At 40.4% G+C, this 246,727-nt stretch overlaps 6 protein-coding genes across 10 annotated transcripts; 4 read left to right on the plus strand and 2 right to left on the minus strand.

Moving 5' to 3' along the window:
- Positions 1-5,580: 5,580 nt before the first annotated feature.
- Positions 5,581-24,882, minus strand: smoc2 (SPARC related modular calcium binding 2). 4 transcript variants are annotated; one of them, XM_026356418.1, is made up of 13 exons: positions 24,464-24,882; positions 19,160-19,322; positions 16,999-17,105; positions 16,787-16,886; positions 16,006-16,041; positions 13,732-13,779; positions 13,321-13,395; positions 11,618-11,804; positions 10,676-10,758; positions 7,120-7,219; positions 6,734-6,981; positions 6,232-6,269; positions 5,581-6,103 (listed from the first exon to the last, which is right to left on the minus strand). In XM_026356418.1, the coding sequence occupies exons 1-13, from the start codon at positions 24,536-24,538 to the stop codon at positions 6,080-6,082; spliced, it is 1,284 nt and encodes a 427-aa protein (XP_026212203.1). In that variant the 5' UTR covers positions 24,539-24,882; the 3' UTR covers positions 5,581-6,079. The 4 variants fall into 4 exon arrangements, with proteins under 4 accessions (XP_026212203.1, XP_026212201.1, XP_026212200.1 ...); XM_026356416.1 differs by having other exon boundaries at positions 13,732-13,812; XM_026356415.1 differs by having other exon boundaries at positions 13,732-13,812; positions 15,997-16,041.
- A 1,144-nt stretch (positions 24,883-26,026) lies between these two features.
- On the plus strand, positions 26,027-30,769 carry eif3s6ip (eukaryotic translation initiation factor 3, subunit 6 interacting protein). Of its 2 annotated transcripts, XM_026356665.1 has the most exons (15): positions 26,027-26,179; positions 26,500-26,542; positions 26,639-26,849; positions 26,971-27,050; positions 27,182-27,243; positions 27,365-27,434; positions 27,558-27,631; positions 27,736-27,907; positions 28,111-28,265; positions 28,369-28,539; positions 28,779-28,912; positions 29,563-29,736; positions 29,947-30,136; positions 30,240-30,320; positions 30,580-30,769. In XM_026356665.1, the coding sequence occupies exons 1-15, from the start codon at positions 26,156-26,158 to the stop codon at positions 30,655-30,657; spliced, it is 1,719 nt and encodes a 572-aa protein (XP_026212450.1). In that variant the 5' UTR covers positions 26,027-26,155; the 3' UTR covers positions 30,658-30,769. The 2 variants fall into 2 exon arrangements, with proteins under 2 accessions (XP_026212450.1, XP_026212452.1); XM_026356667.1 differs by lacking the exons at positions 26,027-26,179; positions 26,500-26,542; positions 26,971-27,050 and having other exon boundaries at positions 26,771-26,849.
- Positions 30,770-31,145: 376 nt separating this feature from the next.
- cdh23 (cadherin-related 23) lies at positions 31,146-174,649 on the minus strand. The gene is made up of 69 exons (XM_026354390.2): positions 174,640-174,649; positions 162,477-162,573; positions 159,552-159,626; positions 136,698-136,840; positions 136,439-136,486; positions 135,959-136,051; positions 113,830-114,024; positions 113,597-113,725; positions 110,627-110,705; positions 99,258-99,370; positions 97,162-97,350; positions 93,936-94,085; positions 93,088-93,246; positions 82,841-82,905; positions 81,980-82,217; positions 80,125-80,230; positions 79,828-79,955; positions 77,201-77,273; positions 76,180-76,296; positions 75,842-75,954; positions 75,469-75,576; positions 73,393-73,582; positions 72,890-73,035; positions 72,315-72,534; positions 71,617-71,769; positions 71,256-71,369; positions 70,419-70,567; positions 66,311-66,371; positions 65,706-65,854; positions 65,250-65,385; positions 64,242-64,630; positions 63,774-63,875; positions 63,613-63,615; positions 63,295-63,444; positions 62,512-62,640; positions 61,844-61,972; positions 61,411-61,638; positions 46,099-46,320; positions 45,900-46,019; positions 45,306-45,486; positions 45,091-45,224; positions 44,513-44,722; positions 44,056-44,163; positions 43,089-43,191; positions 42,531-42,656; positions 42,239-42,442; positions 41,556-42,014; positions 41,341-41,457; positions 41,012-41,236; positions 40,620-40,789; positions 39,962-40,099; positions 39,543-39,662; positions 38,863-39,040; positions 38,458-38,669; positions 37,632-37,826; positions 37,364-37,477; positions 37,112-37,241; positions 36,573-36,836; positions 36,328-36,489; positions 35,380-35,636; positions 35,175-35,272; positions 34,888-35,008; positions 34,716-34,795; positions 34,554-34,594; positions 34,348-34,408; positions 33,953-34,082; positions 33,724-33,843; positions 33,273-33,380; positions 31,146-32,786 (listed from the first exon to the last, which is right to left on the minus strand). The coding sequence occupies exons 2-69, from the start codon at positions 162,562-162,564 to the stop codon at positions 32,445-32,447; spliced, it is 10,107 nt and encodes a 3,368-aa protein (XP_026210175.1). The 5' UTR covers positions 162,565-162,573; positions 174,640-174,649; the 3' UTR covers positions 31,146-32,444.
- vsir (V-set immunoregulatory receptor) lies at positions 49,039-59,922 on the plus strand. The gene is made up of 7 exons (XM_026354391.1): positions 49,039-49,273; positions 54,398-54,787; positions 54,947-54,997; positions 55,094-55,204; positions 55,457-55,484; positions 56,081-56,256; positions 57,945-59,922. Exons 1-7 carry the CDS (start codon positions 49,189-49,191, stop codon positions 58,010-58,012), a joined length of 909 nt encoding a protein of 302 aa, XP_026210176.1. The 5' UTR covers positions 49,039-49,188; the 3' UTR covers positions 58,013-59,922.
- LOC113158471 (uncharacterized protein C10orf105) lies at positions 67,783-70,379 on the plus strand. Its single transcript, XM_026354392.1, has 2 exons — positions 67,783-67,921; positions 69,302-70,379. Exon 2 carries the CDS (start codon positions 69,314-69,316, stop codon positions 69,809-69,811), a length of 498 nt encoding a protein of 165 aa, XP_026210177.1. The 5' UTR covers positions 67,783-67,921; positions 69,302-69,313; the 3' UTR covers positions 69,812-70,379.
- Positions 174,650-184,867: 10,218 nt separating the features above from the next.
- plpp4 (phospholipid phosphatase 4) lies at positions 184,868-220,151 on the plus strand. The gene is made up of 7 exons (XM_026355949.1): positions 184,868-184,995; positions 202,815-202,923; positions 206,819-206,909; positions 210,098-210,161; positions 210,321-210,445; positions 218,231-218,401; positions 219,943-220,151. The coding sequence occupies exons 1-7, from the start codon at positions 184,907-184,909 to the stop codon at positions 220,149-220,151; spliced, it is 858 nt and encodes a 285-aa protein (XP_026211734.1). The 5' UTR covers positions 184,868-184,906.
- The last annotated feature ends 26,576 nt before the right edge of the window (positions 220,152-246,727 follow it).

A 246,727-nucleotide genomic window follows, 5' to 3' on the forward strand; every position in this document is an offset into this window, starting at 1 on the left:
TTATGCAAGATTAATGAGGCAAAGAGAATCATGAGATGTGTTTACTGTTGGCCTGTCGAGTTCCTTTCCTGTTGCACTGACTTGTTTGTGAGTCGTGTGATTTAGTGATCTATCAATCTACCTCTGTGTTATTTTGGTTGTGTGCAGTGAGTTACTGAAGGAGGGTTGTGTGATGTGTGGCTGCTTTGTCCCGCACGTTTAAACCCAGTGTCTCAGCAATCAGACTCTTCCAGGGAAAGTACAAAGCCTTGCCTGGTGGTCTGCACACATGCCTGGATGATCTGCCCAAAACAGCCTGGATGGTGGCGTGGCAGAGACACACCTGCTTTGTCAACACCATCTTCCTCACTACCGCGGCCAACTGAAAATCCATCCTGTATAACTGCAAAGACTATAAGGCACCATAGATCTGAAGTAGCAGAATAGTGAATACTTAAAGGAAAGCACATTGAATTCAATCCAGGTGTGGATATCTTTTCATTTCCTGTCGTTTGCTACTTGGCAATTTTAGGTATAAAAGTATTTGATATACCTGTAACAGGGAATCAGAAAAGGACCAATCAGAAGTAAGTATAAAAAGTAAGAATTAAAAATAGTAAAAACTATAACTAGACATTTACCTGTAAACTTACTTACCTGCATGTACCAACGAAGCATGACGAAGAAGAATCTACAGCAGTGCTATTGGAAAACAGCGCTTTAAGCTAAATGCTAATTAGCTTTAGTTTATTGTGCAAGTGAGCAAGCTAACATTTGCTAATTTGCATTAAAAAAAACAAACTATATTTGTACAACTGAAGCTGGTGTGAATGTGCTGAGTTTTTCAGATATTTATTCATTAACAAAAGTAATACTGACTTTGGTTTGTATTGAGAGTGCTCATATTTCTGGTGAATAAATTCTGGTGGTCATTTTTACGAGCTTGCTGTTACACATCCACTGTAAAATACATGACATATGGATACACACTACCTGGCCACTTTATTGCACATAACTGCACTTATACAATCTAATAAACTTTAAACCAGGTCTTGTTTATCGTGAGTATGCAACTCTCTAGAAACAGCTGCCACTGTAGCAAACATTGCATTTTGTCCTGAAGGAATCACAAATTTGTGTAGCTAATTGCTATGAATCCTTCCAATAGAGATCATTTTGACCTGCTGGTGGCACTATGGGAAAATGCAGGGGAGCTTTTACAGTGTGGAATAATAAACCAATGATGGCTTTACAATAGCCAGTGGATGACCAGAGTTAATAGGATTCATCCACTAGAGATCAAGCACAAATCTAAAATGTAATCCAGCGAACACATTTTTAATTTATTGCAATGAAATGAACCGAAGCTCACAGCCCACATCAAGGAAATCCTATTTTTTATCCTACTTTTAACTTCAACACCAAACGGCTGTGAGATATCTCTGGAGCACCTGGATCCCTGAATGACCCATCTTTGTCACCTTTAACCTTTGAGAGACTCAAGTCCCACCACCTGAGTGGTGTGTTGTCCCCCAGTGTTCACCTGATGTTTGCATAGACTACCTGCTTTTCAAAACAAGGGGAGACATGACAGGGCAGGTCACCAAAGACAGAGCAAAACAAAGACTCAGATTTCACAGACCCTCTATCAATCAAACATCTTAGGAGCACAATCACACTCACACTACCTACAGCAATCCCACTGGCTTCAAAGAGAAACCTGTGAGGGTTTTTTTCCTTGCTTCAGAACATGGGATTGTTGCAGATCATCAGCAGTGTTCGTTATTGTGCTTTGTTGCTCTTGAGGAAGACTGTGGTGCATTTGCCGATTTAGAATTAATGCAATGTAGAAACAATAGTGCAGAAAATTAATCCTTTGTCTTCCATTTCTGCAGAGTAATACTTAACCCAGCATAGCAAGCATGGGCAAGCTCTCGTACATTCCCAAACATAAATTCTGGCAGGACAAATGAATTCACCTACTGTTGTGTGTGTTACCAAATGATGCCATGTCTGCTTTGTATACAGGAGGCTGATTAGATGACTGGACTGGGATACACGTGTATTGTTCTGGTGTGAAGATCAACAGAGAGATTGCTGTGTGAAGTTGAGCAGTAATTTATTCTGCTCGTTTTCGGGAAGCCTGGTGTTGGTTTTCCACATTTAACAGACCACAGATTCAGCTGACTCTTAAATCTGCTTAGGAAGGTGCTTGTGGGCGTTTTTTACACTAAATCATGACCTGTCTGAAGTGTGAACCTCCAGGTTTGATTTGAACTGCAACAATTCTACAGCTATCTACTGGGACAGGTTCCTGTTTTCAGCACGATCACTCCATAACACGACTGAGGTTGACGGATCTGCTTTATAATGCTCCATTTGATCAAACAGTTTATTGATATACCCATTCTGTGTATGGAAGTATGTTTCCTCCTCACCACCTCAGCCACCCTGTCTCTCTCACAGACCCACCCACGGCCGCCCGCCTCACCTCGGCTGTGCACCTGTCTGTAACAGACAGCTGTGGGTGGGCGGGCCTTGGCTGTCAGAGGAACATTCCAGAGAAGAAGTCACCCCGTTAATCCTTTGAGTTTAGGCTCAACAGCCCCCCACCTCCTTTCTTCCCTCCTTCACAACCTCCAGTACCCCTCATTGCCTCCTTCTCTCCCATCGTCGCTAATGGCTCTCCCTCTCAGCTCTGGTCAGGCTCAAACGGGATACTGCAATGTCAAAGGTAGACTCTGTGAGAATAAGATTAAAGGACGAGTCCCCCCTGCATGCACACCCACCCTCCAGCTCCCAGGCGCAGAGGTTTTAATCCCCCCAAATATTCAAGAATGAAAGCAAATATTATGTGCCGATCTGCAGTCTTGTTTTGGAGGGAAACGGCTGGACAAAGAACACATCATTGCAACTTCGTGCTGATTTGTAGTTGTCTATTCCAAGTTTTTAACTTGCATATAATTAATTTAAAATCCATTCACATGTTGAATGCTCAGTAAGCTACGTTTACATAAGTTTGCTTTTCATACTTGTGGGTCTGTGTGTAATTGTCATCGTTGTGAAGGCCATGTCCTCTTACACAACTCTGTCTCTTGTCCACTGGAAATTTCACTCCACTAATTGCCCATATCACTCTCTCTGTATCACAGTTTTTTCTCTCCCACTGTCTATTAACTGTGATTCAAACAAGAGTCTCTTTATCACCCTGGGAAATTCTGATGTCAGGCCAGATCCTGAACTTGGCACCTACCCCATTCAGCTGGAACACATAAATGAGAAAAGCAGTGCAATTCACCGTATGAGCGCCGAAGATGACTTCAGTTTTCCCGTGACACTGCAGACACTCTCTCCAGATCGAGTGGAACATTTTATCTTGCTCTCTTGGCTGTTTGGAGAAGACAGTTAATGCGGTTTGTGTCCATCTCAGCTAAGGAATATGACTGTGCAGTGTCTGGACAACAACAGCAGTTGCTATGTATTTGATAAACTGAGGAGGAAAATATCAGCTGTACGGGTTTAAACCAACTCCTTTGACATTTTATGAGTATGCTTACTCACTTTTGTAAGAATTTCTGTGGGTGTGAAGTAAAAAAAAAAAGATAGCATTCTCATATTAATACAGTAAATAAGACGCTACAGTGTACGGTATCAGCCCTACTACGTAGCTCTCTGTAAGAAAGCTATAAGCTTATAGAAAAATATGTTTGCTTACTCTAAACAAATAAAATCCTAAGAAGGTGGGACATTTGTGTGAGCGCATCTAGTTCTATGCAACACTTAGTTCACTAGTCTTTCTTTGACACTATGTGGCTTAAAATGCCATACGTCCTCTTGAGTGTAATGACCAGGGGTGTCCCACAGCGCTGGCTGGACTGATGGGATGTTTGGGCCACGCCAAGGGAAGCTATATGTAAGTAGTAGTGGGTGCAGACCGTCCTTACTCTGTTTACCCACAGACCAGAGCCCCTCTGAAGGCCAGGGGAAAGCTGCACCTGAGCCAGAGGCTATTAAAGCCCTGATGGCTTTTGACAGTAATTTTTTTCACAAGTCCGCAGCCTTAGGGGCCTGCCAGTGGTGAGATTGGGTGCCTCCTCTTGCCCATTAAAGCACACAAACTGTGCCCACAAACCCCACTCAATGGTATCTCTGTGCTCAGGCAGTATGTTTGTGCATATGTGAGAAGTGAGGAAGCAGGACTGAGGAGTAGGAGAGAGACAGAGACCACGCCAGTGGTGAGACAGTGCTGGTCACTGGGCCAAAAGGTTTGGATGCTTTTATTCAGCTATTTCATCAGTTCAGGCAAGAATCCAAGTCATCAGGGGAACATATTTAGAAAACCATGTCTTGACAAAAAGCCAAACTGTAAAAGGTGTTTATGTGCATCTCAGCCCAAGAGAGTAGAAATCACACACGACAAGGCTTTAGCATTGTTTTAGGTGGAGGTTAGAGTTTCAGCAGAAGGAGTTGGCAAGAGGTTTAGGTGAAGGTTGATGAGTTTGTTGGATGAAGAGAGCAGCAGTGAGCACTAGCGTCTGAGCTGCTGCACCTGTAACAAGCACAGCCACATTAACAGATTACATGGCTGTTTGACGAAAGCAAATGTTGTTCTGGGCATAGTGCTGCACCTTTGGGTGCATTTGGACCCAGAATATGGATGGAAATTAGGGATGTAGCAAAAAGATGGAGCTTAATTGTGAGTTTATAATTAGAAAGATGTGTTTTAGCAAACAACCCCAAATGATTTCAGATGCATAGAAAGGATTGGTTATCAATACACATATGAGCTGGGTACTAATAGGAGATCTGTTGCTGCTGCGGGACTTGCTGCTTGCAGATTTGACTTATCTGTTGAAGTGGATAGAGAAAGAGCTTAAGAAGGCCATGGGTTACTCATCTATTTTCCACCATTTTAGAGCAAATGGCTATACTCTCTCCTCTGTTTCTCTGTGGTGCTACAACTTGACCATTTGGGTGGATTATGCTGCAGAAAAGAGGCTGATAGGTTAATCATGAATTAGAAGCCAAGCCTGAGTGAGCAGGTCAGCCTGAGGTCAGACACTTTGCCCTATGAGCAGACTTTCTGTGTGAAAAGCAACAGCTTAGCGTTTAGTAGCCCCAACATAATCAGGCAGGAACAATGTACAGTAGTGTAATGTGTCAAGGCCACCCTATGCTGAATGCTGTTTCAAGTGTACATTTAACATATACAAAGTACTGTGAGTATACCTTATGCAAATACACATTCAGAGACACATGCGCTGACACGTACACTACCCTTTTAATGGGCACTCCCACTACACACAGCCAATATTGATCCATTTATCTGTCTTCAGTCCATGTGGGAAATTTGTGACGAGAGCAGAGATAAGTACCATAAATTTTTGGAATTCTGAAATGTTTCCTCAGGGGATTTGGCAAGTTGGGATGATACACAACTTTTGCTATGTATGTATGACTAATACTTGGCTCCTGAAGACAACATGGTGGTTTATTAAAGACATGGAAAGAAAACACACATTAGGAAAAGACATACCATAATATAGAAGTCTAACTAAAGGGATACATCTTTGACATACTGAGACAGGCAGGCTCACAAAATGTATAAAAGAGTTCTTTATTTCTAATAAACATGATTACATGTGAACACGTAGGATGGTTTTAGGATGCATGTTTAAAAACTGCTGTACAAAGCAAAGACAGAGATGCTATAGATCAGTTCAGATCAGATGTGTGAAGTTATTATAGCTGTGTAGCAAACTATCCATATAGCTGCATTAACATCATCAACATGGGAAGAAAAGTACAATGTGGGAAGGGGCACAAAATGTAACATCAAATATTAAAACTTGTACAACTCTGAAAAGTACTTTTTAGACACACAAAGGACACATACATTGTATGTGTTAAATAATTTTTGTTTGTCAGGACATAAAAAGCTAACTACATCATTCACAGATTCAGCAGTCTGTTTAAATACCTTATTTCTACAAAGTGAATTTACATTTTTAAAGTACAAAGTGCAAATACTATGGTTTCCATTATTGCCGATTGGTCAGGGCAGATTCTCCGTGGAGGAGGGGAAATCTCAGTTGCTGGCTTAGCCCTGCTTCTTCAAGGGATTCTGAGGAGAGGAAGTTAAAATGGCATCAGACACGTGGCACAGCTTTTTTATTGACTGTATTTTTAGTAACAGTATTATTTCATGTGTCCTTATTTAATCCCCCGGTTTGGGAATAGCAGTTTACGTACTAGTTTACTGGAAGATAGGCCTTCTCCAGGTTTTGACCCTGTGAGACAAATCAATGAAATAAAGGTCACAAAAACATTGCAATTATGACAAAAAAGTCAAGTAAATTCAAACATCAAATCATTCAACATCAGCCTCCATAGATATAACTGACCCTTCACTAACAGCTGTCCCAAATGGTTGTTGATATCAAAAACATAGATAATTCCTGTTTAGTCCTAAAAATTCTGTCTTGCGACTTTTCACTCTTTTACATTTGCATATTACGACTGTAAGTCAGTGCTATAATAATGTTAAACAACTAGCTACTGATTAATCCATTATCTGCCTCCACACTTTTATCAGGCTTACCACAGCCTCTTGTGTACCACTATGGCTTGTGGAAAAATTCTGAGCTGGACTTCAGCTATGATCTAAGAAAAAAAATAATTTGACTATTGTATCATCAAACTTAAATCAATTTTCAAGACCCAGTGCATGTAGATATTGTGTTGTTCAGCTCACCTTCTTCTTTGGTCACCCCGAGGCAGCCCATCAGCTCTTGCAGAGACAGTGCCTTGTCGTTGCTGATGTCGCAGTACTCCACAAACTTTTTCACACACTTCTTTGGCTTGGACTTCTTGCGCAGGAAGCGTTTAAAAGGCTTGATCTCCTTCTTTCCAATATCCCCACTGGAGTTTTTGTCCAGCTGACTGAAGTACCAGTGAACTACTCTCTCTTCCAGAGTGTGGCTTGGGTCAGGTTCGGCCACTCTAAATGACAAATATCAGTTCATAATAAATGAGCATCCATCACTTCATCCAACTGTCAAAAATAATTGGGAATCTTTTTGGTAAATGACCAAACATCAGTAATCATATGATGAACATATCCACTTCCAAATGTCATACCTTCCGGCGGATGCTGGATCTGTCACGGCGTGCACCATGTCTGTTGACAGCGCGTCAAGAACACTTGTCAGGAACTCTGTTTTCTTTGCCCCGGGACAGCCTGGAAAATAAAGCGCAGATACTTCAATTAGTGTGTACAAGCATGCATTATGCTATTCAAGTGGACAAAAGTGTATGTACATGTCAGCAAACACAGAAAAAATGATCCCCTAGTTAACATTACAACGTGTGGCGTGGAATGCCGGCATCATAGGTGGCCTAATAAATGTCTGGGGTGGGACGTCATGTAACAGGCGGTGTAGTTTTAAAGTGAACAACACATAAAAATGGCAGAGGAGAAAATAAACCCAAATAACACTGTCGCAGTTGTCTTTTACGCCCTCTCGTAAATTGTCAGGCCTCCCCTCATCTGGAGGAGGAAGAGGGTACTTGTCAATCATCCTCGAGGCCCGCGAGTGGTTTTGACAGCTGGAGGCACAGGAGACGTTACTTAATATTGTATATATGGACGCTCCACAGATCACCTGCAATTCACCTTGGACATCAAGCGACATAATACAGTTCTGACAACTGTGTTACTATTTGTCACAGCAGATTTTCGATAGATGGTGGCGTTACCGTTAAAAATGTCATTTGGAGAAGAGCTGTAATTAACCCATAAATCTAAACCTATAATGTAAAATCTGTAATTAACTGCCCAACTAAAACCAACAACAGGAGCATTATTACATGCAGAATGATGGGAAAAAATTAAAATGAGGGACAACTAGAGTGGAATGACCCTAATGATAGTAATTATCTGTTGGGTCTTATAGTTTTAAGAGAGAAGAGGCCAAGGTTGTTGTGGAAGAGCTGAAGGCGATGGAGGCCTGAGAGATTCCTGGATTCCTCTCCCGGCTCTCCTCTGCTTTCTCACAGTCCAGCTTCCTTTTGCCATTCTGCTTGTGAAGCAGAAGAAATTCTCGCTACTCTTTTTATGACTCAGGCCTGCAGGGCCAGATTCTCCTGCGTTAAGAGATAATAGCATGCTTCACCCCTTTCTAACAGGTGGCGACCAGCATCGGCGTAAACACCCACCATCCATCCTCCACTACACCTTTCCCAAGTAGCACGTGGCCTTAGCAGCCTGCTCTGCTTAGGACTGAAACATTCACATGTCCAAACGGTCTCCTTTGCATGCAGAACAGACCTGCACAAGGTTTTAGTAGGTTCTTCCTTTGTGCAGGCCAGTAAAATATCTGACCCACCTGTTCATGGCCAAACTGGTGCCTTGTGGAGACTCTTGTGGTAAATCAGTCTAGACAGTCACACAATTGCACCCTTAGAAGGCAAATTGTTTTATCTGGCTTGGGTCTGGAGAGAGATTTGTGCGACGCAGTTGGACTTGTTTGTGGCTTAGTGTTTTTCATGGATAGCATATGTCCTCACTGTAATGCTGCTGGAATCTGACCATGTCGCCACCTCATTCAAATGGGAAGCCATCAGGTAAGGCTCCAGTCACTTCCTCCTGGCAGCAAACATTTTTCATCTAGGAGCAGGACAGATCAGCTTCTGTCTGTTTGGACACTGTTTAGCTGAGGGACAGGACACAAATGTTCCTGCTGTCCTTCAAAGGAAATTGAGTCTGGCCATTTTCCGTTCACTTCAAGGCTGCAGCAGCAGATGACTGCTGTCTTAGTCCCATAATGATTATAATTATGTAATGCCCAAGTTTGACAGACGCAGGATGGAATCAACTTAAGAAAGCCTCAAATGATGACATTTTCTTTCTTGTTGAAAAGATGAAATATGCACCACTATTTATACACCTCTATAAGCCATATCTACTGCCTGCAGAAAGTTGGCCAGTAAGTGCATGTTTGCATGCGTGTGCCCATGTGCTACTGTCAATAAGAAGCAGTGTTTTTCTATGGAGCCACATGGGGCAGAGCCCTGTCAGCACTCATAGCCACAGCTCCCAATGCCTGCCCTAGTGCTACCCCATGATCCCACTCTGGGGAGAAAAGAAGCCAAATACTCTGCTTTCCTCTCCTGCTGCTTTCAGGGCAAGTTGCTCCTTTCTCGCATCTCGCCCCATAAACCTCTCAACACCAGCGCTTCAACAGTAAATGGGCTGCAGCAATGTGAAGGCAACATTTGTAATTATCCCTGCATCATACAGTAACAGAGTTTACAACCACTGACGCAATGGATCATAAAGAAAACAAGATGCTGCATTTTTTGACCGTGTCCTGGCATATTTTAGAATTGGAGGACTGGCTGATATGGTCCAGGTTTTTTTTAGACAGGTTTAGAATGAAGTCTGTGTAATTGTGTGTGTTTGGTGATTACATAGCTGAATGAGCACAAATGTTTTCTACCATGTGTGTAGGGCGTGTTAGGTAGAGTTTAAGTTCTTTCTCATTGGATACCTGGCTGTTTTCCATCCCTTCACTCACACCCCATGCTGACAATTACACATTGTAATTTTCCCTGCTCAATATCTTTGCAACAATATACACCCTTAGTACCACTGGAAGGCTAAGATGAGTACATTTGTTAGTCTAACAAGCATTCAGCTGTGACTGTCTATCCCACTGTTTTATACACACTGTACTAGAGTCCTTGACACAGAGACAGAGTGCTGCTCTGCTGCTAAATGCAGCACCTGCAAGCAGAGAGCACAACTCTGGCCCAGTACACTGTTACATAAACAGTTACGGATGGGACAGGAACAGTGGCAGCTCTGTTTATACATTGCTGGATTATTAACATGTTTAACAAACCACAAAAAACAGCAAATTTGCCAAGAACCAGTCAGCTTTAAACTGGGATTTGGTTATATGCAGCACTTGAAACCTATAACTCTACTTTGCACTGGTATTATGACAAATCATGTAATGATACTGATGATAAAATGGAATATAGCCATAATTATCACTTAGTAATATGTAATTGAAACAAAAATATTTCACAGTTCTTAAACTCAAAATTTTAAAACTGTTACTATGTCTATGGTAAGTAGAAATGAGAAATTGATTTACATGCAGTTCTAAAATTAAATGACAAAACACATAGTTTGTGGCTGCCCTGCAAAATAAGTGATGCCCTATATCAGCAGGGCATCCAGTTACCAAAATCTCACCTGTAATTAATCCCACTCCATGACCACTATGCCCAAACCCCTTATCTACACTGCTGTCAGTCTTTCAGTACCTACCTCTTGCATCCTATTACCTATTATCTCTACCTTTCCTCCCTGCTGTTTCTCCTCCGTGATAGCATCCTGCTGTCCTCCATTTGCCCTGTCAGTTAAAGATTAATTCTGGTCCTGATCAATCTCTGTCTCTTTGCTTATTGACCACTGAGGAGCAGTATCTGGAAATCCTCAACTCTTTATCAAGTATTTCCTTGACCAACAATGCTAATGATGTCAACAAACACAAACACACACTCACACAGTGTTATCACAACCTTGGAAGCACAGCAGCGGTTCGAGGCCGACTACTGAAGAACTTCACCATGTGGTCTGAACAGAGAGGAAAAACAGACCTGAGTCCAGTCTTTAGAGACCCACCTTGGAGATGTCTGCTTTTGAAATGGTCCTTAGTTTTAGTTGGGTGGGCCCTGGCATTGCCATCACACTTTGGCTGTTCATACCTGCAACAGAGCATTCGTCATGTGAGAAAATGCCATTTCATTCAAAGTGAAAGGGTGTTTATAACTAACTTAAATAAAACCATCCTCAGTATAAAATCAGAGCAGATTTCCATGTTTTCCAATTAAATTACAGGAATTGAAATGATTGTTTTGTGGCAAACCAGAGGCTGTGAAAAACATCCAAAAAGAAGGGAAGGATTTGGAGCTGGTATGAGGAAGGAAAGGGGGAGTTATGATGGGAAAGAAAGAGATAGAGAGAGAGGCAGACAGGGAGCATGGGACACAAGGAAGCTTTAACTGCCTCTCTGAGAGCTGATGGAGTCTCGACTGCTGCTGTGTGACTGGGCCAATAGCTGACCTGGGACAGGGAGAGAGAAGGGGGAAAATCCACACTTCCATATGTGTGCTTATGTGCAGTCTGGCACTTTGCCTGGAGCCTTGTTAATCTGATACTCAGCCTCGCTGTTCAGTAAGAGTGTACCAGTGTCTACCGCTCTGCCAGCCTGACTGACCTCTGACCTGCCACTCACCAGACCATGTTTGTCTGCATAATTATGTGACTAATGTGCATTCGGGATACAAACTGAGAAACCTGTTTTTTCTGAGTTACTTGATTTTTATATATGGTTTTCTTGGAATTACTATAAACCTGAAAATGTTGAGAGGGAGGATTAGGCTCAGTTTTACTCTAGGACATTTAGAAGATATTTGCAGAGGGCATAAAGCTGGTCATCCAGTTAGACAGCCTCTCTATTAACTGGCATCTCTAATATGCTATGGTGGCTAAAATAAATTCTGTGAATCTTGGAAACCTGCCAGAGATAAGCCCTCAAATTTGGATAGGTGAAGTTTCTCTTACCTGGTGGAAGTCCCAGGTATGGGCCGTCCGGTGTCCACCAGCACACACCAGCAGTAGCCGGTGGAAGGATGGCATTGGACAGGCTTGTACAGTCCTCCTTGGGCGCAGTCTGGTATGAACACAGCATCGTTCTTGTGCTGCCTTGCCTCTTCCTGAGCTGACTGCTGCTCCTGATCACATGACGAGGCTGGAGAGAGGTAGTAGTAGTAAAGATACAGGAATCAACATAGGTGTCAGTGGATTCCTCACACAAACACTTAACCACCTGTGAAGACAGCAGTCACTTAGGTGGTCTAGGTCGTGTGACTTGGCAAATACAAGGTCCAGACACACACTTGATATAAACAAGTTGGTTTGTTTAAAGTTTAAATTTGAAGACATTCCTAATCAGATCTGGCTAACACTTCGGATTTCTACAACATGCACTGTTTGCAGCTGCTTTCTCATTACACTCTAACCATTGCTGCAAAGGAATCCCAGCAAAGGAGGGCAAAGGGATGGAGGATGAGTGCTCTGAGACAGTGTGTAGACTGCTATATCAGCCCCCCCTTGGCACTGTTTATGGACATTAAGGGGCTAATGACTAAGTACAGCTCCCTATGCCCCAAGTTATGTAAATATTTGGACACTCAGCTGCCCTCTGTGGATGTGTGTGACAAAAGAGAGAAAGAGGCAAGGAAAAAGTAGAACAGTGGTCAGTCGGGCCGCTGCTTTCACACGCTCACACACAGTGACACACTACTGCTGGGTGCTGTAAAGTATCAGGGACCTACTGTATATGTTTGCATTTTCCCCATAGTACTTTCTTTTGTCCATACATAGAGAAAGCAGCAGTCTCCATGGGAGAAAGATGTGGTTTTGCAGAGCCTCAGCAGGCTCACTTTTTTCTGTGCGACAGCATCTGTCTCTGCTGTCTCCAGCAAAAATTTGAGCATTAAACTCAGGGATGGAAGTAGAGCTCTTCTGGCTTTCATCACCAATCTCTCCCTTTCTTCCTTGCTCGCCCCAAGGCACGGAAGCTACTGCGGGATTATGGATATCCCTTTTCTTTGTTTATTTTCATTAGCGATCTTTACCCACACAAAAGAAACCAAATGAAATGCCTCCCTGCCTCCTCAACCGACTCTCTTCGCTCCAGTTCCTCCGTATGTGCTCTCTTTGTTGGGGTGGCTGCTTTTTTTCACCCTAATACCCCAAAGAGCACATGGTAATCAAAACCATCAATGCTGCATTTCTCAGGCTTTTTTATTGGTTGTAAATTATGATAATGGGATTCACACACAAACGCACACAGGGTTCTCATCTTTAGGCTGGCCTCAAAATAGTTTTATGCAAAAAGGAGCATATTTCCCCAAAGAGCAAAAAAGCAACTGATCTGTATAATAAGATAAACCAGTACGTGTGTAAGAGGAGAGCAGAATGGACTAGCCAGAAGAATAGGAGATCCTGTGTTTGTGCCATGTGCTGATAATTACAGATATGCTGTAACGCTAAGAACCACAGAGAAGCAGATCCTCAAAGCCTGACGCACTCCAACACCAAGATGTATTGGTTTCACAACCAACCATCTGTCCTTAGAAGACAGGAACAGCCTCAAACCATGATTGCTCACACAAGTAGGAAAAACACAGAGCATGCTTTCAGTTGAGGTTTGCAAACACCCGATCACCGTCATTAAGGAAAAAGTATTCTTTGAAACTCACATGGTGCTCTGGTTCTGTTGTTCTGCCGGCTGCGAACCTGCTCCGTCCACAGAGTGGGATACTGGGAAATGATGTCTGAAAGAAATCACCAAGGCAGCTTTATTAGCCCCGAATAAAAACACACTAAATTATCATGTGAGCCAAACCTGGCTGTTCCAAAACTCACAGACTGTAAAAGGCACATCAAGGTTATTGTATCTCAAACTGCTGGAGTGGAAGTGGAGACTAAATTGCAAATGACAGCTGTGACCAGAAACACAGCAACAAAAAGAGAGGGAAGTAGACCATGACTGCGTCTTCTCCAGTCTCATCAACTAACATTAGCATAAAATCAGAAAACAGTCCAGCGGTGATGGATTAAATTTACTGTCTCAGTAAACACGGGCACATTATCATAAGATAAGAACTCACCTTCTTCATCTACAGCAGGCTGTGGATCCACCACTAGGCCAGTCTCATCTGCATTTAGAATGGAGAATATTTGCAAGGAGACTACAATTACGAGAGTAAGCTAGATTAGAGAACACTTAACTATGTCAGATTTGCACGTTGCCCGGCCAGAAAGGACGGTGGCAGTAGGAGAGGTGAGGACAGTTGTAAAGAGAAAGAGGGGGGTGTGTAGGAAGAGTGGAACAAGATAAGAGGGTAGGACAACCAGAAGTATAGTGGTCATATAGTCCCATAGTTTCACTTCATGCAAAAAGGGAGATCCTTGTGCTATGGGGGACAGAATGAGATAAATTATTATGAATGAGGAGGGGAAAGCTGTCCCCGACGATCTTCTCCATCTTTCCATCGCTTGCGTTTGAGCTATGAAAGCTGTGTGAAGGTGGGAGAGAATGCAGTAGTCAATGCTGAGATAAACCAATTTACAGTGGAAGAATGATGCTCAGTGTTTATTTGGTCTCTGTTTATTTGTTTGATTTGTGGTAAGAGGGAGACGGGGATGGAGGTTTTGAGATGCTTAGGGTGAGACCACGGCCATAGGTGTGGTTAACCTCAGTGTGGGTCACTCATTCTGCTCAAAGTAAAGCTCGGTTAATGCATGAGTCAGGGTATCTCTTATGGGTTGCTCCACAAACAGAGAGAGAGATTAAGTTTATTTTTTTTTATGGAATTCTCCATTCCAAAAATCAGGATTTTATATTTAATGCATTTAATGTTTTTTTTTCTACGCCAGCCATTCATCTTCTCAAGGATGCCTGGTGGATAAAAATACATACAGTCCGTGTGACTGACTGGGGCAGACGTGTTATTACTCTGCTCACTTAACGGATGGAAATGCCATTTCAAAAAGTGTATTTATGATTCGGATTTACGACAAACCACTAATGACCTATCTTTACTTTGTGGCCTTTTACATGACTGTAACACCTCTTTTAGCATCTGCCAGGAAACCCCCGCGCTATTTGTGGTCATTTGCAGCATTAGTTTAACTGCTGTTTGTCAGTCGTCAGCTGCATATGCTTCCAGCATGTGAATAAACTGATCAAGTTAAGCACTAGAAATGGGTTTATGGTTAGGCATTTGATGTCTGACTTTACCAATACTCTGATAATAAAAGTGCAGCATTGACTGCTGTGGAATGCTTAGGTGCTGATGGGCTTCTGCTGAATCAAAATATTGATGCAATCACTGCTATTTTCAGTGCTGGCACACCACAAATCTACAGTTTATTCTGCTTTTCACCACCCTGTTTATCCAACCAGTTCAAATTGAACCACAACCCCCTCTCCACCTCCTTGACTCCCTCGGTCCCTCTCCCACCACCCTGCCTCCTCTCTCAAATTTTGCATTCCCACTTGATCTATGTGTAATGAGTTGGCCGGGTTCAGACAGACACTATACCCAAGACTGTTTACAGAGAGAGAAGTGCAGACGTAAATGTCACACTGACAGGAATAACCCATGTGACAAACACAAGTGGACGAATACAAACTTTCTCTCTCTTACAAACATACACACTTTCATTCATACAAACCCGCACAATCACATAAGGAATTGATCTAAATCTACCCAAAATTAACTTTTTCCTTTTTTCCTTAAGTCACTTCAGTTAAACAATGTCTCAAAAGATCAGAGTGAGATATACAGTATCTTGAGTGGAGCCAGAGAAAACCTTGTGTGAGTGATTCTATATGTGGAGGAGGGCAGACAGGGTTGATGAGACACAGTGAAAGGAGGCTGGAGGACAAAGTGTGACCATTTCCTTGTTTCTTATGACACTGTGCTGAAAAGGAACCAAGATGAAGAGAGATAAAGTTAGGGAAGAAGAGCTTGTGAAAAGTCAGCGTTCTTCCATTCTGGCTGCTCCTTTGCTGTTTGGCTGCCTGGTAAAGGCAACAGGTTATAGACGCTGTAGCCACTGGTGGTGAGCACCGAAGCCCAAGACTTGTTACTCAGTTACAGAATGCTTTTATATTAGCCTCCAGGCTGCACACACTCTCAAATTGACAAAATATTACAGAGGCAAGCCTTAACAGGCACCCCGCTCTGCACATCTCTGACACAGATGCAGGCAAACAGACAGAAATACAAATGAATACACATACAGTACATCCATGCATGCTTAGAATACGTGCACACATGTACACGAGGAAACACGAAAGCTCACATCCACATGTAAAAGGACTGAATGTGCTGCTGAGAATGGATTTTCTTCAATTAAAGTCTCACCTGCTTTACCTGGCTCTCTTGTGGTAGCTCTCTCTTGTTTTGATCCTGAAAGGCGACAAGTTCAAAGTAATTAAATTTCACCACACACCTTCTCACTTGTGAGAAAACACAGAAGATTACAAATCTTTGCAACTAACCACTATCAGACCTAAGTAGGGGGTGAACCACAGTGGGAAATGATTTCCTGCAATGGAGCTACAGTTTCTGAACATTTTAGACTTCATATAAATATCTAAGGATAAAGTACAGTTGGCAGTTACGACTACTGCTGCTACTGCCCCAGTAATTCTGGAGCTTTTTCACTAAGTAGACAGCAGCAGCTTCCAGCGCAGCCCCGTGGAGATGCACAGTGAGGACATGTGGCATTGGTTATTTGATTGCTTGGCAGACACCATCCTCCAAGAACACTTACATTCCTTGCAGTTTAACTATGTTGCTCAACTCTGCTGAATGAATATTCTACTAGGCTTATTTACGCCACAGCCCCATGCCTTGAGCAACGCTCAGTCCTCGGGTGGCCATCAAACCCTGTGGCCGTCGGTCCAGTCATTGACCACTTTCCCACAGGAGCGAAGATTACACCTCCCACAAACATGGAATGTCATGCTTTGTTGTGCTGAATTCGATTTAACATTGTTGCCAAACAAAATTACAGAAACTGCATTTGAGTGCAAATCAGTCATTTTCTATGTCATAAGATGTACTAGGGAACTAAACTGTTATACAATAGGCATAAGTGTGTACATTTTTAGAAAGATGTCATAAGATTGGGTGCAGGGGTTTTACCCACCTTGGCATCGAGGTTTCTTATTGGCCACTGCTGAACCACTGATGGGTCGGCCATCGGGGGTAACACACCAGCAGTATCCAGTGTAGCTGTGGCACTGAACCTATAATAAAACAGCATATAAACACAAAAAACAGTTAGTCTCTTCCACCGTGGCCTCACTAGTCCTGTGCATTGCATCATATTTAAAACATTTACATTTCGTTTTTTGTTACCTCGCTGTATGTGCCATCAGGGTTGCACACAGGCACAAAGACCTGTGGAAAGAGCTTCTTGGCCTGCTGCTCTGTGTACTTCTTCTCTGCTACACATCTGGATGTATCTGAAAACACCACAAATCACCAGAATCACTACACATCAGAGAGACCCATGACTCAACCCACAGCTTAACTATTTTCTTATGCTGCAAACTATGAAACCACCATACCAACAACAAAGGTCAAGAGAAGATGTTGAATCTCACATATGATAAGGAGTGGAAGAAAAATGCTGGCGGGGAAACTATTTAAGACATTTCGGAAGTGGCAGATATTTGTGTGGCTGGGAATAGAACCAAGACCCCTGGTCTTATTAAGAGCAAGTCAGGCAAGCCTGCGCAGTGCCTGGTGGTAAAGCCATTACTGAGTGAAGCAGCTCCTGTACAACATTCCAGTCACCCAAGAAAAGGGCTGATGCACAAGGAAAACCTGACCCTTCCTTAAAGCTTCACTCAGTCTGTCTCACTCTCCTTCAAAACCTCGAACCTCTCCTCCCATCAGCCAGAGCCATCCTCCAAGTATTTGTCAATATAAATGCGTGGGAGCAATTTTTCACCTTTGTGTACCTTAAGTATTTTCACATCTCTCTGTCAGAGCCAAGGCTCATCCTGCTTCATCTCAACTGACCAACAGCACCAGCTGTGCAAACTCTCCGGAAATGTTGGGCAGCGAGGAGTGTGATGGTTACTTATGTGGCACATTAGCTGCCACGCAGCGCTCGTCTGGCTGGCAGGTTGAAATCACATTAAAATAATGACTCACACTAAGTTGAAAAACGTTCACCAGTCTGGTGAGGAGGCCGCATGTCGCTGGCATGGTTTACAGAAGAGCATGCAATAGACACATGCAGGGAAATGTGTGCTGGTTTCTCTCAGTCTAGAGTTTTTGTGTCACTGTCACTGATGAGGAGCGGGGGTAAGACGGTGGATGTTCCGGTTGGAGGAAAACAGTGGGTTGAGGAGCTCTAAAGTTAGCTCCAATGGAAAAACCCCACACCATCATCCTTCTCAAGAAGACTCTGAGCAAAAATCTTACTGGAAAAAATGACAGGACACTTCTGAGAACAGTGATAGAAAACAAATGTGGTGCCAGTTTCACCATCCTTGAACACAATCCCATCTCTGTGCTTTTAGAGCAGACTGGCCCTCTGGTTTATTTCGGCTGCTGACTCGGCTGTTGCTGCTGTGTCTTTCACCCTGGCCATCCAGAAGCAGAGGGGGGTATGGACCCTTGTAGACCCGATGTTATTGACGCATACAATATGACTTTCATGGACTCTCGTCCCTTTCAGCTCCCTAGCTGGAATCCTCTATTCTGTGTCTCGATGCTGTCCGCCACATCCAGATGTCCGCTTAGAGACGTTGCCATAGAGACCCAGCGCGGGCATAAAATCGTGGAATGCTTTTTCATCATATGAGACTTCTTTTTAAGCAAACCCCTTTTGCTCACGCTCAGTGCATTAGTGATCTAATATTGTGATGTGTAAGAATGGGGCATTGTCCCCAGTCTGCAGAGTGATGAAGTAGCAGTATAGAGTTGGTGAGTAGGGCGGGGGTGAGAGGGTTCGGAGCTGCAGCATTGGGGTGCATGGACTCTTCCTTCTTAACAATGATGGAGTCTGTGAGCTGCCTGACCTCACTGACTTTCCTTCATCAACCACATATGTTCAGCTTTACATCAAGTAAGATGAAAATGACACGATACATTCTTAAGATATTTCATTCGAAGGCTTTCGCCTCTGCATAATAAGTCGATGCGCGAGAGCTGAAGGCATTTCAAAGGAATAAGGAAGCTGTTGGTCCTGTGACACTGTTTGTAATTTATATCTGTTGTACCAAAGGATGACATTTATAGGTAAACAAAAATAATTTCAGCAAAAAAACAAAATACCTGACTATATTAATAAACTAACAAAAAAGTACAAATGGTGTGAAATGACAAAATCAACAAGACAGCAGCAAGCCCCACCACCCACTCTCACTGTGTCAACCTCACTCATCCTCCCAGCACTCAAAGAATCAATTATGCTGAAATGAATTTAACCCACAAGTTTCTACTGTGACCCACTCTGTGCATTTGACAGCGTCAGGCGGCGCTGAAGCGTGACTTATGATCTGACCTTTGCATGGCCCTCGGATGACCTCCAGCTGGGGGTCGCGGCACTTGGCTCGGAGGAACTCGCAGCGAGATGTGAAAGTCCTGCCATCTGAGGCACACAGGGGTTTGCGAGGAGCTCCGCTGCATTCCATGTTGCACTCCTTATCCTGGTCCACCCGCAGGAACTGCACAAGTGAAAAAGTTGGGAGATAAGCAGAGAAAACATTTGCTAAATGAGCCATTTCTGGGAATCAGCGAGAAATGCACCATTGAAGTTCAATCATCACAACAAGAGGTGTGATTCTGGAAAAACTTACAATGACTAGGGCTTGGCAAATCCCCCAAAAAGGATATAGGTGTCTATTGCTAAAGTCATACATAACTTTATCAGAGATTAATGGAGAAATGCTACATTCTTTTATCAATATACCAGAAAGCATTGATCAACAGCACACAGACCAACCACAGACAAGTGTGTCAGGGTGCAGCCATGATTTTGTCTTTGTCTATAAAAGACTGGAGAAGACTTGACTGGTGCTTCCTCTTCTCTTTGTTTGTGCCAACACCTGCACGCTGGCACCTGGAATCACTGCTGAGGATTTTTTTTTTTTTTACTAAGCCATGAAAAGAGAAACAAGGATGGAGACTCTTGGCTGAACGCATTGGATCACCTGTATCAATGCCACCATTGTATCTGCCACCGTGGTATGAAACCCCCTCGCCAAGCCACACAATGGGACGGCGGTGGTGGTGAGGGGGGTGGCAACAAGCTGTGACTGCTACAATGAATGAAAAGACAGTGAATGATAGAGTGGCTGAATAAACTAGATGTCAGAAAGCTTTGTGCTGCTACAGTGTGAGCGCTGGGTTTACATAAAGTTTGCGTGATTCATTCAGTTCAGTGGAATAATGACCTGGGTAGAATGGAAAAACCAAAACATAACAAAACTCTATGTCCATGCCCATGCAGGTCCTGTTTTAGTCAGTCACAACCAAAGATAAATAGGTTTCTGAACCCTCTTTGTCTTCTCTCATATTGAAAATATTTGCACATGTGAAAATATTTTAATTTTTCATTCGGTTTTCTCTTTTGTTTTGTGACATTTTCATTCCGGTTTCAGTGTATGCATGTCCAAAATATGAATACCCTCTCTTTTAATTATTCATAGCAGACACACAGACAGATTTCTTTCATTTTACTCACACACACACACAGTCGGTGCACAAAGCAGGCAAAATTGTCCACACATCCACAAAGACGGCAGGATGATCAATACTAAAATTTGCTGCGTCTGATATCTTACAAGTGAAGTGAGCGATGAGGTTTGGTGAAAGCCCCCTGTATTTAGACGAGCCAGGCTACGGGGCTGCATGCACCTGGAAGAGGGTTGGCAGAAAAGGCAACGTTGCCCATGGCCAGCCTGGGGGGAGACACAGCCCACTCTGTCAACCCCGCTCATAAATCTTCCTAGAGTGCTGGTGGGGTTGTGAGGGGACATCAGAGAGGAGAGGCTCGTTGAAACACATCGGAAGACGAGCCGCAAGGCATGAGGAGTCTTTGAATTTAATTAAAAAAAATTAAAAATGTAAAAAAATAAGAAACTTTTTTTTACAACCTCTTTCTTCACTGCAGAGACAGAGAAACATTTCCTTCCGAGGACTGAGCGTTCCTCAAGCCTGTGTCCGACTCTCAAAATACTTTCATCCCTCCCTTTTATGTTGCCTATTTCTGATAGTTAAAAAAGAATATTGTTTTAATTCAGGCAAGATAACACAGACTATTGCAGCACTATTACAGAGTAGTCTTTATTTTGGATCCCCTCAAAAGTCCCCAAGGTAAATCCCAAGATAGGAAAGAATTTGAAATAGGAATCTGAAAAATTTGTGTTTGACATTACTGTTGTTTTATATTTGATCTTACATGTTGAACATGGTGAAAAAAAAAACATTCACATCCACATTCAGGCCTTAATCAGCAAGGGCTTAACTTAGTCCACAAGCCTGAAAAGTTGATTAATGATTGAACAACAGAAACGTCTGACTTTAATGATGTGTGGACGGTTTCAAACATTCTCCACATTGTCCCCCATAAAGTAAGCACCTGTTATTTAATGTCATCTTTAGAATAACTGCTGTTCTACTTTTATTTGAGAACAAAACATAAAGTACAATATTTGTAGAACAGTACCACTGAGATACTCCAGTTCGTTTTCAATTGCTGAATAGTTGTATTCTCTTTGGGTCCCACATTTCCTTGCTCTCCCTCCCACCCTGCCCCACTTATTAGTTTCTCTGCATTTTTTGGATTGTTTGCATCACTGCATCTAACTGACAGTCTCCCGTCACTACCCCCGTTTCTCTCTCTCCAACTGTCCTCCCATGACATCCTTCTGGAGCAGTGACCTTCTCTCACCCTTCACTCTGTCTCCCAGAACTCACTTCTTCACATAAAGTCCAGCAGGCGTGGCAGACTGGTCTTACAGCTGGTTTTGCCGAAGACCGCAACCTTCCAAAGCCAGGAACTTCTCTGATAGTGTCTGAATCCATCTGGGCATGCTTGGTGGTGGACCGCCAGCCTCGCCACAGACTACGCTGGCCACCCCAGTGGTCACAGTACACTAGCATTATCAGCATTAGTTCCTGCCAGCTAACAGACTGACAACCCAAACAGAGTCATTCAGCAGCTCAGCAACCTCCTAAATGTTCACTGTACAGCACACAGCCGAGTGCCAAGTGCCTGCAAGTTTAGGATAAAGCCCCAAGACACAGCATGGAAAAACACAGTTAGCCATGAAATCAGCCACCCAGATTCACTATCAGACATCCAAGTGTTTATTTCACAGTCAAAGTAGGCCACACTGCAGCAGGAGCCAATAAGAGGAAGAAGTGTCAGACTAATGGTGCATTGAGGACCTCTTCCTCCTGTGTGTTCCAAAAGGTAGTGAGCTGTCTTCTGCACATCAGTGTGTTTGGCCTGTGGTGATGGATGGGCGAGGCTAAGGTAGAGCCCTGACACTCCCCTGATGTCTCATTCCAGCCTCTCCAAGCTGGCACCATCAGCATGCACAGCAACACAGTGGAGAATGATGAATGGCCTATGCCTCAGCTACATGCAGCACAAACTTCCATCCTGATTGATCATAAAAGGAAAGTCATACAAGACAGAACACATATTCTCAATGAGTCTAGACTCAAAACCACGTATTGCTCAAATCCTTTTCTTGTCTACTTCCAGGCAGCTGGCTCTCACTTTTTTTTTCTTTATTTTGCTTTCTCTCCTTTCACGATGTCTTTTTTCTTTGTGCAGCTCTCTTGGAGGATGCTTTTTTGCATCTGCTCAAATAATACAAGAGGTTGGCAAAGGAACAAGAGACACACAAGAGAGGGCGAGACGGGCGGAGTGTAAGGGAAGTTTTTTTCCAAGACCAACCAGCATACAAATCAAATCCTATTACCTCCCACTGGCTCTGCAGTATTGTGGGATTGAATGGAGTATGGAGGAGGTGAGCTTCCAGCAGAGAGCACATTGTAGGCTGATAAGGACCTTCTGGGCTAGGAGGCCCCTGCTTCCAGAGCCCCAAGAGGCCCCTCACACCACAGCTCTGCAGGGTCAATGGGGGACCCAGTTGAGAACCGACATGTTAAATGGCCTTGGCGGGAGTTTCCTGCGTGGATGCTAGGATGCAAAGGGGATCATTAGTTTCCAGCATGGTGGAAAAGGAAGAAAGTGACTTTAAGCAGGCAACTAACTCAATCAAAGGCTGTGAAAAAAAGAGAGCTGGTGTGAGAGGCCACTCATAGTCGTGTGGAAATGAGAAAGATGTCTCTTTGCAGGTGCACAATTTTATGAACAATGGAACCCATATGTTATGGTAAAATTGGTTTGTATAGGTTTGAAAAGGAGGCAGCCAGTGTTGTACGTGCCCTCATCTTTTCACACAATATTTCATACATCCATAAACTATGGAAAAAGTCTGCTTCATGAATAACCTGGGCAAATATCCCGTGCATTTAACTGCCTGTTGGACCTCAAATATGCACAAAATATGACATGGAGACGTTTTCTTCAAAACCAGCAATAAACTCTCCTGTGTCATTCATATAATAAGCCATGCTCCATGCACTCTTCCAATAAAAAAGACGTAATGAATCACAGTGAGAAGGTATAAAAACAGACATATTCACCACAGAATCATGCAGTGTAATCTCATTCTTACAGTCATTTCCAGAGCATAGTGCTTATTGTGTCACAGCCAAACGCATTAAATGCTGGATAAATATCACCAGTCTTGACACTTCAATAAGGAAACACTCACATTATCTGTACTGATATTATTTTTGTTTAAATTTGTGTATGATGGTGAACATTTAGGGGAGGCTCTGCTGAGTGCAACAATTCCTCCCACATTCCACGACTCCATCTACAGTGCCGTCGGGGGGAAAGATCCCCAACCCTTCACCTGCAGGTTAACTACTCATGGCCATTTGTTTCCAATGGGATTTTAAAGCATCATCACCCGGAACATAAATAATGTGCCTGGGGGAGGTGACTATCACATCAGCCTCTAAATCAAGGTGGAAGCCTCAGACAGTGCACATTCTGCTCTTAATTATTCCTCCTTCCGAACAGTACCTGCACTTGATCGTGACCATGAAATTTCACTCATCTGCTTTGCTGCTGTAAACAATGCCATGTGTTTTGGTGCAGAAAACCTTCAAATACTGGCACACTCAGCACCTAAGGAACCACTGTACAACAAGAGAGGCAGAAAAGCTGAGGATCTGGCAGACATGCAGAGGCACTAAAAACAAACCACAGTGGTGCAAACAGACCAGTAAACTTCTGAAAAGGAAGACAGCAGCTTGGCCATCTCAATGTGCAGAGATCCTGAAATACAACGAGATGCAGTTTTCCAGTGGAAAACTCTCTATTTGATAAACAATTGCTATTTACATTCCACCTTTAAAGGAGTCTGAATTTGCATCCATAGAATATAGTCACTTTTATGGAAACATGTCGCAAATAACTTATTATCAGCATAGACCATAATGATTTTTTTTTAAATCTCTCAATGTGTTTATTCATAATTTTCAATATTAGCGGTTCTGGTTGGGGTGAAACTTTCACAAAAAGGACACAAGAAAAGTTCAGTCTTATGAAATATTGACTAAAAATTGTAATTCTCTCGTTACAGTTTCTGTTGGAAAAAGATTACCAGTGCGTAATGAACCTGGTGTTCACAGGCATATGGTTCATTTTAAACCCCGTGCTTTTAAGCCTGTATTTGAATTAGACCTCTTCGGGGAGTTGTGTGTCTTTTCCTACCGTGAGAGCGGAGAACTTCTGAGCGCGTCCAGCGCACAGCAGACAGAGGAAGACCAGCAGCGGACGGACGCGCATCCTGACGCAGCGTGGCAATAAAATGTCCAAATTGCGCACGGTCCAGAATTCAGTCAGAGTTGCCTGAACTTCACTAAAGCACCAACACTGTCTCTGGAAGGCGTCGAAGACGTTAAAATATCCACAGTAGTCCTTGCGAAGATGTGGCAGTGGTAGAGAGAGGGTTGCTGGTTTATTTCACGTCGTCTCCTTGGTTTCGACTGCCAAACCATTTGTGTAGACACTCTCCTTATTTCTGGCAGCACGATGAACCCCCCCGTGTCCCTGACCTTTTCCCCTCCCTCGGTGTCTCCCTTTCTCCCTCTCCACAATACGACTTCTTTTCTCCGCACCTCCTCCTTCCACACTTGATTTTGTGAACCAGATCTCTTATCAGTAGGCTGTACAGCAGCCGGGAGGCAGGTAGGTAGGTGGGACAGTCTGTGCTGAGAGCTGATGGAAACACGTCAGGTTTTCTTTTCTGTCCCTTCTCTTCCAAAACCACAAAAAGACATATTTATATCAGAGAAACGTGTGATGATGTTCTCCGACATTATGCATTCATTTGTTGATAGAACAAATTCATTGTTGCATCCAACATTTAACCAAATGGTTAGTTGGAGCTCAGCTATTTCTCAATTAATCTAATGGTTGTTGTTTGTAATGAATGATAAAATAGTGAGATGGTTCACCACAGTTAACCAGTTGACCAAAGTGACACCTTCACAAAACTTGTTTCAGAAAATAACTTGTCCATTATCAAAAATAATACCAATTAACTTTCTGTCACGCTGCCGAGCTTCATTAAACACAGGATCGTGTAATCTTTATGTTTAGTATGCAAAATATAAAAAAAATGTAAATTCGTTATTAAATCTTGAGCACAATAGCAAAGTAAAAAGTCTAATAAATTAGTTTTCTCTGATTCAGATGGTCGTGCATGTACTTTCTCTGCACACGGGAACATTCATTCATTTTATCACTTTAAAATAATATCATGCTAAGAAACTCATCATCATCAAACATCAACCTTATTCAAGTCTGTGGCCCCTGAACCTTCTGTAGCGCTGCAGAGCGACATGTAATGAGTATAACGCCACCTAGCGGTATTTACGAGTAGTTACATGTTTTCACTGCATTTGTTCTACCAGGTAAAATCCACCTAAGAAACACACTGACCCTTTAGTTTTCACATTTGAAAATCTATTCTACCAAATTAATTCTGCATATTTTGACTGACCAATTATGACAATCATTTTTTAAATATCTGAAACCAAAACAGCAAAGAAATGTAGAAAAAGGAAAAAAGATATACCTACTGAATATGAGGATAAAACAAACAATGATAAAACTGTCCATAATGTTGTTCAGATAATGTTATTTGTGTTTTTAGCTGTTGTTAAGTGTCTCTCACACCGATACATACGCAACTAAACACACTCACACACGCCCCAGACACTCAATTTCCCATAATGCACCAATGCCTCTACGTTTCACTCGTACGTCACAGTTGGTTCCTTCCGTTTCCTGTCGTCCCTCCACCGCCAGCAGCTGCGTGGTTTAGCGGCATTAGCTAGCCAAGCATACATTCGCTTTTTCACGCTTGTGTTTAACGAGCTTGGACTAAAAACTAACATCATGTCATACCACGAGGAGGAAGAGGTGAGTAGATATTTTTTCTTGAAAAATGTTCAACATTTCCCTGACAATAACAATGGCACACGAGTTAGCTGGATAGCCGCACAGCTAGCTTAACTCCACCGGTATACGGTAGCTTGTGATCCGCTAGCACGATAAATATGACTACTGCAGCCTTGTGTATGGGGCGGAGGCGACCAGAACCTCACAGTTCCTGTAATGTCATGTCTCTTTCTGTGGTAGTGGATAACCTCTAGATAAAGTGAGCTGGCGTTAAAGAGTCGTTTGGCAGATGTCAACTTAGCATCTGTAAAGAATGTCTGACTAATGTGTTTTTCTCACAGTACGATCCTTACGCCTATCCAAACGACTACGACCTGCACACGGGTTAGTACACACACATCAGCAGCCGCTCGTTTATTTGTATACGAGTACTTAGTAAAAATATGACGTAATACATTATCCTCTCTGATTTACCTGCAGGTGACCCTAAGGCAGACCTGGCCTATGAGAGGCAGTATGAGCAGCAGACCTACCATGTCATCCCAGAGGTGATCAAGAACTTCCTGCAGTATTTCCACAAAACAATCTCTGACCTGATCGACCAAAAAGTTTATGAACTACAATCCAACCATGTGTCCAGCGAGAGCATTGAGCAGAAGATCTACGAGATCCAGGACGTCTATGAGAACAGGTAAACTAGATTCTCTGTGCATAAACATTTATCCATTGTGCTAAAGTTGCCTCCTTTTACAGAAACATAAAAGTTTTGTGTGTCATAAGTATCGTATATTTCTCATTTTGACCCTGTACAGCTGGAACAAGTTGACCGATCGTTTCTTCAAGACTTCACCCTGGCCAGAGGCTGAGGCCATTGCATCACTTGTTGGCAACGGTGAGTGTCTCATCTGTCATCTCGTGTTGTCCAGTTATTATTTTTATTGTTGGTTTGAGTGATGGTTAACCCATCAGTGTGGTTCAACAGAGGGAAGTGTTATGTCATAGTTATTCTGTCATCTTAAACAGATGCGGTGTTTCTCATCCTCTATAAGGAGCTCTACTACAGACATATATATGCTAAAGTCAGCGTAAGTATCTGCTCAGTATACACACTTATATACACACATTCTTGCGTCACATAATCAACCTGCACAGTGTGTGAATGTCTTTCTAATAATTTACTGTAAATACTGTTTACTTGAAAATCAGGGTGGGCCAACTTTGGACCAGAGGTTTGAGTCGTACTACAATTACTGCAACCTCTTCAACTACATTCTTAGTAAGTTACAAGAATAGTTGGTGCATTTAATTGAATATTATCTACATTTCATCTCAACTGCTTGAGTTATCAGCACTGAGGAACGATTGGTCAATGAATGAATGAATGTTTGTTTGTAAACAGATGCTGATGGCCCAGCCCCCTTGGAGCTGCCAAACCAGTGGCTGTGGGACATCATCGATGAGTTCATCTACCAGGTACTGGCGATTACATTCTTTATGTAGCCTCAGTAAACTGGATTTGTCTGTGACAAAGAGAGAAAACATAAATTACATTAAATTTACACTCTTCCCCTCTTTAGTTCCAGTCCTTCAGCCAGTACCGCTGTAAGACAGCCAAGAAGTCAGAAGAGGAGATCGAATTCCTGAGGAACAACCCAAAGATCTGGAACGTTCACAGCGTCCTCAATGTTCTCCACTCCTTGGTGGACAAGAGCAACATTAACCGCCAGCTTGAGGTGTACACAAGTGGGGGTAAATACAAATGTTTTGGAGATTCTTGTAGATGATGGAGTTAAAGCAAAAGGCTTTAGGTCTTTCTAAAACAGAATATAATTTGTTCTTTATAGATTTTAAGTCCTATAAAACTTAGTTGGTGACAGTTTGTTGTTGTTTAGTTTCAGTGTATTCAGTGTAGGCATAAAGTGACTAACCTGATATTTGTTGCTGTCTTCCAGGAGACCCAGAGAGTGTGGCCGGAGAATATGGGCGTCATTCCCTCTATAAGATGTTGGGTTACTTCAGTTTGGTAGGGCTCCTGAGGCTTCACTCTCTGCTTGGTGATTATTACCAGGCAATCAAAGTCCTAGAGAACATTGAGCTCAACAAAAAGGTAAGGTCTAATTCAGAGAGTAACAAGCTTAAATACTACTAATGATGATAGTACTATGTGTACCAGGCCCTTGATATATTTCTTCTCTTTTTCCATCTTTCAGAGTATGTACTCTCGTGTGCCTGAGTGTCAGATCACCACCTATTACTATGTGGGCTTTGCTTACCTGATGATGAGACGCTACCAGGATGCCATTCGAGTCTTTGCCAACATCCTGCTCTACATCCAGAGGACGAGAAACATGTTCCAGAGGTCGACATATAAATATGAGATGGTCAGTGAATAGTCTTCTACTTCAATTATTATTTCATTTATATACTAATTTCTCTCTAAAACCCAGGAGTGTATTGCTGTACGCATCGTTACAGTCAGGTTTAGTATTTTCTACAGGAATGTTTTGTAAAAGAGGAATATTGTGCTCTGTAAACCGGAGCCATGTAACAAAGTGTCAGTCTGAAAGGTGATATATCAAAAGAACAAATATAATATTGTGATGTTTCCATGTATTTGTAGATTAACAAACAAAATGAGCAGATGCATGGTCTGCTGGCTATCGCCCTCACCATGTACCCAATGCGCATTGATGAGAGCATCCACACCCAGTTGAGAGAGAAGTACGGAGACAAGATGCTGCGAATGCAGAAAGGGTAAGAAACAATGAATGCTTTTCTTGTCCACGTTGTCGTTCTTTACTGCATTGATTTTTTGTGCCAGTCTATTACAGCTTACTTATTTTTTTAGATATGTTACTATATCTTTTGTCCTATCTTGTCACATATAGTTGCAAGAAACAAAAAACAACTGTAACAATTAAATTAGCAGCTAAAGAATATAAACGACAAAGACGACCTTTTTCAAAAAAAAAAAAAAAACTAGCATTTGTTCAGCAGCTGCTCTGTTTTTTTCGTCAGAAATCAGGTGGATGGTTTTAAATTGATCATGCATGCCCTTGCAGGTTTTGGAACATCTGAAAACTAAGTTTATAGTAATGATTGTTATCATTTGAGTTTATTTTGGTTCTTCCTCCAGAGGGAGACTGACCTTTTAACTGTCCTTAAAATCTCTCCAGCTTTTATTTGTCTTGATAAGAAAGTTATTCTCTATACAGCTAAGAACTGGATTTTTTGAAGAGACTGTTGTTCTGTGCTCATTATGTGCTCATCATTAGAATGAAATATTCTTCAGTTTATGCACAACCATCAGTTTTAATAAAAACAAGATGTAAGAATACACACACGTGCAGATGTTTCCAAACTATTTCTTGCCAGTGTAAGAAATGTTTGCTTTTCGCTCTCAGAGACCTGCAGGTGTTTGAGGAACTGTTCAGCTTTGCCTGTCCAAAGTTTTTGTCGCCTGTGGTGCCAAACTACGACAACGTCCACCCCAACTACCACAAAGAACCTTTCCAGCAGCAGCTGAAGGTGTTTGCTGAGGAGGTGCAGCAGCAGGCCCAGCTCTCCACCATCCGCAGGTAAAGCATACAATCATTTCAATGTGTGCCATAGTCAATGCACTATTATGGAGTGGTTCTAAAAGTAAAACATAAAGGAGGAGACGTGACGTATTCTTCTATCCATCTGGTTCTTCAGAAGCATTTTAAGTTGCTTCTAGAAACCTGTTGGTTCTGGTTTGGTCGCAGGATGGTTACATACCTGTTCTAAGTCGCACTGTGTCTCTCCAGTTTCCTGAAGCTCTACACCACCATGCCAGTAGCCAAGTTGGCAGGATTCCTGGACATGACGGAGCAGGAGTTCCGCATTCAGCTCCTGGTCTTTAAACACAAGATGAAGAACCTGGTGTGGACCAGTGGCATCTCTGCTCTGGATGGAGAGTTCCAGTCTGCTTCTGAAGTTGACTTTTACATTGACAAGGTGTGTAAGCAGCAAAATAATTGTACATGGCTGTATGAATAACTGTAGCATGTTGTTTTTACTAGCTCTGTATGGCTAAAGTTTATGTTTGTAACACTCACAGGACATGATCCATATCGCTGATACTAAAGTGGCTCGAAGATATGGAGACTTCTTCATCAGACAGATCCACAAGTTTGAGGAGGTAAGCAGCGACCTGTCATGGTTTTAGCTAGAAATAAAAAAGTGCAGAATTTCATATTTGAAGATTATTGTAGGTGTTGGACATTTTGACAAACTCGTTCAGCATGGGAAAGATGCTTTGATTGTAGTTGGAAACTTGTTGCAGACTTTGATGTAGAAAAATACAGTTCTAATTTCTCTAATCTTTCTTTGAAACAAGTTTTGTTGTTGCTTGTATGTTAATTTAATGTTAAGTAAATTTGCCTCTGTGTCCTCTTCAGTTGAACAGGACACTGAAGAAAATGCCAGCCACTGCTACCACTGTGGCATCAGGGAGCGCCACAGCCCGAGGAGTCTGACCGGTAGCAGTGATTGAGACCTTACGGACTGAGTCCCAGTTCTTTTGACAACTAATATTGATGAAACCTTTTCTATGTAAGCTGGTAATAATAAAATGAGTGATGTGCTAAACTGGTGTGACTTTTTTCCCTAAACCCATTACCTTCTAGGTGTTTACTCTTAACAGCCACAAGATGGTAGTAAAAACCAAGCAGCCACACCACCTGAGACGCTGACTTCAGAGAAAGCGAACCATACACATAGTGCAAAAATAAAAACATGTAGAGAGAATCCCATTCATCTGGTCTATTTCTCTTTAACTGCCATTTTATGTTTTGTCTACTCCATTTCTTCCTGAGAGGAAGTCAATATAATTGTCACGGGGGACAAATAATTCCCAGAACTTGTCTGTCAGACACTAGAGCAAATTCTGTGCCTGCGCCTGTCAGGTGCTCGACTGTATCGTTTCTGGCCACTTTCTCATCGTTTCACGAACTGAGGTCACAAGTTGTTCCATAATTTTTATTATCACAGATCATCCAACAACATTTCCCAACACAGATCGCAGGGCTGGTGACAGTAATGACAAAGAAAGAAAAAACAAAGTGGGAATATAAAAAGTGAATCTTAAAAACACAACACTTATCAGAAACAGTTGTCATACAAAGGAAAACAAAATATCATAGCACAATATACACAAACTCCAAACATCCAAAATTGATAATCCAGCTTTTTTTTTCAAAAATATTTTTTTAAAATTCCTTCACAATTTCTATAAAATAAAAAAATAAAGCAAACTGCTCATTTTGAGCATGACTCTTTTACTCCCTCGTGTGGCAGTGTAATGTCTCTGTGGGCACAAAGCCATCTTTATCATCTTTTAAAAAAAAAGAATTCATACTTGTTTTTTTTCTTACTCTTACTTTTCTGACTGCCTTTAATATCATATTTCTCAAAAGATTCAGGATTTTTCTTGAGGGGCTCTTATCTCAGATAATGTCCAATCAGGTTTGTTCATCCTTTCTTTACGTTAGGAGTTATTAGTGAAGAGTCTCCTGGTATTTGACTGAGTAGGACCAGGGTCTGTTCACTTCCTCTGCACATAGGGAAGTGTTTTGTCCTATTGCCATTGAAGAAGCTTTTCCATCAAACAAATACTGAACGTAAACAATTGCACAAAGGTAAGGGTCCCTCTTCCTCCCTCTAAAAGCATCATATGGGACAATTTTAGAAGTGGTCTTAACCACATTAAATATCGTTTTTGTAATTTTCCTCCAGCAGAATGCATGTAAAAGACTTACTGTCCCATCCTTTCTCTTTCAGCACAGATTGCTTCATCTTGCAAAAATAAAAAATACCACATTATGAGAAACTGGGTCATTATCTCAGTGTCCCGTTGATGGCCGTCCGCTGGTCTGAGTGTGTGTATTTGTGTGAGTGTATGCAGTCCAGGTATGATTTTAGAATGAGGCACCTTTTGACATTGATAAGGTCGTTGGGTCCACAAGCTCCTCCCAGAGGAAGACCTGGTCTCTTCCTCCCAGCTCTTCAGATGATAGTCGATGACACCAGTTGATACGTATCCTGCTTTCAATGCTCCACTGAAAAAAACTAATGTGGGACCATCTTTAACATAACTCAAAGTCCTCTTGCATGCTGTCTCACTGATGCTATGCGGTTTGCTGATGAGTTTCCCTAGACCACACACACTCCACATCCAGTCCTCCCAAACCTTGTCAAGGTGGCGTGGAAGCACAAGGACACACACAAGTCATGGTTGTGCTCAGACCAGCGAGGCCTCGGCTAGTCATAACTCTGTGATCTCCAGGGGACTCTGTGACAGGTTGTCCCCGTCCTTGTGACGGTGCATCGGGGTGGATTTGGCTGACTCTGTGCGGGCGTTGCGCTCAGAATAAAGCACGCCATCGGCATTCAGTGCCTCCAGAGAACGTGCCAGGGCCCGCTGGTCGTCCTCTGGCAGGCTATTAAGGTCAGAGGTCAGGAGAGTGCCTGTGCTGCCGTGGACCACATGCACACCTTCAGGACCCTTCAACTCCACAGGAAGCTTGTGCTTGAAGCGCAGTGTGTTGCGACCTCCACCCAAGCTCAGCCGCTCGTCCTCATCATCATCCAGATCACTCTGGATCAGCTGAGGAAGGACAGGACAGGGAAGAAGAAGCCAGGATGAGAATAAAAGCTGCTCATTAATACCATGTTCATACATGTACAGCAGTAAGCTGAACAGAGATAAGCCAGTGGAAGGAAGTGTTTGAGAAGTCAGTATTTCACCTGCTGTATAGACAGCAACCTGAAAATGCAGTGGGACAGTAGGTCAGCAGAGGATAACGGATGTTGCACATTAGTCTTAGAATTAACATGTTTGTGAGAACTGCGATTAAGAGACTTTCAATATCGAAGCAAAGGATCCCTCAATCCCCAGCTGAACTCTGAAAAGTAAAGGCAAACTCTGTTTGACCCCTTTTCCGGTTCAAGGTAGCAGAGAAAGCAGCAGCAAGAAGATGTAACATCAGAGTAGCAGTCAGAAAGGAGAAATCACAGGAAGGCCAGCCCACTCTCCAGCGGTGTCAGGCAGGAATAGCACAGGTGCACAGATCATCCACTACTCCAAGCCCACCTCAGTGACTGATGAGTCTCCCTGGATGGTGGATACGGTGACAAGTCGGGCTGCAAAGAGCTGTTTCAGCCTCAGGTAGTCATCCAGGACCACCTTGAGCAGGGAACCCTAACAGGACGGCAATTAGGTTCAAACAGGATCGATCACATCATTGGACTTATACACCCCTCAATGTCAGACTAGTCTTAACTGAATATCTGCAGCAGTCTAGCCCCTTATCTAACCATCACCGTCTCTTTAGCCTATCTTTTAAGTCCCTTTGTTTCCTTCTCTGGACAGATTGGATGAAGTCTGCTTTGCCGTCATCTGGTCTTTTACCCCATTGTGTTTTGGGAAAGATAGAAGGAACATTACTGACAAAAAAAGAAGCTTCTGAGATTTGATGTTCAAGTGTGTGTGAGTGTGTGAGAGAGAGAGAGACCCTGGCTAGTCTAACATTCAGGTGTCTTACCTTGATAGGCCCCTCCCGCATTATCTGGCCCAGTTTAGCAATATTGTCATACTCCTGAATGGCTGCTCTCAAGTATCGATCGTCCTCTAGCTTCACTTGAGGCTCTCGACCAAAGGTTCCCTGTGAAGGCAGCACACGCTTGCTTCAAAAGAGTGTGAATGTACAGCTTTGTTTGTCGTGAGATATTCAGTATGGAAACTCTGGACTGATGATTGGTGTTAGTACTGACGTGGGTGCGTGCAGGGCTGTTCCACAGGTCAGGTATCTCACTCAGGTTCTCAGGCAGATCGTCTTCGTGGTCAGCCTGGGCGGCCAGCTCCAGGTTACGACAGAATGGGTCCAGCCACACTGGATTTGCCCTGAACAGGCAAAGCCCATAACACAAATCATTAATGGAATAGAAAATGAAGAATTGTGAACTACAAAAATCAAACAGGCCTGATCGTTACAGTGGATTGCTTTCCGTTGTTTTATGAGATTGGTGATACGGACTCTACAAACCAGCGTTATGTGAAAAAAGCTGAACAAAAGCAAAAAACACTGAAAGAAAATTTAGAGAAGATTAATCTTTGTGAGAATTCTTCGTTAAGCTCAGCACGGTGGTGATAAATGTTATAACCTCACCCCTCAAAGGAGTACTTGTTAGTGTTGGGCATGTCCAGGATATCCATCAGACCCTGGTTTCCTGGATGGTAGAGAACAAATACTTTAAAGAAAAACAGCCTAACTACAGTAAGACTGACTGAGTGCTGTGCATTTGCAGGTGGTAAAAACCACATCCTGGAATTAACAGCTGGTGGGACTGTACCGACCTCGAAGCTGCTTCTCACCTGTCGATCCGGCAGCGACGGCTTTCAGCTTCCTCTCATGTCTGCAACACAGCAAAAAGACACATGTCAAGAGAAGACAAACATGTTGATAGCACTGCTCAGATGAAGACCATATAAAATGGTACAAGTGACAAGTAAATATATACAGTGAAGGCTTCTTACACTTTGCGATAGTGCCAGTTAATTGTGACAAACAAGATTCCTGCCAGGCACAGCAGCACAGCCAGAATAATGATGACTAGCTGTAAAAGACAAAATGTTAAAATCGCTGCAGCAACAACAGAAAAAACAAAAAACATCTACGGCAGGTGTGTGGAGGTTTCAGATTGCTGACCTGTAGTGTGGACAGGTCTTCAGGCTGTTTGTCACCGACAGATGGCTGAACATCCATCACGTTGTATGTCCTGAACAGGTTCATCAGCTGCTCCTTGTTCTCATCAATCAACTGAATAACCCTGCAAAAGATGAAATACCGATTAAATAACAGTTAAACTCATGTTGGAACTAAATTCATGCAGCACAGCCTGAAAGAAGAGACAGGCCTTTCAATGCACACTGTGTAAATGACAGTGTTACCACATGGCTTCCATATATGTGTTGAGTAGTGAAGGTTAAGGACACCTTTCAACATCTAGTATGGTGTTGGTCTGGTTGTTGACAACGTGAATCAGCATATCTGTTTGACCATAATTCACTTTCCCTTTGCTGTCCACATGGAACTGGATAAAATGATAATGAGACAAAGACACCAGATATTTATACATATACAAAAAAACGTAGTTAAAACAAAAGTTACATAAAACACGGCACCATTAAAAAGTCTGACCTGTACATCATCTAAGTTTACAATAGCTCCAGTTATATTGGACAGCAGGCTGATGAAGTCCTCCTGGTTTCGGCGTACCACGTCAGGGATCTCATTGAAGACTATTTTGACCCTCTGGTCATCCCGGAGAATGTAGATATTCACGTTGGTGGTTGTGCTATGTCCTGCCAAGTCACACGCCAAGATCTCCAGCTGGAAATAGCCTGGATTGTAGGTTGTGAAGAGGTCATAGGTTCTGATGATGCCATTGGTCAAACCTGTAGAAATCATGGGACAGAATATTGTCTTTACATTGGACATAAATACAAAACAACAGATATATATATATAGAAGTAGATGCAGAGTGTCACCGGAAACAAGTACATGCTTAGTGAATGATTGCTATATTTACATTTACATTTAGTCATTTAGCAGACGCTTTTTTATCCAAAGTGACAGGCAGGGTGAGCGTGAGAAGGTCTTGCCTAAGGACCCCTACTGGAGGTAGGTGATGTTACCACTACACTAACCAGCCGCTCTTATATATATATATATGTAAATCAATATTCTTAAATTCAATTCTGATTCAACAATATTTGTTATCTCAAGGAAAAAATCTAAACCAACAACTTTATCCTACTAACAAGTTTTGCCTGTGGATCCAAAGCCTGATATTCCAGCATCATCATTCATAAAGCTGCACTAACAAAATGGCTAAAGAAGTCTGCAGCTAATGACATTCAAGCTAAGGTCTAACAAGTTTTCAATGGGACTAAACATGACAATAAAATTGTTCTTTGTGTATAACTCATGCTTCATTTATGAAGGCTCCTTTTATGTAAAAAAATCTATTCAACATTAAATACATAACATATGTAACAGGTAGACACTGTGTTGAACTGAACAAGAAATACCTATTAAGTGTATATTAATATTTCAAAACTCTATACTGTACACAGAGAAACTCACCAATGATGAATTTGTTGCCAACATCAATACTACCATTATTCTGTGACTGGAAGTAGCGGATTGTAAGAATATGGTACTGGACCAAGCTGTTGTTGCCAATGTCATTGTCTATAGCCACGACCTTGATCAACTCTGAGCCCACTTTGGCATTTGCTGCAACTCCTGAAACAAGAAAACAAAGAGTGAAACTTTGTGATTTTACATAGACCAATACACTCAACACATAGTAGAAGAATGCCTGTAACCTGCAGTGTACTCCGCCTTAGTGAAGTGTGGTGTCTGGTCATTGATGTCTTCCAGTTCGATTCGGACTTCCAGTAGGCTGGGGTCACGGGTGGGGTCAAGGGCTTTGGTTCGTGCTGCCCTTTTTCCCCTGGGAGGAGTCCAGCTCCTGTTGCTGGAAGCCTTGATGATGATGGAGTATGCAGGAACCTCCTCTCGGTCCAGAATCTTCAGCACCTTCAGCTCTCCTTCTAGACTCATGTCAAAGTTTCCATCGCTGTTTCCCGCTGCAGGAAGACATTTTGATAACAACATGAGGTGGTTGCTCAGTGATCTAAAGCACAAAAGAAACGCACCTAAAAAATAAAAAGTGAGATGGAGCCATACAAATGTCAAAAGTTTTTAAAGTACAAGACTTTTATTTGTCCACACAATGGATACAAAAATCTCTGGATAAACTACGTGGATATATTCTCTAAACTGTCTTTAAACCAGGATCTTACCATGGATGTAAACTGTTAAAGGAAACAGTTTCATTGATGAGATTGTGTGATGAACCTACCTGCAATAAAGTAGTAGACAATGGCATTAGAGCCCTCGTCTGCATCCACAGCTCTAGTTACGTTCCCCACCACAGTATCTGCAGGGGAGTGCTCAGGCACTGTTAACACCTGGTAAGGCAAGCTGCCACGCTGAGGTGCGTGCATGAACACACACACACACACAAAGATCCGAGAAAGACATATACAGTTTAATAGCAGATATTTAATACAGATGACCACACTAGGACATATTCAGAATGCTTCATACTCACTGGCGGCTTAAGGAAGACAGGTTCATTGTCGTCAATATCCAACAGAGCCACCTGTAGAGGCTGTGTGGTCTCGTAAGGCACTGGTTGGCCCCTGTCACGAGCTATAATGATAAGCTGACAGAGTTGTTTGTGCATGTTAGAGATATACATATCTATGACCTTAAGTGCATCAAATACACACACACACACACACACACACACACACACACACACACACACACACACACACACACACACACACACACACACACACACACAGTTGACTCACGCTAAAAAGGGCCTGTTTCTCTCGGTCCAGTTTCACAGTAGTTTCGATCACTCCAGTCATGTTATTGATGGAGAAGTTATTCCAGTCTCCGTGTTCTCCTCCAATCTGCAAGAAGCAATAGAGGACCTCTCCATTCACGCCCTTGTCAGAGTCGGTTGCATAGACTTCATACACTGGCAGGCCTGGGGGTTGCTCCTATATGGAGGACGATGAGGATCAATATGTGTGAACTTCTTTACTAAATGACAAACTGAACTTTGTGTGTTCTTGTTGTTCACCTTAAAATGATCAAAAACACTTTCCTCCAAAGTTTTGGAACATTGAGGTCAGTTCCTTTAATTTTGCTGTAGACTGAAAACATTTGTTTTTACATCTGGATCTGATACACAACTTAGAAGATATTTGTTTGAATCTACCCATTTTTTATGTGAGCAAAAGTAATGAAACATGTCACTGACAGATGTGTTTTGTTGCGCAGCTGTGTCCTATTACATCGATCATTCAAATAATAAATAGCACTGAATGTGTACGCTCAGTTTCAGATTTGGATTTCTGAGACAGGCTCAGCAGCTAAATCATCTCAGACGTCTACACAAACAGTTTTGAAAATGGGTGGGTTTAAAGAAATGCCATGTTCTAAGCTGTCTATCAGATCCAGATGTAAACACCTGGAAATGAAAGCTTGAATGTTTACTTTTGTCTCATATTCATCTTTTAATGTGAAACACAAATGTTTTCAGTCTACAGCAAAAATAAACAAATGGCCTCACTTTTCTAAAACTTTTGAGGGGAGTGTGTGTGCTACAATATGCATGACAGCAGACACCTCTAAGATATGGATGATGGTTCCATTGGCGGGCCTCACAAACACAGGTCTGTTGTCATTGACATCTATGACTATGATGATGAGGTCTGCAGTACTCCACAGGGGTGGATGCCCCTGGTCTTTAGCCACCACAGTCAGGTTGAAACGCTCAGAAGACTGAAGCATGCGGCGAGAACGCACCAGTCCCGTGTTTGGATCCAGAAGGAAAGCATCTAAAGCCGTATCATCAGCGATGAAGTAAAGATAAAAAGTTGGATCATACTGGTCCCAAAGTTTGAACAGTAACAGTTTTAATCTGTTAACTACAAGTTGGATATTTGCTGAACTTTACAAAATGTACAAATTTATTCAGAATCAGAAGCAACTGTAGATAATGCTCTGACAAGGCTTTCAAAGGTACATTACCTGAATTGTTTCCCAACATGCTGTAGAAAACTACTCCATTCTCCCCTTCATCCAGGTCAATAGCCTTCACTGTGATCACAGAAGTCCCACTGGGCTCATTCTCAAACACGCTGGTGTTGAACACTCTGTCCGTAAAACGTGGCCGATAATCGTTGACATCAAGAACTATCACAAAGACCTGATGTACACCAGAAAGTAGATGATGCATGAGGATGCACCTACACACAGATCTTGAGAACCATTAAATTCACACCAGCAGTATCAGCATGCCCCTTATTTACAGATTTTAACTTATCACACATTATCACACTAAATAAATAAGATTGGTTCTACTTGGACAACATATGACAGAAATGTAATCTAAATAGAACAAGGTTATCATAGCAGTGGCATGTTTCATTTTTATTTGCATAAGAGGGGCCTGGCCAATCCTGGTCCTCGAGGCTGCACTTACAGCTTTTGATTGGTTAAACACACCTGACACAGGTAATCAGCAGCAGGTAGGGCATGGATACTTGCAAAATAAGCAGGACAGTGGCTCTCCAGGACCAGGATTGGCCAGCCCTCGGATTAAAGTTTAGTTGCTGGCTGACACTATGAGCAGTCTCCGAATAATATGTGCTAGTTCTGTGAGTTTAGATTATTTAGATCCTTGTATCATTATAGACAGTGATCTCTACCTGAACAGTATTTTCTCGTCTGTTGTTGGGGATGCCGCCAGGGTTGTCACGAGCGACAGCGGTTAGAGTGTAATGATCCTTTGTCTCTCTGTCGAGAGTAGAGAGGATGTAGATTTCTCCCTGACACAGATGAGAGGGAATGATTAGGAAGGAAGTACTGACTGGGAGTGGTGGTTGTTTGAAGACATTTATTTGACTGAGGACAGAAATTGAGCAAAAAGGTAAACCATCAAGATTGTCCTTATTACACTTCATTCCAGGCAAAATGACTTCCTTTCCTGTCAGTAAATTTACTATTATATGGAACTTAAATGACAGATATCATTATTTTATTACAACTGTACTGTACATTGTAACTAAGCTTACAGCTAAAGCAAATATGGCTGGACAAGTAGTGCTTAAAAGATGGGTACACTTACAGTGGATCGATTAATGTTAAACTTGCCCTCTCCGTCTACCAGGCTATAGTCAATGACAGCAAAGAGGCCAGAATCGGCATCTGTAGCGCTGACACGTACTATGGTAGTGCCCAGGTCGACATTCTCAAACACAGGCACCTACAAACACAGATAAACATGCAACATAAACATGGATTTTTATTTCTTACTTTTTTACCTATGGTGTGTGTGTGTATATGTACATAATATTTGTCTAAATAATTTGTGTTGAATTTATTATTAGCACTGCAATATTCCTATTACACTCAATTGTCTATCAATTATTTCAGACAAAATTTGTAATGGGTCAAAAAGTAAAACATTATTTTTTCTTTTATGATCCATTTTGTCTTTTTGTCATTTTCAGCCTCATGCTTAGTGGCATTTCTTTTTATTTGACTTGTCAAAGATAGGCATAACTAATAGCATTACTAACAGATGCATTCCCAGGGCTGTCATCAATGTTATTAGTTACACATAATTTATGCCTGCTGTAAATGCCCGCTGTAAACCAATTAAATGCCTCAATAACAATAACAGATCTCTATTAAACAAGTATAAACCTTTTTTAAAATCAATCAAGCACTCTACAAATCTGCTTCAGTGTCTGGTATTTGTTTCTTGATAACCTGCTCAGTACCTGATATGAGAGCTGTAGGAAGACAGGGTTGTTGTCATTGACATCCACAATGAGCAGATAAACTGGTAGCTCAGTTATCCTGGGAGGAGTGCCATGGTCCTGGGCCCGAACCGTAAAATTCAGCCACTGCACCAGCTCAAAATCCACTGTCTGATTGGCTACAATCTTACCTGAAACATTTTTACCACAGTGATAGTTACAGTACAGTAGATAGTATTCATCTGGTCTATGGCAATATTCTGAATTTACATTGCAGCCAACAAGGAATGACAATATAAATAACACGTGAAAATGAACTGTGAAAATTTTTAATATATTGTGAATCAAACTTTTGCTGTGAATTTGGACTGATACTAATTTTGATCCTTGTGGATTAGTGCCAGTAGTCATACCAACAGAAGGGTCCTCCAGTCTAACATATCCCCCTCGGGGCAAGTGGAGCAACTCATAGGTGACCTGGCCGTTGGGACCTTTATCTGGATCTACAGCTGACACTGACAGCAGTGTAGCGCCGGGCTGAGCTCCTTCTAAAATCCTCTCTGTGAAGTTAGTTACTCCAAATGGCCGGAAACGAGGGGCATTGTCATTTACATCCAACACGTTGATGGTTAGCCGTGCTAAAATGAGAGCCACATTTAGAAGAGGAACAGAGAGTGAAAACTGAATGTATGAAACTGCATGTATGAAACTGACAGGCTTCATGATGAAAAAATGTACTTACCATTTGGAACGCTTCCTGACATGTCAATGACTTCACTGGCATTGTCATGTACAGACACTATGATCTCAAACGTAGCTACCAGCTCTCTGTTGAGCGGGTTACGTACAAACACTGCACCTAAATTTTCACAGAAACCCATGATTATGTATCATCTGTCAGGTAAAGCACTGATACAAAGATCATGATATTAAACATGGATGATATCCATTTCTCACCAGTGTGTAAATCAATGCCAAAGGATTGCTGCAGGCCAACCACTGGGTTGTTCCCATCATCCTTTGCCTCCACAGATATGATGTAATACTCCAGCCGGGGATGAAGATCTGGGTCCTCAGCGGTCAGTGTGGCCACCACCACGCCAGGGGGTGTGGACTCATTGACGTTTATAATAGTTACAGGCTGTATAAAACGGGGCCGTGAGTCATTTACATCATCCAGAATAACTGTCAGGGTGGCTGTGCCTGACAAAGGGGGTGTACCACGATCTGTAGCCATGACAACCAAGCGGTAGGACTCACGCTCTTCTCTATCGAGGGTGGTGTTACCCACCAAGACAGCACCAGAGAGCGGGTCAACCACAAAGCGGTCCTGAGCACCACTTTCCAGCCGATACATTAGCCAGCCATTAGAGCCGGAGTCAGCGTCAGAGGCAGACAGCTGAGTCACCACCACACCTGGAGGAGGCAGAGTAATGGACACAGACACACAAGCATGAACAAATGTGATCAGGCATGTGCACATGCTATAAAATGCAGATAACAGAGACAGATAATTGTCACTTGTCTCATACCTGACACTTTTCTGTCAGGTTAAACCTGGTGGACACCTACAGATTATGTGACATATTGCTCCCAGCCCACTCAAACACAGATTATTAGGTCCAAGCCATTACACGCACCTGTGGGGCTGTTTTCAGGGATTCGGACACTGAAACTGGCTGGGTTGAAGCGAGGAGGGTTGTCATTCTGGTCCAAGATGGTAACTGTGAGAGGGACACTGCTATTTAAACCTCCTATGTCCTCCCCAACTAGAAAGAGCTCTACGCGAGGATCCTGAAATGCCTCACGGTCTAACTTTGCCCCCTGACGCACAAGTATCTCACCTGGATGGTGACACAGAAAGACATTACCACCTGCATTGCAGTTTTTAAATGTTCCCATGTGTTAGCTTGCTGAGATACATAATGTTACCAGTATTTGCATCCACAGTAAACAGGTCCTCCCTGGGTCCCAACAGGCGATACTTCACCACAGCATTGGGTCCAATGTCTTTATCCTCAGCCAGAACGGGCCCATTTAATACTGTTACTGTTGTGCCTAAAAGGCCAGCAGACGAAACAGGTTAAACAACTGAAATGATCATGTTATGATTAGATTTTTTACAATAAGTCAGCTGCTGCCTTCTGCTGTATGTGCTAACAATTCAGAAGGTTTTAATTGAGTCTGGCCAAATTCTAGAGTTCAGATTATCAGGGTCAGGTTGTGGTTCATATTCAGCTTTATGTTGTGAACGGATCCAATGTTATACCTTTAAGAAAAATGCAACAACATTTAGGGCTATCTCACCTTTCAACTCTGAAAGTGGAAAAAAAACTTAACAAACTTAACATGAGCTGCATGTAAACAAAGTCAGGAAGTGGGTTAGACAGTGTCAAAGACTGTGTTTCAGCATGATGCTCTGTGCTGTAATTATAGATTACCCTCACTCAGGGGAAAAGACAAAGACAGGCACACCAGCCTGGTTTCTACCTGCTGCAGCGTTCTCAGTGACTTCAGCCCTGTAGCTAGTTCGGGTGAATATAGGTCTTTGGTCATTCTCATCCAGAATGGTGATCACCAACAGGTCTGAATCCTGGTGTGGATCAGAAACAATTATATACGTAAGCAATGCATTATGTGGTACTGTGTAAAGACAATAATTACAGTGAAGAACAGATAAATAGTAGGCCACAGAGCACTCCACCACTAAGGAGTAGTAAAATAACCTGGTTTTACAGTTGTTGGGACTATTGTGGCTACTTTCATAGTGCTGGTGTATGTCGTGCTTGCAGCTGTTGGTTAGAGCAGTTTGGTTCAGAACAGTTTCTCACCTTGACCACAGAGGAAATACTAAATGCACGGATGATTTTAAATAAAATACTCTCAACTACAGTGTGAGTCGTTCTTGTTATCTTATTTAAAGTCAAAAAGTGTAGAGATCCTTGTTACTATCAGCATGTAGGTACAGGGCACCGTCTTGCAGATAGCCCAATCACAGATCATTCATACCTTCATCAAGTATACTGTAGCTCTGTTAATCTAATCCTCGGGATTAGACAGTTGACACTTAATTCATGATGATGATGACGGGAGTGTTGAGTTCTTTCATGTCTGTAACTTTGCTAATGGTCTTAAAAAATAAGAAACTTAAAGGTAGGATGACTTATTGGCTTAAATGACAAAACTGCTTCATAAACAAAGGCAACCTATAACTTTTGGTATAACTAGATTCTGAAATAATAACATGGGGGGGGGGGGGACTGACAGGCATTCCTTCACTGTGTATGTAATGTGTACTGTGTAAAGTCAGGCTTGGTTGTTAGAACTTGCTCAAATCAAGCAGACTTGAAAGATTACAATGTTTGACAGTGATTTGTGATTGTTTTAATGGTCTGTGAAACGTCCTATGTGGCAACGTGTGTACACTTGCTGTACATACATGGGAGAGTGAAATTACCTTGCGAGCGATGCGGGGGTTCTCAGGGTTATCCTTGACAGTGATGGTGAGTCTGTACTCAGCCACTCGTTCTCTGTCAAGCGGCCTGTTCACCTGCACCACGCCTGTCTGAGACACAAAGAGGAAGATCTAAGTCATGTATTTTATTTTTGTACTACTACTATATATGTTGTTTCACCCTCCCTTCTCTAAACATGAAAGGCACGGCAGTATGTGTACCCTCTGTATTATTTTGTGCTATGAATCTACAAATGTACGCTGCCATCGTCTGCTGCTACTGCTGAGAGGGAAGTCAGGCTAAACTGACATCTTAAAAGTGTGGTGAAACCTGGAAGCTGCCTGTCAAAAGCCTTGCACTTCTATGCTTCTTTTTTCACCACCTGCTCTACCTCTACCGCACCAGTAAGTCATTACACTCTGTGCTCTCTGCTGAAACCACACCATCCGCTTCTCTCACTGTGTCACTGATGTAGAAAGCTCCATCCTGGTTTCCAGCTGTGATGTTATAAGTGAGCAAAGCGTTGCGTCCACTGTCTGCATCTTGCGCTTGGACTCTGGCCACAGTGGTGTGAATGGGGGCACCTTCGCTCACATTAGTGTAGTACGGCAGGTTCAGGAGGATCGGGTCATTGTCATTGATGTCAAGGACAAGAACCCCCACCACCACCTTCACAAAACAAACACACACACACACACACACACACAAAAACCCCAAAACAAAACATACAAGTTAAGTCAGATGACTTAAAATCTCCTTTTTGATATAAGGTGCTATGTAAAGATAATGGATATGTCAATTAATGTTAACTGATAACAATATATACTAATATATACTATACTAATACTAATTATAATAATTAATGTAAAGGTTTTGTGATAGTGGTACTCTTTTTGTAGTATGCTGCTCACAGACATGGGCCTTATAAACAATTTGCACTTTTGTAAAAGTAGTCAATGTAGTTAGTAGTAGTAAAGCTTAGAAGATGCTGAATGTTCAAGAGGACATGATGGGTGCGTGTGTGTGTGTAGACCCACTGAGCTGCTGCGAGACGGGGTGCCCAGGTCTCGGGCAGTGACAGTGATGTTGTAGAAGGCTGTGGTCTCTCTGTCCAGCTCCACGTCTTTTCTCACCCGAAGCTCACCCTCCACTGGAGAAACCATGAACTCGTCTGACAGAGACAGAGAGAAAGAGGCTCAGAAGTACAGAATTTAATAACGTATCATTTTCTCCATACCAACCCGGTACTAACTCTGAAGATCTCCACCGGTAATGCTGTACTCCACTTTGCCATTTAACCCTGAGTCTTGATCACTGGCTCTGAGGGTACAGACCCGTGGTCCTGGCTGGCCCTCAGTAACCTCGAAGGGTCCCTCATAGGCTCTGGGGAAAGTGGGTGTCACGTCGTTCACATCTAGCACATTTACAAGCACCTAAAAAGGGAGGACAAATGAGTTTTTAGCAACATTATGAAGAGAGAGGTGACGGATTGTCATATGTACAGTATGTGTGGTATAAATAGGACACCAACAGACTGGGGAAATCCACACTAGTCTAGTCATAATCAGATTTTACAGCATTTTTTAAAGCAGTTTTCCACAGACTCATCATAGGACACTTTGTTGAAATGCTGATGTTTTAGTTGAGAGACGTCCATAGAACTGAGGTGTGTGCACAGGATGGAAACATTTGTCTGCTGTGTTTTAACTAAAAATATCAAGAATCAAATTATTTTTACTTTTCTTTTTAACTTTATTATAATTTATAACTTATTTTCACATTGTATCTCCAGGTAGAAATTCATTTTAAAAACTGATCAGAGTGTATGTTTTTTTTGCATCATTACTGTTGTGCTAGATGTCAGTCGAAGATCAGGTTTTGGACATTGGTCCGTTGCTGTGACAACCAGTGTGTAGTGTCCGTTGCTGATCTCGTAGTCCAGCTCCTTCACAGCAGTTATTCTCCCCTAAGTACACACACCATACACAGGAAGTTAAACTTTGCTTGTACCACTGCAGTACAGCACATTGGTTTCTATGTCTTACCGTGATGTTGTTAATAAAGAAGGTCTGGTTCAAGTTTCCTTGAGTGATAGCATATCGCAAGATGCCATTCAGACCCTCATCTGGGTCAATGGCTGTTACTGTGGCAATGGTGGCACCCACTGTTTCTGGTCCTTCGCTCAGCACTGTGACGTACTCCTCCTCAGGAAACTCTGGGGGGTTATCATTCTCATCAATAATGTGAACATAGATGGTAGTTGAGGTCTGTGTGAGAAACGGAGAGACATGGGAAAACCTTTACATTTGAATCTCATAAACACTATTGACAGTGCTCATTCACAAATCATTTCCAAAAAACAGTGTCAGCTGGGCCTGCAGGTGAGTCTAACTTTGCCATTCATCATTATTATGAACCAATTTATCATGCTATATTACAGAGCAAACATCAAGCACAAATCAGGACTTCATAAAGAGGCCAATTCAACGATGTTGTAATCAGCATTTATTAATTAACAACAATGACTTAACACTAATAACTTGTAATTAAACTCTGATTTTCAACACCTTATGCTGCAGTCCCCCTGCCCACTTCTTCATACACCATTTACTTCATGCGTGATTAATAAGGTTTTCCAGTAAAAATCAACATGTTGCTGTCTGTATTCCTGATGGGGATACAGGACTGTCTATTAGCTAGGATTCTTCTGACATGGGAGAATGACACATCGCAGTAAAAGTATATTTTCTTACAGACAGAATGAAAAATCATCTTGTGTGAACCCAAAGGAAATCTTGAGAATAACTGAGGCAGAGAAAAGATACTGAAAGGCAGCCAAAGGTTCTGGTTCCCTGTCATTTCACCCACTCACTAAAAAAGAAAACCTAGTGTTAGTGAGGACAGACAGAAATGTATGCTAAAAGAAACTACTTCATCAAACCACTGACAGATACAAAAACAAAAGTATCAAATGGAGCTAGAGTTTGTCCTGCTCCAACAATCTGACCTCCTACTCATCCTCCCAGTTTCTCTCCCACTGCACTTCAAGAGGATATTTTATATATTTATTTTTATTAATAACCAAATCAAGCAGTACATTCAAATTAGTGGTTGGACAGTTTAAATAATAGATGGACAGCCTTTGTGCTTGGCGTTTATAAACTTCAACCAATGCATTTATTAAACTATATTTAATCAGGTAGGACCATTGACACATAAGAGAGACCAGAGAAAAGGAACCATTTCTAGTCATGAGAACATAATCAGGAACAGAAGAAATATCCACAGAAAAAGAATTGAAGAAAGTGCTGAGCTTTTCTTAACCCTTTTGTGGTGTTCATATTTTTGTTATTCAGCCAGTGTTGGTGGACCCGCTGCATTTTTTGGGTTTGGGTTCCTGTAAGACAGAAGGTAAAATGTGTGGGAATGAGAGAGGAGACAGGTGTCGGTGTTAAGTGAAGCAGGGGGACAGAGACAGAGACAGGGGGAGGGAGAGAGAGAGGGAGAGAGAGAGAGAGAGAGAGAGAGAGAGAGAGAGAGAGAGAGGAGAGAGAGAGAGAGAGAGAGAGAGAGGGAGAGAGACAGAGAGAGCGAGATATAGAGAGAGGCGAGGGAAGCTATAGAGAGCGAAGTCGAGAGAGAGATGCGCTCGCGGTTTTTTATATATAAACTATATGGAGATAGCGCAGGTAAAATGGGGGTATAGGATCGAGAGATCTATGGGTGGGGTTGGTTGTATATAGATCGCTCGCTTGGATGTTCTATCGATATCATAGTTTTGTCGCGAGAGATACTAGATAAGACGAGACGTGATAGATCTTGGGCGAGAGATCTCTCGCGTTTTGTTGAGCTATATCTCGCTATGTTGTCGATGGCTCTCGAGCGCTATCGAGCTCGAATCTGTTTCTGGCTAGATATGTTTGCTCGATAGCTACGATATCGATCGACATCGATTCTCGACTAGAGGTCGAATATCTGTGGTTTTTCATAGATCGCTCTCTTTGGTGTTAGTGTTTTCTAGACTACTCGCTCTTCTACGTGTGCTCTCTCGGGATTCTCGACTCCAGATATATCGCTTTGCTTTGGATCAGTCGAGCTCTCTCTCCGGGGTTCGCGCTATATCTCTCGATATAGATTTTTATTTTTTTGTTCTCTTCTCTCTCTCTCATTTTGGCCCTCGATCTAGCTTCTCATCTCTCTACTTTCTCTCGCTTCTTTTTTCGCTCTCTCTCCGCTGGTGTGGTTGTTTGCTAGACGCTGCTCCTACTGTTTGCGTCTCTCTTCTCTCGCGCGTCTCCTCTGCTCTCGCTTGTTCGTTCGCCTCTCCGGCCTACGCTACTCTCGCCGCTCTTTTCTCCTTTCTCGCGTCTATTTCTCTCTATCCTTTGACTGCGCGAATGTATCTCTCTACTCTCGAGCGCTCTATCTTTTTTGGTTCTCTCGCGGTTTCTCGACTCGCTCTTCTATCTGCCCTTCGCTATCTCTGCTCGAGTCTTTTTTTTTTTGGTGTTTTTGTTTTTGTTTGGTTTTTTTTTTTTGCTGGGTTTGTTTAGGTTTTTGTGGATTTTTTTGTTTCTTTTGGTTTTATTTTTTTGTTGGTTTGTTTTTTACTTTTTTTGATGGGGGAGGGAGGGTTTGGGGAGGGGGGGGTCGGTTTTTGTGTGTTGGGGTTTTTGTTTTGTTGTTGGTTGTTTTGTGTTGTTTTTTTCTCGCTCTCCTGCGTAGCTCTCTCCCCCCCTCTCTCCTCTCTCCCTCTCTCCCCCCTCCTTCCTGCTGACTCTCGTCCCGTCCTCTCTCTCTCCCCTCTCTGCTCTCTCTCTCTCTCTCGCCTCCTTGTGTTTGCGCTCCGCTCTCCCTCTTTGTTTACGCTCTCTGCATCGTTCGTCTCTCTTTCCCTTTTTCCTTTCACCCCCCCGTGTGTTTTCCCTCCTCCCTCACCCTTCTGGCCTTCCTCTACCCCGTCCGCCCAGTACCGCTGTGGCCCCGCCACACAGCTGTGTGTGTGTTTGGAGACGGTTTAGTTTAAGAGTAAAGGAACAGTAACTAGTTAGTTAGTTAGTTAGTAGTATAGTTAGTTTACAGCCCGATAGTCCAACTCCTGACGCGCTGTTTGTTTCCTCCACATCAACCCAGCCATGGAGGGGAGACCCTATCGGACATCACTCTGGACTCAGACGTTCATATTTGGTTTTTGCGCTGTTGTCTTCTCCTCAGCTGGAGGTAAGAAATAAAAAACCCTCCACCCTGTAAACCCCGCTGTTTAAACGGATGATCGCACTGTTCCGGGCGTGTGGCAGCTTGTTGACAGCTTCTGTCTATTGACAAACCAGTTGACTCGAGTAGTCATGGAGTGAGTTTAAATGTGCTATAATATGTGAGTAATATAGTAACATAGTGTGAACTTGGCGTCTGATGGCTTGTGCGTATTTTCCATGTGGTTTAGATTATAACTTGCTCCCAGACAGTCCAGTGCTACATGTTTCTGTGAGCCACCACTGTCTCATTTCCTCATACTCCTCACCATGTATGTTATTTTATTGACCAAGCACATGCGTGTTGTTTCTGGAAAAACTGAGCAAACCTACTTTAAACTTGTTGTTTTGAGACGGAACATCTGGTGTGAAGCTGTTTTAAAGCTCCTCCCTGAGACGTAGTGAAGTGTGAATCCACTTTAAACTCGTACTCACACAAAACTGTATGTTTTTTTATTTCAAGCTTAAATATGGAAATATTAGCTACATAGGTTAATTTAATATGGCACTAAGACAACAGGCGTGTGCAGTCACCTATGAGTGTGGTGACCTTTGGATCCAGCAATTTACTGCGTTACTTTCACATCATTGTTTAGTTTCGTGCTGATTCAAAAGAAGAGTTTTTTTTTTTTTTACCAAGGATTCTGGCACGGCTTAAATTTTAGGCAACTGACGCTGGAGGAGAGAAGAGGAGTTCTTGCCCCAGAGACGCACGGTGCGCACTTCGATGGATGTGGTCTAGATACACTCACCCCTTTCAGGCAGCTAGTGATGTTTACTGAACTTACAGACTGACTTGTCCTGAAGAAAGTCTTTGAATTATGAATGCAGGCCTATATAATGTCACACATCAACAATCCTTATGGATCAACTACTAACTTTAAAGCCACAGTGTCTTTAAGTCATGTTATGTCTTCTTGGTTTGGAAGTTTCCTTCCTATCATCCCATGATGAAAACAGGATTCTTCTCCTCAAAACAAGACTTCAGATAACAGTGCAATAATCAGTGCCTCCTTTCCTCTCAGTATAGATAAGCATTTAGCTCCCTATGGAGGACAATAGTCAATGAACTGCACAGGATGTGTCACTCTGGGCAAACTTTCTCCTCCTGTTGTGGCACAGGTTGTGCTGTGTATCGATTCCCTGAGTCCTAACTGAATAAATCACAATTATAATACAGCAATTAAAAATGGTTTTCTGGGCCAGTCCCAGTGACGAGAAAAGCCTGACTAGGCCAGTGGGGGTGCTGATATGCAACACTTTGTGGGTGCCCGCTGCATGTGCATGAGTAATAAGGAAACAGTGGAGGTGGGGGGAGCTCACTCTTCTGTGGTGATATCTGGGGTAACACCGTTTTTAAAGGTCTGCCAAGCATTTGTAATTTGGCGTCTGATATTTAATATGCAGTGAGTATTAAATAACTTGAAAAAACCCAAGATACCAGCAACCTTCTTTTTTTCAAGTAAGACTGTATTGTGTAATGGTGTTTCTCTGAACTGCCCAAGGATACAGCATTGACAAGTACAGATAGAGCCTTGACTCTGCTTCTAGTCACAGCAATAAAAAGCAGCAAAACTAACATGTTGTTAGTGAAGATCTTAAACAGACATGGATAAAAACAGTGTAACATTAAAGTCATGCTATGAGAAATGCTACAAAGTGGAACGCAGGAAGGACCAAAAAAAGAAACAAGCTAACTATGTGAACAGTAGAAAGTTTGTTACAATGATGTAATGATTGAACTTTTAATGTTTCAAAAGTAGAAAAAGGCCCAGTTACGTTTAAAGCAGATTATAAATTGAGGAACCCATGTTGCAATTATGCTTACAAAGCTATTACATTACTCAACCAGTTAATCACTTTCCTGAATTTACTAAGTACTGTAAATTTATAGGAAGAAGAGGCACGTTGACTGACTTCTGTGCACATTAAATAGCTCTTGTACAAGCATATTTATCCCACAAAGTAAGAAAACACACCGTGTTATTATAGTCAAATATCTTGGTTCCCTGAACATGACAACCTTCATCATTGACCCTTAACCACTTCCACATTTTAACACTTCCTGTTGCTAAAAAGATGTCTGTTTGTTACTCCTTACGATAGAAGTTTCTACTGAAAGTCACGTTCTGTGTGTGGATGGGCTAATCTGGGACTCTCCTGCTGGTTTCATTAACACCCTGCAATGGGGTGGATGATCATTACCATAACAGTAGGTGCGATGAGGGTGGGGTTTTAGCTGTGTATGTGTGTTGAGGGGGCAGCACTTGTGCAAACGCAGGTAGAGAATTTGTGCAAATGAAAACATACCAGACTAACTGGTAGTAGTTCATTAGCACAATTTATACACAAGAGTAATAAAAGTACTGCATACTCTGCAGAAGGTCTAAGCAGAAATCTAGATGTGTAATTAATACACACAATCTATTCTGACTGTAGAAAAGAAACCTGTCAGAGGCAACATGTCCCTAACAGGTGGCATTCACACAAAAACAAAAGGGGGCCCGTTTCGGTGCCCTTAGGGGCTATCAAGATCCTGAGAACAGTGATCAGAGGAGAAAACTTCTGTGTGTAATAGAGCCAAAACACAGATGTCTGGTGTACACCAGTGAAAGAAATCCTGTCTATTCCAGACACAAAGCAGAGCTGGCTGCCTGTTTTTTTTTTTTTTACCTCGCTGCAACCACATCAAGACAGCTCAGGTAACACCACCCACTTGGCACCTAAAATGCTGAAACAAATGATCATTGTCTACACTCTTTTCTTATAGGACCTATCCTGGAAGGAAGTTACACCTGACATATTGTACATTTGTATATAGTGTTTCATGGTAATCTAGACCAGCGTTTGTTCTAGTTTTTGCTTTTCAATCTCTGAACTTTAAGCAAAAGGCACTTCTAATAAAGTTAACTTAATATACACATATATGCATTTAATTATGCAGCATGACTCTTATCTCTCCACAAATCTTACACTAGTGTAAATAGGAGAAACTGGGAAAGAGCTGTCAAAACGAAGGGCAGAGAGGAAGGCAGGGTGGGTGTGAAACAGGAGAGCGGAAGGGCTTCCCCTCCTATTGTCCCACAAAGGAGAGAGGAATAGATGCGGGGGCAACAGTTTCACTTTAATCACCCTCCCTGGTCTTCCTATTGCTTTTCCTTGCTCACAATGGTTAACGCAGAGTTCTCACACACATACACACACACACACACTTATAAAAAAGCAAAAATTGTTAGCTTGTTAGTTGTTGTATTTCCTATTCGGCTGTATGTTAACCAGTCACTAAAATGTACCAGTGACATTTAATATTTAAAACAGTTTATGTGCTTCCTCATTTATTTTCTAGCTTACACAAAGTCTTTCTTGTGGTGGACTATGCTATGCTACTTGTATTAAAAGCAGTGGATTGCACAAAGCTACTTCAACAGCTTTTTGTGGATTTACACTTTCACTTTCAGCATGTTGCCGTCCAGTCTGTTACACAGTGTGTTTTCACTTTGACAGCAGATGCAAAACATCTGCAGTAACATCATTATTGGTGTTGGTCGGGATATAACTTGCCTGGCGTTTCTTAAGGAGGAAGACAGATGGAAGAGTGGGAGTTGTGTTTGTGTACTAGTATGGAAGGAAATCCTCCTAAAATCCTGGCATTGACCAGTTACCCTCCACATGCACACATACTCCTTACACACTTCCCACACACATTTACCGTAAAATCTCTTATACTTGATCAATCTCTGAATGCATCAATACATATCTGCATGCATGCTCTTTAAAGCCAGTCCACCCACACACATACTTGTAATTCACGTGCATGTCTTGCTGTTGTCTTTGCAGCACTTACCATTCTTGAATCAAAAACACACTAACAATCTTTTATGTACAATCTTGTAAGAGGAGAAGGTGATACAGAGCTTTTATATTATTTTATATGCACTACATGTGTGTAGTGTGTATTCATTTTATAGATTGTCTTGTATCCATATTGTTTTCTTGCTGAGGCTAAGATAGTGGTTTCTTACTGGTTATCCCTGAGGATCTGTTTAGTTTGTTGCGTTACTGCAATGAAATCCTCATTCAAATCACATATTAAAGAATTACTCTGTGTGTTCCAGTGTTGCACTAAAGTCTAAACAGGATGTGGTTGAAGGCAGTATATGAGAATGAGAGGAGAGTGGTTTATACAATATGTAAAGAAACATCTTACAGATGTCTATATAGTTTCCTGGCTGTGCACAAAGATATGTGAAATCTGTGTCACTCTATAGTGTTCTGAGAATTAAAGGGACATTTCGCTGAAATCACTGACCAGTGATACCACACAACAGAAGCAGAAATTGGTTTGATGGCAAAAGAGTTACCGAACGACATATGTATTGGGTAGTATCTCTCTGTCAAACTGACAGAGATACAGGCAGTTTAACTTCCACCGAAGGTTCTATAGTTATTTTAACCAGACAACGTACTATCTTTAACCACAGTACGAATAGGGAGAAGAGGAAACAAACAGTACTTACACCAAATGCACAAAACCAGGAAGCATGCAGTGTGCAAAAAGAGGACATGAAAAATGATTGCACTTGGGCTTTAAATCTATACTGAAAGAAGTAGTAAGTATAATTACTACCACTGTAGATGTTTGTGTTATGACTAGTGGTACACGGCAGGAACTTTGTCCCACTCAACATCACCAAATTATTTGAACTGTGATTTACCAAACAATTTCTTGTTTGAACTCTTGTCTTAAAAGATCGAGGCTTGACCTTTAAAATATTTATAATATATAATTACTTTAAAATATCTCCTATATCCAAGCATCTGAAAAGCAGCTGGAACTTTACAATAAACATCATGTTGTAGTTGCATTAGCATAATTGACATACATTACTACTATTACATACTAAATAACTTTTTTTTCTGTTTATATAACATATGATGCAATGTTTAATATAGTTTCTGGTCTGGAAAAAACAGCTGACATCAATATGAAGTATCGCATTTTGTTTGAGGTGGTATTTATTTAGAGAACAAAAGTGGATAAAACTGTGCCATGTGTTGCATACATTTATGTGTTTTATCTTTCTCTCTCTAGCCAAAAATGGGATGTCCCACACCCACTCCACATTGGCTGTTTCTGCCCCCCACCTGTACTACACCTGTCCTGAGGGTGCAACTGTCCAACTGGTGTGTTCCCAGAGAGGCTTTGCCTTGCACAAAACCGATATCTTGAAGGAAGCCTGGCTTTTCACGCCACATAGTGACCAGCGCTGTTACAAGCAGCATGTGCGGCATACTATCACCGGTCATTCCCATGGTAACCACAGTGTGCAATATGGAGCTTCAGAAAAAAACTTCTGGGTGGTTCTGCAAAACGTGACCTATGCGGATCAGGGTCGCTACTGCTGCATGGTCCGAGATTTTGACAAGGATCATAAAGTTACGCAGGTGCCCCACACCCACATCGTTCTCTCAGTTACACCACGTAAGGACACTTCATTTTTGTGAACATGCTATAACATAGCATATGATAAACTGGAATGGAAAGAAGTTAATTTATATAAACCACAGTGTCTTTTGCAAGCTGCTAAGTAGGACAAACGTTTTGTTAGTTAAGATTTGGTCTTTTTTGTTCTCTTTCAAGGGAGAAATGGATCTCAAGAGTGCACTGCATGGGATCCCACACCATCTGGAAGTATGTAATATTATTTAAGGCTAGTGTACATAGTAAATGGATGATTAGCAAGTGATTCAATTTATTTGACACACAGTCTCTCTGTTGCTTTCCCAGGCTCGGTGGCGGTGGCTTTGGCCATAGCAGCCTGCATCTTGGCTTTGCTCTCTCTGCCTCTCATTCTAGTGCTTGTGTACAAACAGAGGCAGAGTGCCCATTCAAGCAGACGTACGTATTGCTGATATGCACCCAAGCACGCACACACACACACACACATTCAGTTCCTTGTTCATGCTATGGGTCAAACATAAATCTCTCACACTTCGTTCCCCATAGTGTTTTGTTTCACTCATATTTCCTGTCAGTGGGGTCGATTAACTACATTTCATAAAATAGGAAGTACATTCACACTGTATCTGTAGTGTTCCGCTCTGTTTCAAATAATTCACAATAGCCCATTTCCTATTTCCTCTCTCCCAGGTGGACAAGAGCTGGTGAGAATGGACAGGTAGGTTTTCCCACAGTCAGACAGCTGATCTCATTGACCAGCTTCAAAACACAGCTGCTCTAGAATAATAGCAGTGTTTACACAGATAGCTACTTAACTGCTGCATTTACTAGCTATATGTCTTAGACAATACTTTAGCTTGTTTCTGCCAGTTATAACAGTTGAATTACACCATTACAAGTCAAATATACATTTGCTTTAAAGCACTAATAAATGATTACTACATTAATTTAAAGACAAATTGTACAATAAAAGGACTTTTGCCCTTAACATTTGTTACACTTACCTCTACACTGTAATGTGTGTCAGTGGGGTGTCTTATGGAAGAACATACACCCTATATGGGCCCAATAATATATTCTCTATATTTGTCTACATTTATTGTAAATAATTAAATAAACTCAAATCAATTTGGTATAGTATTAAATGTTCCTTTCTGAACAACAACAAACTGGTTTTGAACACTAATGTGACAGACATACTAAATGTCTTGAGCAACAGATGAGTGTTGCAACAGTTGATTGGGTCAGAGCAGCATTTCTTACTCATCTGTATGCTTCTCTTTCCTGTGTGTATGTGTGTTTGCGTATGTTCAGTGAAGCCCATGGCCATGAGAACCCAGTGTTTCTTGGGGGATCACCACAGATTAAGACCCGTACTGTTTCTCAGATCATGACCAGACAGTCCTCTGAGACAGGACGCCACCTGTTGTCTGAGCCAGGAACCCCCCTTTCCCCTCCTACACATGGGGACGTATTCTTCCCAATAGAAGGTAGGAGACACACACACGCAAGTAGCCATACATCATAACACCATCTAAAGGGAAGTGAAATTCAGACCAAGACAGCAATACAGACTGCTACAAAGAGTTTTATAATAGACAGCGGCCAGCCACTGATTAATGTTTATTGAACAAGAAAAATACTAAATCATTCAGCACAGGCTAGGACATTTATTTAACCTAGGACAGTTATTTAACCTATTTTGTTAAGACTTTCCCCGAGTCTGGCTCAGACCTTACTCTGATCACCACTGTAGCTCAAAGAAAACCGAGTGTGAATATCAGGTTCACTTACATGGCAACGTGGGTAGTTTTCGATTTGGGAAAGAGTGTGCACTTTTACCATAAGTAATACCCTATTAACATTCTGGAAGTGACACTGATATTTGATACTTTCAATGTACAAGGGTACAGTATGTAAATGTATTACAGGACATAGCTGTGAAAAAAATAATATTTCAAAATGCACTTGACCTGGTAAAAGACTGATGCAAGACCAAACTTTGCGTGCTTCTGTTAAAACATCCTGCCTTCAGTGGAAGTGTTAAGAGGAAAGAAGCTTACAGTTTTGTGCAAATTTGCACGCTCACACTTAAAACAGCTGTGTCGACTTGATGTGACAAAGAAAAAGGATCAGTTCGGGGAGTTAATTTTTTGTCGCCTACACAACTGAAACCTTCCTCTCTTGCCTTGTCACTCTCTACCCATCAACACCCTCGTTTAACACTAATGGTCCCTTCAGCCATGCTCTCCAGTGCAACTTGAAATAAAACGGAAAAATTTACAATTTTGAAGGGGTTCAGTTTAGACTGTTTTTCTACCGATCCCTGGGGCACCTGTGCAGACATTCCAAGCATACTGAGTTAGACTACTCTGTTTCTGGCAACTCAGACAGAAAGGGCAGAACCAGAACTAAAAACTGGAAGATCACATTATTTTTATGAACTTGAAAGGTTTCAAAAACAAAAACAAAAGCTATTACAGTCTAATACCTATTGACATGGCATTCTTTCATAGCTGATGTTACTATTAGGAAAACCTTTGCTTGCTGTATGTGACATATGGAAATTTCCACTCCTTCATGGCATCTCACATTACAGATGTGCTTCTCCTCTAGATAGAGCTACAAATAATGATATAACCATTACAAATTGTGGAAAAAAAATTTCAGATTGTCAAAAGATTTTCCATTTGTCAAGGTAGATTTTCCTTGCCAAAGCTCATTTCCTTTACTGGTCTCCAGTCGTTATGCAGATTAAACAGCCTGGTTTCTTGTCTGAGGTTTCGTGTTATGTTGATAGAAGCTACACTTCCTACAGCTTTCCTCTTCATCTTTTTTTTTTTTTTGGCCTGCTGACCTTAAGCTGAGAGGAATTTAACCAGCAGCAGTTCCCCTCTTATCTGTAACGTGTCACAACTCAGACCGAAGATGTCTGTGTTCCCTTTTTTTTGTATTTCAAGCAAAAATACTTGTGATTCTGTGAAGTCTCTCAGTTTCTTCTGAGGAGTGGGAGGATATGAAAAGTAATACTGTCGTGTGTCATTTGCCAACATCTGCATTTGAGCAGGAAGTGTGCAAACTCTCTCATATCTAAATTTCCATGTCAGCACAAATACATTTTATGTATATTTGATAATATATTGATTAACTCATGAATCTACAATTTTCTTGGTTTCAGACACCATCCCCGAGTCTCCAGATTTCCTGCATGTTAGAGGGGGGTCGGGGCCTATTTCATCACTCTAACTGCTGATCTGGAAACAGTCCCACAACTCTCTTCCTCTTCTCTCCAGATCGATGTTGCAAGTATGAGCTGTCTCACAATAACCCATGCTGGAATTGTTGTCTGTACATTGTCTGGACCGCAGGAGGGAACGCAGTGTGTTTTTTTATTCAAAAACAATTTCCACTTGCAACAACAGCTGGAGGCCAAGAGCAAAGGCTTTCTTGTGAACACTTGTTGTGGTAGGGGCTCGTTTGTATGTGACGTTCTATTTACATGTTGTCAAAAGCCCATAGGCCAACCAGGTGCCATGATCGGGTAGGGGTTGAGGGTGGGCTGGAAGAGTTTCCAGCTTGTTAGGATAAAACTGTTTATGTGGACTGTAAGGTTTCTAAGTTTCCTTTGATACCAAAATTGTTTGTTGTTCTTATGGTGCATTTCCTTATTTGGTCTTATTTAGGTTCTTTAGCGTTGTAATTGGTATGGCACGATCCCTGGTATGATCAAAAGAAGTGCACTTACACCTTACACCATCTGGTTTCTGTCCACTCACTGTAAAACTCTGCTGTGGGTCATAAGTGGTGTGAAGGCACGCAAACCGCATAATGTGACTGAATTGATCAATTGCTTATTATGGGAACTGTCAAATAAACATGACACAAGATCATTTGGTAACCGTGTTACCTCGAATTTAGAAATCGAACAGCCGTACCCTGTGTAATCTGGCAGTTACTCAAGTACGAACATAGCAACCACACACTAGCATCCACTCCTAACTCACGTCATGTTATTTCATCTGGTTTCAAATGAAATGTTATTGGAAAATCAAACTAGACTGGAACAACAATGTATTTCTGGAATTGAGCCACAGGTGTGAAAGTAGACCAAGGCTGTCACTCCACCCCTCAGTAATAAAGCACTCTAATTGCTTTATACCAAAAGAGACCCGATCATCAGAGTAGTTGCAATATTCTTGTACAAGTTGACAGTTTTGTTTTTATGGCATTACATGGTTCCTCTATATAATTTCCACTTAGTCTTGGCTCCTTTTTCTTCCGCTATTTGCTACCTCAGCTACTTTCAGCTCTGTTGATCTAAATACTCTTCCTTCCTAAACTCTCAGTAACGCAACAATTTATACAGGCCATTCTTGTGTACAGTTAAACAATGAGTACAAGTGTTTATTGATATTTTCTTAAATGTAGCTTGACAGATTTTAAATTTTTATAACAAACAACAATGAAACCGCAAACAGCTTCTGCCATCATCAATGCTGTTTAATGAATGCATTTGTAATTTTAGTAGGGTAAGTATATGTGTTCATTTCTATTTTCTGTGTGCAATGGGACTGTTAATAGCTAAATACCTACTAGCACATTGAAGGAGGAATAGCTTTGACATGCCAAACCAAAGACAATCAATATTAATGTACATTATTGCAATGCTGATATTATATAGTCTGTGTGTGTGCCTTTACAAAACCACAGGTGGTTTTTTAATATTGAGGTTAAACGGATACAGGTGGTTAACGAAAATAATCTCTTATTGATGTGTAGCAGGTTTATAGGGTAAGGTGTTGTGAATGTCTGTGTTTCAGTATGTGTGTTTTCACGTGCATTTGTGTGTTAACACGTCGTTCCGTGGCTGGGGAGGCATTTCTACATTATAACATTTCAGCGAGTCCACATGCCTTCAGAATGCTGTATGAGGGTTAAGACTTTGTTTCGGTGAAGATTAGAGTTACATTTAGAGTAAGGGTTAGTTGTCTGGTGGTGACTGGAAAGTTTACGGTAAGAGGCTAGAGAATGCATTATGCCAATCCTCACATTTGTATGTTTTCAAAAATAAATGTATGTGAGTGAGTGTGTGTGTGTGTGTGTGCATGTGCATTCATATTGGAATGCAGTTTTGCAATTTCTGTTGGTGTGATATATCTTGCAAAAAAGCCTAAGTTTTGAATATTGCATTTGCATTTCTATGGTTGTAATTTGTAAAATAAAGTTATGCTCTTAAAACTGAAAACCTTGTGTCTAGTCTTTCAATTCAGCGTACCTTTCAGCTGGCAGGTCTCCAAAACTATCACTATACAAGGACATGCTGCACTAGCTGCCTAGGGAGCCATCACAGATAAACAAGGTTGTTCCACTTGTGCACCTCTAAAATGGTGCACGCCAGAGTGACTCTGCCATTGAGAAAGAGAAAATGATAAAACAATCTTATTTTATGTTGTTTCATTAGAAAAGACAGAAACTGATGGTATTGGGAGATCCTTGTAGTTGTTCTAGTCTTACATTGACTTGTTATATCTTGTATGAGGAAGAGCTAAATAAATATAGGTTGTATGTCTTACCTAGATACGTGGAGTTAAAAATAAAAACACAGGCCACATACAGTACAACTGGCACGTGACAATGGATTTAGATGAGACACACAGAGTACTAAATTCTCATCTGTACCCATAAAAGGCCTGTTCAAATGCTACAGACACATCTAAACAGGAAGCACAACATCATACATCTTGTGGCTTTCCTGTTTATAAGTGAAGGTGTTTCCTGTGCTTCACAGCTGATCAGCTCATACTGTATTTTATTTACTATGTATGTTGCTTGAAGCATGTTGATCTTACTGTGGGTCATATAAGTTATACTGTATCTAAACAAAGGTCAGGTAGATAAAGAGGCAGTAAACAGAGGGCCAAATGAGCACACCTTTCAGGTATGGCTGGAAGATGACTGTTGTAGTACAGTGACAGACCAGCAGAGGGCTCTTCATGTAAAATGTGAGTTCCCTCAATGAGGACCCTAATTCAAATCACCATGACTAGATCATATCAGATTTGGACCCTTTTTTTTTTAAAAAAAGTCACCACTTGGATTTAAATAAGCATACAGGTAAGAGCCTCACCTTGGAGAATTACTGCATAGATGATTATGTTTCAGCTGGCAACAAGTTATTTAACCCTAACTGATGCAGCGAGTAGCTTCTCATTTCTTAATCAACCATGTAGGAAGACACATCCTGTAGTTTTGGAAACAATGTTAATCTGTTCCAAATTATTGGCATGAATCAAGCAAAGAAAACATCTAAAGAGATAGAAACTACTAAAACTGGGTTAAGAACTGTCCAATGCATTATAAAAATCTGGAAGGATACTGGGAACCATCATTTTTGAGGAAGAAATGTGGTTGGTTAATAATTTTGAATCATTGTGATCAGTGAACTGAACTCACTCATTTCCACATTCATTGTTGTGATATTGCAGAAGCTTAAAGATGCAAAGGCAAATGTGTGCTATAATCGAAGCTAAATGCAACCTAATAAAATATTAGAGCGTGTGACTTTTTTTTTGGACGGACATATGTGTATGTTTCGCAGGCTATTAGTAGCATCTGATATGCTTAGACAGATTCTTGCATCTTACCGATAGAGGGGGTGTCCCATCATCTTCCACAGTGACTGTGAGTATGTACTCTTGCTGGCGCTCTCGGTCCGGAGGGGCTGGACGTGTCACCATCTCTCCTGTCATACGGTCCATACGGAAGGTCAGGTCCTGGTTTCCAGCAGTTATATAGTAAAACAGCATAGCATTGGGACCAATGTCTTGGTCAGTAGCCATCACACGGAGGACGGATGTACCTCCTCCAACATTCTGCAATTGACATTATAAAGGGAGCATCATTAATGACTGCCTACAGTAGAATAAATCTAAAGCTGTGACTGAATATTTATTTAGTTTGTGCAAACTTAAAACCAGTACTTAGAACTTTTTTTTCTTCTGCTCAAAAACTAGGCACATACACAACTAGGGGAATGTGAAGATAAATTTAAATTGTGTACCCCATGCTCCATGTTACCTCGCTTATGCTGACATTGTATCCCTTTGGGCTTTGAATAACAGGTGCATTGTCATTGACATCCAGGATGTTGATTGTGAGTGAATGGTCTGTGTATCTGGGAGGTGAGCCATTGTCGATAGCACGCACCTAAAAAAAAAAAAAAGAAAAATAAAAAGTCTTTTGAGAACAAATATATCATATTTGTTTTTATAAATGTATTTATTAATAACTCTTCTCCAATAGACCAAGACTTTTTTCACATAGTGAACAGTAATAAGTAGTGTGGAGCGTTTATATTTTGCCGCACCTATAATTAAACATACACATGATGTATACTAGTATCTAGTATCTTGCACCTTAAAGGACTCTGTGAGCTGCTTAACAAGTAATTTCCCCGCTGTGGGATCTGTAAAGTTTGATATTATCTTAATCTAACCATGTGAACACGTACATGTATGCGTATAGTCACATAGGGCACAAAGTGCGATGAAGTGTCAGTCGATCTTGGTGCTATTCACTTTAATGAAATGTTAAGATCACTTTAATGAAATAAGAGTGAAATTTAATCCTTTTATTTTTGTGCTGAGGTCCTACAGGTTGTATGTGTGCTGTGGTTGTATTTGTGTCAAAGAGGGAAAGAAAGAATGAGTAGCTAAAAATGTCATAACATGTGACTGCTTCCTGACCTTCAGTAGGTAGCGGTCCACTGACTCTCGGTCCAAAGGAGCATTAACATAAACCTCCCCATAGGTGTGGTTTACTGTCTTGATCATGAACACATCCTGCATGTTGCCTGCCACCAAAGTGAAATTCACCTGAGAAAGAGTAATGAGTCAAAATGAGACAAGATGAAAGGTAAGAGACAGAGTGAAAGATTTAAAACAGCGCATCAAACCTCATGTTTAGATTCAGTCTGAAGCTCTAATCATAAAGTACCAACTATGTATAATTAGTTCAATGATTGTGTTCGGCTATGCAGGTTCTAAATCTGAAATAAATGATAAAACATGCTAAAGAGACAGTGGGGGCCCAAATGAAATCCCCACATAGCAACACAACCAAGAGCAAACAAATAGGCATAAAAAGGCCACTGAATTTTTAATTGAGAAAGAGAGAGGAGAAAATTAAGAAAACACAATTGAGAGGCAGGTAAAAGTTGGATGGTAGATAAAAAATAAAATAAAGAAAGTAGTGCCAGCAACTCAGATGGACTGCTGTGCTGAGTTTAGGAAAAGTAGTTTTGTTTACTGGCATCAAGCAGTTTAGATGTTTTTCCCATTAAATTAATGTTATATTATACAGAAGTCAGTCATTTTGGTCATAATCATAGACAACTGTAGTAACTACCTTTAAGTTCATAAAGATATTTCAGTACTTATTTCATGTTTAAGTGCCAAACACATTGCAAGATATTTTTTGTAATCTGAGTCTTGTGTGTAGTCTGAGGAGTGTTCTTCCTTTATTCTCACCATTCCATTCAATCCAGCATCTCTGTCTCTTCCAAGCACTACTGCCACTTTTCTGCCCATGGGTGTGTTTTCTGGGATGCCCACTGAAGTATCAGATGTGATGTCGAACTCTGGATTGTTGTCATTCTCATCCAGAATGGTGATTGAAACCTGTTAAGAGGTAAGATCACTAAAGTGATACCTACCTTTGAGATTAACCGTACCAAACTTAAAGATTCAACCAAAAAAATACAAGCTAAGCACATTTAAAACTGCAGACAATACATGTGATACTGTAACTCATATTCTAAACCTTATAAAATCACCATAAAGACTTACCTTCTGCAGTCCCAAAGAGAGAAGCAAAGTACAAAAGAGGATTGCCATTAAGTTTCTATAACAGAACACATACATACACATGTACTGTAATAAATTTGAAATGACACATGAAGGGCCATGAATAGGTTATAAATACCAAAATTCGAAAAGAAACAACCTACCACAGTGGAGTCCTTTTTAGGTCCCCCATTATCAGCTACAACAGTCAGAGTGTACATGTCCCCCTTCTCTCTGTCCAGCAGGCCTGTCACCGTTATGCGGCCCTGAAACATCACACACATCATCAGCATAAATCTCTGGCCCCATACAGATTTCATACAAGTTCCAGACAGGGAGCCATGACAGAGACAGACTAACAAGTATTATAAAAAAATCAACAATATCAAAAAGTCCCCATTTTCCTACTGTGAAGGGAATCAAATGACTTCAAAGCAAACAAGCTCTTTGATCAGGTTACAGTTATGCAGCGACAAAATCACAGAGGAAGAGGTGTTTTCGAATCACATTGTGGTAAATGGATGAAACATATTTGACAGAAGTTGGGTGTAGTCTTTGAAGTGTAAAAAAAAAAGGGATGTACATTGTGTTGATTTATTAAATGACCTTTCCTCCATTGCTCCTTTACTCACCGTGACGCTGTCTATCTTGAAGAGGGCCAGAGCTGCAGGTGATGTGTCAGGGTCGAAGCGGTAAGTCAGCTGGTTCAAGTTGTCAGGTGACTGGGCCTGCACTTGGACCACCTCTGTCCCAGTGGCAATGTTCTCACGTAGTGAAGCCTCATAACCAGTGGAGGCAAAGGCTACAACCTCATCCAGCTCATTAAGTAACGTGACATAGACGGTGCAGAAGCCTCGGTGGAAAGGCGGAGCCTGGTCAGTAGCTGAGACATTCATTAAGTAGGTGGTCTTGGTCTCATAGTCCAGGTAGTCTAGCGTGGTTATTAGGCCAGTGCTTACATCCACCTCAAACTTGCGATCTGAGCCAGACACAATGGCATAAGCCACAGCTCCACCATCACCTGAACAAGTAGACCAAGAGGGGTTGGTAAGAAAAATGCTGACCATAGCGACTATTTCATATGTGTAGTTATATATAATTAACTATATATAAATAGTTACTAGGACACTGTTACACTGAAGCTACAGTTATACCAAGCAGCTTCACTGTTGTTGACATTCTGTTCTGTTTCTATGCTGTTCATATGCTGTGTTTATTTTGGTTTCTGGCCTTCTGTAAAGCTTTGGAAAATGTATGTCATAGCACCCGATGTGTCATAAAGTGGCTTCAAAACATGCTACACTACGGGAAATGAATAGAGGAAGTTTAAGCTGTGGAGCAGAAGTAGAGATCAAAATGCCAAATAGTGATTTTTGTGTGACATCAGTATATGAGGTATAAAAACATTCTGCTGAAGACGTGCTTCTTTGTAGTGGCAACCACTTGTGTTAGAGTAGTTGATGTGCAAACTCTCTTGCGCTAGTAGAACAGAAATGGGATGTTTCAAGGCACAGTCAGCTAAATGTCGCTTTCTATTTATGGTATGAAGATTAAACTGAAGGGACACTTAAGGGTCAACAACAAGAACTGACATAAAGCTGAGCAACAGTTCCTGTTCTCCTGTCCTTTCATGGACTCACCAGTGTCACGGTCTGTGGCACGCACCACAATCACAGACGTCCCAATGCCAGCTGTCTCCCGAAGGCCCAAGCGGTTGTATTGTTGCTGGGTAAACACTGGCACCTCATCGTTGGCATCATTCACATATATGATCACCTGCGTGGGAGGTAAAACAACAATTACATATAAAAATTAAGGATTAGTCTCTTTGGGAAAGAAGACTTTATAGTCAACTCATGAAGCAATGAAATGATAAATATGGTGCATATATCTCGCATAAGATTACCATTTTTGAAAAGATGCCATGGCTTCCTTTTAAAGTTCAAAATCCTTATGCTCTATATTCAAAGGAATAAAGTATTTCTAAATAAAAGTATACTACCCATTTGGTATGCAGTACAAGTAGGAAATGTGCATGTTATAGCATCTCTGCGAGTCCTGTCCATCACCCCTCCAGATGTTATTTTCTTGCTCACCCTCACAGAGCTCCTCATGCTGCCCTCATCGCTGTTGTAGGCCTCCACGTCCAACACATGGGAGCTTTTGGTTTCTCTGTCAAGAGGATTGAGGCCTCTTGTCACCAGCCCGGTCTGTCTGTCTATGCTAAACTGATTGTTGCTGTTCCCTGTATGCATGCATTCACAAACACAAGCACACACATACGGAAAGAGATAATAAAAAGAAACAGAGGAAAAGTGAGACTTCTACAAAAACATTTTATTTAGCCTTTGGGTTTTAATGATTGTGTCTTCCCTAAATAGTCAAAAAATCTGCCAATTGGGTGAAATAATTTCAGTTACTTACGCTGCACAGTAACTTGTTTAAAGAACCTGTTCATAGTGGCAAGATCTGCCTTTTACTCACTGGCTGCTTATAATCGGCACCCACAGAACTTTTAAACCTGGAAACCTTCTATCAGAGATTTTGTGTGCTGAATCTAAACTATTAAAAAACAATACTACCACCACAAACTTTATTATTCTACAGAGTCTGTCTTAAGGACCTTTTCTTTCAGCACATTTGTTTGTAAGGCAGGAGACACCGTTCAAAGTGCATCTGTAAGAAAAACTGCAGTTTTTACCGGTGAGAATCCTGTAGAGAACGTGGCCATTTTCCCCCTCGTCTACATCTGTAGCTTGAACCTGTACAGACACACACAAGCAGAAACTCTTACTTACTTACATAAAAAACCTTCACAAGGACACGGCCACAATAATAAGTAAATACATAGCATTCAGGCACTGGCCTGTGATGCTGATGATAATGGCAACATATATACACTACAGTTAGAAATGTCCTTGTTTTACATGAAAACATACTAAAAATGAGTTTCAATACAAAATATAATCACTGACAAACTTTCATATTGATTTGGAATTGTTTGCGGGGAACTATTCAACTCTATTCAATGCCAGTTGAAAGGTGTTGCGCACTAATGTAGTTTTCTTGCTCAGTTGTGCACTGAACACTAGACAACTATGTTTTAATGGACAAATAAAATGTATTGTTAAAAACAGACATTTCTAAGTGTACTCAAACTTTTGAAAGTTAGTTTAGAGGTGTCAAGTATAGCTGTTATAATGAGATGATGAACAGTTGGATTCGATTATCAGTCAGGCTGGAAGTTCTGCTTACTTCTCCAGTGTTTTAACTATTACACGTTGCTATATGATACACAAAAAAGTATTTAGTGGTACAAACAAATGGACACACCAATATATTTCCTCATTCACAACACATCCACTGGTGACAAGTATCTTGTTGCCACAACAACTCCATCGTGGCAGGGAGAAACTCCCTCTCTTTCAGGCAGTAAGCCAGAAGCAGCTAAGAACCCGAAGCAAATGCAGACAGCATGGCTCCACTACATACACTGATAAATAGCGGAGTATGCTGGGCTGCTGGTGAATGGGTCATGTCATAAGACTGCTTTCTGAATCCAATGTGGCTCAAAGCCACTGGCACTGGATGAGGCTGACTTCATGTCACACCCTGCTCCTCTTGTGGATATGTCAAAATCTGTGGAGGAGCCTACAAAGTGCATATTCAATTGCATATAGAGATCCACACTCAACACACTCAGCACATGTACGTGTGCTCAGGTATGCACAAATACAGACACGCACAGTCCATCTCTTGCTCTGTGCGTCCTATTTTGCTCTCTCTGTGAAGAGGGGCCCAACTTCAGTCTCATTAGCTTTATAAAGAGATGTTGAGAGGAGAGGAGAAAGAGGAGGGGAGGTGAGGGGGAAACACAAGAAAAAAAGAGGCTGGGGGGTGAGACTGGTGAGCGATGAATAGGGTATTACACAGTGGACTGCACCACTTAGGCTACACAAGGGGTGTATAAAGTGTACAACTACATTGCAGAGCCAGATGTTGTAAGTGTTAGCATGTGGAGTGTAAGCACTATGAGATTATTCACTAAGCCTCTGGATGGCCCAGAAAACTAAAGACACTATTGTCTTTGGCTTCCTGGGATTAAAAACAATACTGATACATTTCAACTGTAATGCTGTTACCCACATTTTACCCAGTTTTCTCCTTGTTCCCTCTTCCTCCCGAGTATTTTCCCTCTGCCTCTGGGAAAGTAGCAGTTTAAAGGGGAAAAACAAGTGCGTGGAGCCAAGAAACTAATTTGACCTCAGTTACTCGGACTAAGCAAGGGGCTGTTTTAAAGAGTCTCTAAAGTGTAGGTGTAAGTATATATATATTTTTATATATGTTTTAGATGTTTTGTTCCAAATTGCTATGGATCTTTAACTCTTTAGTGCTTTAAAGGTAAACATAATTAAACTCTTTACAATATTAAGGTGGTATAACTGTGGTATAAATCTTTTTAGTGCCACCTACGATATGCATTTTTTTTTCTGCAGTCTCACCATGAAAGGTTTTTTTCCAAAATGTGAACTGCTTGACATGTGCTGGAATAACTGCACGTAGTAAAATGGAGTATGAGAACGCTGTTGTATACAGTTGGTTTTAGTAAGGTTTTTATCTGAATTATTAATCTGAAAATTAGCCAAACAAGAGTTTGACAACTATGAAATATTACTATAGTCTATGTTTTAATAGATTTTTTTCATCCACTACTTAGATAATTTATATATACAAGTATAAGATTATAAACACCATTGAACAAAGACCAATTAAGAGGCAAAATTAAATATATTCAGAAGGGTCCTCCTAACAAATTACTGGAGAACTCAAGCGCACGTTGGTCAAACTTTATAAAGCAACAATGTGGTGTGATAGAGAGGGAGAATACCTTACAGCTAAGCTGCCAAGCTTAAGAGCAGCATGCCTAATCATGAATGTGTGTAGCACAGCCTACAGTATGTGTGGATGAGAAAGAAACTTTGTGCTTAATAAGTGTGTGCGGGTGTGTGTGTGGCATATGTGCTTGGAGGCGCTGACTAATGAACTGACTCTCTAACGAGCCATCCTGCTCCACTGGCCTTTTCACAGCTTTCCTGGCATTTGGTCTTAAAAATAATTTCACGTCCCAATGTGTTTCCCTTAAACCGATAAGCCATGCTTTGTCTCCGCTGAATTAAGGACGATGACATTTACAAATGTTACAATGCTGAAGATGGGGGCGCACAGAATGAGGGGGGGGGATAATTGGAGACCGGGGAGGAAGAGGTGGGTGCCTTGCATTTTGCAAGGGGCATTTTAATAAACCCAATTTGTTTTACATTGAAGAAAATCTGTCAAGCATTGACTGTTTTGTAGTCCTTGATTTAATAGCTACATAATTGCCACAAATGCCAAACACTCACTACATGTGCAGGTGCATGGAAGTGTTACTGTGCTTGTGTGTGTATGTGTTCAAGTGATGTAAGCCCTTGACTCTATGGTCACAACATAGTGAAAATAAACCTACTCAGCTTGATTAGGCTTGGCTACTGAGATGAAACACAGCATATCAAGAGAGCTACTGGGGCACTTAGAAGCTAACTAGATACACACACACGCGCATGCACACAGCCACATACATCAGCAAACACACACAGTATCTGAAATGTCCCAACACATAGCTCTAATCTAATGTTTTTTTTCTTCCATCCAGCACCAGTACAACATGAACGCCACTGAGCCAGGCTCCACTTACACCTTTACCTCTTACACAGAAAACACCACTCCGTCGAGCCTGACAACCACCTCCATCTCTTCCACCATCCCACAGTGGCCATCCTCTTCTTCAGACACCCATGACCCCGAATTCACCATCATGATGGTGCTGGGCTTATCCTTGTTGCTGGCAGGGTTTGCGGCATTCCTGGCAGTGTGCCGGCCCTCTGAACAGGACGGGGAGTCTGAGGGAAGCTGTGGTCCAGGGGACAGCTCGGCTCATGGAAGAAGTCGGTCCAGTGAGCCGCAGCTGAAGGTGTGGAGGAGACTGGGCTCATATCGGCGTTCATACAACCTCTCCTTCAGACGGCCACCACATCGCAGGCCACATGAGCGTGAGAACACACACGTGACTCCATCAACAGTCCAACAGACACCACAGCCTGAAGCCAGCATGGAGCCCCACCTCACTATGCCATGTCTATTTGACTATGTCACTGAAATCTGACTTGAGGACAAGCTGCCAGCTGGACTGACTCCTCCCCAAAACAAGTGACACATTGTACATTTTATTGTTGGTGCTGCAAACATTACTAATACAAGGTGTGAGGGAAGATGAAGAGTTTTTAGCATTTGTTTTAACATACATTGAATGTCAGTGGAGGAGGTTAACTACAGTATACTATAAGTGCATAAAATGTAGGCAATCAAAAAGCCATTGTGGCAGCTTCATGCACTTTTGTAACTCATTTCTTCTCCCACTATAGTAGATAACACTGTTGGGCATAGATGACCCTTATTAGGGCAGCTTTGCACTATATTCAGTTGAGGTAACAATGATTTTATATGATACTGAAATTCTCCCAGTAAGGATTACTGAGCACTGTCAAAGCTCACACTTTGCCCTGAACTGAAATTTCCATTTCATTTACATTAGTAGTATAGTATAACTTTGTGCAGGACTTTAACTGATACTGACAAGGCAAATGCAACCAGAGCCAAAAAGCAACCACCCTGGAGCAGATTTTTTGTTTTTTATGATGTTAGGACATAAAGTGGCTTTTAGGTTTGACTGGTGAAAGGGCAGTATGTGTTTAGATTTGTGTGTTTTCTACCTGAAGGATGCTGGTTCCTTGGGGCACGCTCTCCAGTATGGTGGTCTCATAGCTGTTTTGCAGGAAGATGGGTCTGTTGTCATTAACATCCTGCACCTCGACAAATACAGTGGCTGTGCCTGTCCTCCGGCTGCCTGCTGGACCATTGTCTATGTGCAGAAACAGGCACATTCACAAACATATCAGCTACAATCATTCCGTTTCGTGCCGATTTTAGGGGCGATATCAGGATAACTGACATATAGGTTGCTGTACCAAATTCTCAACTATATGATTAAAAATATATACAAAATGGAACTGGTTCTGTATTAAAATGCTACATTAAACAATCCACTAATCTTTGGAGAACAGAGAAAATTTAAACCAAAAATAACTTGTTATAAAGAAGTAAGACTGGAACATTGCTGTCTTATCAAAACTTGGGTCATTTTCAACTGCTTGTGAATTAGGACAATATGTGCAATTCTCTTCTCTTGCACAGTTTTGCATTATCTCCGTCTCTTCTCCCCTCGCTTGTGTCTCTGGCCGCCTTAGCAGATAAGCCACCCTGACTCAATGGTTTCCAAAACAGGAAAACCTCACAGTTTTTGTTCTTTCTTTTCAAACAGGAACAAAGGCAGTTGAGCAACAGTCTGAAATCACTGCAGATGTGCAGGCATCACTTTTTTTTATCGTTGTCAAACACAAGTTGAAAGTAGAAGCATTGAAAATGATAAAACTAAACAAGTGAGAAAACAAGCTCTATTATGACAAATACAAACACCATGCAAAAATGACAACAAAAACAGACGATAAAGATTTTCTATCATTATAAAAACATATTAATGCATGACACACCAATAGCTTCTATGACCAAAATATAGGCTGCTTGGGTCTCTCTGTCTAGGCCAACCACTGTCCGAACAACTCCATCTCTGAAGCCCACGCTGAATTTGCCATCTTGATTGCCACCTAAAAACACAAAACACAAACATATTTCCTAATACATTTACAGTATATTAGAAAAATACACCAATTTATATAATGTACATACATACATACATATCACAGCAACAATATTAAAGCTCGCCAAATTCACAAACACGCACAGATGAGATCGACAAAAATACTAAATGTGCATTATGAATGCATAGTCCAGATAAGCATATAACATTGTAGCCAATAGACCCACAAAACACTTCCCACTGTGACCTCTGACCTGTGATGAAGTAGCTAAGTTCAGCATTGAGGCCAGCGTCGTTGTCAGAGCAGCTGAGGCGCACTACAGAGCGGTCTCTAGGCACATTCTCCAGCAGAGAAACATTGTACACACGAGGATTGAAGGTGGGCGTCTCATCATTTACATCCAGGACTGGCACATGTGCACAAACACACAGGCAAAAAGACAAGGACACACAAATAGATGTACATGAGGACAAATAAGGCAGCAGGGTGGTGTACCGAATAGAAAGACTTGTACTACTGTATAAAATTAGAAGATTTGAGGTGTGGAAAAAAATGGTTCCTTGTGGTGTTTGTTGCTACAGAAACCCCTGTGACAAAGATCTCTGTGAAACAGTTCAAAATATTTTGATACTTTTGGCTGATCTCGTCTGAAAAATTTCAGAAAGCTATATTCAGATTTTCCATTCTTTTTTTTATTTTTATTTTTTTATTATGTTTACAGCAGTCCAACCTTTTCCTTTTAGGATTTTGCATGTCCTACCAGCAGATGGTAACACGTTTCTCATCAGACTCCTGAGACGTGACAGTACAGTAACAAATTCCAACAAACTCCTCATGTAACTTAAAGTCCAATTATACCATGTCTAAGTAGTTTTATTTGTAGGGTGACTTCAGAGAGAGCAAAGCAAATTCAAACCCCGTCTCTCATCATCATCATCATCAGACTCTCACCTGAGACAGTGAGGGTTGAAGTGGAGGTGCGAGGGAACCTTCCTGCATCGTAGGCTATAATCCTCAAATAGTACTGTCCAATCTGCTCACGATCCAGGACTGCCGTTGAGGTGAGAACACCAGTGCTGGTGTTGAGGAAGAAGTCAAGGCGAGGCATACCCATCTGTAAAGCCATTGTAATCAAACCATTTTTATCTTCATCTGGGTCCTCCACCTGGACCTAGAGGAGAAAATAAGAAGCAAGGATCGAAAAAAAACATGACAAGGTTACTGAAAGGAGAGAGGACAGTACACGGTGAATGGAGGAATGTGTAGAACTAGAGATTTAAGCAATAATAATGCAGTACCAAACATTCATGGTTCCTGTCTCTCCTTAATATCTAATTCATCATGTTGGCTAAATGAGAATATAATCAAACATACGTCTCTGTCTTCAACTATTGTTTAACTTCACCCTAAATATTTAGTTAGTGCCACGCTCCCTGGGAGATTTGGTAACTCTTCAGAAAGGAAGATTTAAACATTCTAAGAGCACATCCTTTTATAATAATAATTAATGCAATCTTATGGTTTACCCTAAAAACTGAAGATCCAATGGACAGTCCCTCTAGCACTTCAGCCACAAAAGGCAGGTTAAGGAAGGTTGGGTCGTTGTCATTCAGATCGAGCAGGTTGACAAATACTGTGGCGCTCACTGATGCACGCAATGGAGGTGTACCACCTAAAGAGGGCGCCAGAGGGACATAAAAGACAATTAAGTATGTATGTGCGCACGCGCACACACACACACACACACACACACACACACACACACACACACACACACACACACACACACACACACCTCTCACATCTCACGGTGAAATGAGTTTATTAGCAACAGTGAAAACTTTTATGGTCAACATAAAACTTGAGGAATGAGGCTTGGAGAAACATTCAAACTTTGTACTGAGAATCACATAAAATAATTTAAGCGTATATATCTTTTAGGTGTTTCATGAGTCAGACAACTTTACAGTGACACAGTAGAAATAAATGCTGACACTGACTTGTCACAACACACATACACACTACTCACGATCGACAGCTGAGATGATGATGGTTCTCATGAGGACTGCGTCCCTGGTGTTGGAGCTTTCCCTGTCCAGGGTTACCCCACTGGTGCGAATCTTCCCTGTGTTGTTGTTGATGGTATAGAAGGGGTTTTCTGGAGTGATACTGTAAACTACTGTCCCATTTTCCCCATTGTCAGGGTCCACTGCCAACACCTGGACAGTGGAGATACAAGTATAGCCTTCCTTTTATTTTTATTTTTCCTGAACTTAACGATGCCCCACTCTACAAAAGATAAGTCTTCCATTGATAGCCAGATCATAGCCTCAAGTTACAGCATATGGCTTAATAAAATAAAAGTGCATTAACAAAGAGTACGTAAAGATGGGGCAACGGGTAGGATTTAAAACAGAAATGCAGAATGGATCTTAAGAATAAGGAAATTAATCATAAAAGGAAAGAGCATAATAATAATAATGGTAACAGTTACTAATAAGCAACCTTCTATATCACCCAGAGAGAATCTGTACAGATGAAACGTCACAGATGAGACGTCTCTTTCTGACACAAAATGGTGATTGGTGACAAATGAGTGAAGCTGGAAGCCTGGCTAAATCATTGGTTGATTTTTAAAGAGCTGATAAATTATTCAGTACTGAATAAAAATGCGGGAAACTGGTTAATTGGTCATTAGAGGAACAAAGGTTTTGCAGGTATTTAATTATTAAGGTGACATGTTAGGCAGGAATCTCAGAGGCCCATTGATTAGCAATTGCCCAGACAAAGGTAAGCTAAGATGTGGGGAAGTGTCAGGCCAGTGCCTCTTGAACTAATTAATTTTGTCCTGAGCAGAGCACATTAAAATCGTGAGCAAATATATTAAGTCCACTGAACTGTAGCCTAGGACTGACTGCAGAGTAGCAGAAAAAGAGATTATTGTTTTGATATGAGATATAAAAGGCTTGCTGTGTGTGTGTATATGTGCTGAATGTAAAATGCTGCAGTAGTGAAGGTGCGATGCTCTGGGATTTGAGTGGGTTGATCCTTGCACTGGGCATAGCTACCAAATTCATCGGCTCGCTGGACACCTCCACGAGGACTCAGCAGGTGGCCTCTTGTCACCATGGAAACATTGGCCGGACCAGGGCTGCTTTGGGGCCAATTATAGGACTGTAAGCCTGGGTGGTCCGATTTATTGAAAAATGGTCAGAGGGGCAACAGCGTCTGTCCACTGCGCACAGAGAGTCACATACAGTATGCATCGCATCACTGGATGTGCCATGAATGATCTCAACTGAGGAACAGCTACAAGAGAACATGAACATTTGGAAAATCTAGCAACATTTTAGCAGAGCAACACTTGTACCTTTCATTTCTCTTTCCTCACCATTTGTCCATTTTTCTTTCCACCTCTGCACGATGGGTTCATGCTTCCTTCTCTGCCTGGTAGCTGAATAATTTGCTATGCATAACACTGCAGGCTATATTTTAATTAGCAATCGGACTCTCTTAATTATACTCACTGACGCCTCTTTAATTAATGGACAATCAGGGCTTAATTAACAACAACACATTGCCAAAGACACCAGCAGGACAAAGAGTTTGGGTAGTATTAGAGTGTTTACTTTGTGATGACCTAAACAGTGACGGCAATTAGTCCATCCATAGTTGAGGAGTATGAATGCAGATGTTACCTTTTTTACAGTGGAGATTATCTGAGGTGAGATTGAGAAAAGGAAACCTTCTGAGCAGGCCTCACCTTGGAGTGACAGGGAGCCTACAGTGTCCATGAGGTGTCACCTCACCTTCTACAATTACATCAATTAGTAATATGTCAAATGCTGAGGCTACTTTAGATAGAATTTTATGGATGGAAACTGGATTTAGCTGGTCTATTTAGGTATGTAAGACTGTAGACCCGCTGGCTATGTAGGTATAAAGGGCACATTCTTAGCTTAAAAAATGCAATGGGTATTTTCAGGTGATGACACTGACAATTTATCCCTCCGAATCTTACACACTGCATCTTTGAGTGTTAGAAAATGTCTAATCACCTAATCAACCAGGTAAAATTCACCAAATTTGGGGTAGGTGCACTCACAGAGATGACGTCAGTGTTTATTGGGCTCATCTCCACTACGTTGGCATAGTACGGCTCATCCCTCCACACGGGGGCATTGTCATTGATGTCCAGGATCGTAATGTTCACCTACAGAAAGTGAGAGTAAGAAAATTTACTCAGGCAAATTACTGATATAATTTATATAAAATACCTCAAATTATGATTTATGATTTATTTTTAATTTGATCAAATTATGGTTTTTCAAGCCAAAAGTCATAGTAAAAGATAAACAAACAAGAGAATATTTAGCCAAAACATTGAACTTGGTTTTGGATTAAACTATAGGCAACAGAGTAGTACATTTTATAAAGTCCAACTACAGTCAGAGCAAAGGTGGCCACAAAGTTTTTACCGTGGCGATGCCAGTTTTCTGCTGTGGGCCCACCCCTCCATCCACAGCTCTGACTATCAGGATGTACTCTGACTTCTGCTCTCTGTCCAGCAGGGCCGTGGTGGTGATCTCTCCTGAAATACACAAATATAACAGAAAGCTATTGTAGGCATAGATTTAAATAGGCAGAGATGCCTAATAGTTATTTTCAGGGCAACCATCAACTGAAGTGATCAAAACATGTTAATTTCAAATAAAGTGTAAATAAAAATTTTAGTCAGATCTAAACCAATGTCTTAGTCACAGGAATACTCTCAGAAAATACACGTTTGAACAAGCGCGCACACATACAGGCATACCTGAGCGTGAGTTGAGACGGAACTGAGAGGAGCCCTCCAGGGAGTAGATGAGTGAGGCCTGGCCAAATTCCCGGGAGGCGTCCAAATCAGTAGCATTCACAAGCAGTACAGTCGCCCCTGAGGAGAGGGAGGGATGAAGGGAGTGAGACAGAAAAAAGTTACAACTCAGAGTGGGGGAAAGAAGAAAAAACTGAAGGGAGAGACCGAGTCATGGAGAAAATATGTAAAGTCTAGTAAAGAGGTAAGACAGAGAGAGATGAGTAGCGACAGACTGAAATGGCATACACAGAGCTAATTTCTTCAACGCCCCCATGCACAGCTCAACTGATGGCATGGCAGTGAGTGGGTTTATGGATTAGTGGATTATCAGCTTGTTTGGCACAGCCCACACTTGGCACAGGCCTGATCAATACCCAGGCAGACTGGGGAATGAGAGGCCAGCCACCGCCGCAGGGCTAGCCTTGAGCTCAGCCTTGCAGCCCAACCCTTAGGCCTCCAGCTCAGGGCCAAGCACTTTAGCCATAGTTCCCTAAAATTCCTCAGCCCAAGCCGCTCAGCTAGGCTCTTCTTCAAATCAGGTCAGAAATACAAAAAGTGTCCAGAATCTGCTGAAACTCAGAGAAGGGGCGGTCAAATATCTCATTTCCCTTTAGCGACTAGAAACTAATCTATTGTGTGGGATAAAAGAGTCTGCATGCATGCATGAGAATGAATATAACAGCCACTGGTTTTGCCTTGAAAAGTCAATATCCTGCATTCTGACAGTTAAAGCAGTAAAGACATTATGCAAAATCAAAACAAATAAGACAGCAGAGGCCAGAGGAAGCAAACAAAATAAGACCTAAAAAATACATCCCCAAGAAAGTGGAAGTATTTGTTGAATGCACTAATAGTGAGGCAAGTCACATAGAAGGTGACTGTACAGCAATAGCTACACAAGGTGTTTAAGTTGTTAAATGTGCTTTGAGCTGTGCAGACCAGAAAACACAAACTGTAACCCCAAATGAATAAACGCACTCACCCGCAATAATGTTCTCTGGTATTTTAATGACGTAGGACGGTGTGCTGAACTCAGGCGGGTTGTCATTTTCATCCTGGAAGAGGCATAAACATCACTAATAGCTAAACAATGTAAAAATGCAAATGCTACGTAAGATTAACATAGATTAGAGATTAACATCTTTAGATATCAAGACACTGAGGAGCACACAGCGTTTATAATAGTAAAACAACAGTAGTGGAATCTCTAGATGAGGATAACTTTGTTTTATAGCCTCCAGGTTTTAGTGTTGCTGACTTCTGTTTCTCTGACCTAATCAAATATTATTTTATACAGACTAAGTATAAATATCCAACCATGAAGAATGCATTGTAGTTAATTGTTTCAGTGCTTTAGAACTGCAGAAATGAAGAAAAACTAGGCTTGTGGAATGTAACTTGAGGCTACTAGTGGAATAATGTAAAAGCTGAGGATAGATATTAAAGGGAAGACGCATTTGCAGTGAAAGGCGAGGAAATCATGCCAAACATCATTATTAATGGCATTACCCTAAAACGAAGAGTAATCAAAACCTATAATTTGACAAGAAATAATGACTACTACATGGAACAGCATCCACTGTCACACAGACTTTCCCACAGCATTTATATGTTTCACAAGCTCACACTCATTGAATTAGACTCCATTTCACAGCAACACATCCAGTTGTGTGGCTATTCGCAGAGAGCCTCCCCACTGTGTGAGCTGCTGAGAAATGTTAACACTTAAACAACACGCTCTGGCACCATTATCTATCTGGGCTCTGCCTAACACTGGCACACAGCATTGTGTGTGTGTGTGATGCTGCCAGTTACTGATAAACCCCTGTGGTGTGAGTCACAACACTATGGAGGACAGAGAGAGAGAGAAAGAGAGACATAAAGAGGGAATACAGAATTGTACATGTCTCACACTCAGCTTTTACATTCCAGCACAGACTTCATCATTGTTCTACAAAATATTTTTCCCTCATGTCGACAGTGTATAGATTTGCTTACTGTCCTTGCATATCAAAGGAAATTCCATCTGGATTCATTCATTTTGTCATTTCTTCTTTTATGACTAAAAAGCTATATGTATAATGGATGTCTATCAGGGGAAATGAGCTTAAGAGCCAGCAGGGATACAGTTTATGAGTTGTGCTTGCTCATTACATTTTTACTGCTATTTACAAAATCTTAACAGAAATCAACACTTGTGTTCACCATTTAAAAGTTAACAGAAAACAGAAACAGACAAAAAGATTTAAAAAGGTAACAGTTATCAGTTAACAGAACATCACACCACATTTACATAATAAATGGTTTAGATGAGCGACATTCTTAAAATTACAGAGTAAAAGTCTCACTATTGCAGAATCTAATGGCCTTTAGTGCACTTCTGCTAAATATACAGTAAATCATTTCTGAATAATACAACTAATATGTAATAAATAATAGTGATGTATGAACAAAAAAACAAATTTATGGACAGAAACATATCAATTAGCATATACTGTAACACAATAACTGCAAATATAACCACAAGTTGTAACTAGAATTTTGTCTAACCAGCCTGGCTTTAAAAAAACAAAAAGTCAAGTCAGTCCTGTTGAACAGGCTTACATGTAATTGCCTATAAATAAGTCATCTGACAAAAGGATAACATTTACATCAGAGTATAGAAAGCTACAGAGACTACAGAAAACCTCCCTCACAAAGCTGTAAATCAGATGTTAATGAAAGGGGTTAGAAAAGGCAGAAAACCTGATACGGACATTTGCTGAATGTGGATAACGTGAAAAATGGCACCTAACATTTGTAAATGAAAAACTGCAGAGAAACATGCAACAGAAACATAAATATCTAGTAGAATCAGCTCCCAAAATCTGTGTGTAGGATAGAGCAGTTACTTCTTCCAATGCCTTAAAATAAGACATTTAGTGATAAGACTGACAGAAGCAACTGGACTAGAAGCTCAGATAGCTGTTAAGTTTGTGACAAAACTGCAAACAAAGCTGTAATCAGACATGGATCAAAAGGTACAAAGAGTAATTCAGACAGTGTGGGAATGCTGAGACCTAATATATAAGCAAAGACATATAAAAGAAGACAAAAATCTTCCATGAGCCGGCTGACACCTGTCACACGCTGGCTCAACATTTAGATAGATATAAGACAGTTTAGCTATTATTCAGTACACATGATATTACAGCTCCATACGTTTCTCTCTCAAGTCTCAGGCACAGGAGCTCAAACATGCGTTTTCTATCTCAACGCCAGAGAGGTTGTTGTTCAAAGTAGCACTATAACATGCATTTGCACTTTTTAAGCTTAAAAATCATATAATCCTGTATCAATAGAGCCTCAGTATACAATATATAAAATATCTTTAAAAACTATCAAAACAACTTTCTGGAAGAAAAAGATTCATTGCCACAAAGAGGGCAAGACCAAAGGAACTGTGGCAATCAAAACATTAATCTTCTATGGAATTGTGAACATACTTTACCCTTAAAGGTATTAATAAAGACATTAGATGAATGGGAAAAAGAAGTTGGCTCAGTTTAATATTGAGATGTGAGCATGCACATGCGTTAAGGGGTATGTTTGTGTTGCAGAGATACTTACAATCACCTCCACTGTGACTGGGACAGTGCTGTTGAGGGATGGGTTTCCCCTATCTTTGGCCATTACTGTCAAGTAGATTGTCCCTTTGGGAACTTTCTCATAGTCCAGAGGGTTGATCACACTGATTACTGGTAGAAAAAAGCAGGTTAGGTGGGCTTTTGTGAAGAACTACAGTAAGGGTGTTTCAAATAGAAAACAATAACCACACTACAACTCAAAATGTGTCAGAACATCCACGACATCCCTGCCTGTATTGTAACTGGTACACTCTTGACATGAGCATGAACATGAGCTTACCTGCGTAGCCCTCCACCATGATGATCCTGAAGTAATCGGGGAAGGCAGAGGCTGAGATGATGGAGTATGTCAGAATGTTGTTGGGAGGAGAATCCTCATCTGTAGCCTGTGGGTGGGATACAGTGAGAGTAGAGGATGAGAGTGGCTTTAACATGTGCCAGTGACAGTCAAAAGTCCACAGAGAGAATAAGTTTTTAGGGAGAGAGACAAGACGACAGACAGGGTAACAGGACAGATGCTCAAGTAGACAGTGCTACGTATATGTATATTTCTGCACAGCATGGGTGCGTATCAGTCTGTGCATATGTGTGCAGCCAGTTAGCTGTCAGTCAGTGACAGCATTTTATTGGACAGATTAAAGCTGATTTTGTCTATTAGTGGTACAGGCGTCAATACTGGATGAACACCAACCGAGCCAAGACAAGCCAAGCCAGCAGAGGACAGATGAAACCATACTTTGCAGGGCTAATCCACAACAACATCAACAACAATGATGACACCCCCTCATTATTCTTGAGCTGGCAGAAACTTAAACATGAGTCCTCCGGCTGTGAGGAGAGTCTAATGGGCCTCACTGGCATCATTAGCGGCTGGACAGGTTGTCAAAAACACTCACTTGTATCTCACTATAACACGCGTATCTCTACTCTTTCATTTAATGCCAAAATGTCGAGTAAGCACTACCTTTCTTCCCCCACAACTTTTTAAGCTGGTGTTCTCTTCCAGACTGTCTCTCTGGATCAAATTTCAACAAATAGTTCCATATTAGATGGTCGTTTACCACTCAAAGGTAAAAAGAGACAGGGCTAGAAAATCAAATAGATAAGTGGCAAAGGAAATGAAAAATAAAAAGTGTAGAGAAAATGGGGAAAAAAGGTTTAGCTGTTGGAGAAGACAGGCACAAGTGAGAGGCACAATCTACGCAGGCATTGTTTAGAAAAAGAAAGAGCAAACAGCAGAAAGCCTTTCTTTGCTTCGTGTCTATTTCTGTGTTTTTCCTCCTTCCTTCTTCTCTGCCTGTTTTTTAGAGTAGTGTGTGTTTATGTATGTGTGCAGTAAGTTCCAGGGCAAATAGCTGACACACAGACTTGTGAGGCTGGCTTCCCTGTTCCTCTCGGGCAACGTATTAATATCAGCAGCGTTTAAGGTTTGCTCAGACTAATCAAACACAGTGAGCCAAGCGTTCAATTCAGTCATCAGCTCTCACCGAGTAAACTCAAGCTGCTCTGGTGCATGTGGCAGGGTAAGCCACAGCTGTACCCACTTCCACACTTCCACAAGGGACATAATAGTCTCTCCAGGGCGCAATCAGAGGAAACGCTGAGCCATTAGTTACTATTGTGCCTGTTTGCCTCTGCCTTTTGTGTGGCAGTGACTGATGGCCAGCACTCCAGGCCGACCTGTTCTTCTTGGATACAGTGCACACAAACACATAACTACTGGATTATAGTAAAACAGAGGAAACAAGGCAAAAGAGGAGGAGGATGGCAGCGAAACCAAAGACTTGTGAGTCTGATGAATAGCGGTCTGATAACATGTAATTCTCTGCTGCAGAAGTAGCTCTTATGTGAATGTATGTAATGTGTCTGAGGAATAATGTAATTTGAAATCAATGGTAAATATATTTATAGATATTTATATATCTAGAAATGTAATCCAATTCTTGCAGCTAAACAACAGGCACTTGGTTTAGAAACATTAGTATTTGAAATTAGTGATGTAACAGGTTTATAGGGTATTTTACAGCAGCTATAAACAGGACAGTTTTATGATATTGTTTTGTAACAGGCGTGCACCCTCTGCCTCATATTACTGTTTTAAAACTCCACACATTCAAGTTTTAAGCACATCTTACCCTGACTCGTGCCACCGACTGGACAGACTGGTCATTCTCTCTCAGAGAGCCCACATACGCCTCTTTCTGGAAAAGAGGTGCATTATCATTGACGTCCAATACATTCACACGGATCCTCCCGGTTGTCTCCTCTCCGCCACCGTCCCTTGCCAGCACGGTCAGCGTGAAGCGCTGCATCAACTCATAGTCCAGACTGGCCCGTAGAATGACCCAGCCCGTCTCCTCATCCAATGAAAACCTAAAGAGGAAAAACAAGTGAAACCACAGGCATGGTACAATATCTCCAAAATGTTTGGGAAAGATTATTCATGCTCCAGATGTGTTGATTGAACTTATCAGTGCTCACCAACACAAGTTATTTTAGCACTTTTAAAACATTATGTGATTTCATGTTATAATAAGGTAATGTCTTAATCTTTACTTATTTTTTCATGTTGGCACATTGCATTTGTAGGAAATAACTTGCCAAACCAATTCAACAAATCATAAAATAAACAAAAAGAGGAGAGGTAGTTAACACAGAAACTATTAAACAGTAGGATATCACACTAATAATGTTCTTTTGATACACAGAAGATAATGAATGAATGAAGTACTGCGAATGTCTGTTTTTCTCTGTGTGTGATCCTGTATATGTGTGGCCTAAAGAGAGACGTAACGAAAAGTGCCAGACATCGTTGGAACTCAGCTGTCTCTGGCAAGGCATTGTGGCAGAAACACTGCCGTTAAATTGTCTACAAGTGGCCAAATAAATGAAAAATTAATGTGAATGAGTGTTTGTGAGGATTTTGTGTGTGTGTGTGTGTGTGTGTGTGTGTGTGTGTGTGTGTGTGTGTGTGTGTGTGTGTAGCTGTATCTTACTGATCTGGCTCATCACTGAAGTAGTAACGCACAAGCCCAAATATGCCTGCGTCTTTGTCTGTGGCCTGGACAGATGAACACAAACAAAAATAAAATCTTTTTGAAATGATCATTAGTTCCTTGTAAAGCATACAATCGTGTGTGTCTGTGCATACTTGTGTCAGGTGAACACCGTTAGCAACCAGATATCTATAAAAAACGTCATCTGTCCTGACTGAGTTTCTCTGAATTTCTCACTCAAACAGCTGTTTATGGCTGTTTGACTTCATGATAAAACATGCAAGCCACGCTTCACTCTCCAGAGGTGTTGATTGGATTAAGTCTGATGGGAGAACTGATACATTTTCCTCACCCACATGACCCATCACTGTCGTAAAAGTAGCAACAGCTGGTGTCACATGTTTTGCAGAGGGTTTCAAAGACATACAACTTAAAACGCAATCCTTTCAGGAATCTTAATGAAACGCCACATTAACACATCTGTCTCTATAAACACAGTCCTTGTGCACACAAGCACTGGTTTCTGGTTTACACAATGGGTGTGTTGGTGCTGATGGATCACGGCTGGTGAGGCTGCTGTAATGGAGTTTCACATCAGTGGCTCTACAGTCAGTTGAATGGCCAAACTTGAACGTGTGTGAAGCCTGCTTTGTCAACCACGATGCTGGTCACTGTGATTTAGTGATGTCCTGATACCGACCCTCTCATGTGGGCCTTTGAGTTCAGGTGCATGTTTATATCGGGTGTAAGGCCCATACTTTTTTGCATGTGGCTGTGACTTACACTTCAACATGGTTTGCATTCTGGAAAAAATGAGTCTTTGCCTTTGTAGTATCTTTGAGGATGTATACATGTAAATGGGCAAAATGTGTCATGAATGTAATGGTGAACCTCTTCTTCTTTGGCTGTAGATGTATGTGTGCACATTTGAGTGTGCTCAGGAATATATATGCCTTTTACTTCAAAAGTATTGATGGGTGTATGGGTGTGTGGGTGTGTGTGTGTGTGTGTGTGTGTGTGTGTGTGTGTGTGTGTGTGTGTGTGTGTGTGTGTACTCCCACAAATGGAACAACGGCTGCAGTTATCACAGTTTTTCTCCCTGTTCTAAAAATGATACCATGCTATTTAGCTCAAGTCTGTACCATGTTTCTACTATATAGTCCTGATGGTGAATTGATGTTTCTTTTTAGTGTCTAAATGGTCCTTGTTTTGCTGTCAAGAGCACCAGAGCACTTCATGCCAAACGAGCAGAATGGAACGCTAAATACTTGCGAGGTGTTAGGACTAGCTGGGTTCTTATTTTTTCATCTGTCGTGTCTCAGTGACCTCATCCTTTGGTGTCATTCAACTGCTTCCTTCACTTTTTTTGCATTCTAACCCATGTCTCACTTCTTCTCCTCCTCCTTTATCTTTTCCTTTTTTCCCCTTCTGTCTTCCCCTCATTTTCCTCTCTGCATTCTGAGCTCCGCCTCCGTCTCCACTGTCTCCCCATTCCTCTACATATCTCCCTTAGCAGACTCTTCTCCCTTGATGCCTCACTCCCTACTGCGCTCCCTCTCTCCCAGGTGAGTGACAGGCCCATAAGTGCTCCAGTGATAGTGGTGGGGGTGTGTGACAGCTATCGAGGCAGTGACAGGAGCCAGTTTTAGCTCGGGAGCTAATACTGCCTCTGACTCTATGGCTGTGCCCCTCTCGCCACAGCCACAGACAGACAGGAAGGGAGAGAGCGACAGACAGCGTGAGAGAAATAAAAAGAGAGAACGACGATAGCCATCTCCACCCCTCCATCCCCCAAAATCATTTACAGACCTGCTCTTTTTCTCCCACCAAACAATCACCATGACAGTACAGCCCTTTCACTTTGCCAACTGCATGGCAAAGACTTAACTTTTGACACAGAATGCAGGCGTTCTGTGGACAGTAGAGACTGGCTTGTGCAGGGATTTGCTGTATCTCAAAACCATATGACTGGATCCTTCACACCAGGACATTATGTACCTATGTCATCATAGTAGCCTAATTTCTTTTTGGCCAGTGTGCTGAAGGTAATAAAAAAGTTGGTGAGATGGGGCGCACAAAGAGAAAATGAATTTAGGATTTACTGGAGAAAGAACTACTATTACTTTGAAGTAAAGCTGGGCAATGTGCCTAATTAATGTGCTGACATTTGCAATAAGTTGTTAAAGTACAGCAATGACAAATAGGTTTGTGCCAAGAAAAAGCATGACACATTTATAAAACACCACTTTTTGGGAATCATCAAACAAGTATAGGGAATGTATATAGTTGCCATTGACTATGGTACAAAACACCTATTGGTTGATGACACAAACTCTTATTGTTAAAATACACAGAGGTGATAAAATGGCAGTATGTGTTGTAATTAAATACTGGGTCCAGACTGTGGCACTGAAAATCTCTTCTACTAAAGCAGTGGACTGAGGTATCAGAGTCAGCATGCTGATCAAAAGCCAAACTAAGTTGTTAAGGAGTTTCTGCACCAAGAGCCAGTCTGCTACTGATTGCCAATATAAACGCCACACACCCTAGAGTCCTCAGGCAGTAACTACAAAAGAGAAATTAGTTCTCAGTTGACCAGTTTGGTTAAATGATGTGTTTCTTCCCATCAGAAAGGTGAAGCCAGCAGGCAAACAACACTTATATGTGTATATGTGTGTGTGTGTGTGTGTGTGTGTGTGTGTGTGTGTGTGTGTGTGTGTTAATATGGGTGTACCTGGTGACTGATGCCAAAATGACGGTATATGTGAATGCATGTATGTGTGAGTATTAAGTACTTTTGCATGCAAAGTATAGTATGTTTATGGGTGCATAAACAAAGGTGGACAAAGATGCACAGAGTCATTCATTGTTGAGAAAAATATGCATTGCAACCACTTACAGTATAAACTGCTATTATTACCCTCAATTGCTTTCAAGAGAAAACGGAAATGAGAGCTTCCCCTGATAGGTGATAGAAAGACAGGCTTGCTCTGTGTGTCTGTGTGTGTAAGCTTGGGCTGGGTTGAAGAAGGTACAGAAGCAGATTATCAGCAAGCTATCTCATGGACAGTGAGAGAGGTTAAAGCTGCACAGGCTTTTCTATCTTGAGTGAGCTGGAATTTGAATTGATTGGCTCCCAAAATTGCCTTTTCTGCAGGAGCTTTGAGAGGCATGGAAAAGGAAACCAATTACTGGCTGTCAAAGCCTGCTGTCAAAATAGAGATGACCCCGAGTCCAAACACAGGCAACCTCCTCCGCCTCAGTGTTTTACACCTAAACACAACCACAAAGAAGACATAAACATACAGTCACATGCACACACACACATATGCACACAGCCAGAATGAAGATGTCCACTTTCTGACAACTATTGTGAGGGAGAGACATGGTTGTCAGGTTATCTTCCTCAGCTTTGGTTCTTCAGCTCTTACTTTCTCACTTTTTCAGTATCCATGTCAAGATCATAGATCAATCTTCACTAATGCTATAAAAGTGCGATACAGAGAAATATTGTATTCCAGCTCCTCTTTGTGCCAAAAGTTCTCACATGGTACTCAGTGCGTGTGAGGGACACACAGAGCAGAACATTGGTCATATGACACACGATGCTGCATATATTTAAGCTGTATATTATAAGCAAGATTAAGTGCCTGTCAATCAGCGGTGCGAACGTTTGTGGCAGAAAATGCATTCACAGTCACAGTAGGAGTCAAATGTTAATTCAGAATGAGAAACATGGGTCCCGTGATACTACATATTCGGTCTGCTGTTTGTCAGTATAAAAATGTGCAATAGCAATGAAGAGTTTTGATATACATTTAAGTACAAGTTCACATTCACATAGTACAGTGTGTTTTAAAATAAAATACTTTGTCCACACTGGCTACGAAGAGACCCTTCCTAATACTTTTTCAGTATATGATATGGGGAACAAAATCCACATCCTCAGTCCATGCAAAAATCAATCATAAATACTAGGCAGAGCTACAATGAGGCCTTAGCTGTCGGTGCTTTATTTGAATCATCAAAGTACAATGGTGGTAATCTTAGAAGTTGCTGCTTCATTAACAAGATTTTAGGGCCTATATCAGGTGGTGATTGACAGATGTGATTGATGCAAACTGTAAAACTTTGGAACTGAAATCTTTACATACAGTCTATAGGATGATTTCTATAACAAATAAAGAAATTAAGTTTAACTGAAAATACTGAACTTTTTTTTTTTAACAGTATCTTCATATTGTTGGTGGATTCTGTCTCTTTCATCCGACTCACATTGCAAAAAAACTGTACTGCCAGCATGGACAGGAGAAACAATTTTCAATTTTCAAAATTAAAAATAAAGAATCACCAAAGGCCCCTCACAACTCTTCTATTGTGCACACTAAGTCAAGTAAAAATAATACTTTTTAACCTTCCCTCTCAGTCAAACTAAAGACACGACTGAAAGCAAGAGGTGAACTGAAACATGAACTTAACTCACTTTTTGTTTTCTTTAGAGCATTGGTTTTTCCACTCTTCTGAGAAACATGCTGGTCTCTCTTCGAATGTACAGAAACTGCCATAGGTCTGTGCAAAGCCTGTGTGTATATCTGATCAATAATACAGAGCAAGAGTCAGGGCAGAGCAGTTGCTTGAAAAAAAAAAAAAAAAGCACAGAAAGTCAGACACTACGATGCAGCTATTTGGAGACGTGTCCAATTAATGACCACATATCCTGAATGCTACTCCCTCAACACTGTAAATAAACTTATGTGTGAATTGATGCATTTTCCATAATTTTTAAACTGGACACAGGTACGTGCAGCTGAAGTTTTGTGAAATTATGCAAAACTCAAACCACTTCAGCACAGACAAGATGCAAAATCCCCAGTCTACTTGGATCAAACGAGAGCCGACCACATCTCTTGCCAGTCCCCCAGCTGTGACCTACAGCACCTGAGGGGGATGATGTGAGCTGTGTGTGTTTTTACTGCGGACACTTTAGCGTAATGGTGATGGTGACTGTATGTTTACGACTGCTTTATTTCTCTAAACCATTAACAAGCAGGTGGGGGTGCTCACAGCAACTGCTGCCTGCTGACTGGATTGAACATCCTGTTTCTATTATCTCCTGACCACTTAGATAACAGCGACACAGAGAGAGAGAGAGACACACACAACGTTACCACTTTTTAACAACTAATACTTTTGTACAAGAGTCTGTGTCACAGCATACTGTACTGTTATGGCTTAGACAGATGTATAGATGTATACATGCGCCTGCATGCAAATACAGCAACATTTTTGTAATTCCAACCACACGTGAAACACCTCAGAAATACAAAGAAAAGAGGGGGAGAGAGATTGAGAGAAAGGATGTATTGCGGGCATGAGATGGAGATAATGTTTGAGCTGCCGGTGTAAAGACTTAATGCAAAGCTCTCTGAGGCTGGCAGCTTCACTTTTTCAACAGACCATGGTTTTCCCCCTCTTTCCCCCTCTCTGTCCTCAGTGAAGACGGAACGAGATCACCTCAAGCGCAAGGAGGATGGAGACAATGATAAAGAGTAATGAGCACAATACAGAAATACGTTGATCACATTGTGTATGGCAGGAGGTCCTAACCCTGGTCCTTGAGAGCCACCATCCTGCTTGTTTTTCAACCATCCCTGCATTTACAGCTACTGATTGACTGAATACAACAGATTCAGGAAATCAGCAGAGGGTAGGGCAGGGATAGTCGGTAAACAAGTAGAACAGTGGCTCTGGGTTGGCCACTTTAATCCATGGTTACATCTTAAGGGGCTTAAGGGTCAAGTATAGACACACTGACAATAGCAAACGGTCCACTTCTTGGTTCCAGCTTCTCAAATGTGATGATTTTGTCCTGTCTCCTTTGTGTTTTATGTCAATGGAAACTGAATTTCTGTAAATGCAGGACATCTTTTAACTATTCAATATCATTTTAAAAATTCTGCAACACTGGTGAATTCATTTGTTCATTTTTATTTTTATATTCAGCATTATGTGAATAAAATGGATAAATAGATTATTAGCCAACCAAACAAATAAAACAATAGAAACCCAACATTCTACAAATCCTACGACTTTTCAGCTCACCACAACACAAATACTGGGAACAAACTTGGGAAAGTTTATTTCACTAGTTTGTCCTCTGCCCCACGCCCTGTCTCACAATGTCAGAAAATCCATGACAAGCAAGCAAACACTAAAAGTCGCTCTGTGTGAGCTACTACTAGCAGGGCAGAGCTGGGCTTCGCCCCTTTTACTTAAATAATGATGTATAATTACTGCTGGGAATATTACACCATAAAGGCCTGTCTAAACAGTGGCAGCAGTGCAACATCCACCACTCTATACTTTATAACGTACTAGAAACATTCATCACTGCCTCAGCTCTCAAATGTACAGCATCTGCACAGAGCCCATAAACCACAACAACATAGAAGACACAGACCATAACCCAAGAGCAATGTTGAATCAGATAAATTTTACAGAAGCAAGCGCAAATACGAGGAGTAAGGAAGATGCAGGAAAGGTGTCATGTAAGATGCACATTAGACCTGCATAAATCCTTATCAAATATATATGTATCCTCTAAGGTAAAGCCTGATAGGTAGGAAGAGCTAGCGAGACTGAAACCCAAGCAGAAACATGCACAGAGTGAATCAATGCAACACCTGAAAACCATTAGCAATCTAATGGCTAAACTGAGAGAATGGGAAAAACAACAATAACTAAGGGCATACAATAAATAAGAACTGAAAGGCAAACTCTCCGACTCCAAGGAGAGAAAACCAGAGTGATTCCACTGATACGAGCAGCTGCTGGTGTCTCAAGTCTCCAGGGTGAAGAAGAGACAGAAAGAGAGTGAAAGCAAAAAGCACCCAGACAAAAGAGTAAATCACAATAAATATTTATAATGATAAGTAATGCTGCAGATCATAAATATTAAACAGCCACTGCCTGTGTGTGTGTGTGTCCTGGTGTGTTAAGCATAAGTGTTCACAGAGATGCACTGAGTAATGCATTGACATTAACATTTTTCATCAAACTGATCAGATGAGCTATGAATATTAGCCCTAACAAAGCATACGTATTACATTATCAGACTGCTTGTTTGGCAGTTTTTAAAACCAACTAGGGAACAACATGCATCATTTCAATTAGCATAGGTATGAAGTCTTATATAAACATTCTCCACCCTTTATGTATAAAAGGGACAGCGCATTATTGATGTGGAAACAGCTGAGGAAGCAGCATAGTGTCAAGTTCTTGACAATAACTACTTAATTCTGTATGCAAAACTCTCTTTTCACTACCGCTGGTATGCCATGATGATACTGTTTTATCACTGTCGCCAGTATCCATATCAGTGAAAAGCTATTCTTACAAATGCCTACATGCAGCAAGGGATGTAGTCTGTGCTGTTTTGGTGTAAATGTGTTTGCATGCATATGTGTCTTACAAAAGTGAACTTGTTTTTAAAGGAAACTGTTTGGCATGTTGGGGTGTACATTTAATTAGCTCTCTTTCTGAGAGTAATATTTCCTTATTTGCAGGCTTTGCAAGCTGTTTTGCTTCCAGTGTGTATGATAAGATTAGCCGTTCAGCTGCTGGTTCTAGCGTCATAGTTAATGCACACACAAGAGTGCATCAATTTTCTCATCAAAATCTGGGCAAGACAACAAATTATCATATTTTGTCAAATAACTGCCACCTTGAGATATTAAGAGTGAAAGAGTTGTCGTCCCATTTGGTACTAAAACATAATTTAGCCACCATCTGTTGTACCTCACAGCCATCTGATGGAGAGCACCAAGAGGCTAGTCTCAGCCTTGCGTTCTGGTTATATTGTACTGCCTTAAGTCACTCACTGTACTTAGAGAACCAGATAGTTTAAACTGCTGTTTAAAAGAGGCTGAATAAGACAGGTACACACAGTATAAGGAAAATGAAAAGGTTCCCATGGTGTGAGCAAATCAAATGACACTTAACAGCACAGGCACAGCAATCTGTAATATAAAGTGCAGAATAAAATGATCTTGAGTTAAGTAGAAAGGTAATATAAATCCTCTAATAAGAGAACCAGTTGTTAGGGGCTTACAAATTCATTTAGTCACCATTAACAATTCAGCTCAGCATAATTTCCTGCAGTTTGCAAGTGACATAATTTATCCTTAACAGTGAGGTGATGGACAGGTTAAGTTAATTTATCTGGCTCTGACTCACAAAAGTGGGTTGAAAAGTATTCTAACTCGAGACTGAATGTAATCAAGGCTTATTTTACATTTCAGGACTCTATACTTTAAAATACGTAGTGAGAACAAATCATTCATTTGAAGTAATATTGCTTTTTACTGTACTTTTACAAGAGGGACAATATACCCTTCATCATTTCTCTATTTCCTCTCCCACATCTGCTGGAGTAACAAGAAGTAGATAACTAGCAGTTTGAGACATTTACCTTCTGTGCTTTATGTCACACTTTGTAACTGGTTTTGTAAAATACATATATGCAAAAGCCATGCTTAAATAAATTGCTCATTCACATTCACACAAGCAAAAGTGAGGCGACCATGGGTTGTTTGATCAGAGTGCAGCATATAAGTAAACAGCCTCAGCGTTATACATTGGATTACACATGGTCTAAGTTACTGCCTAAATTACTAATGAGCTAAATTATAAAAGAGACCCACACAGGCAAACAAGTCTGTGCAAACACATTGCTGAACTCTCTCTCGCTCACACACACACACACACACACACACACACACACACACACACACACACACCGTCACACACACACCCTGTCACACACGCTCTCTAAAACACACACACACACACACACACACACACACACACACACACACACACACACACACACACACACACACACACACACAACCATACAACATAGGTAACACTGATCTTATCAGATAAACAACGACCAACTACTTTGTTGTTGTTTTAATCACGTGTTGACCTTGTGGGAGTTCAGGGACATTGTTGCCTACTGTAATTAGGTATGTGTTTGTCCATTACAAAATTTGTGTGTGTGTGTGTGTGTGAGCAAGTCATAATATTGAAACCTTCACCTAGTGTATATATACACACATCCATGCCAGTGCAGTCTTCACTGAGCGCTGTCACATCTCATTCTATTTAAAGCCCATTCACTCTCCACAGCCAACAATCAGGATTCCACGGTGGGCTGCACGCTTCAACATGAAGCCAACATCAACCAGACTTATCAGGTATTAGCCTGCCCTGCAATCTCCATTTCATGAACACTATAAACACTATTGATTTTCACGTTGTGCTTTTTGCACTTGTATCTAGTGGATTGTGGGCGTTCTGTCAGAGAAATTACTTGTAATGAATAATAATGCAGAGCTATGGGAAGATAGCTGAAGATTTTTTTCCGTTCCAGTTGTAGTGGCAGCTACACCAACCGAGGGTGAGCTCTGCTGGCTGTGGCACTCTGTAAGAAGCTAAGACATCTGGAAAGAATGAACCATCTACAGTTAGTTTTTGAAAATATTTTTGTTAAGTATTTGGATTGGTTTTAATAGTGGTGGTGCTGTCATTAAATGTAGGCCATTTTAAGATCCTCTGATAATCACAATGCGGTTTGAACTAATATTTCAGAAATGCTATAATGCGTTTCTTTTTTTGCAAATAGCAAATATGTCTAAATAGAATAGAAAATAAGAAGAAATCTGAGGGTAATCACTTGAGTCCTTTATTCTAACAAAATGATTGGACTTTACACAGCAAACAATTACTGAGCTGAGGACTTTAACCTTTATTATCTAAGTGGGATTCACCGTTATATTGGGAGCAAATATTCTCCTGAGAAAATGTGCATAATTATATTGGAACATGGGTTAAAGACAAAGCCACCACTGAGCTGAGTATTGTTGGTCACTCTGTGTTATAAATACACAGGATCCCAGCATTAGTTAACAGAGACCTAGTGCAGTGAGTGAGAGTGTATTTGTGCTTTTGTCTGAGACAGTCATGCTTGGGCCACCATAATTCACAGCTTACAAGGTGAAATCACAAGAGAGTGCCGGGTTGCATGGCCCAAACAAACAAGCCAAGATTACATTCCCAATAAAATAGCCCCATATACTGTAGTAACTAGTAGAAATCAGGTTTCATTCTAATCCGTTTCCAGTTAATTTTCTCTTTACTATGAGAGTAATTTATCACACACTTAGCTGAGTAAAGATACTCACCAAGACGGACAGCAATGAAGTACCAGGTGGTGTGTTTTCAGGAATGCTGATGTTGTAAAGTGGTTTGCTGAAGATAGGTCGGTTATCATTCTCATTGATTATTTCAATAAAGACACGGGCAAATCCAACATGGTCAGATATGGACTCATTGGCAAAGAGCTGAGGAGAGACATCAAGGAGTATATTATGTTTTAAACATTTAAATATGGCCAAAGACATGACAAAGAGGGATCTGCACAGATTTAACAGTAGTTTACTGATACAAAATGTTAAAAATATTATAAGAGAATATATATAGATTCTCTTTACCACTTTTGAGATTTTGGTTTTTACTCAGAACAGTGCATCTTCTGATTCTGTAATTGCTTCAAGGGTAAATTTATGTGATAAAATAATAATTTCACTGTTGAAATACATTCTGCAATGTTGAGAATGTGATAGAGCTCTAGTCCGACTGAGGTGTCAGTCAAAACAAAATAACAACAAGCTTATAGAAAGCTATTGAAGCTGAATGAGCCACATTTCAAGGGCTGTCTCTCAGAAGGACAATGTAGACAGTCTGTCTTCAACAAGTCAGTGTTTGATCATTAAGAGAAGACATTTGATTTCACTTAGATCAAGTGGATATTTACAATGTCCGAAAATGACTTCTTCAAGTTAAGCTCCTATTTAAGGTTATTTCCTCTCACTTAACTCTGCCTATTAGCCGTTTGTGTGTCCATTAGTTCATTTCCCATTCTGTATTATTCTTTTCAGACTCTGTGGTACTGACATTTATTCCTGTATTAACTCTCTCATGTATATATTCAGATAATCACTGTAACACTAATGATAATTAGCAAACTAACCGAGAAGCTGTAGCTTCGAATCTCTTCATAGTCCAGGGGCAAGGCCACCCTCATCCTGATGTCAGCACGCCCCTGTACTGCTGTGGGAGAGATGGTGAAGTACTCTGAATTGTTTCCTGTCAGAAACACCTGGAACATGCTGTTCACACCCTGCCGCACGAAGGAGAAGAGAGAGGCAAGTTTAGGAAAACAAGAACGAAGTAGTTTTACACATTCTGTAGTCAACCACTGATGAATGTAGAGAATAACTGTGTCTATATGGATTTCACATGGTTGATTATTAGACAAAACTTTATAATCATTACACAGGTACATGCCAAATGTTGTGTTGCATTGACAACTCTGATGTGCACCAAAACATATACATTTTATTGCTTTCAAGCATCCTTCCCATCCTTCACTCTTTCTACAAATTGTTGTTGCCTCGGTCTATCCGTGTTTGAAACCTTAGTGTCTGCTTATTGCAAACAGGCACGATATGAATGGTGCACCGGTACACATAATTATGAAAACCTTATAGCTTTTTCTAAAAAAAAAAAAAGCTTTTAACTGTAGTAAGGGAAGCTAAAATGCAAAGAGAGACTTGTTTCAGGGTCCACTACACATTTCACCTGGAGAGCTGTGCTCTGGAGAGGAGGAAGAAACAAGGCAGTAAGCAAAACCATCAAAATGTGTGGCAACGGGTTAGTGCAAATCAGACATAAAAATCAAATTACAGTGCACAAGCACACGTTTGCTTCATCTCCTCATCTGAATTCTTGTTTATCTCCACCAGATAAACCCCTGCACTTTTTCACATTATGTAAATGGCTATTTGAGTGCAACATGGAATAAATCCCCATACACTGCCCACACAGCTGAATACAGTATGTCCGACTGCGATGATTACCCCAGTCAGTGAGAAAGGTGGAAACCATGTGCTTTAATCATGATGATGTGTATTTTTTATGAGAGAAAAAGAAGAGATGATGTGATCCCTGATGACAACCATGACTATCTTCCTCAATGCAGATACAGCTCACTACACTATGTGCTGCCAAGACAATGTTAGATTATGTGAGCATGTGATCTGATTCAGAAATACTTTTTGCTGTATTACTGGTGAGGTGAGGCTACTATTGTTTGATTACTGGTAATATGAAATTCTGAATTACCTCTAAAAAGAGCACCCATAACCCTCTGCTTTCTCTTATTCCTCTTTCTCAGATAAACACCAAAATACAAACACATGATGAGAAAATAGAAACCAAGTCAGGGTCAAAATGACATCACAGCTCTGAAAAGCCTGTGGCTGTCTTGAGCTGAGAAAACCTCTCTAGATCCCTCCCGTCTTGACATATAAAGCTGCAGGGCGGCCAATCACGTAACCACTGTGGCAGACAGAGGAAGATGGGTGGGGTGGTCGATTGGCATTATGCTGGCGGTTGAAATAGCCCCCTTGTTTTTGTTTTCATTTCGGGCAGAACCATTGTGGCTGATGACTCCTATTTAAAAGACCATCCAATATGCAGGGATGTCACTGCAAACTGCCCATAAACGTAATTGCCCGTCCATTTGCTTCTGCCTTTAGAAGCCCCCAATAAAAGCACCCTGTCAGAAGCGACTGCCACAAAGTTCAGTGACAAGTTCCAGCAGCAAAAGTTTTAAAGATGCTAGCTGTGCAGAAGAGCATATGAAGGAGGTGACAGATAGACAGTGAGAGGTAACTACCACTTTTGTCATAGACTAAGTATTGAAATGCCTGCCTATAAGCCCTTACCCACAAAAAGTGAGATTACAGCACAGTGTGCATGAGGGTGTGTGAAAAACAGCAATACGAAACTGCAAGACAAATAACATTTCACAGACTGTACTCCTTGGAACGGATGTGTATCTGACACTGTGTCTGCAGTGTTACACTGCAAGACGGGGAGAAAGCAGGGAATTTCTTACGTCTTTGGTGAGTCAGTTTAAAGCAACTTAGAATTACCATAGCTATTCCCCCATTTGCAGTAAGCAGTCTTAGAGTAGACATGCTGAAATGTTAAATGGCTGGGTGCCTCCTCAGACTGAGTGCCGCTATTACTCGTGGTAAACTGTTGGGCGCAAACTTATGGAGGAACGTCTTATCTCATGCCAGGTGTCTGGGTCGTCACCCCACCTGCGTGCTGTGACGCGCTCACAGTCCTTCCCTCTCTGCCTCGCCACTGCAAGAGTCCTCAGTGAACAAACAAGCTTGCTGCTAAATACTCCTATCTCTCCTTTCTTTTTTGTCAGTCTCTGTCTCATCAGTCTCTATGGTTTTTCCTGCTTCACCAATTATTCTGACTTCTGGTTTTGCTTCATTGCAAGCTACTTTCTGTTCACTCATTTTTCTTAAGGGTTCCTGCTCTTCTCTGCTTTCCTCTCCTCTCTGTATGTCTGTCTCTCTTTTTTCTCAATCCACTTGACTTGCAGTTATCTGTCAAATTCCACCCTGGCGGCTGCTGTGCCTGAATCAATCAGAGTTGACTAGCTTTCAGCTTATCTGCACCTAGGTGATTGATTTTCCTCGTTAGGTATAATTTGATGCTCTATCCCATCTCTTCCAGAGCAAATTAAATTGTAGTCGAGTCCAATGTGCTGGTGTGAGCGAGCGTGTGCACGTGAGGGAGGGAGCGAGCAAAGTGAGAGAGACAAGAGTGGCGATGCAAGCGTAAGGTGAAAAAGCGTTTGAGTTCTCTGTGTGCGCTGGTGTCTGAGACTGTGTGTCATGACGGTTGGTTGATAGATGCAGCTAATGGGAAGTGGTGGACACACTAAAGCTTGCTGTTGTACACTGCTGTTCACAGTCTATACACACGGCACTGCTGCCATGCAAGTAGTTTCATAGAGTGGCTAATGTTTTTTTTTGGCTTCCACATATATAAACAAGATCAATCTAAACCTAGAAATAAATCACAAAAAACTTACCACTGTTGTGGCTGTCTTTACTGTAAGATCTTGATCTTGTCACATGAAATCAAAAGTGAAAACTGTCACATTTATACAGATTCTGATCTGATACTCTTTGATCCACTGAGAGATATGGTGCAAAACTATTACATTTATCATACTAATTGACTGATAGCATATGGATAACTCAATTGGAAGATCTCCTGGCACAGTGGTATCGCTACAACCTTATCTGGATTTGAGAATCAGCCTAATGATATGAATTTTGTGAATGGATGCAATTGTGCCAGCCATCAGGATGTGATCAACTCACCTCATCCTTGTCTTCGACCTGTATGAAAAGGGGCAGCGCAAAGCCCACCTGGGCAAGTTCTGTGATGCGGACTCGATACTCAGAACTGTTGAACTTTGGAGCGTTGTCATTCTTGTCAATTAGTAAAATGGTGAAGGTGGTCATCACTGTTGCATCTGACGGACTGCGGTCATCTTTCAACTCTGTGGCCTTATAGAGAGCAACAGATAAAGGTGGAAATTGTAGAGAGAGCAAGAGGGAGAGGGGTTAGAACGAAATAGGGAGAGGGTTAGAGGGAAAGGGAGAGAGACACACACAAGATGCATTTGATTGCACTGAAAATGTCATTTTGGATGGAGGTGGTCAACACGCAATCTCAGCCAGGTATTTACAGCTGTTCATTTATTGGATCAAAAGGTGCACGGACTGACTCAAAGCAATCATAGAAATAGGCTCAAAGGGAGGCCAAAGGAGGGCCAGCACATGTACATCCCCACATACACACACATACACAATGAGATTTAAGAGAAAGGGGTCTCATTGAAAAGACACGATTACACACTGTCTCTGTCTCTGGCTGTCTGAGTAACAAAGACATGATGCCTCTGAAATGAAAAAACGGGGACAGAAAGATAGGAATGGGTCTTTTATTGAAGGAGGCGTGTCACAAGCTGCAGGAGTAGAGGCAGGAACAACATGCTGGTCTCCGGATAATCAAGGTATTTTAGCCTCTCTCATCCCAATACCACGGAATCATTTGACCTCCACCTCCATATACTCAGCATTATCTAAGCTGTCTCAAGTTGAGAAATTAGTTGTATTACTATGGCACATATCACACTTTCACAATCAATAATAGCACCACCTAAGAAAGCACAAGTGCACAGAGAGAGCAAGAGAGAGAGAAAATGTACAGGGAAAAAAATCCATATCTTGTAAATACATTTTTGGGCGACATTTTTCGTTTTCAGCACTTTCCCTTGTTCTACTTTTCTTCTTTATAATTATTGATTTTAATTAAAAAGATAGACTGACACTGGAATATGTTAGGCAGAATCCTTTTGTAGTAAACCTAGTTCTATCTCAGTGGTCCCTCCTAAATGCGCTATACAACCTTATTATCATTCATAAAAGCTATTAACAATAATTACAGTGAAATGAGTACTGGAAATACACAGATGCTAATAAGGCATTATGTTCTCTTAATAGGCATTTATTGAACAGTACAGTACTTACCTCACCATCTAAATTTGTGACTTACAATGGAGTTACATGAAGAAAACCCCAAAATACTAGGTGTTTGAATACAAATCCTTCCAATTTTAGTAGTGTACTTTCAAATCCATTTAACAGATGCTCTCACACCCCTGTGGGTGCCACTCGGTATACAATACTGGAATAAAAGAAATTTATGGAAAAAAATGGAGGAGTGGACAAGGTAGGAAGGCTGTGGGTGGAGTGTGGGGGAGAGGGCAGGAGTGCCATGCTAAAAAGTCAACTTAGATAGGCTTTAGGCTCTGTGGAGGGACAGAGGGATTCAGAGACAGCACCTGCTTCAAACAGATGAAAAAAAGAAAGAAAGTGAAGAACAAAGGAGCACTCTGTATTGAGGAGGACTCTAAATCCTGTTCCTTTATCTTGTCCTCCTCCACTCCCACTGTTCGCCCTGGCTGCTGGCTATTCACTGAACACAAGCCTCTGAAGGGGACATTATCATAGAATCACAAATACAAATGCCTTCGCTGACAAGCTCAATAAAGGCATTTGAAATTGTCTGGGTCACAGAGGAGCAGATGAATTCTGATGCAGAATTAGACAAACGTGCTACTGCAGGATCTTGTACAGTATTTAGTCGGTATTAAGTGAAGTTGTGACCTTGAAATCTTACCCAATTATAGCAGCGATGTCTACATGAAAGACTGTCATGTCACAATATATACAATGGGAGCAAGAGTGCTGCATTTAGAAGGTCTATTGAGGCTATATTAAACCCAGACGCTGCATTGATTTAATGCACTCATATCAAAGCTCTCTCTTGATCCACTGATGAAACAGCTTTTCGATCCCTTGTCTAGGCTGCGACAATCCCTCCAACCACCTCCCATTCATCAGCTCACCTTGACAGTGAGAGTGAATCCTGCTGAGTAGAGTGGGTTTTCTCTGTCCAGCTGGCCATTCACTGTCAGGGACCCACTGATGTAGTCCAGGGCAAAAACACTGTTGGTGTTCCCTGGATAGATGGATGGAAAGAGAGAGAGAGAGAGAGAGAGAGAAAAAGATAAGAACGTCAGAGAGACAAACAAAACTTGCGTTGTGGATAATTCAACATAACCCTTGGGATGCAGAAAGAAGAAACAGTACCGGAGCACTACTTCATGTTATATGGATGCAGCTTATGGTGTGCTGTTCTTTGTCTCCCTGACTGCTACAGTCTGACCCACCACCCATCTTTGTCTTTCTTGTATTGTGCAGAGAAAACCGTCGCACCTAAAATTCTTAAATTGCAGGCACTTCTTTAAAACTCAAGACAAGACAATTTCATACAAGACTGATTGATTCCTATGTTACCAGTGCATTTCTCACATCCTTCGAACTATACAGCTTCACATGGACTGATGAACTGCATTAACTTTGTCATAGTCTATGCACCCCTTCAAAGAGGAGCATTTCAAATTATGAACGCTGCACTGTTCTCATTAACAAGTTCAAATGTGCTGGGTGTTCTCTATTCACTTCAATTAAGCAGGTTAAAATATTACACTGAGACCCACTTGAGTCATCTTCTCATATTTTCTTATTCCCTCTCTTCCTTTTCAAATTACCATTCACCTTGTTAACTTTCTCACTTCTCTTCCACTCTTAATGTGACACTCTCTCTCAGGCATCTTGTGGCTGTGGCCTCCTAATTACACCCAGCAGATGGAGACAACAAATGAAAATATACTCAATCGCCTTCACCCTCTGTGCTAGCAGCGGTCTCTTCCTCTGGCCCAGCATTGTCCAGTGACTCCCATGAATCATTTCTCATTCAAAAACACTGAATGCCTTTATAGTTTCATTGCAATTCTCTGCACATGCAGTTGTTATACCAGGCCTCCATGCAATCTTTAAATAGTAGAGTTCAAACATACAAATGTTATCAACCTGATCTGTTGAGTAGCAAGCAAACAACTGAGCACGGAATGAATGAGAGGTTTATTACAGTCATGTCCACATCACAGCAACTCTTGCATGCTCAGTAACATCATTTATTTTCTATAATAATATATATATATATATATTATACCTGTACAGTTTATAAAGCATGTACTGTATACATGTACAGTGTCAAGAGCCAGGAAATGAATAAGACGAATCACCACAGATCCCTCAGACTCTACAGAGCTCTGAATGCCAAAACTGACGGACAGCGGAACTGTTTCTTTCCACAGGCCATCACAGCCAAAACTACTACAGCTATGTTCTCTAGTAAAAATAAATGTTACATTCAAACAGATGGGATATCAGACTGTTGGAAGAACCTGAGCAATTGGTTGACACATCTGCTATTTATTAGCCGTTTCCTTGTTACCTTAGTTCACAATGATGGTTTTAAAGTCAAACCAAAAGCTTGATACAAAACTGGCACAACTGTCCTTTTTTTGAAGTAACTATGTTCTTGTGTGTTCAATATTAGTGCATCTCTTGGTTTTGTTTAAGCTGTTGTTGAGCTGTTTAGTTTGAAAGGATCTAAGTTTACACAGAGAAGATCTCTATCAGCTCAAATCAGCTTTTCGTTGCTGACCTGCAAAATGATTTTAATCTCTATTCATGGAAAATAAACAACAATGCCTTTACTTAGATAAAAAGTCCAATTTGAATAAAGGTAAATGCATTTTTTGTGATACAGTATGTCAGTCAGAATGGATTTTCCACATTATTTGTTTTACTCATCTATCATCATATTAGTATAAAATGGTCAGTGTTTAAAATTGTGGCTGCACATCCAGCTTTCTTTTATGACCTGGGGATTTGAAGATTGACTTGCTTAAATATTACCATTTCATTTTAATTTTTTTTCTAAATACTGCACACTATGAATCTTGAGCTGCACTTTAAGGGATTAAGAACCACTCGATGCCTGGTAGTTTATAGTAATAGCTGAGGTCTAGACTCTGGACAAACATGTTCAGATGATAAGTCTACAGTGCACAACGGCTTGGGTCAACGGATTAACCCATGCCTGTGTTCCTTACTCCCCACTCGCTGCTCCATAATTGCCGTGTACCTAAGCTGGAATGGAGAGGAGGGAAGCTACAGAACAAAGAGCATAGAGGGGGCGTATAAGAGAAGAGCCAGGCCAGCAGAGAGAGCAGAGCCCTCAGGTAATTAGCCTGGAATGAGGGCAAAAGGTGAAGAAAGGGAGGAAGTTACAAGAGCCAAAATCTATTGCTGATTATATCCAGCTTACATAACTATTTAATTGTGGAACTGAAGAAAGGTGAGACTGGAAATGCATGATTACTTGATTACTAAAGGTCTCAACATGATAAAACAGTTGACAGTAAAGAATAAGACACACAAACGCTGACAATAATGTAAACTAAGACCAACTGAGAGAAAAGGACATATTACATGTAAAAACAAAATAAGCTGTGTAGCGTACTATAAATGATTGTTCAAAACAACATTGTTTTTGTCTTCCACAAGTACTACAAATCACAGTTTCACTTTGTAATACATTTGGGTTGGGTAAGTTTAGGAAAAAAGCAGTTGCATTAGAGTAATAACATTGGGCTACAATTACTGCTTTGTTTAGATTAGGGGACTACTGTTGGCATGTTACAATAAAAAAGTGTGATTAAGGTTATGTGGCTTAGAGAAACCAACATTCACTGAATGACACTAGCTCTCCTTGGCTCTTAATGGATGGGAACAATTCCTTTAGCCCCAGAGAGCTTTGCAGCTTGAGCATAAACATGCATTGTTTTGGCAATTTGATGAAATGGCTCATTTTTCTTTGAGTAACAGTTTCAAAATTGGATAAAACTGAAAATGAACACTCCAGAACAGTCCACAAATAGAGGATCAATAACATTAAATGCCCACCTGCAAAAGAGAAGCCTGTGATCAATGTAATAATCCTGAAGTAACTACATGGTGAAAATAAGTTGACACAACATTCATTTCTTTTTTTTCTTTTTTGCTTAATAGGAGGAAGGCATGAGATTCATAACGATTGGTGGTGGGACTGTGCATCAAGGACTCAGCGTGGGCATCGTGCCTCTAAATTAGTTTGTCAGCTTCAGTGGCCTGACTTGAATGCCGATCGACTCCAACAGCCGCTTCTTACTCAGACGACTGGGCACTCACCTGGCCGAGCAGCTCCTGGTGTATATACACAAACACACACACACCTTCAAAAGTACACAAGTGGTGTTCAGTTCTGTAGATGTGCATGGTAAAGGCGGACTGTATTTTCTATTCTCTATATGCAGAGAAATTTGACTCACTGCTTCGGGTTCCACAAGACGGCCTTCCACCTCAGCATGGCTGTGAGTCGAGCTTGACCAAAGAGACAGACTGAAATTACACAGTGACTCACAGGTCCCACTGAGAGGGAAAATATAATCATATTCTAATTGCTGATAGAAAGTGTTCTCCAGTGATCTGCCGGGGCACAGCGATTAGACCCCCAAGGGGTGAAAAATACACACACACACACACACACACACACACACAAAACACACTTTTTATTGGAATTCTATATTTGCGTGGCGTTTATGTATTTCATGTGGGTTAATGTGTAGGTATTTCAATCCAGAATCTCCTTACGTTGAGACAGAGTGGAAGATAATGTGTGTTTGTCAGCGTGCGTTTGGTGCTAACTGGCAGAGTTTGATTCTGTGATGTGAAACTCCAGGGCATTAGCTATGCTCTCACATTACCGACAGTACTAGACTGGAAAATGAGAAACCATGCCATGATTTTGTTTAGTGTGGGGAGCATACTCGAATGCACACACACACTTAAATAAATGCCTACAAGCCAGCACACACAAACTGCTATTATTTCCGTGTGGTGTAAATTTAGCATGTGCACAACAGCCTCAATGGCTAATAATACAGTTACAAGATAATAGAAATTCAACAATTTGCCTCTTTGAATAATCGTAGGATTCCCAATGCACAGAGAAAAACATGGCTGCGTATTTCCTTATGACAAACGCGTTCATAATCTTGTGTTGTAAACAATAAAGTGAACACTCATTCGCTGAGCACAGTTTCTTTATTGAAATTTTCTTTTCCACTTACAAAGAATGCAGAGATAGAAAAATAAGAGAGGCTGGAAATAAAAGAGACTGAGTGTGCTGAGTTTCAAACATATGTATACTTATTATTTGGGGATTGCCCAAGAAAACAGGAGACACAAAAAAAAAAAAAAAAAAGCCTTTCATGTGATGAGTTCAATCGGGTGTGCGACAAGTAGATGACTTTCTCAGAGCAATGTGCTTTTGAGGACAGCCGAAACAGGAGTGCTCCAAGTGTAATCGCCATGACTAAGCTAGTGACAACTGTTTTCCCTTGTTTGTGACAAAATCATGGGGGCGCTAGTACATTCTAGTAATGTGATATGGCATGCAGCCAGTGCTCAGAGTCTTGGGGCTAAGATTTTATGTACTTTGCTAAATGTACACAAATTAGTGTCACTTTTAGGGATTACGCCTACAGGCAAATCATGTTAATGATGAGGTTGTAGTTATTGTCTTCAATCTACTTTCAATTCGAGATCTAAATGAAAAGCTCCTCGCAAACACTGGCTTGCTTGTGCACATTCTCATCGGTGCATTGACACACAGTGTCTCAGTGTCAGTGTATGACAGCTACCAGTGCATATGTGTGTGTTTGGGTGTGTGTGTGTGATGCGATGCAGAGTGATAATGGCCCTGTGGGTGTCTTGCCATTGGCAGACAAGCTGCATTTCATGAATACTCAATAAACTAGTTTTATCAAAAGTTTTTCTTCAAAAAAAGGTTCAAGGACAAATATTTTAAGACAATCTATGAAAGTTGAAAGCATCTTCTTTCTTTTCCTAGGTATCATAAAACATGACACAGCTGGTTAGATGCACATCTGTGGTTACTTCTGATGCCATGGGTTTGAATAAAATCTCCTTCTGCTGCATCTGATGGTCCTGATGATAATTTTAGATTAATGACCTGATGATGCATGATGTGAATGACAAAAGGTAAAAGGTATGGAAGGCCCCCCGCCCATCCATCCAAGCATTGAGCCAAATTACCAAGATGTGGTTAAATGGGATGCCAGACCAAAGTAGTACCACTATCTGCAACTGAGCAGATAGATTATTTTGCATTACTTTTGGCCATAAAGATGCAGTTTCATATGTAACTTCTTCTTTCTGAGTAACTTTCAATTTAATAAACTGTACAAATTCCAGAGGGCTTCCTCTGTCGGCTCTAGTACCAGATGCAGACAATTAAAATTCAAACAAAAAAATAGTATCGAACCTTGACCCTCAGGAAAGTAATCAAACTAATCAAAGCAACTTAATTGCTAGCTTGATCCGTCAGCTCAAGTTGGCTGAGCTGTCTATGGGTGAAAAATACTATTTTTTTATGGTGATGTCAATGGGTCATAGGCTTGATGGATCCTAATGTAAACACCTGGAAATAAAAGCTGAAATGTTTATCTTTTGTCTCATATTATTCTTTAGATGTCAAACTCAAATTTTTTTCAGTCTAAAGCAAAAAGTAAGGAACTGGCCTTACCTCACAAATATGAATACATATATGTTAGAGACGTAATGTTGTTGAAAATATTTCTTGAAGAAGACATTAGGCAATGACATCAAAAAATCTGGTTGAACCATTGCTAATGCCAAATGGATATTCTTTTCTTATTTCCCCCCATTACTGGTATATTTTCCTTATAGCATTAAAACCTGTATTGCATGTAACAGCGGAACGTGGGCTGACTGAAGAAACCCTGATTAGTTCAGATTAAACTCAATGAATGAAAGGAGAAGAAGAGTATAAAAGAAGAAATAAGGGATTGCATGAGAGTTATATCATAGCCACTGAGCTGTGAACTTGATTGTGAACACAACTTCTAGTCTCTGGATTTTGTTGTGATCAGTGCCCTGCAGGCTATCTGTCTTCTCTGAGAGATTACATAGCAACAGGCTGCTGAGAGCCTCAGAGCGTCTAATTGAAAACCCAGAGAAATCCCAGCGAAGCGGTAGTCACAATGAGAGCTCCCCATAGAATAACAGGTATTAGCCTTGTCCACATTACAGCATGCCTGCTGATACAAGCTAGGTAGTAGCAGCAAGGAATCAGAGCATCTGGGTGTAGCAGTACTGGGGGATAAAGATACTTGTATGTGTGGAAAGACAGACAAGAGGAAATAATCGTCTTTACTACTATCATTCTGTCCAGGCAGGAAATGGCACGGCTATACCTGTCTGACGTGCATGCTGGGTAAAGACTGAAACAGACCAAACAGTTCGCATGCTGCCCCAGACAAAGGCCACATAAGTCAGTAGATGCCTGTGGCTACACTACGTCTATGCCAGTGCAATATATGGCCTTGCTCTGCAGCTTGTGACAAAATACAGAAATTAAGTTATCATATTTTATCAACACATTTATTCTGCTTTGGTTGCTATAAATTAAAATCCAATGGCATCAATTCCGCCATGTTTCCCAACATGGAGAAAATGTAATGAGAAAGGAAAAATCATCCGAAGGGAAAGAAAAGGGTAGAAATGGAAAAGGCCTTGAGATGGGATTAGCTGTGCTTGTGTGTGTTGAGAGATAGAAACAAGTACGCACAGATAAACAAGAAGCTCATATGAAGGGCAGGATTGTGGGATGTCCTTTTATTCTGTGAGATGCTAGGCTGACTTTTCTCGGGCTTGTTCTGCTATTACTAATGCAAAGTGAATATGCTCCAGAAACTTTACACAAGAGCTTAAATCTTATCCTAAAGCACAGTAAATTGACTTTTGAAGAGCTGGTATTATGCCTCCTTTTGACATTTTTTATTAATATTGATTGTATTAAGATACTGTATCTGTGACATTTGTTTTCCCAAAAGGTGTTAAGATTTCTTTAAAGCCATGTTTCCAAAATAGCCCAGATTCTCCTCTGTCCTCTGGCAGCTGTTAACTTAAAATGTGTTTTAATCACGAGCACCTACTGTGATTTGCTGGAAGCATGGCGTCCACCCCCCCCCCCATCCAATGAAACATGACCTAATGGATGATGTGTATTCTCTTCTGACAGCTTTACGTAGTGACGGCATTCTCACTGTTTATATGTTCCTTTGTTTCACACATAGCTGAAGGCAGCTAGCTTTAGAGCACATGTGTTCTATGTATGTATATGCCTGTAGACATCCTCACATAAACATGTAATGAATGTATTGTAAACATGTTTTAAACAGACAATTAAATTAAGGATACATATAGCTATTCAAACAGTCATGAAGTTGATGAAACTGTGTAGAAAAGTTTGAATTCTGCTTCTGAGGGGAAAATTACAATCTGTGATATAAAAGCTTAAGAGCAATTCCACCTCCTTTGGCTCAAAATCAAACAAACAAATAAAAGACCTGAAATGGCCTAGTCAAAGTATTAAACTGCCTTGCAGGGAAGAGTGGACCAAAAGTTCAGTCAAAGCAATGTAAGCGACAGATCTCAAGTTATCAGAAGCATCTTGTTACATTTGTTGCTTTTAAAAGTGGCTGTGTAGGTGGCAATTCGTTTTTCACAAGGGTAAAATACTGTGTTAGACAAGTGTTTCATAACTTGGATAAGATGGAGATTATGCTGATGTAGGATTAATTTACTATTTAGTGATACGAAACTGAAAAGCAGATATGTGATTCCCTGCACACATTCCATACAGTACTCTAAAGACATACCTGAACATTTGGCAAATTTGTTAGTCCTGCTTTCATTTTTTAACACGCCAATTACCGGACAGGTGAAAGCATCCATTTATACAATATTGCCAGCGGCCAAGTTAGAAATGGACAGAACATGTATTACTGACAATGGAAAAATACATTTTTTGTGGAGTCTTTCAGGTGAGAGTTTCAGACTATTTTGATTTTGTTATATATGAAATATTTGGCTGAAAATCAAACAGGGAGCGCTACTGTATGTAACAGTGATTATTGCCTGAGCACCTCCATAACTTTTATCTGATTATTGACTAATGACTTGACAGTGTGACAAAACTAAAAAAGAACTTGCAGAAGCCATTATTTACAACAATCTCTCAGACACATGATTTAGTTTCAGTCCAGCATGCCTTTTAGCAGCCTAAGATATACAAACAGGTTTACTGGTTTACCTTAAAGATGAAGAGAATTTAATGTTTTTGCCGAGATACTTTTAGGCTCATCTTTGAGTTTTAATAATTCACTATTGAGATTCACAGATGCATAAATAATTAAAGAGTAGATTAAGTGGATGTCTCTGTTTAACATAAATAAAGAAGGCAATAAAGGTAAAAATAATAGTAGCATATACAATGAAGAGTATTATCAGTAAATTAATATTACATCTAAAACATATGTTTGTATATAGCAACAATTATTAAGGACTGTCAAAAACTGTCAATGGTAAGAGAGTAGTTGGAGTATTTTAGGTCTGAATCTTAGCACAAAACCAACGCAAAACCCAGCCTGATCAGTAGTAGGTTATGGTTAGATACTCCGAGATATAATGATACCAGGTCAGAGGTCCAGACATAACATCATGTGGACCACAGAATTACTATCAGACCCACTCCCTTGAATCTTCAGCATGATAAAAAAATAACTGCAACACTGGAGGCAGAGTGCTGCTGTGATACCATCTCTTTTACACATTAAATCCCAGATCTGTCCTCTGATTGGAGGAGGGAAAGGAAATCCTCATCTTGAATCCCACAATCATTAGCATAAATCACAGCTGCAATTAAAACCTCGTTTATCTTAATTACTGAACTAATGAGACGAGTCCCGCAGGACTGAGCCGTGCTCTCCGAGGACACTCGAGGAGCAGGAAGGCAGGAGTGGTGTCGTGCAGAGTCACTTTAGTCTACAAACAAAAACACTTTCACACTAATCTGACTCACACAGAACACATGAGCTTGGGTAGACATTTGCACAAGGACACACACAAACAGATAAAAACAGCACACAGACTCATGCACACACTATAAAAAAATGCATCCTCTGACAACCTTACCCTCCCACCTTTATCTCCTGGCGCTGCATCACCCTTCAACTTCTATTATCTATCAAACTTATAATGATTTTATCAAGCCCACTGGCTCCATCTCCATAAGGGCTTAGTGTGTTGCTATAACTCTTGATTTTGCAATGACTGGGAATACATCGCCCCACCTAATTAATGTCTTTTTAATGCTCTTCTCCTCTAGAGCTTAACTCAGCCCTTCAACTTTACAACAAACACACCAGACAACAATACAACATGTGGCAGCAGATGGTAAGTAAGACTGAGTAGGTGTGTGCACTGAATGGGAGCAAAGAGTTCATGTTGAGCTCCATGAAGAAGTGGACTAGGTTGTGAGTCTTGTGTCCAAGGTGTATCGCAACCAAGTGCACACACATACGAAAATAATACATGGCTGCACACATGTGCACATGCACGCACACACACACTGGGTCAAATTTCTTTGTTCAGTGCTGAGGTGAGGTAGTGACTCAGCAGATGGGACAACAATGAATATCTTCATCACCCAAAATTTCCATGGTGCAACAGACTTATCAAGCAGTGCCAGCCCTTATCAGCCAGCTGGCCAAACTGGAGGCACCGGTGTCCTTCCATCCAGGCCATTCGGGTCTTGACAGGGGCATGCAGAGTTTAAAAGATACGGTCCACACACATCACACAGCTGTAATCCTCCCTGTAGGTGTTTTTTTTCACACCACATAGATCAATGTTTCAGTGCTGAAGGATCTTTAAGGGATTGTTTGTCCTCCAGGATCGAAACACTGATTGTGGTGAAAATAAAAACCCTACAGGTGGTATTTAAGCAGTATTGCAGCATGCATGGACTGCAGATTCAAAAGTGTTTGTGTGTTTTATCTTAATAGGAATAAGGGGTTTAACAGGAGATGTAAGAAGAAGGTGAGCTGCATCTTACAGAAACTTGACTGCCTTCTTGTTATCATGTTGTTGACAACAAAGAGAACACTTGGTTAAATATTGTGTGAAATAAGTGAACTAGAAGTTTCCAGTAACACGAAAACGTACGTATTATTATTATCAGTACAATTACCTTTATTATTATCTTAATATTCATCTGACAAAATCAGGTTAAAATCACAAAATAGGAGTGAACTCTCTTTACATAGTCAATCTCTTTGTGTGGGTATTTTATCTTCTCTTCACTGTACACAGTAACCTATTAAGTTCAGCAGAGCATTAAGGTCAGGTTTACGCAATTCAAATTAGCTGATTCTTTGCAGCATTGACCATGATCATTGCAGAATGTACTTAAGTGCGGCTTTCAGTTTAAACTCGCAGACCACTAAAGTGACAATGAAGTGTCAGCATAGACAGCCAAATAAGCACAAAAACTAAACCTCCACCGACACTTGATGCTCTTCCAACTTGATGTTAATTGCCAAAATTTTCTCATTAAAAGTTTGTGTTGATTTCTTCTTTCTGCAAATGGATTTGGAATCATTTCTGTTTTTTCATGTCATTACAAAGATAAGGTCAAAAAACAATATACCTGTCTAGTGAGAATCCTAGATGTGGATCAAAACCAAACTCTAACCCTAGAGGTCCTTGTCCCTGGGTCAATCTGTCCAACAAGTTTCATGGAAATCTGTTCATGTGTTTTAATGATATCCTCCTGGCAGACAGACACCGTAACTGGCAGGCAAAAACATCACATCCTTGGCAAGGGAGCAAATTCTGTTCAGGAGTATTGAAGCAGGATCCCTGCTACACCCTTATCAGCACCATGCAAACTGCAGCTTCTTCTCATCTTATTTAAACTACAACTCTGAGGTATAACGCCAACGCAAATTCCAGAGTTTAGAAGGCCTAATAGGGTGATCAATAGCACTAATATTTCATGACAACCATTTTTTACCTGCTTTTATGACATACGTGGTAGGACAAGCAAAACAGGTGAGTTTATAACATGGAAAATCATCCTCTTCAGCAGAAGGTAAAATTTGTCACTCTGACAAATCAATAATCCTGTTGCGATGGTTCGAGCCAACATGCGAATGATAACATAAGACGAAGTCTGACTTCCACACAACTGCCCCACCAGTGATTAATAACTGCTTACGGCAATGCCTATTCTCCAATTCTGAGGTTCTGCTCTCTGCTGTTATTGACTGCCATGCTTGATGAGACTTGTCTATTATTGCTGTGGGATTATGATAAGAAGTGATCGATTCCCCTCTCTATGCTGTGGATGTCAGATTGATTATGTGAGTCAGACCTGAGATGATGGTGTAGCCGATGCCTCGTGGTCGGCCAAGATCCTGGTCAATGGCTGTTATCTTCCGCACTTCGTATCCCTGCAGAGACACACACACACACACACACAAAGTACACTGTATAAGCTGCATGTAATCCTCAGTCACATTTTTGTATTATACAGTAGTTTTCACTTTAATCTGACCCCTTATCAATGACAACAACCTAGTATCACAGTAAACAGCTACTGGCAAATAAAATAATCCAATTCCTATTTTATGGTATCTGGACTCAGCTATGTGCAGAAAATTGCATTTGTGGCCTTTAGGAGCACTGTATTTCCAATACCCCTCTGCAGTTCCACATTGGAAAGGAAAAAAAAACTGTGGAACCTTAACAAAAAGGCAGTGTGTTATTAGCATTTCATTGAGGCTTATTTCATCTTTCCTTGTTTCAAACCTTTCCAGCCGTGCCAACGAGTCGGCTTCTCAACAAAACCACAGCATGATGGAAAAGAAGAAAAAGAAAAATCGGAAAAAGAGAGAAAAAAAGGCTATTTGAATATTTGAAAAGTCTTTGATCCACTGAGCTATCTCAGCATTCATACCACAGTGAGATACGGTGCTGATACTTAAATATCCCTGTTTTGAGAGCAATGGAGAGACTGTCCCTGCTTCCCAATGCCTTTCCTTCTCTCTTCCTCCCACCCTCTGTCCCTCACCCACTCCTCCCATAGCTCTCTCACTCACATCCAAGCAAGCTGCATCCCATTGATCCTGCAAATTGTGTCTAAGACGTGTTTATGCTCCATTTCTGCCAAAGCATCTCCTGTCATTGACCAATTACATCAGAATCAATTACAAGCCTTTTAGAGAGACTGATTCACACCAATCACTAGCTGAGAGGGAAATGCGTATGCACGCACGCACACACACGAAAGATAGGGACAGACTGAGAGAGAAATAAGGGACAGAGAAAGCAAGTAGGAAAGGAAGTGATGCTGAAGTAATACAAGCAATATTCTCTAGCTGTCCATACAAGTGGAATTTGTTCAATCAACCGTCAAAAACACCAACCCCCCTCTTCTACACCAGCAAATCTCTCCAAACCCAAGACAACCCCCCTCTCCTCCTCTTCATCCTTTCATTTCTAGCTATACACTGCATTACCCCCCAACCCATTCTCTTTTTCTCCTCATTGATTTGACAGCCAAATTGTGTTTGTCCTAGATGGGGCTTACATGTCAGTCTAAGCAGCATGGATTCACAGCTGTAACAGCTAAAAACCTTGCCCTGTGATTTCATCTGAAAAATGTTTCTCTTTCTACTCCTTTGTCAGGTTTTTCAATGGATGATGGGCTGATCGGTTAGAAAACGGGAAAGACAGACACTGAAAAACCCAGAGAGACAGAGGCAGAAATAGTTGTATGTGTGCGTGTGCATGTGTGTGTGTGAGAGAGAGAGAGAAATGACCTATGACAGGGATCCAAGTTTGATATCCCTTTACGTGTAAATGTCATAGGCCTTGAGAACAGTTGACACACTTTCCGTCACTGTACGCTCTCAGCTTATCACAGCCAAACACAGCCTAATGGAAATGACACATGTCTGTTGGAATACTACATGAGGACACAGTGCGTGTCTGTGTGTGTGTGTCCGTGTGTGTGTGTGAGTGCTCACAAGTTTAGTGACACTGCTGGCATGTATTTCTGTGTCTCACTTTAAGCACTGTTGTTATCCTGTCTGTATTTGTTGTAGGGTCACAGGGGCTCAGCAAAAGCTTTTGATTGCAGGGCTTTAGTGTGACCTTCTCTTACATTGTCAGTGTAAAAGGATTATATGCTGCCCCCTATTGTTAGAGGCAAGGACTACAACACTCCAAAGCAGTGTCACTGAAGCTTAAGGCTGCTCAGCTGCAGTGAGAAATCTGGAATCCTCTCAGCAATGTCAACTCTGTGATCCAACGTAATGCTGCGCTTTTTAACTCTTGATTCCTCATCTACCTTTACACATTGATTCTTCCTCTCTCCTTTCGCCAACACCTGTTTCTCCTCCTTTCCTCTCACCCCTCCCCCTTTCTCTTCCTCCTGTTGTGACCTTCCTGGTGACAGTTGATGAATCAGAGAGTCCGAGAGACACCGGGCGTGGACTCCGTCACGCCCCGTTAATATGCATGCAAATGTAGCACTTGACATTTCTACTATGGAGCATGCAAGCTGGTGACGAGCGGAGTGCGGGTGGGTATTTAAGCGTGTATGCGGGGTTGGGTGAGTTAGGGATGGGACAGAGAGAGAGAGAACAGAAATAAGGACAGACAGTGTTATGCCCGTGTAATTCCCTCCCTACTAGAGGAAACATCAATAGCTGGACCATTAGCCACCTGGGAGTTTAGAGGACTGAGTCGGGGAAGGAAAGGTAATGGTGTACAGGGAAAAAGGCACTCAGCGTGTTACAAACATACTTGCAACAAAGATAAAGGTACAGTCATGTTGAGACCCCACTGCTTAGTAGCTCATATAACACACAGACTTCATACTTCACACATTTGTAGCCCTTTGAGCATGTGAAGTAGCATGGTGAGTTAAATCCAATAGCCACAGTGACCTTTGCTAGAGGCCTCACATCCCTGAAGGGGTGTAAATCTCCCACAGTAATTACAGTCTCCAACACCTGCAGGGCTGTATGTCGCTGGGGTAGGGAGTCTCAGGAGGGAAGGTGAGGGGTGAGACATCCTGTCCTCATAATATGTAACTCAGGTCTTTGTTTTAACCATATTTCTTTTACACTTGCTCCTAACACCTCCTGAATAATCAAAAAGGAGTGTGAACATGGGACAGGGGGAGCTGGGTGAGTGATAGTGTGAAAGATAAGTGGGACATGTTGGCAACTGAGAAAGATGGGAGAGAAAGAAATGGATTACAAATTACAGAGTTTCACATTAAAGCTGCATGAAGATAATACAGTGTGATGTGAGGTAGGGTTGTATTACTGACCAGGGGTATATCCTCCTCTATGTTGGTACTGTAGGGAAGATTGGTGAAAATGGGATCCATGTCCTGAACATCAGTGATGGTGATGGCTAAGTTGGCAAGTCTGGACAAAGGTCTCACTTTGTCTTGATCCTGATAAAAACATAAATAAAAGTAAAGTGTTTCCATGTGCATTAATGTGACTGGAAAGTTATGTTTGTGGCAAGACAGAATATTTCTCTTATGCATGTACTGACTGTGGCATTGACGGTTAGCTGGTAGGCTGAGGTTGTCTCATAGTCCAAAGGTCTGATGATGGTGACAGTGCCTCGGGCCCCATCGATAGCAAAGAATGGAGATGTTGGCTGGAAGGAGAAGAGAACACTGCCTCCAGTGCCCTGGTCTGGATCTGTGGCATTCACCATGAACACTGATCGTCCCACTGGAGTGTTCTGAAAGACACATTCAAGATGGCAGACACAAATACCGTAAACAAGTATTATTAATGAAAACATGCAAACAGTAAAGTAGGTATAATCCACGTACAAAGTACAAATAAATGACATGATTTACCCTGTGGTAGATTTTTGTCCCCATCGTTACAGTCAGTGATATTCAGGATAAATACTATGATACTCCCCCAGATTATGATGGCAAATAAAGTAACAATATATTCTGATATACTTCAGTGTCATTATTATTTTTTTTGTTCATGAAAGTCTTCTTCAAATGGTAGCTTGTGATACCTGCACCCATACTTTTGGGGAGAGTGTAATGAGATTAAAAAGTGAAACATACTTTCAAATGCAGAGTACAAAATCTTTGTCAACTCTACATAAATAATAGCAATACTGCCATTTATTTGAAAAATTGAAGGAAGGCAGAAATTAAATCATGGTGCTATCTTGCTGTGTGGTGATCCTACAGTACAAATGTCTGAACCAAACTGAAGTGAAAACATATTGGCTCCATTTTTCATTCTGAGATAAACTTTTCTCATCATCGAGTGCAAGCACATGGTTTCAGAAGAGTAACCATCCCTTATTGGTAGGGAAGTTAAATTTGGGCACACAAAACAAATTTACGGCAAAATTGCACTGGCTAGCTAAAGGTTAGCACAGTTAAGAAATTTAAACTGCACAGAAAGACTGCAGAATACTATGTACTGTGTGTCGTGGTCTTAATCAATCAAGAAAATAAGGAGACCTCAGAAAAACTCAAGTATTGAAGAGAAGCTTAAGAAGCATCTACATCAATTGGTATGTTATCTTAATATCTCTCAGCAAACACAAAAAAGAAAAGGTCCAGATGGTTCAGAGGGAGAATGCGGAGTATCCAGGCATAGCATTGGAAAGAAACATGAAAAAGCTTCTGTTCACTTGACACTCACATGTGCACAAACACAGTCCAGAGCGTGTGGCCATGTTTACTGTGGGGAGGTGGTAAGTGAGATCACATAGAAAGGCCTTGAAGTTAAATAACTAATGTGACACAGTAAGAGTGCAGTTGACCTCATAGTCTGTATGTGCTTGCGTGTATGTATTTGCATGTCTGTACCTGTCTGTAAAGCTGGATTGCAAAATGTATGTTTGGACAGTATGAACACGTGGGATGAAAAAGTCTGTAAACAGATGTTCATATGTATTTAGTATTGGCCATAACCATCCCCTTTTGCACTTGTGTTCAAACTGAAACCAAAAGGTATTGTTCTGATTATCTTTAAAATATGTATTATGTATATTTTATAATCTAAAGTTGTTTTCTTTGCCAGAACCATAACTAAAGATAATGACACATATGTCTGAAAGGTTGTTTCATTTCATATAGGAATATTGTGACCATTCCTCCTTTTACCTCAGCTTTGAGGGGAAACTCAAAAACAAGGGGTAGGGGCAAAAGATACAAATTGAAATTGCTGCACAAATTGTATACTCTTCCTCACCTGCTATCCATTTTTCTCGTTCACTTTACCGACCTTAGTTCTCTCCTATTTATTAATTTCTTATAAGTAGGAGCAGTGCTGGGAACTAGTGCTAGGTCTGTCTAACATATATAAGTCGAGTTTTACAGATATCACAGGACTTGAACCTTCCTTCTTCCTTTGTTTTGGAAACTGATGTATTGGAAGGTAACACATCTTACAATAAAATTAACCTATTGGGATATTTGTGAGTTCTCTATATTACATCCATTTTGGTAAGTGAGTAGCTCCACTGCAGCACTGAAGAGTGTAACTGAAGCAAAGCTCATCGATAGGTTCTGAGTGAAGGAACAGAGTTACTAATCCACTCCTCCACAACAATAACTGCATTTGAATAAACATCCAAGCTGCATTTCTCTGATATATTTATTATGCTTGTCAAGCTGTCAGCTTATGAGAGAAATGGAAACACCTGTAAAAGTACCTCACAGCCTGCAGCATGACACTGGGGCACAGGCACAAATGAAATAGATAAAAATACACAAAATCAAACTCTAGGTGAATTAATTAAATATCCCTACTTTTGCTTGTTTGTGTATGTGCACTTGTACACCTGTATATGTGTTTGGCATTAGTGTCTGCTTTATCAACTTTGCTTTGATGTCAAGGAGGCAGTTTGATAGTTGAGCGTTAGGTGAGTCTGTGCATGTGTGTACTCTCTTTTTGGAAAGAAGCAGAATGAGTGTGGATGAGACCTGGATGTGTGTGGAGAAATGTGTCTGATATAACAGATGCTGTTCGTACCCTTAAGCATGCCAGTTTCTATCTCCCTCTACGCAGCAGTCTATGAAACAATGACTCATTAACATCACTCAGGGTTTAACACCACAGGGCTCTGTAAATCATGTCACACACTCTTATTCTAGTGCGTAAACACACACGCATGCACACACACCAATTTTGATCTATCAGATTTGACAGTGTGACGGTGTTCAAATCAGTTCAAGCAACAACAGTTCAAAGCTTTGCTTAGAAACACAGATGACCGACTCGCAACACTATGTGTCAGTGTGCCAGTGTGATACTTCAGAGGTTCCCTAGCTTGTGTGCAGGTGATGATCTTTGAGCGGCTGTTAGACTCTGGAGGCTCTAATGCTGGCGCACAGAATCACAATATATCTATTATTCATTCACTTTATTCATTCCCATCTTCTTGTTTTCCCTTGAAACACTTTGAAGGTCAAAGTGCTCTGTTTGTATAAGTGGCATTTTTTTTTAATACCAAGAGAAAAACAATAAAGTAACCAATCTAAACGCTTGTCTTGGATCATTAGCTTCTCATGATGAATTCCTCTCCATTACAGCAGTCTACCACTACAGAGTGCACTACAGCCTGTCTGGTAATCTGCTCATCAGAGAGCAAAGATATTTTGTCTTCTACTTGGCCTTTACACCTTTCACTGAGCCTCAATGGCCTCACCATCAAGCCACTGACTGAACCCGTGTCATGCTGGTTACAAGTCAATGTCTGTTACCAGGCACATAATGCTAGAGAGTGATTCACTCTGATTTTATTAGTAAATGTCACTTAATCACTTCTACATAAACAAACAAAGCAGGAATTGCCCCTTTTTTCCCCCTCTGAGAGCTTCTTATAGAAGAAGAGGAGGAGAAAGAGTGTAGAGCATATATAGTGAGACACAAATTTAAAGGAAGCACGTCCTGTTTTGTTGTGTTACTCTGACCCCTTGCTGTGTTTTACCTATAACTGAGATTCCAATTTTGTCTTTAGTGATACTTAGATAATAAAAATGAAAATACTTCATTGATCAGAGTGCTCTTCACACTGCAGGTTGATTTTTGTGGTTTAAAATCCACAAAAGTGCTGATTTTATTTAATAGTTAAAATGTGGCCACAAAGTAATTAAAGACCAGAAGAATTTACGTAAATTACAGGCACACAAGAGTGTAAACAATGCCCCAAAGTTCTATGTACATACACAGCTCCAGAGCAAGAACCTTGAAATCTCTGCAGGTCACGAACTCTGTTGAAGATTGTGTTGAGGCACAGATACATGGAGGAGTGTGAGAAATCAATAGAAGCTCTCAAGAACACAGTGAGCATCACTGTAAAAAGGAAGAAGTCTGGAAACACTTGTAATTTTTCTTTGGCCAAACTCAGTAAAGGGCCATGAAGGGCCAATATTTTGTCAATGAAAATTTGGGGTTTTAATTGACACTTCATTGATCTGCCAAACTCATACAGGTAGTCTATGCTAACTTTGGAAAAACACATGCACTAATCAGCTATAATATTAGCCCTTCAGTACATGTTTGTTGTAATGGACTGGCGTCAGCATGGGCTCTCTGACAGTTCTGCAGCTACACACCCTCAACAACGTGCAGGTCTGACAAATTGGTCCCATGGTCCCATGGCAGGTTGGGATTAGGCAAAAAAGGCAAGATCAACCCTCAACTATGACTTAGTCTTCACATGTAGCAGCTGCTCCGTGTGGTGTTGTTCTGAAAACATGTCGGTTAGAAGTAGCAGTAAAATTAAACCGCTAGCTCAAACCACCATGTTGTGTTACTGTACATTTACATTTACGCTGTTTACAGCTGATTGGTGTAATCAGTCACTTTAAACTCCCCCAGGCTGTCAATGTTCATGCTGTGAATAGGACTCTGCAGAATGACTGAATATTTGTTGATACTCACACATTCTGCTCCAGTTGCAAAGTGACATCAAAGACCAGCAAAAGTAAAATAAAATAAATGACCTAAATGTGACTGAAATGTCTAAATTAATTACATAACTAACAGTAAATTTTAACATTTCTGTCAAAATGAACACTGAACAGAGCCTGTAGACATCCCCACAACATTTCATCAGGAATTTAAAACAGATTGGCAAGATGGAAATGTAAAAACATTCCAACAGAAGCACTTAAAAAATTAGCCACATTCTGCAGTACTTTAAGCCATTATCAGACATCTTGCTCTTGGTCACTTTGTTTATCGAGTACCACTCCAAGAGGTATGATGTTTGTGATATGCTTTGCCAATAGATTCTTCATAGATGAGGATACACATCCTTAAGGGAAACCTACACCATATCACACAAGTCTACGTCCATGTTTCAGACCATTAAATCACACACTGTACTCTATTCTGGAGTGGCTTCAGGATAACAACAACATTGTTCCAATGGTCCCAACAATTAACTCATTTGAAAACATCAGACTACCAAACACTACTGAAGACCAGTTGAAACTGGTGCCATTTTTGGTAAGTAATAAATAAGTAATAAATCTGAACTTTGTCAGCAATGTGGCTGTCCATTTTCAATTTGTTACGATAGGACAATGTGTGTAGTTTGTTTTTGTGGCAGTAAGATTTTAAAAAATGAATATAAGAAAGAGTGAAATCTGGCTACTTTCCAAACCCACTGCAGATACAAAAGGAAAAAATAATAGAAAAATAGAAAATGTCAAACCACAAGTTCGGAGGAGAGCAGAAAAAACACAAAGACTGAAAAAAAGACAGACAGTGAGAGAAGAGAACAAAACGAGAGCAGTGACATGAGACACGAAAGTGAAAGCCTGTCATTAACAACCATGAGACATCTCTAATAAAGAAGGGAGTCCCTATTCACTTTCAACTGTGCCTTTGCTCTATAATACGTTGGCGCTTTCACTAAGTTAAGGCAGCAGTGGGGTGCTTGTCTCTTGTGGAACAAATTTCAGGTTCCATGTGACAAGGAGACCTCTGGGACTCTGAAGAGTTAAGGCTGACCAGGCTTCAGGAATACACAGCCCTGTTTCCCTCTGGGACCTTGAATGATAACAGGGGTTAGAGTCCACTGAGGGCCAAAGCTGTAAGTATAATGGATTCCAGTGGTTTAATGTCAGCTCTCGCTACAGCCAATTTAAGCTTCGTTATATTCATTTACACATCAATAACTTAGGCCAGATTCTCTCAGACTGCAGTGGTAAAGTAAATTAGTAACTTCAGGGGTACAAGCTAAAAGCCCAAAATGACAATATGAGCGGTTCAATAAAATATGCAAATCACCCAAAGAACAACTCTTGTAGTCAAGAAGAAATTTGAATGTCATTAAAAGCACATTGAGAGGAGAGTATATATTAAATTCTTAGCCTCCTACATAACATTCTTCTTCAAAGGAATCACCATTAGGTGAGGTAAAGGTCAAGGGTTTACTGGGAAACCCCCTAGAAGTCACTGTTCAAGTAATACCTGTAGTCTTCATCAGCTGTAGGATTTATACTATCCTATAGTATAAAGGATAGTATACTAACACTAATTCTTGTACATAACATACAAGAAACTGTGTTGTGGAGGAGTGGATTAGTACTCGCTTAGTGCATCCATTACATTTGGTGTTAAACCAAAGTTAATTTATTCACCATAATCAACAATGTCATGGGTATGTATATATGTAATATTTAGCCTTAGAGAGAGAAAATTAATGGACTTTGTTTTCAGAAAATGCTGTGTATTCAAGATTTTTAGAGCAAATGTTCCAAGATTGTTGATTATAAGCAAAAGATGCTGCTCTGTTCAGTATTATAACGCTCTATTGATTGTGTGTGTGTGAGACAATTCATAGATGTCTATGATGTGAACATGTATATTCCCAAATACTGAACAAACAATGATTTCAAGTCTCAAGAAGGATGGCAAGAAATGCCAAACTCACAGCAAAAAACAATTTTACAGAAGAAAAAGTGAAAAGTAGCCCCTTGACGAGTATGGCCTCTGACATGAATTCAATATACAACTACACTTCTACTGGATTCAGAATGACTCATTCCTTACACAGCAACTTTTTATGAAACTATTGTTTGTTGTCTCAGTTCTCAGGCTTAAATGTGTATGTTTACATTTTTTTTAATCCACTCCACCTGAATAAATTCCAAACACATTTACACCAGAAATGCAGTCATGTATAAAAGTATTTTAGACAAAAAAAAAAATCATGAAAGCAATTGTCTGACATGAATTATCATATACTTTTAAACAACTTCGCTGAGGTGACTCACCATAAGAAAAAAAACTGCATTGGACAGATACATTGCCCAACCATCTAACTAACAATCACCTAGTCATCGCCTAACTGATCAAACTACTTCTTTTATTTTGTCAGAAATGTTAAAGACATGGTGATTTGCAGGGGCAGTGCCTGGGCTTTGACCCCTGCTATTCACAGTTCCAGAGGCCCAGCTGTTCACTACAATAGAGCCATGATTACACCTACACTGCCTGCAAGGTTCTCAGTTCCTCCCCGGCTGTCTGCTCTCCGCTTCCAACCCAGCAGGCATGTGATTGTACCAGCTCTGCTCACCCTTTCACTTCCTGCCTCTTACAACCTCTGTCCCTCCATCACTGCCTCCCACATGTGGCGTCTTGTCACACTGCCACTGACGTTATTCTGACCTGTGTGAGGGAATGCATTGCAAATGAGGTGAAAGTGAAGCAGAATAATTAACTTGAGAAGTAAGGGAGGAGACAAATGTTAACAAAAAAGGCTTTGTGTTTGGCTTCTGATTTTGATTAGCTAGGAAACAGCATTGTTGCCTTGCTTTTTCAGCATCTTATATCTTCACCTCATTTAAACCTTATTAGAGACCTTTCTAATTAATATTATTGTATATTCTATTCTTTTTAACAAATAACAATACCTTGCTATTTTGCATTCAACTACATGGAAATCAGTTTAAGTACTTTAAGCCCATAATCTTTTCAAGACAAAGTGTGACACATGCTTTAAAAGTTGAAAAAACGAGTGTGACACCAATGAACAGGAGCAATTCATGCCAATGCTCAAACATTTCAGGCAGGTTGTTTCACAGCCAATGAGGAAGGCTCCAGAAGCACTAAATAAAAATGTGACTTGCTGTATGTACAGGCCTCTCCACAGTGGACAAAGTTATTTACCCATAGATGGCACTTAAATTACAGCATGTTTATCACGATCACAATTTCATACAGCTATTTCTTTCAGTTCAAAAGTGTAACTCCATGCATATAGAAGAGATGCCCATTAGGGTTTTAGCAGGTACCTGCATTACAAAATGTTTTAAGAGACTTGAATCACAGAAATACCCCAGGATTGGAAGATTAGTATCCTGCATATGTTCATAAAATATAGTAAATGCACATCTTCTATATTGGATATATAACTGTGTCTAGTTTAGAAACAAATGAGGTCAGGGTAGTGATTTCACAGTTTGCAGCACTGGCAGAGATGCTAAAACAGGTGAATCACAAGAACATTTAAATTAATCATAGAGGTGACACACAAAGCTATATTTCACATTTGAAATTAGCTTATCAATAATTCACCGGTATTGAAACAAGACTGAGTGTCCTTCATCTGCAAGGCTCCAAAACTAAATGAGGAAAATTACACAAAAATGATTTATCCTCTGCTAAAAAGTCAGAGTGTGGAAAACCAGTCTTTTTGGCTGCGCACAGTGTATACTATATGAAGCCTTCATGCAGTACAGTACAAGAGCTTCAGGACATGTCAGATATTACAGCTGTGGTGCTCTTTCCAAAGTTGTTCAACAGATTAGAGAGGGCACAGATAATATCAAAGTAATGAAATTCACACCCACACACGTCTGCAAAGACCCCAGTGCAGTAGGTTTCCTGATCTAACCCTGTCTCTGGTAAAATGAGCAGGCCCAGGAGAGGTAGTAACACATTCAATTTGTATGTAATGGCAATAGCATCTATAAACCAACAAGATAGCCTTAATCATAAAATGAGTGTGTCATTACAGTTCCTCTCATGACATTAACAGGGGATTCCTTTAGAGCTCATGCTTTCCTAGTGGCACAAGGCTACAGTCCTCCTGTGATAGCACAAAAGCCTGAGAGCACTTTGAATTAGGAGACAGACTGCCTGAGTGACAAGATGCAACCTGCTGATAGATCAGTAGTTAAAAGTGATTCACAGAGTAAGGCTGTGTGTAATTTACGCATACTGTAAGGCACAGCAGTGAGAACTTTATTAATTATTAAAAACGTCTGTATCTATGGTGGATTTATAAACCCTAAATGTTTTTCTGCATAATAAACAAGCATCTGCTGCACACAGTTGCAGTGAAATCAAGTGCAGTCCAGCACTGTCAAAACTGTTAGTACACAATGAAAGTCAAAGATACATGGAAGTAGTGTCTACCCTACATATGACTACTACTAGTCCCAGAGTATTTAACTAATGGTTCAGAGCAGCTGATGTCACTCTATAAAGTAAAACACTTACAGGTATTTGACCAGTAAACTATCACTATGTAACAGCATAGTAATTAGCATAACTTTACATTTACCTTCAACAAATCTTCTACTGCTACTGCTTCAATTGTAGAATAAGTTAACTGTTAATATATCCATATATATGCAGCTTATAAAATGACCAAATTATACTTCTCTTCTTCCCTCCAATGTCTGAGGCAGAAACTCAATTGCTCTACTGGCTGGGTTGAGAATATAGTTTAAATGTGCTGTGTTTACAAAGCTGTTGTTCATTTTCGTCTTCTCAAAGCAGTTAGCCTTTTTATATGGCATTCATTTAACCTCCAGAAGCCAATGAATTTGTTAAACTGGTTGCGTATTGTACATAAACTGATGACAAAAATCTCTCACATTACAACCTCCTTTCATTCCATCTTGCCCTTGCGCTGCTTTCCTCTCTGTCCACTCTATGGTCTGGCTGAGCGATGGGCGATTTTCTGGAGAAGCACTCAGCTGAACAAAATGATTCCACACCAGCAGACAGCAAGAGGAGCCACTTTTGAAAGGCAAGGACAGCCTATGAAATGTGTGTAAGTGCATGTGGTTGTTATAATGTGATCTGTTCCTGTACTTTCAGTTTCAGGGCCCTAGAATAAGTTAAGAGTGACCATTTTGTCTGGGAATCACTTCTTCGAGCGCCTTATGACTTGGAGTTTGGATTAATACATTTAGAATTACATATGTTACAATCAGGATTAAGGTACAATTTGAGGTAGTAGAGATAGTTGAAAGGAAGGGTTAGAAGATAGGGAATCAATGCCAATGCCAGCCAATGGCAGTTCCTCTTAGTACAAGTACAATTGTTTGTGTCTGTGTGTGTGTCTGTGCATGCACATGTCCATGTGCTTCTCCTTTTATCAGTAGAGAAAAGAAACAAATAATGTCTTTATCTGTTGATCTTTATCCCCAAATGCCTAACCCCAGCATCCCTGTCAGACCTCATGGCTGACTGCCTCCAAAGAGCTTGGGCTGTTTGTTTAAATCTAAAGGTAATCAGGGCCAGCATGCTGCAGGGATCCACAGAGCCAGAGAGAGGCAGATGGGTTGATCCCAGGGGAAGGGTACAAGGACGGGCCACACTCGCAAGTCCTGTACCCTCTACCTGCTATAGAAAGTTATCCATCTCAACAGTAAAAGTAGAAGTAAAAAATCGCTTTCAGCTTGTTTGAACTTAAGGACAAGTGTCCTCTTGCGGTCTAGTGCCATTAAGTGCCTTTCTGATTATTAACTAGACACAGGAAAAGTAAGATAATTGGAATAGTAAACAATATGAAAAAAATCAGCTGGCTTTCTTTATTATTTATATTTATTTAGTCTTCATTATATACCTCCAAACTGATGTGGTAATGATCAAGTATAAAATGGAAAAGCTGCCAAATTTTACTGGACAGTAGCATTTTGGGGAAAAAGCTGCAGTGACATGGACATATCTTACAGCACATTCACATCGGAGAAGTGCGCAACACACCACTGATCTGGCCTTGCTCAAGCTTCTTAACAGTTGATATTGTACCCCATGATGAAAGAATGATAGGATTAAAAAATGTTAGGAAAGCAAACTGGGATTCATAGTCATACATACAGCAACATACACTAACAAAGCCTGTTTGCTCCCCTCATACAGAATATCTTGTTATACATATTTTTCCTGTTCTTCACTTCTTCCCTTTTTGAAGAAGTCATTTTTTAAAATAGAATTAAATGCAAATTAGAGTAGAGCTGATTATCATATAAACGGCTGTTGCCTAGGGGGGCAAGACACATTGGCTTTATTTATTTATTTTGTCATATTTTTCAGTTCCCCATAAAACTCTGACTTTAATCAGTCCACACTTTCTTTTAAAGACGTAGGGGAATCAGGGACCGGCTGAAGTGAGGCGTGCTAGAGTTTGTGTATGCGAGCAGCTTGTGTTTGTGTGCGTGCATTTCAGATGTGTTTGACCAAGAGAAGATGAAGAGGCAGAGAAATCAACCTGCAAATTCCATCGACCTGTATAGCTCCTTCAACATAATGTAAATTTGTGCTGATGTTCTTCAATTAGCCAGGCCATGCATGCCTTTTTTTTATTTTTGCTATATTCATAACATTTTACTATTCACACTGAGGGCATTCACCTGTAAAGGTACACATCTGCAACAACAATACAAAGGTCTATAATCTAAAACGTAGCAATAAATGTATGTAGCTGTGGAGAGGCATTTCATGGCAGCTGGATTATGTTTGCAGTCACTTACCAGTGCAAGTGGCCTGATTTGAATTCACTGGGAGGGAGCGAAACATTGTTTGGGCAATTACCCGGAACTAACATTGTGAGAAGAGACTGAGTGAAGTAGTAGAACAGATTTAGACAAAGACCTACAAAATAGAAAGTCAGAGCGACACACAAGATCATCAACAAAAGATGTAGGGCTTTGGTCATCACGGTTTCTAACAGAGGTCCAGTGGTTTGTTGAGACTACCTCCTTCCTGTGTGGACTTTTGTGACTTTTGTCATAACTCCTGTTGCCACTAGAGGGCTTTGTCACTTGATGTCAGCGTCTATTTGGAGGACTCCTTTCAGGAAACAATTGATGCTGTTTCACACGACCATTAAGTGTCATGATAATGAATCGTCAATGTACAAACAACATACGGGGTGAACTCCGTCTCTGGCTCAATGTATGCAAGGATAGACTCCTCTTCCCCTGACCTTGGACATGGTAAGCAGTTAAGAGAATGAATTATAGTATATTTTTGGTTTGTTTGTTTTGTTTTTATTTACACTAGAATTTCAGGTTTTCCTGAAGGGGCACCCTGCCTTGCCTGTAATAGAGTCCCTCTACTCATGTCAGGAGAAATTATTTTAATTTTTTTACATTTTTAAACTCCTGTGAAAATCGTTAAGCAAGGCCAGATACAGTTGCATTAAAGCATTCATTCCCACTTCACTCTTTGCACATTTTCACTGAATTTCAATATGGCCTTCTACACAAATGCATGATGAAGAAGTGAGGAAATGTTCTTTAAAGGTTTAGCAAACTTATTAATAGGATAGGGAGATTGGTCAGAAGTAAAGGAAGGATGAACGTAGCCCAATACAGAAAAGACTTTGAATAAAACCTGAGGCTGGTGCGACCCAGCATGACAATACAGAGAAGGAAGCGTTGGAGTGGCTTTGAGACAAGGCTCTGACTGTCATTGAGAGACCCAGCCAAAGCACAGACTTAAAAATCTATAGAACATCTGTGGATGGACCTGAAGATGGCAGTTCAGACATCTAATCTGATGGAACTTGAGAGGATCTGCCAGGAAGAATAGGATTAACCACATAAACCCAGGTGTGAACAGCCTTTAGAATCTTACCCAAGTAGACTCAAAGCTGTAACTTTAGTTTTACCATCTACTGCCAAGGGTCCTCTGCACAGTACTAACTTAGAAGTGTGAATACTTATACTATAATACTACTTCTACTACCACAGCATAATGCAAAAAGGTGTATGAATACTTTCTGAAGCGACTGCACATATTTAATGAATGAAACACTAACTGCATTGGATTCTCCTGAGAAGGTGACTGATCACTTACCATATGTTTCTTACTGCATCACTACAACAGCAAAACATCAGCTTTTATTTTTATTTGTTGGCTTTTAACAATATGTCCTGGTTGGCACTGTGTGGCCTGCCTCCGTTTTGTCTGCTTTTTAACTTTCTTTTAAAGCAGTATCTAAATAAACATACCTTGACCCTGCTAACCAGAGTCAATGAAGCTGCACTTTATACAGTACATTCTCTGCTGTTTTTCAGTGGACACTCTTTCCTTCATTGCCTTTCTCTCTTGTATCTCTGTGTGAGCTTGTTTTTAAGTCTTTTTTGTGTTTTCACTTCATTGTAACCTCTGTATTCCAGGATCTCTCCATTATACAGTCTGGTATTATAGGTACACTGCACTCTATATCAGCACCTCTCTCCATCTGTAGCCTCAGGCATGGGGTATCATGAGGGCAGATGGGGCTCTACTTCCATGAGTCTTAAGTCTCAAGTGTCTCTCTGCAGAGACAAACACTTGCACACACAGACACAAGTAGAAATGCGTCCTATCCAATGCATAATTCAAAGACTTCAAGCAACTGCAGACACATCTGACTACATATATCCTCGCTGCATTTCTACTGCACTACGACCCCAGGTGTCTTTAACTTCCAATGCATTATTCCAGTGCATTATTCCAGTGCTTGAAGAATGCCAGTGATTTGCAAGTAAAGTGTGTGTACTTTAACTAATCCCTCCTATCTTTGAGTTTAAGCAGGGATCACTCAACCAAATGATTTAAACTAAGGACTTGTTTGATGAGCAAACTAACTTGTAACATATATGTTTTATTGAACCTTTTTTTATTTCAAATGATTGTGAGAAAGAGAAATAAGGAAATCAGGAGAAGCGTAAATGTAGGCAGAGTGGTGAAAATTATGAACAATAATTTATTTTCAGTCATCATTTTACTCTAGTATTCATGAAGTATGACTTCACAATATTTTAGTCTATACTAGCCATCTCCTCTGGTCCGAGTCAGTAATATAACCTTTGCTGATATACTATGACAGCTATACAGTAAAGCATACAGTATTTATTTAATGTTACATATTGTTAACAATTACTAAGAGATTAATAATATATACTGCCATAGCTCAATATTGTGCCACAAAGTAAATATAGCATACAGCCAAAGCTAAAGTCAGGTAGTCTAAAGAGAACTGAACTGAAATGTAAATAACTAGGTGTGAAAGTTACATGCAGATGTACAGAAAGATAAGCAAACAGATCTGAACAGGCTGGGAAGCCTGTACGGAGAAAATGCATCACTACTTGGGTCTGTTTGCAATCACTTCATGTAGCTCTGCAGCAGAGAAGAGTGGGGACAGAGAGATAAGCATGCAAAGTACTGCATGTAGGCAGAAGACGGACATGAACAAGACAAAAAGAATTGCACTTTCAGTATATTACAGCTACATTTATTATCTGAGGTTTATAAGGTTTACATTGTGTGCAAATTGTATAATAGATGACTAAAAAACACAGACACTAATGCAAAAAGTCAACAAAGAATCACGTCCTGTATGAAGTGATCATTACTTGGAAACTGGTATTCTCTACAACAAAGCAAATATCCCACCAAAGTTGCTTCCACCATTTTAATCCCATTTCATGTCTGTCTTCATCTCAATTAGAATGTGACATTGTCAAATTAAATAACATCTCGCTGATGAGACATGACACACATTACGGAGGAGTGTCAAGGATTATCTGTGTCTTTGTCTCAACAAATCTGTCAATGGAATTGAATGAATAGAATTATTTGATGTACCTCTAAGCTGGCTGGAGTGGGCACAAGAATGTAGTTGAGAGAAAGAAAGGGCAAAGGGGTTTCCCGCGGAAGAGGAGGCGCCTTGTTGGTTTATGGTGCTGTATCAGTGTTAGTCAATGACTACAGGGAAAACAGACCTTGTATACTTAAGTCCAAACTAATGAATGATTACAACTCTATAACACAATATGTAAAACATGAATCTCATCTCAACAAAGAATACATAAACTCCCTTTCAGTCCTCAAGCCTGGTAAAATGACCAATTTAACCAAGGTAAAAGCAATTCATTTTTTATTAAAAATGTCTGCTATAGAATTTGCTGTTATCCTTCACCTATACAGTATATAACACAATTGTTTTCACCTCACTTTGGTGGACGTTAGTTTCTTGAAATAACTTATTTTCTTCCCTAATCTTATGTCTGTTCATTTATACCAGTCATCACTAGCATTCACTCAGATACAGCATACAATTCTAAAATATATCCAGAAACGTACCCTGATCTAAAAAGATCCTGCTGTAACAGTGATTCGAGACTGAAAAAATTATAATTGTGAAGACCAATTTAAATGAAAGCTCTGAAGCAATTTTGCCACAGGACAGAAAAGACATCAAACACATCACATTCAGTGTAATTTAGATTAGAAAAAATACATAAATCATCAATGCCATTATATTGTCAAAAATAAGAAAAACATCAAGACATATTTACACAGCTTCTTCTGGGAAGACAGAGCATCAAATCTCAATCTCAATTCTCTGTAATGGAAAGGACAACATACAGAGGCCTGTGCCTTTGTCAGCAAAAGAAAAAGGAGGACTTGATGAAGTTACTATGTTTCTGGACCATCTAGTGAATCTATGACATGACATATTTTTTATGGTGGTGAAATGATAACAGCATAACATCCTGTCCTGTAACTGTTTTTAAAGACATAATTGATAGTTGTCTTGTATGCGATGCTGACATTCTGGACGTCTCATAAAAGGAAAAGTTCTTTGAGTTTGAGAGAAAGATAAGAATCATCTGTGACCACCCCGAGTTCCCTCAGCTAGTGGGGCAAGAAGGCAGGTTTGTTCTATAAGAGGAAATGCCAAACAAGATGGCTCTAGACATCTAGTGAGACTGACTAGAATGACAACCTGAAAATTAAGCACATATTTGACAACGATGGGCTGTAAGTTGGAGCTTAAACATCTGTTTGTCACCTTAATTAATTTGAGAGTTGCTTATTGTGGTTGTCATATATGCTTGCTGTAACATAGCTGTAAAACTTGGGATCTGAGGTGTAAATTGAACAGAAAATGAAGTGACAAAAAAAAAGCCAGATGAGTCAAAGGCAGTCATGCTTTCTACAGAGGTGAGTACAAGTTATATATGAAGTATATCATATACAAGTCAGCACCAAGTTTTTTTTTTATAGATATACAGTACTGTGCAAAAGTCTTAGGCACCATTCAATTTTTCTTTGGTTTATTTATATTGTAGTCAACTGAGTAGAATAGGAATAGGAAATATGTTCACAGCGATAAAAAAAACACCTAAATATCAGAACAAACATGTTTGTTTTAACGTTATGTTGGCCAAAGTGACAAATAATAAGTGTAACCTCTGTAGAGGAATCTGGAAAGGTCAAGGACAAAAACAGAAGTGGAAGATCTGATGAGAAGTTTCCCAGAGTTTCTTCTTTGAGAGATCAGAAGTCCAGCAAGGACCTGGTTCAGCATCTGGCAGCTTCATGTGGATGCCAAGTTGGTCCTTCTGCAGCCAAAAGAAGCTGGACCAGAAATGTTTTTGTGGAAAGGCAAAAGCCACTTTTTGTCTTTCTAATGTTAAAAAAAAAGAAAAAAGAAAAAGAAATAATTCTGGTTGTCGTTCATAAAAGAACAAAGCAAATGGTGCCTAAGACTTTTGCACAGCACTGTATATATAAAACAATAAGCCCTACGTTATTATTGAACCAGACTACACATGGAAAAATACCAACAACAAGAGTATTCTCTCTTTTCTATACACCTATCTTCTGTACTTCTCTACAATGTATATTTTTTCATGTATGCCTTTCTCAGAACCATTTCAAATGTAGGAGTGACAGCCAAAACAGATTTAAGCAAATTTGAAAAGCTATAAAGCTCTATTAAGAAAAACCTTATCACGGTTGGAGGAACAGTGAAGGGGGGAGGTGCATATTGAGACACAGAAGAAGACGGAGTAATTTCCATAATGCCAAACTGAGCCATGGTAAGGTTGAAGGCGCAACTTGTGGATGAACAAAATTTTTCCACACACTGTTTTTTTCCCCTCTTACAGCAGAGCATTGTTCCTATAAACATGATATCATGTATTCCCCTTCACGAACACACATATACACAAACGGCTGCAAATTATGGAGGGACTGACAAGAGGCACAACTGTCTTCCATGTTAGAAAAACCGTGTAAGTATTGTGAATTCTGACAAGTGACTGCTAAAGGGAAGGAGAGCGCCAAAGACAGAGTGGGGGTGGCAATGGAAGGGTGGGACTCGCACACTTGAAAGAAAGTGAGAGAGGGAACGACAGGTTGATTTATTCAAAGAATGAGGAGTGGGTGAATCAAACTTTAATGGCTTTTGGGCGTGCAAGCCGTTCTCTCTCCCCCTTCAATTTTGCCCCTCTCACTTTCCTTGTGTGTTCCCATCTTACTTCCCTTTCTTCTCTCTCTCTCTCTCCACCCTCCCCCTCTCAGAAATACACTTTGTGATGGTCACTCACAAACACAAGCCTTCTTTTTTTTGACAGACAAATCTGCGCTCATCTCACTGTGGCACGCAAATCAAGGTGCTCTTCATGCTCAGTGGGATAAAGTAAATGACAGAAAGATAAAGAGAGGAAGAGGAGGTGATTTACCTTCACGAGTGGCAGCGTGCATGATGTCCAGGCAGTATTTGTTGCATTAACCCCTAGACTGGAAAGGATGCACAAAACAATTGCTCTACAGGCCCAACATGCTTCCTGAACACTGCACAGCATTTGCCTTAAGACGCTTACTGAGGTCTACTAATGAATTATCATTAATAGCTTTAAGAATGTGCTATCCATATACTTTGGTGAATAATTCTAATCTTTCTGCATGAAACATGTGAACAGACAGCTGATCAATGACCCTGACCACTATAAAAACTGTTAGATAAACATTATCTGAGTTGTCTGATAGGTGCAAGAGTTAGTTGAACAAGATTAATTTGTAAAGGATGATCGTCTGCCATGTTATTATCAGTGATTTCAGACAAAATTGTACAGATGGAAAAGAAAAAAGTTATACTACAAGCAGTCTACACATAAATACTTTCTCTTAAACTGCAATCATGATGACATTATTTATTATAAACAATATATAACGCTTAGGAACAGCTGCTAATATAGTATTGCATACTTAGCTTAGAATTGGGTTTTAAGCATCAAATCTATGTAGGAGAAAGTTAGAAATGGAGCCTGAGGCGTGTAAAAATATTGACTGCTTCCCATTTAACCTTCTCACTTTATCCATCTTCTCTTTCTTTCTCCCTAAATCCCTCTATCCCTCCCTATGGGGCTCAGGGTCTTAGTGTCAGGCAGAATTCTCTTTGAGGCCTGTGCCTGTCAACCAGCCACCACTCAGCTCAGTAACCACTAGATTCAATTACACTACAGGAGAGATGATACTGAAATCATTATGGGATAAATCCAACTTATAGGAGGCAGCGTGTGTATTTGTGCTTGTTGTGTATCATGAAGAAACTGTGTTTGTTGGCCATTATATATGCAGAATGACAGCACAATGATAAATTATTTCAAAATAAATGAATTCCACTATAAAAATAAGATGCTGCATTTTCCAGAGAACATGGCAACAGCAAAGATATCAGTGATCCAAATACTGTAGGTGGTGTTTTTAGAGTTGAAATATGCGTACATAAACTGATAAACAAATTACCTTTGGATTCTGAACCTGCTAAGATAAAGGGCATAAGGTGATGAAAGATTAGAGTGTGCTTTCAGCTTTCAGAAGTGAACAAAGGCAAAGAAAAAAAAGAATATAACAGATTCATCCATGTTCTACCTGACAGCGACAGAGGGCACATCAAATAGCAGGTGCCTCTGTTTTGCTGCCAGAGCCAACATCAAGCACTAAACAGCTCATTCACAGGCGTAATAGCAGCTCTCAAACACCCTCAGCCAATATTACCCAAAATATGAGTGCATCTGTGTGTGTGTGTGTTTGTGTTCGTATGCTCAGTGCATGAAACGCTGTATTCCATTCAACTCAAAATTGTTTGGATGAAGTAGTAGCCAAAAAGTTGGGAGACAAAACGATGCTGGTTTCAATTCCTCCCTTCTACAGAACTGGTATGAGGGTGCCTTTGGACCTGATTGCCGAACATGCTACTGATAAAAGTCACAAGTCATTACTAGAAAAGTAATCAGAGATATTTTTGTTTAAATTGTATTGACTACCAGTTACCTTTAAGTATTCTAATATTATACAAAATATACATGCATTTACATATATCACATTACTATCAATATAGTGTTTTCATATCAGATCAGGTTGAGGGTCTTGGTTTCTTTAGATGTCTGACTTTCACCTGTGGGGTTTCCACCTTGGGCAGCTGTAGTTCATCAGAGCTTACTGCAGGTTAGAGAGGGACACTGAGATATGGCTAGTAGAAAATAGAGGCTGAAGAGGAATTTGTTCACCTGCCTGACATACCTGAGAGACAGTAAACAGATAAAGTTTGGATATCTATCACTTTGAGCCTCTTGCCTCTCTGCCTGTGTGCCAATACATTTAATCCATCTATGTGCCGCATTACAGCGTTGGTCTGAAGTCAGCTATACAATCTTGTGTGCATCATTACTGTGTTATCGAAGGCAGGATTCCACTGCACTGCGTATCTACTGTAGGTAGGGATGAATGTGAGTATTGGCAACACGATGAAAAAGGGAAGCAATTTAAATTCTGAATATAAGTAGAGGGACAAAAAAATAAACTTTAACAAGTTCGCTAAGGTCATGTAAAACTAAGTAAGCATAAAATCTGAGTGGCTGTGGATTAGGAAGATCGGTTCAGTCCCCTCCAGTGCATGTACTGGAGTGTCCTTGGGCAAAGCACTGAACTCTAAATTGCTCCAAGCTTGCATGGAAACTCCACTCACTCACACACTGAGTGTAAATTGGTGAATGAGAGGAAAATTGTAAAGTGCTCTGTCCATTAAGGTAGAAAAGCACAATCAGTTCAGATTATGCCCAATAAATACAATAGCAAATGTGTTTGTGCATGTTGGCAAGTGTGTAGGACTGAAGACAGCTGGAGAAACATGCAGAAGAATGTGCAGAGAAAAAGAAGCAAGTGAATAAAAGAACAGAACAAACCGGTGTTCACGGACAGCTGCAGGAGACGGCTCACACTGGGCAGTTAGAAGGTTGTTAGCGCTCGCATTTGATATTATCACAGTGGCACTGACAGCGAGGCCCACTCCCAGTAGGGGAATGTAAGGGTCAGGTAGCCTGGGGAGGTGTGTAAGAGAGTGTTTTTTGGGCACAGTTGTTCTTTAACCATGAATGGTCCCACAGTTGCTCAGGCAGCAGCTCAGGACTCTACAGATACACAACTGGCAAAACATTATGAGTTTGTCAACAGAGACCTTGCTATATAGAGGACTACCTGTTGTGCTTAGGGAATGTGAAAAACATTTTTCAGTATGTTGTGGTCTCACTTCATCATCTCATCCAATAATGGATTTGGGTTGAGGCCCATCTGCTGTTCTATCAAAACATTATTCCAGTTAATAGTCGTCGCTCTTTGTATCCAGTCTCTGCTGCTGGCTGCCTCAGTGTGTGGATGCTGTAAATCTGGCCAGCTCATTAGCACTGACAGAGGGAATGCTAGCAGCCCACCTGCTCCCCTTCACCCTCTTTATGGCTCTACAAATTAAAACGACATTTACACACACCCTCCCCCACTCTCCCTACCGCACTGCTCACCTTGCCACTCACACTGGTTCATCTGTTCACTGCTAAGCTGCATCAGACCTATCTCAATATCCCTCCTCCCTTAAATAAACTTCTGGCTCAACAACTTTTAAACTGTCTTTTGTTTTCTTCTGCCTTTTGCAAATCTGTTTTGTGTTTTCTCACTTTGCTAGTGTTAAACTTCATTATTTGAATCCTTTGTCTTTCCATCATCACTCCTGCTTTTGCTATGTCCTCTTTCACACACATCACACTTTCCCATCTGTTTGCACTATCTTGTAGCGCTGATGGTATTCTAAACCAGAGTTACTGTGGCATGCCCAGTGAGTGACAGGGTGATCGAGTGATGTCGCAGCATGTTTGCTTTGTCCGCTAGAGGTCAGTTAGGGTCACACAGGTAATGAGGCCATAAAAATGCAGGTAATGAAAGTTGTTGAGCAACAAGATAAGGTAGAGTAAAGGGTAGAAGAAGGGGAAACAAGGTGCAATGAGGATGAAACTGACTCCTGAATGAGCAGTTCCCAACACTTTAAGAGGAAGGTTTTAATGAACAGCTCTTGGACTGTGATCTGTGTTGTGATAACAACGCATTATTTAAGGCACACAAACAAATTAATTGAGATTTGTAATAAAACAGTCACCTGCTATAGTTGCACACTGTGCTCACATACGCAAAATCTGCATTTTTTATTTTGAATAAATTGTCTCATTGTTAAGAGCTTCAGTTATTTCCAATGTTTCATGCTGTTGAATGAGTCGCTGCGTTTAATGGTTCAAGGTAGCTGATCTATTATATTACCCACATTACCTCAACTATGGGGATAGGACTGACATAAACAATATGTGAGTAACTGAGGGTCAAATACAGTTCTGTTTAATGGTTTTCCACAGGTAAAATTGACACCTATTGTTTGCAGAGCTTGGAAAGCCTGTATGTGGACCATAACAGAGTCCCACACAACTGAATTGCAGTTGCAGTGGCCTGAGAAAACCTTCCCTGGTGGGTGGTCTAAACATCCTCATCTAAACAGTCCTCCTTTCTCCCATTTATTTGCCTGACTTTATGGATTGGGGAAAGAAAAAGCCAGTGGCTTTGAAGATTTGGTGAAGTCTCAGAAAGGGGTATGTGCTCAATATAAACACAACACGATATGTGGATGTGTAAAAGTTTGTGTGTGTGTGTGTGTGTGTGTGTGTATTTCAGCCCCTGTTTGAAGTCCTTCACTCCACTTTGGCAATTACTTCATATCAAGGATTAGATGAGGAAGAGGGCAAAGAGAAGAGAAACCGATGGAAAGAAGTGAGAGCCAGGGAGGAAGGTAGCAGATTCAGAGAGTGGACAGAAAAGCAAGAGAAACTGAGAGAAGAAAAAAGATTGAGGTCTCTACTGCACTGAGTGTTTTTCTTCTATAAAGGAGGCTTTGCTCACTCTCTAAACATGAGCTAGAAGACAACTCGAATCGTAGATCACAGGTGCAGCAAAATGCAGCCATTTCCACAGCAGCAGAGACCGAAAAACACTATGAATAGTTGATGATCAGTGTGTGTAGCCCACATGCAGATACTATTGTTACAACAGTCAATGTGATTTCCATATGTTTTCTTGCCTTTTCTTCAATTCCAGCCACAGACAGTTGTTGTCCAAAGCACTTCGTGCTAGATATTTGTGAAGAAAATGCACTTTGAAAAAGATCTCAACATTTTCTGTTGGTATGATTTTCTTTCTGTTCATAAAACTACAAATTATGTACCTATATACCAAATTATATCAAGCTTACCAGGTAATGAGCTGTCTGTCATTCTTACCTCTGGGATTTGGACTGTGTAGGGCTGCCCGTGAAAGGTTGGCGCATTATCGTTCACGTCTCCAATCTGGATGTTTACTGTGTCTTTGACCACCTGAGGGAGGAAACACCTTGGTAAAACTGTTCCAAAACCGCCTCCGCACATTACTTGACAGAGAACTGTTCTCACAGAAAATGTGTATTAGCCACACCAAGGCAGGATTCAGAGTGAAAGATAGGACAAGTGTGTGATAGATTACCCGCAAGGGAGAGTAGGTTGAATGTCTGTATGTTTCAGCAACTAAACTGTGTGGAGTGAGACAGGTGTCAGAATGATTACATGAGAGAAAGAGAGAAATATGGGTGAGAATGAATGCAAAAGACTGAAAGACAGACAGATTGAGAAAGAAGGTTTCTATGTAACGTGGTCAGGCTATAACCAAGTGTCAGTGTGTGACAAGGGGTGTCATAACTGTGATCACAGTGCAAATCTGTCTCTTACCTCTTGAGTGTCACTCACGTAGAATACGACCTGCATCTCTGACTTGGTCTGGTGGAGATATAGGCATACATCAACACAAACTTTGTATGAATTTGTGGTGCAAAGAAGAATACAAAAAAAGAAACCTGAGCATTTACTACATTCCAGTTGCTATTTTAAAATTTTTCTTGTTGTATTTTCTTGTACAGGGCTTTTGCTTGGGCAATATGTAAATGTATGCAGCAGTTAGTGGTATTGTTTGTTTGTTTGGTGTCTTTACCTCACGGTCAAGCTGTTGACGGAGCCAGACGACGCCAGTGTCCGAGGTCACTGAAAAATACTTCATGGCCTCTTCTCCTGAGATCCCATACACAAGTGGTTCAGCCTCAGGATCAATTGCGTTCAGCTGAGTAACTGATGAACCTGTCAAACAGAGAGTTTAGTATTGTCTAAGGTGTTTTGATAGCATTATATTATGTTCCTTTTCCGTTTACAGATGATGAACAATCAAACACAATATGAACAGTACCAGGCTCTTAAATTGCACATCCCTGTGCAGATAAACCATCAAAATCAAAAGAGAAAAGTTAAAGTCAAAGTTATTTCTGACAAAGTGAATTGACATGTATTCATCCCCAAACTAATAGCCACAAACCAATCCTGCTGTTACGCGTCAATTTTCCCTTTCCAAGGGGTCTTAGAGGGAAGCTCAGAATGTTAATCATGTTTTAAACTATATAGGTAGCTTCACTTGTCCCAACATCAGCTGAACTCCCACATTCACTCTTGTCTTGACTGATTATCAGCGTCAAAAGGTTTCCTTCCATGTGCAGTAAAATGGTGAACTAAGGACTTGCAAAGTTCTCATTTGTTAAGGTGAAAATGACTCCAACACATCTGAAACAATGGTGACCTGTATTATCACAGATTTAAACAAACAATTAATATCTGTCTGTTTGTTCTTGTAATGACACAAAGCATGATGGGACAAGCCTCAGCTCCACTTTTCACCCTATATCTACATAGAAATAGGAAGATGATTACATGATTTTGAAAAATACTGTAAATACACAGATCATACACATGCAGTGATTGCATGTACACCCACCTCTACACTCTCTTCTTCTATGTAGATGTGGCCAGACAATAACAGTGAAGCTAACTAAATCAAGACTGTCACTTGCGTACCAAAAAGCTTAACACAATGACCAATTAGGCTTCACAATCACACTCCCCTCTCGTTTTATTAATATACCTCATTTTCCTATGAAAAGGTGGCAAAAACGACTAATTAATATGACGATTTATGAACCCCTCTCATTGCGTCTAATGGGATTTATGCAAATTCAGCTGCTTTCAATATGAGTTATAATTTGGTTGAAGACTGTGCAAATTAAGCATTTTACCTTATAGTCATCAATAATAACTGTTTTTTTTTTCTCCTCTCTCAACTGTGGAGGAACTGTCTGCTCCATGTGGGTAGACATACACTCGACTGAAGCATAACAAATTGTCATTTGGGACTGAGACTGTTTGAGAGCTACAGTCTTGTGGAAGATTAACACCTACTCTGGAAAAGAGAGCTAAACCAAGACCAACCCATGAAGCATACAGTATGTGTTAGATTATTTGGTCAGCTTATGGAAAAGTGTGCAGTACAGAGGTGTGCTGTACTGCAAGAATATGTCCACTTGAACAGAATGTGTGTTCATTTGTATATAATTATAGATTTGGTAAACTATGCAATCTGAAAGTCAGGTTTTATTATGTGTGTTAATTTTACCTTAGGACACACAAAAGGATACATTTATTCTTGCAACTAAAGTTAGGATTAGGTTTGTTTAAGGGAAATTTTAGTTTTAGGGTTAGAATTTGGAATCACAGAAGATTTAGGATGAGTATAAAGAAAGGTCAAGGTTTGGTTAGATCCCAAACATTTCTCATAAGTACTGTATTGTGCAGTGTTATGTGTGTTTATGGTTAGATGTGGTTGTAGGTTTGTGTATAGTGCATCCTTCTATTACTTATCTGTAATACTGTGGCACCAAGTTCTATCCTCTGACAAATGATGCTATTTAGCAGCAAGTGATGCCAGTATTACCGTTATGAATGATACAGTGCACATTAACGTTGCCCCTCCCCTTCTCCTCTACTCTGCAACACTACTCTCATGACAAGAGCGATGGGCTGGAGGAGTAATCTCTCTACTTCACCTTTTTCTGTCCTATTCACCCTAAAGCTTTTAGTCTCTCTGCAAACTCAAATTTACAAGTCACACTTACTATTTTTTTTTTTTTTTTTTTATAAAATCTTTTTTCCAAACCACAACAGACCAACGTAAGGACATAAAGACATTTAGGTGCCAGCAAATACTCCTACCTATTGTACCATTTGTTGTTTCTGTCAAAACTGGTTTAATTTTGAAATTAAGGGAACACCTAGTATCAAGTATGGTTTAACTTGTTAGACATGTAGAGCAGAAAATGGCTGTGCTATAAGCGTGAAACCTGAAGAAGACTGACAGAAAGGAGGAGGAAGGGAAAAAAAATAAGTACCCTTGCTAACTTATAGCCACCAGCAGCCACGTTTTACTCAACCCAACCTTTTAGGAAAGGAGGACCAGTGGGGGCTCTAAATCAGCTGCTGTAGGACATCAATCCCTGATGGATCAATAGGAATTGCGCATGTGAGATGGGCGCTATGCTCAGGCCTGCCTTGGGGCCTCAGACCTAAGAAAGAAAAGAGGCTATAGGCCAAAGCCCTGTTCATTATGTTGGTGACATCGCTAGACCTCTCGTTCATCTGAGAGCTGATTCAGTGGGACAGACACTGTCAGGACTGCAATTTCAGGCATGTTGTGAATTATAGTTTTGAATTTTATGGTACACAGAGGCTTAACACATATATAGGCAATGTTCAGTTCACCCTCCATTTAAGCAGTGGCAGACAAAAAAAAAGATAAAGCCACCTCGAGACAAAGACTGACTATGGACGTCAAGGCAGAGAGATCTTTACCTGCTCTGAATAAATACTTGATGAAATGTCTTGAGGAGGGCCCAGTGAGCATCAGGGCTCAAGTCATGCAATAGGTATGCTGATGAGTCAGTATGATGCCACTCATGTTACCACACTATCTACTGACAAAGAGAACCTTCAAACACATCAGCAACGCCAAGCTGAAGCCACAGTGCCTCATATCAATCACTCCCATCACAAATTTGTGCAGGCAAATACTGTCTTCAGCTAAATAGCAGCATGAGCTTGTTCAGTACAGTGCCTGTATTTTGTTCTCTACTTTATAGTGCAGCATTTGTCACCTTATGGATTACCATGTGAAGAGAAATTGAACAGTATACTCTGTGGAGAGAAGCGATAATGGGAATCCTTCACATCTGTCACATAGATGAGTTGTGATTATGAGACCATGACTCTAAGCTACGATGCTGTATACTTTTCAGCATCAGATCCATTAGGTCTGGGATAACAGGCACAGTGCTAAACAGTGAGCTTGCAAAACCACATCCTGCTAATTGACTGTGTGCCATTATAACAAAATGGGTCTGCTGTTTTCACACAACTGTTACAGAAAGTGAGAATGTGATGGCATGCACTAGGATACCTGCATCGAACAATCTATACAGTCACACTGTAGTGGAGAAATGACACGGTACATTTGTTAAATTTTAAAAAATACACTGAATATTTGTTACCTGTGGTCACTGGAGTCCAAACACCAAATTATGAGAACAGCATGCTTAAATTCAAACTGTGTAAACATGAGGTGGGTATGAACTTTAGTCAGTCACTAACGATTTAAGAGAGGAACTGAGTGAGCTGTTTATTTGTACTCGTCACCACATAATGCAGCTTCTAACCAGAATCCTGTGTAGTCATACTGTACCAATGTACAACTCAAACTGTTCCAGTCAAATGGCTCAAAATGAAGCACTTTGAGGGTAATTTAGGAGTCTGATTCCATAAGGGGACTTATGTCACTGTTTTAAGATCATACTTTTAAGAGCTCTCCTGGGGGCACATGCATTAACTCGCACCCTCACCTCCAGTCAAATATATGATAAATTAAACTACTTTCTGTTTCTTTAGAAATAAGATGGAAATGAGTTGAAATCAACTCATCGCCGCTTTCTCTGCCGACGGTGCTGTGTGCTTCGTTGATGTCTATGAAATTAGGTTGCTTTTGGGAAACCAGTTGGACTTGGAAATAAACCCAGCAAATCTACCTGGAATGACAATAGCGTTGTGGTCAGAAAAAGTGCTTGGACCTTGATTTCCATACAAAGAGAGGTGTATGTGTTCAGGGGGCATCTTTAATAGCGAAAAATAGAATGCATACAGATAGTTTATTTCCCAGTAGCTTCAAAACAGCCATGGAAAATGACAGTAAAGCCTTCTCCCCAGGGAGGTCAATTAGACAGCTAGCAATAAAAAGAAAGATTGAAAGAAAGAAAAAGGCCACTGATTATGTTTGTAAGCCTTTGTGCCATGAATAAACAAATGCAACACACTCTCAAATTGAAATGACTGCTGCAGATGAGCACAATTTACTTATTAAATAAAGGGTATGAATTACTACTGAAGTTCTTCAAAGGAGGTTATATTTGTCTGTTTGAAGAAAAAGACTAATTTATCACACAGAAATCTTACATCTTAATAGTGCCTTTGAAAAACACATTTACCATATTGTAGCTCATTTTGTTCTCATTTACCCTTTCTCTAATCTTTGTTGGCCTTCTCCTCTATGTCTATGTGTGTCTGTGTGTGTATGGGTAAATGAGTACGCGTGTGTGTTTGTGACATCAATAACTGCATTGGGGAAGAGAGTTGAAGACAAATAGTGCCTAGAGTCTGGCTTTAAGTGACTCCTGTGTTTCAACAACACACACCACGAGAGTCCTTGAGGGGCTGTGTATTAATCCAACAGATTTATGACTAAATCTGTCACGGATGGAAGGAGAACACGTCTGCCTTTCCTTTACCCATTACTGAGAGAAATTCACATCTACCAGACCACATTGTACATACATGTGGGTACTTGGTTGTTAGTGAACAGACTGTATATACTAATAGTATGCACATACATTTATAATTAATACTTGTTGATACTCTTTAGACACATATGCACACACTTATGTTAACAATGGTGATGTCCTATAGTATAAATGATAAGTGTAAAGGAAGGGAAAAGAGACAAGGAAATCCTATGTTCAGTAACCTTTTGTTAATGTGGGTGAGAGTGTATTTTCTTAATTTCTATCTTATTAATATATTTACCACTTCAGTAGAAACTAGGCTACGGTCCATGGCTTGACAGACAGGAGAATCAAAATGTTGAAACTAATTGTTTACCTGTAATTCACGTGTAAAAAAAGAAAAAAAAAAACTTTTTCAAATCGTGTGAAAAAAACAGTGATGCACTGTCAGGAGCTATACTACAAATGGCAGAATCAAACAATTTGTGTAAAGTAAGACAAACTTGTACAAACATCAATGAATAAATACTAGTACTAATACTAGTAGTATATTTGAGGCTGACTTTGCTGTGTAGACGTTATTCATTTGCCTTGGCTGGTAAAATGTCAGATCCTTCACATATTCCATTTGAGGAATATCGAAAAGATTTAGAATTCCGCATGAAACTAATGAGATTAAAAAATTTTTTTCCCCTGTATCAATTATAACAACTATGATTAACACTGAATCTGCAGCCGTAACGTCTGATGTGATAAATGTTGGTGTCAGTGATAAATGTAATAAGTGCAGTGTTGGTTAATTTTTTGTAAAGATGCAAGACAAATTTCAAAAGTAATTCTGACAATAAAGTGAAATCAAAACAAATGAATACAATGAGAGCGACGGAGCTTAGTCTAAAGTGAACTGAGCAGGACGAGGCTGGACTGGATGTCCAGCCTAGGATTGGCTTTCTAGTACACCCAATTGGTTAAATGATGAAAACAATAAGGGACAAGGCTGTGACTAACCAATCACACTGCAAAACTCAGAGGACAGCGAAGGACATTAGTGAGCAGTCATCCCATGCATTGGTGAGGCGAGGCAAAACTGTCACTGCACATTCACACGCAGCTATGTTCACCCTCCGATCACGCAGAAAAGCTCTTTGCTCTTGCTATTTTTCTATTCCATCTCATCCCAGTCTTGTAGTTCCCCCAAGATCTCTCCTTCATTTTTGTCATCGTCTCGTCATGCTCCATCCTGCTTGCGGAGCCCAGACAGAGGGATGCGGGCAGCACTGATATGAGTGGACAGGTGGCTGTGTGCTTCTGAGGCTCCTGGAGTGACGGCTGAACCAGTCTAGCCTGTCGTTGTCACAAAAGCAAACGCCCACCCCAAACACATACGCTTCGACCCAACAAACCCATACCCAACATGTCCATCAGTACTGGCACTTTGTAACGCCTGCCCAATTCTTTCTTTTTCCTTCTGTCTTTGTGCTTTGCTCTTTTTATCCAGTTTTGCTGCTCATCTCAGCTTTTAATCCTGTTCTTATTCTGTTATTTGCCTCTCTCTTTCACCCTCCATACACTCACTCTCTCTTACAATGGCCCTCTGCTGACCTCACAAGGGCTGTCTATTACAAGAGAATGAGCTAAATCATGGTCGGGTAATGGAACATGCCACCTCCATTGTGCGCACACACACACACACACACCCACACCCACACCCACACACACACACACACACACACACACTAAACTAAAACAACAGCCTCTCCCTTTTGACCTTTTCCTTCCCGTTTACATGTTTATCATTTGGCCCATGTGTTACTGAAATATAGGGCTGATGTTGTTTCTGTCAGCCCTGATGATGTGGAAGGGATGTTGGGGAATGGCAGGCACTGGGGTCAAGAATGAGGCTGTGGCAACGCAGAGTTGACCTGCAGCCTTAGCTGTCACTGGCAGAGTGTGGAGTACTACCCCAGAAAATAAGAGCTTCCTTTATTGACAAATATAGGAATAACAAACGCATGTATGCTTAGAAAAGGGCAGCAATGTATTTGCAATATACAGGGACAATTAAATGGACACTATACCTTAAATATAGTAAATATTCAGTTTAACATGTATGTCAGGATTATTTCTTTTGCTATGATTTCTCAATTTTGAAACCGTTTGTTGGCCATATCTCCTTTATGACCATATCTGCTTTAGAACAAGTAACTATGTTGAGTTTCAATGTTACTTCAAAGGTATGAGAATAATCCCATGCCAAGTAAGATTACTAAAGCAAAAGAACAAACTATTCAGAAATTATAGACAGATGATAGATGGTCCTCCAAATCTCGCCCATCGAGTTACTCCCTTATCAAATAGCAGTTACTACTGCTGAATTTTAAAACTAATGTGGAAATCCTTTATGGATACAATAAGCAACAAGATTGACACCTTTCAGAGGACGGAAAAACACAGGTGCAGCTCACAATTAATGACAGCAGGTTCAATATCAGGATCTTGATAGTACTGACACATGGATTATTCACGACTTTGACAAGGTTTAACAGTTTACTGTACATCACCAGGACAGCTTAACATTTACAAAAGCAAAAACTATTTTAGATCTTATGTGCCTTAAAATATTAAATGACAAATGAGAGTTTATTTTTAAAAAAAAAACAATTTTTGTGTGTGTGTTTGGACTGATTTGTTCTGAAAGCCTTTCCTCTAGTTTGACTGATGGAGACTTGTCCAAACAGAGCAAATATGTAAGTATCCATTTAATATGTATGAATTTACATTGGGCTAGTATAAAGTGAATCATATTATTGAGGCACTACACAAGTTAGATAAACCTCAAGTTCTGTTCAAGTTAGATAAATCAAGTACATACAACCTTTTGTATAGGTTTCACTTTTTTGAGTGCAGGAGCAGCAAAATTGCCCCAAAAACAATGACAAACTAAGAACTTATCATATTGTTTTTACCGTAGATACTGTGTTGAATTAGCTCTATCTGCATGCTTATAGTGAAAGTAGCTTCTCTATTCGCTCACCCTAATTGTTCACCAACAGCTCTTTCTTTCTGTGATGCTTCTGCTCAGTCTTTTTTTTTCCTCAGACAACTTTGATTTATTTGAATTGACAGGAAAAACCCGGTTGATGTTGCAGCAGCCAATTCTCCAGACAAAGATGTTGGAGCTTTTCACTAGCTCACAAACAGCATATACAACAGCAAATGATAACACAAAAGAGGTCCTTAAGATCAACTTGCCACAGACAAATGGGAGACTAAGCTGCTGTACATTATTTCTGTTCCCTTTTCATAGATAACTGAGTCCATATGGTGTAACAGCTGTAGAATAGCATTGAGTTCCAGAGGCCACACTAGCATGTCTGATCCTGGTCAGATCCACTTCAGCTGAGTATAGCCAAATGACTGCCCAGGCCAGGGCAAGGCCAGATGGGCTTTGGAGTCACTAGTGCATCTCTATTTTGCTCTCTTACAGTATGCCCACCTGCTGTGAAGTCCCCCTCACCCTATCTTCCCCTCTGACAATATATACTCCCACCATGTGTGTTTCACTTCCACATCCACATTTTCTAGCACCCCATTTCATCTCCCCCATCCATAATAAATTAATAATAATAAAATAATTTATAAAGCACTTTTCTAAACACACGTTACAAAGTGCTTCCATCTCTTCTCTGCTTTCCTACACTCAGCTTTACAGCTACGAATACTGACATCTATTCAAGGCTGCTTGTTGCTGTCTTTACAGGACACATTGGCAATCTTTAGCAGCTGTTGCTAGAGCAGAGTCACAAATATTATTAAAAAGGCTGACAATATGTTTAACATGTCATGCACAAGAGATACCTTGCTGTAACATAGAAAAGGTACTATGAACTTTAGTGCTGACTGGCTGTTAAATGGACAGTTTAACAGTAATATTTTGAAGTACAGTGGTTGGATTGAGAAGTGTCAATTAAAACACATCTGAGATGGAATCTTTTAACTCCATGGAGTTTAGAGTCAATCCTAGAGTGAAGCATCTCCCTCTCTGACCATGCCTTCTTTTCCTTCTTATTTTGTGTCCTTCCCATCTCATTTTCCCCCCCTTGTCCTTTTTCTGTCTTATCATTCCCAATCCTATCTCCATCCCTTCCTTTAACTTGCTCAAAACTTGTATCGTTCTGTTGCTTTTAGAAGTGATCCACCACTTCCCCTGAGACATACAGGCAACAGCAGGAAGAGAGAAAAAGAGACACACAGTAAAATAAAGAGCATGAGAAAGAAGAAGACAGAACAGACAGATGCACATGAACGGGGTGGGAGGATGGGTGGTGGGGTGTGTGTGTGTGTGTATGTGTGTGTGTGTGTGTGGGGGTGGGGGGGCTAGGTCACTAGGATGGTCATTGTTTGAAAAGCTTGGCTGAAATTGTGCTCATACTGACCAACAGAGGACTGCAATGCAGACATGCCAGATTCTTGTGTGTGTGTGTGTGTGTGTGTGTGAGTGAGTGTGCGTGCATGCATCTAAATGTGTGTGTTTGCTACGCTGCTGCAGAATTCTCATGTCCGGCTGCTTCCATGACAGCTTTTTCTTTATCCCATAACACGCCACACTTGTTTTATGGATTATAAATGAACTCATTATGTGTAGCACTCATTAGTTTCAGGTCTTAATTAGCCAAAATTAATATTGTTTCCTGACAAAGACTTTGGCACAGCAAATTGCCAATTGACCTCTTTGGTTAATCTGAAGAGAGGGACAGGGTGATAGAAGCACTCATAAAAAATGAGAGGTGTTGAGCAACAGCTACTCAGTTTGGGGCAAATTTCTCTTCTCCTTTCCCCATCACACAAAAAGTAGCTTCTTTAGTAGACATGCTGCACAGGTTTGGGGCAAAATGATGAACAATACAAGTAACTTGATATTTAGTATGTTAAGTGTGAGTTTGTGTGGGTAGGCTAACATACTGTAGAAAAAACACAGTATCTTCCATGCACAAGGGCTGACAACAGAAAAGTCTGGGATTTGTTAGCAGCTGAGACTGGATAAAAACTACTGCACAGAGAAACAAATAGGAGAAAGAAAGAGACAAAGCGCAAGGATGTGGGTTAAGCAAAGGGAAAGACAGAGAGAGAGCGAGAGGTAGAGATGACAGACAAGCCTGCCTTATTCCTTAAAAATGATCCATGGTCCTAAGGAGGCCTGTTAAATGTCAGACACCTTCTTGGCTGTGAGATAAGAGAGAGTAGAGCAATTATACTGTACTCTCTCCAGCTCCCTGTCCCACCAGTGTGCAAGAATCACACACAAACACATATGATTGAACACACAACACACACTCTCTCACATGGCTTATTGGCCTATAAATAGGCTTACAGCTAACAAGCACAGATAAATAAGTCTTGCACATAACTTAGTGTAAGTGCAAGATGGAGAAAGATATAGGTCAGTGCTGAAAAGGCTACAGTTACAATAAAATCACCTTGCATGATGAGAGTGTTATCAGTGAGAGAGAGAGAGGATACAGAAGCGTATGAGTTTATTCTCCAGTAATGGAGAAGTAAGCAGATTTAAGCTTGGATCTAGTAAATGAGGGACACCGAGTACAAGCACCTTACTTGTCAATTGTGTTTGACACCAGCATTCTGGCCTTTATAAGAACAAATGTCAGTTTTATTGCCAAAAATGCCAAAGAATGCACACCAGCTGCAAATGACCGACACTGATATTAGAGACAGACATCTCCTACTGTATAACCACATCAAGTCGACATCAGAACAAATAAGTAATAATACAAATAATCAGACTGTCGATTTTGATATTCTAGAACTAATCAGATTTGTGGCAACTAAGACATTTTAAAATTTAGAATTATTAATCTGTTACTACTTCAAGTTACATCTCAGCAGCTGAAAAGGGAAAAAAGACCATTTTCAGCTGGCCTTGCCACTGGTCTTACACAAATCAGAAAATCTGGTGCATGTGAAGCGACAATGGCTGAGCAAAATATGGTGCTTGAAGTGCTCTAAACACAGGTTCTTTCTCTCAGCAGGAGCTCATTTTCAAGTAATATTCAGAACATTATGCACGCCCCAGTAAGAGATTTCTTTCTCCTTTGAAATCATCACTAGTGGTATTTGAGACCTAGAGCTTTCTGATTTTCAAAGACCACCAAGAGTTTTCATTGATATTTCATTTTTTCATCTTTTTTTTTCCTAATTTCTTAGACCTTCTATGTAATTGTAAAGATGGTCTTTTAGCATCTGTAAAAACAGTATTAGGAATCAAGGCCTGTTTAACAAAAAGCAACAATATAGTTGCACTTGAGTCACAAAATTAACTGCTGCATAGGTGTACGTCTAGGGGGGCACAGACAAAAAAAAAAAACAAACAAAAAAAACCCCACAAACACGGATGCAAGCAACATACACAAATAGACACACACACGCATCCCTCTTCCTCACGCTTACAGCTTCCCTGCAATGGAGCAGAGAGAGGTGGTCGCTGATGTGAAACATCAATTTCCAGGTTAGCTGCTCTGTGTGGCTCGGGCAGGTATCAGCCGTGACCCACCTGGGCCAGATAAGCAGCTGCAAGAAGCTGATCTGCCACCCAGCAATGCTCTTCTCAGTATTGGAGAATACACGCACACACACACAGACACACAAACTTTTGTATGGCAGTGTAAGGACACACTGACATTATTCATTCCCTACCCCTCGACTGTCACATAGGCCATGGTAATCTACTCTGTTTTAATTTTTTATTTATCACAAGTACTGCCTCACCCTAAACTTTACCATAACCAAAACCTAATTCTAACCCAAACCCAAACCCTAAAACCTAGACTTTACTCCAAAATTGCTCTTTAAACAGCCTTCTTATTGTGAGGACAGGCTAAAATGTCCTTACTTCGTAAAAATGCACTCCGTTGGTTAAAAAATGAATGCTGGTCCTCAAATAGCCATACAAACACACACACAAACACAGTAATGTCACAATGACTTAAATGTGAAAGTAAAAAACTACCAGCACGACAAAATTATCACACTACTTTTTTGTTAATAAATGCTGTGATGTAAGAGACATTTCTCTAAATTTCTCACACACCACACACTTTCATGATCTACAATCACCATGGCCCAAATGTTAATAAAACCCAGATTCAGATCCCATAGTGGTCTGCAAACACCCTTGTGATAAATACTATCTCGCCATCATAAAGCCTTTATCAAAGACTAGCTAATGTCAACTTTAATGTTTGGGACTTCAATAGCCAAAAATCTTAAAGTAGATGACCATAGAATTATCAACAGCAACCTCCTTTTAAGGATCAGGACTTGCTGCCATGTCGCAGTGACACACCAGAACATTCTGGTTCCTTCATGACACAAGCAAACACACAAGTATACGGAACCAGGACAATTACTGTATGTTTTGCCTATGCGGAAAACCACACAGACACATTTAATTTGAGCATGAGCTTCATTTGGAACCTAAAAGGTGTTAGCTTCATGTGTATAAATGTGTGAGAACCCAACTTCAGTTGGTCGGGTAATCTAACCACTACCACAATCACAGTGATGGCTGTCAGCTCAGTGCTGGATTTCTTTGCAGCACTGCTCAACCTGGTGTCGCATCACATTCCCACAGACAATTTCAATTAACTTCTACAACCCAGAAAAATATATCACACACTGCTTGCAGCTATTCAATATGCTTCACCTGACTTTGTCTCTGTCTGTATACTCAATCTGTCTGGTCATAACACAGGACACATTACAGAAGCTGTATATCTTTCTAAAGGGGATGGTGAGAGATTACTTCTGTGTGAAGTGTCTAAGAGAAGATCTCTGAAGAAACAGTAACAATTCTCACACAAGATGTTGGACTGTGCAGCCTAAAGTGAAAACAAAATCACCTCTGCACATGCAGTAAACTAACTGTATGCGTCAGTCTAGTACTGAAAGTCTCACCTGTAATTCACACCAGAAGTGATCCATGACAAGTATGTAAGCCCTGCTTATGTGTCCATCCCAAAACAGCTCTGTCACAGGAGTCACCTTTCAGCTTCTCAAGATGCTGAAAAGACAGCAGCCATTCAAGCTGGCTTGACTCCTTTAAATGTAGTTTAAAAGTCAAGAACATAGAGTGTCTTGAAGATTTGTGTAATCTGAATAGCCACAAAAATTCTACTAGAGTAAATCCTATAATATTGATAAATAGAAGTACTCTATATATACTTAAATATATGTTGAACAACTTGTGTAGAGTCAAAAGTGAAATTTTACCGCAATGTTTTCTTTATGTTTACTGTCTCTAACAACTTGAGGGAGACATGCCCTAAATCAATGTGTTGCTTTAGGATATAAGAATTCTGGCAAAGACAATCAACCAGGGCATTGAGTTTTACTGTGACATGCCAAGAGGAACTGCTTATATTCTATGGTGGAGAGAAACTAAATACATGTAGTCAAGGATTGTACACAAGTACAACTGTGAGGTAATTATACATATAATATACAATATATCACTCTAAATTGCCATAAGGCATGAATGCGTGTGTATGGTTGTTTTTCTCTTTGTCTTGTTTGTCAGCTTGTGGTAGACTGGCGAGCTGTCCAGGATGTACCCTGCCTCTCACCCAATGGAGTGAGGATAATGGATGGATGAACGAATGGACATACAATACTTATTTGAATGCTATAGTTTTGAAATTTGAAACCAAAGCATATTATCTGATTTTTATATAAGTATAAACAAAGTGCTTAAGCTAATAACACACAATTATAAAACTTATAAAACAAGCACTTCCTGTAGTTGTAGATTAGACCTCCTCAGTGTTCACAAGGAATTTTAGACCGCCCTCTCTCGAAGAACTGCTTTAGCTAAAAAATATTCATCCCAACTGAGAAGTACAGTGGAGGGAGCAGGTTTAAGAAAAAAAACAACAACCCGGTGAGATTGCGTGCACTTTCTTACCACTTTATACTGTGTTACAAATGCATTGTACCAAAATATCAAGTGGAGTTATTGACTGAGCTATTTCAAAACATGTAAAACTGTGTTGGAAATTTGCATCATTTTCTTACAGCATAATTAAGGTAAACGTTATGTACTTAAAATTATGTAGGAATGTGCGGGATGCAAGAATGCTATAATACAGTGGCAAGAGAAAGTATGTGAACCTTTTGGAATTTCATGGTTTTCTGCATTAATCAAATCATTTTATGTCATAAAATGTGATCTGATCTTTATCTACGTCAAGAGTATTAACAAATATAATGTGTCTAAAATAATAACGCATAATTTTTTGATACACTTGGGAATTCATCTTCCCCCTATTCACTGCTGGCCAGACCCTGATGCAGCAAAGCAGGCCCAAATCATGATGTTTCCATCAACACACTTTACAGTTGGGATGATGTTTTCATGATGATATGCTGTGCCAAATGTAGCAATGTGTGTTCTTTCCAAATAGTTCAATATAGTTTCATCAGTCAGCAACAACAAGATTGTTTGCCTAACTGTAGACTGGTGAATTTTGACATCACTTTGTAACCCTTTCCAGCTTTTTGTAAATGGAACAATTCTTGATCGTATTCTTCGCTATCGAAGTAGCTCTTGTCCAGGCATACAAACTATTTTTTTTAACTTATGCTAACACCAATTAGCTTTTTTGAGGTCATTATTCAAGGGGTTCACATACTTTTTCCACTCGCACTGTAAGGTTTTTAAGGTTGTTCACAATACAGGTATAAAAGACCAGAATGTTTTTGTTTTTTTATTTTAGGCACATTATATTTGTTAATACTCTTGACTTAGATGAAGATCATATAACGTTTTATGACAAATTAATGCAGAAAACCACAGAATTCCAAAAGATTCACATACTTTTTCTTGTTGTATGAGGCCAGAGTGCTGTGAGTGTTTGCATGAAGCATAATAACACTAACACATCACGTGCTGGGTAAGTGCAGACAATATAATGCGGCACTGCGTCATGATGGATGGTGTGTTTGCAGACATCGCTGAACCGTGGACCCCATTATTTCCTGGGGGAGGATGGGGGGAGCTAGGCACCACAGGGTAGAGATAAGGGATGATTGACTAAACCAAAACAGAGGTCCCTCATGAATGGCAGTCTGCTGGCATTACTGGGGAGCCATTATGGGAGTCAATGCAACAGCTCAATGACAGCAGAGAGCTGTCACAGGAAGTACGAAGATCAAGTGTATCCCTTTCTGAAAGTGAGGTCGGTAAGGTCTCTTCACAGGGAGAGGAAAATGTCCAGTCATTACTAGCAGCTTCTGGACATGCTTGAACCAATCTCCTACTGAGATCAGGTGGTTCAATTCTCAACATGGAGGAATGCTACATTTCTACAGTTGATAGATAGTTTTATAAATCCTAAAGCACACACGCACAGAGACAGTCACTCTCACACTACAGCACATGGGCTCAGACTCGCACATAGTGACAAAAAAAAAAAAAATAAATAAATAAATTATACAATGGCATTTTCCCAGGATGCAGACAGGACACACTTGTCCCATTCAAATTTGGCTAAATGAGAGTTGAAAGAGGGAGAATAAGCAGACCTATGCTGCCCTGCTTGCAGTCAAATAGCAGCAAATTCTTAGTGCATGTATGCTTCAAAAAAAGGACTGTTCTAGATGTCAACCCCCCCAATACACTGAATCAACTCTCAGCAGAAGCATCTTGTTCTTCCCCCATAACAATACCCTGATTACCCTTTCATTTTATGACTGCTCAGCTCTGTATTTTTCTCTTTTTTCGCTCACATTTCCACTCTGTAGCCTATAGAGGTAATTTCAGATTTTCTACTGTAAATGTCAGAAAGAAGGTCCACACTGATTCTGAATGTTTATACTGTGATACATGATGGAGAGAACTTCACATAAAGTAGCAAGGAAAAGTATGTCAATCATTTGGAATTCCGTGGTTTTCTGCATTAATTTGTCATAAGACGTTGTATAATCTTCATCTAAGTCAAGAGTATTAACAAATATGTGCCCAAAATAATAATAATAATAATAATAATAATAATAATAAAAAAAAAAGATCTGTCATGTCTCCATTAAGAACAACCACAAAAAACCTCATAGTGCTAGCGGAGAAAGTATGTAAACACCCATTTTTGTGCTGATTATTATCTTTAAAAATTAAGCTATGAGCTGCAGAAAACTAAAAACCATATATATGTTGTACTGACAGTAGTGAACATAAGATTAAAAGAACCTGTGTAACTTTCTGGTTGTCCCTTCACCACTCAGCAAAGGTTCCCAAGCAAAGCTCTTCAGCGCAGTGCTCCCACTATAATGGAACGAGCAACAAAACTCGCACAGCAGCCTCACCCACAATATTTAAAAACCTGCTGAAAACAAGAGGCATCAGTCCAAACAAGATGAAGGACCTTTCACACCAGAACAATCTGCTAGCAACTGTTTTCATTTTGTTATTGAAAATTCTGACAAGAAATATTTATTACCAAAGGTTTATTCAATGACTAAACCTAAATGACAGTTACAAGACAATTAAAAAAATATCTGAAAGCACCAAAGGTTGTTTTCTTTCTTTAATTTTCATAATTCCATTTGAACGTCCAGTTTCACAAACCTGCAAAGCTCAGTACTGGACCTGCACTTATTTCCTAAAACTCATACCTGTAGTCTATTTTTACTTTAGTGAAACAGACACACCAATCAGCCACAATATTAATATTATCTGGCGATGCACTGCCATGTTGTTGTTCTCATACATGTCAATTAGAGACAGCATTGAAATTAAACTACAAGATCAAACCACCACTTTGTGGTGCACATATCCACTATCTGTCAGTTAGTTATCCACAAATGCTAAATAGGTAATTATATTGTGCTAGTTAAAGAAAAACAATAATAAACTGGTAACAGCTAAATTTAGAAGTTCTTTTACCTGTGTCCATACTTGCATATTCACTATGAATAATTTCTTTGGTCATTACAGATTAAAGCCCATAACAGCGTTGAGGTGAGTTTTACCTTACATGTTTTACCTTGATAAAAAGTAAATAAATGACAAAAATGTGACTACACCAAACTAGAGTTTTCAAGACATGACTAAAACTAAATGGAAAATTCATGGTAAAATTAACATTGGTTGGCAACAGTTATGAAAATGGCTTTGTTTATTAGTGTATGCAAGCTACATAGAAAATATACTGAATCCAACAGCTGTGAAAGAGAGAGAGTGTCCACAGGATTGAGTGTTGAGAAGCCATAGTTAATGTAGAGTGTGCTAGACAGCTGACAACGGGGAATGGGCTGGTGAGAGAGTACCACGACATTATCAACATGTTTAGTAAGTCGTTCCTTTGGGCTACTTCCTGATCCTTAATTATTACTGAATCAGTAATGCCATGAAGCTAATTAAAAGTGCAAGGTATTTAGTATGGCAGCAAAAGAATGTGAAGGAGCAGAGAAGAATGCTGAAAAAGAAAAGGAGGGTAAATTTCAATTATTTTAAATGTGCTCTAGCATCAGTACAGTTACTACATATTTGATACATAGGATCAAAACACAACAAACCAAACAAAACAAGAAGTGGCTGGCTGAAGAGTCCTGCTTCTAGAGCCATGTTTTCTGTTGGTGTTACAGGAAAATAAAAAACATATCTTGCCTTTTCATAATGTTTGGGACCTAAGGTCCATCATTTATCAGTTTGTCTTCAGTATACTCCACAAGTTGAGATTTGTAAAATATTAGTTATTGGTTAAATTAACATTACAGTTTTATTTAAATCTATGTTCACACATTTTTATTTTCTCGTATACAAATTACAGCACAGTTTAGGACATTAGCAGCGTTACCATATATAAATGAAAGTAGTCCTGTTTAGTACTTTGTTGAATATCCTATGCAAGCAGTGAGTGCTTGAAGTCTGCAATTCATTGACAGTTGCTGGGTATCTTCTCTGGTGGTGTTCTGCCAGGACTGTATTGCAGCCATCTTTAGTTCATGCTTGTTTAAGGTTTATGGGTTAGTCCCCATGATATCTCCTCAGAACATGAAAGTCATGCCAATTTATTAGATTGACTTGGCTGCTCAAAAATGGTCGGTTTTATACTTTGAAAAACCGTTGTTGCTTTAGCAGGACGTTTGGGATCTCTGTCGTGCTGTAGAATGAACTGCAGGCCAACTGCAGATGTCTATAAACTCAATACAAATCCTCTACACAGAATTCATGTAGCTACAAACATTATATCCTCAAAGAGAAGTGAACCAGTACCTGTAGCCGCCACACATGCCATAGCCATAACACCCCCTAATGTGTAACGGCTGAGGTTTGCTTTGGATATTAGGCAGTTCCATCTATCCTTCATAATTTGTTCTTACCATCTCTTGAATATACTGCTAGTTAATTTTATTTTCATCTCTTCACAAGACATTGCTCTTTCAAGTACTTCTTGGCAAATTGAAACCAGGCAATTCTGTTTTTGTGGCTAACCAGGGGTTTGCAGCTTGCAGAGTGGCCTTTGTACTTCTGTTTATAAAATCTTCTGGCCTGGGGGCAACTGTGGATCAGTTGGTAAGGTAGTAGTGTATGAATGGTTGGTGGTTCAGCTGTCCACAAGAATTTCCCCAAGGTGATTATTAATAAATAATTAATAAAACAACAACTGAACAACAAAAAAATGTTTAAAGATCAACAGATGCTACTGCTACAGATGTGTCTATAAAATGCAAACCTCAATAAAATGCAAGTGGACAGTGCATGCAAAGACTTTGAAACAAAGTATTAAACATCACTATCTTCATTAACATAACATTTAAAAAAACAACAACTTATAAATATAAAAGCTAAAAATGTGCAATATGGAGGACAGTTTAATGGAGTCATTCTGAAACTGGTATGAATGCTCCTTTGAAAGTCTCCTTAGTCCACTGTGTGATAGTGGAAATGCTGTTTTTACAGCAATTTTCTATTGAAAATGTCAAATCCTTTGTTTAACAATGTGAGTGTGGCAATCGATGTGAATGACTCACAACGACTGAAATTGTTGTTTGAAAAATATTCCTTCAACAGTTCATTAAGGCATTAAGTCATGTAATGGATATTGCCAGAAACCTCTCTCTGTTCTACTCTCTGCCCTGCGAGGCTTCTTTCTCCCTCAGTATTAGCAGCTGAATTTGAACGTGTACAGTGATTTATCCTGCATAAATGCAGATGTGCTGTAATAATGTTAGCCTAAGCCAAACTTGTAAATTTAATCAGACATTGAAGCCTTATGTTCAGCTGGCATAAACTACAAGACATGCACAAACCATCCCAGTAGAGTGTAAAAGTTTCTTATTTTGAACAAATGTTGTGTTCTTTCCACAAGTTAATTACTCAGTAGAGAACTTAATCTGCCGAATCAGGGCAAAGTGGATTAGGAGATGAGATCGTTTAATCAAAGTGTTCTCTCAGTCTAATTATACATCCCATTTTCTGACACAACACACACTGTTATCTGTCACTGCATTTAAACATCAGCTACTCTGTTTAGCTGTCCCCTCAAAAAGTGAATGATCCCACTGTCTGGATGTGACAGACATTAATCACATGCATGCATACTCACACTAAATGGACATACACAAATAGAACACACAGACATGGACATGAACAGAGTGAGAATTAGGTACCAGATAAAATATTTGTCCTAAATATTGAAAGAAGTAATGTTACGCATCACTGAATTACTACAATATACAGCCAACTACTAATGCAGCATAATCATGCACCATACACATTATTAACAGTGGGTCTCACATTTATATGAGACATATTTCTCATACCTTAATTGTTCCCTTATCAGCCCCTCACCTGAAGTTCAGCCATGAACTCTCAGATTATATGGTAAAGTAACAAACCGATGACATAGTGGAACTATATTTTTGTTTCTTTGCACTGCACTCCACAGTTTCAAGGAATAAAGGCGTCATCTGGATTTGATGCATCACAGTGTGAACCAGCCAGAGACAAAACCTAACACAGCTGCACCATTAACTGCATTCACCTGGAGCAATCCTGTGGAAAAACAGCAACATATCTGATCGCAATCATCACATAAAGCTGACATCTGGGCAATCGTTATTTCACCTGACTGTATATTTGCTACTTAATAACTATATATTAATGCATATTACTTGATGCTTTTGGATTATATTTTCATTTATTATAGTCTGGTCCTAGATTGATGTTTGCTTAGGATAAAGTTTCTTTCTACTCACATAAATTTTGCATGTGTGCTCTTTCTCTCTCTCTCGTATCTGCAAACATAGCATACCTCACACTGATACTGAAATTGCAGTGTTGAGAACAAGTCAGCATAAGATTCTGCAAAGAGACCAAGTTGGAAATCAAGCTTCCCGCCTTGTCTCATAATTCCCTTCTGTGTTTGCTGTCACGCAAAGACCCCCACCCCTCACCCACCACCTGCCCCCTCAACATACACACAGACACACACACACACACAGGAGAGAGAGATATTTAGTTTATCTATCACCCCCTTACAATATAAACACAAATCTGGCGTACGCCAACAAAGTACTCCAAATTGCCTTCATCGTATTGGTTACAAATCTAGTTGTAATATAATTCTAACCCTAATTCTAATTAATTTACTAATAATTAAATAAAGATTTTACATTTGATCATTTTAATTACTGATTAAAATTCCAAAATTGTGGTAAATAATTTATGAGACTGGTTTATGAACCAGAATTTATGATACCACAGTGGCACCTACTTTTTGTTGATTCACTCCGTATTACATCTACACATCCATGTGTCAAACTGAGCGTGGTGTTTGTGCTTGCATGAAAAACAATAGGAAAATGTTCTCAGTAGTTATAGACAGTATATATATATATATATATATATATTAGAGATGTGAGTGAAGTCCTTCTCCCACTGTGTTACATGTTTCCACAGCCAACATTTGTGCAGCATCTTTCAAACACCTTCTGCCAGTTCCTGGACGAAACCCCTTGCCGGTGAGAGGGGGAGAGAGTGTATGTAGTTTCAGATCAAATATCCATGCCGTGTTTGGATGTGTTCCCTCATATCTCTGATAAATAATCATGTGCTCCTGTAGAGCTGAGGCTACTGTCTCAGAGGCTATGAGCTGAAGTCACTCCGCTGCCTAGATAAGTCCAGATAGTCTGTGTGTGCAATAGCAAACAGAACTGTTTAAACTGAACACAGCCTGCTTTGCTCATCTCTCTTATACACCATCAATGGTCATATTGAGCAATAGTCACTTGGTTATTACACAAACTACTTGCTAGTTGCAGCTCACCCCTGCTCAAACCTTTTCACTTGAAACCTATGTTGTTACATCACCCCCAAAGTGGCTATGGAAACCTGATCACTATGCTCAAGTCATTTAGTTACCATTAAGTCAGAAAGGTGCTCATTTATGTTCATCAAATCAGTTGTAACATAATGACCCAGTGAAGTATAGAGGAAGGCATGAAGTTTTGAATAGCATTAAAATTGCCTCCACTTTGCCCTGAAAGCCCATTTACCATGCTTTATTCTCTGCACAGACTTTGCATTGAACCTTAAGATGAGAAAATATGTATTTTTAATTTCCCCTCTATTCAATCAAAAGTAAGAGCAATGTGAGCACTGAATTGCTGCCGGGCTACTGTATTAAGGCAGTGTGTTGGATGATAAGTAATCTTGAGTTTGTAAGAAAATACGTGGGTGTTTGGGGTGAAAGCAATCTCATTATTTTCTATGTCACATTGTCTACTCACATAACACACACAAACATTTGACTCAGTGGCTTCTGTGTGTCGCTTTGTGTTCATGAATTGGAGGGCCTCCTCAATGAGGACATCTGCTGAGCTAATAAACAATAATCTTGATAAATTGACACTGTCCATTCACTTAGCCCACCCTTATAATCATACCACTGAAGATGCTATGCCAGGGACATGACTGACAACTCTCCAGACCCGTGGAAAACATTGCTGGAACAAAGCCCATCTGCCCAAAGAGAGGACACAATGATTCATGGCCAGAGGGCAACCTGGACAGAGTGGTTAGGGAAATTAGTAATGCCACCCACCAACACATCATTGCCCTTCAATAGTTAGAACAGCAGCTGACTGCACGAAAAGATGGAAATCTGCCAGAAATCACTGCTGGACAAAACTGCTAAACTTGGCAACTGTGAGGGCAGTAGTGTCTGGGGTCACAATGATGATTTACTCTAGGCTCAGTGGGATACTGTGACCCTTTCTGGCTGCACTACAAAACATGTAAGATGATGATGGAGATAATGCTGAAGATCTGTTTTTTTAAACCTTCGGGATCCAAAGAAAAATTGTGCAACAAATATCATCTGTCTATCCTGTGCAAATGATATGTAACCACTCATATAAAGCAACCCTGAGGGTGTGGACATGGAGAACAAACACTCAATTTCTCAGACTAGGAGTATAAGTCTTGTGACAAAAAACAAACTTCTAAAAAAAACAAGGGATTTTAATTCTTAAATCTGCTGACACGTACATATATGATGAAAAGTCAGTCAATTGCACTATTAATCACTGCAACGACAATAAAAATAAAAAAAGAGTCAAAAGGTTGAATAACAGATCCAGAAAGAAGTGGATTCAACCATCTGTAGGGTTCATACCATCACCCCTAACTGCCCCCAGCTGCCCCCAACAGCAGAGGGAAAAACATATAAGCAAGCTTATAATAACATGGGGATATTGAATCTGCCCAAACCTTTTTATCCAGACATCAACACTAGGGTGTGAAATATCCCAAGCATCCCAGGTTTCTTTTGTGCAAGCTGTGTATTATAGAGAATCAATCAGGCGACAAGGCTATCGAGTTTCCTTCTCGTCAAAAACAGACACACACAAACACACACACACACACACACACACACACAATCACTGTCAGTCTATTATGACATCTTTCTTTACTTGTTTTGTCTTTCTCAGTTTAACTAGCCTGTCATCTTCTCAGCAGACAGACTAGTTCTATACAAGTTGACAAAGTCATCCACACAATCAGCTTTACTGTACTTTCTTTAGACAAAGCAGATACATCACATGCAACACACTCCACGGAGACTCACCGATAGGTGTATCTTCATAGATGAGAAGGTAGGTCGAGAAGAAGTAGTTTGTGAAACGTGGCGGCTGGTTAGGGCCTGTGATGAAAATAAAAAAAAAAGACCAGTAGTAGTTGTTAAAGCCCAGTATTGACAGAGTGTCATATAAAATAATGTCAGCTGTGATTTATACACCACCTTTAGTCTGATATTGAAAAGTCTTACAAATCATACGCCACGTTTAGTGTCTGGTTGCCATTCACAACCTTTGTGCACAGGATGTGACACACTGAACATTTACTGTATAGCAGTAGCAACAGCAGCTTATGTGAAATAAATACAGTAACGCTGTGTACTTGAACAGCATTTGTTTAGAAGTGCATTAATCACCTAAACTGAAAAAAGGGCGTCTAGTTGGAGCAACTCTTGCCACTGCTAAATCTTGTTCTACTGTTGAATTCACAAAGCCAGTTTTCCTTCACAAGGGTGCTGTAGCAAAACTATAGATGACTCAGAGTCAAAGTGTATGACACAGTACGGAAGATGTACAGTCAGTAATGTATAAGATTTATGGAGCCAGGACAGTCACTTTAAAGTTTGGTATTGAAAACCAAACCGGAACTGAAAAACTGGCATTAAACCAGCCGTGCATCATCTTCCCACCAGTTAATCGTTGTGTCTCGGTCTCCTCAGCCTTATTGCTGTCCATTGTCCTCACTTCTGCTGTGGTCTGTTTAACCAGTATGTTTGTGCTGCTCCAGTGCCAAGCTGTTGCCTCACTGCAGAGACATTCCTGCCTGTGCCCTGTTCTACTCTTTGGTTTGCCACTCGGCCCTTGATTCACTCTACTACCTGTCTGCTCCGTACATCTTATTGTCTTGACTGTGTCTTGTCTTTGTGGCTATTAGATGGGACTGGGATTTAGATTTTGGATACTGGATTTTGAACTTTTGATCACATTCTCTCTAATGCTCCTAAACTTTCCTGAAGTGTCTCATCACACATAGGGTACATCCTAATCTCTCTTATTTGTTTCTTATTGTTTATTTTACATGTTTCTCTCACTTTTGTCTTTACCTTGTGTCTTAGTCCCTCCCACTAAACATAGACAAAGGGATGCAAGGAAAAGATACGAGCAAAGAGGAAATGAGGAAACTGTGTTCTTAGAGACATGAGACGTCCTCTCCTCTGATCACTTTTCTGTAGCTATGTTCACATCTGTTACTGTGTCAAATCAAGATCAACTGTTAGTTCTGAATCAGAACCTGCAGTATTTAAACCAAGTAACTATTGGAAAATACGGTGGTTAACAGGACTGTTATATGACCTTTTAGGTGAATCGTCTATCCCTAATTTGATTTTCTCTTTGTCAAAAATCAATAGCTGTGTGCCGTTTTCCTTTTTCAGTTCAGGCTTTGTTTTCAATGCCAAACTTATGTTTAAAAAAATACATTTACATCATCCTGTCTCCGGCACAGAATTGTCTTTTTCTTAAATATTAGCTGTAGTTTAGTGTGGGTTTAACCCCCAGCTCCTCTGGTACATATGTTGAAGTTTCCTTAGGCAATGCTCTAAACCCCCAGTTGCCCCTGTTGTGTTTAAGTGCAAGTTGCTGCTAATTGATTAAATATAAACCTGTCACAAATATAAACAGATAACATTAGGACAGGTGAGTTATATTGACACTAACCTAAAGTACCTACCTTTTATATTACCCTTTTATCAACATAACATTTTTCCTCACCTGTCCACTGTTGAAGTTTATTTAATTGTATTGCAGCCTGTGTACCTCAAGTACTTTATTTCTCTGTATGAAACAGAACATCCTTCCACTAGAACAATCACCTTTTTAGGGACTATTAATAGGGTTAATAGTCTGCCATGTTTTGCAAGACTATTACCAGATGCAGTATGATACAAGCTGTTTTGTTGGTAGATCAGTGAACAAAGCTGATGGGCTTTGATCAACTGAGCTGAGCTTAACTAGCCCCCATCAAAACCTGTGGCTTAATTACTGAGGAACTGTGTCAGGCTTGGATAGTGGAATGCAGATAGATTACAGCCACCAAATAATTACAGCAATCATCATCAATCCAATTTGTTGGCTCAGGGAGGTAATGTTTAGGTGGTGCACAGGGTCAGTGTGCTAATGGGTTAGTTAGAGACTGCAAGGTGAGCAAGGGAGAGAGAAGAACAAAGACATAGTAACAGAAAGTAAACACAAGGTAAGACACCGAGGGCTCCAGAGATATATAAAAAGCTGATAAACCCATTGTGCTTGATGGAAAGAGGTTGTGGCATTCACTTAATACTTTCCCTGCTGCTTCAGCATTGTGTGTGATTAGAGGTGTCTCCTGCCTGTCACATCGAAGGTCTCTCTCACTATATCGGTCTCTCTCTCAAGCTCTCTCAGAGATCCACACTCGCCAAGGAGACAAACATTTTTAAGTAGTTCTTAGACTGAACAATAATGTGACATATTATGCAAGACAGACAAGGGAGACAGTACAGGAAAATGAGAGCAAGAATAAAGGAATAGTAAAGATAAAATGTGATAAAATAAATAGACCATGTACAGGTCTAAAAGGAAAAGGTGTACAAGTAAAGAAAATGTAAGACTATACATCAAGTGTAGAACCTTGGAGACAGAAAATCATTTCAGGCAGTTAATAATAAAGAACTGAACAGGAAGTGGAAGAAAAGCTCTAAAATTAAACTGCTTTTCTGTTGCACATATTCACAAAACCACTATTCATACATTTTGCCGCTGAGAAGGTATTCAGTCATACATTTAATGGCAATGTATGCACTGCAGCAGGAATTTATCGTTCATTGTATGAATTATGCAGCATAAACAACTTTCCTTCACAATTACCACTCACCAAATAAAGTCTTGCATAATTTTGGTGGATTTACATACATTCATACTTTATAGTGCGGAGGACTCACCTAGACCTTCACAGAAAGAATGGAGAATGATGAAGGGAAGGAGGACCTTGGCAAAAGTCATCCTGCCGCCTGAACCCACACTCCACATCACCTGCACCTGATAGAATACAGTCATAATTATTTAATTAGCTGATTATCCACATTGCTGTTAAAGTCAACGCACATAATGTCCAAAGACAGTTCAGTTGCTTCATTACTGTGATTATCATGTAAGTGAGTAGGAGATGCGATCGCTATAATTAGAGGACAGAGAACACGCCACGCTTCAAGCAGGTGTTTTCTGGTGCGTGTGCGTGATTGCTTGTTGATGAAGGCATATTCACAGCAACAGCTCATTTACAGTACACACTGTTTAATAGCATAATCAAGACACTGCTCTGTTAATTGTCTGATAAAAACACTGTGCTAAAAGTGTAAATGTTACAGTATTTAAGAAGTCTCAGTATTTAAGTCTCCACCACTCCAACTCTAACGCCAAACTAATCACTAACACTAATATTTAACAGTTTCAAAGTACACTGTAGTGTAAGTTTCAGGGTATTTGCTTAGAGGTGTTTACTGTTAATGTTGCTGATAGAAAAGCACTAAAGACGAAAAGTGACTGCGGCACAGCTTTATAAATGACTATGTATAACTTTCACTTACACTCCGATAACAATACAATTAGTTTACTTATGTTTGCTTAATTACGACCATTTTATTGTCCGTATTATCTGTGATTTGCAATGTTTCTTGTTAGGAGGTAACTCGATGTAAAACCTATCCCTGCCTTCCCTCATCTGCCTCACTGTCCCCTTAGTCTCATTTGTTACTTCTCTTTACACTGTCACCACTTGTCCCAGCAAGGCCTCACAGGCTGGCAAACTCATTCAGTGACAATTTAATTTTGAAGGGTTATCTTTCTAAATTCTGCATCTCCCCAAAGCCTACTATGCTTAGTCTCACGGTAAAACATATGTAGAGACAAGGCTGCTCGTCCTTCAGCTTTCTGATGCCAAAAAAAGTTAAATAAACACCAGAAGCCAGCGTGAGAAGCAGTAAAATACAATACACACACATCTTTGTGTTGTTGCCTACCATCTTGTCGTGGCGCTATTGCAAATATAGTGTACGTGGGGGATTCAAATCAGACAAAGCAGCTAAAATTTACAGGTCAGTGAGAAAGAGATGCACGGTAAAGAATAGGCTGTCACTGTTTATTGTATATGTGTGTCTGTGTGCGTACATGTTTTATTAGATGTGCATGTGTGTCAGTGTGAATAGGAACATTTGTTTTCATTTGGATTCTTGTTTCCTCAGCATTACTGCATTTCACTTTCTGTAACAATTCAACCCGCATGTCTGCTAGTTTTATTTATTTATTTTACTCGATTCCTTCCTCACTCCCCCCCCCCCCCCCCCCCCCCCCCCACCTTTTGCTTGTACACATTCACTCGTGGGCCATGAAGACCCACGAAGAGGGTATTATGTCGAATCAGTGGGAAGCCCAGATAGAAAGCTGGCAACAACAGCCTAAACAGATTACACATTTCCACAATTTAGCCTTTCCTCGACAGAAATGTCCTCCCTTTTCTCTAACATAATGCCCTACTCTTTGTATTATAAGCACACCTGAGGTAGCATGACTTGGACACTGTGCAGCACTTAAGGTAGCCAAATGTACTGACATACACAGTTTATCAAACCTAGTAACTACAACACAGCAAGCAATAACACCTAAGGGCAACATCTCAGTGTTTCCCATGTTCCTCTTTGATGCTTGGATAGAGTTGATCAGTCTGGATGAGGACAATCAATAAAGCCCATTCCCAGCTTTCCACACTGGAAATAAAATGAAATAATTGTACACAGAGCAGCAAACAAGCTCCTTAAGTCTCTTGCCTTTTTTAAAAATAAAAATTTATTTTTGTATCATTTCCACGTTAATAGAATCAGTGATTTTACTAAAAAAAAAAAAAAACAACAACTGAGATGTCACTTTAAAAAGATATTGTGAAGGCTGTGATACAGTCTGGTGCTTTTAAATTATTAGTAGGAACAAAAACCTGCTGTATGCCTTTTTTCCCCCTGTTCTAGTATTTTATGTGGAAAGGTGGTCTTTATTGTCTTACTGTTATAACACCCCTCTACCACCACCACCACACCACACCCCCCACACACACCAGCCCCTTCACTAATCCTTTCTCCAAATGCTAAAGGACATTTCTGAGATGACAAATGGGTGAATATGAGTGATGGATACTGGTTGAGACAGACACATTGGGTTTGCAAGCGCTGAGGTGGCTGTGGAAACTGCATGCAGTAATGTTGCACCAGCATCTGACCCTGCTCATACCAGCACACAGGAAGATTCGATATTAAATACTGTCACCAAGAAAGTAGTTGTCTGAGGTATCAGCAAAGACAAACCTGCTCTGAGCAAATTACAAAAGTGGTGGCTCTAAGTATACTTTGATATGTATTACTGTGGGTAATATTATATGTATTTTAGGTTTACATAATTCCAATTAGACCAAATTAATTTATTGTGCTTCTTGTCTTTATTGGGATCTTTCTTTGTCATTCTGCACGCTTGCACATCTAAGTTAATTTTAAAAATGCTGACCACTTGTTTTGGGGAGAGAATACTAAAGTGTTTACCCTAACTTTAAGGTTGAGTTCACTTAAATCACAAACAGTAGTTTTCCTACATACCCCTGGGTATTTTGTCATGCAGATAAATTTTGTTCTGCCCAGGCATTGAGATAACTGCTGCAGAGTTTTCTACCACCACACCAACACAATTTAAGTAAACTGAATTTAATTTGTGATGCTTAGTGCATCAAAAATTGACGATTGGAGAACTCAAACATAACACTTACTTCCAGGAGGACAACATACATTGTCAACAGATGTCACTGGAAAATATTTTGTTTTGAAGATGAAAAAAGTAATCTTTGCTGCAGATTTATTTAAATGTCATGTCTTGATATATTGTTATTCATAAACAGAAGATAATATAACTTCACTGTTTTGCTGTATACTGGCAGAAACAAGTGCTTGTAAATTAGAATCTCAACAAACTATACTGAAACTATCTGAATGGCAATGAACCCTCAGTTGGTGGCAAGCCAGGTTGTTAATAGTCTTCAGTAGATCTTTCTACTATTGTATGTTTCATTCCCACTTGAAATAACATTACCGAAAACAGCATGGTAATTATTTTCTTTTTAAGCTCTTACACAGGTGACTCAGGCTATTGTGTAACTATGCAATGTTCATCTTATGGGCCATACAGTATGTACCACTGCAATCACTTCAGTAACAATGTAGCAGAGGGAGAGTGGGAAGATGGAGGGTTGCAATCAAACTCTACTGAAGCCCCATGGAACAATGAGCATGGCCCCATGACTTCAACACTCACATTAAAACCAATTCTTTGATAATTGTTTTTAAACCTTTATTCAGGGAAGCTCATAGTAAGGCTTACAGAGGAAGACACAGGTATGTTGATGTCTCCTGAATACCCGTGATGACCATGCAGCTTTTTCATATAACACAATGATGAGTATCATAACTGTCTTCAGTAATTAATCAAATGGCACTGTGGTTGTCAGCATCCAGTGGTTTAAGGGTACTAGTAGCAGCATGGGAATACACAATATCTCCATAATCCAAAGAAGACAACATAGTAAATTCAAATTAGAACAATCAATTGTTTATGGGAGTTCAATTAGAATTTTTATTTTTGAATAATATGTGCTATAAAACACAGGTTTCATTGGAGAAACCAAATTCCAAAGGATTTGTAATGCTAAACTAAATCAGAGTACAATTTGGAGCACTTGTAGGGTTGGAAACATCACTGGTTTGTGCTGGTTTGTGATCGTTGTAAACTTTTGGGAGTATAGAACAATCTTCAAATTAGGGCCTGTGGGTCATCAACGGCAGCCTGTAATCTGGAAAGCAGTGATCCCAATATTAATCCTTGATCTTACCAACCGTCTAGGAACTTGATCTGAAAACACCAGCACAGTTTTAACATTACCAGATATGATTTGAATTAGTTACACAAAGAAACAAAACCCATAGAAAACAGTGTCTTTGAGAAATTGCTGTGTTCAACATTGTGGTGGTACATAGACATCATTATTCTCAAGAACCTACATAGATGTGAGCTGACTAGTAATTCTAGGATTGTGGAGAGACTGAACTGCTTGGATACTGTATAAGTCAATTGCCAACCGCTGCCACAACCGCTGACACCGTTTTACAACGGAGTAACCTATGCAGTTTTCCATATTGAGGGAAAGGCTGAAAGTTAATTAGCTCAAAAGCGTGATCTAGCTTTAAATTTAGTAGAGTACTAGTACAGGGCAGGATTACATGTTTATGCATGGGACAATTAAATTGCAGGGACAGGGCAGAGAGGTGCTCCTCCGTGCAAGCTGGGACCTGCTGTGGCACTGTCCTACTCAACTGACTTTACTGTCACTATTTATCAATCCCTCATTTTCTTCACCCCCTCCTTCACTCTGTCGGAGTCACTGCTCATCTTCTGCTCAGCTCCTCACCATAACATCTCATACTGCACCAGTCTCACTCTCCCCACGCTTGCCTTTTTCTGTTTTCTGCTGTATTTCACTGTTTCTAGCCATCTCTCACCTTTTCTGTTCTCGGTCTATTATATACATTGGCTCATGGCTCTTCCTTTTTTTTTTTTATTATTATTTTTTTTTTATTTTATTTACCAAGCAGGTTTGCTAGTCTAATTATACATGTTACTCTATAGTCATTTCTGATTGTTTTTTCTTTGTGCTGAGCTTTGACAGATTTAGAAAGCTTTGTCCTGTAATAATTTCCTCTGTGGGCCATGTATTTATTGTGTAGTCAAAAGAATAAAAAGTAGTCTCTTTTCTAAAAACTATTTTAGATAAGAGATACTGCTATTAGTTTTGTTTTGGTTGCAAGACCTAATATTAACATGCGATTAATGAATCAGTTTCTCATCACACACAAGGCAATTTAAAACAAACTATTCTAATAAAATAAAATCATGTTTAAATCTTGCAACATGGCCAAGAACTTACCAGGGTCCAAATATGGAGTCTGACTGTTTTAAGACCTCAAATGACTGTTAAGAAGCAACTACAGTTTTCAATGGGCAGACCTTAGGGTAGCTGAGATCCAGGTCTCTGTAATTAGTTGTGGTCCTATAACATATGTGGCAGTAATGTGTGATTAAGGCAGTGTAAAGTGAAGAGTAATATCTAGATCTACTGTGCTCTCTACAGAGAGGACTGCCTGCCCACATGGCTATATCTCCTGGCTTACAGCACTCAATATTATTGATTACATGGCAATTGTGTCTGACTTGCCTTTACCTCAAAGGCACCCTTCTCAGAGGGAGAGGTGGACCTCAGCCAGCAGCCAAATCTGGATTATCACGGCAAATCAATGGCAGAGCCGCCCCAACTCCTCCACAAACCAGTATTCATAAAAAAGCCATCAGTCATTAATGTGATCACAGGCAGATTAGCAGACATTTGGCTTTGTCAGGGAGTAAGAAAGGAGAGTGCTGTGCTGATAAGTTGAGTAATGTCTTTCTTCTCACCCGTCATGACTTTTTGAAGCCCTTACTCAGCAAACTCCACACATGACAACAGCGCAATGTAGATGAGATGCAAGCTGAACTACAAAGACAAAAGTAGTAGCTCACCACTGACTTCTATTTAGAGTCTGTTTTAGGTGAAGGCTGCAAGTCATTTAATACACAGCACAGAAAATGTCATGTTCAAAAGCAACAGTCATGGTTTACTTGTGCAGCAGTGAACAAACCACAAGAACCATATAAGTAGTCATTGACCTTTACACGTGCTTATGCAAACCAACCTAAATATGAATTAAATGTTAACGAATTGGAAAACAAAACATGAACAGCATCAATCTAAGCTAAACTGAAGCGGGTCCCTGCTGATTGACTTCTTCAGAAGATAGCTGGACTGAAGCGTCCTCTCAATAAAAGATCACTAACTCCCCACCAGGCCAAACAGAAGATAGGGGACTGTAGGACACATGCCAAGACAAACTTTGTTCTTCCACTAGAGACACTGCCTGCAGCCTCTTAGTCCATAAAGGATCAGACAGCAGAGCTTTGCAAGACTCTTTGGGGGAAAGGAGGGTACTTACACAGAACATGGGGAGACAGTAGTTATCAGGAACAGAATGGTAACACTGTGCTATTACAGTACCCTGTCACAAAATGCCTGAGCAGGCACAACTCGAACCTGCCCTTCTCTGTGTTGACCAACACAACGATGTCTGCATGTGTGTGAAACATGGGGTTCGAGGTACAGGTGGAGCTTGATTAGCGTTCACTGCAAGTACAGACCAGGCAGGAAGATGTGGCACACACTAGGACACAGCTGGCTGACTGGGTTTACGGCATTTGTCAAGTAAATCCTGAGGGGCTGTGTCTGCAACAGCAACATTAAAAACTCCTCACCCCCTGGTCAATGGCCATTTGTAACTAGTGTTTGGACTGTACGTCTTTATCCATGTTGTCTGCTGTAATACATTTATTGAAATTCTGTGTTTTACACTGATCAATATGTGATTTGATTGAGCAGATACACTGCTTTAATGGCTCTTTTACACTAGAACTGTGGCAAGAGTGCTTCTGAGTTGTATTAGATTAGCCATTTATTTGGCAAGATAACAGACCACAAAGTTTACTACACCTACATTACAATTAAACTTAATTTAAAATGATGCATAGTAACTGTGAAATAGAGGGAAAACAAAACTAGAGCACATAATTCTCTCATCAGATTCAAAAGTGAAAGAAAAGATGCTACGCAACCATGATTCCTGCCGCCGCCACATTTTTGTCAAAGTGCAGACTGACAAAACAATCTTAGCTCTCTGATTTTAGGCTTTTAGTGTTTTGTAGACAAATTGTAGTGAGAACATAATGATACACTCCGTGACTTTTTCCTCTCCATCCATCTACTGATAAAATAGCACAGATCAATATGCTGTCATGCCCCTCTTGTCCTCTGTTCTACTTTTATACTACTGAATCATGTTTTCAACTTGTCCCCTATTTCAACGTGTAGACAGCTTGTAACAATTTTATGAGACAATGAGATGTATTGTTAATGGGTTTCCCCTGTTATACTGTAATCACAATATTAACACACTATTAATCTTGATATATAGTTGTCTCAACTCTCTACTAGTCTGTGATTTCTCATTCTTCCTCACTTAAACCTTATGGCAGTAAACAAATTTTAAGCCTCCATAATGTGAACAGATTGCCTCGTACCCAGATTTTGATGTCAGTCTTAAAATGTCTGTTTCTTAGCCTGGCTTTCTTTTCACTTTGCCATTATCTGCTGCAATGAGCTTGGCAACAGTGTCCCAGCAGAGGCCTGTGTGTATATCAGACAACATAAACACAGACAGCTGTGTCAGAGGGCAGCCGATAGTCTGTAGAGACTCATTCATCTCCTTTTGCCTCTCTCTTTGTTAGGGCGCAGTCATTCCACCCTGCCAACAGCTGACTGTTTCCATCCCAGTTGAAAGATCAAAACACACCATTTAGTTGTTCCTCTTCAGCACCGATGACCTTTGCATCTCAACACTTCACCTCTCTCCTCATTCAGCTCCATTCAGTCCAATCTTATTTCACCCTCACTGTCTCTCCTCCCATCCTGTCTCTCCGCGGTGTTTCAGACCCACTTTAGGGCAGCATTCCATGCGTAAATACCAACAACAAGCATTTGTCACACGGCAAAGCTACCATTAAATTGCTGCTTTGCTTGTTTTACATGGTATGGTTCATTTCCAGGGGAGAATATGATTTGATATGGCAAATGGTAGACATTAATCCCTGATATTTCAATTGTGAGAGATAAAACGCTGCCATCCTTTCCTTTAGAAAATTTCAATTTCCAATCATCATTTCTAATTCTTTCATAATGATTTCAGACTTTCACAAAAATTAATCATTACAGTGATGCAGGGATTAGTACAATACACCAGGATTACAATGGGTGGTTGGTTTTACAAGCAGCTATATAGGCATCATATTCTCTAAAAAGGCTACTTTGAGACTTTTGCAAACATTACAAATTTAGAAAAATATAGATTCACATCCACATGAACTGTTTCTTCACCTGTAATACAAATAGCTGAACAACATAGCCAGGCCTTTCCTCAGCCCCATCCTGTTTTCTTCAGTTCTGCATGACTGGATTGGATGATTTAATGACCGCACACAAAGCTGTACCAGGAGAGAGGAGGTGCAGAAATGGCAAAACTGGGAAGTATGCAATGATTATGGTGCATGAATGTTGTGTAGACACCAAAAATATTCTGGGAAACGCTTTCTTTCATTGTCAACAAAAATACACAACTATATAAATATGGTTGCAGTTAAACAATATTTAACTGTAATCATATGACCTCATTGTGCCAAAGCAAACAGATATTTCTAGATTTGTAAGTAAGCATATAAACAAATGCTGCAAATAACTTAAAAAATCATAATCATGAGGCATCTAATAGGTACTCAAGGGTAGGTATATAGACTGTTCAGATGCTTTCTCACATGTTAATCAATGCCAAACCTTTCCCAATGGCTCCACTTAATTTGAACAGATTGGCTGAGCTACAAGAACCACGGACACACAATGAAAAAAAATGAGATACTCGATTTTAATATCTACCACTTTTCCATACTCTAGATTTGCTTCTTGTCCTTTCCTCTTCAATTTCAGAATACTTCCATTCTTTATTGTTCTCATACCTTGCTCTGCTCTCTGAGACCTCATAGGATAGTCAAGTATAGTCACTGTATCTGCAATTCATTCCTCTACCCTCTCATATTGGGATTCATTTGAGCTTGTCAGTCAAGGTGTCTGCCAGATACGGACTCTCCATTTCAGCATTTTTTTCTTCCTTCTCATATTCTGAATGAATTCAGAGGGGGTGACAGAAACTCACAAAAGGGCAACTGTCAGAGGCATGCTTTCCTCACATCGGACATGAATAATGACAGCAATTTCTCAATATAAAATCTGATTCTTAAGTGAGTTGGTATTCAAGCAATAATTTAACAATACATGTACATTATAGTGTATGTGACTATTTGTTATACTTTGGCTTTTCAGTACAGGTGGCAAATAGGTACACATCAGTACCCGTGTGCAGTAGATAAGTGAACACGCACTAAGGAATTATAGAGGCCAAAGTGTCCATGTAAACTAAAGGAAATTAGTCACAGCATTTCCTAGAGACAGTACAAGCGAGTTTGAAAGTACGTCCTAATGTATTTTAGTGAATTACAGTAATATAATGAATCTATTTTTATTTTAATGTAAAAGATTTCATAAAATTGACATGTTTTTTGCTCCATCCAAATGTAGTTAATTGGCTTTTCTTTTAAAAAATCTTAAAAACAAACCACACATTCTTTCTAATATAGTAATTTCCATAATAAATGCATCAAGTCGTGGTTTGAACACCTACAATTCTAAAACTGGCTGAAAAGAATTACCACTCAGCCCAGCAGGTTAAAATGTTAGAGAAAGAAAAAAGCATTAAATTACTCTGCGAAGAAGTTATAGCTCCAACTATGAAGCCAATCCTGCATAGCGCTATAAAATATTTAGCATTTTATATCTACAGCACAGTTACAAGAAGAAGCTATGAGAACCCCCCCCCACACCCACACACACACAGAGACACACACACACACACTGTGAGGTGACTTGGGCTGCAGGATTAACAGCTTCTCAAACTCAGTGCTGTTCCTCTTTAACCTGGCGCTGCGTGGCGGCTGCTGCGTTCAGGTGACACATGAATAAATGAGTGGGCACCACGGCGCTTCCCAGCAGGCACCTGAGAGTTGCCAGGGCTACCTGAGATAACACTGTTCATTTGACACCTCGGGGTAAGCATGCACACTAGCTAACATTAACTGACTTATTTATTTCCCTTATAAACCAAACTCTAAAGAAACGCCAGCAACAGTTGGAGTGCAGCGTTTTCTGGAGGACGACATAACTTGTACTAGATGCTCGCAGGTGCCGATCACATGGCTCCTCATCTAACCGGTGCTCTCAGTGCACTGATCATCACTGTATCACTCAACTTCTTCCTTTCTTTTAAAAACTCCTCTTTAGTGCACAAACTCGAAAGAAAACGCAAAAGCATTCAGCGAGACTAAGTAAAAATAACTATTCGCGTGAAAGTGGTGACATGCGGACCACTACAGTAGGTAGGACATGTTAGATCATATAATGAAAGACATGATCTTAATGTTAAAAAAACATCTCTGCTGCAGTCTTGCCTCTAACGGTGCTTCGCATCTTACCAACTCACAGCAGGTGATCACAGCATTTCCATACTGTCCTACCTTCCTCGTCCGTGTCCGTCGCTGGCTGAGCGTCTTCAGAGTCGATTGCCTGTCCTGCTGCGATGCCTTACCAAGTATGTGCTACCCCGTCTCTCCCTCACTCCCTCCTTCTCTTCTTTCTCTCTCTCCTGCTAGTTTTACTCTATCACCACCAACGCCCTAGTCGGTACAAATTTCACTTCCCAGTATTCAGACCTACTACTGCAAAAAGCCACTGAGCGCAGCATAAAGCCTCACTTGTGAAGAGTCTACATCATGTCCACTCCTGCATAATCAGGGACGCACTCCAACAATTCTAGGACTTTCATGTGCAGCTCCAGATGTTTGAAATGCTTCTCTACAGGACTGTCTGACAATTGAAACCAGCCACACACACACACACACACACACACACACACACTCTGTCAGTACATGTAATCTATATGTATGTATGTATCATTTGGTGTGTGCTGAATTCATCCCAGCCTTTTCACGTGTCTCTATTGCTGTGAAAGGTAAAATTATTCCATTCGGGTGTGTTTACAAATCATTTGCAAGCTTCAGGAAAGATGGCAGCGTTTACTGAGATTAAAGAAATCTATTTGTGAGCCTCCCAAATGAGCTTATGAGCTAATATTACACCGATTAAATTTGAAATCCATTATTTAAGTACAGAGGTCGTGAATCTGAAGAGAATTTGACAGTGTGACAGCACCACTTAGAGTGGAAACCAAGAACTACACGTAGAAGCAACAGCTGTATACAGTACCTAAGTGGTATCAGGCCATTTGAAAACACAGGATGTCTCTCCTCAAGTCTAAAACTAGTTCAATCAGGTCCCAGCCAACGCGTCCTAGTGTGTTTTCTGGTATATTCTCTCAAGTGTCTTAGGTGTTTGGACAGGCTTGAAGGAGAGCAACTAAAATGTGAGACTGAAGTCATAAGTGCCTGACCTCTGCTTTTATTTAAACTTCCATAGGGCACCTATTTAAGACTTTAGTGGCCTTGATGCTTTAGTATAATGAGATTATTTTATTCAGTATTTGCCAATAGGTTGACAGTGATAGTCTCAATATGGAAATCAGTCAGTCAGTTGCACGTATACTTCGTAGAAATAATTAATTTTCAAGGCATTCCATCATATGTCAGTGGTCTCAGAACATCTCCATCATTTATAATTTTTTTATTTGTCTGAGGAACGATCTGCTTCCTAAAGTCTTAAAACTTTTATTTGGCCCAGTCTCTGACTCAAATTGTGACATATAAACAACTGTAATTTAACTTTTATCCAAATTTAGTTATATTTGGAATACAGCTAGCTACTATAAAAAATTAAATAGTTCTAATATTGTAAAAGGTATCAAAAGTCCCTTTTCAGAATGAAGTGAAAGTACATTAATATGTAAGCTTAAATTAAGTATGATTTGGGAATGCATTCACTGCTTTCATTTTCTCTTCATTTACAACGCTGCACTGTAAAAACAAAAACAAACAAAAAAAAAAGTATATTATTTTAATTAAGAAATAATGATTATGGCAACATGTCCTATTTGTGCAAGCCATTCAATTTCAGTTAATTGATCCCTTGCTGAGGACCAGGCACTACAATTCTAATATATAACTGTGAGACTCACTGAAGAGAAGACATTTATATAAAATAAAACTTAAAAAAAAAAAGCATTTATGCTAATGTGCAACCAAATATACCCATATCTACAAGACAAAAGTGAAGGAGCACATGTGTCATATGAAACATGGAAACAAGTAAAATATTTGACTCACAACTGCTGCAGCTGTTCTTAGGACTTTTTTCTTCCAGGATGTCGGTGGTACAGCTAAAAGTACAAACAAAAATGTGTCATGGCTGCATACTATTTTCATTGACTAATTTTTCTCTTTTCTATACAAAAATAATTTAATTACCAGTTTTTACAGGTTACTATTCTGATGACTTCACTTGATTGGCTTTAGAATATTAGTGCCAAGTCAAACCAAGCTTACCACGACCCTCCTCTCTGATGAAGATGATTCAAAGTGATATTTTGCTGCTCTCTGGTGGATATTTCACTAAACTGCAGCTTTGAAGTGCAGTTACTTTAAGATCAAATAGTCACAAAGTGTGGTTTAAATTACACTGCTCGATAAAATTAAGGGAATGTTTAATTTTCACAGTATAACAAAGTCAGTTCAATTCAGGGATAGCAATCTGTCCATTTAGGAAGCACAAGTGATTGTCAATCAGTTTCACCAGCTTTGGTGCTAATGAAACCTGACAACAGGTGAAATTAACTGAACTGCTGTGAAGTACACTGATGAAATCAATCCAGCAATTGTCAGACCTTACACTGGTGCAATTGTCTCCGAGTTCCTCCTTATGCAGTACCACTCATGGATTCAGTGTGAGTGTAGGTAGTTCCTGGATGACAAAGGCACACATACCACTGACTGGCCCTTGAGTTGCTGAGATGACATTCACACAATTTGGATGAGCCTGCGATTTCAAAATTTCAATGTGATTTTAAGTGAAGTTTTGAATGCAGCTCTACATGGGTTGATGATATTGGATTCCACTAACATTTACACACACACAAAAAAAAAAACACTCATAAAAAAACTTATATAATTGGACAATTTTGGGAACATGTCTGTCTGTCTGTATGTCTGTCTGTATGTCTGTCTGTATGTCTGTCTGTATATATACACACACACACACACACTTGTTCCCATAATTGTCCAGCAGCATACAATGTCAAAGTATCTGGTTTGCATTGGTAACTTTATACCAAGACTTACTGATACAAAAAGTTTGTATCTTAACAGGAGAGTAGTATTTAAACTTTTGAGCTGATAATGCACAATAAGGAACCCAAGTAAACCCGTTTGCCTGGTATTAGAAAAAGTTATCAGTAAACAAAGTATGCAATAAGAAGTCTTGAATTCATTATTTTGGCTCTGTCCACCACTAAAGTGAATCTAAAAGAATCAATAATTACATGCTTTAAGTGTGGCACCTTCATTTTAAATCTGCCGTTGGTAACAAAGTCCAGGTACAGTAGGTAAAGTGAGAACAGCAAGTTTACCAGCGAGACAGTTTACCACAAGATGCAAATCATAGGTTTGTCTGAGCAGAAGAGAGGACCATGGAGAATGAAAGGAGCTGCTGACAGCTGATCTGAAGACTACCACCTCATTGTGAAACACAGAAGAGGTGTGTGAATGCCCAGCTGGCAAATGACCTGGTTCCCTTGTATTTATTGATTTTGGGAATGCTAATAAAAACAACAGGACAGCTTCCAGTCACACTGACGGTTCAGGCAAAAGCCAAAGGCAATACTTAACATACTACAGTCTGCCACTCTCCATACAGCCTCCCATGGCCCACTACAGATCTTCACCCCCTTTGCGATGAAGCAGCTCCAGTAAAGAGCTGGCAGAGAATCATCAAGGAAGAAACCCGGCGTCTGATGAAATCTATGGGCTCCACACTTCAGGGCTGCTTACCCCTGCTCCAAGATATCAACAGGAAATACTCTTAACTATTAGTATCTTTATACTCAAACACTAGATTAGATGATTAGATTATTTATTTATTCTACTTCTGATGCTTTGACTGTCAGCTTGTCAGCTTGTCAGCTGGAGTTACAGCATTTCAAATCCATTGTGGTGGCGTGCAGTGCCAAAGTGAAGACAACTGTTACTAATACTTATGTGTCTAACTGTACATAAAAACCAGCCTACAGACCATATGTAGTGCTGTAAAACTAATTTAAGTTTTCTTATTGCATTTTGTAAGCCTAACCATTGTTATATTTAAAAGTTCCCAACATCTGTGGTCCCTGTGAGAGGTAGTTTCACCAAAACACCAATTAACTGTTGCTTTTAAAGGTTTATTTAGCTGAAGATATAAGTTAGCAGTGCACCCAGTGAAGCTAATGTCCGGTTAAGAGTAGCCTGCAGGGTGAATACTAGCTAGACGTCCTTTACTTCTTTTAGCATTAGCCAACAAAGTCCAGTTACCTTACTCAGCTTACTGCTGTTAGCGTGTAGTTAGTATGTTCGCCGTGTCCATCCAACAACTTGTTATATAAATATACCACCAAAGTTAAGTAGTTACACCAAACAACGACCATTTTAGCTAATACATTAGTGTGTCGTTAACTTTAGAGACCGAGCAGAGGCAGCAGCAGGTGTAATTCATGACGTTTAACGAGCGCTGGTGTGTCAAGATTCAAAAAACTTTATTAAACCTAGAGGATCGTGTTCATGACGCCAGAGAGGCAGCAGCCACGTCACTACACAGTCACGTCACGTCACAGCCACGTCACTACACAGTCACGTCACGTCACAGCCACGTCACTACACAGTCACGTCACTGCAAGGGAGCCACAGTGCTGAACGTAATGGCGATGTTTCTGTGTGATACCAGTTTAATGACACTGCTGGGTAAGTTACAGTCCTACTTGCATGGGGATGTAGAGTTAGTGTAAAAGAGCTAAAGTGCCACTTTTTTGTCTGTACAAACAATCTTAGGCCATACAATCAATGATTTCACTCTTGGCTGGATTTTAAGGGTCAACTGTGAAAAATATTATTAATATTATGTGAAAAATATTCAGATATTTTATACTAAGTTTGTCAACTCAACTAGATTTCCTCCTGGTAATTAATTGATGTAATTAATCAAGGTCTAAGTTAGGTTCCCCGCCACTGTTCCTCATATGCACTTTATTCTATTTTTTATCCGAGGCCACTTCCAGCTGAGATACAACACACCAGGAGCAACAGTTCAGTGTCCTGCCTGAGAACTCTCTGACATGTCGACAGGAGAAGCCAGGGATCAAATGACCCACACTGTGTTTCAAAGACAACCTGCTCTGCCTCCTGTAACACAGTCGCCCATGTTACAATGTCTGTGGTAGCTTTTTATGAAACTCCATGACTGTGCCAGACATACACTTGTATTTGGTACAAATACAAGTGTATGTACTGTATATCTGGGAGACTGTTGGTGAAAAGATGAGGTCCTGACAAATCATCTCTGGGTAAACTAATCTTAAGTGATGGTGTCTTCAGGTTTTTAATTATAGTTGATTATATGTTATCTTTCCAAATAATTTTTGGGACGTGCCAAATGGTTGAAACAACTAGTAATTGTTGCACCCCCTGTCAGCACAGATGCCTACTGTGCTACACTGTGTTTTGAGCAAAGTCTGGTAGTTTACTAATAACTTCCCAGCTGTCATTTGGAAGAAGCTGGTGCCAGAATGGGCAGGAGGGTGAAGGAAGCTCAGCCTATTACACTGTCACTACCATAGAAGCCTCCCTTGGCAGTCATCATGAATACCTAGACAATTGCTGGCCTGGGTTAATGTGCATCCCTATTAGTGACGGTTACCCAACGCCTTTGAAAGGACTCACCACAGGACTGTGCCAAGCAGCAATGAGGTTCCAGTATTGTTCCACACTTTCCATCATTCGTCTCTGCTAAAGGTGTCTTCTGTCTCTTCCACAGAGCTGTTCAGGCCACCGTGACAGACTGGATGAAATCTGACAGTATGGGAGGTGGCACATATGGACTTAAAGACTGCTATATTTCATTTAGTTTCGGTGTTTGGGTGAGTGTCAGTGTACAGATTTCAGTGTTTGTGTATTTTAAGTCAAGGTTTCTAGGGCAGAATAGAGCACAATCATTTTCTATAATGCTGGTGCATTTCCTGTGATCAGTCCAAACATTAGTCTAACTCCAGGTGTACCAAGTGGTTAGCTGTAATCAGAGGCTCTCTGGAAATCTCACAAGCCTCCTTGAAACAAACTGATTAATGTTTTTATAGAGAGGAATTGTTCAACTAACAAGTCAATGTATTGAGTGAAGAGAGAGGAAGTTGGTAGAAATTGTCTCTGAGTTTGACTTTCAGAGAGTGGATGGGCAGACTAGGCTGTTGGATGGATCCAGAAATGGATATCTGTCATGTAGTATCACTGAGGCTGCAGAGATTTACAAAGCTCTTCTAAACTTTATACTTTATACTATATCACTGTCTTCTAAGCTTTTTCGCAGATTCAGAAACTCATATTCTTATGTTTTTATTGACCCCTCACTTCAGTCGGTGACAGTTAGCCCATCTGCCGGTGAAGAATAATAAACTATAATAATTTGCCAATCTAATTATGCTAAAACGTGTGTACTGCATTTAAAATTTGGACAGGGATTTAACCAAAGGCACATGAAAACCAAAGCACTCTTTAATGTGCAAAATTCAAAAACCTTCTTTGCCATAATAACCTCACATGTGAGCATAGCTGCTTGATGATGAAACACACCGCTAACACGTTTACTCTCGACTGAGATGAGCCACCTTTTGGCAAGAAATTGAATGGGGAGGACTCTGTATTAGAGCCAGGAGATAGATGCAAAGGGCTACGAATAGAACTGAAATGATCAAAGTCTTCTTACATTTTAGGGTTAATTGCATTTGTACTGTATGGCAGCCTGCATCCTGTACAGTAATTCAGATTGTAAGTATCTATAATAGGTGTAATTGCATGTGTCTGAGCATGAAGGACATAAATCACTTTAAAAGAAGTATGAAGGGCAGTAAAATGATACTGTGTGCTGACTGCGCCTCACGCCACACAGCAGGAAGAGTAATACATCTAAGTTGGTTTTTCGACAGACTTAGTTGGGATAACAGATGGCAGGTTGAGTTCTCATGAATAACAAGGAGCACAGCAGACCTTGGCTTGTTTCTCTAAGAATCATATTAAAATAAAATTAGTGTGAGTAGTTTGGCATAAAAGGAAAGACCTCAATTTGCTCAGAGGAGAGAAGATGTACAGGCAAGATAGCTGTTTGATGCTCATACTGCTTTTTCATTGTCTTTTACTTAATTACACATGCTCAAGTGTCCCATTTTAAATGGTCTCATCATCATCATCATCATCATCATCAGGCAGTTAAAATTAGAAAGCACTTCTGTAATAACTTTAATTGGACATCTCAGTACAAACATTACTGTTTTTAATTTCATTTTGTTTTTCTGTTTGTATTACATTTCGTGGCTTGTCTACTGTATGTATATTTAAATTTATTATTGTCAATGGTATTTATTTCAGCTTTATTTCAGTAGTTAAATCATATGCTACATGTATGGCCTAAAACACTGATACATGCTGATAACTACAGCCTTTCAAGCCTGAGTGCAGACAGTGTCAGGCATTATATTACACTTAAATTCTCACAACAGAGCATTTAGGCTGCAGTGACCAACTGAGGGTAATAATACTGCCATCCCTGATCTTTACAAAAGAAATGTATAATATCAGAGAACTGAGATAGGACGTTTTTTCTCTGCCTATCCATCATTTTTAACACTTTAACGTTAGTGTTTTAAATAAATGCCCAAAAAAAGACACTGAACAAGGCAGAATTCTACATTCACACAAAGAAATGACAAGAAAATCACATTCCTTACTGTATATAGTGACTATATAATGCAACAACATGCATTTTACATTCATTATTATCTATGAGCACAAGCTGAAATATCAGTTTGAGTTTCAGTGTCAGTGTGAACCTGCCTCTAAGGAGGAGGAGGAGGAGAATTTGTTCTTGTTCTTAAATGTGTTTTGATGGCAAACATAATTGTGTCCTTGATTACTTCCTGTGGAAACAGTTCTACTAGTGTAAAACGTGGTTTATGTATCCACACAAAATGTAGGGTGGAAGTCAGGGTAAGTGGTGAGTGCACAAAGCACATGACACATGAAATGGACATGACGTTGTGGAGAACAGAGTGGAATTACCAGCACATAGGGGACTGTGTACTCAACAACACAAACCTACGTCAATCAATCAATTTTCTTACTCATTGAGAAACCTCTCTGGGGCAAATCAATTGATCTTCTCGTGCCAATGTTAGACTGATTTTGGATCCACTCAGAAATCACAGAAATACTTTTTGCTGGGGCTGTTTAAGAGACTGATAAGTGACAGGGTTCCCACTCCAAACAATTCTCGGTTGAAGCACCACTATGTGATCCAATCAAAAGAAGAGAAGATAGAAGAGTTCAAACTGTTTGTGAATGCTACGAGAAGATGCACACACACACACATAAACCAACAGCGGAAGGGTTTCAATTGCTGTCCAAGAACTTGAATTGAAATAAGGCCAACGAACAACACTGTGACAGAGTTACAGATCAAATAAAACCACTGGGCCTGTGAACAGACAAGAAGAGCTGCTTGAATATCCCTATTCTTCTTGCAGTTTAATATTTCATCACTGTGTGTCATTTTCAAAGGCAGAACTAATTGCTGACATTAATTACTAATTTCACTGATGGCATTAGCACTGAGAAGTGCGATGATGATCAGATTAGTCGAGCTGTATTATGCTTAAAGACCCAGAGCAAGATTGTGAGTATGCTAAAATGGGGGACAGTGACTGGAGACTTTAAATTTCCTTTTTTCCTCCACTCACAACATCCCACCTTTAGTTGCAGTTTCAAATCAGACGTACCGCCTTAAACATTTACAGTACAGTTACTGAACCTTTCACCCACATGTAGCTGTTACTGCTTCTGGCGCAGTAGATCTCCTGTCTCCAGAAATATAATGAATTATTGTAGATTTTATCACTGACCACACACGCTTTGAGAATCGTCAGAATAACAGTACATCTGGTATTCAGATTGTCATGCAGTCCCTGCAACACTGGTCCATGTCTGGGTCAAGGATAAAAACAGCAGCACGCAATAAGAACAAAATTCGTAGAATAACTTTTCTTGTTTCCTTGGTGACCCACTATAGTTGAGACTCATACTTGTCAAACTATGTGCAGATTTGGTTTATTTACCAGGACGGACAGAAGCTGATTAGTACTACTAAATAAAGACGTGCTGGGGCTGCATGATAAACGAACACAGGGATTTCAGAAATCGGGATTTGCTAAAGCAGCAGAATAAAAGAAGAGAACTAACCTTTGTCACATGCAAATAAAAAAAAACTATGTGTTAAAAAAGACGCAAAAAATCTGTTTAAATAAAACATGTTTAAAGGTTTTAAGCTTTCAATCCAGTCACTACAAGAAGCTGCACAGTACACCACTTGCCTCTTTATTAATATTGTGTCAGCTATTATTCTTAAGCAAATATTTGCCTCGAAAGGATCAATTTGCTCGAGCTAAACTGTTAATATCAACAGTGAACAGGAACTCAACTTGGAGCCAGGTTGTAGTGAAGCCGTGTAATTGCAGTGAAATGGTTTATTGATCTCTCTCTGCGCTTTGCTTTCAATGGCTAAAAAAAAAAATTCCACTCGCAGGCACTGATTAAAACTGACCCTGATAGCAACATAAATTGTATTTAACATGGGGTTTCATCTGGTTTAAATTAGCTAGGGCTGCTTTCCGTGAGCCTATTCAAAAACTTCATCAGTAGTTTAGTGTTGTTCCCTAACAGCAGTGAGTCTCAGCCTTTTAAAGCTCTAATATCCAATAAAAAGACATGTTGACTTTTGACTTGTCACAGGAGGCAAGAAATGTGAGCAGTTCATCTGAGGAGCAATTTCACTTAAATGCGACTAAGTGAAATTGTTGCAGAACTCCCAGGAGAAAACGAAATGCGGCTTTCCTCCTCCGTGCTGCCCATTATTTGGTTAAAAAATGCAGCATATTTAGTTTTCAAGTTCTCATGCAGTTCTCACACACTTACTTAGCCAAGTATACAGTGTGCAGCAAAAGGCGTATGTTATCACGAAGTAGGTTTACACAACAGCATCAAACTTTCCACCCCCTTAGGTGGAGCAGAAAGTAAATATGCTGCCCACATACTGATTTCACAATGTATAAAAACTGATAATGAGGGATGTTGTCCAATAAAACCACGCCCAGAGAGATGGCCAATAAAGCCTAGAAACTCTAGGAGACTCTGGGAGCAATGGACCAGTCCTCTGGTGGCATGGTGAGTCACTCTCTTGCAGAGAATAGTGGTACATGCACCCATGCCCATGCTGATGATTATGAGCACTTTGTAGTGCTGTATTCCACTTACTGAAGTACAACCTATTTCAGAGTATGGCAGACAACCTTGCAGTGTAACCATAACCTCGGGAAAAGTGACTCACAGTGAACCCTGCAGAGAAAGAAAAAGAATTCAGATGTCAATTAAATAGAATGATTAAAATGCTGATTGCAACTATGTGGAATAACAGAGCAGAGATGAAAAGGGAAGGAGTGCTTTTCATAAAACCCTTGCATGTTTGTTTTTCCACCGCAAAGAACAAGTCAGCGTGGTATTAACCAGAGAGAGAGAGAGCAAAGCAGCACTTTTGTCTGTCCTAGAATGAAGCCTTTATGTGGTGCTGTGCTCACACTTGATAAGGTGTGGAAAGCCTCCCTGACCAGAGTGGATCACCGGTACATGAGTACGGTAATGCGTCATGTAATGAGATAAAACCATGTGGCGTGCTTGTAATAAACATGTCACACTCCCTAACAGCTGAGCCGTCTGAGGGCTGTCAGAAACCTTTGAAGCTGGATCTCACCTCCCAACCTCTCACCATTTCACATCTCCTTTTGTTTTTGTTTTGTTCTTATTAGGGAGCTAGCGAAGACTTCAGGCACATCACCTGGAAGGAATAGATCAAAACCTCCACTGTGTGTGTGTGTGTGTGTGTATGTGAGTGTGTGTGCCTGCGTGCATTTGTGTGTAGGTGCGCGTACAGTCATTTATCTTAGTCATGTGTAGCTAACAGGATGCCTTGTTAACTGGCACACATGCCCAATTTCGCAATTGTCTAAATTGCATCTGCACAGTCAGTTTCCAAATACTGACTGGCTCTGTCGAAAAGCTCCAGAAAAGTTTTTAGGTCAGGGGCTTTTTTCCACAAAGGTCACTCGCTCTCTTTTAAACACTCCTACATACACATTCACCGACACAGTCGCACAGTTAAACACACCTTAGACCGACAGGTGATGCAGGAAGGCCTGGTTTTAGAGGACATCAAATATTCATGTGCGTCTATGAAGTGCTGGCCAGGTTTCCCTCTCCGCAAATATAGCGCTACCTGTCCTGTCCTTTATCACTGTCTGGCTGCTGAGACCCTGAGGGGCCGGGTTCTTCATAGATTGGACAGTATGGGGAAGAGCCACAGTCGAGCAGGACTCCCCTGCACTGGCCTTCTTTTGGCACAGCAATATAATATCATGTGTCAGGCTGAATGCGTGTTTTGATGAATGGGCTCCACCACTGTGGCGATGTTCATGAACCCCCACCCAGACGGTGCCACTGGAGTAGTTCCCTGCTTTGTTTATGTCACATTTTTCCGTGAGCACCTCATTATTAATGAGGAGCTGTTTGTTTTCGGAGCAATGGCTCTCAGCTTCAGAACAGACTAAAGGAAACTCAGTTCATACCAGCATTGCATTACTGGACCCCTTGTGAGGTCCCCAGTGGTGTCCCAGACACTTCCAGTCATCTGATTCCCCAAAGTAAAGCAGAAGAATGTGTGTGTGTGTGTGTGTGAGAGAGAGAGAGAGAGAAAGAGAAAGAGAGACAGAGAGAGAGGGAGGGAGGCCCACTTTGACTCCACACACACCGGTGACGCTCAGAGTCTCTCTCTCTCTCTTTACTTCACTTTCTCCCTCAGCACTAACCCACACCTCTAATGTTTCCCCCTCATTTGCTGAGGTCATCTTCTCCCCAAACTCCTGCTCAGGTGAAGTCATTGATGGAGAGCACGAGAGGAGACTTTCGCTCGATAGCGGAGCAGCTGTCAGCAACAGAGTTGCAATAAAGAAAACCGCTCCAGGGAAACTGAAACAGACGGAGGCGAGCGGAGACAGGCGAAGGGACAGAGGGGAAGAGGGACCGAGGGGAAAGACTGCTCCAGGTGACCGAGCGGCGATGGAGGCGCACGGCGTGCGTGTTTAGGGGAACAACGCTGCGGGAAGCGCTCGCTTTGTTCAGAGGGATTACTAAGAAGTGAAGCACCTCCAGGACACACCGGGGCCGCCTTTATCTGTTTCACTGGACGGATTATCTCCCAATCATGAACGTGTCGCCCCCAGACCGCAGGAAAAACATGCGAGAACTGGCTTTGGAGATTGGCATCCGAGTTCTGCTTTTCGGAGTTTTTGTGTAAGTAGAGCCTCTACCTGCCGAATCTAGCGTGGCTTCATCCCCCCCCCCCCCCCCCTTGTTGGTTGCATTCAGTTTCATGACCGACGTTATCCATGGGTCTTTACAAGCGTTAGACAGCGAGCTGCTGTATTGGGGTTGGTTTGCTGCGGTGCGGTGCGGTGCGGTGCGGTGCGGTGCTGGACGAACCGGTCCCTCTGTTGATCCGCAGTTCAGCACCATGGACAGATCCCTGCTGTAGCACCAGGACAGAAGACAGACAGACACCGGGAAACAAAACAAGTTCAGCAGCGGCCGCGTTTCACTTTATGTCACCAATCAGACTGGCATCATTCTTTTGGATGACATTTCGAAAATATCCCAGAGGGGAGTCCTTTCTTATTAGAGATGAGTGGAGAGACACAGAAGCAGCTTGTTTGGCCACTTGATTGTGCAAGAAAACGGGCAAGACACAGATGCAGTGAGATCTGTGCTTCTCTATAGACTTTGTTGGCTTTATTTCTGTGCAGCATGGCACTTTGTGGAAAGGTTGTGTCTTCAAAACTAACATTAAATATGAATTATTAATTATGTGTCTAGCCTGGAGGTGCTGAGTCTTGTTTGCTTCACGGCTCTTTGCTTTATTGACTTTTTGCTTGATATGATCTATTATGTTATCACTCACTATGCCGAGGCTTTAATTCAATCCCTAAAAAAAAAAAAAAAGTCCAAATTCAGCCGGTGTGATTAGTGTGGAGCTCCACTGCCTGTTAAGCCTGTGTACATTATCATTTATATCTGTCCTTGGGCTAAGTGATCTAGCTTTATGCTGCTGTCGTCACAAAGGAAAAACAGCCAAGAGGATGATGCCGCACAGACACAGTGTGTCACATACAGTAGGCAAACTCAACTGGAGGGATCTGCCTGAGGAGAAGAAAGACATGTGTCGGAGAGGAGACACACAGGTGTCTATGTTTAGCCTTTTGTGTGCCTGTGTGTGATTTGTTGACGTGTGTATCAGGGCTATCACATGCAAACTATTTTACACAATATCCCCATCATCATCATTGAGTGACTGCTGTGTTCTGCCACAGTCTCCACCACACACACAGATGCTGCCCCTGCTTTACAGCTCTTGATCACTGTAATGAATTGAGTTTATATTCCCTCTTCAGTACACAGAAGGCAAGCTAAGCCTAATAAACTCCTGGTGGAGCCCTGTCAATAAACTAAATGTACAATATGTCAGGAGCAGTGGTGCCCCCAGACTGACTAGAGCCGTTGCACAGTGTCAAGTTTACTAATCCTGTGGATGATATCCACACACCTGTGCAGCACATTGTGCAGATTTGGGATGCCTGTTGGTCAGACTACACGGCCATTTGTGGTCGTAAAAATCACAACAGAAAGCCACACAAGCCTAAATGACATTGTATTTTCACATAACAGCAGATAAAAGGAGAGCCGACACAAACAGTAGGCTGTGGTGCTGCACGCTCTACTTGAAAGCACGCTTCAGTCATGTATTTTGACAGATGGAGCATTTGGCCTTGTACTTTTCTTGGGGCTAGTAATTGTTGCGTTGGCTCAAGCTTTCTGTCCGGCAGATCAAAGAGAGCTGTCCTCTGGCCCTGAAGGGCAGCAGTTCTCTGTTCCCATTGCACTGTGAAGCCTGAGGTGAGCCCTGGGTAATTGGGGTCAACTAGGATTAGTTTCTTTCTTCACCGGAGGTGTAAAGGACAGTTTTTAGCCGTCACCTTTTGTGTCTGCTTTGCGGTGTCAGCATAGTGCGCTGTAGTTTTATTATGGCAGAAAAATAGCAGCCTTATCCGTGTGGGGTTTAGCAACAAGATTTATCTGTCATGCATTTGTTTTCTTCATTGCTTAGTAGAAAATACGTTTTGCTGTTCATATTCCTTCATGCCTGTGACTAAAGGGACACTGAGGTATTGCTTTAGTTCAGGCATAAGCACATACAGTAGGTATATTTATTCAGAGATCACACGCGCAAGTTGCCATTTTCTGTCTTTGATTTAGATTAAATAATGTTGACTGTAACCAAAATGCATAGACGTTGTTCTCAGTGCTCGACTGCTCTCCCACACAAACTTTATTACATTACAGCACATGTCTCTACTCTCTATGGTTTTATTTTAGGAAGAAAAATAAACCTAAGGGTTCCAAATTCCCTGCATTATTCACATGCAAATTTCTACCAAAGATGACCTAGCTTTAAGGGAATATTACTTTTCATTTGCCCTTGCTTGCCAAGCTGTCTGTCTGCTCTGGGCCTCAGGAGGTGCACTGACCTTAACAGTGGGCCAAGTGTGACGTTTGCTTGACCCTGTGTTATCAACTCACTAATGTCATGCAGTCATAATAGCTTGGTAGGCAGCCCACAAGTCACAAGTCTTCCAAGAGCAATGCAAAAGCTCCAATCTAAATGAAAATGGATCTTTGGCATTTAACAAAGTAGAAAACCAAAAGCTGAAAACTAAACCAGAAAAAAAGAAAGTTCTGTATTTCTGTGTTAGATAGAGAAAGAGGACGATGAGGCTGGTTCCATTTTACTTTCCTTGTAAGCCAAAGGACAACAAGCAGGAGCTTAGCCAAATATCAAGAAGTCATTTCTTCCTTGAATGGTTGTGTGACAGAGCTCACATTCCTCGCTTGATCAGAACAAGCTCAGAGCTGAAGTTTCCGTGCGTCTGCTCCTCACCGCGTTGTCGGACACCTGAGCAAGCACACAAACTCCACTAAACACCAGGTAAGACAGGAGACAAAGCGAAAAGGACGCTGAGACAAAAAGAAAGAAAGAAGGGGGAGATAAAATGGAGGACATGGCACTGGGGAGCTCTAGATTGTTTTGAGATTTTACAGATTAGAACCAAGGTCACACCAAATAGAGCCCCACCAAAAGCACTCTAATGACTCCTATCAGCACTCACTACTGATTTCTTCTCAGTGGAGTGATTGGCAAGTGAAGAGGTCAGCTCTTTTATGGGCTGCACGTACACCGCCAGATAGAATAGATTTGTTTGTGCCAAGAGTAACAGTTTGGGAGTTGAGCACAGTTGACTCTTGTATTTCACAGAGCTACAGTGGTAAAGCACTTATTTAGTGTACTGGCGGTAAAGCGTGCCAGACATCTTAGTGTGCGGCAAGTTAAACGTCCTCTGATGCTGATTGTTGTCAAATGAGGCAACTCTTGTGTGTGCTCCAAACTGACGGGTTCATCACACAAAACTCTGCATCATCCTCTCCTCTCGGTGGAAGGCTCAGGAGCAGCCCTGGGATGTAGCCCAGAGCTTTGGCAAGTCTCAGGAAGCTTTGTGACATGTTGGGCGAAGGGTGAAACGACAGGCCTTAGACTCTTTAAGAATAAGCGGATTGTTTAGCTTGCATGTTGAGGATGAGGGCTCTCACGGTCTGGTTGTGTGGGAAAAAATCTCCGTGTAGGGAAGTGGTCACATTTCTCATCAGGGCTCATTTTCTCTGGAGATGATATGAAGACGAGTATTTCAAACAGTTAGCACCATTTTAGGCTCTCTTCACTGTACTACTGAGGATAGACTCCATTCAGTAAATCTGCATCCTGTACCTCTTTCTTTCATTTTATCGACCTGTAGGGCTCAAATGACTTTTCCCATAAGCTAAATCTCCATCGAACCTGCAACTTTTACAAAGTCTGAGCAGTTGGTGAGAGCACAGAGCTGAAGTCAGTCCCAACATACGGCATTTACAAATGTTTTAGTCTATTTGCTCGACTAAACTGGAGATAGGGACCAGTAAATCTTACAGTAGCATTCATCAAAAGGCAGGAAAGAGAAGTGGAGTGAGTCGTCCATGCTGCACTCTTTCTGTTCTTAACATGCAGCTGTTTCTGTTTGGAGCCTTTCTGTCCTCGTGATGCCAGAAATCCCACTTCAACAATGTGACACATCTCCAGCTGGAGTAATTTGACATTTGTTTACTTCACTGCGTGCGTGATCATCACAGTGCTCTCCCGGCATTTCTTAATTTAGTAGCCAGCATCTGAGGCGCTGAATCACAGGTCATCCAATCTGTAACCCTTATTATCTCAGAGATGAAGAAAAAAATTGAGTTTGCAGGCTTGACGAGTGACTGTGGCAGGAAGTCGCATAAAAAACGCTTTCCGAACGGATGCTATTGACACAAATTGAGAGGAGAAGCGAAAAAACAATGATGGAAAAGATTGTGACCTCTAGGGATGTTCATTTATTCATCTTGGTCTGAAATAGCGCAGTGAGAAGGCTTATTGTCATACCAGATTATATAAAATCAGCCTGATTAATCGCGCAGTCCTCAGTGGCTGTTCAGAGACAGCCAGCTGAACCAAACAAACAAAACCCAAGCACAGTGTAAACACAAAGATGGGAAACAATGCCAAAGGAGTGACGTTTCAGAAGGGATTCGTGTTCTGTGCTCCGAACTTGATTAGTGACCACGGTAAATTTAGCATCTGAGAATGTGTGAAAAAAGAAAAAAAAAAAACACAAAATGTTGGAATGACAATGTGAGATAGAGAGAAAAGATGAAGTGGTTTGTGTTCAGCAGAAGGAAAGTGAAGGAGGGAAAACTGTGGATCAGCGAACTCTGCAGGTGCTGCTGAAGAAATAATCATGACTCTAATGAGAGCAGAGGCAGCTGACTATCACACCATGACCAGGGATTCCCCGACAGCTTGGTCTGTCACCGCTCTAAGTTACTTTGGCATTTCATTCTCCACAATCGTTTGATCAGCTCATTATGTCTCACTGTCCCTGCTGTCATCTATCCAGCCCCATCTCTTCATCCCTCCATGTGCATCAAAACACTGAGTTTCTCTCCGTCTGTGCTTTTCACCATTTCTTCTTAAAGGAGCACAGATTCAGTTCTGTAATTTCCCTTTGGGTTAATTTATCCATTAGATGTTAAGAATTATAGGACATCTATGTGATGCCTTGAAATGTCCTTGCCTTGAAATTTGGTTTAAACACGTGTTTCATCTTAAAAATTCATCTGTTGGTGTTCACGACCAAGTACCTGTAAAAACTACTGATTATGTAATTAAGTGAATGTTAACATGCTAACATGCTAAACTAAAATGGGGAGTGTGGTAAACATACTTGCTGGACATCTGCATGTTAGGATGTTAATTAACATTATCACTGATAGTATGAATTCATTAACATTCAATTCTAAGCGCAGCTGTGGCTACAGACTCCGAAAGTTGTTAGAGTGGTCGTAGACTCTTGATGCAGCTAAGCACAGAAAATAACACATTTAGTCAGTGAGCAGCTGCTCTCACGTTCTGTTTCTGAATGTGTTGCTTAAACTGAAGATTTCTCTTTGACTTCATTCCTATCCATTTGATGATCAAATCTATTTAAAGCTACTGTCACAGTAAAGATTGTGACTGTGCTGGTGGGTATTTCATAAATTAAATTAAATTAAATTAAATTAAATTAAATTAAATTAAATTAAATTAAATTAAATTAAATTAAATTAAATTAAATTAAATTAAACGTTAAAGTTATACTCAATTATAATATAATACGTTTCCTCATCTTAGAAATAAATTGTCTGTGTAATGTAATTCGAAAAGCTTACAAACTAATAAACTAAACTAAACTTCTACCTTAATTGTTGAATTATTCAGCAGTAGTAGTACAATCATGAGATTTATTTTCACTTCCACTATAAAGAAATCTATGGTCAAATCTTAAATAACATTTAAATGAATGATTATTTGTTGAAAGCTTGTGAATGATGTCAGTAATATTATAGAAATATACATTATTTCATGGATGGTTTGTGCCATCTCGATTTAGTTTGTGTAGAAGTGAACTGTAAAAATTAACGAGCAGATGATACAATGCATGAACCATGACTATAGCTGAGTAGGTGAAAGCTGAGCACAGTGGGAATGCTGCAGACCTCGAAGGTGGGGAAGTGACAGTTCCTGTCGAAGCCAGGGGGAAGATCCTGCTCTGCTTACACTTCATCCCATCATGATACTTCTATTCTTATTTCCACTGTCTCTCCCACCTTCTCTCTGTCACTTGTTCCCTCCATTGTCCCTTTCTCAGGTATTTTCTTACATCTTCTCCATTACTGTCATTTCCAGCATCATGCTCTTATCTGTACAAAGACAGATGAGGGACTGAGGAGATGAAAGAGCCTCCCTGCAACACACACATTCACACATTCGGCAGGCTCCTGGCCCAATCTCAAAATATAACAAGCAAGTCTCTCTCCTTCTGGAGAAGCCTTCATCACGCCTGTGTATGTTTGTGTGTGTGTGTCCTTCAGGCCCCTGGGTTTTGCTGTCATACCAGACTCTTTCCTTGATGACTCCTCAGTGGTTTCCTTTAGACAATGCACTGCAGAGCGATAACTTACTTTTTGCCTTGAATCACATAAGGTATACTGTGAATGTCTGAGGAGACATACTGTATGTGAAAGGGGAGAGGAGGGAGAGATATAGTATGTCTGTGACAGGTCGTAGAGCTTTTAAGGTAAGCAACTATTGATTTAGCAAAAACTAAAAAAGAAATAAGAGAAAAAATCTTTTGACCTTCATCGTTAAATCTAGATCAACTTAGTAGGTTTGCTTCAGCTGAAAAGAAAAGTATTGAAACATTAAAGCTGAGATCATGTTGGTTGCATCATCTGACCAACCTCTCTGTCAGTCTGCACTCACCTGGAGGGAGCTTTTGGTGGAATACCATGTCCTTACCAGTTCAAGGGAAGTGAACCTAATGGAACACGGTTCCGCAAATAAGCCTTTCTCCTTCTGGGCTGTAGGGACCAAATGTACTGACTTGAGTCTGTACCTGTTCTCTTTTGATACTTCTGGAAGATCTGTTTAAGACTCAGTGTGTGACCCCCTTCTCTAAAAGCACATAAGATCTGTGCCTACAGTAGTGGGTCTTTGACAAGAGTCATTTTGACCCCATACAACCTCAGGGGTCGACACCTGGGTGCTGTGTCAGCTGGTAAAGTCTAAAGGAAAACTGAAATCCAGGCATTGCACAGGTGTTAACACAGGCTACGCAACGTTATTCTTATACCAACCTAGCAGGCCTTTCTGCTAATGGCAAACATTATAGTGCAATCATTATCCATCAGTGCCCGGCTCAGGTGCTCAGTGCCAACATACTTTATGTTGAGCATCTGTCAGGTCCATGCCCTGGGTTAAGAGGGGCCAAGCAGAAGTTCCAGATAGGAAGCATAGCCGACTGCAGCATTGTGTTACTATTGTCAAACAATAGGAGGTTGTAGTCTGAGTGATTGGTCCACCAGCACAGGCACTGCCTTTGTAATGCTGCAAGATTAACAATCTCCTGGCAGAGGTGATAAAGCACTGACATCAATGTGGTCAAATAACAGCAGCTAACAACATACATGACGTAAGTGTAGACACTCGTGCCGCTAAAGCCACAGGTGACAGGTGTAATAGTTCAACCTCATGTGAGGCATGTGACGAACCCCAAATTCTCATGTGTCTATTTACCAGATCAGAATAACTTTTAGAGAGCTTTTAGTTATTTTCAGATATTTCCTCTAATTAATATTTCACCAACTTACACCTCCTGTGTCTGTGATTTGCCATACACTTTCAATTTATCTTCTTTCAGAAGAAATTGCAATTGTGTACAAATGTGGTTTAAAGCCCCAACAAACACTTCACTAGCCCAGTCGTCTAACTTAAACGAATTAGGCTGATTAGACCTTGTCTCTGGAGTGTGTGGTTAAAGACTGCTTGATTGAATTGTCCTTGGCTCAAGTTCCTGTAGTTGTGATGCAGGATGGGGCAGCTCACTCCTTTCCAATGCTTTATGTAGCTTAGTGACCTCAGCATCTACAGATGTTGACAGATATTTTCAGGGGATTAACCAGGGGCTTGTTCAAAACAGCTTTAAAGAAACACTGATTCTGCACCTGAACCGTGGCAGAAAAGTGTAGTTTAACTACTCATATACCGCTGGCCTCCTTTTATTTATGCGTTTTAATAATCCGTGTCAGTGAGTGAGTATGAACAACGCCACAGAGGAAGCCAAGGATACGTGATCAATTCCTTTATCTTTTTAGACATCAGTTTCACTCTGTGGCGTCACCTAACGTTTCCCTAAAGGAGGTTAATCCAGCAGAATGAAAAAGGTGCACCACGGCTTAACAGTGATCCCTGTGTGTTAGTTGTATTTTCATAGAGCAAATGTGTTCTTCTGTCTGTCCAGGACTGCTGTTTATTCACACATGCAGATTGAGGGAATACATTAGCAGCAAGTCATTTGACTTTCCTGCACATGTGACAAACAAATCCTTCACTCCTGCTAAAACAAACAACACCCCCTTGGAGGAAACGAGGTACAAAAAAATCAAGATGAAAAGGGGGGTTTTTGTGGAATGAAAATCCAGATGATATCAGAACTCATTTCAGTGAAGAGTGGTAGGCAGAAAACAACATCAAAAATAAACAGGGAAATAAAAATCAAATAAATTGAAATAGCCATGGAACTTAATACAGCCCGAGGCAAGAAAAGTGAGAGTCACAGCGGGAGAACGTTCAGTGTGTGCACTTAACAAATCAGCAGATTTTCTGCAAGTGATTAAAACTCCATGAAAGTATAGCAGCAATGTGTGCTTATGTGTTCAGTATGCTCTTAAAAATCTGAACTGTTAGATGAAGAGAACTAGATTCAAAAGAGAATATTTGTGTATTGAAATCTGTGCACACTTTAAAATGTGTGTGTGCGTGTGCTTCTGTGTATCTCAGATCTAATGACCAGCCGCTAACGACCAGCCTTAACACGCTGTGGGTGCTGCCGACGGTGTGTATGTTCACGCTTCCCTTGAAGGAGCACAAAGCTGAAATCTCTCAACTGTTGCTGTTTTGCGACTTTGACATTTGCATGGATGAACAATGCACATGACAACACTGATAAATGTCAGCCCTGTGTCCCAGTCCCATATCTGTGTCCAACATCGCTGACGGTGTGAATGATCATGTTATCTTAGTTTAATCCTTCCTCTCCTCTCCCCTTTCCTGTTTCTTTTCCCCTAACAGACCAGCTATTATTAGGATCAGACCTAAATTAATTACACACATACACATGCACACCCCAATGTCTTTATGCACCCTCTGCTGAGAGTTTTAATCACTAGGTGCTTGCACTGAGCTAAACACAAGCCCCTTAACCTCTGTAGTGACCATAGATGTCAGTTAGTCTGCCTGCAGAATTAATTATCTGCCCGGGCACGTCTGTTTTTGTTTTTTGATAATCATCACTTTCAAAGTAGGAGAATGAAGTGAAACTCTGATTTGACCTTTGTAGATTAAAACATTTCAAAGTTAATTAATAAATACACAGTCAAGAAACAGTATGTCAAGCTTTTTAAATAATGTGGTTTTCTGCATTCGTGTTTTCTGGTAATGTGGTGGTTTATGTAAAAAATCAATCTTGATCGTAGATCCTCTGAAAGCTCCATTTGGCGAGGCATGGCTCAAATTCTTCTTATGCGGAGCAATAAGGTTTTTATGTTTGTTGTCAATAAAAACATTAAAGATCTGAATATATATATATATATTTTTTTAGGCACATTATATTTGTTAATACTCTTGACTTAGATGAAGATCAGATCACATTTTATAACAAATTAACAGAAAACAACAAAATTCCATTCACATACTTTTTCTTGCCACTGTAGATAGAATCTGTATGGATTCATCCTTCAGTGACTGTGGTTTCACTGAAGGTCAGCACACTGAGGTGAGTGCTCTGAAGTAAACCTTTGTGCTAAATCTACATTCATTAAAAGAACAACCCACCATAAAACAAGCGAGCGGGGTTAACATATAGCTCATTGTTGCTAATGTGTGCAATGGTGCAATGACAGCGCTGTCTATTAAAAATAGCAGTGATAAAAATCATTTAACTATGCTGTGGAAATATTTTCTTTCCCAAAACTGCAGCTCATATTTAGAAATAGTTAAGTTCAGTCTTTGTTTTCTTGTACAGAGATGGATGATAGAATCAATAACACTCTCTGTGTTGAATATGGAGCTCGAACTGGACTGTCAGACAAGCTGACTACTTGTTCCCAAAGTAGAACTCATATCACACCTTCTGTATTTAACCTGTGCAGAAACAGAGAAGGAAACAACCTGTTACACCTGTATGTCAAAATTAAACTTCAGGCAATGTTCTTACCAGATCATATTATAATAATAGTCTATTTTTATTATCATAATTCTATTATGAAGTAATGAAATTCTTCTTGGTTTGCATCAGAGAAGAGAGGTTACCATATTCATTCACAAATTCAACAGGTCAATCTGTTCTCCTGTAACTCATCATGACCTGCTTTGTGATCCACTATTTGGTTGTTCAGGAACTAATAATTAACAATTGTTCCTAATTTGATCCACAGCCACCCCTCACTTTATTGTGTACACCAGAAAAGATAACTACAACACTTCATTGCAGAATGACTCCTTTCCACTCTAGTACTATATAGAAGCATCCAAGGATGACACCTTCCTCTATATAATGTATTAGAGAGAGAAAGCTCAACAAATGTGATGAACCGACTCCAGTGGTCCAGTAAAGTCAATGCATTTACTCAGCAAGCTCCTCGAATATAAGCTTTGGACCTGTAGAGCATTTGCAAAGCCTGCTGGCAAATCATCAGTGCGTAGCAGTCTGGCTATTTTCTTTCCTGCTGTTGGTTGGAAACCTATCTCACCAAGTCCCCCACCATGCTTCCTTGATTCACCAATCCCTCTGTGTCCCTTTGGCTATGTCCTGCCAACTTCAGACCACTGCTTTTCCTAATGCCTGTCTCGAATGCAGGCCTCTGACCTTTCTCAAAGTGTCTCAGGGGGATTTATTGTGAATAGGCTACACATGACATAGCGGCATCTCAGTACACCTTCTTAAATTAGGCGATGTGAATTGGTAATTAAAACTAAAAGGATGACCCCATTCTCTCCTTTATATCTCCCACCAGGGCTTTGCGTGACAAGGAATCCATGATATTTTGTCTTTTTTCTTCTCTTTAGCCAATCTGAGAAGGGATTTCTCCAGGGAAGCCAAAGCTAGTTGAGTGTCACTCAGCATCTATTCTGCTCCCCTTGCTGCCTGTGACAGGACCGATGCTGTGCATTCCTGACACGTTTGGTTAAGGCCCTGACTGTAACCACTAACACAAAGAGAGACAGACAGTGGGGATCTGACATTTCTAGCGCCAGCAGAATCCTGACTTGCATAGCAGGCTACAGTATAAGGACCTAGAAAAATATGTAATGTCTGTTTTGAAAACATCCCAATAATTATGTTAAGTAATTGCTTTAACGATGCAGTTTGCTGCATGGAAACTGCAGACGCGGGCTGATATTAATAATGTGGGTGTAAATTTTCCATTTGTTGGCCCACACTACCATCTAGTTTCCACTTTTTTCCACTGACTGTGACTATGTCAAATGTTGGAAAATGGTGTGAGAATAGACATATTTGTCTTAGAGGCACGATACTGCACAAAACTGTGTCAACTCAGCTCCTAAAAAGCAGAGTGATCCTCTCTATAATCAATGCCACACATTTGCATAAATTAATGTCGTGCTCTGGCCTATGGTGCCAATAATGAATCAAATAAAGCGGCATGATTAAATAAAGAAATGTATTCTCAGTCTGTCAGTTGGCTCACCTCTTCCTCCACTGTGACCCACCTCTAATTGAATTGCATGACCAGCACTTTGTTAAATTACAGATCCCCGGTTGCCTTTATTGTACTTGTACCAGAGGAGTTGGATTTGATTTTGCTGTAATAGCGAATGCAACATTTCTTTTTTTTCTGTGCGGAGCAAGAAATAAAAACAAAACATGTGTTGCACTTTTTCCTTTATGCAGTGGTGAGAGTGTAAGTTGTGGATTTGTAACAAACCAAGGCTCACCTGCTGTGACTCTCATCCATCAGTCATTACAAATGTTTTTCCTTAGTAGGTTAAAGCTTTGTGGCAGCACATTTTTCAACTGAACAATACTAGAAAAGCTGATGTGACCTGATGTGCAACATACTGTAGCATTTGTTCATTCAGTGTGTTGGAAAATTGGAAAACTTGTGTTTTCTGACCCACTTTTCCAGATTATTAGGCACTCTTGTACATTGCAAAAGAAACCACAACAGTAGCCTGGTAATTAATATTGCATTTGTCATTTTTGATTTTTTGCAGTTTGCCAAATGTCAGGACACAACACATGCCAGGAAGTCTGACATTTTGGGAAAAGCGCTGTCTTGCAGAGAGATCTACACAATTGCATCTTTCTGTGTTCAAAATAAAACTACAGCCAACAGCTTAGCATCACAACTTAAAGCAGGGAGGAACCAAATCTGCATACCTCCCTCTGTTAGCAGCTGGATTGTAAGGTTTCACCATTTGCTAAACTAACCTGCTGCTGACTGTGTGTTACTCCTAGATATTCAGTCAGCACAAAACTGCATCTATTTTTCTCCCAAATGTACCAACACAATGCTTTTCCACTTTTAACATTATGCTAATAGCACTTTACAGTATTTAACAACTGGTTCACTATGTTATGCACAGTGAGTGAAGTGAAGTCCAATTAGCTCAACAGTGAGACACGTTTTCTTTACAAATTGAAAAGAAAACTGAGGAAAATAGAAAACGAATTAACACACTAACGCTAAATGCTTTGATAAAGCAGATGATTTACTGTAAGGCTTGAAAGAAAAAAAAATGCAAGGGCATATTTTAAACATAAGCTTTTGATATCCTAACGTTTTCTGGAAAGTTTGTGCTCAGCATGTTCTCCCTTTTAATTTGAAACTGCGCTGTGGTACAACCAGTGGCCTCTGCTCAGGCAATCTAGAGATCTTAGAGGTGTTGCGTGGCTGTCCAAGCAGTATGTTGCTGATTTGGCCACTCCAGAACAGCTTGTCTGAGTGCCAGCCGCCACTGGGACCTGACGCGGCCAAGATTCAGAGAGCCAGCAGATAGTCTGCTCCACCATTTTTGCTATTTATTTCACTTATTATTTCACATTCAGTCCCTCCTTATCACTGTCATTTGATTTCAGCATTTCAAATATTAAGGGCAAAGTTCAAACTTAAACATAAACCACTAGTGATTTAACTATTTAACAGCCCAGTGCCCTGCTTGGGTTTGACGACGTGGAAGAGAAGGAATGGGAATTTACCCGTGGTAAATGAACCAGAAGATGCACTGAACAGAGAAGGATGGGTATTTCCCCCAGGGCTCAACACAACGTCTGATCCTAATAGCTTATAAATCTCATAAGTCATTTTTTTCAGTAGCTCCCTGTTATATGATTAAATGATTAAATATCGGATTAAATGACAGGAGAAATAAGTAGAAGGTGAAATGCGCTTATTTTCAGAGTGAGAGAGAGACAGTGGCAATCACCCACCTCTGATCTGGTGGGAAATGTCATTTCAAGCTCTATCTCAGATATGGCAGATGGTCAGCTCCAATTCACACATACTCGCGCACGCACACACACACACACACACACACACACACACACACACACACACACACACACACACACACACACACACACACACACACAGAGAACTCAAACCTTGCAGCAGGTCAGTTGATTGCCAAATGTGCACCTCCTAAGAGTGTACATGCAATCAAGTAATGTGAGCTGACACAATACCCTGCATCCTTTTGAGTGTGTCCGTGGATTGCAGCGGGTCCTGTAGCAGTTATACCTGTGAACAGCTCTGATGGGAAGTGCAACAAACTGAGGAAAACGACTTAACCCTTCCCACTTAGAACAGGTGGGACCTGCCCCTGAACGCACCAGTTTGTGGCTCTGAGCTGAAGTCATTTTAAGGCTCTCTGATGTTTTCCATTTCCTTGTATGGATGAAGGTCACATGCTCCACCTTCTGAGTTAGCTACAGTATAGTATAGTTTCATGAACTGTATTTGTAATGAATGAATAAACTCACACAAACATCCAGTCAAATAATTACTTACAGTCTTAGCTTTGTGAAAAGTGGAGCTTGCCTATTTCAAGTATTCCAACTAACTCTTCTGGATTCTTAATTGCGTTGCAGCACGTCTACCTCATCAAGGAGGAATTTCTCCACTTCTTTTCCCTTTTCTGTCACAGTGGCATAACACACAATATGTATTCCTGAGGCCACAGATTCTGCCCACAGTGAATTTTAAATCAAAAACTTTCAAATGAGCTCACATTGTTCTTGACGCTGTTGTGTGCTAAATCTCTCAAGTGTTCCAGAAAGGGAGGGAGAGAGGAGATCTTGAGAAATAATTCAGTTTTATTTCCTTGGCTAAGGCTGTGCTTGTCAGATTTATATGCATCCAACAAAGATGGATAGAAGTTGATGATGATGAACCAGTTGCGAAGCTACAATGAAGAAGAAAAGGGGAAAGCTAAAAAGTGCTATAGTTAGAAAGGATTTGTAGCCAAGAGTTTACTGTAAGTTAGCTCTTCACAGAAATGAATGTGTACATAACGCCCACGCTGCATTCTCGCTTTCAAACACACCAGGTTCGTGGTTAATCCCCAACTCTTTGGTTCCCATAGAAGCCTGTGTGAGTTTGCTAACTAATGTCTCTGCACAGAGCAAACAGAAGCTGATGAAAGCGAGCAGGTGGTGCAGAGGTCAGGACCTTTTGTTTGCCATATGCTCTGTCCAGGATTGTGTCAGAGTACTTTGGGTCTTACTGGAGCACTGATGGGTTTGATGGTTTTGTAGAAGAACTGCTCCCCTTTCTCACGTTTCTTTGCCTTTGTTCCTTGTGATTGTCTCTGCAGATCCTGCTCCAATGGCCACAAACAGTGTCACAAACGAGACATCCTTCCTTCTTTGTCTCTCTTTAAATCAATGTGATTACAATTATTTCTCAGCAGGATGAATGGGGGTGCATGCTGCGTATGTCATTGCCTCTCTAAGCCTTTAGTTCCACTAATGTGTGTAATCTACACTGCCCTTCCTTCCTCAGACACCTCCTTCTTACTACTACTTTCACCTGAGCCTGTAAATTATAGTAAACGTAAGATGAATTCCCTCAAAGGCCAGACACATAGCAAGTCAAAGATGAAACCTTGATTAATTCCAACTGCGCTGGCGTTTGGGGGCACGAGCCCTTAAAGCACACCTAAACCTTATTGGAGTCTTTCTTTTAATATGGTGAAAGAAGATGAACCCAGAAAGAAAGAAAAAATGCAATCTAAATCTTGAGCCAAGGGAAATCCTTTAATACTGTTATTGATTTGGAGGTGATTTGATATAAATTCTCCAAAAAAAAGAAGAAGCAATATTCTTACATGTCCAAAAGCCATTTTAATTTTGAGTTTATGAAACAAGCAGCAAACAAGGCAGTAGTGAAAACAGTTGGAAATAGAGTGAGGAATTGGAGGTGTTCATTTCCATCCATAGCTGTACAGTTGTATTAAATCTTTTTACCACAACCAACAGTTCACAGCTCACTTCAGCACTTCTGTTCATTCTGATGTGAACTTGAGGTACAGTGAATGTTGTGAAAATAAATTATATCTACCGCTCGTATTTACCTTGAGGGGAGTGTGAGCCTCAAACTCATTAAGACGTTAGGGCTTGGGTGCTAGATTAGCCTTGCACAGTGACAGGTAGATCACAGCGGTATTTAATGGCCTCAGAGCTGTGTGTGTTGGTATGTGGGCCGAGGTGTGGTGTGCCTGATCCCAGGGGGTCTCAAATCACGTTCCCTGTCATTGATGTCTGAACAAGAAAGCCAAGAAAAGGTAAAAATGAAAAGATGCAGTAATTCACGAAGCACATTGAGTGTCATTAGCACAGTGTAATTTATCGTGCACCGTAAATGTAATGTGGCTGAAGTGAATCATGCACATGGGCTCAGCAAGGTATAAAATGAGCTCGTACTGATTAGGCTGCAGCATTGCAAAAACATCATGACACATAGTAGACCAACAAATTGACTTTCCACAATGTGTAATAGGCTGCATATCCTTCAGACATATACCAAATGTATTATTGATTTCCCTGTAGCTGTAGAGAGGGAAAATAAGAATGTGGTTTAAATGAATCCATGGCCTTATCACACGCCTACTGTATTTCCACAGTTGCTATTCTCAATGAGGAGCTGCACAGGATCCTCGCACTCCACACATGCACAAAAAATGTCTTGCTGTAGTCTGGTTGTTTGGGAGAACATTAGCCTATTGAATTACAACCTCCACCTAGACAGAAGCAGTTTGTCCAGAGAAAGGAGCTACTGTTAGGCTGGTTTGGTCAGGTTCACATAAACACTTAGCATAAGTGGCGTCTTTATACTTAAAGCTACAGTATGTACAATTTTGGTTACATTTTTTGTTTATCCTTTGTAGAAATATAGTACAAACCTATTGTAAAGAGGTACGGTTGATGCCTCTTGAGAAATCGGAGTCAGATATTCACTTCTAAATGTTTTTGAGTGGCCCTACACAGCCTTTATAGTGAACTTCTTAGGTCGGTGCTGGCACTTGGCAGTTTCAACCACTGTATTTTAACCTTTTATCTATTACTTAGCTAAAGTAGCCAGAGGTACCCTCTACAAGAGATACATACCTCTGGCTACCAGAAAATAAATATGGAGTCTTTTCTGTCTCTGTTTGACTTCATTTCACTCGTATTAATTGTATTTAAAGATTTATTCAACATCTAATTTCTTGCCACTCTATGGCACAGAACCCGAACAGACTACAGCAAAGCTGTAATGTCCTTATTATTCAATCCAAGATTAAATTAAACTCACTAAATTCTGCACTTGCATTTGCATATAAGAAGATAGGAGACAGATCTAATACTCTGATTTAGGCTAATGTTGTTTCCCATGACTACACACAAATTCTTTCTGTGCTCACCACATACTAAACTTTCTGGTGAGCACTTGAAACTTTGTTTTTTGCCAATGTCCCTTCAGGGGCGCCGTGTAGTCTAGAAATTGTTGTAATGAATGCTATTGTTGGGAGAGCTGACTGCCAGAGGATTGATTTAAGGAACCCCAGAGATCACACGTTAGGGGCTGAAAATATTTTCTGTTTTGGGGTCTTAAGTGTGTCATTTTTAGGAATCCTATACTTTTGGACGGCACCCTCCAGCATGCAGCTGTACTTCTGATTTAATTTGAAACTTACACGGGCATCTGCACTAGTCAGTCACAGTGAGAGACACACAGTGTAGATTAGCCTGTTATGAGACTTTGACTTCCTCATTCCCCTTTTTAATACCAAATTTCCCCAAAGACAGAATTTATGTAATATTTAAGACCCGTCAACACTGTAGTTTCAAACTACTACTGTGACTTTAGTGTTTTCAATATTTGGACTCTCTGTGGCCTGCGGAGGTGTCTCGTAGCACAAATATGTGACAGAGCTGTGTATTGAATTGTTTTAGAGAGCGGTGACAAAACGACTTTGTTGAGACCACACAGAACAAGGTCGCATCTGACAGATTACTGGTGGCCTGGCAAGGCTGGAGGAAGCAGCAGCATGCTAATTTGTTCCTGCTCAGTCAGAGTGTAAGATAGCAGGGCTCTTTAGTGGAGGTGAACTTGAAATCGCCCTATTCACACAGCCTCAGTTGTGTTTTTCTGTCACGGAAGAATCAACAGGCCTTCGTTTCTGAAGCCCTACAGATGCAGAAATATAAACACAATGTGTGTACACATAAAAAAAAAACATGTGATATGGTATATTATGATGGTCTATATAAAAGCATCTGCTAAATAGCTAAAAATGAGGAGCTGATCAATGTTGTTGTTGTTCTTTGCCGCAGATTTACAGAGTTTCTGGAGCCATTTGAGAGGGTGATTCAACCAGAGGAGCTTTGGCTCTACAAGAATCCTCTAGTTGAGTCAGACCATATTCCCAAGAGAGTCATGTTCGTAAGTACCTGCTGTCTAATTCTGCTTTCCTCTTATCACAGACTTGATTGCCAGTAAATAATTTTTTCATTATTGCGGCCAACCCCATCCTCTCCTTAATTCTTCGTAATCTGCGTAATGCAGAAAGCCTTCATTTAGGACAATCAACCCTGTATAGCCTCTTCATTCCACTGTTGAAGTGGGGCTTGAATCATGCTGATAGATATGAGAGAGGAATAACGCGTCTGTGGTGATTAGTGCTTTTAATGTAAATATCATCTCCACTTGGACAGCAGTGGGTGGTGCAGGGTTAAGATGAATTTCAAACGGATACAGCACGGAATGAAAATATTTTCTTTTGGCTCACAGTGTAAACACTGAGCAAATAACCTAAAGGATCTCCTGGCAAACACTTCCATCCAGCAGATATTGGACTGTCTGTGCTCATTTTGTTCTCTTTACAGTCCTCAACAACAATCACTGTTTTCAGCACTTAACATACAGAAGACTGGGTTCTTTCTGACTTTGTCGTGAGTCATACTTTTCAGATTTGAATGGCGGACACAAAATATCCATAATAAAATCTATACTTTTGTTAGAACAGAAAAAAGGTAAGCCTATAGACCAGGGGTCACTAACAGGCGGACCGCGGTCCGGATCCGGACCCAGAAGCTGTCCCATACGGACCCGGAGCTACAGACGATACCGAATGTTTCGTTTCCAAATCTCACGTTAAATTTAGACGGCGCAGCTATTGCGATCGTTACGGTAGATATTTAGTGGACACGAGAACGCATTGGCCAATTGAATGCGTGTTAAGCCATCCCACGTGACTTCGCTTAGCCAATCTGTGGATCGTAGGCGGTAAAATTAGCGATTCAACAGTAGATGAGAGAAAGTTCGAGAGAGGAGAGATACAGACGATAGAGAGGAGAGATACAGAGAGGAGAGATACAGACGATAGAGAGGAGAGATACAGACGACAGAGAGGAGAGATACAGACGACAGAGAGGAGAGATACAGACGACAGAGAGGAGAGATACAGACGACAGAGAGGAGAGAGAGACAGACGACAGAGAGGAGAGGGACAGACGACAGAGAGGAGAGAGATACAGACGACAGAGAGGAGAGATACAGACGACAGAGGAGAAAGTTGATAAAAGGACGGTGAGACTGAGAAAGGAAGAGATAAATATAAAAATGTCCAAAAAGAAAAAAGTGGACAGTGAAAATAGAGTTTTTAATCCAGAATGAACAGACTCCTTTCTGTTCATATAACCCACTGAACTAAACCAGTGTCTGATATGTTCAGAAACTGTGGCTCTTATTAAAAGTGCCAATGTCAAACAGCATTATGAGACAAAACATAAAGGTTTTGAACACACATACCCACTGAAATCTGAAGTGCAATCACAGAAAGTTGCTAGTATCAGAGCCCAGTATGACCAGTCCACCAGGATCTTGAGCCACATGCTCAGTTTGATGTTACATAACAATAAATTTGTCAAAAGGTTTTTGAATTGTACTGAATTAATTTGATTTGACAGTCAAGTATTGATTACATGCAGGCTACTTGATAATATATCGCGGTAAATAGTTAGACATTATAATCTTCTGGACCTTTGCTTCCAAAAAAATTGCGTAACCGGACCTCTTTAAATTTTAGTTGAATACCCCTGCTATAGACCTATCTACTGCCAAAAGTCTACACACTGTGATAATAATATTAATGTGACAATTTATCGGTGGAAGTACATTTTGATAAATACAATGATTTGTTTGCTTCCCATGCCACAGCAAAATAGAGTAGAACTCCAAAAACTTAAAACTGTACATTTATGGAGCCTGGAGATACCAGGCAACGAGGAACATCCATCCAAAAAAATACTAAAGGGTTGCACAGGTTCTCTTATATTGACTAGAATATTAATATAATAATAAGAGGCTTTACATGCTGTTTTTTTACTGCACAACATGGGTTATTTGAATATGTCTGCTAACGTGATGTCACGTTACATTATAAAAAGTTACTAAAACAAGAATAATCAATAATCCAAAGCAATTGGGATTCTTCAATGTTCTCTCCATCTCTCATAATAAACCACAGTGTTTAGATGTTTGCTGCCTTTACATGCATAACCTAAGTCAACAAGATCAAAATATTACTTAAATAAAATAAAATATCAGTAGATTGAATCAGTAGTCAACTGTGGATGCACACAGTGTGTTTCCAATGTCTACCAGGGAGCTAGTGATCTGCATATGTATTCATTATTAATAATCACATTATTAAAAATAGCTCTCTGCTGATACTCAAACCTGATGTTTGGAACTTGTAACAGAATGGTAGTAACTTCATTTATGTTAATGATATCAGAAATCGGTAGTTTGTGATTTAGCAGGACAATCCAGAAATTCAGTCAGTTCAAGACATGGCTATCTGAACACTAATCTGCTGCGTGACTCGTAATCAAATTATCAAAACAGCTTAACAGGCAAAGACCTGACTGTCGTTTGCTTGTTCAAATCACCTCCCTGTCAGCTGTCAGCATTTGACTGACTGGTGTTCCACTCTATCCAGTGCTCCTCTACACAAATCAGACGTCTCCTTACAGTAAGTGATGAAACAGCTGCAAAGTGGCTGGTGAGCGCTGTCAGTGGATTGAAACAGCATGCACTAGAAACGTACATGTAATAAAGTTCCCCTATCTAAAAAAATGATTAATAAATTAGTAAGTGTAATATCAACAGTAGCTACTGAATGTTGAGGCTTAGATTTACTCCACTTACTGATGTTTAGACTTTATTAAATGATTAAGACAAAATAGTTAAAACAGTAATAAAATCAAATAAACCCAGCTTTAATGGCTGTCCAACAAGTCTGCAGAGCACATAGGTCATAAAGAGCAATCAAGCAGAAAGCACACACACACACACACACACTCATACACATACACACACAATTGCCAACACCTAAAACTTCTTGTGCCATTCATCTGTGGTGCAGAACCCGGAGACAGAGGCAGTAGATAAACCGCTGAGTCCATCTCCAGATGATCTGCTCTCCATTATTTCTATTTCCTTTGCCATTGTGCTTTATAAAAAATGTTGACAGTTTATATTAACTTCAGCATCCATGGATCTCTGCTGATGACAGCGCACTAAATTATAAGTGGGAGAGAACGCCCCTCCCTCCCGCTCACATGCATCTTACTGTAGGTAAAATCCTCCGACAGTTGGGCTTATTACTCTGACAGTGGCCCTGAGGGTGCAGGGAATTTATCTGGCCATTAAAAACAGTCCATGGAAGACATTTACATGAAGCTACATTATGACTCTCTATGACCTTCATTAGTGTGTTAGTGTGTGTGCTGCATAGTCTTAGAGTCTCACGTTATGGATTTGAGCTTTTAATCATTCTTTTTTATTCTCATTAAGGCTTTTTGGAGGAGTTTTTCTTTATTCACTTTAAGGGTCTAAGGACAGGACAGACAGAGCTCAAAATGAGTTTATACTGGTAGAAATACAGAGATGTACCCACCTCTGAAGTGGTAAAAAAAAGCCCTTAAGAAATATTCAATATCTGTGTTATAATAATCGAACTGAAACCCAGGCTTTGTTTTTACTACCTCTGGTGTGTGAGGCACAGAAAGTAATTAATGTGTTCTGAGTAATGTTGGTGAGAGCCACATTTCTTTCTCTCTCAAAATTCCCCTGTGTGCCGGCAGGAAACAATAAAGAAGCGTGTTTGGCTGCTCAGTTTGCTTTGTTAAAATGAATAATGGATAGATTTGTGTCATTCCTCGAGGCAAAAGTCATTTTATGATTAACCTGCAAACCAGACCCCGTGGAATGCCGCGGCTCATCTCTAATGTCACACTATTAACTTTACATTTTTGTCTTGATTTCCTCACAGGCAATTTCATTCCTTACCCCACTGGCGGTGATATTTGTTGTGAAGATAATTCAGAGGACGGACAAGACAGAGATCAAAGAGGCATGTTTAGGTACGTGCAGCCAATTACTCTAAATGTCATGAAATTGCCTATGAGACTTCCAAAACGGACTCAGTTTGTATTGCAGTTGCTTCACTCGCTGCATTTGCTGGATTTGTTTTTAATTTTCTTTAATATCTTTCATCTTTCCCAAGTTCCACCTGGAAGCAGGAGCTAATTGGTCACCTACACGTACTTTATGTGCAGATCTTTCAACTCTGCGAAGTACAGTTGCAATCAAAATGGCCCCGCACGAGTTAATTCTAATCACAGCAGCCGTGCGTATTTACATTCATTTTAAAATGTCGTGCTATTTGTTTAATTCTCCGACAACATCTGGGTAAGTCTCTCACACTGGGTTTCTCCCCCCCCGTTTGCCATTTCCCCCTGGGTCGAGAGTCTTGCTGAGGCTTTGGCACATCACAGAGCATTAAGAAAGTTTAACACAAATCCAATTAAAGAGACACACAGAGATGGATCTGGTGGAGATTGGGTGGCTCTGTGCGCCGGTGCAGAGATTACAGTGCTATGTAGAACCTAACAGCTCCATTACCGCCTGCGGAGAGGAACTTGCACGATGCTTTACGGGCGTGCAGGAAAACAACATCACTCGGAAGAACAAAGAAGTAGGAAGCTCGTTACTCTGACAAGTTGATACATGATCATGGTTTTGAATGTTGCTTTGAAACAGTGCTGCACCTCTAGACCTAACGAGATCAAAAAAGATGTTTCTCTGCTGGGTGTGAAGTTAAAACGTAGCTTATCTTCAACTACCTACAGACCTATTTATTCCAAACCAATACTGAAGAAAATTAAACTAAAACTCAAAGACACACATTAAAACTGAGGTTATACTAATGATACTAAACATATTGCATTTATTGTTTGATACTGTGCGATCACATTTCCTTTTTTATTTGTCTTTGGAGCAAAACAAAACAAACATATAAACAAAAAAACTAATATAATTTTGTAATGTTGTCCAATAACTTTTTATGATTTCCAAACTCCTGCAGCTTTATTGTATGGTGATAAATCAGTCAGGATATAATGAATCCATTGTGGAAGTTTGAATTTCTTTTCTAAACGACAACACTTTGAGATTCGGCAGTGATCACTTTATGTTTTGGTCAGAAAAGCTGTGGTCTGAATGTGAATCTCAGGAAACACTGAAGTTTCATTGTTCGGTGTGTGTTGAGGGAGTTATTTTTCAGTTAGTGATTCAGTTTCACAGTTGTCACTATTAGCTTTAATCCATCCTGCAGGAATGTACAGTACTATTCACCTGCTCTGTCAATGAATAGCAAACATCAGGAAGGGGTTCAGACAGTAGTGGGTGACCGGAGGCATTAGCACAATGCTCGTGCAGCACAGAGCCAGTCGTTAAAGAGAGTGAAGCAGGTTGAATACACTATGGGGAGGAGTGCAGCATCAGCAGGTGTATGTGTAGCTGGCTTCAAGAAGGGCCAATCACATCAGCTCCTTTTGTACCCTTTTAAAGTAGCAGATGTGAGGCAAGGCCTGGCTGAATTGAAGGCACATAGTTACAGAGCACATATACTGTACAGTCTACTGCAATTACTGTACACTACCCCGAAGCCTTTGAGATATGCTGTAATAGTTTATTACTCTGATTTTAATTAACTGATTTGACTGATGCCAGCACAAAATTAAGAAATACTTCAATGACCATCAGAAAACACACCAAGCTAGAGCTGAGAGAATATAGCTGGAGACATATTTTGAAGCCCTGGGTGGGTCTGAGGCGTCCTCATACTGAGGAGGATCTGACAAAGGGAATACTTTCTAATTTAATGTCCCATTTATGAACTGGTCAAATGGAACATGTCTCGTTCCTTTGTCTCATTTCATCTGTTCTGCACAAGGTTTGCTTAAATTAACGAGCTGTTAAATAACATTGACACTGTGCTCCTCTCAGCAGCTCGGCAAGATAATACATTTGATCGCTGGCAACGTGGGGTGAATTCAATTGGCCTGCAGACTACTGGGATTAACCTGTGAGGGCAGGCACTCTGTCTAATGATGAGCCCTGGTGGTTTGCTTCCTTGCTAATTAAATGAACCTATAGTTACAGTGTAATGCCTACCTGTACTCCTCCTGTTTCTTATTACCACAATCCAACTGAAATAGTACTGTAATTGCTTCTCATGCAGACAGGCTCTAAGTAAGTGTGATCAATTTGTTATCACTTCTGTGCAGATATTTTCTGAACCTTTTCTTCCAATTAAATATGTGATTGACATTTGCCATCACAATACACAGTCTGCACAGCTTCTGGATTTGTTTTGTTGAGGCATTTTTTGTTATCCTGACTCTATGGGTGACAGCATTGAACTGTCTGTTCCCCAGTCTGATCCCAGATAAACTGTAAATTGAGACTTTGAAATCCACAGTGTCCAGTGGATAAATGCTCGACTATACAGACCCCCTTGATGTTTCCCTAGTGCCGCCATGAGCTTCACATAGCTTTCAGTTTAGTCTTTCAACAACTCTTGCATTGATTTTCAAGGAATTTGATTCCCCTCTGGTGTTTTTTGTGTTTAGTGTTATTTAGAAAATGATAACAAATTTCAACATGCAGTTAGAAAATACAAGCTCAAAGCATCACTGTGCTGAAATACTGCCTCACAGATCTGCTAACTGGGCTACACATTCTTAGCAGATGTTGAATCATTCACATGCAACTCGCTCTATGACAGGTGAGCAATAGAATTATTGAGGTGAACCACCGCGGAGCAGTAATGCAAGATCAGAGCTCTATTTTATTTGGCTGCGAAAAGGATATGATCACAACAAGTCAAGCTTTATACCATAGGTGTTGGGACATTTGGCCAGCCCTCAGCTCTTCAGGATAGAGTGGCAAAGCATTATGCCATTACTATAAATGTCCTCACAAACATAGAAGTCCAAGCATGCAGTCCGTAGTTTAAAATTTATAAAAAGCTATTTCACTCACTAAAACCATCTGGCCAGCTGCATGGGAAATTCCCATGATCCTAATTTTTCGTAAAAGATGTCAGAAGAGTGGGTAACCTGCCAGAACATGTAGTGATTGCTTCACCACAGCATCACTCTTCCTATAAATGTATATCTGTATGAACTCTGCCTGTGTTATCAGACCACAGAGCAATGTACGTAAGATGCTTATACGTCCTTGTGTGTCAATCTTCCTTCTTTAGCTGTGTCCCTAGCTCTTGCCCTGAATGGAGTCTTCACAAATACCATCAAGTTGATTGTTGGCAGGTAAGCTAATTAACTGGAAGCATCTTATTCTAAATGTGAACATGCAGATGACATTTTTAAACTCCGGCTTACTCGCTTCATGGTTGTTGAATAGTTTGATGAGTGAATGACACTCCCTCCTCAGAAACCCTTTTTTTTTTTATATGCTTTCATGTCCAGACCCAGGCCTGATTATTTCCAGCGCTGTTTCCCAGATGGACAAATGAATGTGAAGATGTTGTGCACCGGCGAGCCGGATCTTGTCTCGGAGGGACGTAAGAGCTTCCCCAGCAGCCATTCCTCCTGTGAGTATCGGTCGCAAGCAGATCTCTGCCAGCACTTGTGAGACAATGTAACAAGAAGATAGTAGAAGTCACACAGTGACTCATTAAAACTGCACATATCTGTAACCATTCATTCAGTTTGATCTCGATCTGAGCAACATTTCACGCACGTATAAAATATCAGTGTGTGCCAACTGGGTGCCTACAAGGTGTTTACTTCACATTTCAAACTGATGATCTTGTTGCCGCCTCTCTTCAAAGGTAATTACAACACGTAGCAATGAGCTCATTCAATTTACACATCTCCAGGCGGCTTGTTGAGGTGCTTATGGGTTTGGTTGATTGATTCAAGCATATTCAATCTTGTTGACTTGGTGTAAGGGTGAGTGTCGAATGCACACTCACTGCCTCAGCTGCCTCAGACTTCCTGCTGTGTTCAGCTGTACAGACCGATGTGGAGCACCGGACATCTTTTTGACCATATTGCTTTCCGAGCTGTTATCACTTATCACAGCGTTTCAAATAACTCAAATGTTTTTTTTTTTTTCTGTTGTCCAGCAGCTAAATGTTAAGTGGTGCACATGTAGTTTTTGACTTGGGCTTCACTATTGTGATATAAACCCCATTATATGGTGCATCTGACATGTAAAAAGATGAGTCTTTAAAAACATTGTTTTAAATTTTTCTCTCTCTCTTGCTCGAATGACCAGCAGTAAAATGCTGCCAGTCACATCGCACTGATCCTCCTGCTCCATCTATTATGCAAAAAGAAAACTGCCCCGACTGTGGCACACTTGACATTTATATCGTTTGCTTTTGTTTAAGATTCTTGTCATGTTTCCACTCTGCACTGTACATGTAGATTCATGTTTAACTGTGTCACTGAATTGAATAGAATTCAGAAATATTACTGAATAAATTATAGTTTTTCCTTTTTTTTCTCTAAATCTCATATTCTATTCTAATTAAAGTGAAAATATTAACTGTGCGTTCCGTAACAAGTCCTGTTGTGAGGGTGAATGGCGTGTGCTTGTTCTAGACAGGCATTGCTTGTGAAATGGTTTATGAATGTGCTTAATTACCAATCTGCTGAGTGCGACTGTTTCACACAACTCTGTGCAGGACAAATCAAATTAATTGGTCTTTCTGTGATACAATAACAAGCAAGGTACCTTATACTGGTAGAGATGGCATAGACGGTTTGCATTGATGTCAAAGAAGTCTGTAATTTCAGAGTCCAGTCTGATTTAAAATTGATGTTTTGCTGCAATAATGAAGCTATGGGCTTCTCAGACACCTGCTTTAAGAAAGAAATGCTTTGAAGTGCTCGCTGTGTCCCATTAGAAACAGCAGAAAGGGACAGTGCTGTGTAATTCACCGCAGCACTGTGTATAGATTACATTAATCTGCACAGCAGTTTTAATAGCCTTATGTTGTTGTGCTATGTGCGAGAAAGTGATTGAGAGAACTGTGCAGCGGGAACACAGGGAGCACCCATATGCCCGCGCATCTAGAGAGCAGAAGAAATCCAATTTCCTGTCTGTGTCCCTTTTCACCAGGATAACACTGGTTAGACCATGAATAAGTTACAGAGCTTTTAACCAGATTAATGTGGGAATGGCCTGAAAATAGGGGACATAGACTATAGGCGAAAGAAACTCTTTGTCCTCTGCATTTAAACATTAAATGATCTGCACATTAAAGACATAATCCAAAATAATCCATTAGAATCAGCCAGGACAAAAATATAAATATACATCAGCCGTCAGTGTTTGATGTCAGCTATTTTTTAAAGCACCCAAACTATTATTACATTTCAAAGTTTTTCAAGCCTCTCAGGTTGTCTGTAATTAGATTTCTTTTCTTCACCTCACAGCAAAGTAACGGCGTTAACAGAAACTAGAAGAGACAGGTCCTAGGAAGAGAAAAACAAACAGATAAATACAAACTCCGCCAAACCCACTCCACTAATATACACGCGGGCCCTAAAGTATTAGCTCTAAATTGTCTCCTTATTCAAATTCATCTAGCGATCTCCCCCTGTGTATATCTAATCGTGAACATTAGATATGATCAATTAATATGCACTTTAAAAAACCATCTGCCATCTTTACCATCTACATTCCCTCCAATACTTAAATGAATCCTGTGAGACAGACCTAATCATGTCTGTGAATCTCCACATTGCGTCTTTCACTTACACAAAACTGTCTGTAATAAATTACTCACAGCTTGTAACGTCTAACATATTGGTTCAGTATCTAGAGACAACTGCAGAGCTACAGTGTGCTCTTGTATGTTTATTACTCACTCATACATCAATTATACAACGCTAATAATGCGTTCCCGTTGGGCTTTTGTATACTAATTGTATGTTAAACCATTAAGACAGCCTCAGGGTCCAAGTGAATGGTTAATATTCATTATTTCTGGTCAGATCTGTGGCCCACTGGTCCCTGCCAGGGGTCACAGGTCAGAACAGGAGGGAGATGAAGTGCTAAAGGCTGGGAGATGGAGAATGTAACTAGTAGGTAGTTGAGTTAAATACAGAAACAGAAATAGAGAGGTGACTGCTAAAGAGACCAACAACAGCAAAAATAATTATATTTACTAGATATTTACGCTTTAAAACGTGTCCTGGGCTCAAAAACCACACAAGGTTAAGCAGAGCTACTTCTATTATCACCCATTCAGATTTCTATTAGTCTTCTTTATTGTGCTGTTCACTAGAACTATTTCCCTGCTTAGTAAGACACGATGTTAATGAAGCAACAAAAGACTAGAAACTAAATGTTGTTAACACTATTCAGAGCATCACTGAATCATTTTAATTAATCCTTAGGGGAAAACCAATGCCTGGAACAAGATTTCCACCCATTCTTCAATGTCATCGTGCTGTCAAGCATGTGTAGTCTTTTTAAAATCCACCCAAAGATTTTTTATATAGGTTTAATTAAAGGGACTATGAGGGTCATCCCAACCTCAGTGGCTGCAACAACATCCCAAAGCATGACAGATCCACCCCCATGCTGATCAAAAAGCAACGTGTCCAGTGAGTCTATTTTAATTTCATCAGTCCACAGCAGTGCATCAGGCTTACATATTCTGTTGCACATCTCTAACACTGGATTTTATGTTGTGGATGCAGTTAAAGTTTTTTTTTTTGACAGGCTGATTCATGAAAACCTTGTTTGTGCAAGCAGAAAGTAGTGTATCTAACTCAATCCAAGCTGGTTATGCTGGGAATGTCTTTACATCTTGTACGACAGCCTCTTGTAGATGCCGTTAATACAGTCACACATGCCTCTGCTGTCAAACTGACGATTGTTGATTGAATTATATTTATTTATTTATGGTTTCATTTTCTCTCAGTGAAGGTTTGATAAGCCTTCATAACACAGTACACACACAGATGGTGGCAAGAAAAAGAGTTAGCCGCTTAGGCAATGGCACTACATTTACACATGAATCTGTCTTCTGACTGATCAGATCTTCATCTAAGTGAATGAGCTGAAGTTGTGATCATATAATGTTCAATAATTAATAAACTATGTATTTTAACTGATAATGTAAAAATGATTGTTCCCATCCCTTCTGAATGGCCTGCATCATCACAGTTTAGGCTGTAAAGAGTGAACTCCGTGGGCCACGACATGAATAAAAACCTGACTCGAGTCAGGAGGTAACAAACCTGGAACTCAGATAATTAAACACAACTGGGGGTGTGGGTTAGTAGCTGTAATTTATAAAAACACACATTTCAATTCAGAATACTTGTCTGAAACACAAAAGACACAAGAACATGCGAAAGATCAAACATGAGAAACAAGTGAAGCATTAAACTTTGACAATGTCAGGGGACAATGTGGTTTATTAAACCCCAGCTGCTTAAAAGTCGGGACACTGAGTAAAATCTGCATAAAACCAGAATGCAGTGATTTGTAAATCATAAACCAACAATTTATTTACAATAGAACACAGAAAATACATCAAATGTTGGAACCATTTTAAGACTAAACTAAGGAGACCAGTAGCTTTTGACAACAGTCCTGTGTCACTGTCTTGGTTTTGACCAAATATTTTCAATTAATGAAAGGTCTGGACTGCAGACTCAGACTCTTCTACTATGAAGCCATGCCCTTGTAAAATCTGTCTGAGCTGTTTCGTGTCTGGCAACCAGTGCTGTCCAAATGTTACGGCGCAAATGTGCAGTGGGCAGAATCACACAGGCTAAAACAGAAACAGACGTTCGGCACTAGAACCGACATTTTTAAAGTGCTTACAGGCTGTAGCGCTGCTGTCTGAGAAGCCGGTATGTCTGCTCTGAAAGTTTCTTCTTTCCTTGTCAGATTTGCGAGTTGTTATCTCAGTGCGGCCGTGTTTACACAAATCACTCCCCATTTTCTAACCCATTCTTCTAAAAAGCTCAATCCGACTTGGCTCCTCTACACTTGCAGCGTCACAACAAACCTAATGCTTGTTTGAAGATGAGAAAAGTCATTGCAATGCACTCATCATTCTCATTAGTCCTCTTTGTTTTGTCTCAGGAGACTCCCTTTTCAAGGCTTTTAAACTGGATTCATTACCTTGATGTTTTTCCTTCCTCTCTGTCCTCTGGCTTTTTGGGGACCCCCGCTGACTCCTCGTCTCCGCGTCCTTCAGTGCTTAGTTTTCTGCGCCTAGTATTCATTGCATACAGTAGCTCTGCTGCTGCACGAAGTGGTCTGGTTAATTATGATAGCTTTAAATGTCCTGTGCAGCAGGACATGCAGCATTTCAATTAGTAAAATCCTCGAGATATTGACTCAACAAGTCATGTTTGAATACATACAGTATGGAAGTATGCTGTACCACTTGTCTTGTCTTAAGAAATGTACTTGGTTTCGATGGCAAATCTTTTCACATCTGTGTGTTTCAGTTCTAAAACTGGTCAATAGGCCATCAGAGAAGTTTGACTGTAGATTGTATACAGTTCCAGTTTATAGTTCATATTTTTTCCCACTTACATTGCCTTTAGAGCCCCAAAATGAGCGTAAATTGTAGGTTAAAGTGGATCTTAGCAGGTTTTTAGTCTCTGATAACTGACAATGAAGAAGCAGATGTGATAACTTTTTTATTAAAGGATATTCAAAACTCAGAACTCAGCTTCAAGACTGATGAAAGGAACATATCAGACCTGTCTTAGCTTCCTTGCACTGACTTCCAGTATGTTTTAGGATAGATTTTATTAATAACTTTTAAAGCCCTGCATGCCCTTTCCCTCAGCTATATATCCCAGCTGTTAAAGCCTTATGAACCGCCTCATAGCCTGAGATCCTCTGGTAGACATCTGTATGTCCCTGGTGTAACAATGCAGTTAGAGTCCCCAAACTCTGGAATGATTTACCTGAGGAAATAAGATCAGCTGACTCAGTAACATGGTTTAAATCTCTCCTTAAACCACACCTCTACCAGCAAACCTTTCCTGATCTCCTCTAAACAGGGATGACTCCTCATTTAGGACGACTTCCTATTAACTTTGATGATTGTGACTGAGTTTCCTTCATCTATGTTTTTTAGTTGTTGTAAATTTAGTTTTTTTTGTTTTATTGTTTGTTGTTTATTGTTTCCCGCACTCCAACCGGTCGATGCAGATTTGTTGGGCTACGTGTGTTCTTTGTTTTATATGTAAAGCACTTTGTAACACATGTTTATAAAAGTGCTCTATAAATACATTTATTATTATTATTATTTATTATATATCCTCAGCTTCACCATCTTGACTGTGAATCTGTGGCTTCCTCTGAGCCAAACACGTTTCACACTACTTAAAACTCTGACTGTGTAAATGTGTTCACCCACTGAGGTTATGTTGACCTGTGCGGGATGTTTGTCTGCCTTCCTCTCAAACCATGTTTGGCCAAACTCCAGCTCCCATCACTCTGAATGAAAAATCATATTAGGTAATAGCGATGAAGTGGGTCTATTTGTTTTGTCTTCTGCCTTCACTGAGACTTGAAATTTAGATGATGACTTTCTCAAGTCAATCAAAACAAATCAGAACGTTGTGAAAATGTTCCGACTGCAGACGCCGTTACGGGTTCATAGATATATTGGTTGTTTCTTATCAAATGAGTAATGTGATTATCTTAGCTAGGGTAAGAGTACTGTTATTGTTATTATTATTTTAATGAGGGCTGAAAGTCCCATCTAACATGGTGAACATTATACAATACCTACCACACCTGTGACCTTCTAAAACCAATGATGTAACACCATCATCTGCATAAATAAGCAAAAGCATTCACATATATTCTCCTAGAAGGATTATTTCTGCATAGGGATCCACACATTATGCTGCAGTCTATTTTTCAAGCCTGTGTCTTGTTCCCCATGTTACAAAACCACGTGAGTTGGATGTGTCGGCTGTGTAGCAGCCAGAAAAGATACAGCACGTGATGAATACCTTTGAGGAAACCCAACAAAATAAGACCCACATTAGATTCAGCCTGTTAAATGCAATCAAGCAAACATTATATTTCTCATTTTTGAAGTGGGCGACATTGTATAACTATTTAAAAAACACCAGCTGTTTAAAATATTGGACTAAAATCCTTATTGGAGCCACCTTATGCTCCCTGACTGCAGGGTAGCCACTGAGACAGCTGGACTTTTTGCCTCTGCCTCTTCTTTCTGCCATTCTTCCTCTCTCTCTACAGGCTACACACGTGTCCCAACATCCTTAGTATTCCTGGCAAGTTTTTGGGTTGAGTGACAAATGGGCAGCTGATGGTTGTTGATTGGTCCTGTGTGACCCACTGCGGCAGTAAACTAATGAACCTGTCTCTGCATCACCTTGTATGGCACTGTCACTAATTATTGATTCTCATAATTAGACCCATCATCAACTAAGACGGAGACCTCCTTCAGCACAGCACAATCAGCAGCTCGGTTACATTTGTTTCTCAAACACCTTTAATTGTCACTGTCCAGAGAGACGCCCAGCAAACATGATAGAAACATACGGTGGCAAGAAAAGAATTTCTGCATGAATTAGTCATAAAATGTGATTTGATCTTTATATAAGTCAAGAGTATTAACAAATAGAATGTGTATATGTATATATGTATGTATATGTATATGCATGTAAAGATATGTATATATATGTATGTATATGTGTACTGCATGTATTACACTATCATTTCTGCATATACCTCGAGATGTGGTATCATTTCAGTCTGAGAGCTCTGTCTCTTATCTTTGTTAGGCATTTGTTAGGAAGTATTTGCATAACCACTCTTTGGGAACCTAATTTTGGACTGTGTATTGGTTCAGAGATGCACGCTGACGCCACAAACACTCTCCACTTTGCAGGAGTGTGTGCACATTGCTAAATAAGTCTCCTCTGGTGTGTGGGTTGTGCTTTGAATAGCTGTGTAGAAGAGGCTTTCTGTTTGCCTTCGCCTGCTCTCAGGCACCTGTCGGACACAGCGACGTAGTACAAAAGTATTTACCTAACCGGCTGAAGTTCTTTCCCTCAGTAAACTTAGCTGCCGGTGGGTGGCAACGGACAAGCTTTGAAACTCCTGCCTGCATACTTTATTTAGTTTTTCATCTAAAATGTTTTGTTGTCACACTACATTGTCCAATTCAGGGTTTATTTTATTATTTCCCACTGTGATCTGTTGCAAACGTGTCCATTTTGTAGCGTAAATGGTTTTTACACTGAGACGTGGTCACAGTTTATGTCTACACTGATGATTCGCCACTGATTGTGAACGTGATGTTAAATCTTCACCCACCTCTTTCTCTTTGTCTGCCCACTAGTTGCGTTCTCTGGCCTTGGCTTCACCTCCTTCTACCTGGCAGGGAAGCTGCAGTGTTTCACGGATCAGGGTCGGGGGCGGAGCTGGCGTCTCTGTGCCATGGTGCTGCCTCTCTACAGCGCTATGATGATTGCTCTGTCCCGCACCTGCGACTACAAACACCACTGGCAAGGTCTGCCTTAACATGAATATCATTTTTCTGTATTCATTACAATCACTTAAAAAAGAAAAACGCTGTTCTTGGCGTAAAGTTAAATCTGCTTGTGTCGTCTTCAGATGAATAAGAAGTGGAAGCAGCAGTCTGTTTCAATCACACCTGGCTTAAGGCGCTTTTGTAATTATTACAGATAAAGCAGACGTTGGGTGATGCTCATTTCAAGCAGCTGTACTGCTGTGGTCATGCAATTTTTTTTTACTTAATCAGCATTGCTGATGAATTGAGGAAGCGCCCCAAAAAACATAAGGATGTACTATAAATCGGGTTGGACAGCTTGCTCTGCCCAGCAAACACAAAACTGTGACTGAGGCTGGTTTATACCAGCCATAGCATGATGGTGGGTTTTGATTTCCTGAAAACTGAGTGATAACAGTGAGGTAGCATTTAATTTAGCAGCCTGGGAAGAAAATTATAATTATGAGCTTCAGTCTTTTTGTATCTGTTCTAAACGAACTGGAGAGAAACTAGGAGGGACAGAGGGAAGGGAATTCATACGGTATGTGGGTGAGGTGTGGGAGAGAATATGTGGCAATATGATGACAGCTCTGTTGTATGGTGTTAATTAGTTTTAGAAAGCCATATGCTCCTGCAGAGTAGGGCAGCTAAATAAACAACTCTTTTAACAACCAGGATTTATTTACCCTAAAAGAGCAACACATACAGTTAGAGTCCAGCGGACCACTTCCTCAGCCCTCTTGGTATTCAACGCTACACTTTTCTCCTGCCGCTCCCCAGCAGACTGTACATTAACAGCATTGGTGCAGCCTATTAAAGTTGAGGGGGCCCCCAATCTGCAGTGAGTGTAAACAAAGCTGGGAGCTCCCATTAGCCTGACTGCTGAGCCATGCGTGATGGATACTAATATTCTCACCATCCTTTTGCACTTTAAGGTGAGCTCCATCCTCCGGAGGGACAGACTGAGCTTCCAATCACTTTCCGTATGAGGCGACCAAACTAAGAATCATTTGACAGAGCTGATGAAGTGTTTAGAAAGCAAGCTCGTGCATTGTTTTTAAATGATGGAACTGATGTGAATTTTCTTTCACCCAGACATAAAAAATTAAATAAAATAAAGGGAGATCTATAGAAAAAATATAATTTTGATCTACCATTCCCTTGCAGCCTTTTTGCTCTATACATAACAAGCGGCACTTAACATTCACTATGGCAGTGTGATATTATATGATGTATTGTAGCGTAAATGGGGCCAGGCACAATAGCAAACTTTTCAACACAGATGACAAAGTGACAGAGACTGCACCGCCGAAGGTACAGTAAGTGCTCAGTGGAACAGATTGATCACTGTGCTTTTCAGTTGAACCTGTAGACTAAGCAGCCATGATGCGTGCTCACTGAAACACTTTAGCACACACGCTGATGTCTTATTAGGTGTGCTGGTTCTAAGAGCAGGTGTTACCTCTCCTCCTCCACGTATGCTAAAATTAACCACCTGTACATCCATAACTTCAAATGTATGTGTTTTTCTGGCTTTGCAGACGCCTTTGTTGGAGGAGTGATCGGGTTGCTGTTTGCGTACATCTGCTACCGCCAGCACTACCCACCCTTTATGCACATGGACTGCCACCTGCCTTATGCCAGTCTGGCTGCTGCCGCCCACTCACCTTCGCATCCCCAGGATGACCCGCAGCCCACTGACAATGCCACCACTCTTCCCCTGGAGGGTTTGACTGAAGGGCCAGTATGACTAGTGGCCACCACCGAGACTTCCCTCAACACCCTTACCAAGCCACTGAGCCCACCTCCCCATTCCCAGTGATTGACTGGCTCTTGTATACATTCCAGTGGACAGTAATACTCCATATTATCACCTCCATACAGTCTCGGTGACACCTACATTCTTTTCTGTTTATTTTATTTTATTTATTTATTTATATCTGGTTCTTGCTCAGCAGCCGTGAAAGTCTATATTTAGATATGATGTATGAGAAGAATGTACGAATATAGGACATGGCCGCTGAGAGGGAAGAGAGAAAATGAAAACCAGAGGAAGAAAGTCTCACTAATGGCAGTGAGGGAAGATGAAACTGTTGCCAGCCTTTTGCTTAGAGAGAGATGTGGTTGACACGTTGTTTTATGCCTGAATATACATAATGTTTGGTCAAAGGATTGAGGCAGTTGGGGGGACCATGAGAAATCCCATGAAATGTCACAGCAATCAAACCAGCAAATTAAACCAATTAAACAATTTATTTGTATGTTAGATGTCAATTTAGAAGTCAATTCAAAACCTGTGCCAGAAATCCAGTGATGTTCTGAGTATTAAAGTTCGAGTTGACATATTTGCCACATTTGGTTGAGGTACTAATTTAAATGAATGTCTTTTGCTTTAAATAATTTTTGTTTGTCCATAGAAACATAATTATAAATATAGATCCAATACTCATACTTATTTTCCATTATTCCACCATTCTCTTGGGCTTGTGCAGTACCTGAGTGCAATCCTGAAAACTGCCCCTTCCTCATTCCTCTTCTCCACCTTGTCACTATGTTTCTCACACACCCTGCATCTAGCCCGTTCCCAGAGGTTGTCCTGGGACGTGGTCCCAGACTGTAGCTCAATGAGAGCAATCAATTACAGGCATGTGGGAATAATGTGCTGGAAGTATGTGTGGACAGGCACAAATTCCAATCTGAGCCTGCATTAATCCTCATTAGGAGAGGTCAGCTGCTGCTGCTTATGAGGACATTAGGACTATATGACGTGCCCCACTGACAGCCCGTGCATTGTAAATGGCTTTCAGCCCACTGTAGCTCCACAGATAGACAATCTAGCATTCAGCAGATGACAAGCGTGAAGCCAGGACAGCAATTTTGATATATTATTCATCCATTACTGTTCTATTATTTAATATATTTTTTTCAGGCTTAATTTAGAGACACGTTACAATGACGCAGACACCAAAGACTTTTTTTTTTTTTTTGTGCCATGTTACAGCTTATTAAGAGAGATGACACAGATCGGTGGTTCCTTATCATCAGCACGCTATCTTTTGCAGGTTTTGTTAGAAAATGATCATTTTGTTGTCTTGGTTACTGCCTTTTATTTGCCATTGCTGTGACATTAATGGAAAGGTGCAGTCTCTGCTCACTTGCACTGAAATGCAAGTGGGGAAAACAGGAGACGTGAAAGAGGCAGCAAGAGAAATGTGATCTAGAATTTTATTATCTTGTCAGGATGCGATTAAGGCTGTTTTTGCATTTGTCTGTATTCACTGTCAAAAGACCAGACATGTTTTTTTTTTGTTTTTTTTTGCAGACAGCATCAGTCGATACAGCCTCACCTTCAGCTGCTGTTCGCTTCATTCTGGGCACAGCTTGGCTCGTGGCACAGGAGCAGACAATAAAAGCTTCTCTTTCTTCGTTTAAACAAATTAAGTATCTGTCACTAATGCAACCCATGGGCAGCTTCTTCAAACTCGCGCGCATGTGTGTGTGAGTGTGTTTGTGTGTGTGTGTGTGTGTGTGTGTGTGTGTGTGTGTGTGTACAGGTTTTGATCATGGCCTATCCCACACTGATGCAATACAAAATGAAACTTTACAGAGAGTGGCATCCGCACGAGGTTCTCGACTCTGCACTTCAGACACTTTGTGACGGGACTTGACAAGACTCTGAGAGTTGACTGGAGAGAAACTTGTTACCTTATTGGTTCCACAGAGACATACAGTACAGACCTGGAGATCTGGGAACTGTAAGATTTGGACATCTTGACACAAATTTAAAGATAAAACGATTGTGCCACAAATGCATTACGCACCACAGGACTGCATTAACCTGACTTGGCAGAGTAAACTTTGTATTTTGTCGTTTACTTTTCTTCTATTAGATGGTGCACTGTACATGTTGTTCAGAAAGTCTGTAAGAGTAGCTTTGTTACGTTGATGATTTATTTTCCCACTCTCCTTCAAATCATTCCATAATTTGTTTTCATTTGGTGCTATAGATACTTTTGTAGCAGTGGACGTAACTTTTGACATGAAAGTCATTTTCTACAGAAAAAGAAAAAAGAGATTTCAATACATCTTTTTCAAATCAAGTGCTCAAGGGCAACCAGTGCTGTGCTGTTTTCTTTTTCTTTTTTTAGTCGTTTCCCCTTCCCAAGGACTGAAGGGATACAAGTAACTAAAGAACAGTAAAGAATAATGAAATTATTATCAATTTAAATGAATAGATGTCTGAAGAAAAAACGAGTGTAAGATGTAAGAATTTTTGTTCATGGCATGCCAGTTCTATCTGTGAGAAAAGGCTGTTTTCTATGACTCCGCATGTCTTGCCTTGAGAATTCTTTGAGCCGTGTTTTGCTGTTTATATACTTTATGAAGCCTACAATAAAGGACTGCAGCTGTGTGAAATTATGTCCATGAAGAAAACAAAGGAGCCTAATGTATCTTGTTTAAGTGTAATCACTGGAGCCTGCGTTTGGAGTCAGCACATCATTAGAAACAAATGTCGGCTTGATGATGTTTATATATATATATATAAAAAAAAAAAAATCCAACCTGTAATCAGATCATAGGTGTTACTATTCCTCATTATATGCAAATGAACAATCCTACATCGTGCTACAGCCGGCATTCGAATGAGCTTTCTCCCAAGTTCATTTCAGTGAATTTATACTTCTGTGAGTCGAGTGTGTGCGCGTGGATGTAACTTTGTTCTAAGTGCGTGTTGTGCTTTTCTGGATCATTTGTGTTGCACTATTGTTTTAGGGCGTTTCCAATAAATGTGTGTATGCTTAAGACTGCCTGTTGCTTTTCATGTCAGTGCAATCTAATCAGGCTGCTGGCAAGGGCAGGTCCTGAGAAGAATGAGGATGGTTTCGAAGTAATTTGTTTCAATAAAGGGCAGAGACGAACATCATTTCTTAATATTTTAAGCCAGTTATTAATCCCACTAATATGAGCTTGCAGGTTAAAAGGAATAAAAAAAAAGTACAGATAATTATAATGCAATAATATCATATTCATTAGTTTGAAGTGTGGTATAACTAAAGAGTACTTTAATTATTTTTGACCTAATACTTTTGTACTTGTACCTAATTAATGATCACTGTAAATTCTCATTCAGGAATGTTTGTGGAATCAACAATCAGTATTTTTAATAAAGTTAACCTAAATATCAAGGATTTATATTTTTAAACTAACATTTTGAGTCTTTTAACTTAAAATTAAGACTGTTAATGAATTTATTAGTGTTCACTCAACTGGTTAAATTAGGTTTTTAAAAAAATACAAAATTAATTAGCATATTAGACTTCCCAGCATGCATTTGTTGAGTTAATGCTCAACAAGTTAAACTTTACAGAGTTGTGAATGCAGAACATTTACAGAATATTTACAATGTAGATGAATTTATTTATTCATAGCCAGGGGATCAGCAAAGTCAGAGATTGGTCTTCTGGGAACCTCTCAATGTCTGAAAATTCCCAGCAAACAGACGAGTCTAAACCACACTGCCATTCATACATTCATACATGGACGTGTCGCTAGCAGGGCTAAGAAAATTAAACTTTTAATTTTGTTTAATGCACCTGACACCATATGAGATAATTAAAAAGTAGCAGGCTAATATTTATATAGAGTATGAATTACTGAAAAGCCAAAGAGCTCATTATTCATCTATGACTGGAGTCAGCAGCGCTGCCCCAGTGCACCCTGCACTGACACGTGTGCTGGTTCCCAATCACCACGTGCCATTTGCAACAGTGTTTATAAATACTGGCTGGCAAAAAGAAGCTAGATTAAAGCAGATATTAATCACCAAACAGAGTGGAACAAAATGCAAAGTACTAAATATGAAGGACTGAAAGCCAGTATCTGTCATTTGTAATTTTAAAATCTAGTTCAAGATTGGTGCACTTTAACCTTGCACTCAATTTGATTTTAAATTGCACTTGCAGGAATTCATCACTTAAGTTACTTCTCACTCCAAGTATCTTGTAAATTTTCTCCCTCTGCACTTTCAAAACTGCACATAACACAATTTGACATAAATTCAGTAGTTCCACTTTTTAAATTCCCAAATGAATCATGGAGTCTTTTAACCCTCGTGGCCTTGTTACTCATGAAAATGATTCTCTCTGAATAACAAGACAAAGACACTACAGATCAATAAGGTTGCTGCTCCCAGACATCTGGCCTCTTCACTACACTGATAAGCCATTGTGATTATGTGTCTTCTTCAAAGCTTATTAAAGTGTGCTGACATTTGTAAAGAGCAGACGGCCTCGAGGTAGCCGGGGGTAAAAGAAAGACAGAGAGAAAAACTGTTTCAAACACAAACTTTGCTGATAGAAAACTTTTAAGTGATGTGTGATGTCTGCTAATGACCCATCCAATCTCACCCAGGAGTGCTGCAGTAGACACTTCTTTACCAAGTGGAGAGAGCCTTGTGCAACCTTAAAGAGCCTGGCTGCACCTCAGTCTGGACACTGTGTGGTTCCAAGTATTTCTTCTATTAAGTGACATCATTTAGAGAGTACATCATCTCATGCAGCTTTATCTGTGATTTAAAGTAACTGTAGCAGCATCTTCCTGCGTCTGCAACAGAAAATAAGAACACAGCATAATGTAAGAGAGTTGTACTGAGAGTTGATGCTCCTGCTTTATATGGGAAATACAGGATTATGCATACTTTCAAGGCACACCGAGCCCCGAGACAGTAAAACACTAATTACACAGACAGCCTTTGTTTCTCCTCAGCAACTCTCACTCTGTCCAAAAATAAAAATAAAGCGCTCATTTAGCAACAAAGAGCAGACTCTTACACATTTGTTTGCTTTTAGAAATAGAAGCAAAGGTTTGCTTTCAGTGTAAGAATGATTAGATTGCTCGGTTAAAGGCTGAGTATGTCATGCCTTAATACATTGTACCTTATTTTCCTGTCAAGAGAAGCTTCCCGATGAGCAGCGCCATTATGACAGTTGAATCAACCTGGATCGAATGCATCAACAGCCAGCTGGCATCTAATATCACTTCACATTGCAATACCCTTCAAGACGCTGTACAGAACAGTAAATCCCAGTCAAAGGAGTACTCAAAGTGAGATTCATAAACCTTTGGTTACACTACCTCACCGCATCACGAGGAAACAGAGACTGCTGCCGTACTAATTAAAGATTTTGTTGATGCTGACAAGATACTGATCAGTGGCAGGCGTCAGACCAGGAAAAAACACAAAACCTGTTTTGGATTGAAATTCTAATTTAAATTGTTTTCATGCAGTTCTAACTGTGATAGTGTGTCAGAGCTCCATTAACAGTAACAGTACCGTAATGCTTCTCCCACTCACCCATCCTATCAATCACACAGACGTGTTTAAACACGTATTCAACTTTAAATTTGTGAGATATTATTTTTCCATTAAGACTTATCTTAGCGCATCAAACACTACTCTGTCCAACATAAGCCTTTTTGGGAACAACCCAGGTGAATGAGAAGACGTTATTATATTAATATTTATCCAGCAAATACAATGTGTCACACATACAGATGAAAAAAAATACAGCCATGTAACACAACAGTGTCTGACGTCTCAATTCGCTGCTCACAAAAGACCGATGTGTACACATGAAGAACTAAGTCAGTGGATGAGGGTGTGACACAGCTTGAGTTTTCCACAGAGCTTCTACAGCTGTCCAGGCAGAGTAGAGCTCCCTGCGATAAGTAAACTTATCTGTTAAATTTTGCATAAACGTTTTTGAATTTATTTCCCAAAGCTGTCACAATGAAGCAGCTGCGTGTTAGTAGTTAAACTGTACTGACGGGGTTTGTCTGCTAAATGTTTTTTCTTACAGCTCACGCTTTTAATAAAATACCTGGCATTGATCAGGTTTGTCACGATCGCTTCAGACCCATTTGGAGTTACAGGAGAGAGGAAGGGATTTTTTCTTTTTCTCAAAGTTTCTCTTGCATTTTAAATAATTAACACCCTTTCTCTCCTATGTTTCTAATTTGGTATTACTTCTTCGAAGACATTGCTGAATAATTGTTAGATTGTGAAGCAAGTGGCAAATAGAGGAATAATCACACTGGATCATCATTAATGGAACAGCCAAGAAATGTGAGAGTCATGTTAGAAATCTCATCCATGGAGTTTGAACCATTATTAAGAAAAACAAAATGTGTTTTTGCATAATTAAAAGAAAAAGTGGATATGACTTTCACACATCTAGATTTCTTAATAACTTTCTGATGCATGGTTTGTGCTTTTTGTGACGAGCTTGTCACTAAAAATATTTGATTCACGTCTTTAAATAAGCTGCAGATGCTGATTTTCACTGGAGATTTTGTAAAACTCTGCTGATGTGTTTGGTGACTGGCATGATGTCATCTAGAAGCAAATAGATCACGTGCAGCTATGTTAAAAACTGTAGCGTCCTCATGGATAATATCTAATCTTATTGTTAAAACTGCACATACAGTATGTGAGGTGGTGTGCACGACGAACCTCCAACTCTGCATGACTCACAGTCCAAGTGGAAGCTGACGTTCATAATAGATCAATAGCAGTGAACAGGCTGCTGTAGATGTACCTTTCATGCTCGTGTAGATTCCTCAGGGTGCTGTGCTACATCGCAGGTGATTTCTGTCATGTCTGCCTCATTAATACGCAAACCACAATCCTGTCAAAGTGCAACATTCAGTATAACCCTCATCGAGGGGTCTAGGGGATTGTTGTCAAAGTAGGCAGGCTCGCTGTCTCATTTCCTAAAAGCAGGGTACAGTGGCCCACTCACAGTAAGAAATTGATCCACGTCATTCAGAAACAAGGCGCACTCAAGAGTTAGCTGAGGACAAACATACTTGATTAGGAAAATGGAGGCTTTTTCACAAGGGAATGTTGTTAATGAATTATGAGAAGGAGTTTGAGAACTTTGTGAACTTCTATTTTCTGGTGCACATTCAACTTTAACTCACTCTGTTGGATACTGAAAAGCCTTCTCATTCTGTGCTGTGTATAGATAGATGCTTTAACATCTGCGGTGTGCTTTGATAATGTCTTTTGAGAAATAATCATTCCCGTCTTCTGCCCCTTTAACATTGTTTGCTTCTTAAATAACTATTAAAAGAAACAGTCTTCTGTTGTTGTCTTACCTTTCTAATCCCTACCTCTCCCTTACTCCCACTGATATTCTGTAGTTGACCGAACTCCCACACATTTCCTCCAGAGGCAGCCGTGACCTGCCTGCATGTGCTAATGCAAACAGTAAATGTTGATGTAAAAATAATCTAAACTCTACACAGGAGCAGGTTGTAGATTGTGTAACACAATAATATGAATCACGTAAGTTCTGTTATCTGTTACAGTGAAATGTTCCCAGTGTGAAAGCTGAGAGAGCTGCTGAAGTTCATAAATCTCAGCGGTGGCAGTTTTGTGTCCAATAAGTAGACTTTGGCTCAGATGGTTTAATATCCTTTTCTCTGAGTGAGTCTTTGTGAACGGAGCTAAGTGACACATTCAGATAACAAACCCAGTCTGCACTGTCAGCACAGCTGAACTTTAATGCTCATCTATTCTAACCTCTCACAAAGCTTCCCAAGTGGAAAAGTTTAATGTTTCACAAACTGCTTATTACTTACTGACTTTTCCAACGTCTAGTAAAAACCTTATTTCATAAATGGGTTTTAACCTGTGAAGAAGCTATAAGACAGCTCTAACAATGGACAGGAAGACACAAGTTCTTGACTCCTCTTGAAAAGAGGAGTGAATCATTTAAAAAATAGGAAAGAAAATCTCACCGCAGTGATCCAACGCCATCAGCGCCATGGACAGAGTTTTCTACCACTACCAAGCCTGCTGAGAAGCATCAAGAAGGAGAACCAAAAGATTAGCAAAGTGATCTGCTCTGCACCAGGTGCAGAAGCCACACGTGAGCTGCATTAGGCAGCGACAGCTCCTGACCTTGATGGGTGCTTTTTCAAGAAGAGGACGAGCAGAAGATTGAAGGAACCTGCTGAGGTTACGACAACTGGCTGCACTCGTGTGCACTGGGCTCTTACAGATGAAGGTGGTAGGCTGGGAACTCTCGTTGGCTTCGTTTTTAAGCAGTTCATCAAAATGAAATATGCGGCGCTGGTCTCAGATATATCCTGTACCGTACTCTGCAAACATTTCCAGCTATCTTGGACAGAGATATATTAGACAAATATGCTGAGATCTAATGGAAATGAATCATTCTGACTTTTTCTTTAAAAAGTATTTGGTTGTTTGTATTTTCAATCTGATTATTTACTCTGTAAAAATATTTCCAATTGCTTATAATGTTGTGATCCTCAGAAACCCCAACAGCATGTTTTTGCTTGTACATTTCTCTCTGTTTTTTGTTCTTAACACATGCAATCAAACAACATTTCTCAGAGAAAACAATCTTCAATTTGGTTCTAACTGCTCATTTTGCCAACAGAGACGATCTACAGTATGTCGGGAGCTGCATTTCGAAATGACATTCGCCGTATCTGCCTGTGTAATACCAACTCAGGCGACAGCACTAAATTGAAAATGATGATTGTCGGGGGGGAGAAAATAATAGCAGGTAGTTTGTATCTGCCGTTGGCACCTGGATGACACCTTTTACAGACCTGATCGCCTAGTGTGCACTGAGTGATAGACATCAAGTAACTGATTTTGAAAATACATGTAAGATGAATCATTTTGATGGCAGCGATCGCTCTCGTTTCTTAGACTGCGCTGAGGTGAAAGGTTTCATCAACAGCACTGAATATTAACTTATCTGCTGTATGCAGACCTGTCACAGAGAGGAGGAGAAGTTTATCCCAGCTCCACCAGCCTTACTCAAACACCATGACTGATAACTCTGTTTTTGTTGTCGTATGTGTGCGTGTGTGTGTGTGTGTGTGTGTGTGTGTGTGTGTGTGTGTGTGGGTGTGTGTGTGTTGTGCTTTCATGCACAAAGAAACTCAACAGACAGTAGATTCTCACACTGATGTGATATGTCAGTTCTTTTGAAATCTCCACGACAAGCTGGGGGACTTGTGTGTGCGTGTGTTTGTGTACATCTCTGGGCATCACAGAATGAAAGGAGCTGAAGTGAGCGGGAGAAGAAGAAGCCCAGTGTGGAACATATACATATTTCATGATAATCAAGTACTATGGACCCACTTGAAGAAGGCTGCTAGTCCTGAACTGTAATGCTGTGGAGTAGAAACCCACAGGAGCCCATCTTTAACACCTGTGACTGTGGAGATATTGTATGTTGTGTACACAAATAGCAGCCTCGGTCCCTTTTACATTCAGTACACCAGCTGAGACGAATTCTGCATTCATCCATATCTGCTACGTGCACTGAGGAAATTGGAACATAAATTACCTTACCAGCATCAGCTCACAAGTTGAGGTTGTAGAACTGTTGCTTTTAGGGGCTGATGTTAAACTGTTGAATGTGACTGTCTGAATTGAACCTTTCAGGGAATCCCTGTGCTTATCCAGTATTGGCTATTGTCATACACCATGTTACATAATAGCAGATCCCCTGAAACATATAGGTGGCAGTGTGGAAGGAGCAGTGTGGCAAAAGTCCTGAAATTCAATCTGCTTTGGCTGAATGACTGGAGGAAGATTAGAAAACCACATTAACTGTCAACCTTTTTACAGACATGCTCACTCCGGAGGGACACTCTGTACGTTTCCGCACACATTTGCATATGCAGTTTTTGGGTGAGTGTGCACTCATGCATGTCTGTGAGTCTTGTCGTCCACCTGCCTGTCTGACAGTGAGGAGGAGAAAATGAATCTGTAAAGGATGACATGAGTAACCCCGGCTGCCTTTTAAAAGCAGAGGCGCATCAATAATTCGTCAGATGCAACTGCTTGTCATGGGTTACAAACCTGCCTTCTCTGGTTATGTCACTGCCTTACAATGCCCCATGCCTGTGACTTGCACTGCTTGCAGTCGAACCAATTACTTGCATAGCTCTTCTACAGTATCATAACACACACTGATCAGCCACAACATTAAAGCTACCTGGTGGATTTAACATTGTGGCGTATTATACTGTATTTTATTTCAGATGATCAAAAACCCATGGGTTTTATGGCTAGCTGATTTCCATCTGTTCCTGCTATTTGTTGCTCAGGTTGGCAGGGCCACTAATTGCACACTGGAAACACTGCAGAGAAGCCAGGGCAAGGTACAGAGAGGGAGACAGACAGGAGGAAGGATAACTATGGGGGGAAAAGACACAAAGTTAATGACATGCAAAATGGTTGTTGGAGTCACCTGCATCAGCTGTAATTAGAAGCTCTATCAAAAGAGGAAAGTGTTAAGCCTATTCTTTAAAGTACGGAGTGTAACTTCCCCCCCAACTTGAGGTGGGAAATGGATCCACAAAAGAGGAGCTTATACTTTGGACATTCTGGGAACTACAAGTGTGCAAGACCTGCACTTATATGAAAGTGTCTGTTTCATCATCCTCCTCTCTGCTGCTGCTGAGGACAAACTCTGCTGGAGAACCCAGGACAGTTTCAGCCAATAATTACACAATTAAACACAATTCCACTTTGTTTTCTCATTCACAACAAGTCACTATACAATTAGTGTAATGAGCACTGAGGAGAGTGAGTTGACAGTCTACATAGTTACTAGTAGATTTTTGAACATAGCATTACTGTCTCAAGTCAAATCCAACTCAGCTTGGCTACATATTTGTCTGCGTTGTGAGTGAGCACCTCTCCCTCCATCCCATCCACTCCTACACAGCGAGCACAGAGGCAGAGCTTGCAGTCGAACACAGACATCTCAAAATATCTCCAAACCACTGAAGTTTCTCCTTGTGGTGGCCCTGTAGACAGAGGTCAACATTATTTTGCAGCAAATGATGTGTTTTGTTGGGTAACACTGAGGAGTGTACTGGCATTACTAAACCGGAGCCAGTTCCATTTTTGTGTTTTCAGTTTTGTTAGTGTTTAATCACAGGAAGACAGACATCTTTATGATGTGAACATTTGCAAGTCTCAAACATGGGAATCAGTAACATCCCTCTCACATAGCGTGAACACCATGAGGAATCTCGCCAGCTTATTATGAAGATCACGAGTGGGGAGAAGACAGTGTTTTGATGGGTGACATATCATTGAAGTTAAAAACACCGCAGCTACTGCTCCACCTGTCACATGTGGGTTGAGGCAGCATGAGTAATTTTGGAGCAAGTAATGATGGAGAACAGGTAAAGTAATCTCCATGTCAAACTTAATCATGCAGATCGTGACTCTGAGATGTTTTTCTTTCTCCATCCCTTTGGGCCTGTAGGAAAGCTTTAGAAGTTTTCAGGTCACTGAATATAGTATAAGTCACGCACCGATTTGTACTACACTGCTATGATACGTCTGAATTCTGTGTGTAAAGCTTAAAATCCCCCACAGCCAGTGGGGCAGCAGAAATAAAGACATCTTTGACTGAAGAACTGATTCATATGAGCATGATGGGTCCTATCACACCCTGGAAGTTGCATTGAATGTAGCAACTGAGATCCAAGCATTTATGCATTCTCACGTAACTGTCAACCCGAGATCACAACGACGTGCTGGAGAATCGACTGTGTGTTTTTATTGAAGCTGGACTAGAAAGAGCCCAAAAGGAGATGTATTTGGATTTGTTCTTTATTTGAATAAAGTTACTACAAAGCCTTTTACTGCACGAGGCACAAACATTGCCTCAAAAACACACACACACACACACACACACACACACATATATATATACCTGAAGGAAGAGTGGAGCAGCTTCCTGAAGCGCTCTCTATGAATCACAATGATGAATGCACATGTATTTATTTTATTTCAATGATGATAGCTTTTTCTTTTGACAGCTGTTGTACTGTTACTGGAGATGTGTAGCTTTCAAGATAAAGCAGAACCAAGAGAGCAACAACAATTCAATACAAATAATGCATTTAAAGACCACCAAAAGCTGTAACACATGACTTCTAAACATAGATGTGTTGAACAAATGGCATCAGCAGACAGGTTAAATATTTAAACTGCCTCCATCCTTCCTTATTTATTCATTTAATCAGTGTAATTGGGTTTCACTCTCCTCTCTATCACTTTTCTTGGTTTTCTAGCTCTGTCTCTGACAAAAACAGGAAGCAGCTGTTTGTGGACCAGCAGCTGAGTAAATCACTTTCATACCTGAAAAAAGACGACGGATGAACAATGACTCCTCTGTGTCTCTGCAGAATTCATGGCAGAATTGCATTAATATGCATAATGTATTATGATCTGTTTAATCCGTTTAGACATTTTATTTCTATGCAAAGATTATACACGTGAAATCTCTAATAGCATCAGTTAGTTAATATTGTGCACACAGATAGTCGCAGATCTCCTTTCACATGCAGGCGTTCAAGCAATCGGCCAGGCCTCTGAAGTGGAGATGATGTGTGAATCTGGGGCATACAGTGACTGATGTTCAGCACTGATGGGCATTGGCACTGCCAAACCCACAAGGCGCCCGGCTGAGGAGAGGGCCTACAGCTGGCCTGGATAAGACACGCCATCAGGAACGACAGCACCTTGGCTTCAGTGGGAAAAGGAACCCATGGGCCATTCAGGGACACTGTCAGGATGCTGATACTGCTGCTGTCTTCTACTCTTTGAAAAATGACACTATGGACAAGCACATAATAAAAGATTACCCACACTATAATAAATAGAAGATCAAAGATGCAACTTTGTGGAGCATCATAACGGACCTTTTCAGAGGATGAGTGATTTACACCTGCTTTATCTATATTGCTGATATTGTCTGATACTGATTCAACATCTGAGAACAGTGGTGTGGGGATCATAGAGTTATACCAAGAACAGAAAAATCAATAGGAAATGAGTTTAGATTGAGGTGAATCTGACTGTTTGTCTCAGTTTCATGCAGAACATGAGAGAATGTGTGTGTTAAAACCCAGCAGGAACTGGTGCGTGTCTAAAAGAGGCTTTTAGTGAATGATCAGTGTGTATGATTTCCAGATTCCTGTAGAATTTTGTCTGTCTTGCCATCTCTCCTTTGCCCTACTTCCCCAGCTCTTTGTACTGCCCCTGATCCCCTCTGTTACAGCAAAATACTGGTCAGCACAATTATATGAATCTGTTGCGAGTGTCTTCTTTTGATCCGATATGTTGCTGATGCAAACTCAAAATGACTTGCAGAACTGCTGCTCTTCCAGACCCTCGTCTGGATAGTGAAAGATTAAGGCAGTGCTTGGGAAGGTACCTACATACAGTAGGAATTCCTCTGACTGAAATTGTGTTAACCAAGGAAATTATATTAGCTGTATATAATCTTGGGTCACAGTGACAATGGTCAGAAAGTGCTAACTCAGAGCTTTATAAAAAATCGATGACGCTTGTGCACATTTGAGTAATGCAAAACATGGATTGCAAAGTCAGTGCCTCCCCCAGTTCATCACCTATTTTGATATATCCACGTATATGAAGTATGACATATGCAGTTCCCTATCTATTCTAGTCTGCAACTGCAAGAAAATAACTTTGCTAGAATAGAGCTGGGGGGACCTAGAAAGGTTGGAAAGTTCCCTCTAGGAGAGAAACATACCACTGTTGATTTACAAAGTCAGAGAACTCACAGTAGGTCAAGATTTAAAGAAAAGAAAAATTATTTTAACAAGCCATGCCTCCTACACAGCAAGGTCAGTTGGCATGAAATCCAGTGCTCATAACAGGCTCTACTCACTCAGCACTGGATTAAAACCATTTTAAATATTTAAATAAACATTAAATATGTTTTTTACACTATAGTTTCCAGTACACAAAGCATACAGACACTAGTTGTTGTTACTGATTAATCATGCATTAATTGTGCGTCACCGCGTATCCACCAGTTTCCTTGGTTACTACTACATCAGTGGTAACAACATGAACATCAGCGTAGCCGTTGTCACTCTGCTACAGTGGTATTCCTGACAGCAGTGTTGAAAGTGAAAAAGTAACCATTTCCACTGTGCTTAACCTTTAAGAAGATTACTGCAGAGTAATAAACTAGGAGAAATTAACCCTGCTCTGAATGACGCGCTTTTAATTTGTCTCAGTTCGCTTCCAAATCTCGGTTAGCTGAGGCACACAGTTTGCTTACAAACCCGAAGGATGCTCACAGTAAGATATAGGTTTGTTTATCCAGTCATTCCCATTTAAGCCTCCTTGTCTCTCATCCACCTAAGGGTCTTTGTGCAGAAAGAGTGAAAGATAATGCCTTCAGGCTTGTCCACGGGATGCTGGCTGCCAAGAGCATCTATCATTATCATATAAAGCAGAAGACATATTGGCTGTACACTCAAGCCAAGGATTTTTACTGCTTATGGGACTTTATTAAATATGCATGAATCATAACAGTGATTTACAGATGATTTCCTCTCTATGAATCTTTAATGTTTCTTATTATGTCATCTGGCAAGTGATACACCTCCCCTCCCAATCAGTATGAAAAAACATGCAGCTTTCCTCAGCTCCCTGCATCCTCACCGTCTTCACCGTAACAAAACACGCAGACGTTGTAGCATGAAAAGTGCATGTTGAAGAACATACTCAGCTATCAAATGAAAGTTTCAGTTGTGTGTGTTTGGTCTCTCAGTTGAGATTCATTCTCTGAAGTCATGTTAACGTGTGAAGGTGAATAAAAAAATCACTTCAGGAATTAGTAACACGCCACAGCTTCTACCTTTCTATCCTGCAGTATTAAATCTCTAATGCCAGCACTGAACCAGTCCAGGTTCTCAGCGAAACGAGACTCCTCTGCGATTTTCTTGTGAGTTTCCACTCATGGTGGTGTATGGTTAATCTTCTTATTCCACTGCCAGTTGGATTACCTGACTGCTGATACGTCGAATCAACCACTGTGTGTTTTTCCCTCTTATTCTTCCCTCAAGCTCTCTCATCTTGTGAATGTTTCTGGGCAGAAGAAGCAGCCAGTAATCATTTAGTTGCAACTGGTGGCACAGTAAAATTGCACTATATTCAGGGGTTTCCATCTTATCCTAGCCATGAATACTATCAGAAGAGGTTCACAGACAAGTACTGCTCTTTGTCTAATGGAGAAACACTCTCATGCTGCAAAAACTGCTCTAGTTGTTGCAATGACTAAATTGCTGCCTGTTACAAGAGATGTGGCCACACAGTATCCCAGGTCCATCCTGATTCCCTGTGTATGGGAAAAAAACTCCATTATTAGGAGGAAATGCATTAAGAGTAGCCATTAGTGACTATACAGTGGAAACGCATATAAAGCAAAATTGCACCACATATTCTCACAGAGACAGAGTTTCAGTGTTTTATTATTATGTGTAGCATCTGGATAATGGAATAAACATTTGCTTTTCACTGAGGGACACCAGCTGTATCACAAACACAAAGTTCTGGCAGTGAGATTGATACTCAAAATAAAAACTTTACCACATACATAATTGATGGCCCAAATAATGTTTTTGCCAGAAATGTCATGGAGTTTGAGATGTTTTTCCTATTGTACTATCGAGCTGGCGTTTTATTTTAGTCCATTCCATGACACTGACATGTTGGACTACTGTTACTTAGTATATAATGTAATAGTGTGTGCACACAGGAAATGTTCTAATCTGACAGCAGCTAATAAACAAAACTAAGACTCTGGAGTATATAGTGTTGCACAGCACCACAAGGGTTGGTGACTCACAATGGCAATACTAAAATGGCTTTAGCAGGTATAATGGTAACATGTCTATCATCTTAGTAATATTTTCTAGTTACACAAAGTAATTGTGAGACTTTATTTCTCTTCCTTATTTGGTTGGTCACAAAAGTGACAGCTTGCATGAATGTGGTACTAAATTAAAACATATCAAGGTCAGAGAAGCAAAGCTTGAACGTGTTTCATACCGATCTATCCAACATCTGTAAAGACATTAAACACAGAAACCTCGTGGGTGTGCAGCAGATCACCAGTGTCTGCACGATTCATCATCTGGAGACCATGAATGACGGTACCAATTCATCCTGTACATATTTTACAGCATAAGTAAAAAATCTGACCTGCTGGAAGGAGAAGTAGAAAAAGAAGATCACCAAAGTCCAGGAGACATTCTTTGTTGAGCCTGGCTGCTGCCGTGAACACAACATTTTGTTAAATGACTTTCATAACAACATGCTTTGTTTTTTCACCATATGATCAGATAATAAGAGCGAATTGATAATTGTCTGAATTTTAACGACTCCCACTGAGCTGCTAAAAGGTCGCAGTTACTTCTCCCATCGACACCAGTCGAACTGGTTACTGTCGAATGCTGCTACGAAGTGTTTTCCTGTTGCAATGCAATTCTTAATAGGTTCCCAAGTTCACTAGAGAAACAGTCTGCAGAGGTGAAAAACAAACATAATTGCTGATGTTTACAGGAACAGCAGCACTGGGAAAATGTTTTCTACAGCTTAAAAGATTATCAGTCCTGATGAGAATGCACATTTAAAAAACTCGGTTTGTCCATCAAAATGCACAAATTACTCATTTAAAACATGGCATGTATTAAAAACCACAAACTTTCTTTAATGACAGTGGCTGTGCAGTAAATTATTCACATAAAATGATATTTTGCCACATTTTGGAGAGTGTAATGGGCACTTACAGCACTACGGCATTCAGAGGCAAAATGAGGCCTGTTTGTATTAATTTCCAGTGACACTCCCAGCCCACACCCTGCCTGGATGTGTTTTCATACGCTCACTATCTTTCAGAATATTATAAAATAAACTTATAGGATTTTTAATGCACCATTCATATAAAAACACACATTCAGGAACAAACAACCCAACCTAGTCTTTAACTGAGGTTCTGATTTAAAGGGAATCTACACAGTTTTTCTTTAAAGGACTCATTATTTATTCAAGTGCTCTTTTCTCCACAGACAGATTCCGACAGACCAGATGACGGTGACCTCTTGAGCTGCACATGGGACTGACTTTGAATGTGTTTCAGCACCAATATACAGCAAACTGTACAGCGCGCAGATCAGCAGCATCACAGCTGAGTTGAGTATCATGTTTTATTCAACAGCCTCCTGAAAAGACCAGACCTTGCAATAAAAACATTTTGGTTGGAGAAAAGACAGGAAAAGCAGGAGGGAAGAGGAGGAGGAGGAGTCAGCAGATATTTGACTCTTTTTGACAGCACGGAGTCGCTGGCCATCATCTTTCTTTATGGCAGCCGATGTGGGTTACATTTATACTCCATTCCTTTTCCTTTTCCTTTTCCTTTTCTACGAGATCATTGCTAGTGGCCACACAATGATCTCTTTCACATCTGAGCTGCTACTCTGATACTTTGGATCATTTTCAGGTTTTGATATAGTATGAATCTCAGTCGGTTAAGGCATGTTAATGCTGATTTAGACTGAAAAGACTGTAGGGACTCTATAGATTGATTGCAATTGGGTAACTTTCACACAAAAACCTTGTAGACTATATAATTAAAAGCAGCTTACAACAATCTGGAGGTTTTAACACTGTGATGGACTGGGGTGTGTGTGTGTGTGTGTGTGTGTGTGTGTGTGTGTGTGTGTGTGTGTGTGTGTGTGTGTGTGTGTGTGTGTGTGTGTGTGTGTGGTTGGGTTGGTGTGTGGAGGACGGTGCATGGCAGCTTGCTGCTAAGCCGGTCAGAGCCCATGCTGGAATTGATGTATAGGTTTACAGTCATTTGCCATTTTAACTGCCACTTGATTGCACGTCATCGCACTCTCTGAGTCTAACAGGTGATTGATAGCTGCAGGGCACGCACTGTATAGCTGTTAGAAAATGACATAAGCTGTAATGAAACTATTTGCAAAGCAAAATAAATTGAATGCTTGTTCAGAAAATACCACACAATCCAATTTCCTTCACATCTGACGAAAACAAAGCTTTGCTTGAAAAGATTGAATACAGACCTTCAAAATAACCTGGTGTTTTAATATTGTGTGTCTGCAGTACATACATATACTGTAGAGTCAAGGATTTCACAAGTCTGAGACACTGCACATTTAGGAAGCCCTGTTTTTTATTGTAGAAGACTTGAGTTTGGTCGGTAGCAGCGTGATCAAACTTCGCCTTTGTCTTTTCCACTCTGCTGCACTTTATCTCATTAACCTCCTCTCTCTGCCACCCTGGTGTCTCTTCCCGTCTCCGCCCTCCCTGTCACTGCCTCAGGATCACTGCAGTGGAACCTGCTCTCATCTCAGAAGTGTGCATGATTGATTATCCATCAGCACCCAGACCCATCTACTCTTACCCACACTGCTGTGCTGCTGCTGCTGCTGCTGCTGCCGCCGCTGCTCATTTCTGAGAGTTAGCATTGGTCAGAGCATGTCGCCAGAGCCAAAAACAAGGATGTGAAAGACTTTGATTTCATTCCACTGTCACAAAAAATGTTTCATCTTGGTTGTTGCTCTAACCAATTTCAACTCTCCACTCAAGCTGAATGACCTTCCCACTTCAGTTAGGAAGATCAAAGTCGCTTCTCATATTCCATAACAGGCAGTTTAAGTCATGACTGCATCATATTATCCTGCATATACCTCTGTAGTGATTCTCATTACTGTCTGTAAAAATCACTCGGAACTGGAACTGAACCAGGGTTTTTGTTTCTTTTTATAAAACATAGTCTACCTTTTAAAAATTATAAATATTTTATGTTGTAAATTCATATTGCATACATTACTGGTATTAGTGTTGTTACGCAAAATAGTACAATTTACACACTACTTGTTTTTTTTAAGTAATGATATAAAATAAGTCATGCTAACCTTTCTTTATTACTCCCTATAGAAAGTGACTCACTACAGTTTACCTGAGATGCATTCTTCATGCAGTTGCCTTTTAACACAACCTCACAGTTACACCATGAGATGAAAATCATCTTAAAAAGAGATGGTATGTTCAAATGGCATATAAACTGCATTTAAGAGGCCAAAAAACTCACTCGAGTCACTTGCTCACCAAGCCATGTCTTTGTAGTAGACCAGGTAGATTTGAAGCAGTGGTCATATATCACGAGGAAGAGTCTCTCAAATCGTTAAACAGCATATGGGGCATAACGATGGCCAAATTACTCTAAAAGATCAAAACAATGATTCATTGCAGCGGTTTGTCAAAGTAGCGTGGTCATGTGTGTTATTGAGTTGTTGTTTTTAATCTACTTTATTGGTGTTCCTTATGGCTGTTTTGTGATTTGTTCTGTTGAGTCAGATAAAAAAATTGCTGCTGTGGTATCAGCATCCGGAGATCGCCAGACTGCTGGCGTATGAAGAGTTCATCTGGTCGGGAAATAAACGTACTGTACAATAGTGCAGAATGGGTCAAACCATCTTCCCCTTCTGTCTGTCCATATTGTAATGCATTTCGTTAGCCCTCTGGTTCTTTTTCATCTGGATCTGACCTGTCAAAAACTCAGATAAACAGCCTGAGAACATTTACTGTTACTTTAGAGACACTGGAAACAAATAACTTGCTTGCTCAGTTTATTTCTCTTAGCCTCGCTCCATCTTTGTCTCGCATATTGTTCTTTCTGCTCACACACTCACAGGGGCATAGACACACACATGTACCAAGGCAATGGTCAGACGTTACTGAGCTGTCATGCACCTTTGCTTTTTGGAAAGCAGTCTAGCTCTAGACTGAAACACAGGTTATTAGCACAAAACCCATCTGTCATCCAGGATGAAATGCCTCTAATTTAAGTCCATTCATGCACCAGTGATCACACGATGCACATAATGTGTGTACACGTGCATGGTCACGGGCAAACATGTAATAAGAGTAAGTCTTTCTAGTCTATGTGTTGGGTACATTTACGCTGGAACAAGAAGGGAGTGGAGTGCAGAACCGGCGTTTGATAATGAGCTTCTGGGCTAACTGTAGATTTCCGGCATTTTTTCTTTCTTCTTTGCAGCCATCAACCTTGAAGCTTCTGTCTTTCTCTGTCAGTCCCTTCTTCTTGACTTTCTCCCTGCCATCTCACTTTCACTCCCTTCATTATATTCAGTCTTGATCCAATTTTGCATCAAATCGATATTCTTTGTTATTATAAAGCCTACATGATCAATACTGATAAAGCGCTGAAATGCAATGAGATGTGAATGAAATACACAAAGGCGTAGTTACTGTCTCTCTTTGCTTTGTGTGTGTCTCTTCTCCTCTTCGCTCTCTCTTTGTCTTTCTATCCCACCATATTTGGCCATCATTTAAGTGTATCCCTAGCAACACAGTATTTATTGTTGCCACTACCAACAACTGTATGGCTATGGGATGAACTTATTCACCTTCTCTTAGTTGTATAAGACAAACCAACTCTGCAAAATGTCACTTTTAATTACTTCAGACTACGGAGACAACAGACACAAATAACACAGTTATGAGGTCAGGTAAGATCACAATGGGTAAGTATATTAATCAAAAAATGTGTGTGTGCCTAAGGCTGTAAACGAACCCATAACAGCCGTACTCTCTGTCTTAGAAAACTCAAGTATGCAAAATACAGATCACAGAAAATATGCAAGTGATTAACTTACATGAATTGCGTGACTGTGAGACATCGTCATAAATCTCATCATGTCGTTGGAGATTTATAGTCTTCACCATCACATTAAGCTGGTGGAATAGTTTCAGAACTGCTCTCATGGCCTTTATCCCATGCTCACGTGACTCTACCGTGGTGTAACTAACAGGCTGTGAAACCTCATCCGCCCTCCATGTTGAACACGGTATCACTGTTTCATGCTAAAACATCTGACGCCCAAGGTTTGATTCATTTTGTTTAAACGCCTCTTGGGAGAGGCTCGTTTTCTTTTAATGGCATTTAATGTCTGACTGTCACCTTGTCATTTATTAGACTTCAATAAAACATCAAGAGGGAGGCAGCGGCAAGAATAGTAATGAGTTATGCTGACAGCAAATGTAATTTGTGTTGATGAGGCTTTAAGTGTGGCCAGAGGACCAAAGGCACCACTTGCAGTTCTCTCAGGGTCAGTGGGTTATCACAGCATTTCATGTTGTGGAACGTGAATTTGACAAATATTAGCACAATAAGTTACCATTGCTGCCTGTATTGGCACTTTGGTCAATGTATGGAAATGTACTATGATCATTTAGCTTCTCATTGAGTCTTTACTGAGTTCTTGACTTGAATTGACTCATTCCCTCTAATGTTTAAATTAAATGGTTTGAGTGTGTAGATAATAGTGCACAAATGGTTTAATGGCCAGTTTTATGCTTAGCTTCAGAAAGGGTCCATCCCACTCATATCTCCACTGTTGGTGGAAAGAGAGTGCAAGTGCATACCGAAAACCTTCAAGGCTTCTTCAGTGTGTGTTAAAGATCACCCTCTACTGCTACCAAGCACCGAAATGGATACAGATGCAGTGGGTATAGAATCACAAGGAGTAATACCTTTAGTTGGGTGTTAACCCACCACAAGCTACAAGGATTGCCTGACAGCGAAAATACAAATCTCTGGAGGCCCATAATGTGTTGGAGGTTTGAACTTCACAAACTGAATGTAAAGTAGATGTTCTATATAATTTAAGTGTAAAGCAGAAAAAAAAACAGCTGCTAAATGGACTTTCAGGTGAAACAGCTCGTCAGCGGCTGTTCAGGCCAAGGATGAACTCAATATTCACACATGTATTCAAAATGTATGTTTTCCGTCTTATGCAGATAAAACCTCTAATGTTAGTCCATTGGCACTCTCCTACAAAAGCACTCCCATTTTCACCTCCCAGCTTGCACTCAGATATGGCTCAGACACTTTTATTGCTCCACAAAGAAACGGTACAAATACATGGCCCTCATTTGCACTCAGTTGATGAAAATTACCTTCCACCGAGGGTCATAACAGAAAAAATATCTATGAATGTGTGATACAGGAGCAGCAACCTCTCTGTGGGCTTTTATGAAGTGATGATGCTCAACAAGAAAGGCTCTTTATACATGTAGACTTTATTGTCAGCCAAAGACCAAGTTCAAGCATGTTTTTTTGTTGCAAGTATGCAATAGATATGAAGTACTGATATACAATAATAGGTAGTTACCTAAGCCTAGCAATTCCCTCCCCTGCTATGGACACATGGTTATAGTATGTAGGCTATTATAACCCTTACTGTAAGTCACTGGGTTGTTTGCACTCTCCCCGTCATTCTTTAATCTACTGCATTTATGATGAATAAGATGCGTCCATTATGCATAATTTTCCCAGTGTGATCAAATTATGCAGCCTGAGTATGAAATGACTCGTTCTTCTGTTACAAGCCAACAATTTAGAATTAATGTCATACCCACAGAAATAATAAAAACAAAGCTGTCAATTACACAGATGACAATGCCGTGCTATACATCTCATTTAGGCTGTCATTAAGATTCACATTGCAGATGTTCAATTGCCTGGATGATAAAATTAAATCAGGGATATCTTGTCGGGATCTCTCCTCTCAAAATGTGACATCATAACTCACTCTGACATGCAACGTGGTAACCATCAAGCGCGACTGCTTGAAATATTCAGAGAGAGAGAGAGAGAGAGAGAGAGAGAGAGCTGCTAACACATTGTGGAGACATGTTTCAAAGGGCTGGCCCATTCAGGTGAACCTGCCTCGTTTCATGATAATCTGGTGATGAGAACTTTAAAAGAAGATTTTTCTTTTTTAATTTTTTAGCAACATCAGACTTTTCAAGTGAACTAAGATGTGACATGGTAAAACATTAACTTGAAACTCCCATATGGACCACTGTGCTTTTAGAGATATCAGTGCAGATTTTATGACCCTGTTGCCTCCTTTTCATCTTTCTTCTTCCCTTTGCCTGCTGGGTTCTGAGAGAGAATTCTGCTGTGAAGATCAAGAGGATGGCAGAAATGAGAGCATGGGCAGTATGTCATTAATTCTGTGTTTTCTGAGAAACATGAAAAACACACACCCTGGACTGGTAAAAGAAGCTTTGTCAGTTTTTTTATATAGCTTGACAGCACATTTGTTGTAACTATAATATTTCTTAGTTGTATTTTAACCACTTGTTATATGGATGTAATTTTTCCCCCTTTTGACATATTGAAAAATGCAGGATAATATTTATTCTGCTGCCAGATACACATAACTTTGACTGTGAAACTGAAAATCTGCTTAATCTACAGCCAAGTCAAAAACAATGAAGGAATTATAGCCCCTTTTATTCACATTTGAACTTTGTATATGATGCAGTCTGCAGTTGGTGGTGCTAATGATTCCTGATTGTTTACAAATGTACTGTATATAATTTATTTTACCTGGAATGAAAAAAAAAAAGCATCCAAACCGGCAACTTGTATTTAAACGTTTATACAATCTTCTCAAGTAAATGTATATTATTTCCTGTCAAGCACATCATCGAGTCATAAGGTGGGAGTCAACAGAGTTTGTGTGAATAAACAATAAAACTTTTCAGTGTGCTCATAAAGATATCCAAAATATAAGGGGATGTTGAGTTTGGATGTACAGATGGGAAGTGGAAATAATGGGGATACTTCACACGGCTGATGGCCAGCAGTCAAGCGCACTCAGAGCACTCAGGCTCTAATTGGGTTTTTACGTGCCCCAAAGTGCGATTATCCCTGCTCTCTATTTTCATTACAGAAACTTCATTACACTTCGCCGCCCAGGTCCCTTGGCCAGCACAGCGACAGAAACTTTAAGTCTGTATGAAGAAAAACGGAATGACAGGCAGAAATAAAGGACTTATTTATTACATTCCACGCTGAAAAATAATGCCTATAGTGAGAAGGTAGTCAGAAGAAATTATATATCTTCTGTCATGAAAAAAGAACCAGCCCAGGTAAATGAGTGACTGGCGGATAAAGTTATACATAGCAATCTAAAGATTTGTTTTTCAGATTTTAGTTTTTTTCTTGCCAGTAAAGACCAAATCAGAGCTAAAAACAAACTAAACAGTGGTTATACTGCATTTTGTGGGAAAATTCAACTTGTTTTGTTTTTTGAGTTTTAGAAGTGCTGGTATTAATTTTTTCTTTCAGATCATCAGAACATCAAAAATGTTTTTATCTGCAGTTTAATGTTCATGTTAATGTAAAACTAACTTTGCAAACAGCTGTAAATTACAAGTAGTTTACAATGTACAGAAAATATATTTAATTTGAATTTAAAGTCAGGTTAATTAGTTAAATTATCACAGTCAAAGATCTGGCATCCACTGGAATCATTTTTTACCATGTCAAACACAGGCTGCACTGAAAACAGCATAGATTTATGTACTTCAAGAAACGTTCTGAGATGAAAGCTGTCAGCTAATGTCATGTTAGAAGCACAACAGGAAAAGGAAAATGAAGAAAAGGGAAATATGCACTCATTTTCATTTCAAGTTTCATTCTGATCACCAAACAGTGATACAATACATTCTTTTATTTGTTGGTTTGTTTTTCTTTGTATGGGAAACTTTCAAATTATGAATTCTTGAATGCAGAATAGCAGCTCTGTTGTATAATTCAAAATGCAAGTTGTGGCTTCAGTGGTGAGTGTGATGAGAACCTTTCTTATGAACTGTCAAAAACCTATGAACTGCCTCTCCAGGTCACAGCAGAGAGAGACTCGACATACTGCACTTTTAAACTGTGGTAGGAAATTCAGCATGCTGCTGCTCAGACAGTATGGCATTCATAAAATGTATATTTCACTCAAAAAGCTGTCATAATGATATTCGCACTTTTGGAAATCTTGATATGGAAACCAGCTATATGTCAGACTGAAATTTAAAAATGTGGGCTCTGGGCGAAGTTGAGCAATAGTATAATAATCCTACATCAGATCAGCAGTGCTCAGAAAGACAGCAGGCCTGCAATAAATCTGATGGATGAGACTGGAGTGTGCAGACAACTGTGGCCACAAAATGATTCTGACAGTCAAACAACCACGGTGTAAAGTGAGGCGCAATCTCGAGTCAACCAAATAATAATTATGCAAATCAGACAAAAATGTAGTTGGAAGCGTTAACACAATGAAACAAAGAAAGTTATGGAAATTCAGTCTGTCTGTCTGACACAAAAAGAATTTGAGATTGAAATTTCGATTCCCCATAGCTGAGCGTTTTACTTGCTCCAGTTCACACAATGTATCGAGAGAGCGAGAGAATCATTTTGAAATGTTAGATATTTCAGTAAGTCAAAATATCAATCTGGTTGATTCACATTATGTAAAACAGCTGACATGGCAGGAACATGATTATGATTTCATATTCCTTGCCAGGGTCTACATGTAAGAGAGATGTGCTTCGTTGTTTGTACTGTGGAGACGCGTGTTGCTCAGTACGTAACAGCCAGTGGGGCCAAAAATGATCGATCTTTCTCAAAGACTACGGCTTCATGTGAATCAATCGAATGCTATTAAGGTTACTATAACTTTAATAGAGAAACTGCCTGTTCATGTCCCACTTTATGCACTTCTGCACTTTCACTTTGATTTTTTTTTAATGAACTTCTTGTTTGACTGGGTATTTTAAGTGTTGTTATGCAAGCTTTTCTTCAGTTTACCTTCCCAGTAAAAGAGATCCTTGGAATTGAAGGCTAACTTCTGCCATAATGTCACAGGCTGCCATTATGTAGGAACAAAACCTCAACTTAAGTGTTTTTCTTGAGTGTTCCACATTGAAATTTGGCGGTATTGTGCATCACCGCCTCCCATGTGAGACTGGGTTTCCATGTGGCCTAACAAGGGTCCTTAGGCAAGACTCCTCACCTCACCTGCTACTTTGTACTTGGACTGTAGTCCTTATAAAACGTGCTAATGAAAAATTAACCATTTTTTCATTAAGCAATGGAACGCATCATACAGAAAAAACAGCAGAACACTGACAGCCAAGAAAGCTTGATTATATGTAATACAGACTTTGTGGATGTTGAAATACATAATTCTGGTTGTCAGGGTAAGTGCCTGATGTTAGGCTAAACCAGAAGAGCCAGAGTTGGACAGAGAAACATGCTAGGGGGTACATAACATATTTCTGTGTGCATCAGGCATGTAAACTCAAAGCAAACTGTTTTAGTTGTAAGTTTAGGGTATTTCCCCTATATGAGAATAATCTAGGAGGCTATTCTTTTACTTAAGTGACTGCGTGCGCTGCATCAACCACTGAGCCAGCTTGTGTCCCTGTCAGGAGGAAAGTGCTGCCAAACAAGAGACAAAACAATTTCGAGGGCCTAAACTGCCAGCGGTAATATGATGTAGTTTGTATTTGAGTTGCTTGTTTATGGTGGCCAATAA

The sequence above is a fragment of the Anabas testudineus genome, chromosome 15 (assembly GCF_900324465.2).
Source record: "Anabas testudineus chromosome 15, fAnaTes1.2, whole genome shotgun sequence".
NCBI lineage: Eukaryota > Metazoa > Chordata > Actinopteri > Anabantiformes > Anabantidae > Anabas > Anabas testudineus.

Coding starts and splice junctions, on each gene's coding strand:
- smoc2 (XM_026356415.1), bottom strand. CDS start 24,538: ATGCGCGTCCGTCCGCTGCTGGTCTTCCTCTGTCTGCTGTGCGCTGGA. Junction 17,106..19,159: donor CATCCGAGGGCCATGCAAAG/GTCAGATCATAA, acceptor TGGTGTTTTCAG/ATACATCCAGATGTGTAGCA. Junction 13,396..13,731: donor GCCTGCTGTAGATGAAGAAG/GTGAGTTCTTAT, acceptor GATTTCTTTCAG/ACATCATTTCCCAGTATCCC.
- eif3s6ip (XM_026356665.1), top strand. CDS start 26,156: ATGTCATACCACGAGGAGGAAGAG. Junction 27,051..27,181: donor TGCATCACTTGTTGGCAACG/GTGAGTGTCTCA, acceptor CATCTTAAACAG/ATGCGGTGTTTCTCATCCTC. Junction 30,137..30,239: donor TTGACTTTTACATTGACAAG/GTGTGTAAGCAG, acceptor TAACACTCACAG/GACATGATCCATATCGCTGA.
- vsir (XM_026354391.1), top strand. CDS start 49,189: ATGGAGGGGAGACCCTATCGGACATCACTCTGGACTCAGACGTTCATA. Junction 54,788..54,946: donor CGTTCTCTCAGTTACACCAC/GTAAGGACACTT, acceptor TTCTCTTTCAAG/GGAGAAATGGATCTCAAGAG. Junction 54,998..55,093: donor GGATCCCACACCATCTGGAA/GTATGTAATATT, acceptor TTGCTTTCCCAG/GCTCGGTGGCGGTGGCTTTG.
- LOC113158471 (XM_026354392.1), top strand. CDS start 69,314: ATGAACGCCACTGAGCCAGGCTCCACTTACACCTTTACCTCTTACACA.
- cdh23 (XM_026354390.2), bottom strand. CDS start 162,564: ATGTGGAGTGTGGGTTCAGGCGGCAGGATGACTTTTGCCAAGGTCCTC. Junction 82,906..93,087: donor CTTCATTGCTGTCCGTCTTG/GTGAGTATCTTT, acceptor TCATCTGTCCAG/GCCACAGACAAAGACGCAGG. Junction 36,490..36,572: donor TAAGGCGGAGTACACTGCAG/GTTACAGGCATT, acceptor TTCTTGTTTCAG/GAGTTGCAGCAAATGCCAAA.
- plpp4 (XM_026355949.1), top strand. CDS start 184,907: ATGAACGTGTCGCCCCCAGACCGCAGGAAAAACATGCGAGAACTGGCT. Junction 202,924..206,818: donor TTCCCAAGAGAGTCATGTTC/GTAAGTACCTGC, acceptor ATTTCCTCACAG/GCAATTTCATTCCTTACCCC. Junction 210,162..210,320: donor ATCAAGTTGATTGTTGGCAG/GTAAGCTAATTA, acceptor TTTCATGTCCAG/ACCCAGGCCTGATTATTTCC.